A 264,801-nucleotide genomic window follows, 5' to 3' on the forward strand; every position below is an offset into this window, starting at 1 on the left:
CCCCAAATCCACAGTGATAAGAGCAACAATTCCCTTATTTGTACCCTTATTTGCGATAAGGGTTCACATCATTTGCCCCTCAGAACCCCTTTTGCCGCTTTTGTTTTTATACGTTAAAGTAACTTTGATGGGCATTGCTTGCAATAAGAAGGGAGTTGTTTCTTTGCTTTCAGAGATGTTCCAAAACTACAAAGAGTTGCAATGAAGGCTTTAGGGACTGTGGTTAGGCCGTATCCAATGTTTGTTTCATGCTGTATTGATCCTGGCACTGCTCTTCTCGGCTTAGAAAATGGTAGATTTCCTATTTTTCAGCCTCATTTTGCTGTGACCCTCCTGAGGAAAGCTGAGTAGGAGGCACAGAAGTGTGTGTCAATGGAGACTGTTCATTTGTGAGGGTGGCTGGGCAGCATCCAAATGAGCAATATTTTATGATATTTTATATATTTTACTTTAAATATTTTAATTAAAAATGGACAATATTTTATGAAAAAAAGCCTTACAGAAGATTCACTGCCTCTTCTTTCTATCCAGACTGGTGCTCTCCTTTTGCCTTTCCACAGCTCAGTCATTAATACTCATCTTGCTTCAAGCTTCATTCACATTCTTCCTAGCATCCTCAGCAGGCAGCTGGCCTGACTGCTTCCATCCTCTTTTTCAATGTCAGTCTCCCCAGGAGTTTCCAGACCATGTGTCTAATCCCAAGTCCCTGTAATGCGGATGGGAGAGCTTTGTAGGCTGGATGTGTCATGTGTCCATCACTGGATCTCACACACACTTCAGTGGTAATCTCTCCATTCTGGAAATCTTGTATCTGAAGCCTAGGACACACTTCAGATTTGAGCTGTAGAGAAATAAGGTCTGTGGTTTCAAGACAGTGGAGTCAGGAGGTGGGGAACACGATTCATGTAAATGGCATATATGCACCCAAGAGAATTCCTACAGCTGAACAAGGCATACATGGTATTTTATATATGGTTTGGTGTAGGTGAAAAATGTCCTAAAGTTAAAGAAGAAGCACTGAAAGCACTGGCTAGACAATTTCAGATTCCCATGGTGGCTGGCTGAAATACATTCTTGGCTTCTTGTCGGGTATCAATGCCAGCTGCCTGGGGGGCTGCTGAGCCTCCAGTGCTGCTCTTGCACTTTTAATTACCACTGCCACCACGGAAAAACTATTTGGCATACTACAGCATAAGTGACTAAGGACTCCAAGAATGTTCACACATTTATTTTTCAAATCTAGCAACTTTCTTTTTTGTGTGAAAACTAAGGTATTTCTCCTATTTTTAGATCTGCAAATGTGTCCTGGGGATCTATCCTGGCCTGGGCTTTCTTCCCTCAGTGACCTTCTCTGGCTTCTGAGTCACTGCCCTGCAACAATATTAAGATTTCAAATGAGCAAATGAGCACAGTTCGCACCACCATATTCTGGTTTCTCCATCTTTGGTTTGCACTGCCTGCTCATCCCTCATATCCTACGCATAAGGCAGATTTCTCAGCATCTTCGACTTACTTCCTTTACGGATGGCATTTCTCAGGTTGTCAGTTCCACATCGTCTCCAAATCTGCACATCTTGTTCTACATTTCCTTCTGTAAGATAACCGCTACCTCCTATATATAGCAGAAACAGAACAGCTCAACATATTGCCACTTGTCACTCTTATCCCGCTGTCTCTCTCTACCTCTCTGTCCCATTTGCCATCTCTGGTTTGTGTTAGCAAACCAACTGAGCATTTCATCACCAGTGTTCCTTTGTTAACCTTACAGATTACTCTATCAGTGGGCACTGAAAGCTATCCAGAAGTCCTTGTGAAGGATGCCCACACATTCACCCTGTTTCGTTCACATTTTCTTCACTTGAGCAAGATGAGCCAACATGGCCAAGTTTGAACTTCTTTTATTCTGCCTGTGCTGTAAGTCTCTAACTTAACTGTACCTGTCCAAGTGTTTGATATTTGCCCCTCACCGGCTTTGCTGAGTCTTAGAACAAAAGCCAGGAAAAGGTTGTGTAGTTATAATTTCTTTTGATCTTGTTTGTTTTGTTTTTTTTTTTTAGAAGCCAAAGTAGATATCTGTTCTCTGAGTGCAGTAGGCTCAATCTTCAGCTGGCATCAGATCAATAGAGCTACACAGTTTTTAGCCCAGTAGAAGTTATCTGTCTTTAGCTTCTAGTACGCCTATCACTGCATAATCTGAGATCTGTGAGCAGTTCATGTCACTTTAACAGGTACCACTTGTTACTGAGCATACACATGCTCACGGCTGAGCTGAAATCCAACATGCACCAGCTTCAGTTCTGTGAAGGTGGTTTAAGTTAACACATTTTTTATCTTACAGCCAGGAAGGGCTAAGAGCATGCCCCCACACACTTATGAAGCCTCAGCATATGAATGGTTATTTATTAAGTGGCAGGACTCAATCACTTTCAGTTAGTGCCTATATTTTAAAAGCAAACTATTCTGTCTCTTCTATTTCCATTGGGAGGTTTAAGGTCTGGACCAAAGTGCCCTCTTGGAGGTTTCTTTGACTCTGGCTGTGTTTCTAATCCTTCAGACTTTTACTGCTGCAGGCTTCTTGAAGGACACATAGCAGACAGCATAAATCTTCTGTTCTGCTTTGGTATAAATATGCTCCTCTCATAGTGCTTTCTTAGTAAAACCTTCTACTTTTGGGTGCTGGAAGATACAAATGAACACCTCTCTCTGAAGTGTCAATGTCTATGCTTGACTGTGTTGCTGAGGTGACAGGAACAGGACAGGTTTGCTTCCTTTTCTGTCTGCAAACGTCAGAGATTTCACAGGCAATTGTCTATAGTGGAATTGCAGAACACATCCACTGTGTGTCAATAAACGCATTTACTTAGATTACGTGATTTTGCTTATTGTAGGTGAGCACTTACTCTGTCCCAGTAAGAGAGAATAGGATAACACAGGAACCCTCCTTCTCTGCACCTGCTCCCCCAGCAAGTCTGGAGGAAACTGCTTGGGAAATATTTTGAGTGAACACATTTTGGGTGCCCAGAGAATGTACTGGAAACAGGATCTTCTTCATGGTGGAGAGGCAAGTCAGACCATACCCCACGGCAGAGTGAGGCGGGGGGACACTTTTTTTGGCCTCTCCAAGTCTGACCTTGCTGGAGACAAACTTGGTTTGATGCCTCTCAGTGTGAGACCTGTCCACCTGTCCAGTCAGAGCAGAGTCTGAGCACCACCTCCAGATACAGCAGAGGGACAAACGGTTGAACAAGCACCAGCTCCACTCAGATCTGCATTTCCAGCAAGCTTAAGCTGTGGAGCACTTACTGTATACCCTGCTACAGGATTTTCACCTTCCTTGTTCTGGGAGTAATGTTCACTCATCTGGTTAACTCTTGTCAATGTTCTGATAGTAATTTTACCAGAAACCTTTCGTCCTTGTTCTAGTTGCCAGCTAGGAAAAAAATCTCTATTAGATTTCAGAAGTTTGATAGGATTTACTAGGAAACACAATCATATCAGGCGACCCTGCTACCTGATTTTCCCTAAAGAATTTTTGGGATCTCCCCCTACACATGTACACATGTGATCTCAGTTATCTACATTTAAAGCAACTTCTGGAGGCTCTGTATTAACTCAGAGTCCTCTAGCTGTTTTCTTAATTGTTTGAATCAGTGTCCATATTGTGGAGCCTGAAATATTTTTACCACTTTTGTTTTCACTTCTGAATATAATTTGGAAGTTATTTCCAAATGTTTGTTTTATAAGCTGCTGTTATACTCTCATCTTAAAACATATCTTGTTCTATGCATTGTTGTTTATAACCTCTTTGGAAGCTGAAACTTCAATATATTTGCTGACCAAAATGGATTTCTTTCTGATGGTAAAATACATATTGTTTTATGATGCTAGGATTACTGACATCTGTTGGGCTCTAAACAACTTCGCAAGATCAAAAGAAGAATCAGATTCTTATTTGCACAACAAGTATACCCAGGCCTATAACAGTTAATGCTAACAACTTAGCAGGGGATATCTTAAATGTCATGTCTTAAAACAATCTAGCTTTCAGAGATTAGAATGATATCAATGATATATAATTGGCCCACTGATAGCACTGATGTCTGAATCACATCTTCCGAGCTTTTGTGAAGACCCAGCTGCCGCTCTGGAGAAAACAATTCATGCAAAAACACAGAAGCAGTGTGAGAAACCTCTGCTCTTGTTGCATTTGGCCTTCTACTCTCCAGTACAATCCACTTAGCTGCATGTCTGCTAAGTGGACAAATAGGGGCCAGAAAAAACTCCCAAGCAGACTTTCAGACTGAGGTAGGGTCTGGGTATGACTGTATTTCGCCTGTAAGATTATTTTGCAAGGGTGTCTGTTGTTAATATGCACTATGGTAGTGAAGAGAGTTTATTTCTGATTTGGAAGGAGCCCTTTGAGCTGCCAATTGATAATGCAAAGGAAATGTTATAGCCAGTTAGTTAACTTCCTCCAACCTTCGTTTCAATGCAGGGAAACATATCTGTGTTTGATCAGCCAAAAATTACACACCCTGAACTCAGATTCTGCTTTGATCTTCCTTTGATCATACACTTCCCAGGAAAAAGGAACTTGCTTGCATTTAGGGTTTGACTGCAGAACAAGTAAGCAGACAGAATGAACAGGAGGCAGACAACACATTGTATTGATTCTAATTAGTAAGGAGTTCAGTTCAGATAAATATAAATATGTATGTATCAATGTATATATATATATATATATATACAATATGCGTAAGTGGAAATAAACATATATCATTGAAAGACCATGGACACAAAAATAAAGGATATTTTCTAATGTTTTGGAAATCCAGTGTTCTACTATGCTTTGGTTTACAGTCAGGGGTATATTTAGAGGATATTGTTGCAGTGGTTTCTTTCCTTAGTTGTATACCTCATCTTTCCCACATGAGGGTACAACTGAGCAAGATGTAAATTCACTTGTGGATGATCAAACATTATAATGTAAAATAAAGCCATCCCCTTCTCCATCCTAGATGAAGCCACTGTTAAATGTGGCTTCTCAGCCTGGAGTTGTCAGTGAGCTCAGTAGTGGCTAACTGCATTTTTTGCTGTTATAGTTCTATTTTGTGGAACACTAAAAAGAAAAAATAATTTAGAAATACAACAGTTTCTTCCTGGTTGGATGGTGAGGTAAATGAGAAGCCATGCTTCAGAGAACATCTGCCATGTCTAGAACCCAAACAAAACCACAACATAGTCACAGGCACAGAACCCCAGCAAAGCCCTTATCCTTTCCCAGCTGCAGCTTGCACAGCTGTGGACACCAGTGCAAAGCTCTGCTCAGCACTGTGGAGCAAGAGCAGCAACAAAAGAGATGTCTAGGTTACTTATGCTGCAAATCTGTGACTCATTTATAAACGTATTTTTTCAAAGTAAACCTTGATTTTTCAGGTGAGTACACAGATGAGTCCATAACATCTCACACTAGGATTCTGTGACATGTAGCTCTGGATGAACTTGCTCTCCAGGCCTTCTAATATTTATTTCTCTTAGGAGAGGAGAAAGGTGTACTTCTTCATGTGCTGAAGTTCAAACCAGTCAAGGGAGTCAACTGTGCCCCTTAGATAACTTCACCTCCCTACCTCAAGGCAACCTAACATTACTTTCTTAAATGTCTGGCTAATATCTTACACCAGAAATGAGATTGTGTTTGTTGGTGTTTGGTAGTGGGCAAATGCACAGGACAGCAGAGGAATAGAACTATGTGAATATTGCTCTTGTGGAAATAAAACTCAAAGTACTTTCAGAAGCATAATGTACCTTTCAAACTTAGACACAGCTGTAGAATTAGTCAGGAAGAAATTATGGAGCAATTCTAGCAGTGTTTAAACCAAGTATACCCTGATCATCTTCTGATACAGGCACATAGGCATAAGATAGTCACACTCTGGTAGCACATCCCTTGGGGATCTTTAATACTTCCTGACAAAAATCTATTGGCCATGAGAAACTGAAACAAAAACAAAAACAAACAAACAAAAAAACACCAAACAAAAAACCAACCAAACAAAAAACCACAAAAACACCTAAGAAAACAAGCATAGGATACAACCCATTCTTCCTGGATTCTCTTAAAGCTACTATAACATTCCTCATAAATTGTCTTGCAAAATCTTGTGATTTAGAAGCAGCAGTGATGGCCATATTCCACCACATCTCCAGCACCATCAAGTGGTTAGAATCACACACCACAGGTGTGTGGAGGTGCTAAGAGGGGAAGGAGGCAGCTATGCCTTTATCTGTCCTCCTTCTGCCAATGCTGAACAGAAAAGAAATGTGGCATTGTCTCAGCATTCATAAAAGAATGAAGGAAGTTCTTACTAATTACAATATATACGTTTATCTTCTAGCACTGGAAAAAGACAAAAACTATAGAAGAAGTCTTGAGATAGAGTCACTTCATTTGCAGAGAATAATGCAATGATGAGCAATAAGGGGCAGGATTGATAAAGAATAGATCTTGCCTGACAAAGACAATATTTTTTTATGGAATTACCAAATCAATGGATAAGTGGAACAGAATAAATGTAATACTCTTGGATTGAAGCCACTTTTTTAAACAATTGGTCTGATCATCCTCTGCCTCAAAGCTAGGCTGCTACACTGACATAAAACTGGAGAGCGTGAGAATGGAAGATTGCCTCTAATGCTTCCCAAAATCATTCTTTAAAAGCTTGACTGAACTTGCTTGTGCAATAAATATCTCATTTGGTCTGAAGTCTGGAATGAAGGACCAAAGCAAGGCTAACAGACAAAGAGAAGAACACCAGTTTATAGGGAGGACAGGTCAATATTTAAGAATAGTGTTTGGTTTTGCCTGATTTAATACTTCTAGTAATCATAGAATTACAGAATAACATGAGTTGGAATGAGCTAGAAAGAGGCATAAACAACATATTAATAAAATTCATAGGTGTTATGCTAAATTGAGAAAAGAAAAACAGAGAGACTAACAACATGGGACAGAGGGATTAATTAGTAACACAGGCCAAAAGTAACAGAACAAGAATCACCTTGGAAAAGGACCGTAAAGGACAGGCACTAGAGAACAGAAAATTAGCTTGGAAGATGATTTCTATTAGAGGAAGGTTCTTTGATGACAGAAACGTCATAAGGACTAAGAGGATAAAACCCAGCAAGTTACTTTCAAGTGTCAAAGAAATATGGTAGTAGAAAAGGGCAATGTAGCTTGTGCGTGTGCATGCAAAGATGCAGCAGCTGAGAGAAGCAAGAATCATTCTCTGCAAGACTGAGATGAAATGTGTGGGGAATATTGCTTAATTTCTAGTGAGATATTCACAGACTACAGGGCTGTTTAAAGAACCACAGCGCAAATAAGAGCACTGAGAGGAGCTGGTGGCCAAGGAGTGATTAAATTAGAAATGCATAGCTTGAGCAGTGACCAAGTATGTGACATTAACATTAAAAAGGTGCAATTAGCAAGCAAGAAAAGAATAGAAATAGAGGCAGCAACAGGAACAAAAAGTCAGCAAGAACAAATTTGCAAGAGAGACCCAGAGGACTTTTCTCTCTTTACTGATTTTACAATAGGTATAACAGACTTAACAGCTACACAGCCTGAGCTTGGCTAGAGATCCATGCCAGACTCAATGTGCTGCGTCTTCTTATTTCCCTTCCTCTTTTGGTTGTACACTGGGCTCCGTTCTCAGTGTCCTGCCTCTTGCTCTGATTGCCCTGGCATTGTTCCCAATCAGGTCTCTCTTGGCATTGAGCCAGATGTGCATATACTTTGGTTGAGATACTATCCTCTAACATGGAGGTCAGACCTCACTCCCATCAGGATATGTTTCCACGGGACCTGGTTCCTTCCTAGCAACATAGTACTTAGAATGGTTTCTGCATTGGTTTTATTTCGAGATCTCGAGATTTGTCTAGATATTTCTCATGTAGTCCTAATTGAGATTCTCTCCAAGTCTATTCCCGGCACGAAAGATGCAGAATTTGCAGGCAAAATTGTGTTCCTAATGAAATAAGGAATGGGAGTCTGGAGTGAAAAGAAAAGGGTGAAACATCAGAATTACATTAAAATCTGTCAGAGAATATGCTGGGGTAAAAGAGAAATTGTCCATAAAGAGGCAGCCTATGGAGTGTTTGGCACAAGTCACTAAACATAAAGACTGACACACTAGAGAAGATGACCAAAGCATCTAGATGGAGCCAAGGTTAAAGCAAACATGGAGAATTTTCTAAAGGGTTAGGTCTATCATTGGTAGGTCATGTAAAGAAAGATGAAGAAAATGCATTCTCTTCATCCTAAAATACCCAAACATTGTCTTTTCTCACTCCCTCTGTCTCAAGACACAGCCTTTATGGTCACAATACACATGAAGGGTCAAAGGTTTCTGCAAACCCCAAGAAGCTTCTCTTAAACATTTTTTCACTGGAAATAACTCCCTACATCTACAATCCTCCTTTTATGGAAGGAATTTTAATAGGTATCTTTTTTCATTTGTTCCTCCTGACTGCCTCAGTTTTATTGTGGCTTTGCCTTTGTTTTCATTTTCATGCTCTTTCCCTTCTACTGCATTATGAATTCTCATTTTACTTGCTGAAAGTTAGAGCTACTGTACATATATTTAGAATACATGGGGGTGTATGTGGATACAGATATTAATAGATACATAAGCATTACATAGCTCTCATTACTGTTCCAATATTATCAATTTTATTCACCATATGTCATGCTATGCAGTTCTCACCTTTGCTAACTTTATATGGCTGTTTGCACATGGTCCATTAAAAACACATACAAATATCTAGTATTTCAGTATTCAGGACACTTTTGATTATGTTTCTTGGCTCAAGTGTGATACAAAGAACCTGGTAATAAAAGAATATCAAACTAATGTGACTGAAGTTTGCCCTGAAGAGGGAATTTTATGATAACTAAAGTAGCATCATCATAAAGCTGTTTTATCACATTTAAACAATGGGCAAAGACATCAGCATAGACAAGACAATCAGAAAACAGGTTACATCCTGCTCATCAGAGAGAATTCATGTTCATTTTCATTCCACAGCATTTGTCCTCATTTTTACATCATAAAGCCAAGGAAAAAAACAGTCTACTGCCATCCAGTACTTTATAAATCATAGCATTTGAATATTTTGTTCTGTATGAATGGCTGATGTACCTAAAGCTAGCACATCTTTTTGTATTTTAAAACTTCATTTTACATGAAGACAGTGGACAGAACACAGCATACTGCCATAACAGGCAGGAACTGATGTTTTAAGAATTCAGCTCTGCAAGTAACAAGAAGTTAAAAAGCAGGAATAAATTCCGTTTTGATATAATTCAAAATCTCACAGCCAGATACTGTGTTTCATTTTGATCTCTATACACTGCACTTTCAGCTCCATTTTCTAAGGCATTGTAATCATTCAGCCATTAATATTTCTCATCCCTTTCTAAACCTCACACCAGATAGAATCTGCCCCTGGGGAACATCTCCAGAAAAGGAGATGCTGTGGTAGCACAGAGCAAAGAGGTTTCCCCGTAGCACCATGCATGGTTGTAAAAGGAGGGAGGAACCAGCAGTTCTTAACCCACATCTTCCAGCAGCTGCAGACACGTACCTTGCTCTGCAGGATACAATCACAGCCATGTATCACCCCATTAGGATCCAGACTGCATCTCTCTGATTGTCATGGAGACTGTTGCAAAGTCTTGCCGTGCTCCAGCAGCAGCAGCAGCAGCAGAGGACAACAGCACTTGGTCTTAAATGGCTGAAAAGAAAGCAACAAAGCGCAGTGTGAAAGGGAAGGAGCTGTGGCTGAAAGGGATATGAGTACAGCAAGACACTCTTCCCACTGCTGTAGAGGGCTAGAGGTGTAGGTTAGAGCAACCTTCCAGAGGTGTATAACTGTGCCTTCAAGATAAGCAGAGAGAGAGCGTTCTCAAGGACAGCACATTTCTCCTCCTTCTTTCTCCCCCTCAAGCTAAGTTCCTGGGGTGTTTTAGATTAAATGTATTAATTAAGAAACTATTTAGTTTACAAAGTCTTCTGCTTTTTCATTTCCGTGGGCACTGTAAACCTACTGAGTTTTGGAGTAAGTGATATACAGTGTCTCGGAACAAGTGACAGGCAGAGGCACAGGCAAGTGCAAGGAATTAATAGAGTTGATAGTTTACAAGACCTGAGGCAAAGAAGAGATTTTCAGATGAGTGAGGAGACAGTTTTGTGTCAAATAGCAAATTTGCTAAGAATTGCAATTTATGACCATCCATAAGCTATTTTCAAGTCAGGTCAGTTCTCAGAAGAGACGGGAGTAAAAGGTACAACTGAGCAAGATAAAATGCAAGCACACATAAAATACAAAATGCAAATGCAAAACCAACGGAGTTTAATCACATCTCAGAAAAAAAAAAAAAAAATCATAAGACCAAACTGTCACTGTAAGTGTACTTTAAAATAGAAGTATAAACCTCTGACAAATTGGTTGGGGCCTACCTGTTAAGATGTTCATATTACCAAAAAAGAGGTCACAGAATTTCTCAAAAGACTGAGCAAAAGCATTATGGATAATTCTAAAGTTTTGATCTGAAAATGTGAACGACACTAGGACTCACAAAAGGGGAGTAAAAGATTACACTGAAATCAGAGAAAGAGTAGAGCTAAAGATGCTTCCACAAGCTTCTCCCATTGCATTTAGAGCAACCTTGATATAAGAAGCAGATTTGCTGTGGAACAAACCAATACACTGGAAAATCATGCTCAGAGTAAAAATTGAATATTTTCCTTTGGAAAATGAAAAAGGTGAGTCTAATCAGCATGTATGCAATCTCATGGTAATAAGCAAAGCAGGCTTCGAATCTCCTGGGAATATCCTAGGCAAAATTCTGCATCATGAAAACTTTATTGCTTGTTCTTACAAGAGTACAATTCTTTGGGGTGAGAAAACTCCTATAACAGATCCTTTCTCGAGGAAGACATGGAGGAGCAGGAGCATGAGATAAAACAGTTGCTAATGTCTACCATAAAAAAAACCACACAGAAATTATGAGAGTGACAACAGAGTGACATTTCTAATAAAAATGTTAAGATCAAGGCATCCTGCATAAATCCAACAGCTTTTCCAAAGTGCTTGGAAAAGCAGCTGACTGTGAGCAAAGTGAAAGGAAAAAAGTTGGAGAAAATTAGTTTAGGTGCTACTTAGGAGTCTAGGAGCCACATGGGTTTAGGAGATGCTTGGGCCTCTCAGTTTGGAGTGCTGGAACAGCCTGCAAAGCAATCACTTTGCTCCCAGGGGCCGTCAGAACCTGCAGGACAACACCCACACCAGAGCAAGCGTTAGGTTATGATGCTGTACTGTGCTTGTGCTTATGTGGAATGCTTAATTCAGCTGAGAGAGAATTCCACCTAATGAACATACAGCTCATGATTAAGGTCTACTGCCTTGAGCAGGAGCACTCCAGCTGGTATCTGGAGTCTTGCTGGTTGCAGGACTACTGTTTTTTATTTGCACGCAGGGGAAGAGTTTGAAAGTGTAGGTAAGAAGCAGTTCTGGGGTGCTGAATTTTGCACTCTGCATTTTCCTTTCTCTGTGCCAGGTCAAGCAGCTGAAAGTAGGTTGTCATGTTTGAAAGTTCAAAAACTCACTTATTTACCACTCTGCTGTGCAGGTTTCCATCCCTGGGAGCAATGCCTGAGAGAAGACACAGAGTGTGATGGGCAGAAAAAAACACTATGTGAGAGGGTCAGATTTTCCATGTGAAATATTTCATATAATTCTGAGACAGATTTCACTTTGTGGGCCACTTCCTAAGAGATCATTTTATACATATAGCAGAACACAAATTACCCTAGTTTCTCTTGTATGTATGAGGTGCCCTGTAAAATAAATATCAGTTACATAGCAAATCGCCTTTACTATACTGTGCACAACTTTTTTTTTTAATCCAGTCAATGACCTGGCTTCATGTAGAGAAAATTAGCCATAGAATAATTACCTCTGTCTCTCATGGGCAGAATTACACTGTCATTTACATGTCAGACACCTGTGGGGTGCCCAGGAATGCTGTGAAGCTTTCAATGCCTGTCTGTTCACAAGCTTTTTGACCCAAGCACAGAGCTGCAGCCATTTTGTTCAGAAATAACACACTCCCACATGGTCATGGCCTTCATTAACATGCAATATAGAATGTTTCAAGAAAAAAACAATTAATTTTATTCTCTCTATTCATAAAACATACATGCTCAGACAGAAGGTGATTATGTCAATAAAATAAACATTTTGGCACCTCTTCTGTGGGGCTTTCACACAGAATTGGGGAATTGGTATTGTTCAGCCTGGAGAAGAGAAGACTTTGGGGCGATTTGATTTGGCCTTCCGGTGCCTGAAGAGAGGCTACAAGAAAGATGGAGAGAGACTATTTCCAAGGGCATGTAGAGACAGGACAAGGAGGGTAGGTTTAGATTAGGTATTAAGAAGAATTCTTTATTGTGAGGGTGAGGGCAGTGAGGCACTGGAAGAGGTTGTCCAGAGAAGCTGTGGATGCCTCATCCCTGGAAGTGTTCAAGGCCAGTTTGGATGGAGCTCTGAGAAATGTCAGCTAGTGGAAGGTGTTGCTGTCCACGGCAGCGGGGTTGGAACTAGGTGATCTTTAAGGTCCCTTCCAATGCAAGCTGTGCTATGATTCTATGAAATAAAAACTCTGAAGGACAGCACAAGAAGGCTACTAGACATCAAACAAATCCATGTGAAGCAAATGTCATCAGCAAGATACTGAAAAAGACAATATAACCTGATCAAAATGAGATATGCAGATAAGCAGTGTGATAATGTGATCAGCGCAAAATACTGAGGATTTTATGGGATTTGCCTTGAATTTTTCTGAGAAAATCAGTCAGCAAGAAAATCAGTTTTCTTATGCATTAAAACCTGCATTTTTGCAGCCACCACAAAACTCAAACCCCGCTTAACTCTGAGTTTTCCTCAGCCGAGGATAATATATGTCACTCGGTCAAATTTCTAAGAAAAAATATTAGCTTTATGCCCAAAGTGAGCAGTTTTGAGCAAGTCCTCTCCAGGAGTTTACACATACTGGAGGTGCCTCTGCAGCCTGAGCCAGGTCTGTGCAAGGGCTGCCTGTTCCTGGAGTTCTGGTGTGCTCACAGTGGCAAACACACACATTCCAGGAGAGGGAGATGACTGAATCAAGTGACAGGGATGGAGAAGGAGGTGCATTAATCTTCAGTCTAGAGATATTCACAGACCATTGTTGCCAAAAATGAAATTTAGACGTTTTTCAGCACCGAAGGCAAACATAATTACATTCCTACCTCCAGCATGGTTTGGAAAGGGACTGATTCTCTGCTGTATTGCCTTGGAGTAATACAACAAGAGCAAATAAACTTGAAGCATTCTGGCTTTCCCTTTTAGCATGCACCACACACACTGGCTGCTCAGGATTCATCACAGAAAGTCTACTGACAGACTCAGGAATCAGGGTTTTGTCTCCATAAAATATCCATGGCAAGTAAATATCACTGTCCATGTGCAGCAGATGTGCAATGTGAAGGCTGGCATAGTCCCGTTGTAGTCAGCAAGGCTGGAGAAGGAAAGCAGAAACCCTCTCGAGCCAGGTCAAGGTAGGCACTGGTGTCTGGTGCTGGGGACAGATGCTCCCCCACTCTACAGCCAGGCTGTCCCTAGCCCTGTCCCTTACCTGGCCACTGCTGTGGGGGTTGCGCATTTCCACCTTGGCTCTGACAGATTGATGGCTGCTTGGTTTGGATAAGCAGGTCTGGCAGAAGCAAACCTTCCACTTTATAGTTTGCACAGCAACTTCTTGAAAGCAAGACTGAAAAACTGCTCTGCAAATTAATATTTTAAAGCCACGAGAACTTTTTTCTTTTTCTTTTTTTTAGTTCTTGGCACATTTTCCCCCGTAACCCTGACAATATTTTTTAAACCCATTAAACCCCAGAGCTTTTGTGATTTCATTGCACACACCAAGCCTTAGCTTCTTCCCCCAGATAAACAGATAACAGATTTATGATGAAATGCAGCAGCTGTTAAAACGCTATGCACAATTAGCAATACTGGAAGCTTGTTTTCCACCATATTTCAAATCAGTTGAGATACAGGACAGGGCAGATTTCTAGGTTGTTAATAGCCTAGCTGCAGCACAAGGGGAAAAAATGTTATGATTGCTTCAGGTAGACTTTTTTAAAATTTGGTTTTGCAGTTCTGATCATCAGTGAAAATAAGATGTACGCTCTATGGGCTCTGTAACCTAATGCTATTAAATAAACCACTGGAGCATGTTTTCATTATAAACTACTTTCAACTCTGGTCAGCTCTAGCTTGAAAACCACACAGGAAGTGAACTGAATGCCAGAAAGACAACAAAGGGCTTAGAGTTAAAGAAAGGTTTTAGGACTTTTTAATTTCTCTTGGGGAGAGACTAATAGTATCAGGACCTTCTGGGCAGTGCTTCTGCTACAGGCAACACATGGAAAGAAGCACTGCTGGTAGGCAGCCCGCAGGCCACTTAGGATTTATTGCGTAGGTCAAACCAAACTGTAAACACCAGGAGACTAATAGGGAGACAGCTTAGGTCTGTGCAGCACTGGTGTTTTGGTGTAGATTAGATTAATTTCTCAGTATGTGGGCTGCTGTTTTGAAACAAATTTTTTCCTAAGGTGGAAAGCTGAAAAAAAAAAATTTGAACTCAGGGAAAAGGCATGGATCCCAAAGCAAAAGAGGTGGTCACAAGGTATAAGCAGAGTGCAGATACAGAGGCTGCAGCCTCCCTGGATACTCCTTCTATATAATCAGGCAAGGGACTGTGTACCAGAGCTGGAGCACTGCTGACAACCAGCTGGATCCTTCTCCCCACCACACAGCTGGCGGACAGCCCATCACACCTCTCAGGGGTCACAGCAAGCTGAGCCACGGCCTGGCTAGGGAGGTCTAATGTACACCACACCTTGATGAGAGGGCAAATAGGTTGAAGCAAGGAAACAAATTCCCTTGGTATAGTAGACATACACCCAAAGTATGAAGAATTTTTTGGTAATAAATATTTTCATGATGTTTCAACTGGTGCTGAAACGAGGAGGAACTGGCATTGTGTGAGGGTCCTTAGATATGGACGACAACTAGCAGTGGTTTCTGGGGTTTCTGCTAGCCAGGCAAAATCCTTGGAATCTCCATCATCACCAGTACTTGAAGGTAGCCACTGGGGCACCACACTGCCACAAGGCCATACTGTTTAGGAGCATCTCTCACATTTTCACATTTCATTTAATCCCACTGCAAAGAGGATTGTTGGAGATGTGAAACATCTGTACAGCTCCCTAGCCCAAATGCATCACCCATTTCACCCATTTTACTGAGCAGCAGGGCTGGCCAGTGCCCAGGGAAGGGGCCAAATTCAGACAAATCCAGATGCAAAGCTCTGATGAAATACACAAACCTTGTACTTGAAAACATGCAAATTAAAAGTTCAATCTTCTTTCTAAGTTTTTTCCTCCATTGCCTCTCTGGAAAAGCTCTCAGTCCATTGACAACTGTTACTTAATTTACTTTAGTAATTCCATTGATGCTCATTTCCAGCATTTGCAGCTTTTTGTGGCCATTGTTTGCTGCTGGCTTCACAGATGATTTTTTTTCTCCCATTCATCTTTTTCTCTAGTTCCACTTCATAGTCACAGTCTGGCAGGATTTGTCTTTTCCAGACTCTGCCTTCACTCCCATCTTGTTCGTTATTATTTCACACCATCACAAGTCCTACATTTGCATCTTGCAGGCAATGAGATTGTTATGGATAACCAGCTTTGCTGCTCCACAGGCAGAACTTCATTCAACTGCTCTTTTCTCTTTTTGTTCTGCCATGCAGATGATGTGGTTTTTCAGACTGTCCTTCTAGACTTTATGACTGTGAATAAAACTCTAGTTTTAGTTTAGGATTACCACATTCTTACCTGCCCATTTGGATTCAGGTAATCCTGGCAATTTTTGGCACATGTTAGTAAATCTATGCTGATGTTAATTGCTGTTTTGTTGGGATATGTTTGGAAGCACAGCACCCATGGGGAAATAAGGAAAATAATGCCCTTTTGTAGCAGCAAAAAATGTAGACTGGGATCTAGTTTTTAACAAATATATTGCAGGGTGATCAAGCCATGGAGGTAGAAGTTCTGAGCTGAGTTGCTGGCTGTGACACAAATTGTATGGACAAGATTTTTCTCTAATTATGTCTTAAATATTCCACTTCAAATAGAGATGGTGCTGGCAGGATTATGATCTAGACTGTTAGTATTATCACACAGAAAACACCAGTATTATCACACTTCATATCACCTGCTTTTTTCTTTACTGTGCCTCTCTTATATTCTGACAGTAGCAGGCCAAACATTTTAACATCCTCCTGTTCAGTCAGCTGGGTTCATTTTACAGGACTGGTTGATACACTCTACAACATCACATCAAAGATGTGTAGAAGCTCTAGCCACATGATGCCCAGCCTGAAGCCAGAAATAAATTACCAGCTCTTTTATGCAGCACTTCTGTGGGTGCGTGGAAATTCCCAGCTGATCCTCTGCTGTCTTACCCCTTATCTCAGCTGTACTTGTCCCATTCCCTCTCGGTCACACCCATCTCTGGGAAGTTCCTGGTGTGACATGACCTCCCAGAAGCTCTGCTGTCATGTGGGTGTGTGACAGTTCTTAGTCACGAAGCACGTGTGAGCCCCTCTACCACAGCAGGCCCAAGAGTGTCAGCGTGCCTGTTTGTCTGTGTAGGATCTCACTGCATCAAGTAGAATGCTGAGCACCACCTCTTTTGGGTCTCATTCTCCATGTTTTCTTGGTCAGGATATTAAAGCCTGAGGTCTGTGCTCAGATCTGTCTGGAAGTGAAAGCAATGGTCCAAGGAATGAGAGTATCACACCATCCATCAGATTTAATGTCCCTATGGAGATGACTTAAATTTGCATCTCGTCACATTATCTGAAACTGGTCTCAGGTGCCTGATTCCCTCTGGCTTGTGCACCTACTCCTCTATCCACTGCTGATAAGTCAGCAAGTTTCCCCTCCTTTTGCTGTGCCAGATGCAGTCAGTTTACAAGCCTGCACTTACTCCAGAACAAAAAGACACTGTAGAATATTTTGAATTAGACAAAAATATGCCTTTCCCTGGATGTTATGATCACCCTCAAGATATTTATCTTTGCCAATTGCCTTTGTGCATTTTGCGCTTTGACTTAGGGTGCTGGGGAAAAAAATCCTCTGGGGTGAAATGAAAATAAATTGAAATAGTTTACAGATTTTCTTTAACAGAATTTTAACAAGAACTCGCTTTACAAAATTTCTAAAGAGTCTTTCCATTATTTGATAATTGCAATTATAGTATGGGGATTGATTAGTTGTAGAAAAATAATTATACACCAAATTAAAGCAAATTGAAATAGGCTCAAAATGTTGGCACCCATTCCTGCTGTCTCCAAAAGTAAGAATTAATTTGACCAGGATGGTTATATCACAAAAATGCTTGACTTCAGATTAAAAAACTATGTAATTCATTTTTTTGCGTTGCAACAATGAATTTTCTTGAAAGATTTAATTGTGGAGCAGTGCTGACTGGGCAAAAGGCATCACATGAGATCTGATTGCAAAAATCAATAGTTAAAAATAAACCAGAATTTGATAAATCCTTAGAAAGATCATTTGGCCCATTTGCATAGCTCAAAGATCTGCTGCTGAAATCTAGCAAGGAAGGCTGGACCTCAGGATGAAGTAGATTTCTCTTCAGACCTCTAAAACAGGAAATCTTGAATAAAGCATTGGCCCCCTAACACAGTAGCTTTATGCAGGTGTGTCTCAGGGCTGGCACAAAAGATGTTCAATGCATTATAATTTGAACAGGAAACATGTGGTGTGATCAAAGTGTGCAGGAATTAAACAGAAAGATGCCAAAGAAATGTCAGTCACACCACACACACTCCAATTCCAGCTGCAAACATATCCAGACTGCAGGAGTACAGTGTCTTAAATAGTAGTCCCTCTGACTGTGTCAAGAACCTTCTATCAGTTACGTGCCAGATCAAAGGACAGGAAAAGCACAAAGGTAAAATCCTTAACTCTCTTCCTTCTGGTTCTTACCTTCAGCCATTATAAAGTTCTCATTCAATCTCATTGATGTTCCCTATTACAGATCACACGGATGCTGGGGGACAGAGCACCCTGGGCACAGCTTACCCATCCTGTTGACACCCAGAAACCACAGAGTGACAGGTGTCTCTGAGCTGCATGAGGTAAGTGACAAATACCCATTTTAGAGCTGGTATCTTTCAAAAGAAATCAGCATAAACCCCACCACTGCAGTGCAATCCAAAACTAGTTACACTCTGACTGCAAGGCAGAAACAGCTTAAAATAAAGCAGTGAAGTAATATGCAGAGCTTGCCAGATGCAAACACCAGCAGTGGGCTTCACATGAAGAACCTAAAGCCCTTCTCTCCTGCACAGAACCATGTGGTAACTGCAGCAGCCTTTTCCCCTTCTACCTTGCCATTTGCTACCAAACACCATTCTTTGCTCCCATTCTTATCTTAATAAAGTAATTAAGAATAAGGTCCCAGCTGCTGCTTGCCTTTCACACCTCCAACCCTCCTTCCAAATAAATATATACACACTTGAATCAAGGTTCCCTTTCTGTTAAACACCTTGGCAGAACTTAAAATACCCTCTTAGGAATATCCCTCTGTTTTACATTCTTCTCCTTCCATTATCATATACAGAATCATGTAACAGTTCTGCTACATGTTCCAGTTCAATAAATTTTAAAGGACTTTGAGAGTAATGGGTGATTTGGCTCCAGTGACCTAGCTAAACTACAGATGCATAAAGAACAGCAGTGACCAAAGCATCAACAAAAACAACTGTATAATCACTACTTTCTACACTAAAACCAAATGTTATTTCAGCTCTGGTTTATCAGCAATTAAGATAAATTATTAGAAAAATTAAAGAAGTATTCAAAGCTCCAATGTATTGGCAGACTTTGGTCGAATTATTTTATTAGGTCATCACAAGCACGGCAAATAACACCTGCAAATTAGAGCTACTCTGGATTGCTAGGTGCGAGCAGAAAAAAGAATTTCCAGAGATACATTAACTTATTAAAGTATGCTATTAAATGTCAAGGAGAATATATTTAAAAATTGTTTAATTTATTGAATAACTGTATTTGCTGAAGGGTATCAACATGATAGCATTAGTGTTTTACACAAAATTCATCCTGCAATATAGTAGCTTTACCTCTAAAGCCAATTATAGCTCTATTCCCTAGGGCAGAGGCTGGAGAACTGCCATTTAATTGCCAGTGTTATAAATTAAAGGAGTGCTTGAGTCAGATGTCATCCAGAGTTTACAGACCAAGCAGAGTGGGTAGGAGATGCTGACAAGAAGCTTCCCAGTGGCTCTTCCAGCACTCTGAACATAATTAATTCTGCTGATCGTTTATGTGCATCTGCATTTGCATTGTATTTAAATTAAATACAGCTGTGTGAACTGAGCTGGGCAAAGCCTGGATAGCTAGGAAACTAAAAGCATGAAAGAAAAAAACAGTGATTCTGTTTTTTTGGCTATTGTTTAGCACATTACAGGGGAAATGTAAGTCTAACAGCTTACAAAGTGCTACAATTCCCCCAGGTGTTAAGAATTATGTTACAACCCAAAGCAGGAAAGCATTTCTGGGAAATACGTGAAGACAGGATTGCCCAGCACATGGAAGTCAAAATCCTAAATGGCAGAAGTAAAATAGATCAAATTCCCTACTAATGACAGAGATCATCCTGGAACGCCAGTTCTGTGTCTTGTATCTACAGACAGGGAATAGTGACAAGCTGAAGGCATTGGTTAGAGCCCATCAAATTCACCCACAGGAACCAGTTTATTCATATTCAGCTGCCTGCTCCTATGATTTAAGCTGTTTGCTTGCATTTTTCACCAACATGTTCTATCAAAAAATAAAAGAAAAAAAAAGAGCACAGTATAGTCATCAGAGCCCAAATTTTGTATTTACAGGTTACACTCAGAGAGATAGTGTTAATAAACACAGCATTCCTGCTGCTGATGTCACCTCACCTTTCCCTTTTTACTTACACTCTTGTAAGTAAAGATGAGCTTTTCCCCTTCTTTTTCCCAAAAGAAATAGTATTTTAATCTAACAAAGTACTCAAATGGCAAGGTTAGAGGTGGAAGTCAAGGTTTGGCCGTGGTGCGTGTTGAATGTGGCATCTGATTACAAGGCCGTTTGTTTCATTATTAAATCAAATTATATAACAGCACCTAAGTCAGAAACCAAGGACATCTACCATTCACTTACTTCCATTTGTTTCCACACACTTCCACATGTGTTGGGTGCTGGTAGCCCAGTTCACCAGAGGAGCTTTGTTCTAGCAAGGCTGAAGGTTCCCATGGAGATGGTTATTTTATGTTGAGAGTGCATCACCACTGAGAGCAATTTGCCATTTCTTTTCCAATGTGATACTTACAATTTTATTTTCGAGAGTCAAATACAAGATATAAGTGCTTCCTTCCATTCAAGTTCACCTAGGCCACTTGCAGAAAACAGCCATAAAACAATATTTTAAAAAAAATCTGAATAATTCTGATGAACAGTGACAAATTATATGGAAACATTTGAAATTCAGTATGGCTGGGGGAAAGTTGCCCCCACTTTCTACTAGGTTTTTGGGAAGTGGATGCAAAATAAAAACTGAACATGCATAGATTAACATGGTCACAAACATAAAAACGGTAATATATTTTAATTAATCTTCATTTAAAAAAAATAAACACACCCCCAGTAATTAACCAAACTGACATAAGTGCTAAGGGCTATTTCCACAGGAGGTCTTTGTCTTTGCCACATTCCTGTTTGCCACATCTAAGTAGGAGGCATCTGCAGTCAGGAGTGGCAAACACAGCCCTGAGCTCTCAAGTACCAGCAGAGGAGGTGGAGGAGACCCCAAGGGACTACCACGAGTCAGCACCTGACATTCTGGATGGATAAATCCACCAAAGGGGAATACTGCAGAGCACAAGTTATGGTATTTCTTTTCAGAGATGAGACTCCATCTTTGCACCCTGGGTGATGTATGGGAGATCAGGTATCACAACCCACAGACTCAAACTAAACTGCGGCAATGACATTCCCTATGGGAAAACAGCTCAACAACTGGGGCAGTGGAGACCAGGGACGATGTCCTCTTTAGTCTGAAATATTCAAACCCTCAGATCCCGTCACAGGGACATTGTTCTGAGATAGCCCATTTTGAGTACAATGGTGTAAAAGTCCACACAGTACCCAGGAGCTATAGTTCCACATGTGATGATACATCTCTGGTCACGTGGGAAAAATTGCAGATTTGCAAAAATAAAAATCAAGGACTTTCTACATAGCCAAGATCAAAAACTAAGACCAACAATGCTGATGCTTGCACTTCCTGATGGCCAGGGTAAGCTAGCACATGGCCAACTCTTTATTTCACCAATCCTAGGACAAAAAAAGACCGAAACATCTCCCAGTGTTTGCATAATCTTGTAAAGCTTGCCAGAGGAGGATTTGATCTTCTGTGGCAGAATATCCTAAGTGACCTTCAATTCACTAATGGCAGGTCATTTTTGGCTCTGATTGCTTCTTCAAAGAGTGCAATGGTAAAATCAGTACTGAGAAAATGTACTGAGAAATATAAGCTATTTCAAAATGTAGCGAACTAAATAACTGAATAATTAAAAACAAGATGCAAGCAAATACAATAATAGACAAAGGTTAAAGGCTACAGTTTCAGTCAATGATTCAGAAACAGCAGTTTTATCTCTTTCAGAAATTAAGCTAACCCAGAGAAACTTGGAAAATATGAGGGAACCCTGTCCTCCTTCATGAAAGTCTGGAAAACCTTGCAAAATATGCAAAGATACTGAAACCCTCATTTTTTCCATAACAACTAGAGGATATGAATTGTGGGAAATCAGTGGTGCAGACAGTTAGAAAATTGAAGTTTCTGCACTGTGGCAGACAAAGAATCCTGGTTATATCAATCAAAGCAAAATCTAAACACGAGGAAACCAGAAGATGCTGACAAAGCAAATTGCCAGAAGGATGTAACAGATGCTGAGTGGAGCAGCACCAGTATGCAGAGTTACCAATGAGACAAGGAGATTTTGAAAAGTTTAGCTGAGATAGCACTGGTGCTTTGTTGTGGGTGAATGGAATTTGACTAGCAAGTGCTGACCAAAATTTTGCTGTCTTCTTCGTTGTAGGAGCTGGCAAGGATAACTCAAGCAAGCTCTGAGCTTGTGAATTGCCAAGACACACTGTAGGATGCACACGGTACAGTCCCCAGACACCCAAACCATGCTTCAGTAGTCCAGTCATAGCATTTCCCGTAACTGTAGGCACTGGTTGGAAGGGACCTTAAAGATCATTTACTTACAAGTTCCCTGCCATGTACAGAGAACACCTTCCACTACCTCACTCCAATCTGGCCTTGAATGCTTCCAGGGATGGGCATCCATGACATCTGCTGAGCCCTTGCAGATGTTTTGAGCAAAATGAGTGAAATTGCTCTGCATGGCTGCAAGCCAACATGCACTTTTTGTAGGCTCTGAAGCAGGCTTGATACATACCCTGATACATTCACCCATGGTAGGAGAAGTTCTAACATGCTCAAAAGCCTGCCAGATGCATCTCAGCTTCATCAGCCCCTCTGAGGCCAAGAGGGAGTAGGAGGGAATCTGGAGGGGGTGGATGGCACTGATCTGCTGCCTCTGGCTCAGAATCAGGGCAGCTGGCACATGAATGCAAAACAGCTGCTATAGGATGAATGTATATGGATGCCTGCATATGGAAGCGTGCACTCAAGTGGGGTTTTGCATATAGGATGAAAGCTGTTTTGTTTCCCCTTATGACAAAAGGTTCTTCTGTACACAAGACTATTACTTTTCATTTGTTGTTCACCATTTACCCATTTAAAAATTTTCAGTTCTCTAGTCAGGCAACAGAAGCACTGTGGCATAACAGCTCAGTTACACCATATGAATAATGAATTGCTGAGGTTTACCAGACATCAGCAGGTTCCTCCAGACTACCAACCACATATAAATACCAACCACATTTGCAGAAATCCCTGCTGATTCAAAACTATTTTCAAATAGGAGCTGGCACATTCGTCAGATTTTATATTCCCAGTAAATAATTTATTCAGCTTCAGCATCTGGCAAACAACAGAAGAGAGTACTAAAAGTCAGCAAAAGGAAAAAGAACTGTAAAAAACTCTTTTTTTTTCTTTTTTTTAATTGAAAATAAGTTGAAGCAACTAAAGAGACATTTGGTAGCCAAAAGATATTGTTACTTGCTGAAAGGTATTTGATTAACCAGCAATAATGATTTACAATTCTATAGCATGTCTCACAAAATAACCACCAGAGAGAATTTTAATGAGCTTCATCTCTGGGTTGGCCAGCAAACAAAAATGATGAACAGCTCAGTGGTGTTTTATCAGTCAAAGGAAGGGATGCAGCTGGCAGAAGCAGGTTTAATTTCTGATAGAGAGAAATGACAGCGTTGAAACCTGAATTGATATTTTTACAGTGTTAGCTAGACAAGGTAACTCAGAGACTGCACTACTAAGTAAACTGTAGTCCATCCTCTATCTATGCCCACTTTCTCTCTCTCCCATAAAGGTACAAAAGTACAAACCTGAAAGTACAAGTAAAAGTTGCTGACTTTTGCAGTAATAGCATCCTGGGCAAATCACTGAGGAATGGTTTTGCTGCTGTCCTTATTGGTGTGAACATTAGCTGTGAACATTTTCAGAATTTTCCTTGGGACTGAAATAAACCAGACCAGAAGGGGTTTAGAGGTCATCCAGCTCATCATGATGCACCAAGCAGGACTGGATCTGTCTCTGCCTCTTGAAAGCCTCCAGTGATGAAGAAGCCCAGGCCCCACAGCAGCCTTCTCCAGAGTGCTGCAAGACACATGGGTAGCAAATGCAGTCTAACTTTCAGTTAAATGCCCCTTGTTGGAATTTTAGGTAATTATTACATCTTTGTAATGGATATGGATTACATTCGACTGCCATTAGTGCAGTTCTGACTTACATATTTGAAGATTATTTGGTCTCACTTCAGTAACTTCTCTAATTCCTTTTGTCCAACACAGTTCTTCCAGTCTTCCCTCAGAATTCATGGGTTTAGATTTCAGCCATTTTATTACTCTCCCTTGCCTTCTTTGCAGCTGTTCCACTCTGAACTTGTAGAATGGTACTTGAAATAGGACAGAGTGCTATACCAGACATCTCAATGGAGCTGAGCAAAGTTTTTCTTCATATGGCCTATGGCACTCTGTATGTCATTGTTTGGTGTGAGCTGTTTTCTTGTAGCTTCAATAATATAATATTTTTCCACTCATTTAAGTTTAAATTAATATTGATTGACTGATTGATCGCAGGAATGCAGCTTATCAGCATTCTTCACAACTTGCTTTTCCACCGGATCATTCTAATCTGTTTTTAAATAGAAATCCAGGTATATACACCTAAGAATATACAGGCCAGCCTCCCTCCCTCAATGCTCAAAGTGATATTATAGACCTTTCTTATCAGATACACTTCAGCTGACATCATTAAAAAAACTCTTAAAGCACAGGCAATCAGAAGAACTGAAATTTTCAGGTTAGCGAGTTGCAGAAATCTACATGCATAAACCTCATGTACAAGAGCTACTGAAACACTGTTCACTGAAAGAACTGGAAGTCTGCTTAAGGAATGGAAGATTCAGACTGGCTTACAGCTGACAGCACAATACACTAGTGAGCAAAAAATGGAACAAAAAAATTACAGATAATATGATGGTGAAATCATGTAAATGATGAAAGAACAGGAACCATCCTGCTTTTATTATCCTCTCAGTCCAGCTCAAAAATAGCAGAAATTGCTATTTGAGAATATCCAGTAATTATTTTAAGTGAAAAAGTATGCATAGCCAATGTCCATTCCCTAAAATGGCAATTCTCAGACAAGGTAAAACAAAAAGTGAATGCACAGCGCATTTTCTGGGGTAGTAAAATTTTAGCTCAGTCAGCTTATTATAGACAAAAAAAAAAAAAAGCATTAGGCAATGCTCTCACACTTCTCTAATAAATGTCTTCCTAGGGAAATGTATTAGCAAATTCTGTCGTGTAATCCCAGCAAACAGTCCTGATGTGGATTTTTTGCGGCAGTGCTGTTACAGCCCTGGCAGTGAGCTGCTGATGCCCTCGAGGGCTATTTGCTGTGGCAGTGCCAGGGCACTGCAGGAACCACTTGGGTCTCATTGTTCGGGGTGTAGTGGGTGATGTAGAGTAATGGGACATGACACTGAATAAATTAATGGAATGAGATACAACAGGAAGAGTGGGACTGAGCCCTACAGACGAGACCTTTGTGTTGGTTAATCTGAACCTTTGATTTAATTAGATTTACGTGCAATAACAGCAGGGCACGAGGGCACAGTCAATCTCTGAGCTACTTTCTGGGAGACACTGCTCTCCCAAGATGAAATAAAATAATGTAAAAATGTCTTTTATGTAGGGCATGTGGCAAGTTTCTTTATTACATTTTTTATTACTATTTTATACACTGTTCCTAATAAGTACAGGGCCTCACTCTGGGAAGAAGCAGAGGACAACCCTCAACCTTGGAAGCAAACAAGAATATCACCTTGATTTCTCAGGGACACAGAAGTAAAGATTTGATCCAATCATTATAGCGCCTAAAACAGACACTGGCATCAGGTTCAAAAGAGTGATGAGCAGTTGCATCTGTGCATCAGCCAGCGCAGCCAGGCCCTGGCTGTGCCTGGGGACAGTGGGGACATTTGCTGCCCATGCTCAGACCACAGGTGACAAGCCTTTGCTGAAGGCAGCCCTTGCTACACAGAAGGCTGAAGCACTCCACTCTGGTGTTGTACTTCAAGCCCGCATCAGGCACTGAAAGGTCTCACACGGGGTCACACATTGCCCGCCACACTTGAGTACCAGGCCAGGCACTGAAAATCTGACAGCCATTTCTTAATGTCCACTCCTTTTTCCTCACACAAGAATAAGGTGGCTAGCTGCTATTGTAAATCGTGTTGCAATTACCTTTTACCTTTAAAGAAAAGGTTTTAAGGATTAATGTTAATCCTTACATTTTTGTGCGGAGCAAACAGATATTCCCACTGCACTGGTGGGAACTTAGAACAGCTCTGAGGCTGTCCCCACCTGGTACCTTCTGGAGCTGAAATTCAGCATGTGGAAACTAAGCAGATGTGGTACCATGCCTGCAAAGTGATGGGTAAAAGGAGATGCAAACAAACAATACCAGTTTATTACCATATCTTGATTGAAGTAATGTCATAAACATCCTTCTTAATTGATTTGGAAATCCAAGTCAAAAACCATGCAATGACATTCTTGTTGATACAGGGCAGAAAAAGAGCTTCTCTTCTGCTAATGCTCCTTTGTGGTCCATGTTGGACCCAGATCTAATATTCTACAATGGCACATTGCCAGTGTGCTCACCCATATTCCTCTGAGGAGTAGGTTTGCCTCTCTACTGAGATGACCTTGGCCAGCTGTAGAGGTGGAAGAGAATGGGACTTGTGAAGTCTGTGCAGGAAAAAGAGGCTAAAACCCAACACTATTCAGTTAAAGAGATCCTGGGACTATAAGATGGGGGAAAAAAAAAAATCAAGAGGTCTTTGCCACCACTTGAGAGGTGTTCACATCCAGTATGTATCTTCTTTCCTTACAGAGAAAGGGAACACATGGTCTATGCATGAATCCAAACAGATGTGGAGCATTTAGATTTGATGTTTTAGTTTAGATCTCTTCTTCATTTGCTCCTTACAATGCTCTTGAAACTACTGAGCTGAATCTGACAGGCTGGAATTTGGTCTTGCTAGTGGTGCATTTGATCCTTTCAGCTCATACCTTTCAGACCTTCACATGTCTGCTCTCCCTCCCAAGACACCTTGCATGCAAGGCTTGTACCAAAGTGTACTGCCTCTGGAGCATTTGAGCAGAACCTGTTTGCAGAAATGTGTCAGCAGACAAGATTCACAGCTCCCACATTACCCTGGTAAAGCTGATTTCAGAACTGTGACACAGATTTCACATGAACCAACACATAAGACACAACAGCCTCGATCCCAGACATTCTCATCCCAAAGTAGCGTGGGTGAATTGCCCTTTTAATCTTTTCTGTGCACCCATTTCTACAGCAATCAAATATATTTTCTCCATAGTTTCTGAATTTTCTTCTATTTATACAGAGTTTCTGCTCTTGTAGATCCCTGGGCTTTGTACTTACTGCTTAGCATCTCTGATGTTTTATTTCAATTCATTATTCTCTGCTCAAATTTCTAGCAGCTCTAGATCCCTTTGTAGCATTTATCTCCATTTATTCTCTGGTCTCAATAACACTGCTACTTTCATTATCATGCAGCTTCCTCTCTCTTTAAGATCATTAAGGAAAATATTCAATGAAATTACATCAAATAAAATCCCATGCAAGCTTCTCAATGATTTAATCCATTTTGATTCATTAGAGCACACATTTTTATTCTCATATTATGCCATTATCTTCATAGTAAAGTTAATCCAAACTATTTTTAACTGCAAAAAACCAGAACATACTGCATAAAATTATTTAAATCCAAATACGTTGCAACTGTTGCTCATTCATTAACTAACTTTACAACTGCTTAAAAATAAAGGAGATTGGAAGACTTCTGCATTGTAAATCCAGGTAACTACTTGTTCATAGGTCTATTATTGTCTAAATGTTTCATGAAAGCAATTAAGTTCCCATTTTCTGCCAGGTCTGGTTTTATCACCAAACAGAGACATCTAATTAGCATAGAGCAAGATAGATTCAATAATTTAGGAGAAATGTCATAACAAATCTTCATCACCCAGATTGCTATACCACACCCCTCACTGATGTCTCTGAGCACATCAGTAAAAGGATCTGTTCATTCATGTTTAAATCACAAAATGCAAATATGTCAGGATACTCATTGATGTTAATGTGAACTTGCAGCCCTGTAAAGAAAAATCACAGAATAAGCAAGTGCAGAAAAAGCCACTGCACAAGTCAGAACACTCAAGCACATGTGCAATAGTGTCATAAAAAACCAAGTACCTGCTACAAATGACAAAAACAAAAAAAGGGAAGGAAAAATAACTAGAAACGTAATGGCAAACAAACTTAATCAACAGCCAATGTAGTGTTGCAGAACATATGGTTGAAGTCTTCATTTCAGGCAAAATTGGAAGCACCCTGATGTATTCTGCAAGTGTCCATCACTCAGAGATGTTCCCTGCTGCACTTCACAAGGGCTTTCTCAGTCCAATTCATTTCAGCACCAGAGGCACCCCATTTCTTTTGCTATATGTGGCACCTCCCCACTGCCACACCAAGATGGCAAGAGAAGTATCCACTGCAGTGGCATCTCCCCAGCCCTTCTGAGGCAAGGGAAGTGGAGGCAGCAGCTGGGGCAGCACATACTTGAGGTCTGAAAGACTGGCTGGGGCAAAAGAGGGGAGGAGAGGGAGAGAAATAATTTGTCATGGTAAGAGAAATAACTTTGGTGTCAGAGAAATAACTTTTTACATGGTAATTAATATGTTCTGTTAATACAGCCATACATTATGTTAATACACCACATAAAAATAGTTTCATATCTTTGTTTTAAAACAGTTGTGAGACTTGGCCAAACTAAATACTTCTGTCATTCCCCATAGATCTCCATCCTTCCTTCTGGTCAAGACAGGAACTGTACATCAGAAGAGGATAGAAGTTTAAAAGCCAGCAGAGATCTTGGGAAGTTGGACAGGCATCCAGGACTGAGCAATTGAGGACTTCCCACAATATAAGGAACATGAGTAATCAGGAAGGGATGAGATATGCATTCAGAGTGCTTTATCTTCCTGAAGATACTCTTTTCTGAAAATACATTTGTCCAAAACAACAAATACAACACTTTAAGGATGTTATTTAGTCACATAACTACTACTGTTGCCTGTGATGAAAAAGAATTGCACATTTGAATGTAAGTTCGACCTAGTGAGGCAACCATGGGTTGATATACATATGACTGCAACTCTGGGATGAGTTGAGGGAGATTTGCCTGGTTCTGTGGCCTGAAAGGAGAGAGCTGGAATAGGTGTGTCATGCATGACCGTCGGATGCAGTACAGTGTCATGCATTTTCCCCTTGCTAGACAGATATTACTGTTATGGGCCAGAGGTTTACTCAGCTTCCCAATAAATTAAACCAATGGGGCCTTGTGATGGCCTAAAGCATCTGTAGTCACTTAACCTTAGCGTTAACTTCAGCAGTCCAGCTGAAAAAATAAAGATGGCTCCATATAAATAGAAGATCTTCTGTAGCATTTTCACTACTGCCTGGGCTGTTCAAAGACCAACATGCCATAAAGTAGCATGACCCAGAAGAAGAACCACGGGTTGTGTACAAATCACTCTGTGGATCCTTGCAGCTCTAGGGTCCAGTACTGCAGAAAGCAAAACTAGCAAAACATTATCATCAGTAAATGAACAGCCAAAACACCAGTGCAAGAGCCACAGCTCATTACCCCTGTAAATTGCTGCTGTAGAGAAATATCACAGAGTAAGCATAAAAATAACTGATCATGGTTTTCCTGAGGTCACTCACTTGTATTGCCCCAGCACAGAGGAAAAAAGGAAATAAACCCATCTATTTGCAAATCCTCCAAAACACTGCACAGAATCATCTTTATAGTATGCTTATGACTGGGACCTAGCACAGAAATTCCAGCTTCCTAGGATTAAGGTAGCAACACAATTTAGGTCCAAGTGTATCAAGCAACAGTAGGAAAATAGATAAACATTAATCTTATTTTTTTTAAATTTAGGTACATGGCCAGGTCCTTTACTGTGTACTCTCCAAAAGAGGATGCAAAGGAAAAAACAGAGGACAGATTTGTCTGCTGGTTTTTCAGCAACACCTGTTGTTGAAAATTTTATGAGTCCAGTTGAGACAATTTGACTGTTTTTCCTCTCTATTTTAGCACATCAGATTTGACAGGACAAGAGGAAATGACCTCAAGGTATGCCAGGGTAGATTTAGATTAGATATTAGATTTTTTTTTCATGGAAACGGTTGTGAAGCATTGTGACAAACTTCCTAGGGAATCGGTGGAGTCGCCATCCCAGGAGGTGTTAAAAAAATGTGTGGATATAGCACTTAAGGCAATGATTTAATAGTGAGTATGGTGGTGATGCTTGATTGATGACTGGACTTGATAATCTTAAAGATATTTTCCAACATTAACAATTCTATGATTCTCAATTTTGTTGTTGCCTAGATGCAGAACTGAAAACCACTGAGGCAAATGTACGTTCTTTTATTTTTCTCGAGTATTCCTATATCCAGCCTAATTTCAGAATTCTGGGGTGGTTGGATTTATTTTCTTTAAAAATACCTAATCTCTGTAAGACCTCTAGCAATTTTTGCAGGAAGATTCAGATATCTATTTCTTGTTTCTATGCTTCCTCACTTATCTGAAAACAAGAGACTTCTTAATGATCACAAAGCGCCCTTCAATATCTAATGTAATAAAGACATTTATTTTTCAGGAAAGGAGACACTTTTTCCTTTTCTCTTATCTAAATAGCCTCTCTAACATTTGTCTTTATTGAGTATTAGCTGCTCACAGTTGTCTCTCCATTCATTTCTCTCTCTAAACTCTGGTTAGGTATGCTCTCTATAGCTTGGTTGCCATTTCAATCACAGGGCCCAGTGGTCATGTTATGTCAATACAGTGATATTTGCAGTCTTCTCTATCTGTCTGTGTTTTATTGAACAATTTGATACCAATTGCACAAGTTAGGCCTCTGTGCCTTATGAATGTTTTATTCTCTGGTACCCACCAAGACATAACTTTGGGATTACAGAATGAACATGTACAGACATTTTTGCTGTTCTTTTGCATTTCATTTCTAGTTGAATAAAGAGGGGAAATAGTTCACTGACTACAGCACTAAGAAAAGTGGTCTTTTGGAGAAGTGAGTTCCATTATTGGCACTGCCAAAGCAATTCTGTGGCTTTATCTGCCTTGCCCAAGAGCATATGATGCAGAGGTCCTTGATTCACTGGTCCTTGATCAAGCTAATTCCTACAGCAAACCTCCAGAGCTGGTCCAGAATAACAATGCCAGACCTCAGTTGCTGCATGCTGTGCTGAGCAGCTGAAGGTGTGGCTGAAGTATCCTGGCACACTTTCTCTGGGTGATTCCCATTTTCACACAGGTCCTTATTCACGAGTAGGGAAACACACTTTTATTGTGACGGTGAGCAAGCACCAGCACAGGCTGTCCAGAGAGGTTGTGGAGTCTCCATCCTTGAGAACACACAAAAGCTAGATGACATGATCTTGGGCAACCAGCTTTAGGTGTCCCTGCTTGAGCAGGGGGATTGGACTAAATGACCTTTGGAGGACCATTCAACCCCAAACATTCCGTGATTCATTGAGGAGCCAACAGCTATCTAGTTTGGCATGAAGATAACTTCTCTCCAGGCTCTATGGGGTTAATGAATTAGATCTCCATCAACTGTAACAGGAGCCTAGATACCCTCCTGACACTGAGTCAGCAATACCTGAATGTATACATTTGAATCTGGAGCTGAAATTCAGCTTGTGTACCTCAGCTCTGTGTCAGTGAGATGATGGCAATACACTGTCCCTTTTTGACAGAAGTGTTGTTAGAGAAAAATGTTTAGTATTGGAAGAGCTGTATCACTGCTAAAGAAGCTCATGACATTTACCTTACAATGACTAATAGCTGAAGTCCCATCATTTCTAACTAATTCTGAACAATTGAGGGTGAACACTTCATCAAATACACATAAATATATGCAAAACCAATATATGCAAGTTTTGGTGTGAGGTGGAACAGGTGTAATGCTACTTCCACAATGTCATTTAGAAGAGGTTAAGAGAAGCTGAATCTTATCTAAAAACAGAATGTGACTAATGTGGACAAGTCACACTTGGGCCCTTAGCCAGGTGGAGTAAGTCCATGGGAGGCTTCAAAATGCAGTTTAGTGAGCATTGGTGTGCAGCCTGAGCAAGTCTTGTGTCAGGGAGTGAAGGAGTAAAGGAATAAAGGAGTGCTATCTCCTTTTATTTTTTACATCTGATGAAAGACATGGCTTCTCCAAAGCTTAATACTGCTCTGTTAATTAACTAATATATGAGGAGATGTTAACTGCTTCAGAAGTGCCAAACGCTTTTGTTGTTATTCACTTCAGAGTCAGATGTGTCTAAGTCGTTTTTTCAGAGCAACAGACAGGGTTTGAATGCTTAGAGGGGCAACTGCAACTGGCTTGAACTGCAGCTGTGTAGTTAAATCTCAATACCGGGCTTTAAAAATTGCCCTCAAGGCAGGGCTGTACTCTGCCACTTCTGTGCATATAGAAAAGACAGCACTCACAGAGTGCTGCAGAATATGGACCATAGCTAATTAATGCTGCCTCATTAACCTCATCCAGCTGAGAAAAGAGACTGGTTCCTACCCCATTTTCAAGTATCATAGAATCATAGAATGATTTGGCTTGGAAAATACCTCTAAGATCATTGAGTCCAGCCATAAATCTGATACTGCCAGGTGCAACATCTTTTATATCTTTTATATAAACATCTTTTAAATACCTCCAAGGATGTGACTCCACCACTTCCTTGGGCAGCCTATTCCTGTTCTTGACAATGTTTTCCATGAAGAAATTTTTCCTAATGTCCTGATGTCTAAACCTCTCCTGGCACAACTTCAGGTCATTTCCTCTCGTCTTGTTGCCTGGAAGAAGAGACCGATCCCCCCTGCCCCCAGCTGCACCCTCCTTTCAGGCAGCTGTAGAGAGTGATGAGGTCCCCCCGAGCCTCCTTTTCTCCAGGCTGAACACCCCCAGCTCCCTCAGCTGCTCCTCAAAGGACTAGTGCTCCAGACCCTTCCCCAGCTCCGTTGCCCTTCTCTGGACACACTCCAGCCCCTCAATGTCTTTCTTGCAGTGAGGGGCCCAGAACTGCACACAGGATTGGAGCTGTGGCCTCACCGGTGCTGAGTACAGGGGGACGGTCACTGCCCTGCTCCTGCTGGCCACACCAGTGCTGATCCAGGCTGTTGGCCTGCAGTAAAAGTCATCAAAAGGGGACTAAAGACACTGAGTTTGAAAGTCTGTGACTGATGTAAGCTGAAGCTCCAGAATCAAATGCAAGTCACAGAAAAATGAAAATCTAAAGCTTACTGAATAGATGAAAGGAAGAAAACTTTCACTAACAGGACTGCATTTTGTAAATTGCTGTCACTTTGGTCTGAAAGGATTAGGGCTGATTCCTCGCTTCAAGTGATGACAGTACCACAGAGCTACATTTTGTTGGATGATTTCTGAAAAAAAAGTCTTTCCCTCTAATCAAGCACTGCTGTAAAAAGCGGTCTCTGACCTACCACTTCTAGAGTTTGAATAGGGATCTCCAAATACACATCTGAAACGCTATGTGATATTTACCTAATTTCTCATTCTATTATAAAATGTTCTGCATGAAAAAAGAAGAGCATCTAAACAACCAAGCAGGCAGTAACCTGGCACAAAGTGATCTACTACAGCTCCCTCATCCCTTGACTTCTGGTTGTGCTGCTGAGGGACTAAACATCAAACATGATTTTTGATAGGCAACTACCCAAAGTACCCTACAAAGTTTATAACTCCAATGCAGAGAAGCTTTCAAATCAATGCAAGTCCTGCTGTTCCACTCCCACAGGCTATATCCTTGCAACATGTGATAAGTTAAGCAGCAGTAGATGCATTTGGATTGAGACCTGCAATTAAAACCCAGTTTCTTTAAAAAAGAACAGTAGTTGTAACATCATTACATGAGCTGTGCCTCTTTTCAAAAGGAGAGATAAAAGCAGGTTCCAATTAAAGTCTCCTCTTTCTTAAATATGCTGTATCATTCTGTGGTAGTTGCACTGCTTAGAGTCCAAAAGGAGTACGTGAATTCTGCCTAATAAAGTTTTCCCTTTGGATCTTTTTAAACTGTGTTTGGCCTTCTGTAAAACCCCAGTTTTTAATTCAGGAACTGGCTGTGTTTCACTACTCTCTCCATATCTTTGCAAAACACTTGTGCACCCTCTGATGATTTGCACTGCCTGCAATAAATACAGAGGTGCATGAGGAACATCATGCCTAAAACAGGCCTAAAACACTATTGAACACACCTGAATATAAAGAATTTCTATTTACTCAGGGATTCAGTTATAATTAATTTGATTTTTTTAATAGCTGATCCAACCAGGGAGACAAAAAAGAAAAGGAAAAATAAATAATTTCCCAAACATTCTCAGGACACTACAATAAAAAAGTCTGTAATCCCTACTGCAATAAAAAAACAAATGAAAACCAAACCAAAACTACCCATGAACAAACAAACCCCAGATCACGCTGAACTACAGGTCAGTTCCAGCGAGTAAAAAAGCTAATGCTGCATTTGACTCTCCTAACTCACAAACCAGCTGCCAAATTGACTCCCAGGGGCTGGTCCAGATGTGGCACAAAAAAGAACCCTGACTAGTGGGGACCCGTCAATTCCCAGTCAAGACTTTCCCTAATCTGCCATCAGTCACAGAATATGATTGTTACTATCCCAACTGCCAAAATGCTCTGCAACTCCTAAAGCTGTATCCAGAGATTTTCAAGTATTTTTTTATCCTGATGCAAAATTCAGAAGATAAATGACCCTTCTGAGCTCCTCCTAATAACATTTTCCCTCTGACCTTTAATCAGCAAAAGTAAGACAATGCTCAACTCTCTTTTTTCCAATTTAAGAATCTGAAGTCGTTTCAGGGAATGTCACACAGATATGTGTTTGAAATGCAGAGTGCAGAGGTGTTCAGGAAAGCTCAGTATGCAAAATCCCAAGACTTTTTAAACATATTTTACACATGTTTTTATGAAGTAAATATCACATTAATGAAATCTTGAGAGACATCCTGTGTTACCTAAAATAGAACATAACCCAGCCTTCCACAAGTCTAGGGAAGAGAAAGCTGTTTGTTACTCAGTGTTTTTTATAACATCTGGACTAATAAAAGTCAGGATTTAACCTAAATTTTTGGGATTTACTTTATGTTACAGTAGAACCGAAATGTAATAGTTACTAACAAAACCCACAAGACAAGTAAGTTCTTGCCCTTCAGCAAGAAGAAAAATTCTCTTTTTAAAGAAACTTTGGAATTATTACCATATAACTGTTGGCTGTGTGTGAAGCTACTGGGAATCTGCTGCTGGAGGCAGAGACCTGTGTCAGGAGCACAAGGCATTGAGTTGTGCTGGCTGCTGGTTTATTTCCCAGTAGAATTTAATCCTTATAACTCTCCTTTGCCAAACACCTGCAAATCCAAATGACCACTTTTATATAATCTTCTCCCATTCCCTCAACAGCCACCGTTCCCTCAGCCTTGCCCTTCTAAACCTGAATGGAGCTGATTGGGGCATAAAATCCCAGGTAAGCTTTATGAAAGAAAAACAACACCAACAAGAACTCCTGATGGATGCCTGAAATAAATTGAAATGGCGTCTCTCCTGACCTCTAGTATTTTATATTTGTCATGTTGCTCCTGAACTTTCAATCCTAGAGTCAAATCCAGTCCTGATCAGACAGCATAGGTATTGGACTTACCTGACTTAAGCTCTCAGAAAGAGTACTAACCATATGCCACAGAGACACATTTTGGTTCCATCTCATTGCTTTGTCAGAAATTGTTCTTCTAAATCACCTGGATCCTCCTGCTCCAGTGACTCCCCAGGCTTTCTGAACTTGCCATTACTTATGGTGATCCAGCTTTCCTTGCTGAACCCCACAGGGTGCAGCCAAACAAACTGTGAGGTATCACAGATGTATCAGCACCTTTAAATAATCCTCTCCCACCTCTTTTGTCATCACCCAGACCAAATGCCCGGGGACCACTGTTCTTGCTCTGGATCAGACTTCTCTTACTGAGGCTGACTATTTGTGCCAAAGTTCTCCCCAGATGTCTCCAAGCCAATAATTAGAAATACCATCATTTTCAGCAATACCTTATTAAGAACTCAAAATCATTAGTTCTTAAGCAAAACTTACCCTAATTGTTGGCAATCAGTCATCCCTATTAAGTAGTGCCAGGAAATGTTCCCAACCAGTGGAACTGAATCACTTGGACTGTTAATTCATTACAGTGCTCCTTGAGACAATTTGCTCCAGGTCATCTAGAAACTTCCCAAATATTCCCTGGCACAGGAAATAGCATGGCTAAGAAGTACAGTCAGCAACTAGCCACCCTGTGCTGGAGGTGAGAATTTAATGCCATGGACATGGACCACCCCCTGCTGGGACATGTTCCAGGCATGTTTCATTTTCTTACACAGATGTAACCCCAGGGTCTTCCACAGAAAATTAGATGAGATTCAAAAGTAAACATAATAGAAACCAATTGGGGTAAAACAAAAGAGAGAGAAAATGCTGGTGATGAGATCCTCACCAGCAATACCATCCCTTTTCCATGTACAAAGGCAGTTACCCAAGATCCCTCAGCATCATACTGTGAGAAGCAAGTTCACCACTAAGATGCAAACTATCTTAAGTTGAAAATCAACACCTTGGACTTCATCCAGAACCAAACTGAAAGCCAGGAATATTCAAAAACATAAATGTTACCAAGTCCCCTGAGGAAAGCACAGCCGAGTCGGGAAGCAGCTGCTTCATTCTCCAGGCAGAGCACATTGCAAGGATTGAAACTCAAACGGCACAGCCTGGATCACTGCAGCATTGCTTGCATCTAAAAAAAAAAAAAAAAAAAAGTTGACAATTCTGTAGATTAGAACAGGTAGAAAAATGGATGGGGCCTATTCAGTTCTACATCAAGAAGAACCAAGGACTCATCTTGCCTTCCACTTAGTGATTTTGGCTTTAATAGAGGAACTGACTCTCAGTTGTTGCCTCACTTATATAATTTGTTTTCTATTTTTGTCACAATAAATTTTCATTTCACCTAATTTAGACTAAGTATCAATATGATCACTCTTTCCCCATAGGGAAGCCTGGCTTGTGGCTCTATCCCTTCCTCAAGGAAGAGAGGGGTTATGTCTGTTCTCAGCTTGCTGGTCAGACCTCATGCTGGATGAGTTGCTACAGTGATGGGCAGTGGTCATTGGAGAGGTGTGAAAATAGAGGGTGTCACGCTGGGTCCCCAGATGCAGTGCTAGTGGGTCCTCAGTTTTGTGCTGCCATAGTTGGGGGCTTAGCTGGCAAGCAGTAATTCTGCATCAACCCAGAAAACTCTGCAGTCATGGTCTCCTCATCATCCTGAACTGTAAACTATGAATCATAACCCACATTGCCTCACTACATAAAGAAACAAAATCAAACCTTCTTTTTGCAATATTCATGATGTCACTGTGGAACTCTGGCACAGAACACTCTGAAGGCTGAAGGGTTGAGCAAGTTTGAGAATCCCAGGATGATCAGTCATTTGTGGCCATTAAACTCAGCAGTATGCATGGCACCTTACCCTACCATATGGAGAGGATCATACCCAGAAAGCCCTAAAGCAGAGTGCTGGGATCAGGGTGTTACTTGAGGGCAGTGATCATTCTTACCTGCTTCATCCAAGCATGCACTGCTGCCTCTTGGTGGAGGCAGTGTCCTGGGCAAGATGGTCCTGAGACAGCAAGGCCATTGCTTTGGTAACATCTGGGATGGGCCACTGTGTACACGGAAGGGGCCTGGTACAAAGGAGGACTGACAATACCTACAGGAAGCACTAAGGATTACAGTGTCATCCAAACATTCTTCCGTGAGTTGTTTGAGAAAGAGAGCAACCCTTTCTCTCCTTGACCATTTGAAAGGCATCCAGATGTCAGATCCTTTGCTAAGCAATAGCAAAAACAGTCAATAGGTACAGCCAAGAAGCTGTTCAGAGATGGTCTTCCTTTTATTGGAGATATGTGAATGTGCACTCACAAGATGAAATTTGCTCTGTGTTGAAACACTGCAACAAACTCAGTCCACTTTCCTGCTCCAAAGAGTAACTGATGAGGGCTATGGAATGGTACAGGACTGAATAGGGCTTGAGTTTTCTCACTGAGATAAACAGCTAGAAGGTACTTCACAAATGACACGTCCTTAGAGTCCAGCCTCCTGACTCATAATCCTCTGCAAATTCTCTGCAAGCTACGGGACACTCCAGAGTCCAGCCCATGCCAGAGGGCCCTTCTGCAACCCAGCTTACCCCAGCAACAGAAGAAGAGGCACGTGGATACAGGCTGCCAGAGAGCACAGAGGTCTCATGCTTTTGTTAAAGAGCACCATTCATATGGCTCATTATGACAGGACAAAAGTTAAACTAACAGTTTACTAACAGTAACTAACAGTTAAAGATGATCACCCATCTTATTCCAGAACAGCATACTTTATGACACCTAATTTTGACAATTACAGCAAGAATTGTAAAGAAAAAGTCTCAAAGAAGGGGACCAGAATATTGCAACTAAATTGAAGGATTAATCATTTCTACAAAATGGGCCCAGTTACTGCATGTTAACACTTCAGGCCCTGGTTTGATTTGCTGAAATTTCATGCACTTAACCTCTTGTGATGCACAAACTATTTCATTAACTTCTTACTAACAAACATGACAAATTCATTTAAGTAGGGAAATAAAATGAGGAAAGACCATTTCTGCATCTAAGCTGAACAGTCAGCTGCTTTCACCTATCTCCTATTTCCAGGCCATTTTCTAGTTCCCTTTTAACCCAAAAGGTGTAAAATAAAATATTTCTCCAAATAAAATACTCTGCCAAGAAAAATACTTTCTAGTTACCTAAGCTTGCTTAACCTGCCAGAGGACTGTGAGAGACACCTAGATCCAGTACCCATTGCTGTCAGTTTATGACCTTTCCTTGACTTCAAGCAGGCTTCAGGCAGAAGGCAATGTTCTTACTCAAAAAATATGGATCTTCTGGGAGGGAGAAGGGCTACAGATAATGTCTTGAAAAGAGAGCTGAAAGAGAACTGTGCAAGGCTCTATGAGCTCCGAGCTCTGAAGCATTTTCTCTTACATGTAAATAGTTTTTGAAGCACATTTATCAGAATAAAAAAGCAGAATATCTGAAGGTTTTTGGCATCTTAAATTCCTAGCTGCTTACAAACAAACAAAAGAAAGGAAAAGAAAAAAAACCAATCATCATTGTTCCACCATTGACCTGGAAAAAGCAGAAACTTCCTTTTCACCTATTGTACCATCAGAATACATAACATCCCACAGTTAAAACAAGATTGATGATACCTTGCTAGGCTAATAACCAAAGCAGGAATGATGAAAATAGTCTCAGAAAGAAGCTAAAGATGGCATACAGATGGCTAAAGATGGCTATTGTAGTTTGAGAAAACTGAAAATGATAGGGGACAAAAGTATGTTTCCCGGGCACAGGAAAGGTCACTTTCATTAGAGTTGGCCATTAGCCACAAGAACATCCAAATGTAACATGTGGAGAATCCTTGAGGTCTGAGGGATAATCAAATTATTTTTAAAAGTACAAGATATGAAAGAAAATTCTCCTTATTAAGATCTGCAACTGGATCCCTAACTGAAGGAAAACAGGGACAGCTGGAGGGTAATAGCAATCCTCTAAAAGACAAGAGATAAGGAACATTTGCTCTCAGGGACCTGAGTGATAAAAGACCTGTCTGTGAGTGGACATAAAATATTAATATTCCCATACCTAAGTTCCTCTAGACAATGGAAGAAATGAAGAGCAAACCTTGAACAAACAAGAGTTTTGCAACAGATGTTCTATGAAATTTAAAACCTGTATTTCACAGCATGTCATGATTCACAGGATGCCTCTTCACTATTGCACTTCCCAAGAGGAAACACAACAGAAAGCCCTGGAGACTGTGACACCACCAGTCCCCGAGTAGAAGGGACTAGATTTCAGTGCACTGACTGTTGGTTGCCTGCTAGCTTGTTTTTGTTTCCCTATGTCATTGCAATTCTGCCTCTAATCTACATACATTTTACAGTTTAGTGGCCAGATCAACAGGGACCTCAGCAAGCCACTGAACACACTTACAAAAAAGGCTTATGGACCCCTTGACACTTTGCTGATGCACATTTTGCATGTGTGCCATGCTTTCTCATGGTGGCTATCTTCCCTTGGAGAGGAAAATAACTGGAACATACAGCAATTTTAGCAACCAGATATATAAAGGAATAGAATTCCTCATGATAGAAGTCTGCTACTGGTATCATACTGTGTGAAACTGTTTCATAGCCACAACAAGCTTCATTTTGGAAGCAATAGCTGTGTATTGTTTGGAAGGCTCTTTCTTGTCGGCAGTAATGATGAGGAGACACCTTTCCTATTTTAGCTTGATTTTTTGCTCCTGGCCCATTTATATATCTTTAGTTCTCATGTGATTTTGTCTGTTTTCAGAATATCCTTGTTCTTCCCACCAGCATTTTCATAGACAGCAGCTGCGTCACCTCCAGCCTCCATTAGCTAAGCTAAACAAGAGAAGGTCCTTTACATTTTTTTCTGATACAACAAGCTCTTCCTTCTCTTGTACACACAGTAATTCTTCTCCTGACCTTTTCCAGTCCAAAGGCAGAGCTGCACGAGTGGTCCCAGACACACTCAGGAGAAGACCTTGCAATGAATCTTACCATCTCTCCACTGGAAATAGGGGAATATTTCCTTTTACATATCTGCAGTACTGCTAGCATCACACTTGGATCAGTCAATACACCCAGAAGTTTCCTCTGGAAAAGAAGCCCAATACTCAGCTCTCAGAACAGCTGGCTCAGGTGGCTCCTCCTTCCTGCAGTGCTGCCTATTGAAGGAACTCAAGCAGGACACACAGAGCAAAACCATTCTGTATGAGGAATTAAGATGCAGCCTTAATGCTAAAATTGATGGCTGGACATCAGGCCTGTGTTATCTACCTGCAGCAAAGTCCACACTGCCAAATTTTTCTGAGTCCCTCTCTATTCAACCCAAGGTTCGATGCACACTCAAATCTGCTCATGTTTCTCTCCCAGCATGAGCTACTGAGTATTTTTGGAGATACTGACTAAATTTGAAGCCACGCAGGTAAAGATTTACATGCTAGGTGTGCTGGAAGATGTGCAGTGCATCTGTGCTGACAGCAGACAACAAAACCATGATAAAGCATTGATGTCTGGGTGAGCCTGCAAATATACCTAAAAGTCATCAGCATCCCAGCTGATGTGAGTCACTGCACATTCACAGGCACTCCTCAGCACTTGTCTACAAGTTGGTGAAATTTTATAACAGTGCACCGTGTCCTTCCTTTTGCAGTGTGATGGAGAACTTTAATAGAACTTGTTGGCAGAAGTTTGAGTCATCAAAGATATGGGGAAGACTGTAGCTTGGCTGCAGTGGGAATCAACAGTTCCCTGTGCAGGAGCACCACATACTCTGGTAGGCACAACAGGGCAAATGATCTGGAAGGGAGATGAGGCTCAATGTCAGACATCCCATCAAACTCCCTGTGCTGCCTGCAAAAGCATGCTGCAGTTGCAGATGTGCATAGCTCTTCCCAGACTATTTGAGAGTAGGCAAAAGCCACTGGTTTTGACCAAGGGATGAATCTGAATGCATCAAAATAATAAGGAAGAAAGGCCTGGTGTGTCTCAAGCACACTCAGCTGAGGAATCTGTCATCAAGAGCAAGGCTGGAAAATGCCTGGGACTTAACTGTGCCTGCATGAGGGTGAGCAAGGAGAGCAGCTCCCAAAAGGAACAGTGAGCCAGTCTCAGCAGCTCTCCAGCAGCTTTACTTCACAGGGGTTGCAGCAATGCCAAGCCAGTCTCAGGTGACAAAGAATCTTTCATCAGCAGGTACCCAAAATGCTGTACAACAGACATCCCTGACACGTGTCGCACTACGACACGAAAAATCTCACACACTTACACTAGATGCAAAAGAGTGAAGAAAAGAGAAAAAGAGGGAATTTTATTTCTGACCTCGCAATATATAGAATTCCAAAAGTGACAGTGGATTGGAGGGTGAAATTGCCACCTCTCCAACTACACTGGTTAAACTAACAATTATCATAAAACAATTATTATTTACATGAACAGTGTGAGAAAACTCTAGTAGAAATATGTAAACATCAGAAGGCACAGAAAACTTTTAGAAGAACTTTGAAACTTTTAAAAGAACAGGGTAACACACAAGATATTTTCTTGTTCTAAAAAGAGAAGTGCACAAGTAACAATAAGGGAGCCAAAGCCAAATGATCAGCCAGGAGAAATTGTACTCATCAAACCTGTACTCATCATGAGAACTGGGAAGCAAGGGCTATAAGCAACCACTACCATGAAGAGGAAGCCCTAGATGCTGCATGCTTCCTGGGCATTGATCAATACTCAAGCACTTGGGATTGGAGCTATTTATCTACTTATTTAGTTTACAGCTTTACAAAATTGTTCTGAAGTGCTTCTCTTTGCCTTCTATTTTCCCACAGATGATTCAATATAAATTATAGTAGTTATGTATGGTGAAGAGAGTAATTTGCTTTAACAATTGTGTGAAGTTTAATTGTTATCTGTTTCATGAGATTTCTGTCCTGTCCAATTGTCCACAATTACATCATGGAAGTGTGGATGTAGAGATTATGCTCAAAGAATAAATTTTCCAAATGCATTATATTCAATTTGACTTGGAGCTTTTGAATCAAACTGAATTTTCTGGGGGAATTAGAAAGAAGAGGTGCTGGAAAACACTTTCTAGAGGCAGGCAACAATAGAGAGAAAAAAACCTGTAGCTTATCCTCATAACATTCTCACATAACAGACAATCAACAGAGGTCAAAAATGCCACAGCCAATTTCTATCTTTAACAAAAATGACAGGACAAGAAGAACTTTAGCTGAAATTTTCTTTCTAAGGTGTACAGGACCACTTTCCAACACAACTTTCTGGAGCTGGAGTTAGAGACTTTCAGCAAGGCATTTGGAAAAGAACCTAAACCATTCATCTCCCATTGTAATGTGTTAAACGGGACTCTAAAGAAAGATAAGAAAGGCTCAGTTTAAAGCTAAATTAAGCACATTTTGTATTTTAAAGCACTGTCTCCAGGGCTCTCACCCCATTGAGTCCCACCAGAACAGCAATATTACAATACATATGACTGTTTTTGCTCAAGTTTCTACTGTGGCTAAGCCAGTTAAAATACAGAAGATCTGTATGTTCTTATGCATTTGGGTTCTTCATTTCCTCTATACCCTCACAATCCATTTTTAGTAATGTCATACAGATGTGAGTTCAGAGATCAACAATTTCACTTCTTAGCATTCACTTGTTCCTTAAGGAAACAGAAACAGCAGGAACCCAAATAGGACCTCTATATTTGAGTGCTCCTCACTGAGGACTGAAGGACCCCCACTTCATGAAGATACTGTATTATAGCATTTATTTTCCAATGACTTCTAGCAGCTGTTTAAAAAAGGTTCGATTTTGGTACTTTTTTTTTTTTTTTTTTTTTTTTTTTTTGTCCCTGCTGCCTGGAAAGTTGATAGCAAATGTAATTGCTGTGATGTATATATAGTACCTTTTGACTTCAACTTTTCAGTTATAATGACAAGCATAAACCCAGCTATTACTGTGTGATGATGGCCTTTTGCAATAAATATTTCTTCTTTCTCTGTGGTGCTTAAATACACTGCATGAATTTTTTAGATAGAACTTTCAGCCTACCATGTAGGATTGGCACTCTAGGACCCCTCTCATCCCTGTGACCCCTCTCTGCACTCTGAATCCATCTCCTGTGAATCACTCCAGCACAGATCAGCTTAGGTGGGAAAGCCTTTACAGAGGTCAGCTAGTCCAATACCCTTTTCAAATCAGGGGCACTTTGACTGGGTTACTGAGAACCATGCCTGAGTTGGTTTTGAATATCTCCAAGGATGGAGACTCCACAACCTCTCTGGGAAACCTGTTCTGGTGCTCATTCGCTATCAAAGTAAAAAATGTTTCTTTTCACATTTAGATGGAATTTCCCGTATCAGTTTCTGCCCATTGCCTCTTGTCCCATCACTAGGACACTACTGAGAAAAGCCTGGGTCCATCTTCTTTACTCCTCTCATCATATATACATTGAATAAATCCCCCTGAGCTTTCTCATCCTCAGGCTGAACGGTCCCAGTTCTCTCTGCCTTTCCCCATATATCAGACAGTCCAAGCATTTAATCATTTTCCTGGTCCTTCAACAGACTTGCTCCAGCATGTCCAGCATGTCTCTCTTGTATTGGGGAGCCCAGAACTGGACACAGCACTCCAAGTGTCTGCTAAGGCTGAGCAGGAGGGAAGGATCAACACTTCACTTAATGCAGCCTGGGATGCTAGAGCTGGGATCAGTGTTTCCGGCAAACCTCATGGAATGGCACTGATATTCTCCTACCACCACTCCTGACATCTAGCCTAGTTCCCAGATACATAATTTTGGATACTTACAGCAACTCTGACCTGCCAATTCCTTCAGAAACTTTTCCTCCTCTGTCATTTACAGCTGCTAAGATCCCAGTTTGTAATAAAGGTTTTGTTATTAGATAGCAAGTACCTGACCTTTCATTTTGTACTGTAAAATTTAAGTCCCTTTCAATTACTGCAGTCCTCAAGGTCACCCAGTTCTTTCTGAAGATGGCTTGAATACCTCACATTTGTCCAACATATAATCTTTCTCTTTGTAAGTTCTGATTACCTTTTAAAAGTCTCTCTAATTGGAAAGCCTCTGAAGTACTACATTCTTTATTCATTTTCCTGCCCTTTTTAAAACTTTTATTATTTCTCGTTTGTCCTTCATCTTACCTGCAGTTATGCACCCTGGCAAAGCCCTCCATCGTCCTCTGATATCAAGAGGACTGCTTGGCACCACCCATTAATTTTCCATTCACTAAGAACAAGGTGTATGTACCTTGCAGCAGGAATAACCTAGGTAGATACTGGAGGTACTTCCAAAATTACCGACCTAGGTCAAACCAAACTTTCAGTCTGGGCTGTTAAATCCACTTAAGAATCATTCTTGTGCTTATGGTGTACTCTCAGTTCAAAACTAAGGCAGGTAGCTGCTCCTTATGTCTGAAATGCTAGCATGGTTCTATCAATGTAAGATGTAGCATTTAAGCTACATGCTGTGCTAGCCAGAGATCTTTACTGAGCTACAAATGATGACTGAGTGACTTCCTAAGGTCTTACAAATAAATCAGAGTCTAAAACCTCTATATACAGAACGGAAAATGTTGTCTGCCATGGATATATTCTTACTAATGGAATTGCAGCTGTGATTTCTTTACTTTCTTTAAGAATCTCTTCAGTTGATTTAGACATTAGTATGTTGGACATGTACAGGCCTAATTTAAAAAATATTGAACATTCTTAACAAAGTGCTGGTTAGATTATTTACCAAACTTAAAGACAATTCAAAACCTTTTAAAATCTTAATTATTTAAAATTTCATTCTTAGCCTCGGGCAATAACATGACTTGATTCTGGATAATATGATAAAACCCATATATGCTATTTGAGAGTGGGGCCAAATGCAGGGACAATTGTTAAAAGCTATACATTTTTAGAAATTGAGAGGAATGTGGCATAGCTTTGGTCTACAGAGTTTGCATGTGCAGCTTAAAGCATTGCAGTACGGTTTTGTCTCCTTAAAGTCATTTGTAGCTCTGTGGTCAACGTGGGAAAGTCATCTTTCATGAAGCAGTTGATAGATAATTTTTTTTTCTCCAATTTCCCATCTTTAGACTTTTATTGAAAAATTGAAAAGCCTTTAACTCAAAATCATATTGAAGTATCAATGTATGAAAGCACATTTGAGTTTTGAATAGTTATCAATAACTAGGAAGTAAATCAAGTCTTCTAAATTAAAATTGAAAGATATTAACATTGGGAGCCTTCTTAGGAAAGGAAAAAAATAAAAGTGTGAAGGGCAACATTTGCTTAGTTCTATAAAATCTGAAGACAGACAGACTTTTAAGCATTTGGGAACCTTACAATCTGTCCACACTGAAAACAGCTCATTTGCCTGCATGAAGACCCATCATACTTTGCCTTTTAGGCTACATTTCTGATTTTATGAGTACTCAAAGAATAAAAGCAGAAGAAAGATGTGGTCCTGTTAATTATTTTAGAAGGAACCCTACTCAATCAAGCAGCCTGTGAGCATTAAACACTATCAGCCATTACCAAGTGGCCAAGGGGCAGATTAAGGGTTGGCTGGCAATTGTCTCTGCTCCACAGGGGCTGGCCACCAGAGACCCTCCATTAACTTCTACACTAGGAAAAGTGATTAAATATGCAAGACGTGGTGAAATGAGGAGCGGGTAAAGCTGCTTTTGTGGCAGCATGCTCAGCACAGCCAGGCAGCAGCGTGCAGCTTGCCCAAGGTGGGGAGCAGAGAAGACACCCAGACTGTCAGTGCTGCCCAGGGCAGTGGAGGGAGAGTGCCATGGGAGAGCAAACTAGAGGTGAAGAGACTGAAGAGAGCATAGGAAACTAACTGAGGGAAAGTAAGGGAAGAAGGGTGCTCAGAGACCCTCCTGATCTGAGGTAAGACCTGCCTGGAAAGTCTTTAGAAAGGCCACTTTTGGAGAAAAAAACAACTAAACAAACAAAACCAAACCAAAGGAGAAAAGAATAAATGAACTTGAAATTATCTGGTCACCTCTGTCAACACCCACACCCGCAGTACACCAGCACCAGCACCAGGAACATAGCAGATAGTCCCATTCTCAGCAAATAAGAGGTATGGGAGGTTGGTTACCAGAAAAGGGAAAAACAGGGTCTGGCATTTACCTTGACATGTAATGAGATGAGAATGTACTTATGGGTTGCTACCATCCAGCAGCTGACATACACAAACATGATCACAAGTAATTTGTGGTGATTGTGTTTTTTCACTTTTTTTTTCTTGGTAATGGGTAAGGCAGGAAGAGGTGACAGTGGGGTTATCTGGTCCAATCTCCCTGTTCAAGCAAGGTCATCCTAAAGTACATTGCACAGATTGCATCCAAACAGCTCTTGAATATCTCCAGTGAGGGATACTCCACAACTTCTCTGGGAAATCTGTTCCAGTGCTCAATCACCTACACAATAGAGAAGTTCCTCCTCATGTTCAGCTAGAACTTCTGTGATCAGTTTCTACCCATTCCCCCTTGTCCTATTGCTTGGAACCACTGAGAAGAGCCTGGCTCCATCTCTTGGCACCCACCCTGTAGATACTTCTAGATATTGACAAGGTCCCCTCTCATCCATCTCTTCTCAAGGCTGAATGGGCCCAGCTCCCTCAGTTTTTTCTTATAAGAGAGATGCTCCAGTCCCTTCATCATCTTTGTAGCCCTCTGCGGTGCTGGACCCGCACCAGGAGCTCCATGTCTCTCTTGTCCTGAGGAGCCCAGAACTGGACACAGCACTTTAGACAAGCTGACAAGAGGTGAGGTCACCTGGTGATGTTCTAGCAGCTAGCAGCACAAAAAAGAAGCACCATAAAGCCTGGAAGCACTAATCTCAAACTGCAGACAGCATGAGCTCAGAGCAAACCACAACAGAGAGCAGTTCAATATGTAGAAAGCAGTCTTGGCCACCTTTTAGGAAATGAAGGAATCGGGACAGATCCAACTCACATGAAAGTGACAAAAATACCAACTCCCTGAAAGAAGTGAAAAGGGACACTACTGGGATAGCAGTGTCAAGTACGGAAGAAGCAGTCACCCTCAGAGCAAATCCACTTTATCATAAAAACAGCACTATAGTGACTGGCTTCACAAAGAGCTCCTGAAGCAAAATTGTTCCAGTGGGGCACAAATCCAAACAAAACAAAGCAAATCATTCTTGGACCAAAGAGGAACAGTTTTCCTTTGACACTGGAAGTCAGAAGTTTGATCAACATGTGCACAACACTACAGTAATAATGACTGCAACAGGTATTAAATCTCCTGGGAATATCCTTTGGTGAAGTCTGGATCTTTTACCAGCAAGATTTCAGTACATCATCTCATAGTTACAAAACACCATTAAAAAGGAAAAAAGTGTCTTGTAACAGATTCTTTCTCACGTAATGCTAAAGAGGAGGGAGAATTGAGAACAGTAACACATGATATTATAACAGTCAGCAAAAGCTGTGAGAGAAAGATGAAATTATGATACAAGTGAAACTTCTAAGAAAAGAGGTGTCATCAGGCCAGTCTACACAAGAACAACAAGCTCCCTGACACATTTATTAACTTGGGGATGGAAAAGTAGTTCAGTGTGAATAATGAGCATAGCTAAAATTGATTAATTGACTTCAGAACATTTTAATTTTTAAGGAAACAGTGGACAGAAAAGATTATAAGGGGATTCTTATGCAAAAACCCAATCCAACAACAACAAAAGCCAACAATCAAAAAAAAAACCAAGAAAACACATACTTTTCTGGCCCTACATGAATTCAGGAAACAGGATGCATGTTTAGAATTTGCTGCATTTGTTTAAAAGTGCAAGGAGTTGCTGATAATTTGTGGTGCTCATCATGGAGTCTGGCAGAAATTGGCAACTGATTTGTTTGAGCACAGCAAAGCTCTGTGCAATGATAGCTGATTAGTACTGTCATTTTTTACCAAGTAATTCATCTAAGCTTCACATTATCCAGGACAATAGTGAATGACAAAATACAATATTTGCCAAACTTCTGATGAGCTTGTTTTGAACACAGCACAAGATACTTCCAAGACTGTAGAGGATCATGCTTCATACAGAATTGCAATCTATGTCAAATGTATGCATGCCTAAGCAAAATCAGATGTAAAAAGCCAAGAACAAGTGTCCCAAAAGTGCCAGTCACAGGCTTCAAAATCTTCACATGTGCATGTTGAAGAGGGTTTTGAATGGTGCTCATCTTCAATGGAACCAGCTGAGCACAAGGCTGTAGTAGGTACAGCCCCTTTCAGTTTTCCAAGGAGCAGTACTGTCCATCAGAAACACTTAAATGTTGACTACAGCCCCAAATTTAATTCCTGCAGAGTTTCTGGCCAGTATGAGCTTGGAGATAACCCAGCCACACTCATATGCTGAAAATTTCATGCCTCCCCTCTGACTAGACATGTCTTAATCAGAGAAAGCACCCTCTACCCCCTCCCATTAACTGAACAGGAGAACTGCAATATTAATTGCACAAATTGAAAATCACAGAATCATAGAATGGTTTGGGTTGGAAGGAACCTTAAAGGCCATCTAGTTCCAAGCCCTGCTGCTGTGGACAGCAACACCTTCCACTAGACCACAGTATTCAGAGCTCCATCCAACCTGGCCTTGGATACTTCCAGAGATGGGGCATCCCCAACTTCTCTGGGCAACCTGTTCTAGTGCCTCACCATCCTCATAGTAAAGAATTTCTTCCTAATATCTAATCTAACCCTTCTTTCAGTTTAAAGCCATTCCTCCTTGTCCTGTCACTACATGCTCTTGTAAATAGACTCTCACCATCTTTCTTGTAGCCTCCCTTCAGGTACTGGAAGGCTACAGTCACCCTAAAGCCTTCTCTTTTGCAAATGAAACTGCAAAGTTAAAACCACCTTGAAGAATAATATTTTAGTTACTATGTTATATAGTCTCATGGACTATGCTGTATCTGCTAAATTAATTCTAGATGAAGCTGATGTGGGCTGGAAGATAGTGTTTGCTCTTGAAATTTGGGTATATCAAGGCCAAAGTGAAGGCAAAACAGTGAGCAGGCTTAACAGCCAGCAGAAAGAAGACCCCCATTACCAGAAAAGCATCCATGCAAGGACTGATCATCCCTTGATCAAGCCTGTCCCACAGCTCAGCAATTAGCATATTAATACACAGGTAAGTGCTATTGAGAAATGCCTAGCACAAAGGCAGTGCTGGCCTGCCTTTGCACTGACATTTGTCAGTGTTTTGTCTATTTTCTTTAAGAGAAGAAGCGCCAGAAGTGAGTCATTTTCTGCCCTACTCTGCACCAGGTGTGGTGTGAAAGCAGAGCAAGCAGCTTTCTTTATTTTGGTTACATAGCCATGAAAAGAGATTAGCACAGTTGGCTAGAGCATGATGTTATTAATGCAAAGGTTGATCTCTATATGGGGGATTCACTTAAGAGTTGGACTCGATCCTTGTAGGTCCCTTGCAACTCAGAATATGCTATCATTCTGTGTTTCTTGTAACAAGCCCCCAGTTCTTCCAGGAGCATCAGGATCAAAATTGCTGTTGTTCTAAATGTGTGAATAGAGACCAGAGAAGACAAAGAAAATTAAAATTAAATATGGGGATAAGGCTATCTCTCAAAGCTCCCTGAAAGGGTACCCTATCCCTACATACATTTTGACTACAAACCCAAGTGCAAACTCCAGTGAGTTTGCACATCACAGATATATCATAGAATCATGGACTGGTTTGAGTTGTATGGACCTTTAAAGGACCTCTAATCCAGTCCCCCTGCAATGTGCAAGGTCACCTTCCACTAGAAGGTTTCTCAGAGCCCCGTCCAACCTGACCTTGAATGTTTCCAGTGATGGGGCACCCATCACCTCTCTGGGCAGCCTGTTCTAGTATTCCACCACTCTCATTGTAAAAAAGTTTCTTCATAATACTTAGTCTGAGTCTATTCTCCTTTAGTACCACTTCAGGCCCAGCTAAAAAGCCTGTTCCCATCTTTCTTATAAGCCCCCTTTAGGAACTGGAAGGCTGCTATGAGGTCTCCTCAGAGCCCTCTCTTCTCCAGCCTGAACAGCCCCAACTCTCTCAGCCTGTCTTCACTGGAAAGATGCTCCAGCTCTCTGATCATCTTTGAAGCCTCCTCTAGACTCATTCTAAGGGATCCACATCTTCCCTGTGCTGGGACCCCAGAGCTGATGCAGCCCTGCAGGTGGGGGCTGAGCAGAGCAGAGGGGCAGAATCCCCTCCCTGGCTCTGCTGCCCACCAGTGGATGCAGCCCAGGATATGTTTGGCTTTCTGGGCTGTGAGTGCACACTGACAGCTCATGTCCAGCTTTATCATGACATCACTGATCACTCTAATTATCACAGATTATCAGAGCCAAACCAGTTATTACAAGGATTATGGCACTTTTTATTACTGAATGAAAAATTAAAAAAAAAAAAAAAAAAGAAACAATTTTTTTTAAAAACTACCTTCAAGTCACCCCAGAGCAGAGGTAAGCTGTCACAAAAGCCTTAAAAATGTCCTCACACAGTGCTCAGTTTCAAAAGCTAAGCCTTCTTTTAGCCTATAGACACAACAGCATAAGCAGTAGGGGAAGGAGAATTGTACTAAAGGAACAGAGATCAAGACAAAGATGCTTAAGCCAAAAACCTTGGCTGGACTGCCAGCAGGGAGACTGTCTCAAAAAGAACCTCCTTGCTGATGATGAATAGTGATAACTACATGTACTTATCAGGTTAAGCCTCTTTCAATAACTGAGCAGTGGGTGGGCATATATTTCATTAAAATGGCAAAGGCTTTCGCCTACCATAAACCAAAAATATAAACATGAATATGAAAGGCCATGAATTATGCACTCTGCTGTCTTTGATCATCAAGCAGGGAGGAAAGCTTTAAAAATTACATCCAGGAATCAGCTCCAGTTACCAGAACACCTCAACATCACAAGCATCAAGTAGGAGTTGATCTCATATGTGATCAAAACCCGATTTGTTGCCTGCCTTTACAGTAAATACTTGCGACATATCAAGCTATCTGTAAGATATGCACATTTCTCAGTAATCAGCTACAAAGAATAGCTTATCCATACCTGTAGAAAAAAAAACCCTCCAAGTTAACAAGTAAGTTTTGGGTTAATAAAAGGAAAAAAAAATTGCATTTACTGATTAAGAAATAAAGAGACAGAAAGACTACTGCCTCCTGATAGTGATCTCAGTGCAGGAATCCTTCTACCACACCTGAACCACCCACACAAAGCCATGCAGACCCTTTCTTGGATCCTCTTTTGTAAAGCAAAGAGTCATCTCTTGAGCCAACCATTGCTCTAGCACCATGCTGACCATGCTGTCAGGTTGTTGTTTTTTTTTTTGTGCATCAATTCAGCCAGCACCAGGAGTTTTCCTCACTTCCTAGTGGAAACATGACATTACACAGAGGTAGCTGTTTGTAAATGTGGAGGGAGAAGAAAACCAAATGTCCTATAGCCTCTCACTTTAGTCTTGTACCTGAACACCCATGATTCCCCTCCTCACTCATCTGAGTGATGTCCAGTTCCCTACATGCAGCCACATGGTCCCCAGGGGATTGCACTGTGTTGACACTGGTCCCACAAACACTGCCCACCTCCCTTCTCTCTCACCAGTGCAAACTGTGATGAGGGAGGGAGCCTGTGAGCTTCCAAGCACTAAAGCATTCTGCCAAATCTGCTGACTGCACCGACAGCCACAGTCATTTACTCAATAATTCACTAAATGCATCAGGTGGGCCAAGGACCATACATCAGCTCCAGCTGTCAGCTTCCTGCACTGATTGTCCCCAGTGAGCTGCCAGGCTCCCGTGCTCCTTCCGTACTTGTGTCTGCAGGCTCCTGCATAGGGTCAGTCTCAGATCTACACGTGAGGGAGCCATCAGTCACTTGAAAAGCAGCAAGGCTCTGACATTCACATAGGGATAGGCAATTTCAGTGAGCCAGCAACACAGACACGACAGCCTGTGCCCACATTATTTAGAGTTGAGAAGGGCCTGCCTGCCAGTCTTGGTGCTGGGCAGCAGCTGCCAGGTCCTCACTCACACACGGGGCTTTTTAGATGCAGAATTTAGATGCAGATGTAATGACCCGATGTTTTTCACCTTTATAAGCAGGTGGATCATTTTATATTTAAAGGTGAGAAATATCTTTTATTTTATACCTCTAAGCTTTCAAGTGTTTTTCTTCTCTAGAACAGGAATCAGTGGGGGTTGAGGACAAACAGAAGCTTGCCAGAGAGGCACTGCCCTAGACAGAAGTGCACCCCGTGGAGGGGAGAGGCATCAGGCCTCACTGCCCAGCTCAGCTGCAGGACAGACATGGTGCAGGAAGAGCCAAAGAATGGGAATTGCAGGGAGAACAGGCAACTACTGCAACAAGTCAAATCACATTGCTTCTTGCATGCTCTGTGCAGATGCCAGACATCACAGCTCTGCAGCTTACTGGCTTCTGTCTGTGATGAACAAGAAACCAAGTTTCCATGGGACTCTGCCAGGTCTTTTCCCAAATGATGCTCTGCCCTCTTCCCTCTTCCCTCTCCAGACTCTGGAAAAAGTAGATGCAGGCAGCCCTGAACACTGTGGTGGGTTTCAGATAGGAGAGGAAAGGAGGAATAGCTGAGATGGCTCATTTCAGGGATCTGGCTGAGTACACCTGTTAGAAAAGGAGGACTCCTTCAGTTCATTCTTCTCATTGTGGGAGTGTTGAGTCAGAGGGGGGAGTGCGAGGGCGGTGTTTGCAGACCTGGGAAGACAGCAGCCCACCAGAAATACAATGTCTGTGCATGGAAACTGTACGGTGGAAGACACGACAACTGCATTTGATGTGACTAATATCAAATTTGTTAGAATAACAAAGAAGCCAAAGGGCCAATAATATCTTTGTCTATACTTCTATCTGCTGTGAATAAAACACACTCACTTCTCACACTCCAACAGCAGAGCCCCCAGGCCTTCTATACAGCCCTCTGCACCCTTCTGCAAAGTTCTGCTCCCCAGACCCAGCCCTGCCTTTGCCCTCCCTGTGAAAGCCCTGCACCCAAGCAATGCCTGAGGTGTCCCTGACCATGCTTCTACAAGAAAACATTTTCCAGAAGAAAGTTCTGCCATACATGTGTGTCGCAGGAAGTGAGGGAGGAAGAGGAAGATCTTCTTTGAGGTTGTGCTTGATGGAAGTCCATGGAAGAGATAGAGGAGAAAACACCCTCTTTAACTTCTCCCTCTTGGTATGCATGAACATGCCATCTGTCTCCACAGCCTGAGGAATGAGAGTGTGAGAAAACTGAGGGAGAAAAAACACAAATAGGGAAGATTTCTGAGCCTAAGAGCAGCTACATTCAAGTGGACCAAGTGGGAATAAGGGATTTTTAACATCTGGAAATTTTTTAGATCACAGAAAGGACACCATAAAAAGTCAACAGGTTAGAGAAAATAGAAAACAGGATGAGGAGTCACCCTATTCTTTACAATTAAGAAAACTGTTCATATGGTCCCATTTGAGCACTTTCTTCACTAGCAAACTGTAGAAACCAAAAATTTGGATATATTCAAAACTGGCTGAATAAGTGCAGAAGAAAAATGTATGCAGGGGTTTTAATACAGAATGTGCCATCTTTCGTTCTTTTTGTTCTTCAGCTACAGATTGCTGGATCTGGGGACTTAGGGAGAGTATCGCTACATGTTTGACCTCTTCTCATGCTCTTGGCATGTCATGTCATGTCATGATCAGTGTCAGATATAGGTCTTGATCTGAACAGAGCTTTGCCTGACCTGGCCCAGGATCAGAGAAGATCTTGGAAAATTAAGTATGGAAATTCCAATCCTGTAAAATCCCCAGCAGGTCAGACAAGATCTTGGAAAATCTAATATGTTCCTTTTTCTCCTCTTCCTCCTCTTTTTGCTCTAACCAAGGTAACTTTCCACCAGAATATATTTGAAAATGATAGATCAGTATGATGTCAATTTGGACAAAATGGCTGATTGATGTGCTTGTCAAATACCAGGGGATTAACTAATTTGTGATAAATGTTAGGGAAACAACGCAGGGTCTCAGATGAGAAAGCCAGGTCGCTGTTCCAGACATAGAGTAAAGCAGGTCTGTGACCATTCCACATCCAAAAGTAGCTCAAAAGCTGAGAACCATAGAGCAAAGCACAGACGTGAAATGACAGAGAAACCCCACCAACATTTTTGCAAAAGCCTGTTCAGAAGTGTGAGGAGAATGGGATGTAAAATAGCATCCACTTTCATAGTGCTAACAAGCCAGTTCTCCAATATATCTGCACTGGACTAAATACAGGGACTCTCTCTTTGAAATAATAAATTAGCTAATTAAAAAAAGGTTGGCTTCATCTGGTATGATCTTTGCCCTGCTGCTCTGAAGGAGAAGCCAGCCTCATAAGGAAGCAGGCAGGGAACCTGCCACATTCCCTCCAGGACACAGACAATGTCTGCATTGGCATTACTACCCTGATCTCAGAGCCTCAAGAGGGCTTCAGGGCTATAGGCAAGGTTTCACTGTGACGAAAAGCTGATCTGCCACTAATGATGTGAAACACGGCAACAAAGCTCGGTCCATGACAGAGAAAAATCTCAACATATACTCCACATCAGAAGCAAAGAAGAACACTATTAACTAAAAAGGAAGATATAACCCTTCTGCCCTTGACTGACAAAACTGCTGGATATGCCCCTAGGCAACCACTTGGATATTGTCTTTGGAGTTGCTAATTTCCATAGGAAAAATTAATTCTGTTTACTCCTTAAAAATGTCATTATAAGTGTTAATTTGTACATCTCCTGGGCTGTATTTTCATCTGCACATTGCACTGAAAAGTCTCCAGAATAATGGCACAAGCCTAATGACAGGAGACTATTAAATGAGACAGTCCTCCATGGAATATAAACTTCTTTAAACAATTATTTCAATCCCACCAAGCAAACTGGTCACTCAGGGGAGAATATGCCTTTGCTGAAAAGAAGGCCTGCAAGACCAATGCTCCAAGGCCCAGAGCTGCTCCACAGGCACATGGCAGGTGGATGGTATTGCTCTGTGCCTCTCCCAGTAGCAATGGCTTGCAAACAAGAGCACTCTCTCCCTGCAGCACTCCATTGGCCTACCAGAAATTCCTCTGAGCCCCTTTAAAACAGTCACCAAATATTGAAACATCAGTGAAGGAATGACCTGCAATATCACTGCAAACTCAAATTCATTTAATTTAGTTCCATGGAAAAATTCAGCAAGGCTTTCTGTAGTCATCACAGGCTGAGACAACACATCTCAAGATTCCTAAACAATATATTAAAAGCAGAAGAGTTAGGTTTTCCTTTAGTTTCTATGGTTCTTTTGTCAGTATTTAACATTGCTGATCACAGTCCCTCTCTTTTCAGCCATGGAAGGTGCTCTGTAGGATTTTCACACAGAAAGGACTGTGTCAAAGTTGTCCCAGGACAGACAGCCGGGAGTTCTAGTGGGTGCTCTGGTGGGACCCTACAGCAGAGACATCATGCCCTGGTGTGAAGCCAGTTTGGCCCTCTGGGACATGAGGGGCTTTTAGCATGACTGGAATGTACTCCATGTCGTGCCTTTGTGCTTAAGGTGGGTTTCTGACAAACGCACACCAAGAAGCAGCAACATCCTTGGGACTGGCCATCAAAAATAACTCAACATTACGTGTTTTGATACACCAGCCCTGTACCCACGTATGGGTTACGGGTAGGAATATCTTTTTTTCCCCTGGTCCCAGTCATATCTTATTACATCAAAGCTGAGATCACTTACCTTAGTTACAGTGCCAGCCACTGCAGCCTTATGTTTTCTGGTTTGCTTCTCATTGGTCCTTTCACTTCTGCTCAATGTGAGCACAGTAATTCCATTAGCTTTTCCCATAAGATGATGATTTTTCACACCACTGTATCAACCTGTAAGAAGTGTCCTTAACCAATCCTTACCCCCAAGAGAAATGGTCATCTTCTTGGACAGGTATGACAATTCTTCATTTCCTCAGGGGAAGAACAACCAACCCAAACTTTTGCAATTATGACTTTATGGATGTCATAACTAGAGTTTTCCACCCTGGTAATATCCTCCAGTGTGCTGGCAATTTTGTTCTGAGAAGGTTAATAGGGGTCATCACCAGGCAATGGCAACACAGAGGACAATAGCCAGCACAGAATCCAGAGACAGGTCTGTGGAGATTAGGTCAACCCCATAATGTCAGTAAATCATTTTTCAGAACAGCAGTTTCTCCCTGGCCAACATCACTTCCTATTTATCATTACTTGCTCAGCACAGATGAACAGACAGCCACCTGGAGTCTCTTGGCTGTTGCTAGAGCTTATTACTGGATGCACATCAGAAACAGTTTAATCTCCTCAAAAAACAATACCTAGGGTTAATGTGGTGGGGGTTTATTTTTAGGCTCCACTTTCCATCAAGAAGCCCTTGCCTGTAGTGACAGAAATTATGTAGAAATCCTTTTGGTTTTAGTGATCATATGTATGTGTGTAGCTGTGTTTTAAAATAAAACCAGTTTAAAAACTCCTGGGGCTGATTGTTTTCTTGGAGGGTAATTTGTCCCTGCATAATTGCATCTTCTCAATGAATGGCAGCAGGTTGATGCAAACAAGCCTTGCTGCCTCAAGGCTCTTGAGACCCCAGCACTGTTGTCTCTGCAGGTCTATACATCCCAGGTGTTACGGTAGAGACCTGTAGTAACACATAATTTATTGATCTGAAAATAGCTCAGAAATTCAAATTACAACCATTGCAGTGGAAAAAAAAAAACCACATGAAGTTCTCTTCAACTCCTGTGCTAAAAGAAAAAGAATGAAGTTTAGTAAGAGAGAGGTGCCTGCTGAAGCTTTCCTTCTTTTGTATTTGTTGGATATGACTTTCCATGCCATATTTCATCGTGAGCAATGATGGCTGATTAATGAAAACTGCAGAGAAGTTTGAATATTTCCTTCCATTCCTGGCAAGTTCTGACATGGGCAGAATTTCTTGTTTTACCGTGGAGGAAATGCCACAAATAACCAAACAGAACAGGGGGCACTGGCCTTGTATTTGAGGGGTTGGGTAACCACAAAAATAATCAGCAACAAAAAACAAAACAAAACCCAGAGAATATCTGTGACAGATTGTCCTATTTTCATTCCTTATTGGTAAGTTACAAGAATATGCCAGGTTGCTGAGCTGCCTAAATGCCTGTCATCATCTGCACAACACCATGGGCAAGCCAATAAATAAGTAATACTCAGGTGCCCAGCCAGTTGCCTGTAGTGCCTGAGCATTTGCTCAGGGCTGTTCTGGTCCCCAGATTTCTGTCCAGGACAGAGTCCCTACTGTGGCCCTCAACTAGAAAAATGAATCTCTGGGCAGGAGATGGAGCATTGGTCAGGCAGACCTGAGGCTGTGGATGAGCTCCCATGGGCCATTACACACCATGTCACTTTGCAAAATGTGGCACAACACACTCCCTTGTTTTTGCATTTTCTAGCATACAGCAAGACATATAATAAAACAAAGCAATTTCTCCTCCATTCTCCAAATCCCTAATTTCTACACTGCACACTGATTGAGAGACTGAGCAAGCTTTATCCACCAGATATTAATGAGGCCTCATCATGTGTTGCTGCCATATTTCCAGGTGCCATATTTCTAGGAGGCCAGTGAAATACCAGAACCTACAGAGAACAGAGTACAAAAGGCACCATGACCTTGATTTTCATCACTTAGTATCACTTCACCATAAACTCAGTATTCCCCTTTAGAAAGCAAATGTAATAACGTTGATTTGTAACACTGTGTTGTATTTATCCAGAAGGTCACAAAGCAAATAAATCCAGGAAAATGAGTTGATATAGAAAGACTGTTAAGTTATCCTACTTGGAACCAGAGTAGAAACAGGGAAATCATTTTACTTTTATGTTGAAATAATATCTCTGTCACAGCCTGGTTAATACCAGCCTTCTCCTTCCTGCTGCCAGAGCTCCCCTGGGTGAAGAAGATCAGGGACCATTATTCCACTCTGGTCTTTAAGAAGCAAGCTGTAGATATCCCAGTGGGGATCTGCCAGCCTTCCCTTCACAAGAACATGCTCCTTGACTGATACAGAGAATAAGGTCCATGAATAAGGGCATAAATGTGGGGAAGGATCTGGGATTATTCTTATCTGTAAGGTGGTAACATGCACCTTGCTTGTTAGAGGTTGTTGAGGCCTCTGACTCCCCTCTCATACTTTGTTCTGTGTCCCACACAGATCCTACTCATGCATCAAAGACAGCAAAAATAGTGGTCATGACCTACATCTCCAGTCCTCTTGCTTTTTCTTCCTGTTCAATTCATGTTTCCTTCCCTCCTGAGCAGGTGCCTCTAATCTTGTTCTCTACTGCTACCTGCATGTCCTGAGGCTCACCTTCACTTTTACATCTGCATCCTTCCATTGTCTTCCAAAGCCTTTTCTTCTAAATCAGTTATTAATCTAAATTGTCCATTCCAAAATGGTGGACTTGAAATCAGGGAGGGACAGAGAAAGAAAGTGGGAGATAGAAAAAGAAAAGAAAGAAGGGGATATGCACAAGACCTGAGGCTCACCACAGCCCCTCTCTGCTCATCTCCATGTGCATGTTGCTTCCAGAGGCATTTGTTCTTTGCAACTGATGGTTTAATTTTTTTTTTTGCATAAAGTGCTGTGCAGTATTATGGCATTATGGAATTAATAATGAATAATGCAATCTCTCACCTTCCCAATGGAATAAAATCATCATTTGATTTGTGAATAATTTACTTGAACTCCCACTAAAAGACTTCTGTCAGAGATGGAACATATTTTTTTTAATTATTAGTGGTTCTTCTAATTAAAATAAATAAAACAGTAAGTTGAATTTCTAAATGACCTAGTGTTATTCAGAGACAAGTGCAGAGCAAGTTATTTGATGAGGCTGGTAATCACAGATAATCAAATTTTCTTCTTATAAATATTTTCTAGCAAACACACCAGAAATATCTTAAATAAGAGCTTTAAGATCATAGAACAACAGAGGTTTCTTTTCCTTCTCTCTGACATTTCCCATATTGAAAAAGGTTACTTACCAAAGGATCCAGATTCATTCTATGATAAGTTGAGAGGAGGTTTCTATTTCGTCTCAGCCAGTGTCGAATGAGATGCAGAGTCCTCATTCAGGCCACAGCAGCTGCAGCTGGACACCTCTGTGCCTTCCCTCTTCCTCCAGGCAAACTGCCAGGAATTTGCTGTTTGGACATGTGACTTCTTTTTTTTTTTTTCTCTTTTTCTTCTCACAATAATATAATTTTTTTCATGAAAGATAAAATTCTCAATACAGTAAGCAAATCAGTTCAATCAGGTGACTTTCAGCTGGAAATTACAAAGAAGTGTTAATAGAAGAGCAGCAAGTAATCAGAGATGTTTAGCAGAACAGTGTGACAATATATTATAATTTTGATAACCTGAAGAAACAGTCTGAAATTAATAATGTTCATCAGGACAAATACAAAATTATTCACGTCAGAAAACTTGTTCCCAGATGCAGGAAGACAAATACCATTAAGAGATCTCCCAAAATTTACTGCCAAGCCCTATTGGTAGTGTTCTCATGAGGATGATGTTGAGATAACAAGAAACAGCTACATTATCTGATCAGAGTTTTCATAAATTATCTGTTAAAAAAAATACATTTAAGACTTCCCTGAACAGCAAAGGAAGGGCCACTTGCCTCACTAGTTTTCATTCTCCTTTATCTTGTCCCAGAGTGCTATAAAATCCACAGTAATTAAGTTTAAGTACCTATAATCAAGGATCTTGAAGGAGGATATATGAGAGAGTATAAGAAGTTGTAACTCTGGTGCCACCACTGTGACAGTCACAGGCACAGAGGAGACAGGAAAGAGGGCACAGCTGCTGGCAATAGGAGAATAAATATCCATCACTCCTCCTCTGCACCCCTGCAAAGTGACCCCAAACACTGTGTCAGGCTCCAGGGGACTAATGCCAAGAAGGCAGGTTGTCAGCATGAAACTTGAGTCAGAGAGATGGCTTCTCCTCAAAAAGGCCAAAATAGCAGTTCGTCCCGAATGTGATTCTCCAAAAGCCTAGTATGATCTCCAAATCACTTGGACACCTGTCAAACAGAAAACACATGCAGCAAAACATGCCTGCTCCTATCTAAGCCCTATTTCCAGTTGTACAGAGTCTATTGCAAACAGAGCAAAGACCTTTCCCTCCCAAATACATGACAGCTCCTGGCTGATTTGGAGTGGTAAGCTAAAACAAATGACTTAGGGATAAGAAGTGCAGTAAATACACCAACACTTGGCTCGCCTCACCAAGTACTCACAGGGAGAGGGGAAAGGTGGGGTGTGTGGTCCTTCTGTATACTGAGGTCTTCTGGTTGCCCTTCTGTATAACTTTATGCAATTTTCATGTTCAAGGTCTTTCTTTTAATCCTCCAAAACTAATTGTGAAAATATGTACATGTTGTCCTCCTTCTAGGAAAAAGGCATTTTGTATTCTCATCACAGCCAAAAAACCTTTTCAATTCATAACCTTCATCCAGCCAGGCAAGGGCTCCTAAAGGCTGGTTTGTTTTATTCTTTTTTGGTCAAGTTCAATCAGGAGACTTCTACAGAAGTGGCTCAGGCAGGATTCTGTGGTCTCTGCCAGAGGCTGATTTGACACCACCTGCAACAGAGAGCTCTGATTCCCCTCATCTTCTGCGTTGGACCTGTCCAAGTCCAGCACACTTTGCTTTGGTCCACAAGATTTTTCCCCAAGCACAGCAGCCACATCTCTCCTCCTACACAGACCTCATGTGCCACCCACCACTCCATGGGATGCTGGCAGCTGCCCCTGGCCTACACCTCACCTGGGATTCCCTAGCTGGGGAATCCTCCATCTCTGCAGAGCTCCTCAGGGGCCCATGAGCTGCCTCTCCTTCGGAGTTTGTCTAAGAGCAACCAAGAGGTTAAAAACTTTTCATAGACTTGTGAAGAAGCAAACGTCAAGGTGGGTAGGATAGCTACAGAAGTTTTGTCCCCCAGAGGGGAAGGTTTGTTTGGAAGGGTTTAAGCCTTACCTAAAATACCCAAGAGACTTCAAATATGACTTTCAAATCTTTATTATCATATACTTTTCAAAGGTTTTCCATAAATATGTAAAAGTACTTTTTCTCAGTGGTGATTTCTTCTCTGCAAAATTATAACATCACAAATCATTTCAACAGTCTGAAAGATTATTTTTGAAAGTAGAAAGTAAAGTTTTTCTTATGCTTGTAACTTCAAAAGCAACAGTTCATGCACCCAGAGAGACACAACTTCAACTAACACCAGGTAATAATGTGTGCTCAAGACCCTGTAAAACCAGAGAATAATAGAAAATCAAGTGGTAATCTTACTGCATCAATCAAATATTAGTGCTAGTGACCCTCTTTTTCCCAAAGGGCTTGACACTTCAGATTTGGAAAAGTGGAAGAAAAGATCACAGGGATAAAACTGGAAATATATTTAAACTGTGGGAGAACAACAATTTAAATTATGATAATATGACCTATTAAAGAAAGAAATTAAAATTTCCCAATTGATTATGTTAAAAGAAGCTCAATTCCACAAGGACTTGAAACACCAGTTATGTCTCAGTAGGTGGAGAGAATATAGACATTTTTTTCCCTGACTATTCTCTGGCTATTTACAGAAGTGAGGACTAACCTTCTCCAATTTTCAGACCCCTAAAAATTTACAGCAGAGTGTCCCATTAAAGAAAACACAAACCTGCTCACAAGAGGCTTGCTTTACCTGTTTAGTCTCACAGATCTGTCAGAAACAGTTTGTGGGAATTCAGGCTTTAAGGAGCAGTAGTCCAGCCCTGCTGAGGACAGACACTGCTTCAATGCTGAAGCAGCTCGCTGTCAGCTCTTGGCATGCCCAAAGTGTCACCTGTATTTGGATTTGTACTCACATTCAGGCACAGGTCCTGGTGAGCCCGTGGGCGGGCGGAGAAGCTCGTCACCAGCAGATGCAATTAGCGGAATGCTTCACCCATATGAACAGCTTAATGGCAGGATAAGGCAGCATGGGTTGCAAGGAAACTTTTGCTATCTCAGGAAAGGACAAATGCAGTAAAAGGGAATGGACCTGCCTATACTATAGCAGGACTGAACTGAAGGTCCACACTGCCAGATTTTCTCTAGACACTCATTCAAGTTCCCAAATCAGTGTTTCTTTAGAGTGGGATGTCCAGCTGCCCTGTGCTTTGTGCTCTGCTCCTGACAGCTTGGCCCATCATTGGTGGCACCTCCTCTTTCCCTTCACCCTCTGCTGATGGATGGAGCAAGGACAGTGGAGCCAACAGCCTCAGGCAGCCTCTTAATCTCACCTGAGCAATTAGTTCTACTTCATATATGCAGATAAATATTTCATTCTCTCACTGGCACAAGGTAGCAGAGGCAACGGGAAGGCAAGGGCCTGCCATGAGGGAATTGTGGGACTCAAGCCTTTCTTTCACCCGCTAATTCCACTCTCAGACACAGTGTCATTTGCCCTTCTCCTCCCAAACTGCTAGTTATTTCAGATGCTGCTTTCATGCGTTTTTACACAAAGTCTAAGTTGTATTTACTTCTGAAATTCTAAAACTTCCATAATACTCACAAACCAGCATTTTTACATTCTGGCCAGCAAAGTCGAATCTTCTGCTGCAGGGACCAGGACAAGCAAAGTGATTTCATCTCCATTCTCCATCACCATGTTCTCATCCCTGATATTCATCTTCCCTTCTTAGGATCACCTTATGCATTTATAGCAGCACAGCACCACTGAGGACAGTGCATGTCATATTCTTCACTGAAGCAGGACATCATGCCAATTATTCTTTACCTCTCTTTTACAAATAACTGCTGGAAAGCAGAAGTTACAATTCTCCTATCTTCAATTTCACAGCTTCCTGAAACTTTTTGCTTACAGTTGGAATTTTAAATGTTGCATGATTATCTAAGCACTAGAAAACCAGATCTAGAAGGTTATATGGACATTATACCAGTAACAAGTACATTAATGATTCAGGCTAGGGAAAGTTGTTCAAAACTTGTCCTATAACTGAATAAACACGTGTAGAAGGCATGCCCCTGCTGGAAAAAAGTGTTTATTTCCATAGCGGTGGATATCAGCTGTGTCCTGTGTGCCCCGAAATTAAAGAAATGTATCCACTGGCATATGACTAGAAATTACAAGAGTAGGCCTGTGCAGCTGAAAAGAAAAGGGTTATGTAAAGAATTAGATCAGTATGACTCATCCTGAACATTGAGTTTGAAGAATGTTAATAGTAGTATTGAGTATAAAGCTGGCTGTTATAGTTAAGATTGCACTTGGAATTTCCATTATAAATCCTATTTTCAAGGGTTTATAACTTGGCTGTAGTATAAATCCAATCACAGCTGAAACTCAACATACAGAGTCTCATCACTGGAAGCAAAAGGTTTTTTAGAGAAAAATCTTTCTGGTTGTTTGAGGTCAAGGGAAATAAAAATTACCAGTGGAATCATTAAGGGAGAGTTGACACTTGTTCTGCCCTCCAGTAAATTACAAATGACCTTTGCATTTAAACTCAGGATTTCATAGGTCATTAATTCAGAATGGAGAATGCTATATTTGTGTGTATGGAAATACAATTAATTAAAAACACTTTATCTGTTACCTTGAAATATCTACTAGGAGGCACATTCAGCAACCTTTTCATAGTTTCAGTATAAGTTTTGACATTCAGAGTACCAAATTTCAACATTGGCATTAACTGAAGAGCTTCCATCAATTTCTGAGCTGCTAATGATACCACATATCAAGCGTGGAGCTGCCTCCAAGTACATTTGGCAAAGTCATCCTGTTGGCACCAGGATGGATGACAGAGAGCCAGACAAACAATCCAGACTTCACAAGTCAGCTCAGGTACATTCATATGTCAAACTCTGGCTGCACCAGAAGCTTCCTGTGACCCTGAATCTTTCTATGTAAGTTGATGTCAGGGTGTAACCCCAACCAGGAACCAAGCCCCCCGCAGCCACTCACTTGCTTCCCCCACCAGCAGGATCAGGGAGATCAGGAGAATAAAAGCAAGAAAACTCATGGGTTGAAATAAAGACAGTTTAAAAGGGAAAGCAGAAGCCATGTATGCAAAGCAAAACAAAACAAGGGATTAATTCACCATTCCCTGTGGGCAGGCAGTGTTCAGCCATCCTCAGAAGAGCAGGGACCCATCACACACAATGGTTACCTGACGAGACCAAAGCCATCACTCCAAATGTTTCCCCCTTCCTCCTCCTTCCCCCCACTTTATGCACAGAGCATGATGTCAGATGGTCTGGAATGTCCCTTTGTTCAGTTGGGGTCACCTGTCCTGGCTGTGTCCCCTCCCAGCCTCACAAGCACGCCCAGCTCCCTCCCCAGCATGGCAGTACAAAAGCAGAAAAGGCCTTGACTCTGTGTAAGCCCTGCTCAGCAATAACAAAAACATCTCTGTGTTATCAGCCCTCTGCTCAGCACAAATCCAAAACACAGCCGTGTACCAGCCACTGTGCAGGAAATTAACACTATCCCAGCCAAAACCAGCAGGTTTGACAAGACCTGCTCTAGTGGATAAGCAGTAATTTAAACATGGTCAGTGCCTCCTAGATGTGAAACAGCAGAATAAATCCCAAGGGGGTCTCTTGCTCAAGCCACCACTTACCTGGACTCTCACTCCCTTCCCCCTCCCCTCATTTCACACAGTTCTTTATTAATAAGCATTTAAGCCATTTGCTAACAGTGTATTTTTAGTTCCATAAGCACACATTTTCTCTACTTTAATTGAGAAAAGACCACCACTTCCACCAACTTCTATAAAATACAGCTTTCAACTAGTCTTTCACTGAGGTCTGTTTCTACCCACCTTATATGCAAGAAAAATTGCGGGAATCCATTAAAAACCAAGTATGTACCAGCTCAGGCCAACAGTGAAGGAAAAACTCTGCCCAAAGGTATTAAATCAGAGAAGTTACTTGTGTATTTTTAAAAGCAGGATCATAGGAAGTATCTGAGGCTTCAAGCATTTCTGAAAAGATGAGAGGCTTGGGAAGGACAGTGCTGGCAAAGCCAGAAGGGTGACACTGTGCTGCAGGATGTGGCACTGTGCAAGGAAGCCTGGGCCAGGTCTGGAAGAGGCTTCCCACCAGTCAGTGATTAGGTGGGGCTCCCAAACAGCTCAGCAGCATGTGGTCCTGTTTGCAATGCAAAGCACTTCCATGTGCCATTGTATAAATTATCTACTTTGGAAAGAAAAGAAAAAAGGAAAGTGTTCACATCAGCATCAGGCTTGCCTTAGGTGAGCTACTTTCATTTCAGATCAAGCTGTTTAATCATTCCTTCTCGGATCTTGAGTGTCAGTAGCAGTGGTTTGGATGGTTAATAGCACTTTAATGGTGTACTGTGCAACCTAATTGGAAGCTTCTAATTGAGTATTTCTAAATAGAAGGAATTAATTGTATCTATGAAAATTTGATAGGGCTCTTGTCAGGTGTCCATCTAGATTGAAAGTATTTTCCCAAAGCTGCTGAGTTAATAAGTTTCTTAATTTCATTGAGGGAGATTTTGTTCCATTAACTTTCCTCACTCACGTATTTCTCGACTTGTCAAAACAATTCCACCTTAGTATCAGAACACCTCGATGCATCTCACACATAACTCCTACGAGGACCCGGATCGCAGGCCCTTGAGACAAAGTCTACAAATCTCTCCAATAGTGCTTCTGATCTTCACAACATGCTTTCTTCCTGGTTTTTTCCCCTTCAGGTGAAATATGCATTGGCTAATGAGCAATGCCTACCATTGCCCAGAACCACAGGGTTCAGGTGGTAGAAATGGCTGCTTGGCCCCCTGCAGGGACAGTCCCAGGACCTGGAATGCTTGGCATTTGTTGGGCTCCATCACAGCTCTGCTTTCTGTCTCTGTTTGGAATGATTTTTGGAATGATTTCAAACCACTCAAAATATATTTGGTTTTTTTTCCTGCATTAAAACAGTGTTAAGGAGTGTTCAGTGGATTCTACAACATATGACAGCATGGCAGAGCCAGTGCTTCACTTCACCTCCTATTTGGTAAGCAGTATTTCTGCCCATACATCATGAAGCAGCACAATAAAGCAGAAGGGTCCCATCCTGCAACATCAGAAGAGTCTATCTGAGAGAAACTTAATGATCCCTTTAAAAAACTGGTGATGAGGAAGACATATGAGGGGTAGTTTATGAGAAAATTGAGGAGCTCACTGCAAAACTTGTATTGCTGGCAATATAGCGAAGGACTGCAGTACTGTCTCCTTGCATTTGAGACAATAAATATAGACAAGCAGAAAATATTTTTCCTCAGTGTCTGTGCCAGTAAACAATAATGGTTTAGGCATTTGCTGTCCCCTCAAAACACAGGATCTAGGACCTTTGCAGCTTTTCTAAAATTTAAGAATGGTATGTCAAGGTCAACTGTACAGGGCAACATTGACTTCAGAGCAAGGCAAAGAGGAGAGGGGAAAGTACTGCTGCCAAGGATGAGCAAGGGCTTAAGAGCTGCAGGGACCAGGTTCAGAAAACAGCCCAGAGACCTGTTTACATCGGTTGGACCAAACTGTGGTTTCAGCATTCAAGAGACAACACTGACAGCTGCCCTGAGGTTGAGGAGGTGGAAGAGTCTCCGGGATGAATGGAGAACAGGTGAAAAAATTGTTTTAGCCCAAAATCCAAGCACTCTGCTGTGGGAAAAATGTGTGTGGAATCCAGGGTTTAGGAATATAAACCAGATATCCTGACTCTTGACCAGCAACAACACCAGCACTGCCAGATGTAGGAAGAAAGGATTCAGTTTGGGCCCCTACTTCTCTAGAAATACTTTCCTAAAGACAAAGGAGAGGGACAAAAGAGAGATTGTGTGTCTTTTTACTCTGAAGGCAAATACAGGTAATAGTAAGCAGTGAATAAAATGTACAAGTAAGACTTTGCAAAGTGACAGCAAAGTTAAGTCATTGGTCATCAGTGAGTAAAATAGATTCATGATCAAAACTGGGGTGAACGATTTCTGCTTATTGAGGATCACAGTCCATTATTTCTATAAGGTGGAATCAAGGCCTGGCAAATGCCTCATACACAACAGTTTTGACTCATGTAATAGCCCTCAAATAATACACAAGATATTATAAACAGAGAAGATAATTTGCTGAACAGTCGTGTCCCCATGTCACAGAGATTCAAGTGACACAGCAGAGAAGGACATCAGAGACGGTCAAATGGACAGAAGTGTGTTTATGGGTGTTTAGGAACAAAACTGCCTTGTTTGCTTCAAACTCAAACTGGCACAAGCCCACTTGTGGGACTGGACTTCCTCCATCTTAAAACAGAAGGGGAAATCTACAGGAAGTAAACGCATGCACTGAGCCACAAGGAGAGATGAGCATTGGGAATCTCCTAACCATTTTCCAGACTAGGAAAGGTGCAGCTCAGCAAAAAAGTAAGCATCAAAAGTAGCTCCAGCTTGGCACAGAGCCGAGAGTACCACTTCCTGCAGTGGATGACGCTGGGGAGCCACATGGAGGAGTCACGACCAGTGCAAGAGCTGGTTTGCAACCTGCTGGGGCGGGGACATCCAGAGGTGCTGAGCTGGTAGACAGAAAACAGAGAAATGTCTTTGCTCGGGTAGAGGAACACTTCTACAACAAAGCATTTAAAAGGGAGGCCTTGCATATCCTCCTTAGAACATTTGGCTTGATACCATGTTTGGTCACTTCCTTGCTGCTCCTCCTCTGGTCATGGAGCTGCTTGGTGACAAAGCAGGTTCCCAGTCCTCTGTGGGGTGAAAGAGTGTCATCTTCTGAACTGAGCCACATACATGATCCTTTTCAAATTAATTATGGTGGCAACATGCGTGGAGTACAGTGTACAGTACTAATCAACATAAACAACACTGTCAAAATAAAAGAAAGAAAATTTACTGAGTTCTCAACTTATTTTTTAAAGAAATTGGGAAATTGCTTCTCTTTAAGCTCGAATACTTAATTGTATTGTAATTGTATTGTAATTGTACAATAATTGTACAATAATTGATGCATTGTACAATTATTCTAAGCAGAAATGTTTGGTTTTTTAAAAAACTAACCAAAAAGATGGTTTCCAAGGACTTAAAAGACACATTTTTTTAAGGGTGAGTAAACAAAAAATAAAAATGTTGAAACTGCTATACCTAAAACTTTGTGGAAGGAAGTCAGCCATCTATTTAGGTGGTTGTAAAACAAAATATATTGCAATTATACCTTCCATGATTAATCTATCTGTGATAGAAGAGAAATGAAAAAGTATGTTACACCAGAAAAAAAAAATAATTTCAATCAATGGCTGCTATAGCACATAAATTGCCACATTCTGGTGGGCTGCCCCCACCATCTTTCCTGCCCTTCATCAATGCATGTGCCTTAATGATACACTGGATAAGTGCCATAATACAGAAACAGGAAATTTCCCCCATAATATTTAATTGCATAAGGGTATTTTAAACAGAAAACATCACTATCCTTTTTCTATCTGTGAAACTATTCCAAACAAGGGGAAGTAAAATTTAATTAAGCCTAATTCAGATCTATTCCCTATCTCCCAGTGGAAAAGCCTTATCTACAAGGACCCAGCTGCCAGGCTTGCTGAGAGGGGCATATTCAGGGTGGTTCATGTCAAGCAGACATTGCATTAATGTATAAATCATTCATATAGCCAAAACAGGAACCCAAATCTTTAAAGTGAAAACACAAGTGTCACTGGCATTCACTTGTGTGCTCTCTCATACCATGAGTTTTTCATGCACAGGACAAAAATCTCTCATGGATGAGGAAGATAAATAGATTGAATTTCATCAGGCAAGGATAAGTTTGGCCTTGGTCCTCTGCAGAACAAAAAGAGCATCTCTCTCATCCCACATACTGGGTTGTAAAATAAAGTAAAAAATTGATCTCTTTTCCTTTTATTTTTGCAGTACTAGCCTTCAGGAAAAGCTATCAACTGTAAATCCAGACTGATAAATGTGCTTCCCTTAGCTCTGAGAAAAGATTTAAGCCCCAGAGAAGGCAACAATTTAAAACACATCCCCATCTGAAGGGACCTTTGTTAAGTGACAAAGCTACTGCCTGTTCAACATGGTGCTTCCTGCTCCTGCCCATCCATGCTTCAATCTTCCCCTGTGCCTTGCAGAGAGACAGGACTCTGACCAGCAGCTGTGGAATGAACTGCCAAGGCATAGTGAGCAAAACCACAAAACACACAAAAACATCATGACACACAAGTCCTTTTTTGGACAGCGATTCTTGCCTTTAGGGTCACACACACCACACCTCAGAGCATCAGCCCCATGAGACCTGGGCAGGTCAGCCCAGCACCAAGGGCCTGGGGCACAGGACACCACTCTGACCAGCCAACCTGCAGGTCTGCAGGGCACAGCTGGGCTCCTACACTTTATGATTTGTCCCCTTGGGCTTTAGCTTCTACACAGTGTGGCACTAACTCTTCAGTCAAGGCCTCTTCTACAAACTGATCAGCATTCCAGTCACATTACCAGGAACTGACATTGAAGAATCAAGAGGAAAATTCTTAATAATCTCTCCTTAGTCACATGCCTTCTCAAAACTCATTGCCTTCTGCATCACCTCAAGATCTTAAGCCTATAAAAGTGTAACAGAACCACAGAGCCTTACCTACTTCTCATTTTAAAACTTGTCTTTTTTTGTCTTCTTTCTACAATGTGTAATGCTCTAACCCCTCTTCACATGTCTCGATTAGAGTATAAGGTCTCTAGTACAGGGAATAGCTATTGTTGTTTGTTTGTTTGCATTCTGAAGGGACTAGCACATTTTTGTTTCTTTATAAATAAATAACAGACAATGAACTTCACCTCACTTATCCTAGCTTTGATAAAATTCCAGCTAACTTTACAAAGGCACTCTACAGAGTAAGCATTACAGAATCTGGACCAAAACAGTAGTGCAAGTACCAGTTTGATTAATGAATTTAAGCTGAGTTTGTTCAAATTCATTCGTTCAATTTGTGGTAAAAATCCTTAATAATTATTGTCTTTAGATTACTCTAGCATCCCCTTTCTTTCTATCCTTGGACATTCTGCAATAATCAAGCACATTAAAAACATGCCAACTGGCTATTTCTAAGGCAGTACAAAAAGTTGCTCTCACTGAAAAGCTAGGTTTATATAGAAATCATGAACATTTGTATTTATAGAAACAAAGCTTTGATCAATATTCAATTCAAAAACTGTGAATACATTTTGTACCTTGTGGGAATTCCTAAAGGTCTGAAGGGAAAAAATCAGCAGATAGCCTCCTATGGGAGGCTTGTAGATTAAAGAGAGAACTTCAGTGGGCACAATACTCATTAGACAGATTTTAAATTCATTTCACATAGCATCATTCTAACATTTAAGTATTTATTTAGGATCTAACTGGGACAAAATGCACTCTTACATTAACTGTGAATCTCCCAGCTTCTTTAGGTTTATTTAGCTGTCTGTCCACTAAAGACCTTTGTCTATGAGAGGTTCCATCATGTGTTTGTTCACTTGCATTCAGAGGTGATCTCTGCTTTCTCTTCATCCTGCCTGATATACTCTACTCAATTCAGCTGCAGCTGAGTGTCTACAGCTGAGCCTACTGCAGACCTTGCTCGAGAGCTGCAGATGTTCTCTAGATCTTCCTGGGATACGCTGTCTGCATTGCCAGGAAATTCAGTAAAATAGGACTCAAACTGGACAACAGAACTGAGCCTACCCTGGCACAGCAGCCTCTGTCAATCCTGTACAAAGTTCTGCCCTGGAGCAGCACTGACTCAACCTCGTCCAAAGAGCACAATATACTTGCATAATAATATAACCTAACACAGTAATATAACCCCGCCAAGTACAAACAACATAATGGAGCTAGTTGAAAAATTTGTTTGGTATTTTATGGCATTTTTTACCCATTTTATTTGTTCAGCCTGCCAGAAGCTATAGGCAGCCTAAAGCCATTAGAACAAGATGTTCAGGACACAAAGTATAAGGTAGGAGAACAAGAGCAATTTATTCCATATCTAAACCAGGACAAATAATTCAGTGTAACACAGAGGAATAAGGAGAGACACATTTATAAGCAACCTGGGGATGTCCTTTGCAAAGCCCTTTCTGCTTTTACTTTGCCGGCTACCAGCATGTCACCCTTCCTGAGGGGCAGGCAGGCTTGTCCTGCCACCTGAGTGCTCAGAGTGTGAAACATCATCGTCAAGAGAGCTGGGGACCATCCCCCTTTGCATTCCCACTTCACTTACCAGACAGTCTCCCGGCAGCATCAGAGGCACAGGGGACACTGGAGCAGAGATCATGGTCCCTGCAGCCACAGCAGGAATGCCTGTGGGAGGCAGGAGAAGACTTGCCTGTATCCTCCTGTGAAGACTGAGGGATCTAATGAAGGCAATCGCAGCAGCACATCTGATTGCACCAAAAGGGTGGAGTAGGAAAAATTAGAGTTGAGTTTATCTTGCATCCCCTGCTCACCACTTCAGGATAAGACCCTGAGAATCACTTCACTACTCTGTCTGAGCAGCACTTCTGACTTATCCAGAGGATTTGCCAACCCACAAAACACCAGACAGGAGAAACACAGTGGGACCTGGAAAGCAGAAAGATGGGGCATAAAAACCAACTGCTCAGAGGACTAGTCTGTCACTCCTAATTCCTCAACCATTTTAAAGTCTTGGTGTGACACTGGAATGCATCCAAAGCTGCTCAGGTTACAACTGCCTTCATTATTTTTCATAGCATTTCAGTTAAATGCAGGTGTATTAAAGAAAAAGGGAGTTTGATGTGGTTTTCAAAGGGCCCCTAATCTCACAGGAGTTATTGAAATGGAAAGGATATTTTGAGTCACCTTTCCTTGTTTAATTGCCTAATCAGACAGATGCTTTCATTGTCTCATTTGTGCCAACACTGAGATTGAACTTAAGATTCACATCTCATAACTCCTAATTTTATCACATTAGGGCTCAAACAAGCTACAGCAGCCCAGACCCTTTCCAAATCATAGCCCTCAGGACTCCTTTATGAAGTGGGTTAAAAAAGACCTTTGATACTCTCCTAATAGATGGCCTTCATTATTTACAGATTTCAGAATGACAAAAAAGATTCACTGCAGAGCTAAAGCAAGCTGACAGGCTACATTTAAGGCACATTAATAGATAAGGAGACATTATGGTACAATAGACTTTAAATATTTCTGCAGCTCTACTCTTCAACATACGTTTTAGCACATGGAGAATTTACCGCCCTCCTCTGCTGGAATTTGGATCATAAGGAGGGTATCTTCTGGGGCAATTCCTTTTCCCAGACTTGGTCTATTGTTGAGGTGTTTTAAAATAATTGAGAAGGGGAAAACAGGAATTTAGTGAAAATTTCTTTTCTTCTGATAGCTCACAAGGCAAGAACAAAGGGGCCCTTGCAGAATTATTTTCTATTGAAACCCAGAGGGTGTCACATCCAGCCACAACCCACTGCTCTTTTGATATGACACAATATGCTATCCAATGGACCAAGAGCAAATACTGGACCACAGGTCAGAGGACATTTTTCCTACTTTTTCCATCAGGAGTAAGGTAAGCAAGGAAGCCACTGGCTGATTCCATGCTACCAAGGATTACCCCCCACTAATGACTCTGGTCATTCGCTATAATTAACTGTGCAGTTATGCAGTTTGCAGTTTTATGCTTCCTGGCAGGCTAATGTAATTTTATCTGGAGCAGAGGATGCAAAGTGGGGAATTTAACTGCAGGGCCTTTTGTCAAACAATTGTCATTTCTTCCACATGCACAGTCTTTGGGATATAGTAAATCCAGTTAAATGAACAGGCAACAGGTTTTCTCTCCATGTAAACCAGAGAATAAATGTAACCAATGCCATCTCTTCTGGTGCTTATGCACCAAAATTAGAGTTGGTAACCAAAAGCTGAAGAGGGATCTTTACTTCGTTAGCACCCAGAAACCTCAGCCAAAGTGAATGTGCCTCATGTGAGTGAGGTCCTCACCAAACAAATAAACAAACCTCAGTCTTCAAGCATGCACAGCTTAGACAGCCTGGACAGGGAACAGAAGGTCAACTGGGACCAGAAAGTGGATGACTAATACTTTCTATTTTGTTATACCTCCATCGGACTCTCTGATTGGTCCTGTTGTATTGATTTCTTGCTCATTAAACATGAAGGATATAATTTTCAAACATTTCCCTTTATCTAAGGTTTCCAAGTGCCATTTATAAATGGGATTTTTGAGATACTTGTGGCAGACAGCTGTTTGCCCAGGTCATTGAGATGCTTTGAACATTTTTACCCAGATACTTACTTAACCCAAGCGGTGCCACACTGACACTGCAGCCTTCCTCTACTTCACCCTACCACTGGCCCTCAGATTTTGATCAGAGAGGACCAGGCTCAGGTGCAGAGCACCACAAGTACCGCCAGAGATGTCCAGCTCAGATGCTACTAACCACAGAGGAGAGCATTCAAACCCTGCCTGGGGCCACAAGGGTTGGTGGTAACCTGGGGTGTGGAGGTCTGCAGCAAACCAGAAGTGATGCTCAGACGGCTCAGGTTCTTGCTGACCTTCCCTTGGCTTACTGGAGCAGGGCTCCTCTCACCTGGGGAGAACGCTTCTCCAACAATACCTCCTCTGCAATAGTCTTTGGCACTATTTTTCCTGGACACCTGATTACTCCAGTTTACCCACCAGCATAGTAAGGAGCTGTGTTAAGCCCCATTGCCTATCACATTTTTTAGTGCAATATGCTTATGGCCTTGCACTCTTCTACTCTTTTAATGCCCAAAAGATATCAGGGCAGAGCACCAACACAAAACAAAAAGATCCTAGCAGGGCAAACAGAAGCTGACAAGACACAAGCTGAATATCCCTGGAGTCCTTTTCCTTGCTTCTGTAGGAGAAACCAAGCAAACTCTTCCTCATCCCTCCCCTTTGTGCCATTACACAGGCAGCCTGGCTCACCAGAACGGGTCACATTTACGCCTTTGCACTCATGCTCTTTAAACTTGGGCACCACTGTGTCCAAAAAGTGGGGAAAGAAACCTGTTAGGTCCTTGTGCATAAAGTCAGCTATAGGATGAAATGGTTAAGTGAACTACAGCCACCCTGTGGAGCATCTATGATAATCAGGAGGGGGTCTACTCCTGGCAGCTCTGCTCTGAAGTTGCACAGTGGTCATTACTGTCGCAGGCAGATGCAGTGGGAACAAGGGGATAAAAGTACACATAACCTCCATTTCCCATTGCTCCCCATGGCTCAGTAATCGTCAGAGAGCTGACCTGCACTGTGCTTTGCAGGAATCAAAAAAGCTATCCCGTTCTTAACCTATGTGCCATAGCTTGGCTCTTGCATACATCATGGTGTTATCTGTCTCCTTGTAAAAGGACAGAGATAACATCCTCCTCCAGCTCATCAGCACCAGTGTGTCCCCAGATAAATTAACTACAGCAGCCACTTTTGGTTTTCTCAAACAAATTAAGATTTTGTTCTTAAACTAGGCTAAAGGAAGAACATGTACAACATAGGGACAGAGAGATTATGGGCTTCGTTCTCAGGCTGCTTATTGCTGCTCTGCTCCAATGTCATTTCAAAGGATTTTCTCTCAATTTCCAACAACATGACAGTGATCAGAATCTCAATGTGTCCCAGTTCTCCTCCTGGAGAAGGTCAATGAGTTTCTGTCCTAACCTCTGCTACATAAGAAAGAAGATGATGCTTCACTCCTGTGATGATAAATTGTTCCTATAGAGTCATTCAGGGTTTGATCCGTAGAGTCAGAGCTGGCATTAGTTTCCTCAGATACAGAGCACGACCCTCACCCTTAATTGTGCAAACATGAGACCTCTGTTTAGTAGAGACGATGCAGTGATTAAATATTTGAAATTCACTTCTAAATAAGGCTGCCTAAAGCTTAAAAATTGCCATGCCTTCCTGTTAGTTGAATAGCATATGGAAATGCTCCTGGGTTAAATGGAGTGGTTTGCGTCACTAGGAACTAGATAAGTGAAATATTTATGGCGATGTTATCCTGGAGAGCTGAGGTCACTGCTCACTGCACTGTCCTGTTGCTGTGAGGTGTTTTTCACCTCTCTATGCATATGCTTTTGCCTGCTGCCTTTCCTTGAACAGTGAGGCTGGACAATTCTCCATCCTTGGAGATGTCTGAAACTCAACTGGACTGAGCAACCTAACCTAACTGAAACTACTTCAAGAAGGGGATAGGACTGGATGATCTCCAGAGGCCCCTTTTAAATTATTTTGTGATTTGTTCACAAGTATGTGGGACAAGAGTTGCCAGTTCTTTAATTTGTCAACACTCAGCTAACTGGTCATTTATTGACCCCAAAGTCAGGTAGTTTTCTTCCCCTGACTCAATGTCATGGGTGTAACTACAAAAAGGTAAATCAGAGAGCTTTTTCAGGGAAGATGCACTGCACAGTACATGAAGCAAACAATACATATCAGTATTACTGAAATTAGAAACAATAGGGCTCATGGAAGAAAGAAAATTATGGATTATGAAAATGGATTCCATCTGCCAAACCAAATAATTTTGTTGCACACTTTACCTGCAGCACTAGTCACTGTTCCCAGTTTTGCCAAAAAGCAAAACTTCACCTGAGCCAGATCACTGGGTCAGCACTGTGGAAAGTACCGTGAGTCAATCAGTAAAAGGCAACCTTCCTCCAGGTGAATGCTGAGCTACAAATGATGGAATGCTACGAGTCCTGCATTGTTGTTTCCACCTTTGCAGAGCTGTCCTCTGTGTCCTTTACTCAGATTGATTCACCTCAGCTAACTTCAGATATCTAAATTTTAGTCACCTGTTTGTCCAGCCTACCTGTACCAAATGGAAAGTGAAACACCTTCAGATTCCTCCTTCAGTTTGGCTGAAGCTTCCCCCTGATGGTGACTACCTCTCACCCTTCACCTCCTTATTTCTGCACTAGGTATGGAAGGTGTGTGCTCACCCTGCCCTTTGTGTTTGCAGCCTCCTCTACTGGTCACTTCTTGTCCAGTTTCTGTCTGGCACACAAAGGAGCGTTTGTCCTTGGCTGGACACAGCAGGCACACAGCACTGTCATGACCACGAGCAGTGACCAGACCCACAGCACTGTCAACTCTGTCAACCAACAGCACAAACCCCCAGGAGAAACACCAGGAGACCCAGCGAGGTGAGGAGGCACACACCCAGCATCCCACAGCTTCTGGGTCTGCATGCTTATGCTGTAGAAGTGAGAGCTAGCTAAAGCTTTACTGGCAAAAGGACTGGTCTAATTCTATTTTATGTTCAATTACTTTGCTGTTAAAAAAAAAGAAAGAAATAAAATGCTGGAGTAGAAGACATTTTGGTGTTCAGCCTGAAATGGTGCTTTATCATAAATTCCCTGCACAGTACCAGAAATGTGTGATCTGCACTTTGAATAAATATTTAACACCTAAAATGGGGACTCCAACTTTGATCAGGAACCACACTTGGGAATAAATTGTCATTGCTTTTAAATTGCTGCAGTTTAGCTATAGCAGGTTATATACAGCAGTTATATAAAGCTATATACAAGGAACAGTTTCTATGCCACCACACCAGGAGTAGAGTATGAGTTATACAACACTTAAACTGACACACTCCATCCAAGGGAAACCATATTGCTCACTGTGGGATTTCATACTGGACATTTATACCCTGGGTAAGAAAATGGAAACACATATTGTCATGGAAATACATATTTTTTATTCTTATATTCTTATTCAAACAGAACACAAAAATGTGCAAAGTATTTAAAAAGCCAAATTAGAATCTAATTGCCTTAACTGTTCTGATTCTCTGAAAAAACCCAAACATATCCATGATATTATGGGGTTTCAAATGTTCTAATTAATCCACTGCTTTTATTTGAGGATATGCCAAAGTAGCCATAGTGTCTGTTATTTAAAGAGCACTGCAAGTGGTAATGAATACCAACATCATGGTCACTGATGTCTAAGTCCTTTCATAACAGTAACTCCCCAAAAAAACTACTTTCAAACTCTCTTATCCATGTCTGAAAATAACCAGTGGGAGGGAGAAAACAAAACAACTGTGATGTTGCATCAAAACAACAGTGTTCTGCATCACAGAACTCCTACGTGTATTGGCAGTCCTACCTTCTAACCTGTCCCAGCACCATTTCTCCTGGAAAACTTCAAGGAAGAGAGAAAGAAATGTGTAAATATACTTCCCTCTCTCCTAACAGAAAACAGGCACTAACTGAGGGCACAGTGCTAGTTGATGCCTAGCAGCTCTGGAGTGACAGAAATCCCTCAAGACATTTCCAAGGAGGGAGATGGAGGCATGATTTAGTCACACCTGCCCACATTCCAGGAACAGAGCCCCACAGCACCCAAGGCCACCTCACTGGGACTGGCTGGGGGACCCCGCTCACCTCCAGGCTCTCCTCTGGCAGAGGCTTCCTGTGAGTCCCATCAGCCAAGGAGGTTGGAGCCATTTGTGAATGCCACTGGTAGCATATTTCAGCTCAGGAACTACAGGCATAGGAGGAGCCCCAGGTCTCAGAGGACTTCAGAAAGCACTGAGAGCTGAGGCTGAGAAGCTGAAAAGCTTTTCATCTCCAGGCTGAAAAGGAGGAAACCCCACAGGTTACCCACACCAGGAACTTACCAAAGCTGGATGGCTGTCTGTGCTCATGATAATATGGGAAGCCACAGGGAAAGGAATGATAGTATTTCATGAAGATCTACCAAAAGAGAGCATTTCCAGGAAAAAACATAAATTCAGTTTCACAAACAAATTCCTTGCCCAGACAAACAGAACCAGAATCTTTTCTTAATGGGTTTTTGCTATTGGGCAGAAACAGAAAATCTTTCTGTAAATATTGAGGAGCTTCTCTCTCCTCTTGCAGCTGCTCAATTGTCAAGGTGATGAGATTGCGTGCGAGAGGGAGAAGAGGTTAAGTATTAGCAGCAACTAAGGAGCAATGTCTCAGGAGGATGCTGCAGCTACCTGTCAGAGTGTGGGACTGATGCCAGCAGTTGGTGATGTCCTGTGCAAGACAGTTCTGCTCTTTCAGGCTCCCTCTCCAACAGTAACTCCTGGAGGCACAACTAGAATTTATCAAAATCAAGAGGACTACAGCAGAAGCAACCCTGAAATGAAGATAAGCTCAGCTCCTAGGAAGGTAACCAAGCTTGCAGGAGCCAGTAAGCACTTCCTTTGGTGCCTGCTAAGCACCAAGGTGTGACTTTATTAGAGCAGTAAGAGATGCAGATCATCACTCTGGGAGACTGGAATTACCTGCTGCAGGTAAGCTGACTGGAAACTGAGACGCTCATCCAGTGTCAGAGACACTTGCAAGCCCTCCAGTCTGCTCCAAGGCCTGCTTGCCCACAGCAAGGCACGATGGTACAAAATGGAAGGAAGGAATCCCGGCAAAGCTGGTGTGGTGCACAGCACAAGGGCGTCCCAGGGAAGAGAGGAAGCATGGGCAATGGCCAGGATGCTGTGGGCAGGTGCTGGCAGCTGGGCAGAGGCAGCTGCTGCACAGGCAGAGCTCCAGCGACTGCAGACACTGATAGAGCTCTGCAGAGCACAGAGCTCGTCCGAAGACAGGTGGAGAGAAATGAGAACAGGAATCAATTACAGAAAAACAGATAGAGCTCATACCTGCCACAAATGAAAGAAAATTGGAAAACAGTCACAGCCTTCAATAGTAATAAAAAGGAAATGGTTTGGTCTCTGGATGAGAGGCTGAGAGCAGACCTTGCGGAAGCACACAAGGATAAGGCAGGGTTGCTTGACTTTGCTCTTTGCAGGAGAAAGGACATGCTGGGGGAAAAGCTCACCTGCAATTTTCAATTAAATCCTTTAACCTTGTCATCAAAAACACCTTCCCTCTAGAGAAATCAAATAAAAGCTCCAACATAATAAACTGAAAATACAGGAAATTCTTTGCCAGAGTCATCCAAAGCACTGGAGGAAATTTGGAAAGATAATTCTTCATATAGCAAATTGCGAGGCAGATATAAAAGATCAGAGAGCACAAAATTAGTGTTTGGATCCTCTGATGAGATACAGATGTCTACACCTGAGCTAATCATCCCAGGTGCTCTGTGTGTTCACTGGTGAGTTTTCATGGCAACAGGTTCCTCCTGTCATTCCCTCTTTCCCTCCCCTGTGGGCAGTGCAAAGCATATGCATAGAGAAGATTATATATATGAGTTATGGGGGAAAAAAAAAATGTTTTATTTTATAAAGTGAGAAACATGATCATATCAGAGAAGCTGCACTGTAAGATACCATGAGTGGAAGAGTTTAGGTTTCTTGATTCACTTGTACTTCTTTGTGGGACTTTATTAAACCCTTCTGCAGAGTTTCCAGACAAGGCTGCACACGCACACACATGTGTCTGTGCTGGTTAGAGGGTGATTGACACCAAATAATTAAAGTGCTTCAACCTCTCTGCAGATACTTCACTGGCTGATAGCTAGAGTGTGTTCATGACAGAGCACAAAGGGATTACATACATCTAGGTCTTCACTCTTTCTGGTCTCGGCTTCTTGGCAGTTTCCTCAAGTAGTCTTTGTCTGTAGCCAAGTTTTAATCACTGTTAAATCACACCATATGACTGGTGCTTTGGAGCACTTTGTCAACATCAAAAATAAATATTATTCCCCTAAGGAATCCAGCTGGCCTCTAATTAGCTTTCAGAATATATCAATTAAAGTATAATGTGCTGTCCAGTGATGAAAGCCTCTGTTTTACCAGCTTTTGGAAGATCAATACAACTGTATTATATGAAATATCCACCAATTTATTTTCATGGCAAATGAATCAATATGGCAATTTTAATGGGACCAGTCATCAAATAAATATTATCAGTCCTGAAGAAGTCCCAAAACTGAACAACATCAGTTGCATACATTCAAGCAATATTTTTCTTTCTGGTGCTTATTATTGAAGAAAAATTACATTTGTCTTAGCAGCAACAAAAGCACTAATGTAGATAATCACTGTCCTGAGCTTCAATCTATGCAATACATGGCAAAGCTGTCTATTTTGCTGAGAAGCTCTCTTCCAGTGCTACTTTGCTGCCAGAGATCTGTTTGTAATACCAGGGAAAAGAAGGAAAACTACAAAAGTTTGCATCTGTCCACAATCCCTTTGCATCAGCCCCACTTCCCTCCAGAAGTAACTATACTTCTGATAAGAGAGTGGCTATTAAAGTTCACTTCTTTAGAATTCCATGTACTTCATGGCCATCTGAGCAGCATCTAAAAACTCCTTGAAGCCAGTTTTGCTGCATTTGCACTTCATTTTGAGGCTCACCTGGGTCTGTTCCGGATGCCTGTTCCTGTCATAGCAGGCATGAGCTGAGCACAGAAGAGCCTTGCTCTCAGAGTGACACCGTCCAGGATGTGCAGTTGGGGACCAGCCAAGAGGTTGTTGCCCCATAAAAATATCTCACAGAAATGTTTCTACCACTAAAGGAAAATCCTGTAAAAATCTCTTATCAGCCCCAAAAATGGATCACGAGTCAGCTCAGCTAAACTGAGTCAAAACACTACAGCAGCGAGTTGGCTGTGTCAGGGCCTGTTATCACCTGCTATGAAGTACTTGTCAAACCAAAAGAAAAGCTGAGACAACAGCAGATTTCTCATATTTCTGGTAAGAACACATTTGCATTACTGCTAGCTATGAAGGATCATTAGTGTGAAGTGTTTGAATACATGCTGAGAAACAGCAGCAAGCGCACAGGCAGCGCAGTAACATCACGGATCCCGGGAATCAGAGGGTTTCAGAGTGTGCAACTCCCAGCATCCACTACAGGGCATCCCTTTCCCCATCTCTCCCTGCTCCCTGGTCATTTGTTCTCCTGCCAATCTGTTTTGATTTCAGTCCCTTCATCTCCTGCATGGAAGGCTCCAGGTTTTTCCTCACGTTTCACATTAATATATTGAGAAGAAAAACCCATGTCTGGCCTAAATTGACACAGCTCCATTTGGGGTGATGATGGTAGACACCAGCTACACTTCTGGATGGAGAAGAAACAACACAGAAGTCTCCTGGCCCAGGCAAATGGGGTTTATTCCTTTGTCAGTCTTTTCAAATGCACTTATTTGCAGCCTATTCCTCAGAGGTTGGAAATACGCCTCTGGGGACATGGCCACCAGTGCCACCTGCCCTGCAACTTTCATCTGGGTGGAGAATGAGCTCAGAAACAGCCTGACTGGATTCACATCTTCTGTTTGGCAGAGCCTTTCTTATGTTTAATAGATAAAAATTAAGACCAGCAGCAGAATGGGGATTAGGGTGGGTTTTTCACATGTGAGCTCAGGTTTTTCAAAGGCAAAATCAGTTCCTTGTCTCATTCCAAGAGCTTCTGCATCTTTGTCTTGCCAGGCACCAGCTTCAGTGATAAACCTGCTGTTTGGTCCAGGAGAGAAAGAAAAATGAACTTGGAGTGAGCTCAGAGTCTACATTCAACTCTAATGTAGCTACTGCCCACAGTAGCTTCAGAGCAAGGTCCTGCTATGAATATTTTCAGACCATGAGCTAATCTGCTTCATAAACAAAGAAACTTTCTGTTTTCTCTCCTGAATATAAGGCACCTTTGAATAGCTTCTCATTTTTAACATTACAATGAGTTATAACCCCTTTGTGAATCCATGCAATTACTTTTGCAGTTGAATTGCATATGTATCAAGTGTAAGTTCCTGAAAGAGCAACAAATACAGAAACTATTCCTAAACAAAAGGTACAGGCTGGTAAATTTATCCAGTCGACTTCATGGTTGCATTTCCAAGGGTACAGTTACAGTCAACGTGTGCCAGAAAACAGCCAAATACTTTTCCCTCACTTAACCATTTTTCCACCAAATTCTTTACCACCAATTCACCAAATACTTTTCACCAAAGTAATTTCAGAAAATTGCTTTGACAGGTCACCAATAAGTGATGAGAAAGGAATCAGTGGTGTCCCTACTGATTTATAGGTTATTTTGGTCACTGGCCATATATTGCTGAATTCTTGTAAGGCATTGAGAAACTTCAAAGCATTTCAGCACACAGCTTGACCTGAGCACACTCACCTCCTAATTAATTTTACACAGCAAATAGTTTCCTTCCCAATAGCCCTAAAACAGCCTATCACAACCTGGCTGATGCTGCTGCTCAGATCAATATATTAAACTGAGAAGTGTCAATCAAGCAGAATTTGGTTTATAATATAAAATTATTGTAATGAAAGCTGAAATCCTGCTCCCTCCTCCATCTGGGCGTTCCCACCATTGCTGATACATCTGTACCCCTGCCAAGAAAACAAAATCAGTTCCCCAAAGCTGCCCCCTAGACAGCCTTACTGGCTGTTTTTTCACTAAAATGTTTTGGCTAAATATAGATCCTCGAAGGCAGCTCAAACCAGTAAGTGCTGCTCCTTGTGAGCACAGGTGACAGGTCACAAGCTGGGAGATCATTTCTATGGAGTTGGGGTCAAAAATGAGGTATTTTTTTCAGCAAAATCAGCCCTGAGGCCACCTCTGCTCTTAACAAATCAGCAGGAATTTTATCACCGACCTTGAGGCACAGAAAGTACGGAACATTTCAGAGTCGACCCAGTCCCTTTCAGATGCTCCAAGCAGTAGTTAAAGCACTATTTAAATACATAGAGAGTTCCTCCTTCATCCTGCAGTTTCAAACACGGGTAATAGGCTGATGCCAGCACTTCTCCAGGCATGATATGCCCAAGAGGGAATTACCAGCAGACTCTCCTAAGGCAACAGACCTGATGTCTTCTTTTGGAACAAAAGCCAGAGGCACCTGCAGGCTGTGCGCCTGAAAGACCACGGCACAAAGACCCCTGTTCTCTTCCCGTCTCTGTCTCAGCATCCATGTAGGGCACCACTTGTCTGAGAGCACCTGTTGCACCAGGGAGTTTTGCACTGTGGAGTTGCAAAATAAAACCAGGATGTTCTCTTAACAGTTCTCACAGTGGAGCAGAGATCACCCAAGGACAGCGGTGCTGCTGGAGGGGACACTGTGTTAGCGAGCACATCTGCTCCTCTGCTCATTAGCTGCTGCTTCACTGAGTCTTACACACTTTTCAGATGACATATGATGGGCAACAGTGAGAGCTGGCAGTGAAGAGGTGACACGTTTCTCACTTCAAGCACACATGAACCATGATGAGCCGGCAAAGTTTTATGTTGTTATTAATTGAACACACAGATAACCAAAGCCACTCTCCACAGACAGCCAATTAACCCTTTGCAGACAGTCCACGAGCTGCCTGCAGACTGATCCTGTCACTGAAGCATGCAAGGACTAAGGTGGGGGAAGATTTGCCTCTGGTGGAAGGAGAATTCACGACCCTGACCTGGGAGGCAGCAACCCCACATTTCAGAAAAGGTCATCCTTGCACAGGCTTACATATACAGGAGCACTGCAGAGGTTTACAGCATCAGCCTCTGCCCTGCACAGCTCCAGTCATCCTCAGAGGGCCCCCTCAGCCTGGCTTGGATGGTTGCACTTGGATGGGGACACAGCAGTTCCTCAGGGAACAAATCCAGACAGCCAAAAGGAGCCAGGGCAGTGGCAAACATGCTGGGGAGGGTGGACAGGCAGCCACCGGCTCCTCACCAGGGAGGACCATAGGCAATTTTTTGGGCTGTCACTGAGCAGGTATTTCCTGTCAAATGTGCAGTAATGCTCAATAACACACAGAAGATGAGAAAATGGGGAAGTGGGTGGCTGAGAAGAGGGGAGAGGGTATTTTAGAAGACTTAACATAGAGCCTCAAACACTGAGCTTTGCATTTCCCTAATAAAACACTCAGCATGTGATTTTGTGGTGCTGCTTGTTCCTGCAGAATCTGTGCCTGCTGCAGCCACATACATTAACTGAACACAGAATGAATGCTAACATTTCTGCAGAGCTAAATAGACAAGCTCATATTTTCACTTAGTGGAGAAAAACTGCCCCTCTTAATGCTTTATGACTTGACTGACAGAAAGGAAATTTCAGTGTCTGTGCAGGCAGACACGAATAGATGGGGAAAATAATGAATATTTACAACACAGAGGAGACTATTTAGGTGAGATATTGAATATTATCCAACAGAAATGTGAGGGAATTGTTGTTAAATGTATAAAATCTTATATTACCACAGTGGGAGTTGTATTTTGAAAATTCAAAATAATTCTGAATAGTTAATTAAATGAAAAAGCTTTTCCAAAATGGCATAGCTGGCCAATCACACTCATCATAAAACAGAGAGGATTTGATTGAATTTTGGAAAAGACTAAGTGACCGTATTGGCACTGGTCACCATGGCAGACCTATGGGAAAATTGCACAAGCCTGTCCCCAAGGCTGCACCCACAGCTACAGCCACCCCAGAGCAGGCAATCCCTGTGAGCCAGGAGAGGAATGTCCCCATGGACAAACCTATCCAAGCCATCTCTTAGGGGCCCAGTCAGGTTTCTGCAGGCAGGAGACAGTGGCCACCTCCTACCCCAACATCTCCCTGCTTCCAGTTTCCCCTATCCTTGGTGTTTCCTTACTCTTTGTCCCCCCAGGTGTTTTCCCAGATTTTTCTGTGCTGTTTGTCTGTGTGCAGACCCCATACTGCTGCCAACACCACTGGTAGGAGCGTGGGCATCTGCCTGGTGCCATCCCTTGGCAGAGCAGTGCTACTGCCTAGGTCCCACCACAGTGGGATTGTGGCAGCTGCTCAATCCTGAGCAGAGTGGGCTGGCAGCAGGCTGAAGGTGGCCAAGATCTGCACTCCTTTGCTTCCACATCAAACAGAGATGTGGAAACTACAACCTCAGATGCTTGGCAGGAAAAAAAAAGAGCTGAATGTAGAATTTCACCCTCCCTTGATTCTATTTAGCAAGTTTATGGAGGAGAGCTGTTCTTTTAGCCAAGGGAATTCTGCATCACTAACAGATTGGCATTGTTTGTGCTGAACTTGGGTGCTGAAAAAGCAAATCAGTTTGCAAAAAAAATGTATCAGCATCTACAAGAAACAACAGAAAGAGTAAATGGGCTTAATTATTCATTAGACAAGGAACTGGATTAGCGTGTTCTTACATATATTTAAGAAATACAAGCTCTTAATCCTACCCAGTGCACTATATTCCTTGTGGTGGATAACTCATCTTTATAAAGAGGACTCTGAACAGCTGCGTGGGTCAAGGACCATCTCTCCCAGCAGCCACAGCCACTGAGCAGATGCTGGACACAAGCTGAGCCTGAGGGAAGGCAGCAGTGGAACTTCCCCCTGCACACCAAGCTTCCCCTGCATGCTGGTCCTTTGCAATCCACTTCACTGCCTCTCTGCTAGGCATTGCAACAGGAAAACAAATTATAGTTAAAAAAAAAACAGCTGTCAGTGAGAGGCTTGGAAAAAAGGCTCCTGGGCCAGCCCCTGACAGCTGACATCCTCATGTCACCTCATCACTGCCTTACGCTGCAGCACACAGGTTTGCCAAGGGACATCAGCCAGAGCACTGTGCTTCTGCCTGGGACTGCTTCTCCCCTGTGACAGGCGAGGAAAGGTTTTGGCAAGAGAATGCCAAAGCCAAGCTTGATAGCTCCCCACAATGTTCTTTTGAATGTTCTTATTTTCCTGATGGAGGATGGAGAGATTTACAAAGGAAAAGTCCAAAAATAGCCAGATAAAGAGAAGTATCATTCTTTATCTCTCAGAGGACAAAAAAGGCTCATGTGCATTCCAGACAGTGTTGGAGGGAAACAGGATGATTGCTGCTCACTGTAACCTCGCTGCTAATTCAATATTCTGATTCTCAACCATGTCCCAGGTCTTCACCCCAACCATCCCCACAGGTCAAGACTACCGAGGACAAGCTTAGCAGCATCCAAAACCAAAGTCCTCTCAAAACCAAATTCCACAAAGGACTGGAAGCCTCTTCAAATAGATAAGAACTGTTCTCAGGGAAATGGCATAAAAAGCCTGTAACCTGCTGAAGTGTGATTTGTTAAAAGACATTTGTGATGACTAGCAAGCTCAAATTAGTTCCTAAGCCATATTCATTAGCTTTCACTGAGCTCATGGGATAAAAACAGGTTGCATTTCAGTACAATCAAATGCATTTGGTGGGAAGGATCACGTGAGTATGGCCATTAACCATCCAGACCAGAGGAACTGTTTTACTTCCTTAGGAAGTGCAGCACAGTGTATATATGATGGACTTGCAAAAAGCTGAGCTATATTCAATTTCACCTTAAGTGTGACAAGCTCAAGCACATCAACATGCTTAACAGCAAGTTCAATTTACAGCAAGTTCAATTTACAGCCTGTACTTACACATTGCTTTTTTTTTTTTGTAGAAGCTTAGGTTTAGCATCAGAGGGACAAGCTGTGCATGACAGAGAGGACTCCTGTAGTCCCAGAGAGGCCATAGCCAGGAATATTATCTTCCTCCAGGACCCCATCCGTGATTAAGAGAACAATGCTCATTAGTTTCCTTTTAACAGTTCTCTGTTTTTCTGAAATCTCAGCACAGCTACATCTCAGCTTGAAAGGATTTCAAAAACTGGTCAAAAAAACTAATTTAGTTTAATTAAACTTATCTACATTTTATAGACAAAGCACATCTCAGACAATGTGCAAAACTTAGAGATAGCATTGACCCAAGAGATTCCACTCCTGGGTAAAGCTGCTAGATGATAGCCCAATGTAATTTAAGCAATCATTTTTACATGACTGAATCTGATGAATAGTTTTCTTTGTGAAAAATGGCTTCTGGCCAGACATGGATAAAAATAGACAATGAACAAGGCATTCTTGGAACAGACCAGCTTCTCTCTACTGATTTAATCGTAGCAATACCTCCTAACAGACATGAAAAGAATGTTCTTCTGCACTAGGCTTTCTAATTCCTTGATGGTTTTGACTGACTGATTTGCCTTTTTTAGTTGGGGGAGCATTTCATTATAAAAGTGCTCTACTTTATTATAAAATGTCCACATGGTATAAACTAATGCCTTGATAGCAATTTTTATGACTTACAAAGATGATGGTAATGCATTTTTCTGGCACCTACTTTCACCTTTAAAGATAAAATTTGCAGATCCTTCTGAGAATAAACCATCAATTTGGAAGCATTAGACTAAATTCATAGGAGCTACAAACACCAGAGAAGAGAGCACTATAATAAACAAATCTAATGTCTTTTGTCCAAAAGTGAAAGTTAATAGTCTTTTCTCACTAGAACTGTTTATTGCAAATTGCACGTCTCTTGGAGTTACCTTAACTGCAACTCCAAGAACTTCTGGATCTTGCAGCTTGAAGCACGCTGGGTGCAAGGTTTGGCTTCACTCTGCACAGGGTCCCTATCAAATTAGCAACAGAAGTGGCTGCTGCACAAATGTTACTGTCCTTCAGCTGCCTGTCATAAGGCTTCTGCCCAAGTCCCAAAATGGGCAGCGTAAGGAGTTATCTCTTCTAGGACAGAACCAACCAGCTTATTTTAAATCTCAGGTTATTTGCCACAGGAAGGTTACAGCTGGGGGCAGTGACCTGCCGCATAAAAGCAGTAGCACCCTGAGCCACAGTGGCCATTTCTGCAGCAGCTGCAGCCTGCCACAGCTCAGCATCCCTGCTCCAAGGCATACTCCACCTCTCACAGGATATAAGCATCAATCAGGTCAAACTAGAGAGCAGCACGATAAAGAAAAATACCCATTAGCAACCTTTACTAAGAGACATTTTCTTCTTGTATTTAGTATCAGTTTAGTCATATATATCCAGGATTACAGGAACCCACAGGGTCACTTCAGTATCTTCAGATCTTGTACTTTGTTTTATAGTCTGAATTGAATGTTCTCTACCACAGTTCTCTGGTTTTTAATGTGTTGCTTCAGGCATTTCTCTCTCTTTATGAGTATGGCCAGACGGCAAGACACACCAATCAATGCTCCAGCTGAACTCAGTCAGTGGCAGGAGGAATTATTTTTTATTTCTATTCATATAATATTTAAGGAAAAATACCCATGTAAAATGTTGAATATTAATTTGCAATCCTTTATGTTAGAGCCTAAATTTCTTATACTCTTCACACAATTTAATGTGCAGCATCAATAAAGTTAAGGTCTTTACAAAGTGAACACTGAACAGAAGCTTCTATGATGCAGAGGTTAACACTACCTCTGCTATGACATATTTTATGTGCCTCATGAAAATACTGCAAGCTGGGGGTCTTCAGTAGCTAGCACATCTAGTGTCAGTCTATTTAACTGATCTAAAAAACCCAAGCTCTTCAATGCTCTCCTGACTTTTACATGACTTCCAGTTTTCATCCAAAGAGGCTTCAAACAAATTGCAATAAATTATCTGGCAAACAAAAGTTTTTGTTATTTTGTACACAATAAAGAGAAAAAATGATTCTGAATAAAAGCTGACTAAACTATGCCATTACAAAAATGCCTAATGTATATCTTGAGAATTAGCTACATGTAATAGATCTTAATACTATACCCAGCTATAAATCAACACACTAGAAGTACTAGACACTGCTAGAACCATTCTATCAGCAGAAGGAAATCAACCACTATTACTATAATACAAAAATGCAAACTGATCTGAAAATGCATCAATTAAAACAAGACTTCCTGCTTGGCAGTTTAAAAATGTCTCCTGGCCAATGGCCTTGGAAAATACTCAGCACCTTATTCAGATTCTTCTACCCCTCCTGAAGGAGTCTCCAAATGGGATTTTCCATAGGCTGCAATCACAGGGGTGGAGAAGCCTGAAACCCATCCCGGCAGACAGTGCAACACCTGAAAGTTACAATTCTGCACAGAAGGCAGTACAGCTGCCAAGTGGGAGACTGCTCTTAGTAAACCACAAGTGATTTAGGAGTTGTAGATCAACCACATTAAGTTATCAAGGAAGCCTTTGCCTATGATTTTCCCGCTTCCACTTCTCCCATGTAAAGCTGGGACTATAATGCTTATGAAGTACAACCTTGCAAAAGCCCAGGATTTATTCTGATGCTACAGTGGCATGCCTGGGATCAGGAGAAAAGGGAGATAGATGGTGGGTGCCATGCCCAGCCAGCCCTGCTCCACCTGCCCATTAGCCCTGGACACACAAGCCAGGTTTCTTGGCATCAGACTGAGAGGTCCCCACATGTGAATTGAAACAAGCTTACTGGAAAATGTCCTTCAGTCAAGTCAGTCCTGAGACTGCTACTTGTCTATTTGTGCTTCTTTTCTTAGACCAGAAAAACACTGCCAAAAGCAGGGTTAGTGAGGAGCCCCTTAAAGCAGACCTATAGCTGACAGGAATGATAACCCAGAACCACAGCATTCCCAAAAATGCTGAATGTTGGGTTTTTTGTCTTACCATTTCTAGCATACGCAGCAGTTACCTGTTCTTACATACACTCGTGGCATGGAGTATCTGCCTTAAGCCCTTTCCCTCTTCTTTTTCACATGGCTTCATTCTTTATATACACACCATACCCTCAGGGACGGACATATTTGAAATAGATGAGAAAACTTCATAAGGATTTAGGAAACACTGGCTCTTCATCAAACAACACAAATACATTAGAAACTTCATTATCCAAAAATACAAAAGTAAAAGCACTTGAAAAATTATTTTTATGCAGACAGTTAAAAAATCATCACAAGATAAGAAGTGCACCACATTACTTCTAACATGTATAGTTTAAATTTTAGTCGTACTGTTTAGCAGGTAAGAATATCTCTCTCTCTCTTCAGCATACAAATAAGAATATTCTAGTCAGAAACAGTAAGTCATTTGTTTTTTTACTTGCTTGCCTCAACAACAACTGTTCATGCTTCTTAGAGCAAAGCTTTGATTTGAGAGACATCAGATGATGTACAAGTCAACTGACCATCACCAAGTACACTATGGATCTCTGAAGACCTCCAAGAAGTACACACTACTGTATGTACTGTCATCCATACCCAAATCATCCTCGAGCAGCTTTCTGCTGGTGGAGCTCTCTGCACTGCAGTTTTCTGCCTTCCTCCACAGCTACAAGAGCAGGAGCTCTGCTATCCCAGCACAGACAGATAGTTTGCTGAGGTTGCTCATTACATTCACGGCAGCCATTCACACAATGGCACATGGGACACGTGCACCAGTCACAGCAGCACCACAGCAGATCCTTCTTCATTAACAGATTCATCAGTGATGCTGGTCCCAGATCACAACATTTTCCAAGCCTGCTGTGGCACTGTAGACTAAATAAACACTGTGCATCAGCTGCCAAGCAGGTCCCATCTTTCATGTTTAGCTGTTTGTGAAACTCAGTCATTTCTTCTCATTCCACATTGTCAGGAAGGAGCAGATGGCAGATGTGCACTGCCTATAATATTGTTTTTATGATACCCTGCCTGCTGGCAGAACAGTGGAAGAAACATTTGGAGGCAAGAATTTGCAGTATATTTTCAGTTTTGGGTAACTGAGCTAAAAGATAGCATAGAGTATAGGGAGAGGAGGAAAGGGCTGTACTGAATAGGTGATGATAGATTACTGTGACAAAAAAAGAAATGTGATACTGACAAAAAAGGAGTATTTAATATGCTCATATGGAAAGACCAAACGGATACAACCATGAGACAATGTGTTCTCACTCATATGGTATTCAAATACAAGACTCAGTTTTAGCTTCTAGAAGTTTTTTTTCTGAATTGCCTAACACCAGTGACAGAATCATAACAGAAGTGATACCTGAAGGATAAATATAAGTTTTCATAACAAAGCTGAAAGAGACACCATTAAGTTTATATCACGGCTCTAGAAATTTTTATTGAAATATTCTTAAAATATGTGCCTTATACATAGAAGGAAGTACACACTTAATTTTTAAGTAATATGATCTGAGCTGCTAACAATATTTCTTCCTTAAAAATTTTAGTACACATATATCTCACAAAATAAAAAATCTGGCATGGTTAAGAAAGGAACATCCTGTTTTCATTTAAAGCAAGATGAAAATAAAAGAAGGTAAATGTTTCAAAACTTGGGGATTTACAATTATGAACATGCTACTGCAAAATGACACCTGGGGATTCAGGTTGAAAAGTTCATTAGAAAGCCTTATAAATCAAACTAAATATTGTCTATAACCTATGAGCCAATCTAAGGCAATCCCATTGCACGTGGAACTCATTTATCTACATTCACTGGGATCCAGCTGCCCAGAGGCCAAATTCATTTTGTGTAAACTACTGACAAAATTGTGGAAATGTCCCAGAGAAGAAAATCTGCAGAAAAAAATAATTAGTTATGACTGTTGAGCAGATGCAATACAAGCTCTTCATCTTCTGCCAGAGAAAGCCCAGTATCTAATGGCAAACAGGGGTCCTCCTCTTGACTGAATTGTATCTTCTTTCTTTTCAGTGGCATTTCTTCTGCTGTGGCACTGTTGCTATAGCTTCTCTTCTTTCTTCCAGTCTTCTCCTCAAGTTCACTGCAGAAAAAAATCAATTAGTCTTTTTAACAACTGTGGTAATCAATATCATCATGTAATCTAACAATTCCTTTTAAACAAGGCAAATTTGTGTCAAGATAAGAGCAAACAAAATTACAATTCAAAAGGGTGAAGCAATGGAAGCTGATGAACTCTGAATGTCTAAATTAGAGCTGCTCTCAGACCGAGGTGGTGGTGGATGTTCTGCTGTCTTAATTGATTACAATGTATCAGGATTTTGCTATAAGTCTTATCTAATATTTGCTGCCTAATACAGCAACAGACAACTTGACAAAACTGATTTCGCGATGTGTCAGTGGACCTTGACATGCATTCATGATCTTGCCTAAATAAATACGCACCGAAAATAAAAATATAAGAACTGTCCTTTCATTGGCAAATCCTACACTTAATACAGTTTTGATCTGGGACTATCTCATTCGATCACTCTTTCCCCTTCTTTCAGACATTTCCCTTCGAAGCTACTAAACACCTCTTTGCCATGAGAGGAAGAGGAAAAGCCCAAACCCAGTAATTTTCCCTGGTGAATTCCTATTTCTTCTGCTGTTTTTTTTTTTTTAAGACTTGAATGAACTGCCTTTTGCAGCCGTCTTTCTGGATGAAACAGCTGACAATTTTTTTTATCACCCTAGCTTCTACCACATGGCCATGTGACAACAATGGGAGGAAAGACAGAGCTTTCATGTATCTTCATGTGTTTTTTGTCCAAAACATAGAAAAAGTGCCATAAATTTTCTTATCTAAGTTTAAAACAATCTAATAAAATTTATTCTAAGATATATCTGTGAACCAGATTATGGAGAGCTGGTTGTTATAAACTGTAGGGTAGAATTCATACCCCAAAACTAGTAAAATGAAAACATCCACACCCCAAAGAGTTCCATCCAAACAAGCTAACTGGAACAAACAGCATTCTCAGCTTTTCATGTTTGTATTTTTTAAAATATAACAAAAATTTAAATGGAACTTCAGATATGGAGTTCAGGCTTTTCTAAAAAAGTTGGTTAAAATTCAGATTTTCAATTAAAATTTGTCAAATTTCTACTCAGAAAATTCAGCTTCAGCAAGAAACTGAAAAAAAAGAGTTTCAACAATAAATTTTTCTTCTCCATAGTTTTTACAATTGCTTAAGTGTAAATGTAATGCTTTTGAACTGTCCCATTCAGAAATACTGTTTAGACACTTAGCAATTATAAACAGCAGTTACAATAAATAGCTCCAGTTGGGGAATACTGTCCTTAGAATCAACACAGCAAAGGAACCTAATGCCCAATTCAGCCCACCTTCAGCTGCCCACCTTATTTTTTCCCATTAACAGGACTAGTTAACAGCCTGTGAAATGCTTGTTTCACCACTCACTGGAGACCAGCCTAACCCAAACTTTAACCCCAAACACAGAAGTTTTCATTAAGTCCCCAGATGCTGTCTGAGAGGGATCAGCAGCACAATGCAGCTTGTACACTGTGCTTTCTGGCTGTCTCTCCACAGAGATGAAGGAATTATTACAGGAGATCTGATGGCCTTGTGCGGGTGGGCTGCACAAGTATGACCTGCCTCCCTCTCTCATCCATCCCACCTTTCATAGAAGAACGGTGCCATCGCCTGCCTGCTCATTACAGCCCAGAAGAAGGAGGGAAATCCTATAAGAAACACTCTCCATTTCCACAATTAAGGCAAATGAAATACCCTATCTTTATATTGTTCTCCCCTGCCTACCCAAGAGAAAAGAAGATAAGAGTGTAAAGAAATGTGGTCCAGTGAAAGGCGTCCCTGTCCACGACAGAGACTGCTGGATCTAGATGATCCTGAAGGTCCCTTCCAACCAAAAACATTCAGTGATTCCATGAACAGATGATGACTGCTCCAAATACTCACTCAACCTATAATTCACAGGATACAGCAACTTTGCTGGCTTTGAGCTGTCATTTGCATGGGGGCAGTTTTTCAGGGCTCACTACTAACATTTTATTCCTTTTCTGGGAAAAGGACTCTCATATTTCTCTCTGTAATGCTTAAGATATTCCATAAATGCTGAAACTATACTGACAGGATATGAAAATATAATGAAGCAGGAAGAATTCTCACTTTTCCAAGCAGACAGTGTGGGTCTGGGCTGGAGTTTCATAGTGTTCACTTTGATCAGGACAGACTGTAGGGGTTCACTTAAAAAGCGCAAGGAAGGCCTCATTAAGTAAAAGCATTTTAGCTTGTTTGCAAAAGAGCCAATTATTTCCAGTCTTTGAACGGACTCTGAAGCCCAGTTTGCATTCATAATTGACTAATGCTTCATCTAGGACATTAGTTAAAAACATCTTAGCAATTAAACCACTGCAGAAACCTCACAAGCTATGTATTTGTACCTACAAGCTATGAAACAGCAGATTTTAAACACCAAAAATTATAATCACTAGTGGAGTTTCAGAGACCCATAGGCCTAGATATCTATAAGGTAAAACATTTAAATATATAACATATTCAGAAGGAACTGAACTGTGAGATGCCTCAGTTGTTTCCACAAAAAAAAGCACATCTACACAATTATGATGGATTTTCGTAAGTTTTGTGGGATGATTCTGCTGAGTCAAAGCTGCTTCTTACTGTTACTGAGAGATTGTGCAGCTTGATTAGCAGTGTAAACAGAAGATGCATCTACACATAGGCAAGTGTATTTTCACACTAATTTGACCCCAGCTGGGCTGTGAACTGGAGAGGTGAATAAAGAGGAATGTATAACACAGGAAACAGCAGCAGCAAAATCAACAAGCAATGAAGAGAGCTAAATAGTTGTGTTTTCATGATGCACAAAAAGTAGATGCAAAACAGTATTTGATAACAACAGCTTCGGAAGGTAAACAGATAATCACGTGAAACGCGTGAATGAGATGTTCCTAATTTTGAGATGCAGAAGATAGACAGATTGACTGTCCACAGAATGACTGGGTTGAAAAGGACCTTTGAAGAACAGCAAGTCCAACCCCCATCCTGGTTCCTCCAGGATGGAGTTTCACCAGCGCTGGTTTGGGTGGTGTGGAAAGGGGCTGTACTACTCTGAAGGAGCAGTCAGAGTTGTAGCTTTTATGAAAGGTGACCATGGAAATTTTAAAAGGGAGATGAAAAATGTGTGGCATCATGATGCTCAGAGATATCCTGTGTGCATTCAGGGTGCTTTTCCTTAGCTGTATGGACAGAAAGCCCTTTGGAGGAGTTGTAACAGGCATAACTCTCATCTCCACATCAGAAAGAACTGAGTGTGCAAAAGCAGCTACATGGGAATAACTTCTGCACTTACTGTCAAATGAATTGCTCCTCAGTCTCCATTAACTGAAGGCCTGTCACCCTGCAGAGCCAGTCCTTTTATTGTTTCTCATGGAGATAAATGTCTTATCAAGCTATAAGGTTTAGATTTTAAATGCTTGAGAATCAGCCATTTGAAATGTGCAGTCACACAGCCAAGTAGCTGTTGTTTAAACAACGTGATCCTGGCGAGATCTCTAGACAGGCTCTGCTTCACTTAACATTTATCAGAGAATGCTTTGGCGCATAGGTTTACCAGCATTCCTCCGGAAACAAACCACCCTTGCCACTGAACTATAGGCCATGAGTCAAGTTTCCAGGTTGCAATAAAGCACACACGCTCTCTCCCAGAGCAATGTACAGGAATAATGAATGAATCTGCTAGTAAAATACAGTTCAGAAAAGTTAGGAATATTTTTTCCCATAAATAGTGGCATATTGCTAATCAAACATGCTGTGCTGAAAACTTTTTCCATGTAATAAATTTTAATTCACAAGGCCATGGCAGCAATCCTAATGAAGATTAATTACTGCAGTCCCTTCCATAAAGCCCAGTGCAGCTTCTTCCTTACTTGCTGTCAGAATGCTACAGCATATAAAAATGGTAATTAAAATATATTGTGCTGTGTTATTTTCTAGATCTGGACAGGCTGGATGAATGGGCCAAGGCCACCTCTAGGAAGTTCAGCAAGACCAAGGTCGGGTCCTGCACTAGGGTCACAACAACCCCAGGCAGCGCTGCAGGCTGGGGACAGTGGCTGGGAAGCTGCCTGGCAGAAAAGGGCCTGGAGTGCTGGTCAACAGTGGCTGAACATGAGCCAGGGTGTGCCCAGGTGGCCAAGAAGGCCGATGGCATCCTGGCCTGGATCAGCACTGGTGTGGCCAGCAGGAGCAGGGCAGTGACCGTGCCCCTGTACTCAGCACTGGTGAGGCCACAGCTCCAATCCTGTGTGCAGTTCTGGGCCCCTCACTGCAAGAAAGACATTGAGGGGCTGGAGCGTGTCCAGAGAAGGGCAGCGGAGCTGGGGAAGGGTCTGGGGCACAAGTCCTGTGAGGAGCAGCTGAGGGAGCTGGGGGTGTTCAGCCTGGAGAAAAGGAGGCTTGGGGGGACCTCATCACTCTCTACAGCTGCCTGAAAGGAGGGTGTAGCCTGGTGTGTGTCAGTCTCTTCTCCCAGGTAACAAGTGACAGGGACAAGAGGAAACAGCCTCAAGTTGCACCAGTAGAGGTTTAGATTGGATAACAGGAAATATTTCTTCACCAAAAGGCTTGCTGTCAAATTCTAGAACAGGTTGCCCAGGGAGGTGGTGAAGTCACCATTCCTGGAGGTATTTAAAAGACTTGTACATGTGGCACTGAGGGACATGGTTTAGTGGGACTTGGCAGTGCTGGGTTAACAGTTTGATCTTAAAGGTCTTTTTCACCCTAAATGATTCTATGATTCCCTTACTGGCCATTCCACTGATATAAATCAAAACACCGCTAAAATTGAACAGATAAGCCTCTATCAAGAGCAATATCTCAGTGTCCAATTTTGCAGCTAATCAGAATGACCAAGGTTTTTAAACTGAGACCTTTTATAATGTCTCTCCTATGATGCTTTTCTGGCCATCACAATATTAAGTTCTGGCCTTCATAAAGTCACAGATATGACCTGAATGATCCATTTTAGAAGGAGCACCATGATTTGCTGATAAATCATCTCAAAAGACAATGTAATGTCAACCTCATCAAGAATGACCTAAAACTTAGCAGGTCAACATCAGCATCGTGCTGTTAAGAAGCTGTAAGAAACTGTAATTTGCCCATAATATTCATAAATAAAGGAAGGCACACAACAAAGTAGCACTGACTACTAACTTGCACACTTGTCACCAGGTGACTGTCCATAAAGTCACAAACAAAACAGTACCAGAACTATGATATTTCCCCTCATGTCCGAGATCTTCTCCATGCTGATCTAGGAGTTAATGTGATCAGTCACACCCATTAAAGATTTAAAGAAGATAATGATGAGGTCAATTGGAACTTTGTTCTTCCTCCACACTTTTATTTAAGAAGTTGAAGAATTAGAAACACCAAAACCTCAATCTGACTGCAAAATGAATATTTGAGAAATCTAGCTGCTTTTCCTTCGCCCTGTTCTATATTCTTAGATTTTTCACCTCATTAACAATTTACATTTGATAGCCTTAAACCAAATATGATGAATGTTGCTAGATATACAAAAATTAATCTCATATTACATGCCTGAAGTCATTAATTACTCTGCTTATAGAGGTATGGCTGGAAGGGAATTTTTATGCAAAGGCAAATTTAACTCATGATTTGTACAGTTCCCCCAGTTAAAAAAAAAAAAATCTGTGGGAGGACAGAGAGAAGATTAACAATAGTTTCGACTTCTGAAACCACATACAGATGGTCTCTTTTTAAAGACTCTTGAAGGAAGACACCCTAGGTCTCATACTTACTATTACAAGCATTTTTCCCCTCTTAAAGAAAGGAGCAGCTAGTGTAGCCCAACATATTTCTATTTTAATCCAACTCTTTGAACAAAATCTCTGGATTTTGGAAATAAAGAACAGAATAGAGTTGTGTTTTCTAATGTCAAAGCCCAATTTTACTGTCCGCTACTTTCAGGTGATTTGCTTTTGTTAAAATCATTAGGTTGATATTTCCCAGCCCCAAAAGCAACTCATCATACAATTCAATAGCAATTCTAAGAGAGCTGTATGAGGTGTGAGTGTTGATTTAACAGCCTCAAAATTATTTCCTTCACTGTATCTTACTCTTTCTCAAAAGCCGTCTGCAGGGTGCTCAGAGCACCTCACCCGACATACCTACACTGAGCATCAAAGCTGACTTTGGAGCAGCTGCAAACAGCCTTTCTGTTTCTAAGGGTGCCTGAGCGGGGTGTGTTGGAAGGCAGCACCACTGGTGACTCTGGTGACAGTGCAGCACGTGATGGATAATCCTGTGCTGGCCATGGCCTGCCCAGGGAATATCAGTCATGTTGTAGGCTAAATGGATTTGGGCACGGTGCGGGCACAAGTATTGGCGTGAGATTGTCCACAACTGCTGCAACTTCGGATGGTGCCAACTAAAGCTCTTCTGGGCAATGTCTCAGTATTTTGTTGCAGTTACACAGGCCAAGGACTCTTTCCAGTAAGCAGTGTTGATGAAACCACATTTCTTTGACGTGTGTAGTGGTCTGTTCTCCAGCTCCAAAGGCAGCTTTGATGCTCAGTGTAGGTATGTCTAGAGTTACGCTAAAGGAAACTTCCCTGGTTTCCTTCAGTGTATGTTCTTTCTTTCCTAATCTACTCCACAGGAAAGGAAGATTATCAAGGACCTTGACTTTCTTTGAGTCCTTGCTCTCCTTAAGAGCACATGATCTGACTCCAGGGGGCCCAGATCAGCCACTGATCCAACCGAAGTCTGCCCTTACTACCACTGCCAAAAATCTGCCCATCTATGTCAACTTTTATTCTTAAAGCACAGCTAATCTTGAGTCTAGCTGACGTTCTGAGGAAAGGATCAATACAAAACATGATGTATGAATACATACTCCCCTCACACAAAGAAGGAGCAATTTACTGCTGCTCAAAAAAGGCAGTGCTTTTCCCCATCCTTGTCAGTTCTGTTGGCATTCACTGGTGAACAGGCTCCAGGGGACATGGCCACCTGCCTGTTAACTTATAGATATCTAGTCCTTAAATCCATGTCCCACACCCAGTCCTGCATACTGACTCCACAACACACAGTTACACATGGGTAAGGACAATCTAGCCCCTAGGATTAACCCGGTTCAAATGTGAAAAGCAAGAGCTTTATGAGCTTAGACATCTACACTCCCATTTAGGCGTCAAGATCATCCTTCTCAATCTGTTACATGATACATTGTTTGTCAGAAACACAAGTGGCCTTCTTATTGCAGTGAACCACACAAGACTTCATGTGGTATCCCTTATCCTTTTATCTTCCCACAGTACGCTGGCATCAACTACAGATCCTCATTCTCACCCTGTGCTTTTCTACTAAACTACATGAAACAAATTCTTCTGGTTCATACAATTATAAACACCGATTTGAATTAATTTAATTTATTATTATACATTTACTTCTACTCAGAGTCCACTTCACTTGAGTCTTTAAGTGTCTGCACAATACTGAATCACTGAACTTAGCAAGTTTTACCATGCACAAATTAATTTAATATAGCACAGGTGCAAAGGGATCATGAAATCCTTAAATTACTTCAACATTTTTCCTTCCACAGAAAGAACCTGCAATGTGCCAGAAGAGAAATGCATTTCTGAAACAGGACAGACCTACCACTGGCCAAGGCTGAGCCCATCAGTGATAGTGGGAGTGCCTCTGCGACAGCAGAATTAAGGAGAGGAAAAACAGCACAAAAGCAGCCAGGGAGAGCAGTGAGAACATGTGAGAGGAACAGCCCTGCAGACCCACAGGTCAGTGCATGAGGATGTAGAAGAAATTTTAAGTTAATCTGGGGAAGAAGAGAGATGTGGGGAAAAGGTGTTTTAAGATTTGGGTTTATTTCTCATTACCCTACTGTCATGTGATTGGCAATAAATAAATTCATTTTTTCCACAAGTCGCGTCTGCTTCACCCATGACAGTAGCTGGTGAGGAATCTCTCCTGGTGTTATCTCAACCCCTGAGCTGTTCACTACATTTTATCTTCCCTGTCCAGCTGAGGAGGTCAGTGATAGAGTGGTTTTGGTGGGCACTGGGCATCCAGAGAGGGTAAACCCACCACAAAAGCATAGGAAACCTCTAGGATATTAATCAAGATTTTTCTATGTGAAACAGTCTCAACAAGATCCCTTCAATATGGACTCAAAAATCATTCTTATACAACTTCACAAAAGAAAATAATAGCCTTTAGCTCAGATTTCTGTTCAGCGCCTAACACACAAACTTTTATAAGTCAAATACTAAATCCCATGGACTGTAAGATGAATTCCTAACATGCAAACAAAACAGTTTATAAAAAACATCATTTTAAAATGAAAATGGAAGATGGTGCATACCTATAGTTGTCTTCACTTTCTGACTCCTGCTCTGCATCAGAGTCTTTGTATTTATCAGGATCTGGAAGAGTGCTTGGATCAAACTCTTCTTCACTTCCACTGTGATCAAGAAAGGCCACTGTTTCCTCTTCAGCCTGTGAGGCAACAAAGGGAGAGTTACAAGACAAGCAAACCAGTCCATGTAACTTGTCAAAGCCCCATTAATACGGAGGCTGTAACAAAAACCACTGCCCTCAAATGCAGTCAAACACCACCAGTATTATAGCCAGGAAAAGAGAATAATTTCTATCATCATCAGTACTCTCCTCCAAGGCTGTTTGTTAAAGGTTGAAGAAACATTATTAAAAAAGGAATCACAAGGATTTATGTTCAAATTCTACTTACCAATATTGTAATCTTAAATCTATGAAATCTAGGAGAGATCTGGGCAGCAACTAATCAACAGCTGTCTGAGAGCAAATGTCTAAGTAATATGCAGCTTTACTGTCCCTCAGAAACACACTGGCAAAAAGATACTCACAGGTGGGCATATAAATCACTGCTGTTGTGTGAATTTAATGAAATAGTCTGATTTAAAACTCATCTGGGTGTCCTTGCAGTTAAAAACCAAAAAGCTGCTTAAGGTGAATTAACTGCTCTAAGGGAGTTTCAGCCATCCTCTGCAAGGGATACATGTTCTTCAGGCATCTTCCCAGATCCCCTCATCCCTCCTCTCCGGGACTCAGCTTCCCTCTGTCCCCACAGCCCATCTCAGGATGGGCTGATGGCATTGGCAAGTTTTCCCAGGGTGTGGCAGTGCCTCACTAATTCCTTAACAAAGAGAGCATAGAAGATGCTGCTCCATAAAAGTACTGGATAATACAAAAAAGCTGGCTAATTTTGTAGCTGCAGGTTCTGCTCCACTTAATCCTGAACTGATGGCACCACTTTTTAAAATTTTTGCTAGTAGGCAAAAATCAACCATATACACTGGAGGGCACATGCAATTGTATATATATGCACACAGAAATGCAGACAGAAAGCTTATAGGTATTTCTAAGCAATGTGAACCGCAGGTCCATGCATATTTATGCTGGAAAACAAAAATGAATTCCAAGAAATTATAATTAAAGAAATTGCTACCTTTTGTTTATATATCTAATCAACATGCACACAGCTGAGTTTCTAAAACAGTACTCATTTAAATGATCTCTCATTCTATGAATAACTTCACATCATTAAATATTTAAAGTTAATTTTTGTTTTGCTTTTTCACCATTTCTATCATCAAGTTTTTAAAGAACAGTCTTTATGTGCACCTTCCTGCAATAAAAATAAATTTAAAAGTCAAACAGAAACCATACCAATGGTCTCTTTTATATCTGCATATACAGTGAGTGAAAAGCAATGAGCTGGTGAAGGGTAAGATTAGTCACCACTGCAAGAGTCGATTCTTGCTTGACCACTGACACTTCTGCAGTGTACTGAAAGCAAGTAGAAGAAAGGGACAAAAGCCAGATTTGCAATCAGAAGGCAGAGGAAAAACATACTGAACACGTATTTTACTACGTGTTCTTTACTTCTTTAAATACCAGTAAAAGTATATATAAATATATATATAGCCGGGTGTATAAAATGACTAAAAGCATTGTCAGACTCTCCAGCACTGCAAGCTTCCTAAGGTAACAACCACCAACAAAAAAGCATGTTGAGTCTCAGGAACTTCAGGTACCACTTCACAAGAAAGTTAGTTTTGGTTTTGCAGGGTTTTTGCTTACAAAAAATGTCTTCAAGCTTATCTCTTAGTACAATATTACAAAGCATTACTAACTCCACAGAAAACTATTTTGAAGGTCACCTTTTTGCTAATGAGTTTTCTTATCTGAAAATTGTTCTGCATTAAAATATAGTTTATTTTAATTTTTTACAACATTAAATATTTTCTCTTTACTTGTCCTTCCAATTGCACCTATTATTTTGATATAGCTGCTGCATGCCAATCTTATATTGAAAAAGAAAAGAAAAAGAGAAGTAGCATTCAAAGCTGTTGTACGAAATAATGTATTTTAATATGCATGCATGACACCATGCAACAGAGTTCCGTAATACTAACATTTATTGGCAGTCATCTTTTAAAACTTGGGCTATTCATTAATATTCTCCATTATAACACACAGACCAAACCCTTGCTTTAATTACACATTCATATGAATTTTGTCCAGCAGAAAATATGCAGAGAAGTGTTAAACATAATGCTTGCTATAGCAAAAGAAATAATTGGCAAAGATGCCTCGTTCACTCATCAGGAATCATGAGACTGTATTTCTTGTAAGTATCATTGCTTACATATTCATTAAAATATTTCTAAGACCCTGAAAATGTTAAGAACCTGAGCAGGAACATTTATCATCCACAGCTGAACAACAGAAACTCATTATTTTTCCTCTCTCACTTCAAATTTGTATCAGCCAGTAAGGGAGAAGAAATCTTGTGACTTCACATTACTCACCACAAGAGCTGAAGAAAAAAAGTAAAATCATAGTTCAAAATGACACGTGTAAAAGTTCTTCAGACACAACTAGGATGCAATTTACAGACTCAGGACTAGACCTGTCCTAAGGCAATTGCCATCAAAAGAGATTAGAAGAGGAGATTTTGATGGCCTGTACTTTATGTCTAAGGCTGGCTGCAATGTAACACACACTTTGGAGTGCGTATTTATTGTGAAGCTCTTCTGTGGAAGGAAACTTGCCATGCTTGACATCAAAGACATCAAATCAAGCTGGCCAGGAGAACTAAATTCAGTGGCAACCATCTTTTCACTCTGCTCAGGGATGACAAGCTCTCTCTTTGTATCACACCAGCCCATGAATTTTCTAATTCTAGTTCCACAGAAACCTGCACAAAGACTTTCAGTTTGAACGTAACACTGAGATGCAATCATTTTTGCATTCACACAGTCTACCTCTGAAGAAGAGATTCTTCTTATGCAAACTCAACATTTCAGAAAAATTCAGCAAAATTTCTGTGCTGGAAGTTTTGGAAACCTTGTTGCCTTCAACATTCCACATTGTACCAAGTCAACAATCACATTTGACCTTACTGCAGTCATTTTGTAAACATACACCCTGTGACACAGAGAGGACAGGCTCCTCTAGAGCTTTTGCCATGTTTATCAACAGAATACCTCCAACTCACCGTCTGTCGTTGTTACAAGACATAATGACAACTTCCCCTGCTCCTAAAGGGGCCTGAATGGCTGATGGAGCTCAGGTAAATGAGTTAGGCAGGCTAAGAGAAACTTAAAATGAAGAAACTGATGTACCTCAGACACCCAAGGGACTCGAATGTTCAAAAAAAAAAACCAGAACGATGTCTCATTTCTACCAGGCAATAAGCAGACAGGTGGCAATTATCTGACTATCATCAGAAGAAAAAAAAATGAACTGAAAAAAATACCATGAAGACCTGCACATAGAAAAATATTGTATTTACCAAGATTTCATTTCTAAAATACATATCTATTTCGGTATTTCATTTACATCTAATTTAATATGTTTTTTTCCCTCCAATTAAATTGTCTAGAGTTGTACTTTTGAACCCTTTAGGCAATTTATCAGTTTCTAGCAACCAGGTTGCGAGGGGAGAAATAATTGCTTAAGCCCTACCAGTTCTGTCTATAGTGCTTTACAAAGCACAGTGGGAGAATATTTCCAATTAGCTGGAAATAAAACTCCTAAGGTTTGTTTAGAATTTGATCACACTTAATTTGAGTCCATCACATTTACACAATACTCAGTCCTTTTTGAGCTATGCCTTTAGTTTTTGCTACTAAACCTTTAGTTTTTGCTACTATGCCCTCTCCCAGAAAGTCGTGCCTGTGATTGTAATGCCAAGAAAAGTTCTAAACACTGCTAGGAGGTCACCCAACACAGGTACACAACTTTCAGAAGTTTAGCATATTATGGCTCATATAACAGGATATTTAAAAATGAAGTATCTTGTAAGATCTGACAGCATTCCAAATTTTCTTATTTTTCTTCTTTTTGACAATTATTTTTTAGATGAAAACAGAAGTTGCTTTTTCATCATGTTTATGATGGAAGCCATTTATGTAAAGAAAGAGGTTTTATAGCATTTCCTTTGAAATGTCTTACTCTGGATTCACCTGATCACCTCACATGTTTGGGTTTTTTTCATAGCCTGTACCCCAACCCAACACACTGTCCCCAGCTGATGAATGATTGCTATGATATTTCATCATCTACACTGCCCCAGAGGAATACAGCTTTTCTGGCACTTCAAAAATGAAATACAGCCTTTGATATTGCTAGGGTGTTTGATCCATCAGTTGTTTTGAAGATCAAGACAAAAGCCTATACTGGAAACTGACTGGGAGCCGGTGGAGCAAGCTATGAGTGGTCTGACAGAGAGCTGTCCAAGCCATGCCAAAACTCAAAGATTCCCCCTATACCAGCTAAGGTGCATCCATGTTCCATGGCTCTGGCCAGAGAGGATGGTCACCAAAAACTGGGGAAACCAAGGTTCCAGGTTAGTCAGCCAGACATGATCCTTGCACTAAGATGATCTCACTGATCTTTGGGTTCTGGAATGAGTTGGTCCAAGTTCCTGGTTTTCACACTTCAGAGAATTTGACTCTTGGTTTTCACTAGAAGGGACAGATAACTCGTAGCTTCATCTTCAATCATTCACCATTCCTGATCACTAGCAGTCACATCAAGGCTCAATTTCATGCATTTTTATTTCTTTTAAGCCATTGGAGATGTCAAACAATAGAGTATGCCTCGTTTAGCCAGCACAACCTTACTTTTAACAGCACTCTCACATAATGCACATGAGAATACTTAATTTTCTTTCTTGGCTTTCCTAAATGCCTCACATTTTATGTTCAGTGAATGGGTAAGCCTGTGTTCCAAACTAGCAGACATTGATGCATATATTCTGACATTCAAATTCCTGTGTAACTATAGCAAAGCAATTTGTGCTGGAAATGGCTCCTGCCACAAGCACAGTTCAGAAGCACTGAAAACACAAAACTCATAGAAACTGGTGAGAAGTTCTAAATCTACTCAAAGACCTTTTGCTTTAATGTATTTGGATTTCAATTATAATGGATATGTCTAAGAACTAGACTTTACACTTCTCCTTTTCTAATTAGTTCTTCTATGACCCATGTAGAATCCCTATTGTAAAGACAAGTTTCTTCAACTTGTTATTAGCCACAATTATCAACGTGATTTTAGCAATAGGGAAGACTAGTATCAGGATAAAACAACTACACTGTTAACTTAAATGTAATTCATGTTACAGGCATGAAAATACAACAGAAAATAAACTAAGTTGCTAAGTAGGTAGCACTAGAAGCAAAATACACACTGAAATACATTATATTCTGGAAATTATTGAAGTCTGAGAGAATTAAATGCCAGCATACTTGTCCAAAAGTCTATGGCCATGTCAAAAAAAAAAAAAAAAAAAAAAAAAAAAACACAAACAAAAAAAAAAAAACAACCGCTAAACTCCAACTAGAGAACTACAGTGCAAAACAATGCTTTTGAACTTATATTCTCAACACATAACCCTTGGACTGTCTTTACACTCCCTTCTCTCCACTTTCAGGTTCACAGCAGTCATGGCTGTCAGCTCAAAAACACAAAGTCTCCAAAGTAGTGTCTGTGTTCAAACATTTCAACACATCCACCTGCTCCAGGGAGTCTCGGCATATGTCCAGAGATGATAACTGCATGAGAGAATCTTCTCTGTATCACTTTCCAGCACTTTTGCACAAGCCTGGGGGAGCTGCATCCCTGCTGCGCCACAGCAGTGTCCCACCACCAGCACTACTCACAGAAGAGACTGCAGGCAGGAATCACTCTTTGCTTAGTGATGGGTATTTTTCAAAAAGGAACAGATCAACAGCAGCACTGACATGAAATAATTAGAAGGGAAGCCTTTTAAGTCATGTAACTCTGTAAACAGGTTAGTTCTGCTCTTTTCTTGAAACAACTGATTTGTATTCAGTACACAAAGAAGAACTACACTGCCATTAAGTGTTTGTCCAAAGACACCATTTTTATGCTTTCGCCGTACTAATTAAGTCACGTACTCTAAATGCTTGTACAAAACACGCATATAAAATAGCGTAGTTACAGGGAGAAAAATATTAACCAAATTAATTCCAGGCAGTGAAAGTTATTTTAACTTCTTCTGGTGGTTTGACATGAACTGAGGAAAAGAAACACAGAAGAGGCATCACTGCTCACAGCACTGACTCAACTGCTTGCTGTGAGAACAAGACCTTGTGTGCCTTTGTTCCAGACCTATGTAGCAGCTGCAACAGTTTCATATTTGTTCAAATTTCAAAACAACCAGTAAATCAGAAAGCACTGGCTGATGCTGCAGAATTGCAGGGTCATTTATTATTAATTGCTTTTGTTGTTGTTGAATTCACCTTCTTAAGCCATGAATCTTTTTCTACAATATTCTGCAAAAGACAACTGCTGGCACAAAAAGTGTAAGTGCCACATATAAGCCATAAGAGAACAGATGAATCCAGACTGATGAATGACAAGGAAGCAAGCTGCCTGGGGAATATTTGAGCAATGGGCATGACACAGCAGAGAGACCTGCCCTCTGATATTTCCACAAGCATTGCTGCAAAGGGGAACCTGAATGAGGAAACTGAAAAAGATTCTGAGGTAGACTGGCAGCCATCCACCAGCAGACAGAAAATTATAATGTTCCCTGATAACAATTTTATCTACATGAAAAAGTATGACAGGCATGTCTTAAAAATGCTAAGCATGAAGAACATAAAAGATTTATGTGAGGCAAGATCTTTTAAGCTAACTAATTGAAAGAAACTAATTTTCAGGTCTAAAATAATGTAAAGCAACTTTAAAGCAAAAAATCCAACCCAAATTAAGAATAATTGCTGAGTCTGTGTTACTCGAGGAATTGAGTAAAATGTAATAATATATGTGCAGCAAGCTTGGGGAATGCTAGTACAGGGAGAATCTACAGGAGAACTTTCAGGAAGGAGAGAACACATTTGTCACCTGTGGTAAATAAAAGGACAAATGGAGAATTAGGAAGGATTTAGACAAGCACAGAGAGTGACCATGGCAATGCTAAGGCATAGGCTGAAGTGAGAGAAAGTGGTGATACACAGAGTGACTGTGAAAGAAGGCAGCAAAGAAGCTCGAACATTATTCTTCAGTATTGCCTAATCCATGAAATCTGTCAGCTAAGATTTTAATTTAGGCAGAAAGGTACAGCTGGAGTCAAGAAACTGAAGTAAGACTCCTGAGTACAGACATGAATTTGTATTTTTCTCCATGTGTAAGAGAAGGGAAAAAAGCAAAAGGCTGTGCAAAACATCATCACAGAAGGAGACTGAATATTGTAAGATTCCAGAAATTACAAAGGAGGACCTAGTAGAGAAGAGAGACACCAAAACAGAGTGTGGTCACATTTGCAAACCTAAAACTGGAGTGCATATGGAAAGGCCAAGTGAATGACCAACAATTGAGAGGAAGGCTGATTAATGTTTGTTGAGTAGAACTGAAACATGTCTACATTGCAAATGAAGAGAAGGGCATGAATAAATGTGCCAGCTCAAAAAGTACAAAATACCAGTGTGGAAGTGGGAATCAAAGACAGACAGGGAAGAATTGTAAGGCAAAAGTGAGAGGGCCTAAGAGAGGAAGACTACAAAGAGAAGATCTGATGGAGATGACAGTGATGACAAATGGAGCCAAGGGGGAGAGAAAAGCTGTCTAAACCTATTGTAAAAATGGAAGAGAGTAGAAAATGGGGAGAGTAAGAAGGCATAAGAATGGCACAAGAGCTGACTGCATGACTGCAAAAGATGTAGAAAAACAGCCAAGAGGAAGAAGTACCAAGTATAGAAGAATGAAATCAACAGCAACAGAACTAGAGAATGCATGGTGGAAAACCCAAAGGCACCTCTTCTCTTTACCAAAGCCATGAATGTTTCACAGAAGTATTCAGGAGTTTACATGGGCTCAAAAAGTATGTAGGTTAACAGTAATAAAATATATCAAGGCATGGTAAGGAATAGCAGCACTGTTCCAATAACCCTGGAAGTCTCTCAGCTTCACAACTCTTCAGCCACAGAGGGGTAATGATCACAATCTGAAAACCAATCTACAGGTATAACTGCGAATTTCCCTTCAAACCAACCAAAATATCTGACAGACAGAAGGGAAGCAGGTCACCCTCATTTCATGGAAGCCATTATTTTTTCCACCGCCGTTCTGTTTTCCATCAGTCTTTTAGGGCTTCTCATACAAATGCAACTGCTTATTAAATGAACCCGGTGAAGGTTACTATCTCATTCTCAGCAAAAGTAAAATGTTTGGAACAATGCAATGAGGGAAAAATTGAAAGCTAAGAAAATTTTCCATCAAAAGCCTGTGCCTAATTATATCCTATGCAATGGCTCGCTGAAGAACCTAAACTGTGCTATCTCAAACAGTCTTTGGGTTTTGTACTGCTGCCAAAAAGTTTTACCCTATTTCCTGTGACTGAGGAACGACTCTTGGATTCAGTAACAAATACAAGTGGTATACAAATACTCATCTGTAGATGCAATTAACGTACTACAGACTTCTAACAGAATTTTTGCTGCTCCCTGAAAGTCCACACTTGCAGCAAATCAGATTCTAACTTGCTGCAAGCAATGAAGGCATCTATACAAATTTTAACCTATGAAATTGCCATTTTCAGCTCATGTAATTTATTACAACCTAGAGTTGTCATGTGCTAGCCTGTTCATTTCAACAACATCTAAAAAATCTTTATACTGCATAAATAATGTACTATATCCATAACAACAGGATGCAGTATGCTGTATGATTGATTACCTTGGCATTTAGCTTCTGTGGGGACAGCTTTTGTGAAACATGGCTCTATCTAACTCCCTGAAAATTACCTTTTGGTAAAACTGTCTGAATGATCAAACTCAGGTATGGTTAGACATAATGTCATTAACATTGCACAGGCAGGTACAAACTTTCACTTTTCATACTGTACTAAAGCAATGCTATTTTACATCGGAATGCGATTCTGCTCAAGGAATCGCAGAGAGCAACATCGGGGGGATCAATTTAAATCAGTGATTTGAATCACTAATTATAAAACCCATTAAAATCCAGACATTTTTAATTCCCACAGTTTGTTTCACATGTAATCACTGCTATTTTTTTTTAAATGCTATTCTGGGGCACAGTTGTTTTACACCGTACTTAGCACAAAATGTGTACCACTATTTTATGCTAATCATTTAAATTCATAGTTTTTCCTTTTGCATTAGCAAATGATAGAAGAGCCATCACTTTTTTTGCCAATTGATTATTGCTCATTTTTTAATCATGGTTAGTGTCAAGCTGACTCCTATTCCATTTGAAATTGCAACTGATTCCAACCAGAATTTTAATTATTTTCTAAAATATGTATATTATATGCATATTATTTAAAAGTTACTAATTAAATAGGACCACTCTAAATGCAGCACATACATGTAGGCAAAATTAAATTGATCCAAGCAGATGCTGTATTGTAAGTTTAACATTTATGTCTACATTCTCTGCTGCTAGCAAAATTTACTACTTCTAAGCATCGTATCTTATGAGATTTTGGTACAGCTAAAAGACTCAAACCTAATTTACATTCACCAGCTGAAAGAGGATGGTTAGAATAAACAAAGATAACCAGTTCCTCAAATTCTACTAAGTTTTTCAACTTTTAATGGCACCTTGAATTTAACTTATCAAATATATCAAATAAATAAAATATTTCAGAACTAGGAAAGGATACAATTTGTTATGAAAAAGCAGTTAATTTTCCCTGTTAATGACTCTTCTCTTAATAACATCTCTATCTGAAACTTAATCAGCAACTTTATTTCTTGAATATTTTTTTTTCCTAGCAAATTTTTTCATAGGCCATTCCTTAATATCTTCATTTTAGCCACCATTTTAAAGTTCTCAAAAAAAGTACCTAACAAATTAAAATATGTATTTTAATAACTCCTTTTGTAACTGTTATTGAGTCAATTATTTTTATCTATCATGTTATTAATAAATATAAGATGATTTTTTCCCCATTCCCCCTAATATTTGCAACATATATAGAATATGTGAAGGAAATGAAAACAAGAAGGATAAATATTAATCTCTCTGATTTGAAAATAGATCACAACATGCTTCGAAAGCTGTCAGGAGAAGTCATTTTAGCCTAATTTTACCGCTCATTGGGAACTCCAGTGCGAACAGTTGAAATGCTCTACCGACTTTCTGGTGTTACACAATCTGCCTGCAATTACCATTTGCCATCCATCAGTAAGTACTGGGGACAGGAACAGCAAACTCAAACAGCAGCCACTGGCTGGAGTGTAGGCATACTGCCACATATTGCCCTGCTGGGGTGTTCCACCTCTGGCAGAAACCAATGCTTTAAATTCATTATGCTCAGTATTTCCTGAACTGCCGAGGGGTCAGGCAGGGCTTTCTGTGGCCACATTAATTCTTCCCTGAGACCCATCCTCAAGGATCATTTAGAGTCATTGGTCCTTAGTATTTCAATCTTGATGAAAATCTGAAGGGAACAACCATAACACACCCCAAAAACAGAAATTATATTCAAATGCTACTTTCTCCACTACCTGTGGTGGATGATTTATATTTGTGTAATCCTTCAATTCTTGACCTAATATGAAAGCCAACACTTTTTTTTCTTGGAAATCTTTTGCATTTGTTATGTTAAATAAAGACAGTCAAACGAAAGAAATGTGACTTTTAAACTGATTTCAGAGACATTGCAGTATTTCTCCACTGAGAAATGGTGGGCCCTAAGTGCCTGGTTCTCTTTGCACAGTCACACATTTTTGCAAGGGGAATGTTTTATTTTCAAAGTTGGATTTTTGCTTTCTTCAGAACTACAAGTCTATGCCACAGAGAAGTGTATGATTTCAGCATTATGGAGGTGCTAAAATTATTTCTGCCTCAGAACAGCAACCTGATTATAAAATCCAATTATGATTTGATTGCATCCACAAACCCATCTCCTCACACACGTATCTTAAATGGCTTACGCTTCCTTTTTAAGTTCTTGCAAATTCACAAAATTTTGAGGATAAAATTTAATGATCTATTAAAAATAAATAAATAATTTGTTATATCATATTGTACTTGGCATACAACATTAGCTCAGAGAACATTTGCTAGAGGTACTGTTAACTGAATATCCTTGTTACATTATGCATGACTTCCCAAAGCACTGAGTACATAATATCCATCATGAAATTCAGAATATATAACTAAATTTAGAAAGAAGTATATTCAGACCTATGATCAGCATTCTGACATCTCCAGTTATGAGTTTTAATTAAACGTACTTTTGTATTAAGTCTATTTTTATTAAATAAGTACAGAATCCTGCTTTATACATTATGTATAAGTAAAAAAAAGTAAAAAGTAATTTGTAGATGCCTTTTTTTAAAGGCATAATTCAAGTCACTGTTCCATAACTCCTCTTCACACTTGTGATGAAGAGGCACCACTGCTGAAGGTGATCAGTTTCTTTGAGAGCTTCAGCACCTTGCTGGCAATCCATTTTAGCACCCCAAATACTGCTTCCAGTGACAACAAACTGATAAATGAGATCAATGGGTAACAGAGGGCACAGATTATTTGTAAATTTTGAAATATCTGAGACAGGCTGTGCTTCCGACCATTCTTTCTTTGAAAGCACCTTGGACAGAAGAGACCTGTGCTCTTTCATTGTTTAAATGTTTCTAGCGGCACACTAATTAAAATTAAATTTAAATTAAATCACCCCTATTAAATAGTTTGTGATTTAAGACTCAAAAAATATATTTAAAATACAAGGATATTTTACTTTATCTTAAGAAATCTTAAGCCTTAGTCAGACACCATGTGACCTAGTCAGGGATGTCAGGTCCAAGCTTCTATACTAGTTAGTCCACTGTGTCTCACTGAAGAGGCAGCTACAAGAATCAGCTGAAGTATTATTTAATTTATAATGTTGCAACACTCCAAGAAATATACTACAGAGCAGATTTTTTATGAACATCTCATATAAGTAAAATAAATTAAAACCTGTTACCAGCATACAACTATTTTAGTGCAGTTATAATTAATGAAGCTGCCACGACAACATATGCAAAAAACAGTATAATTTGTTAAAAAATTATTCAGGGCAACATTTGGATGACTGGAGGCCAGAACAACACCTTCAACTAAAAGCATTTGCATCAAGCCACTTGCTTGACAACTATGTTTTCTTTTTTTTTCTGTGAAGTGCTACCCTGTAAACTGATGGCTGTGCATTCTTTTCAACTGGAGCTGAATTTAAATAGGCAAGGTCACAACTACAGAACAAATAAACCATTTCAAAGTGCTAGGGTTTTTAACATCAACAAGAAATCACCTACCAGTACACAAAAAATAGTATCAGGATTAACCATTTCAGCTTTTTTCTTGTCTGATTTTATACATATATGTATATATATTTATATATAAAATGGGAAAAGTGAGAAATTAGAACACCTACTCCAATCATGATTTCAGGAAATTGAGAGTAAAGTACAGAATATATAATGCATGCAAGTGGTTGTACTTTTTAGTTAAACTCTGGTACAACTGAAACACTGAGTATCACATCCAGAGCAAGAATATTTATAAGCAGTACCAATGTCAGAAGTGCCACTACATCAACATCTTTATCTTTTACTATGTAGAAAAAACTCAATTGCTTGAAACAAAATCTAGATAGCATTAAAATTCAACTACCGCAGGAATGGAAGCACAGGTAGGCACTCCATAATAACCCTGCTGCCACATGCTAGAACACTTAGCAAAACTTTACAAGGGAAACCTCATATCCTCCTCCAGTACCAGCAAACACAACTATAAAATGCCTCAGAAAGATTTTTCCTAGTTCTCATGAAAGCTGGGAATTTGTAGAGGGATATTTTGAGAGGCTGCTGCTCCTCTAATTACAGAGCAAAACAAAAAGAAACCCTCAATCCTCGTGATTCAGATGGAAAGAAACAGATGTATAAAATATCCGGTGACAGGTTGAATCTTGAACCCAAGAGCAAAATGTACCCCTGAGGTATGTCTAAAAGACTTTTAAGTTCCCCTCAGCAATGTATTCCAACTTCAGTTTCCAGAGGAAGCAGAAAGTCACAAGCAAAATTTAACACTGGAATGTATCACTACTATATTAAAGTGAAGGATAAACAAATAACTTGCTTTTAACTTTAGCCCTAACTTAATGACCTGATCGTGGAAGTTAAACCCATGTATCTCATCCTGATTCTTTTAAATGCACTTTACTGATACTGTTTTTGATAGCCTCTCTGACCACTTGACCATGGAAACAAATGCCATTGGTATGAATCATTTTAATTACTTTTTAAGAACATTTTAAACTAATACATCAGTATTTTTGTTTAGAGACAGCTGTATTACTACTATTAAGCTACTTTAAAATATTTTTGTACAAGAACATGTAATACAAGATTTTGATTTGGAAAAAGCCCAGCATGCTACTGTCCAAAATAATACTTTCTACTTCTTATGGTAAAATTAAAGTTTATCATCAGATATTAAAAAAAAAAGTAAAACTACATTCAAGTTTTCCTTTCAAAAACACATTTAAAAATAGTTTCCATAAAGTCAAGGCCTTACCTCCAATAGTGCATTAGGACAGAATTTTTCATTTTAAATAGCTTTCAAAGCTACAAGACAGGATAGATTAATAAACTTACAAAATAGATACACAATGGCCAAAAATTTAAAAAAAATCCAGTTGTTCCTCAAACTACTAGATACTGCCTGATGACTATAAAGAATACTCCTATGTCATCTATCCCACTGCCTTTTAAAAACCATTCCCAGAAAAGATGACTCATGAGGATGCCTCACAAACAAGAAGAAAGTACCAAATTTCAAGTGGTCTGACTTTCCTGGAGAGTTCCAAAGAATCCTCATCCAAAGGAAGAGTTCAGAATATTTCAGGCAAAACAGTAAAATATAAGATACAGCTTCTATCCTCTCCTTCATATGTACTACAGAAGATGCCTTTCTGTATTCAGAGCCTTGCGATTTTTTTTCAAGCATTGCAGAAGCATTTTCTATACCTTTGCAATTTGAATCACCAAATGAGAGTAAAATCTATTACTGACCTTGAGTACCATGTTTTTTCTATTTTGCTGGACTGACACTGTGATGAGCAAACTTTACTGCTGTAATTCAAGGAACAGCGCCATAAAAACACTGGCAGTCAATTAATGAAAAGCTAAGATGACTATACAGTATTCTAACTGGAAAGGATGAACACATTTACAAAACACTTTGTTTTCAAGAAGCCACCATAATCCATATCTACACTTATAATAATAATCTGCACGCATCTGACAGCTTGTATGGTTCGTTGCCAACAAAGTGACAAAGCTGTTGAAATTCTGATGCCCTCTGTGTAACAATATGACCTGGAAAACACCTTTGGAAATACCTCTCAACAGGAAGGTGATGTTACCAGCAAGAGATACAGAGAGCAGTGGAAACCTGACTTACCTACAGTTACTGGAAGAAAAGCTTGTACCATCTTCACATCACGTATACACTGCAATTTCTTTTTAACTCCATCTTTCTATTGTTTCTCTTTTTAAAAGCCCTTCAGATAAGAGAGAGGAAGGACTGTCAAGCAAGCAAGCAACTAGCATGACTAAAGTGGGAAAACCTGCTCAAATCTCTGCTCCAGCCCCCCCCTCCCCCCCCAAAAAAAAAAGTCTAAGGAATTCACTCAATGTGTCCCACTGCTCTTGCCTGCACATGTGAACAGAAGTAAATCCTGATTACAGACTGCTGTGAGGAAAAACACGTTGAAACATCACAAGGCACTTAGTACTAGTCACAAGGTCAGCAAAATTTAGAGAATCTAACATACTGGAGAACAATTTATTAACTTGTCAAGGTAGCATGCAAGGAAAAGCTTTTCGGAATTCAAAGCTAAATGGCAATTTAAAAATTCAGTCCACGAAGACTTACATAACACTATTTTAAATAACACTTGCATTCACCAGCAATGAGTGTTCTAGCATAACTTCAGTTAGACTTATGGAAGACTCATTTGGTTTAGAAGCTCCTTACAGTAAGAAAGCTGTTCTAAGGCCAGCCTGGAAAATATGAGTAGAGTTACAGAGGATATTTCCTGCTCCTTCACTAAGTTAGATGGTTGGTGGTATTGAAATACAGAAGTAGTTTACCATCTGCCTTTGACACAATTTTCCAAAAGACAACTCGTTATCTTTGCTTATAAATGCCATACTTAAAGTGAACGTATTTTAATTACCATAAAATCACATCTGTAGTGGTTGATGGACAAAGAGACTTCTGTGCTGACATCTTCAGCATTTTAAGCTGCCTAAAAGCAAAAGCAGACTGAAAATATTTCCACTGGATGGTGAGGGTAACAGATTAATAGCTCTAGCAGCCATAGATCTACCTAATGTTTCAAGCTACCAATTAAGAGCCAGGAAGAGAGCAAAAGGTTCTGGAAAGATGCTGAGTGGCTTTCTTTCATAGTGAAACACATCAGGGCAAAAGTATCAGGGCAAGTAGCTCATTCTTTTTAATACTGTTTATGACCCTATTTCATTCTAGTATTGAGCTTGTGACTCAAATATCTGAAAAATGCTTGAGCTAAAAGTGTCTTTCTGAGGACAGTACTATATTAAGACAACTTCAAACACACTAAGCATCTTACTGCCAAAGGTAATTTTAGACATCAGTATGCAGAGGGACAAAGCAAGAGTCCTATTCAATGTCACCACAAAGCAGAATAAACAAGCAAACAAAAAAGCCAAACTTGAAAATTGCAATTTCTCACTGTGCGTTTGAAACTATTCTCTTGTGCATATTCTGGAGATACTGTTGAAAACAGTTGCAGTTTGCTTTGGGGTCTACATGATATACACTAAGAAAAATTACAGAACTGCCAAACAATTTATGTACAACATAGATTTTTCACTATGGCCAAAACATCTTTGTCCAATAGCACACAATTTAAAAATACTCTTCTTTTTGGAATACTTCCAGACTTACTAGAAGATGTTTCTAGAGAAGTTGCGGATTCCCCATGAGTGGAAGCGTTTAAGGCAAGGGTGGATTGGACTCTGAGCAACCTGGGCTAGTGGAAGGTGTCTCTGCCCATGGCAGTAGAGTTAGAACCAGATGATCTTTAAAGTCTCTTCCAACCCAAACCATTCTTTCATTCCATGACTTCAGCAACCAGGGAAAGCCTAACTGCTGCTACCTACTGAAGAAATAGCTTGCTCTTCCTCCTGGGACCCTGCTGCTCAGGCTATAGCCAGAGGACACTCAGAATACATGAAACCAGAAGACTATGGCAGCATTTCTCACACACAGTGAAAGTACAATGTTCATGAGAATTGGTATTTTATCAGTACTATGATTAGTATTTTAACTTCAGGCTTAAAATGAGACAGGAAACTACAGAATGAACAGTAGGAGTCACTCAACCAGACTGAGAAGGAACTAAAACTCACTATACAACAACTCAAGCTGGCAAGAAAGCTTACACTGTACTTTGCCTTTCTCTGGAAGTTACTAAAAGAGAACATCAACAAGGATTAAGTGAATCACTCTCCTAGTTTCTACTTGTCAATTAGAAATGCTTCGGCAGATCCATTCAGACAAAAGCTGCTTATCTTCTACCCCAGCCAGAGGCACTCCCTGTGCACCTGTAAAGTCACTTTGATCTACCTCATTTTCCAGAGGGACTTACAGACCTGCTCTAAAATTGGCATACCGTTCACAGTCTGGAAAAGGCTTCACTAGATATTATCTATAGGTGAACAACGGGTTATTCAGTCAGCCATTATCTTTGTTCTGGCTATCAAGAACCAGAACTGAACAGGATTTTTCTGATTCCTCTTGCTAACATAAAAAGCTAAAAATCGGAAGCAGAAACAGAATCCTTTAACACAGAAATCCATCCTTATATTCATAGATTTTAAGATGGAAAGCCTCTAGAATAATATAGGTCTCATACAGATCCTTACATTAAGTCAATACCTGCTTATTGAGACAGATCAGATCCTTGGATTATACAGTAATTTATGTATCTTTTATGTATTCTTTTAACCATCTTTTAACAGGTGCAGTGATATTTACACATCTTTTAGGCAGTTTTACAAAGGGATATCCTTCCAGAAGTCTAGAATATTTTGATGCTACTGTGAATGCTCTTAGTGACAGAAAAAAAACCCCAAGCACTTCTATATATGCAGGCTGTATTAATCTTTTTTATGCTTTTTATGTTCCTACCAAGAAGCCTTCTAGGAGTTTAATTCACTCAGTGTCTGACACTCAAATGCAGTTACCAATCTGTAAAATTACAGAATCTGTAAAAATCTGAAAACAATTTCAGCTGAAGACTGGGTTTGAAATGCAATGCCTAATGAATTACACACGGAATTGTCTTTCAAATGCCTTTCAGAACAAACAATACAGGAGATTTTCTTTAGCAACTGAAAAACTAATCTCATTGATTTATAGTAATGAATTAAGTATGTCAACTCATTTTAAGCAGAGCAAATTAACAGAATTCATATTTTAATTGGTGAATCAGATATCTACACGAATCTCCTGCTCTTTGTCTACATTTAGGTGCTTTCTGAAATTTTTCCGTATCATTGACATTATTAATTATGAGAACAGAGACATTAAAAAACAGTTCAGGATGAACTAGAGCAGGAACTCACAATGATCCCTCACTGACTACCCAGAAAGCGCTTTCAACCCATGGCAGTCAGAGCAGCCCAATCTCAGAAAAGCAATGGCTGTCTAGCTTTTAATGAATAAACACGCATACAATGAAGTCAGCTTCCTGCAAAGTGTGGCCCCAAGCTTACTCCTCACCTGTGTCCACATGGCAACTCTGAAAAAGGGAAAACAAATACAGGACTTGTCTTTCTGCCATGGTACAGACAAACTCTGCATTCACTGGCAACAGAGGGAACTGGATGGAATTCCCTTAAAAATATGCTCACAAGAAAATTCCTTTTTGTGATGCAATACTATGACATCGAAAATCCTTTCACCAACTACACCATACAGTTGAATATTTCTGATAAGCTTCTAAGTAAATTACTTTCAAAGTTAATTAATAATTTTTCTTCCTTTCTTGAGGCTGAAACTGTGATCTGGTCCTTCTGTCACGGGATAAATCCAAACAGCCTGGCCATACCAACCCATTTTAATGACATGTCAACTTTTTACAGACTTCAAAACACATTTTAAATCAATGTTTTTCAGCATGACACCCTTTGCTTTTCTGTGAACTTTGTCTGAGCCACAGTCTGACCTAGCAAATACAGCAAACCTAACTGACAGAATTAAGCATAAATGTGTTGCTTATAAGATCAATCAGACAGCTTCCTATCCTCTATTTTTACCTCTTCTAATTTTAGCTCTTTCTTTGCTTTACATTTGTCAGCTGGGTCCCTGTCTTAAGTTTGCATGACAAGGTTTTGGTAGCAGGGGGGAGCTTCTGCTGGCTTCAGAAGCCATCACTGTAGCTCCCCCCTGCTTGACAAAGCCAATGCCAGCCAGCTCCAAGAAAGATCCACCACTGGACAAAATCAAGCCCATCAGCAATGGTGGCAGTGCCTCTGGGATAAAATAGTTAAAGGAAGGAAGAAAAACTGCACAGCTGCAGCTGAAGAGGAGTGAGAAAATGTGAGAGAAACAGCCCTGCAGACATTGAGCACAGAAGGATGGGGAGGAAGTGCCCTGACGTCGGAGGAGAGATTTTCCTCCATTCCATGGTGCCAACCACAGTAAGTCCACCTGCCACCCATGGAGCAGAGACCAACCTGTAGCCTGTGGAGAGCACCAGGTAACAGCAGATGGATGCCTGAAGGAAGCTGTAAACACAGTGGGAAGCCCACACTCCAGAAAGCTCCTGGCAGATGTAGCAGGGCTCTTGGAATGTGGTGAAACACTTCAAACAATGCCCTGCTTTGCAAGCTATCAGTGGTGGGCTGAGAGGAGGCATCATGTGCTGGGTTTGGTATTGAATTATGCTAAAACCAGTCTGTCTCACCTGCCCCAAACTAAAACCCTGAGAGTGAGCCAAAGACTTGGCAGGTAAGTCCCTAAGATGAGCTGAAGACATATGACTGGCACTCAACCTCTTTACACTGTAACAGTCCAGTCCACTTCCATACTTTGGGTTCTTTTAACATATTCCTTCTTGAAGTGTGTGTATGAAGCTCCGTTCTTTGAAGTGGGAATGTCACTTCACAGATACTCCTTGTGGCTGAGTGAAAGAGATCTGCCCACGGCTGCTGGTATGGCAAGTTACATCAATCTCTATTTAATGACTGTTTCTTTTTTCTAGCTTTAATATAATTGCTTTGACATAGAGCACTATACTAATACTAAATGGTAATAGTATTTTTAGCTTTTAAACTGTGCAGTAAATAATTCTGATTAAAATCTTTTATCTAATAATTTGTCATAACAAATAAGTCATTTTACATAAATGCATCTGATTTGCCATCTTGAATCCTGTAGGACAAAGTAACTTAAAGCGCTGACAGTGTGGGGCTAAGGTCAGATCCAGCCTCACTGAGGCTTTTCTCTGTGAAGAAGTTCAGAAAGGAAGGAGGTCCTCTCTGCACCTCGTGACTCAGTGGGATGGCTCCTCTAGTAAACTTTGTCTGAAGCTCCCCCTCTCACCCACAACAACAGGACCTGTGGCCCCATGGAGAGAGGAGCCCACACTGAAGCAGGTTTGCTGGAAGGACTTGTGACTCCCATGGGGGATCCACACTGCAGCATCTTGTTCCTGAAGGAAAAGGGACCCACGTTGGAGCACTTTGTGAGGAGCTGCAGCTTGGGGAAGGACTCATGCTGGAGAAGTCCATGGAGGACTGTCTCCCCTGGGAGGAAACCCATGCTGGAGCAGGGGAAGAAGGTGAGGAGTCCTTCCGCTGCGGAGGAAGGAGAAGCAGAGTCAATGTGTGATGAACTGACCATAGCCACAATAACAGCCCACTCATCCTGCTTGGGGTAGAGAACTCAGGACTGAAGTTAAGTCCAGGAAGTTGGGAGGGGTGGGGAGAAAGTGTTTAAAGATATTTTAATTTTCTCATTATCCTACTCTGATTTGGTTGGCTATGACTTAAATTCTTTCATAAACAAAGCTTCAGTTTTTATTCATAGAGTTATGCTGTACAGGTACCTAGGAAGGATGAATTTCATAAATTCTATGCATTTCTTAACTTAGTAAATACCTTGAATAGTTATAATAACCCTTAGCACTACTTTTGTAGATACACAGCCTGCTAGAATATTAGGTGATGAGAAATTAAAAATGCTAGTAACTTTTGGCATTTTTAACAGCATGTGAATTAGCAAAGAAAATGGACCGAGATTGTAATTTATTATGAAACTTAATGATCTTTATGAGCTTTCACCTCAAATAGCCACCCACGTACATCATGTAAATGTACGCTTACCGTGATGGTAATTAATCAATCACCGTCCCTTGTCCACCCAGAATTTTTCTTGCTGAAAATTTCAAAGCCTTGGCAGATTGTTCAAAAAGAATGAAGACAGGAGAATAAGATACTTGTATAAACCAGGTGTAATCCTATTACATGCTGCTGACTGCCTTACTGACATATGCTCAACTTACCTTATTATATCAGTCATAACTGTTTGCTTTGTAAAGCTGCTTATAAGAAAATTCTACTTATTTTAAGTATTTTCCTTAAAGTATAAGGAAGGACCAGTTGTCAATTTACCAAAATTCCCACCATAGCAAACTGTGAGAAAGGAAGCAATTCCTCATACACATGCAGCTCCAGCTGTAGGAACACATCTGTACTCTGCAAACCTGGGACCTGGACACTGTAAAAGTGGTGCCTCCACAAGAACACTCCAGGACCTCCACCACAGAGAAGACCAGAAGAAAAAGGGCCAGCAGGATGCTGCAGGACCTATATGGTGGTGACTTTATTTCTACTTATGTCTCTCTCTTTCTCTTTACCCCCCACTCTTCCCTGTACCTCACATTTATTGTTAAATAAAATCTGTACTCTTGACCTTGGCATATGGTCTTATTTGCAGCTTCATTTGGACAAGGCATCTTTTAAAACCTGAATCCTAGCAATGGCCCAGCAAAATATTACCACTATATATTCGTCTGAAGGAATGTCAGAAAAATGAGACCTTAGAGTATGAAGAAAACAAAACTAGCAAAAAAAGCTCCTCAAAACTTTTCTCTAAAAACACTGAGCACATTTCCTAAGGCTTTGCTACTAGATGATGCTATTATCTTTCTTCCTGTTATTCCCCTCTGCTTCTCCTCTTGGTTTCCCCACAGCAGAAAGTAACCAAATAGAAGCAATAGCAGCTTGAAGTTAGCTCCTTCAAAAGAAACAGAAAACAGGATAAAGAAGCAGCAAGAGATAATAAACCTGTAAGTCCACAAAAAATTTCATGAAAGACCAAAGGAAAAAACAAAACAAAACAATATAAAAAAGAGTGAAAGGAAACATCAGGCCTTAAAAGAAAAGAAACATTTAGGGAACCAACACAGAAAGACCCAGGTTCTAATGGACTCAATATACAAGATGGAGCTTCATCTGGGGGAAGTACGGGCTTACCAGATTTCCCATGAGGTATTAAATAACCACGTGTTAGTTACTAGCTTGGCATTTCTTATTAACAAACTGCTTGGTTTATCAATGCAATTGATAGTGTGAAAGAACAGAAAACTTATAAAAATCTCTGCACACTGTGGTAAAACAAGGGATATTGCACTACTCCTGATCTACTGTATTTGTCATGGGAGGACTGACAAAACACTAAATCTTTAAAAACTCTGCAAAAAAATATATTTGAGAGAACAACCAAGAACTTTTTCTCTCTTTTAATGCTCACTTAAGATTCAGCATAAAGCAACTGGAATCCTGGTGACCCCAAAGCATTCTGAAAAAACAACCATCAGAAGAATTTTAAGATGTTGGTAACTGCAGCATTATCAGTCAGAATGCAGATAATGGTTTTCTGATTGCCCAAATCAATTTTCGTCACTAGCAGCAATTACAACTGCTATAGCAGACTACGTACAATACTGCAAGTAACACATTCCAAGAATATAAACGGGGGGGTTGCTGAGAAAACAGAACTGCTTAATTTAAAACTAAATACCATTGCGTGCTGCATGAAGATGTCATCAAAACACAGCTGAAAGATTACCCCTGCTCATCAGCCAATTAACTCATTCTGAAGTTCACATCTGAGATATGGAGCAAAGCAGAACTCCTGCATCTGAAGTCTATAATCTAAGAAAGTTCCAAACACATAGGAAAGCGGCAAAGCAGCTCAGAATACTACCAGAACAAACCAAGGTGAAAAATAAACAAGTTTGAACTATCTCATACAGCTCACTTGTGAAATGAAATCATCTGCAATATTTATATGGATAGAATTGAGGAATGTGAATACACCTGGCTTTTTGCAACAGAACAGGAAAAGACCTCTCAATACAGAGAAAATATCCACTTCCCAAATAAACGCTTTGTGTGAAAGCTGCTGTAAGCCTAAGGTCAGTATGTCTGCCTTGGCTGGAGTTTCCCACTTCTTCAGGATTATGAGCAGAGGTGGAAAAGAGGATGAAGATCTCCAGAAGTTCAGTTCCAGGCAAATTTTCAATACTGTGTTGATTATGGCATCAAAGGACTGTGGTCAGCCAAAGGCAAGAGAACTCCATGCTAATAAAAAACAATTTGCTGTTCCAAACATGTATGGAACACAGCAAATGAGCTTGGAGTAGCAGCTTTAAATTTTGTGCTTTAGAGGGAGAGAAATTTCCAATACTGGTTACTAAACAATATTAAGGAGTAAAAAGAGCAGATTAAAAAATGAAGTATCATTAAAATTAATTTAGATAGTGGTCTATTTACTAAGATGAAAATGCTCAAAGAAAGGTTTATAACATTTTAGAACAGCTTTATTTTTTTTCTTCTTTTCATACTGGTGGATCTGTTGCTCCAGCATTGTCTATTGCCTCTTATTCCTTGGCCAGTCAGGGAGGACCAAAGCAGTCTTCCATGTTCTGCTCAGAGACTACTCAGAAGGGTGTTAAATCAGTGAAGAAACTGAACTAGAAAATTTGGAAGCCAGGAAGAAAAGATGCCGCTGTGCAAGACTAGCAGAGCTCTTGAATTGCTTTCCCTGTGCTCCAGCACATGCCACATGCAGGCAGAAACCTGATGGTGGAATCCTGCTCCTAATATTCAAAGAGTAAAAATGAAGTGGAGTAATATATACCTCCTTTGCTCTAAAGAGGGCTGGATCTGAAGCAGCAACTCCAGTAAACACTCACTTCTGTGCTGAGCCCTATCCAAGAGTTTTGGTGGAATGCTGCCAAAGCATTCTTCAATTCTACAACTACCAAGAGTTATTCGTAACTATGTTATACAAATAAATTATTACAAGTCCACGTAAGTAATGAGGAAGAGTGAAATGCATACTTATTCAGTTTGCAATTTTCATAGCCTAAACTTTCAGTGAGAAAACCTAAGTGTTTCTTTTGCCCCCCAAAATGCCAATTTTATTGCTGATTCTGAAATAAATAAAATTGTGTAGTCTTTAACACATTGAAAGCTCTGAAGCTCAGCAGTTGTCTCCAAAACCTCTGTTCCAATCAAACTTACACAGACATTCTAAAAACAAAAGTTTTTCCTGAAGAACAACAAATTAAACAGTGTAATATTCCTGGAGTCTACTGGAGAAATTTCATCAATATTGCCCTAGAAATTTTAAACAATCATTCACAATCAAGTAACACAATAACTTTTGTGCTCCCTAACATGCCAGAAATCCTGTTACTCTGCTCTTAATAATCCATATTACATATTTCATCAAAAGCTCTCCTAGAACTGCAAGCCACCAATATTAGAAAAAGACCCCAAAAGTTTGAAGAAAAAAGAGGCTTCCTCTCTTCACCATAAATGTCCAAGTGAACACAAAACAAGGAATAAGGTATAGGTATATCAGACATGGCAATGAAGATGCACTTGTGTTGATCCACTGTGCATCTACCTCATCCCAGCAGACCTTCAGGGAATAAGAGAGTATTTGCAAGGTCCACAGTCCCACTACTATGCTTCTGCGTCAGGTGTACAAAGAAATCACCTCAGTGACAGGTGAAACATCAGCTTTTGGTATGTAGAGCAGCAAAATCTCATCACATACCACATATTATACTCACAAAATTCAATTGCTATAGCCATGGTCAATTAATTTACATGGTCAGTCTGATAAATATGTTTGAAATCCTCAGTGTGCTGTTGGATGTAATGAAAAGGTTTAAAGAAGCATGGGTAATTGGCAAATCAATCCATCAGAATCCTTACTTGTAACTTGTTCAGGGTCACAACACCGAAATATTGGTTTAATCATAGAAATTCTTAATTGCAGAAAAGACAGGATGTCTTACAGCTTTACTTAAAGCAATTCAATTGTTATATTAACTGGAATCAATGTTATTTTGAAAAAGCAAAATACAGGTAACATTTCCATACAGGCATAAAAAACCCATTTTCAAATATTAACTTAAAATATTGTACAATACCTTGATTTAAAAAAAACGTTTCGGCATACAAGTAGTTCAGAATCAGGAATTCATTTTCTATTTCACAACTTGACTTTGAAATGAAATTACTAAATAAGTATGTTAAGATGTTGATATCCCAAATTACTCTGTTTATTCACAGAGCTTCTCAAGGAAATTCAAAACACTCAAACCTTGCATTGAATAAATAAAGCTACTTACAGCTTTTGGATATGCATCCAGACGCAAGAGTTAACAGACCAGAATTTCTTCTAAACTAAGGTTAATGAGATTGTTTTAAGAAACAAGTTTGACTTATTAAAAGGGGTCAAATTGACATGGTAATTTCAGTTGTAAGCTCCTCACACTAAACAATCTCCAAGTTTTTGTGGAAGAACATGACCTCATTTTTTGCTGTTTTTGTGGTTTTCAGAATCAAAAATAATTACTGATGAAGAATAATTTTAAGTCCTGAGGCTACTCCAGCACAACATAACTCTCTCCTCCTTAAGAACAACAAACTCCACAATCTCAACATCCTCCAGACCATCAGAATGATGTGGCCCTGAAACCCTGCTCTAGCTCCAGAAATCACAGAGAGCTAAAGCAATGCCTCCTCAATACCATCCACGAGAGGGTCATGAGAAGTGACCAGAACAATGCTTCTTCATCATTAACCACCATGAAACTTTCACAAGAAAACTCAGTGACCCCAGTGATCAAGGGGATTTGGGAACCTGGATTAATAGGAGAGACAAACCAAATTCCTCCTTTACTCCTGTAAACCTCTTTTCCACACTGAAATTACTGTTCACATTCACACTGAATCCAGTGTCTCCAGCCTAAGCACAAGCTGTGGGCTAGATCTCAAGAAAAGGGAAATTCAAGGCAGAAGCAGAGGTGATATAAACACTGTAACTACAGGAATTATCCACAATGGATGAAAAATGTTCACAATATTCTGAAGTGTATATTTCTATCAGCCACACCTACTCAAGGGATTTGACTTCTCTCTTCCTGTTTAAGTTTTCCTACATGGTGCAAAGATTTCTTGAGCTACATTTGGCAAGTCCATCTCAAATTCCACGAGGGGGGATGCTGAAGACTAAAACAAAATGTTGGGTTTAAGCATTTTTCTGGTTAAAATCTCAACAGAGTATGGTACAAGGCACAGAAAAGAGAATGCTATATTGAGCATTACAGCTTGCAGTGATGTGATATAGGCAGGTATCAATGCCTGAATCTGCCATATCTTTGAGTATATGCCCCTTGTTCACCCATGTGTTTTTGTAGATGTGCTCACAGCAGAAAGATTCACTGTGACTCTGAAAAATCTTAAATTATATATATAGCATATATTTTTGTAAAATCTCATAAGCAAGCACTAATTCCTATGGGAACAGCAAAATATATTAGGGAGAGAACAGGAGAGAAAGGGAGGAGAGAAGTTAAAGCATATTTATTATCCTGCTGATGCTGTTGATCTTTTAATGTTCTACAATTATTCAGCAAGCATTGATTCTAGAGAAAAAGAACCTCTGACAACCAAGCTCTTGGATTTCTTTTACAAGTCAGTTTTCCAGATGGGTAAGAATCCCCATCTTCAGTTTTGTCCAGTGAAAATAGGAAAAAACAGTAAGGAATATGTCTCAGTAAGGACTATGTGTTCAAGCTGGATTTCTCTAAGTTTTCAGCAGGCTACATTTTTCTTACAGACCTTGGATAAACAGCTTTTGCTCTGCTAGTCGAGCTTTTTCAGGTTTTTGTTTTGCTTTGGACACCAGCATGGTGTAACTGCTACAGGACTGCCAAAACCTGAATCAATGCACCAAACTGTCATGACTGAGCAAGTTTTACCTCCTGACACTGTTTACAGATGACGTCCAAATTATTTCTAGCAGACAGCAATCAATGCCTTCTTTTAGGGACCAGATATCACTTCCTGCACACTGCTGGAAGCTGATAGTTGAGGATCACCTAACACATCAGTGCTGGGCAGGGAACAGCACCTTCTCCTGACTCCTGCTCTGCTCTCCCCTGCTGAAGCAGAGACTGTTTAGCTGCTCCCAGAAAATTCCTTTCCTACAAAAACTATTTTTTTAAAAAGAAATCAAAATCTTCCTCACTTCATAATTCTCAACACATCAGTAGTGCTCTAAGGCATCAGGGTAGCAAAATACTAAAATCACTAAAGGAGAAATACAGTCCTATTTAGCTTCATTGCAGCTAACAGTTGCTAGCAGGGCAAGGACCTTTAAATACTGGTTGAAACCTGAAAGTACTTTAAACAGATTAAGAAATCAGTATGTGTAGATTCTAGAAGAAAAAGTGGAAAGCCACGAGCACAGGGATATCCTGCTTGGGGCCAGGGGCTGGCTTAAGCAAGTAACACCCAGCTCCTGTCCCGGGGCAGCTGTCGCTGCCTCCTGCTGCTGCTCAGTGCTTTACTTCTTGCTCAAAAGACTACTTCTTGCCTAATTTTCTCCAGACTATCTTCAAGTAAACAGTATTGAAATTTGTTGGAGGGTTTGAGGACTATAATTTAATCAGTACTGAGTGAGGACAAAGTATGTGCTTCTTTTCATCTTAAAACATTTCATTTGTATATATCACATCAAATTCTCAAAAAATGGGAGACAAGTATCTTAAGATTATAAAAAAACAAAAAATCAAAACCCTAAATTTCCAGTTTTTCTTCAATAAGAACATATGAGAAGATTTCTTTTATCTGTTTTCAGAGCCTTTTGCATGAAAATTTATTTAATGGTCATAAAGACCTAGGAATACTTTCTCCAAAGCATCCTTTAACAGTCTTCACTTCTTACTTCATTTATTTATTGCATGGAGATTTATCCAAGGTGGAGTCAATAACACTGCAGCTACCTACTCATCTAATCTCCTGCTCAGACACACTCAGCAGAGCGTGCCAAAATCTGGTTAGTCAATTCCAGTTGCAGCAAGCCTGGCCTGTCCCAACATGATAAAGGCTCAGCAAAATTTTTCCTGCAATTGCTCCTGCAGCACCAGAGGAAAAGAGAGGACATCCTTCCCTCCTGTAATTTTTCTTCTTTTTTTTTTTTTTCCCCTAAATTCACAAATAATTATTATTTAACACTAAGAATGGGAAAGTAAATTTCTTTTTTTGGTCATGTCAAACCTGGCAGGCTGTGTACTAGTGAAAGACAGCAAAATAATACCTTGTAACCCAAGGAGTTTGTAACCTGAGGGAGATAGTTAATAAGACAAGAGAATAAAGCAGATAGATGTGGAAAACAAATTATGACCACAGCTGCTCTGAAGTGACTGGCTACTCATAATTGTTGATCTAGTCCTTTTCTCCAGCTGCTAAACTGCATTAACATGGCTAAAAATACCTTTTCTACTTTTTTGGCTCTCCTTATTGCTTTCTCTTTCAAGAAAACATTACTAATTACCAAAGGAGTAGTGTATGGCAGAGTAAGTGGGTCACAAGCCATATTATGAAAGTACTAGTGAAAATGTTAACATTTTTGAACTCCTGATTTAGGGAGCATGTATTTTCTAAACTGGTTTATGTTCCAATAGTTTCTGTGTTTTACCGTTTCCTCCTTCTTTATTGCCCTGGTATCGTGTACGAGCTGCTTGAGTCATATCCCACACAGACTATGGAGAATTTCAACTACTATGGCCTCATGTCTAAGATCCTGAGAAGCAGGCAGTGCTCTTAATTAATTCCTCAGACACCCAGCAGACAGAAACTGGCACCTTTATCTACTGTCTACTGCTCCCTTCCACTTCCAGGCATGAACAGCCCAGGTCCAAGCTGGCAGCCTTTCCCAGTGGAAGCATTTTCCCTGAAATGAGCCACACTGAAAATGACAGGACTTGGCTGCACAGAGTTCTGGCAACAATAGCCTCTAAACAACAGAAAAAGCCCAACAGTTTTCATCAAGAAGACATGTCAGCTCCCGAGGCTTGCACCTTATTGCAGAGAGTGAGACGAGTGCTTCCAGAACAAAATGAAATCAAAGCAATAGCAGGTCTGCACAGATGGTACCCTCAAGGAGAGAGCACTAGTAGACCTGCACTAGTACTAGACCAGCACTAGCAAATCAGCTTTCCAAATGCAAGTGCTACACAGAGGAGAGGCAGGAGTGCATAAAATTGTGGGCTTGGGGGCTAAGACTCCACATTTAACCCATACCATGCCCATGGACACAAAACCCTCCCCACACACAAAGCATTCCTCAACAGGGATAAACTTTATTCACTTTCCAATAGCATTGACAGATTCATTCACTTGGCCAAAAACAGGATAGGAGATGTACATCAGCAAGCAGATAATTTTGAAAGAAATGGATTTCTTTCCACAGCTGCTGAATAACATTTTATTCCCTAAAAAGAGGCAAAATTAACAAGCAGTATTCATGAATGTGATACAGCTTGATTTGATCAATGTTTTCTCCCTTTATTAAGATGCTTGTTAATTATTCATTCCATAATTTTCCTAAAATGCTTGCTAGATGCATTAAAAAGTATGCATCTTTATACATTCAATTACAGGCAGAAAATTTCTATTGCTTGATTGGGGAGTCGTGATGCCAACAGCTCTCATAGCTTGCCATCTTTGAAGGCAGAATCATACTTAAAACTAAGAGTAACTAGGCTTTTCATCTGAAACTGTAATTACTTTCCACTTCAGAGTTACACAATGGAGCATCTTCCTATGCTTAAGCCTCCCAGAGCACAGCCAGCTTGCAAAAATCAGACAAAGAACATTATCGATTTTCTCAAGGGAGTAAGACATTTGCCGACTGTCAAGAAGAAACTGTAACTAGTCAAGTGTAGCAGAAGTAGATGCAGTGTCACACACCACCATGTCCATATTCCAGAAATCACTGCAGCTGAATGAAACCTCAGTTTATTGCAAACCAAGCAACATGAAAAAGGAGGATAGCCTCTAGGAAATTAGTAACAAATACATGAAGGAAAGGATAACACAGATTTTGTTTGGAGCAATGAGAGGAAGGAATGAACTTCAATGTAAATACTTGCTATTTAAAAAAACCTTCGGCAGAAAAAGGTTGGAGCGAGATTTGGCACACAAAAAAATAAACTCATTGCCTACAAATTATAAACATGACCCAAGTGAAAGAAAAAAAAATGGTATCAGTACTTCAGCTGAAATGGCAGCTCACCTGATATACATAATTAAGAGGATGAAATTCAAGAAGGCTTCCATACATTTTATATATTTATACATACACAAACACATATATTCAGAGCAAGGGAGTGAACAAAAAATGCCTTTAAAGAACAATTAATCACAACATTGTTTATTAAAGAAAGGAATGAAACAATTTAAAAACCGTTTCAAACCTCAACCAGTAGTTTGATCAAAACAATAAAACTCCTTACCTGTGCATTCTTATTCCTGGCTTCTCTCCTTGCTGCTTTTTCTTTTAGCCTCTTCTCCTGAAATAAACAAGATGTACAGTTTTAAAGCAAAGTCCTGCACTGTTTTGGGTTTTTTTAATATTTTAAGATTAACATTGAGCCATCTAGGTATTTTTAATGTACTCATGCTAGACTGGTGGTATTCACCCTACATGTTATTGAAAAAAATAAATGAAAGATCTGAATAAGACACTATTCATATTCTTTTTGCTCTTAAAGGAAATCATAAAACTACAAGAATGATTGAAGCTCACATTTTATCAAGACATATTACTCTTAAAGGAATAATGCAGCTGCGTAATTTAACAGAGCTAGTATTTGTCTGTAAAATAAGGTAGTTGAAATGATACTAAACTATCCAATTTTTCTTATTTCTCAGTGACCTAAAATGAAATCAAAGCCTCCTAAACTAAAATAAAACTTTTCCTAACTTCAGAATTGCTTAAGTAACTGGGGAGTGACAGCTAAAACATCTTCTCCCTTTCATATCTCCATTACCAACAAACACTTTACAAAAGCATTTGCTTAGTAATTGCATGGATTCAGAAACCATAACAAAGTTCTCCTAACCAAAAAGATTCTGCTACAGGAAAATAACCTAAATGCAGTGATAAAACTTATCCAAAGCTGCCTGCTAGATCTGTCAGCATACAGAAGTGCCCAAGATATTTAAATCAAATGACATTTATTGCTACTTGTTTTGTTTATTCTTACACCAACTGAACTATTAGCTCTATACTGGCAGGTCCTTGTAATTGAACATCCCTTACATTCTTTATTTCATGAAGAAAAAGACAGAAATTCAAGTGAGAGCACATCCTCTAGAAAAGCACATGGCTCTCTCTTTTTATCTTAGGGATCCTGATGACATTGGTATTGAAACTCTTTTATGCTAGCATAAAAATGTTCTGAAATATAGCTCAGTTTCTCTGAGCAATATAAGCCACCCTGGCATCAGCACATTTAGACTTAAGTCCACATAAAAGGAGACATTAACATCAGTCCAGGGTCAGCACTTCAGCACAGAGAAGGCTGCATTGCAGTTACATATCAGCTCACTCATGGGAGTAATGACAAAGCTACAGCTTCAGCGGTCCTGGTGCCATTTCATCACAATGATGCTGCCAAAACATATTGGTAGGTATCACACAAAGTTGTTCAGAAAAGTAAGTGTTTGACTGCAAACATGGGAAAAGGACTACACAGCCACCAAGATTTTCAAAGTTAGTGTCTAAATTCAGGGACTTTTGAGACATTTGCCAGGTATGTGCCATTTTCTATTCTCCCAATTGCCCAAACTACAGAAGTGTTAGCTTATTTTCAAAATCCCTTTCTGTGTAAGTCAGCCTCTTCTCTCCAAATCAAAATGAAACAATTCCCCAACATTTTGTGCAAAGCTGTCTGACTCAAACAACTCATTACACTGAGAGTTACATGCCAGGGCCTTTAATCTTTAATGCATGCTGTGAAACAAAACAAAAAAAAACCAAAAAAAAAACCAACCAAAAAAAAAAAAAAACTACTGTAGACAGATACCACACAGCTGCCTTATTATTTTAGGTATGTTAAAGTATCAAAAAGAAAAAAAAAAGGGGGGGAGTGGGGAAAGAGAGAGAAAATAAATTACATTTAAGACCACAAGTGTATCATATGGGACAACATAAGCCACCCGGACCAAGTACTGTCTGGTCTACATGCAGTTCCTCCAACAAGGTAGACCTATACATCATGGTCATAACATGATCATTCATGTTAAAATTTCTTCTCTCCCAAGTCAAATTTATATAAGTTTCTGATCCCTTTAACTTAAGCTTTTCTAATTATTTACTTAAGTTTTCCATTTCCTCCACTTTGATTGGTTTAGCTGCACATTCCCCACTCTCTGGGGTAACCATTGGGGTTCTCTCATTTTTATGCTAGAATTGTGGTAATATTCAAACTTTACCCCTCAAAAACAGAGAACACAGGTAGAAAGTAATACACCATATGTTAAAAAGCAGCTTTTGACTTGGGACAGTCTAGAAAATTTTTGATAGAAAAATTCTGATAGAAAAATCCTATGGTGTATGAAATGTCAGTGTTTTAACTACAGCTACAGGCTTGAGCAAATATAGCAGCAAAGTTTCTGCTCAAGGGATTTATAACAGAGCACTGAGAAGACAGCTATGAAAGCAGAAGATTGACATAAGGACAAAGAAGAGGAGTACACAAGCAGCATTATAAGCTATAGTCTCTAAAGGACAGTGAAGACACAAAAAGATTCTAAAGTTAATAGGTCCAGAGACTGAAATAAGGATCACAAGAGAAAAACAAGACAGAGAAAGAATCTCCAGAAGATGCTATCAAGATCTGCTTTTTTTTGCTAGGAGTGTGTTTCAGAAGCCAATGTCCTAATCAGGCCAGCTTCTGCTGCTTGACACTAACACACTCTGAACAACACTGGGCATTGACAGGGCCACAGGATCATTCCAGCTGGGAAGAACATCAGGAGGTCTCTGGTCCAACCTCCTGCTCACAGAGGAGTCAGCTCTGAGGTGAGCTCATGCTGCACAGGGCTTCATCCAGCCATGCCAAAATCCCAAGGCTGGAGACTGCACATCATCTCTGGTCAGCCTGTGCCACAGCCTGACTGCTCTCACACAGAAAAATTTCTCATAAATCCACACTGCATCTCTTGTATTAACTTATGGCCATTGTCAGAGGTTTTGGTCCATTTCATTTGTGACATGTTAATTTACTAATCGGAACACTCAAGTGAAAAGCCACGTGAAATTTCAGTGTATTCCACAGATGTATTTACAAACCAGGTTCTACTCTGACAAAAATATGTAATTCACCATACATCTAATTTCCACAAACCCACACTGGCTAGTATTATATTCTTTTCATTTAGTTTTGCAGTAATAGTATTATACAGCTCAGAGACCTTCTTGGCCAGCTTTTAAAACTTACTGCAAATTCTCTTTTTTTTTTCTTCACTCTTACACAGCTACTTAAAAATGATGGTTATAACTTCAGTAATCAAAGCAATGAAAATTTTTAGTCATCAACATGTAATATGGCTAAATCACTTGGCTTTAAAGAAGAGTTGCAAACCTTCTACCTTTTTTGCACTAGAACTGACAACAGAAACAGCTCTGACTAAAAGGAGCCCAAACCATGGAAAAAGTCATGTCTAATATATGGAAGAACTACTCACTGTTCTTAACCGTGAAGCTAAGAAGTCTGACATTGGCTTCTTTTCACATTTAATCTCCCCCTCCTTCTACTGTTGGGTTTTAAAACAAGAACTCATTTAATTCTTAAAACTCCATCACAATTAAATAAATATTCTAACATTTACATTCCATGTTCTCAACTTGAGACAAAAAAATAATGACTAGTAGCATGGCAGCTCTCTAGCTGGTGAGGTCTGGAATATGTGAAAGACACATTAATAGAGAGCTTAAACCCCAAGTTTTTAGCTATAAAAAAGTTAAGTCCAGCAATTTTGAGAGTTCTTTCCTCCCAAAGGAAATCCCCTCTTCCTAGGACTCTCTTCTTTCTACATTGAAGAGTTCATTTTACATTGTACAGAGGTTTTACTGCTATATAAAAAAAATACAGCGTTTATTTTTGTGATTTCTATTATTAACAGCTTTGTTTCATACAGTAATTTTTCTTTTAGCTTTTTTAATGTGTAAAAAATTGTACAATAAAAGTCTCCTTTCTTTCTTTTAAAAAACTTATGCATAGGTCAGATTTACATTCAATAAATTCTTTTAGCTGGTGACAAGCTGCTGTTTTTCCACCCTAAAATTTCACTGACCTCTTCCATTTCCTTACCTGAAGGCAAATAGAAGTTTTACTCAACAAAACTAATGCATAATATGGCATATTTGGCTCTCAGAACATTAAAAAAAGCCTGTGGCAAATCTATTTCCTGCAAAAATTTCATGCTCATCTGAGTCCTCTGAAGCCTTTTTATTTAAATACTCAAGAACTTCCTCAGGTTTTGATCCATCATTTCAATACTAGATTTTTAGTAACTATTCCTTTACATACTGATGCCATGATTTGGAGCTACCAACCCATTCTATTTAACAGCTGAGGTAATGGTCTACCACACAACAGATCTTCACAGATGACCAAGGTCTGGAACAAATCACTCCATTGCCTGGAAAAACCTGGCTGTCATTTGCAAATACATGTTGGTCAATACTGGAACCTTGTCTAGGTATCCAACTAGCTCTTGTTATTTTAGTGGGACACAGGTAAATTCAGTCAGTTGTGCTACAGAAAACACAGAGTTGTTCACAAGTTCAGAGCAGCTCTCATACAGTGGCATCGCCATAGTCAAGAGCTGGTTTCCACCAAAATTATGAAGTACAAACATGCTCTGGAAACTGACTTAATAAACATGTTTTCCACATTTTTCTTCTCCAAGATTTCACACCAAGCTTGAATTGTTTATATGCTCATGGCTCATTGCTGCATTTATATTGCTATGTAGCTTAATATTTCTCCTTACAGAGACTAGAAAACCATCTGCATGCAAGCACTTCTCCAACCACCAAAACAAACTAACATTCCTAACTCAAAGACAAAACTGAATCAACTTATTAGTATTTCTTTGAGTATTTTTTTTTAATTTGGGAATTAAGTACAATTTTGGTTACTATTAAATAAACAAATCTTAATGCCCTCAGGAAAAAAAGCAGAAGTATTTTTATTGTTTTGTATTTGTTTTGTTGTGAGGCTTTTTTGAACCTCAGTATTTGGTATTAGAAACCTATTAAATAATCTCTTCAAGCACCAATGTACATAAACATAATGATGTAAGCCTCATCTGAAAAGCTGATGTTTATTTAAAGGCAGGGAAACTGAAACACCCAGTAATCATCAATTTAAGGCAACACAGAGTAGGCATCAAAGGCATGTGAAAAACAGCACAGGGACAATCTTAAACATTAAACAAGCACTGGAAAAAGTCTTAGAGGCAGTGGAAAAAAGGCATTCTCATTAAAAAGAAGAAAACAGAAGCTAGCAGAAACTAGCCCTTAAAATGACATTCTTGGAACAAAACTAACACAAGAAACCAGAGGACAAAGATCAAAATTATTCCTTTCCCACTTAGACCTGAACACCATGAGTATGTTTCAAGGATTGGAAAGTTTTTCTAAAGCTTTGAAGTGAGTTGGTTTAAATATGTACATGGATGAGAGGCTGGACATGAGCTGTCAGTGTGCACTCACAGCCCAGAAAGCCAAACGTGTCCTGGGCTGCATCCACTGGTGGGCAGCACAGCCAGGGAGGGGATTCTGCCCCTCTGCTCTGCTCAGCCCCCACCTGCAGGGCTGCATCAGCTCTGGGGTCCCAGCACAGGGAGGACAGGGACCTGCTGGAGCGAGTCCAGAGGAGGGCAATGAAGGTGATCAGAGGGCTGGAACACCTCTCATACAAAGACAGGCTGAGAGAGATCAGAGTGTTCAGCCTGGAGAAGAGAAGGCTCTGGGAAGACCTAATTGTGGCCTTCCAGTCATTCAGCTGGAAAGGAACTTTTTACAGTGGCACGTATTGGGCAGGACAAGGGGTAAAGGCTTTAAATTGAAAGAGATTTAGATTAGTTTAGATTGATGATTACGAAGAAATTCTTTACTGTGAGAATGGTGGGACTGAACCTACACATACACAAACACATACAGTGTGAGATAAAGGTAATACTAATTCAAAATACAGTTTCAACAGAATTATATGATGAATGAAGTTAATTAACGTTTAAAAGTAATGTTTAAAGCTACTTAACAAGAAATCAATGGAAGTTACACTGCAAACCATGCTAATATATTCTAGAGAAAAGTAGAGGAAAATGGGCAGTGATGCCCTTCATCTCATGTTGTGGCTGCTTTAGGCTTTGAAGAGATGATGCCAGTGGAAAATTCATTATCTATAGAGGTCACAGGCTCCTGAGCTGTCTTAATGCAGCCACCCATAAGGAACCACCCAGCTCAAACAGCAGGTCTGAGAGAAGGCAGAAGAGCCCCGCACATATCTGTGCCTGCTCATGCAGGCACCCAGGATCCTCAGCAAGCCAAGGATGCAGCTCCTGCCAGAAGCTGCAAGGGTGCCTCACAGAGCCTGACAGACAGAGGTCAGCATTTTGGGCAGTTGTTCCAGTACATCCTCCAGCAGGACAAGCAGCCTGGCATGGAAGCTCCCTTACAGCACTAGGGCAGGTAAAGGCCCACTTTAAGGTTATGCCTGAATTACTTCAGCCTCCACCCACAGCTGTGTCCTCCTGGCATTCATCTGACTAGTGTGTACACAAACCAGCTGGCTGGAGCCTGGTGCTAGTAGTAACATCAAGGTTGGGGAATCAATTGCCATATGGGCCATTCACTTCAGAGCTGGATTCAATAGTCCTTGTGGGTCCCTTTCAACTCAGAATATTCTGTCACCTGTGATCTCATTTTCTTATTTTTCACATCAAGAAGATGAGGTCAAGAACTCTGATTTTGCTGCAAGACTCTCAGAAAACATCCAAGGACACTTCAAGCTCTAAGTGTAGCCCATTCAGCAGTTGAAGTGAAAGATAAACAAGCAAGCCCTTGCCTCTACTGGCTCCAGAGGGAGACCAGATGGATGCTGCTGCTAAGGCTGAAACAGGATGCTTGTCAATCCACTTTTCAGTGTCCATCCCCCTTATCTTAATAGCTGTGCATCTGGAGCATAGCAGCAGCACTGCCTGCACACAAAAGCTATGGAAGAGTTCAGAAAGGCTTTCTAACAAAGTAATACTCCCTGATTTATTTTACACATCTCTCCATTTATATTTTTCTTTGCTGTTCAGCTGAGCACTCTGCTCAGCAGTAACCTCTTTCCCTTTATATTTTGCTCCTATGCTGGCACACTCTTTACATGAGAGAATTTTATCATTCTCACCCAGCACCACACTAAACCAAATATACACATGGTAATCTGACAAATTCCACCTCAAAGTGCAGGATTATTCAGGTGCTTTAATAAAGAGCATAAACCTGCATTGCAATTCTTTACCCCTTCAGATTACTTCCTTGGAAATATGACACAACCTTCTTTTAGAATTAATCTATGACTGATTTTAAACGACAAATACTGTTTTTCATGGGAGCATTTATCCTCAACCATATTGAATGGCTTGTGTCATATAACATTTATTTTACAAAAAAAAAAATCCCTGGGGAGCCCTCTCCATTTGTTGATCATGATATATGGTATTCAATGAATTATTACAATACACCACAACTTTCAGAATTATTTTAAAAAACTATAAACCGAACATGTTTAAATCTTAACTACTCTGTCATCAACAGAAATCACTTGCAAAAACAGGGAGGTGGATCTTTGAGTTTCATTGGGAATGGGGCTGGCAAAGGAAGGAGCAAGTCCTAGGGATACAATGGTTGTAGGGATACCCTGAATGTAAAAGTGCAGTTTGCAATAATATCCTGTTACAACTGAGACAAAGACAAGAAGGAGAAAAAGTATAAAAGTGAACATGAAATACACTAACCCTAATGAGCAGTAAGGTAGACAGTAGCAGAAGATGTGAACTCTTAAGTCACTGACAGATGAACACTAAAGGAACCACACAAGCACAACCTTGGGAAGGTTCACACGGAACTTTGCAACTGGTAAGAAAAAGAGAAAACAGGTTATCTATGTTTATCAGCCTCATGGGAAAGAGCAAACTTAAAATGAGTATTTGAAAGGCACTATGTGACTGAGCAGAAAGGCCAGCATATGGAAAAACCCAAGGGCAGTGACTCCACAGGAGCCCTGTGATGTAGGTATGAAATCAGACATACTTAGGATCCACTCTACTATTTAATGTATTGGTGAGTGTGCTTATCAATCAAAAGAGTGAGATCTTCTTAGTTCTGCTAAGAACATCAGCCCTTATCAGCCAACAAGAAGAAATGAGCTTGTGCTGCCTGTGCTGTACATGTTTATGTGAGTGCAGCCTCTCTTGTCTCTGTGGATATCCACAGTGTGTCTTGTGTGTGCCCCTCTGTGCAACCCACAGGCAGGGGCTCATTCTGCAGCCTGGAACAGCAGCAGGCTTCATCAAAAACACCTGCAGATGAAACCGCCTGAGTTCAAACCCAAGGGATTTGGGTCCCTTACCAGTCTGCAATCTCCCATTTTCAAAAATGAATTTTAATCAGAATTCAATATACTCTTCATGAAAATGACAGCTATTTATTTTATGATAGTCCTTACATAAGTCCGGTACAAAGAATTTTCTCTTTTAGCCTTGGAAACAGTTAATAGAGTAATAATATTTGGGACAGCAAACACACAAAGGGTGAAATATTGCAGTGTTTCCTCCTCATTAAAATTATGCACTATGCCACCAACCAATGCATTTAGGGCACAAGTGACAAACCAAAGAGAGGTAATTCTGTTTCAGTACCATTTAAAAATAATTCTGTATTTTCCACTGAATTAAGAACAGCATAAGCAAAACTTTGAGAACATAATAGCCCTAAACTTCAAGTGGTACAAATCAAGATCATATCAGTGGCACAAGGGCCACAAAATCTCCCCAGATTCCTTAGAGCAGCATCAGTATCCCAGGAAGATTGTGCAAGGAGTCTCAAAAACATGAAGTATATATTACAGTTAAAACACAGACTTGTGGTACAGTGCAGTACCTTCTGAAAGATCCCCTGTCACCGACAGTCTAACTGAGTCATCTCCCTATAAATATATTTATTTAAGGTCTTCCAAGGAGGTACAGAACTACTGCATCTTGCAGTATCAGACCCCTGAAGACAGTCTCAGCTTGATTGCTACTAATACTGCTCAAATAAAATTATATTTTAAAAAATATTCTAGCCTTCTTCTCACGCTGATCATTCAAAATTCACAGTGTATCTTACTGGTGGGAAAGCGAGGCAAGAAATAAGGCTCCTTTTCATTTTTCCTTCATCGCCAACGGGCATTTTTCTGAGCTTGAGCTACTATAGGGAAAGAGGTTATTAAGAAATGAGATTAATCCCTCTCTGCTACTATTTTCCTCCTAACAACACTACATTTTCAGTTGAAAACTTGAAAAATGGATTGCCAAAACACATTCTGAATAGTTTATTAATTTTTCCCTTTATTGTTGTTTATAACATTTTACACATTTCAAATGACTTTCATTAAATAGCCATTAATGCAGAATTCTTTTCACATCGTCTTGATCACTGTTACTGTCCTTCCCTTGTGGTCAATCACTAAAATTTACTTTGCTTCCAAAACTTCAGTAAGCATTAATTACACTACAATTATACCTCAGAGTTTAATTTACTTCTATCCATCTGATTTTCAGTTCTTCCATATTTGCAGAGGAAGAAGAGGATAATAAAATGTGAGACTCGTGAAGGAAACCTAATTATAGTGTAGATGCTTTGCAAGTTGCCACAAGCCTTAAGGCGCTGCAACACAGAACTCTTCTAATCCGAGCATCTCATGAATGCATCAAAACATTTTTCTGATCATACAGGAAGCTGTGCTCATTTAAATTACATTCACAAATGGATTTAAAAGCAATGGCCTGTGGATACTTCTGAGTAGTTTTGTTCTTCATCAGGAACAGTTTTGCAAGCAAAGTTCATAGTAAGCTTATGTGCCATGTTCTCCTAAAAAAAAAAAAAAGCAGCTATTTTGGAGATGTTTTGATTTTAAGAAGTTCATGTTTTTTGCCAGAGACCTCTAATCTTCAAGATTATACTACAGAAACCATAAGAAAGGGATTCCCAATTGAAGATGACCTATAATAGTACAAGTTTTATGAAAACACTGCTTTTTCTACATCCACTCATTATCTAAATCAAAACCTGAACACACCTGTAGATAAAAAAAAAAAAACGGACCAAATAACATCTGCATTTATAGCCTTCTGTAAATTATTTGTTATTGTAAGTCACCATTTCAAAGCCAATGTAGAGACTTCAGGTATTAACATACATTCAGCTTGAGGGGACTTTATGATTACATGTACACAACTGAGTATCAGACTGCTACATTTGATTTATACAGAATGAAAATGCATTTGTCTCTAGTGGTCTGCTAATCTTCATAACTTTAATAGATTCAGCATGTTTCAAAACTTGATTTAAAGAAAAAAAAAAAAAAGAAACTGCCACACACACCAGGACTCAGCTGCAGTAGGGAAGAGAAGGAATTAAGAAGAGCAAATATGAATCAAGATGTATTTGAAACTTGATGTACGTGAAGGAACAAAAGAAAGTAAAGTTGATGAAAATGTTAACCAAAAGCAGAAAGGAAAGATTCAGTCATGGCTTTTTCAAAAAGCTAGGAAAAAGAGAGCTGTAGGAGAATTCAGCAGCCAAGGCAGAAAACCAAGAAACAGAGTTGTCACATCTGATACTGGAACATGTCAAATGGACAAAGATCTTCTTCAGCAGTCTGCTTGCAGGAAGGAAATTTAAACAAAGACGGGAATTAAATAATTAGCATTACTGCAGAAAGGACAGGTCAGATAAGAGTTCATGTTACAACATGATGTATTTTGGCTCACAGTGAAGCACAGAGGATTTTAAAAAGAAGCTGTGAAAGTCACAAGTGATGGATTTAGGACTTTATGAAGGGTTCTGCTGAATGCCAGCAAAGGGATATATAAAATGGGATTAAAATATGTGACTTTAAAAAGCTCCTCTTCCAATGATACAAGAAAGGGCACTAAGACATTCACCCTTACACAAAATCCAAAGTCATGAAAATGACTTTTTACTTCTCTCACATCCTTTACTGGTAACACACTTGAATACTCATCTTTTAGGTTTCACCCTCTCCTTCCAGATGAGGGTAAGAAATAACTTAGACCACTTGCTTGTCAGGCTTTCATAAACAACCAAACTTTTAATAGCAAATTCAGACAATCATCCGGCACCTGATCAGGCTTCTTCAGCATAGTCATGATACACAGACCTGCATAGTCCTTTCATATCACTGAGATGTAAGCCAAAGTTTCAAACTCAACTAGTATCTGCTCCTGAGTTATTATCTTTTGGTAAGGGAAACCTTATGAGGTGGGAGAATTTTTAAATACCATTGGGAAGTCACTGTGAAAATGGCCTTGTAACTTGCTTTTACTGTGAGGCAGTTCAAATTTTTCCCTGGCATTCTTTTGTTAATGAAGGACAGATGACTTGTCCCATCAACAACACAATAAACTCCAAAAACATCAGTGAAAAAACAATGGCTGAAGTGGCTAAAATAATGTTTATCTATGACACTTACCTGTGATTTCTGAATTATGCCATAGAACTTCCCCCTACAGTGTGAATTTTAAAAATTACACATTTTCTGGTAATGAAAAAATTGAGTAGTATCTTCTCTACCTAGTAACTATGTAGCTTCTTCATGAATCATCAGAAGAAGGCATCTTCTGATCACAGGACCAGCTTAAGATGACCCAAAAGGAAGGAATGCCTGTCTCTCCTTGGATGAGGCAAAAGAGCAGGACTCAGCATATTTTCCCTATAATTACTACTACAGCTGTTTCCTAAGCAGCAACAGTTGACTGTCAAGAATCCCAAACATAAATGGATGACTTAGTAATAAGGAAGCGCGAGAGAATCAATCTGTATGTCAGCCTTACCGTATATAGCCTGTATTAATTAATACATGAAATGAATTGTTATCCTGAATGCCTTCTGTAGTGAGGAGAGAAATTCATCTTTAACCACAAAGGTTAGTGAGACAATGGGAAGGCAAACGAGGTTTTACCAGAGTAAAACCTATCACCTTCTTGCCCTTTCTTTCTTTGCAAGTTTCATCTCATTTAAATTTGGATGTTGTAATTCTAAACTGTTATAACACTATTCCAAAAATTAAATGACAACCAGGTAACTGAATAATTCATTATGTACAGAGAACTTACATATGAAGTATTTTTCACCTCAAACTGTAAAGTTTCAAATAAAAAATCTGAACAATGTCAGATGTGTGTCAGACATGCAATGACTGAATGGCAGCCCTTAATACTAGACAACCATTTCACAGGATGTCAGACAGAGGTCTTTTTTTTTAATTTATTTCCTTCTTTTTCATATACTATCATTTATTTATTTTATTTCATTTCATAAAGGATAATAGCTGGAGTGTGAAAAACACTCATGCACTGATCTCCAAGAAGCTTTACATATGACACTTTCCATAATTACAAAACAACCTCATGACATTGCTGTGGCCAGTCTGTTAATTTTGTCTGACTCCGTTTTGAAAAGAGTCATTCTCTTTTCATAGTATCCCCACAGATGAAATATTTTTCTTCCCTGTAGGTGAACTATAACAACAAAGCTGTGTTAACAGACCAATAGATGAAGTATTTTATCATTGCAGTCTGATGTCAAACCTACAATGGTGTTACTCAAAGTGTATGAATCTGCTAGTGAGTAAGAGATTGACTGCAAAGTAATACAACCAGTCTCTCCTTCCCTGTTCATTAAGTGCATCCTTGAAATCTGATTGCACTGTTTTCTGTAAACTAGACTATTATTTCACTTAGAGCATAGCAAACATGATTTCTTTTCACCTCCTATCAATTGGAACCCTTTGCTAAAAATAATGTGAGTTTTTTGTATTTGTCAAATGACTGCAACAGGACTAGAGGAGCAGACTTTCAAATTAAATGCGTGAAGCATGCTTTGACATTAGCTAGGATACTTCATTAGCCGAAATATAATTTGAAGCTTTCACAAATTCCTTCCAAATTATTTTGTTCAAATTCAAACTCTCACAAACACTGGAAAATCTTGCACTAACTATTTACAATCAGTGGGAAGTCAAACTGAATTAAGTCAGCATTTACAGAGCAGGACAATAAAACAACACTTATTAACACTTTGGAAATTTGAAGCTTTGAGTATAAATCAGGCCTTTAAAAACACATAGGCCTGGGATCTTAGATGTATCCATTATCTGGAGGATGCCATACCTATCTCACATTCACTAACAGAATGACCCCTGAGCTCAAAGACATACAGCTGTGCTCTATATGACAAGTATACAGCAAGGTCAGAAAACCCTCCCTTGGTCCATAACAAATAATAGAGAAGTAGCTGGAAAACCTGTGGTCTGCAACTTTTAAAGGTTTTTAAACACCAGAGAGAAGCCAGACTGCAGATACTGATCTTTTCAAGTCACAGCCAAAATCTATCATGTAGTTGGAGTAATTCATTCAGTAAATTCTGATAGCCCTAAGCAGACTGACACAAAAAGTTAACACTTTGGCCTAGACGAAATGTGACACTAAATGTGGAGCAAATGGTAGTCTGAAGACATTTCAGAGTTACTCTCACTGACAGAAGGTTTTAGAGCACATATGCCTAACAATACTTTCTTTTGGTGAAACAAACCCTTCCACTAAACACTGCTTAAGAAAAAAAAGATACTCCTACTAGATGTACCAAACTTTAAAGCTGTAAAAAAAACTCCACTGTTACCAACTCTTAATGCTGAATAAGGCTTTGTGCTATCCATCTACTTATATTAAAACAGTTTTCCTATGAGCAGTGTATTCCTGAAAAAAACAGAAGAACTTAAATGAGCTTGTACTACACTTATTTCTCCATGTATTTAAGTGTTTTTCCCCACTGAGCAATCCACAGCACAGTATTTCTATACTTCAGTAACTGAGGTAGAAATCAACTTACCCTATGTTTTTCCTTTACTTTCTTCCTGTATTCTTCTTTGTCAAATTTGTCTTCTTCACGCAGGATTTCTTTCGCTTTATCTAGGTTGATACCACTGGCGTCATCTTCCTCATCTGCTTGAGCCAAATTGGATTTCTGCACAGGTGGCCACTGCTGCACTAACTGAATTAGAGATGCCAGCAAGAAAAATAATGGTTAGAGTAATTTTTTCCACATCACACTTTTGGTGCCCTAAATATTACAATACATTCTTTTTCCACACTAAATATAAAAGTAATCTGCAAAGGAAACAAATTAACAAACCTTACCTAACATCACATTCAGTTTAAAATTACTATTTTACAGCAGTGTCTCCATTATATCACATTAGTGTTTAGTGAACTCACTTGAATCTTCTCCTCCCTTATTTGTCCCCTTTCCTGATCAGAACGAGTAATTTCTAATCCTGCTATTCATCTGGGGAGAAAAACTACTTGCTTTCAAGAAATGACTCTCAGAAAAAAATGTGAGTAAATCTAAACAGTACCTTTCATGTAAACAATCAACATTCCAACATATTAACCAAGACAAAAATTAGACAAGTCTTTATTCCAGAGTACACCAAAAAAAAAAAAAAAAAAAAAAAAAAAGCATTACTGCAGTACTGCAGGTTCATGTTTTGAGGGAAGCAAGGAGAAAAGACATGGAAGGGTTTTTTGATTGTTGTACTAAGACTGTATTGGAAATGTTTGATGATTCATGCTGATGAAATGTTTGATGGATGACACATTGAACACATCCAGCTTCCCTTAAATATCTGAAACTCTGAATTCAAGACAAAGACTGCACGTTCACCAAAAAATATCCCCATCTATCTTATGACCTGGTAGCTTGTACGTCCTGGTATGAGCACACACCTTCAAGGGAAAGTCTTTGAAAAATCATTCTTGCTCATGGATTGGTAAAGTACTAACTCTTGAAAGGAAAGTACATGGCAGAAAGTATAGAGTTCCTTTCAGTACAAATGCGAAATCAAACACATTTAGAATTCCCTAATGCACACAGGCTGTTTATTTAACAGGTACAGATAAATCCAACCCACTGTTTCACATCCTTTTGTAAAATTCAATTTGTGTACTTGTATTTTCTAGAAAGATACATTTTTAGAGGATTTTATCAAAGAGAAGCATGTGGAATAGAGCAGTAAAATTTCAATGCACAATTTTACACAGCTCAGGGGAAAAAAAAAGCAAGAACAACATCCAGAGATGCAAATTTTGTGTTTCCTTAAATGTCACCCCTTTTCTATTGTATTGCTTTTCAAAGTACAATCTTTGTGATTGCTTTTCTCTCCGTTCTTCCTCCTTTTTGCTTCATTGCATAGATACCTAAAACATTTGCATATGAATTTTAAGTTGAGACAACAGCTTCTGAATATCTAAAAATATCTGACACTGTAGTTTTTGGTCAATGGGGCAACCTCTGAAACCTTTTACATTTTGTCCGATTTTAGTAATTATGTATATGGCTACACTCCCTTCACCTGCAATATAAAATGCTTTATTTTGTCAGAAAAAAAGCAAATTATATACTTGTAAAAGTGACCTCTCTTTCAGTATATGCCTTACTGAAATTATTATAAAGAGGGGAAAAAAACACCCTACTTTGTAACTTAGTGCTGGAAATAGAAAAACAACATGCACAGCATCTGAAGTTGTAAAATCAAATTACAGAAAAGTTCATGGAATGTAGACACTTGCTAGTGAGGTTAGTTCCACAGGGAAACCCTAGAGTGACTAGCATCCACAATAGTTCCTTTCAGTATAAAGTCAATAAATTTTTCTATTGTTCTATTAAAAGAACAAATCAGATAACTGGCAAATCTCCAAGCACTGCTACATCAGCACCAATAGACCAAAAATTTGGTACTTCCTTAGCTTTTCTATCAAAACTTTTAGTCTAGAAATAGTGAATGCAGGGAAGAAAACCAGGGTCTTCTTTTAATTCCAGTACATTAATTCAAGACTTTGGGGAGCTTTGGCAAACAGCTACAGGAAAACTGTTTTACATTCCCGAAAGAACAAAAACCATGCTCTTGATTCCACCTGAAACTGAGGATAATAGGCAGAAAAGAGATACAGTTCTGTACATCCACTTACAGCTCTCATACAAGTATCTTACACATACAAAGATGAAAAGAGGTCAGTGCTCAACATTTCTCTTTTTCTCACTGGAACTGAATTCTAAATTCAGCTGAACTCTTTTGCAAAATGTAAGACAATTACAAATACCACACATTTTTTAGAAGTGCATCTTTTTATACAAAGTACATTTTGACTTTATAGAAACTACAACTTCAATTCCCACCAAAATACAATTACTTTTAAGTGATCTTACCTCTCCATCTTCAGTAAAAACTATTTTTGTGTTAACTTTAAATTTCTTCTTCAAGATTTTTTTGGCTTCTTGGGTCTTAGTTGTTTTTTTCTTCATCTTTAATTTTGATGTGGTCTGCATAAAAGAAAGTTTTCTTATGAGTTTTTTACTAGTCATAGAGTATACACTTCAAATTTTCTTAAAGGTAATTAGATGTATTAAAATTTAATTCCTAAAACATGAGTAAGATTAATTTCCAGTAAAAATCAGCCAGCAAATCTTTTCAGAAGATCATTTTAAGCAGGCTGTATCATCAGAAATTCATTTACTCTAATAAAAATTTCACATAATTTAAATCCTGCCAGTGCCAGGAGACCTGGCTCATTCAAATCTCGCTAACCTTTTAAAGACATGGACACTAGATGCACCAGCTTATGCTGCTAGCAAGCCTCATCAGACAAGAAATACAGTATAACTGACTTGAAGCCAGTAACTACAACTGATCAGATACCCATTTCCTCTCACTTGTCATCACATTGTCCCAGGCACTGCAGTAAACCAGTCTGAGCTATCTGTGTGTCAATGAATACCACAAACGGCCATGCAAGAATACTCCTACTTCATAACTTTTGTCTCTTGCAGAATGTCCAGGAGGTGTTTACCAAACTTAGAAATAAAAACCATTTAAATATCACCGAAGTTACTAGCATCATAAAAGAAAGTAGTGGGGAAAAAAGTGGTGAAGACTCCAGAGCAACTAATGAATGAATCCCCAGAAATGGTGAAATCCACAGATGGCCTATCTATGTTTCCCCAAGGCACTCATCTAGTGGCAACACCATGGAACTAAAGAATGTGGAGATTCACCACTCCCAACTCCTCTTCCAAGACATCTCCTTTAGAACAAAGGCTGAATGTGTTCCAACTTTTACCAGGGCACAATACACAGAGGACATTTTAAGCAGTAACTGATATTATGAAACTATTTTATAGCAAAAATATTCTGAAGAAATACATGGAGACTCCATAGGAGAAGGCCCATGACTCATTCATTATCCTATAAAGAATGCAATCTCTCCACTACTCAGAAAAAAGTGCCAGAAAAACAGTCACTAAACTGTCTCAACTTCTAATAAATAACAGAAAGCAATAAAAGCAACAAGAAAGACTAAGGAAAAACTGAACTTTTTCTCACTTTCATTTTTTATTTTGGTCATTTTAATCAGTTTCCACATTCTATACAAAATCCACTATAAAAGGAAGCAAAAAAACATTAACTCAGAAAGTCACTGTCATTATGGTCAGCACATTAATGCACTGAAATATGAACTATAAAAGAGAAAAATTACAGTCCTCCTAACAGGAAATATGGCTTGTGACAGCTACTGTGCTGTGATATCAAGTAATGACCATATCTATTATAGAAAATAGTAAGAGTACCAGCACTTTTGTCCTCAGTATTGTCAAATTATTTTTGCTGCACTGTGCAGCTACCACAGGTTAGGTACATCTGTAACAGCTCAGAAAGCTGTGCTACTCCCTCATTACTGCTGCTTACCCTACCAACTGTTTCACAATCTGCATTAGCATAAAACCTTACCTCAAAATACGGACTACTTAGTAGAACAGGAGCTGTCCAGAGGAAGAATTTAAAGAGAGATGTACTTCAAGGTGGTGGGACAATACTATTCACTAACACAGCATTTTCTTTCAGCAGCTGCTTTTGGCTTCCTTTTTTTAATAAACAGTCCTTTATTTCTGCACTGCTAATATTATTGGTACCAGCATAATATGCTACTATGAAAAAAATTACCATAAGATTGAATGGTACACCATTAATTGTACACCAGTACCAGATTGAATGGTTCTCCAGTATTTTGCAAAATTGTATTTAACTGTGAATTTCAGCTGTTTACATTTCTTAAAATGGGTTTTCCCGGCTAAGGAGCACAAATATCCAATGAGCTGTCTTTACATGCACACGTAGGCAAAACTTCCAGTTGTACCTTGTTCCCCCCTCCTTCCTCTGAGTTTGATACTGTCAAGTTGCATGGGAAAAAATGGGATAGTACAAAATTTCCAAACAAACAGAAAGAACAAGAGGAGGAGAAGAAAAAATGGGAAGCTGAATTCCCTCACTACAGACTCAAAAAGCATAGTGTAAGATCAGTGGCAGATTTATAATATTCCTTGTGTAGCATTACACAAAGGGATAAAAATTTTTAAAAACTTACAGAAAAAAAAGCAGGAGTATAAAACACTACACACTCTCTAGATAATTAAACTGTGGTTTTTATTAGGACACTGAATTGGGTTTGCATGGTCAGCTTTTGGTACCGGGGGGGCTACAAGGGTGGCTTCTGTGAGAAGTTGCCAGAAGCTTTCCCCATGTCCAGCAGGGTCAGAGCCAGCTGGCTCCGAGATGAACGTGCTGCCGGCCAAGGGCCCATCAGAAGTGATGGTAAAGCCTCTGTGATAACATATTAAAGAAGAGGGAAAAAAAAGTTATGGCACAGATGTAACTGCAGCCAGAGAAGAGCGCAGTGAGAACACACAAGAGGAACAGCCCTGCAGACACCAAGGTCAGTGCAGAAGGAGGGGCTGGAGGTGCTCCAGGCATCGAGCTGAGATTCCTCTGCAGCCCATGGCACAGACCATGGGGAGGCAGCTGTGCCCCTGCAGCCCCTAGAGGACCATGGGATGCAGAACCACACCATGAAGCCCATGGAGAAGATCCACACCAGAGCAGGTGGATGCCTGACAGAGGGCTGTGACCCCATGGGAGGCCTGTGCCGGAACAGGTTCCTGGCAGGGACCTGCCCACTTGTGAAGAGAGGAGCCCATGCTGGAGCAGGTTTCCTGGTAGGACTTGTGATCCATGCTGGAGGAGCCTGTCCTTAAAGGACTGACCCACATTGCAGCAGTTCAGAGAGAACTGCTGCCCATGGGATGGATTCACATCAGACAAGCTCATGGAGACCTGTCTCCCATGGGAGGAACCTCACACAGGAGCAAAGGAAGGACTCCTTTCCCTAAGCAGTGGCAGGAACAACATGTGATGAACTGACCACAGTCCCCATTCCCTGTCTCTCTGTGCCACTGGGGAGAAGGAGGTAGAGCTGAGAAGGAGGGGTGCAGGGAAGGTTTTTTAAAGTCTGATTTTACTACTCATTATCCTCCTCTGATTTTGTTAACAATAACTTTAATTAATATCTCTAATTTAAGTCTGTTTTGCCAGTGATGATATTTGTTGGGCGATCTCTCACGGTCCTTATCTCAACCCACGAACCGTTCATTGTATTTTCTCTTCCCTGTCCAGCTGTAGAAGGGCATGACAGAGAGGTTTTGGTGGGTGCCAGGCATCCAGTCGGGGTTAACCTAGTACACTGATAGTTTAGCTTTCTGAGCACACTTCAAAGTTGATGGCTATCAAGGCTCCTTAAGCTTCAGAGATATTTCCCTGACTGACTCACAGTTTAAGACCAGATGGGCCCAGATATTAAAACATTTTAGTCACAGATCTAGGCACAATTTTCCAAACTACATGACTTCAGTATTCAGCAGTAGAAGAAGGGACCTTTGGTGTGTTAGGGCAGTGGTTTCTGACATAGCTTCCCTGTTCCAAGAGGCAGGCTACATAGTCCAGGGTAAGAGTCAGGAAGATCAGCCATAGAGTGTATAGAGTCCTGGGGCTATCGTGGAGTCCCACACATGCTGCTTTAGTTCCCTTCTGGGGATCTCTCTCACATTCTTCTGGAGTCCCTACATAATCCTAAAGCGTCTCTCTTCTGTCACTTAACCCTCTCCCTCCCTTTATCTCCAGTAGCATCTTTCAGAGGATCTACTCCCCACACTCCAAAAGCCTCTTGCCCTACTTACTGCCACAGTCGTCTCTGCTTTATATTGAACATACCTATGCCAGATGTTTCTCCAAGTGGTTTAAGTCTTGATGCAGGATGGGTTGTTTAAATCCATCTGAGCTCATGGCCTCCTCGACAATCCATGACACCCTGTGACCACCTCACCCAAATTTCTAATGCCACTGCCTGTCTTTGCTTTGACTTCACATTTGAACATCTACATTGAAACATCAATTTCCCATCTAGCAGGAGTCTGATTCATCTATTTTAAAAGTGAAACACCACTGGACCTCAGGTTTTCCTAATATTCAGTGTTAACCCTAGGTTCCCTGTGTTTTCAAGCCACTCTGCTTACTCATTTCCCATTTTCATTTTTCATACTAGGAGATACCTGAGCACGGACAAGCAGCAGGCTGACATTCTCTACGGCTTCATCTCTTTTCTTAACTAAGAGTTCACCACAGCAGCAGGCACCACCAACTGCTGCAGGCTGCCAGAAGATTCTTGCCATCTGTTAACCTTAAGTTCCGTAGAGAATACAAAGGTAGCAGGAGTCCTGACTCCTCTCTGCCCAGTGAACAGCTGGAATCTGAGGTCACAGGCTTTGCAGGCAGAAGTACCATCACATCAGCAGATGAAAGTGAATGGAAGGTTTCTGCTGACAACTAGACCCTGCTTCTAGTGCCAGAGCAAGCCATGGGCCTGGGCATTTTAAAGTGAGCTGAGAGGGCACAGCTGCTGTCCACAGCGATCAGCTCATTGCAGGTCCTGCTCAACTACTATTTACGTCAATAAATCCCTTTCTAAAGCTGAATTATTCCATCAGATCCAAACAAAACATCATGGGTGATCTGGGCACAGGTTTTCATGTTGCTGTTAACACACCAAAGGAATTCTGCATTTGAACTCAAGTTGTTAACAGCAGTTTAAGCACCAGCTGGTGCACACACCACTCTCTGTCAATGAGAAGAGGCTACCTGCTGCTCACCAGCAGGTACGTTTTGCCCTATGCCCAATACAACAGAACTTCAAATCTCATCTTTTCTTCTATAAAGATGTGGCAATAGTTACACTGATCAAATAAAACCAGGGTAATAATTAGCCCCTTTAAAATGATATATAACACTTAAACATTATAAATTAAGAGTAACTCAAGTTTATAAAAAATCCATAAAATGTAGGATCAGCTCCAGAATTGGGGGATTTTCTACTGTTACTAATCTAAAGCCGACATTTCTTCTTCCTTTTGTACATGCCAGATGGCTTGCTGGATTATTTAATAAGTAACAATAAAACCAAGCTCTAACAGGCACAGAAAATTCAAACATTTTGATATAGAATCAGTAACAATACAGCTAATATGCAAGTTCTTTTCTATTTTTTCCCAAAAAGGAGAGGGCTTTTGATTTCTGGCTTAAAATACCTGATATTCTTAAGCTGAATCAACAACAAAATGTTTTCTAAATGAAGATACTGACAAGTTTAAGAAATAAAATTTACTATTTTTCCAATTACAATATTTTTTCTGAAGAGACAGGGCACAGAAACACAGCCATCAGTAAATTTTGCTACTGTAATATTTTTTTCTTATTAATATGATTTTAAAGTCAATAGATAGATTTGAGCATGTAATCCTCAGTAACTCAGGATCTAACAACAGTATCTTACCATAACCAAGACAAAACACATGTACTCTGACATTTGGAGTGATACTCATCATCAACTTAAAATTATTTTGTTTCTAACTATAATTTTCTTTTTAATTTCACCTCAACACACCTTTGAAAGCAAGCACAGAATACTCACTCCAAAAGCTATCTTAAGACAGGACTCAACACAAAAGCTGTCTAAAGATAGTTTTTTCCTACTGATATTTTACCCTGCCACAATAATGTGGAAAATAGGAAAAAAAAAACCAGAATCAATTCCTCAGTACCATAAGCTAAAACAAGCATTACTGCATTTCTATATGGTTTGTGGGCTTTTCTTCTCCCTCCTGCTTGTATCATACAATTCCTAGGAAGAATGGTGCCGTACCTGGAAGTATTGTCCAGTCTCTCTCAACATCATTACATTACTTTACCAAGAATTTAACAGCAGCTGCCTCTGAGAAACAAAAATCAATGTGGGACTCAATTTCACAGACTTGTTTTGTATTTTTTCAAGAAACTGCCCACAAGAGGAGCAAGCATTATCACAGTTGCAGTATCACCAAGTACCTTGGTCCCTCTGTCGAGCTACTGCGTTCAGACTTGGATGTCATTCCCCACAGAAGGCTTGCAGACTGAAGCTATCAAACCTTAGATAAAGAAGAGCACTGGGTTCCTCTTTGTGCCATGGAAAGCAGAGATGGTTTTCATCCAGCAGGCACCACAGAACTTTGTAAATACTATCCTCCAGTCACTAATCTAAAGCAGCCTCACCAGAAAAAAGCATTACCTCCCAACCCCATAAACTTCCCAAATTCAGACTACAAGGTTTGGAGGAGACAGGAGTTTCGAGGGAAGTTTTCACTTCTCCTGAAAATTATCTAAAACATCACAGAAGCAGCAGTGAGTTATAAACTTCACTCCTCACACATAATTACTACAGATAAGACAGAAAACATCAAGAGAAGCAAAACAGTCAGACTCTGAAGTCCTGTCCATTTTACTTCAAGTACCTACAAAATGCTAAACACCAAAAAGCTTCCTCTTGATAATACGATTCCTATTGAGTATAGAGGACCGAAGAGGCAAAAATCCTAGGATGGGGCATGACCACAAGAGGATGCAATGATGCTGCTTTTCTTCATGATCTGTGGTAGCTAAGTGGTCTTTATTTTGATTTTTAGTCCACTTCTCTAAATGACAGCTATTTCTGTCCTTCCTAATTTCTGCTGACTGCTCACGAATCATGGCCCACTTTGCACAGTTGTGAACATTAGAACAAGCCAAAGCCACTGAGAAGCAGCAGGGCAAAGCTGCTTCCACATAACAACTCCCTCATTCTTCCCTAGGGAAACAGGCTTCTTTAGTTAGCCTGCGCTGTTGTTCCACTTTTTATGTAACACAAGTGAGGCTAATTGTGGTTTGGTGAAGTATACTAAGTTTTTACTTTTTAATTAAATGTTAAAAATTAGGAAGCTTAAGTTCACAGACACTATCCAAACAACTTGCATAGCATTGGTAGAAGTCACTGAGGACAGCTTTTGCCACAGCAGTTGTGAAAATGTGGAAATAGGTAGACATACCCAAAAGCAAAAAACAACACTCCTTACTTGTTTTCTATTTGCTTCTCTAGGAACTCTTACAGCAGTTAATCAAGTATGAAGATCAACATGATCTTCATTTTTCAAGTGATGGCTTAATTTAAAAGGCTGGATTGATGGGGGTCTTGTTGGTTTGGGGTGTTCTTTCTTCAGGATGTTTGTGTGTGTGTTTTGTTTTGGTTTTTTTCAACTAGTATCATGCAAGATTTCAAGCAAGATACTGAAAATAGCAAGAAGCTGAAGTTATTGGTTGGTAAATCTTTACATAATATCACAGTTTGATCTGGGAAACTCTAGACAACTAAATTACTTACTACATCTGTTAATTATTTCCTTTCTAAACGTAGTGAGATAATGTTGATTTTAAAAAGAGACTACTTTATAGGAGAGAAAAACTTACATCAAGAACTGCATATGGCTTTTACAGTAACAGTTATGAAGGAAAGATCAAGGTTGGTATTCAAAAGCAAAACAGCACTCTTAGCACAAAGAATAGCACAGACATGAATCTTTTCAAAATCAAAGCAACAGGAGAAACAAAAGTAGTGTAAATAACAAAACATTCTAATAACCGCTATTCAGTATTGCTAACCGCATGTCGTGACTTAACCTCAGCCAGCAACAAACCCCAGTGCAGCCACTCACTCACTCGCCCTGCATCAGCATGGTGGAGAAAATCAAGAAGTATAAAAATGAAAAAGCTCCTGGGTCGAGATAAAGATAATTTAATAGCTAAAGCAAAGGCTATGCATGCAAGCAAAGCAAACAAAAGAATTCATTCAGCCTCTCCCATGGGCAGGCAGGTGTTCAGCCATCTCCAGGAGAGCAGGGCTCCACCATGCATAATGGTGACTTGGGAAGATAAACACCATCACCCCAAATGTCCCAACCCATTCCTTCTTCTTCCCCCAGCTTTATATGCTGTGCATGATGCCATAAGGTCTGGAATGTCCCTTGGATCAGCTGGGGCCAGCTGCTCCGGCTGTGTTCCCTCCCAATCCCTCGTGCACCCTCAGTCTCCTCACTGGTGAGGTGGGGTGAGGAGCAGAAAAGCCTTGGCTTGGTGAAAGCCCTGCTCAGCAGTAATGAAAACATCCCAGTGTTATTGACAGTTTCCAGCTCAAATCCAAAACACAGCCCCATACTCAGTATTATGAAGAAAATTAACTCTATCCCACCCAAAACCAGCACATCACATTACAGACAAAGACCACCAGACCAGCAGCTCACCACACTACTGTGCTCCAGTTAAAATTGCCTTTCAGATCGAAGAAAGAGATACAGATGAAATAAACCACAGCAAAGACAGACCTGTAGTATGGCAACCACACTCTAAACACGATGGTTTTGATTACTGTTAGCACAAGAGATTACATCTGAATCCGAATTTCATTACAGTTTTGTGTCTGGGTGCAAGAGTTTGGTGAGAATAGATTTCTTATTACACAGTATACTACTATTCTGCAAAACAGATTAAACTAAGCCAGGAAAGCTGAAAATAACTAAATTTAAGATTAAAATTTCAGTGTTCAACATAAAATGAGGAGGTAGAATCAGAAAATCTTGCCACTTGCTAGAACAACTGGAATATTCTATATATATTCTATTCAATATATTTACATTATGAGCTTGGCACCGTGTTTAGACAGGAATTTGATATAATTTCTTCTATTTTAAAAAGGCATTTATTTACGAGATTGTTTTTACTTGTATATAGACTATGACAGCAGAAATAAGGAGAAATAGGCACCAGTAAATGGGTCCCTGTCCAGTATTTAACTCTAACCACAGACAAAGGCCAAGCCTAAGTACAGAAATCTTTATGAAACGTTTCTTCAGTGATAAATCTTACTCCTATTTCTGATGCCACACAGCAGCATTTCTCTAGAATACTTCTAAAACACAGAAAACAACTAAAATTATTTCCCACTGAATTGTTACCCTTTTCCTAGGAATGAATGCATACTCCATGTGATACAGGACTTCATTCCAGCAGCTGGCATCAAGACTTAAAAATGGGAGTTTTGGCAAAGGATAAAAAGAGATGGAGGGTGAAGTTTCTCTAACAAGTAGATAAAAAGAGCAAATACTAAGAAAAATATTTTGATATTCCAACATTTACTGTAATTTACTGAACTTATTTTGTCAATTATGACTTAAAATCATAACTATTTAAACAATGGCAAAGACACAACATTTTCAACAAAACTATTCTTTCTGGATATTGGGGGTTCCATCAGTAGCTCTGCACTTCCAACTATGAATTTAGATGAGAGAAACTATTTTTTTCCACACACTCCCATACCTCTGCATTCATTTTAACAAGTTTAATTCTGCTTTAACCATTTCCTCTTGTTTCTTTACAGGTACTTTAGAAATGCCTGGGTATAGTTTCTAATCCTGAAATACTATTCCTGGATCTTCACAGAAGCATTTAACAGCCACAAAATTTAAACCAAATCATGAAAATGTATTTTAAATGCATTTTCATCCCTACATTCACAAGAAAACTTTCATGCTTTTATGTTTTATACTGAATAATAGAATGTTAATGTTTTACCCTGATATAAAATCCCAGAATACCAGAAGGAACCATGAATGAGCAGCATTGCACAATCAATTTTTCATGCTTTTTTTCTTCCCTATCTTACCCTCTCCCTCTGCTTTCTTCTTTTTGTTTTTATATTACATATTTCCAACTCCTCCACAGAACAGTAAATGCTTTGGTGAAGAGCCAAGCTCCCCCCAGCCCACAAAACAAACATTTGATTTACAGACTATAAATTATGTAATTGTAAACAGAACTCTATCTGTATATGCCAACAGTTTTTGTCATTCATCTGCAAAATCACTGCAGCTCATTTTCCAAATCTTTAAATGTAAGACTATTATACAAGAAATACGGGCCAAAAAAAAATCCCTACATTTATTATTATACATTCTAACATGAAGAAATCCACTACTTGAGAAATTTGTGAGTTAAAATAATTAGATAATATCTCACTCTGAAAGATATCTCTATTTAATGCACTGGAACAGAGAACTTTTCGGTATAGCTATTGCATTAGGCTGAAAACCTCCATTATCTGGGAGCACAAGCAGCAACAACATCCCTTTCTAAAGCATTAGCCCTTTAGCAACACAAGGCCATCACTTCTCATGCAGCTTATTTAAGTGAGGTGCAATAGAGAACACAGAACCATTCACATATTTCTAGGCAAAAACTAAATTAAGTTATAATCAAGTGTGCATGACTACATGAAGATAAAGACATTCCAGAATACTGCAATTCAAAACCAAACACATTAACAGAGCTTTTGTTAATATTCAGCATCTGGGTTGGTAGAAAAATGTATTTCCAAAGAAACATGTAAAAGTCAATATATTCTAATAATTCAGACTGCCTCAGACTGTAAATATCAAAGAAGTATACAATAATGATTAATCCCATTAGTAACTGCAGTGCCAGATCAAGGCACAAAATGCCTTCATTCCACTCTTCTCTGCCATTACAAGGTATGCACCCTTACAACAAAATCTTCTTTTGACAAAATCCAAAAGGAACACACAAAACCAACAATTTCTCCAGGACTTCTACAGCCAAGAGAAGTAGATGCAGCATCAATTAACAAGCAAATCCCATAATTTTGTTGACTGCTCTTTACCCTCCAGAGCTTCCATTTTTGCAAGCAAGAAAAGGCTATCATGAAGATGCTATTTCCAGCACAACTTGGCAAATTAGGAGAGCATGATCATGTATTTGATACTGGCCAAAATTACAAATTACTTCAAACCTAGGCATCTCCTGTCTGTCACTTCTACAAAGAAGCCCTAAATCAAACAAAACTACACTCAATCCAAACCCCGTACCATGTTAAGGTGGAGTTGAGGAGCTAAGAAAATTTCACTTTCTTTGCAACTTTTGTTCTATTATGGATCTCCAACAACGATGATGTTGAGAAATTTTCAAAGTTTTCAGCAGGTGAAAGATTCTGCTTATTCATCCCCCATTAATCTTCCACATGAAAGGCTGCCCTTCCCCTAAAGATGTAAAGAATCCTTAAGTTCTGAGGTATGCTGAGTACATACTATGTTCTGGATATTATATATTTTTAGTTTTGCTGAAAAATGCTCCTTCTCTCAAAGTCTACACTTAATATCTTACTTCAAGACAGTTAAATTGAAATATTCTGAGAAACGTAATCACTGGATGATAGAGCCAGAAGGCAATGCTGAGCTGACATTTAATGAACTCATTAATTTGGAGCTTTTTTAGTTAAATAACGATCATTGCGCTTAATGTGACTATTTTCTAGGAGTTAGGACACAGTCATTCTAAAGAAAAAGAGGAAAAAAAACCACTTTTCTGCATAATCATTAAGGCAGCCAAGGCTTAAATAAATGTCAAAACATAGTTAAAATTATGGCTTAAAAGTACTCTGCAGAAGAAACTTAGATGAAAAAGTGGGATGTGAAGACCAAACTTTCCTGCTGTTTTTCTTTAAGGCTGAATATATATATTTATTGTGTGTGATAAGCATGACCTTCCTTTCTCCCTGAAAAGCCACAGTCCTGTCCCCAGGAACACAACGGCAGCCAAGCCTAAAGCTTCTCAAAACATTTTATTTGCTACATTCTCCTGATCTGTCATCAGAAAGTAACAAAAACATTACTTTGCAAAGAGAAATATATTAGCTCAACTCCCTCTCTCCCTCCTTTTGCACAAGGTAAAACCACAACCTATGCCCATTTAATTGCCACCCACAAAAATATTCTCCACAGGCTGTAACCGCAAATAGCGAAGACTGCAGATGTTTTGAGAAAAAACCCTGAGTTTTGATTATTAGACCAGTGTGTATTTTTCAGCAGTAATTAGTGTGATAACCACCACTTTCTTTAAGCGAGCTTTATTTCCTCTTCTGATTGACCCCCATGGCACATCCTCCTCTCCTTCCCCTTCAGAGGCCTCTGAAGGCGATGCTCCTCTCTGTGCAGGAGCAGACACAAGTGAAGCCATTCCCCTGCCTCCATCCAGACACACCACTACTACAGAGAGCAAGGAGAGCCAACACTGCTTGGTGGTCTGAGAGGGTTTATCTTTGAGATGAAGCTTGGTCAAATTTTGCTCTCAAACAAGAAGAGCAGAGCCCAAGTGCACCAAGGCCTCCTCAATAACCCCACAGAAAATCACCAGGGAACCAGAGGAAAGAACCGGAGATCAGCTGAGGGAGTTGCTCACTGCTGCCGAGAGACCTGAGAAGAACGGAGCTGGTTCCTCTCAACCAAATGTCAATCAAGGATAATCTGAACAGACAGGAGCTCTTCACAACTAAAGGCAGATGCAGAAATCACAATAATAACCAGGAAATATATTTCACATCTATTATTTCTCTTCTTTAAAAAAGGTTGAGTGTTTTGACGTCTTTTTCCACGTATTCAATAGACTTTAAATGCTGCCAGAAGTGGTCCTGCAGTTCTTTTACACGACTCCACAGCTGCCCTTCTCTAGGACTAGTCCATCCCCAAAGAGAAAAGCTGCTGCTTCAAGGATTTAGAACTGGCAGAAAGCTGGCACTAAGACTAGAAGGGCAAAGGCAACTGAGCTTCCAGCAAAGAGAATATGAAAACTGTCCACTCATTTGGAAGAAAAAAAATAAGTCATTTCCCCCTCAAATTCAGGCATTAAATGATCAGGTAAATCCCATTAACAGAGAATCTTCTACCAGTTATGTTTTTTTTTTTTTTTTTTTTTTAGGAATCTTTCTTACTAGAAGTAACAGTTGATCTGGAAGTGGAAATAGCAATACTTACAAGAAACAGTGAAGGGGAAGGAAATTGGGCTACTCCAGCCCATGACAGGCCCTCAGACTGAACACAAAAGGATGCAAAGTAGAAAAGCAAGTTTTAGAGGAATGATGGATTACAAAAATGAAATGGAAATTGGAATAAGAAATACCTTACAGCACAAGAAAGCCAAAGACACATTTGCCATAAAATGTTTCTTGACTCTTTAGACAAAGGCAATGTAACAGGAATAACTCATTCAACTTTCTGTGGAACATTTAAAAGAATTCATGCTAAAAAGTAATAGCTAAAGTTTAAAAAATGGTCAAAGAGTTAAGAGAGGTCAAGGATTAGAACTGCTTAAGTGACTACAATGATCTGTGCTGAAATACAAATTATCGGGTGCTACTGATTCTCCTCAGGCAGGCCCATGGTTCCTGCTCTGTGTGCACCCCTAGTTTCTTAGGCCAAGTCAAGGTCAATTAGTTTATGACAGTTGTTCTGAAAGTGGAACAAACATCTGTCATTAATAACACACAATGTCCTAAAGTTTATGGCAATCAATTAATTGCACTCCAACACTGAGTCTCTCCTCCTGAGCTGCATGTACAACTTTGCTACCGGCTTTTAGGAAAACTTATTTTCTGGTTATCCTCTCTGAGCCATAGCACTCATATTTTAAAGATTCTTGGAAAAAAGTCAAGCTGAAATCAGATTAGTAATTATTTCTAGAGAAACAAACTGGACTTTAGAAATTGTTTAGAATGTTTAGAAATTAACATAATCTACTTGTTATAGTTATTTCATAATTATAAATTAACTTTGTATGACATTTCATACTCTTCTTCTCCCTTAAATTTAAGTGCACTAGTTTTGAATAAATGTGGACTTTATATTTTGCATAGATAGAAAAATAAGTCTGCAGGGCTAACACATGAAAAAATGCTTTGTTAGCTATTCACCAAAATATATAGCTTAGACCTAGACATTTCTTGTTGTTACTGAAAATCCATAAAAATTTTACAATGGAGTTTCACAAACCAGAATCAATGGGAATGCATCACTGATTTCAGCAAAAAATGCTCTGAACCCACCAAAGGGAAGACGCACAGCACTGATCAGTCATCCCTGCCTCTTCCTCATTGTAACACCAAGGCCAGCACTGCAGGAAAGCTGCATGAAAGCACAAGCAAAGAGAATAGGAATGGCATTATGACTGGAGCTCTAAGCGCCAGAACATTCACAAGGTTCAACAGCTGGAGATGGAAGATATTTCTGCCATCCAAAGAGATGTCTTCAGTCTTTCCACTGAGAGCACAGCAAATTGTTGTGAAGTCTGTTGCAGGACACGCTGTGTTCCACTGGTCATTGGACCAATCCAATTCAAGTAATACAAACTAAACAACACATTCTCATTCCTGAAGCATTTTTAAGAGTGCCGACAAATAATCTGCAAGCTGCTCATTTTCAGGCTTAATTCCCATCCTTGCAATTCACAGAACACAGTCTCCTGAGAAATTTCTCAAAATTAAGAAATCTCTGTTGAAAGATTATCTCTTGGCTAGACTTCACGTCTGTACCACCAAAGAATTATCCCATTTGAGCCTTAGCTAAACTCCTGGGCACACAGACAAATTGCTACATTGCCTGAAATGAAGAAGTAAGCCGGAGCCACCAAGCACACCAAAGAAAACAGCCTGAAGCTAGCAACATAGTGGGGCCACAGCAGCGTATGTTAGCACAACCAGGCCACTGCAATGAAGTCATGAGCCCCACCCCAGACTGCCCTACGCTCATTCTCACTCCAGCAAGATGGAAAAGCTCACCTTGCTCACCTGGAGCAACTTCACACATGCTACTTCAAGCAAACTGGTATAGCGAAAAAACACAAGTTTGAAAAAGTAAATAGAAATGGATGCAAGAAAAGGAAGAAAAAAATGTGTTTAGGACTATGAATCTGTCATCACTACTCAAAAAAATACAGGGTAGCTGCTGACAAGTCTCCATGAAAAATAAATTTAGATAGTTAGCTTACGAAATAAGGGAAGCACTCATCTCTTTCAAAAACCAGTTTCTGAAGTAGTTTCAGAGAATGCATGGGTCATGTGTGGCAGATGACATTTGTTCCGTTAAGAAAAATCTGCCAGAAAGTCGACATTTCTAGGATGGTGAGAAATATTTCCGATTTTAACTACAAGTGTATTCACTTTGTGCCAAAAGCCATCCAGTGACCACAGCTGGAGGAAACCCAAATGTCGCTTCACTTACCCAGACTATCAAGGCAGCTGGAGAGAGTTTTAACAGCATAGCAAAAGTTAGGAAAAGCAAGAAAACCAAGAATAGTAGACTGACTGACAGCGTGCAAACTGGATTTCTAACGTGCGTTCACGCTGAAATATCTTATTTTCGATTAAACAAAAACTTCCCCTAAAAAGCTTTCAGCAGAAAAAAGATTCTACATAAGAAACACCACTGAGTGGGAAGATAACCATGTACTTCACATTGCTAGTGATCTTTTTCTATGCAAAATAGTAATCCAATATGGAACCAAATAAAGACATAACAGAGCAATTTCGATCCCTTTTCTCCAGAGCAAGTATTTTCTCAAACTCTGTAACAGTGATAATGTAATAGAATATGGTTGTTTCAGACAGACCAGTTTGTAACAACTAATTTACCTTCTGCACAAGACAGTCAATTTAAAACTACAAAGTACATTACTTTGAGATTATGCTTTTTTTCATATGCATTTCATGCACAGATTGATTTCCAAGATTATATAAGTTCATATATATATATGTAAGTAATTTTTCCTACTAAATCTACAGAAACAGATGTTATCCCTTTGTATTGCTGCATTTGATTGCTTTGATTTTTCTCGAGAGAAAAGATACTGAGAAGATATGACTTGCTCATAACTCTGGTAGGGGAAAAACTTCTGAAATGCTTTTACAAGCACTTTTTACAGTGCTTCCATGCTTGAACAATACAGCTTTTTTATGTTGCTGTAACTTTTTATCATGCATTCAATAGATTTTATTCCTGTAGCCATTTACAGAAAAGTGGGTAAGATTCTTTTTATCTACCATTTTCAACTCCTCTGAGGAAAAAACATAAAAAAGCATATCCAAGTTTAGGCTAACACAGGCAGAATATGAGAGACCATATGGATAAAATGTCTTCTGTTTCAGTCTAGTGTGGAACTCTTATGCTTTGTCTAACATGGAGCTTTTCTTACAGTAAGGGTTATTTGACTGATTTCCTCATAAGTGAAAAAAAGCTGCTGAGGGTATTCAGTGGTCAGTAACCAGGAGAAGACAAGAAGACTGATAAGAAGTTCACACTACATTGAAACAGCCGCTTTCTTCCAAGGACACAACCACAATACACTTTCTATCAGTTTAGCAGCTTGCAGAAGAGAACTGCCATAATTTATGATCTTATTTATCTACTTTGCTGTTTAGAACATCAGTAGGTTTCAGTATTTAGTAGAGCTATGGGAAAAATAATGAGTCAGCTATGGGCCATCAGTGCAAAGAGATTGATATCTTAGCTAGGATAAAACTGGAATGTTTAGTAATCAAAACTACCTATTTCACAGAGACAGTCCAGCAGCAAGTATTTCTTCTCAATAAATTTTATACCTACATTAAATACATGCAAAACAAATTATTAAGATTCAAAGCCATCTGCTTCTTTATTTACACTGCTTTAATAAAATCTGTCTTCTGATAATTTCTACTCTCACTGCTTAAAATAGAATATATGCAACAAAAATGTCATACTTTTTTTTTAATCACCCAGTAAGCTGCTTTTTAAAAAAAGAAGGAAATACTTATCTTTCTCCTGGGAAAAAAAAAATAATGAAAATGGCAGGAGATATTTCCCATTAAAAACATCTTGACTTTGAATATTCCAATTGAAAATGTGAGCACACTTCCTAGAGCACAAATAAACTCATTTTCAATTAATATTTGCTTAGCCAGACTTTACTTCTTCATATTTTAAAGGACTGCTCACTTGCAAGGACTGTGATCCAGACAGATCTGGGTTTTTTTATCTTCTTGAAATTTGGGGCTATTAAGTCCTTCACGTGCAAAATTCTAGCATTCAGTTTTTCAAAGGAGCCACCATGAGTTTGTTTTCTAGTATGCGATTTGCAAAAATCATCACAATTACATTAAAACTCTGTAAGGATAGTATGCTTTTAAACTGTTTGGGAGGTTTGAGAAATAAACTCCGTTTTAATGGGAATCAGACATGAGACTTTCAAACCTTTTGAAAATCTTATCTGGAAAACAACTACATTTCTAAAAAGATAAGAAAGAGAAGGAAATAAAAGGATTATTTTTCTTCCAAAGGTGAACTTGCAAAAAAAAAATCCTACTTAGAATTTTAAGATCTGCAACACAAAATTATTTTCATCATTACTACATTCCAGCTCCAGGTCACACTGCTCCTCCAGCTATAAACAACTCTTACTGACGTAAGCCAAGACGAAACCACAGGGGTGAGCAGTGGACTGACCAGCAGGTCCCTCCATGGTAGTTATGAATCCTGCCATCTGGATTATTTATTATAAGGTCAGTTTAGTCCAAGACATTACCAGGAGATTTTAGATTAGATCCTATAAAAACTTCAGTCATGTCCCTTCCACATCTAAGGGGATACTGATTCACCAATCCTTTTGGCTAAATGCTTTCTGTAGCAGAAATTTAACAGCTATACAGCAAACTGCTTCATTAGTGGGTTGGCCCATTCACTCCACACAATCCAGCAGTCACTGCTCCATGTTAGTTTTCAGCTGCAAAGGAGTTGTTTTCACTTAGTGGATAGTGCTGCAATGCAGTAAAAATATCAACAGGGCCAACATATTACAAGGATCTCCTTCTTCCTCCAAACATTCTATGGAGCAAGGAGGGGGAATTCTGCAGAGAGCAGAGCTCCACTTTCCTGACTTAAGTGCTTTTCTTAACTAAGTGCAGAATATGAGAGACACTCAAACAAAGCAAACAGGAAGAGCAGAGAAGCATGCAAGGAAACAAAGGAAAACTATTTTCTCCTTACTACTTCTGCAAACCAAGGGGGTGATTTCAAGCAGGACGTAAAACACCAAGGGCTTTGAATCAACTCCCTAAATCACTGAATCCTAGAATCACAAAATAGTTTGAGTTGGAAGGACCTTTAATGGCCATCTAGTCCAATATGCCTGAAATAAGCAGGAACCTTCCACTACATCAGGTTGCTCAGAGCCTCATCTAAGCCTGACCTTGAAAGTTTACATGAATGAGGCACCAAGTCTCCAGGCAACCTATTTGAGTGCTTTACCACATTCATTGTAAAAATGCTCTTCTTTGTATTTAATCTAAAGCATTATCTTCCTTCTCAACTACAGGAATAACTTTGGATGACTGGCCTACAGAAGAGAAAATTGTAATTATCTTTAGAGTCACTCTTACCCACTCGTTAAATGTGCTCTGATAGTTTTCACTTGGACCCCCTCAAAATGCACCAGCTCCTTGTTAAACACTGTCTTCCCTAGAAACCTTCATACTCTTTACATGCCCTCTGCTAGTGTATCCTCACCACAAAAAGGTGGTGTGATGCTGGACTGCAACACCAATTGTATTTCCAACAGCAGAGCTTACCAGCTTCAGTCTTTCCACACAACTATCTTGATTCCTTACTATTTTTGTACCTTTCAGATTCAAAATCAAACATTCCTTAGGTGAATTGAGCCTACCAGGGCCTAAGGGGATGATTTAGGCAAGAAAAACTGAACATTGGATAGACTTAAAACAAATTCACATGAATACTGCCGTTTGGGCAAAATTTGGGAACACCACATATAAGTGAAAAGTGCTCTTGTTTATGTCCCTAATACTCCATTGCAAGATCAGAAAAAATATTATTTGATTATTACTAGAGATCAACATTCACTGATACCCCCTTACTGACTGTAATTCCAGTAAGATCCCAAACACCCACAAATCAGGGTGTTGAACAGAGATGAAAGCCGAGGAACAGTTCTCTGTCACTACAATAATAAAAATGTTTACCAACCAATAGTGATCAGGTATATAATTATATATGGACATGCACTGCTACATCCTTATGGCAAAATGAAAAAATAGTGCACTACAACAAAAAAAATGGTATTACAAAATTTCTCTCTGTAGCTGGGCAGATGGTAAATGGCAACTGCAGCTTATTACAACCCCCATAATTGCCTTCATCACCTTGTGTTTCCCCATCTGTCTTTTGTGCCCACCTGTTTTCTCACCTTAAACCAGCAGCTCTGCTACAGTATATATGTAGTATGTTAAGTGCCTAGTGCAACAAAGTCCCAGCCTTAATTAGAGATTTTATAATCTATGCTGAATAAAATATAGATCACATTTAATTAGGACTTTGCATAGACCATTTAAAATGTACATTATTAACATCCACAAATCATGTGCTATACATTTTTTTTATTTAGTTAGTAAAGGAAATAGGTATTTAGTGCTCCCTTGCCTTCAAATGCAAGTCTTTCACATTATATTGTATAAGAGAAACTGCTAATCTAAAGAATTCAAGATAAGACTATTGTTTTCATTATCTTGCCTCTTCACTTTCTTCAACACCACTTAGTGTTCAGTCTGCCTCATTCCATAAACATCAGGGATTAGTGTTGGTTCACAGAACAAAACTCAGGAACCAGTAATTTGAATGTGTTTTGGAGCTGAAATGTTTCACTACATTCTACTGGACTCAGCCCAAAGTATGTGTGGACAGAAGATTCCCTTAACTCATAAGATACAAAAATCTCCAATGCTACAGTAATGGAAGGCCCAGTGAAATATGAGGGGTTTATTTTTATCCTTTTTGCTTCCTCCTTGTCAGTGCTGCAATTGGAGTAAGTGATCATCACCCACAGTTTCTCCACCTTTATTTGGCAGTAGTTGCAGTCTGCAGAGAAAATTCTCATTTACTGTGCCACTGGGTGAGCACCTCTGTAAAGCAGCACATCTCCTTTGTGTCCCAACCTCCTTTACTGTTTACAAGCCCTCATTAGTTGTGTCCTGGATGCTGTGCTATATGAAAAAACACAACATCAAATACTGAACCTTTACGCCCAAATCAGACACTGCCTTATTGCTGAGCCATTACTGAATCACTCTGCTAAAATATCACCCTAAATTAGTGAAATATATGGCTAAGACAGATGAAAGTAAGCAGTAAATCTCATAGAAAGCATTTGATCAGGTGTTTTAATAAGCAGTTAAAAAGGAAACTGCAAGCGTTAAGCCTTTATATCAGTCTTTTTTTCGAAAAGACTGCCTCTGACTGAGGCAGAGTCAATGCTGAAAAATCCAGTACTGTCTTTTCCTGTACATCATTTAATGAAAGTTGAGTGTGGAACTATTTACTCTAATACCTTGGATTTCTTTCAAATTATACCTGTAAAGCTATTTTTATTCCAACTGCAAATTTAATATCCTATTATTTCCCTTCTCTGTAAATTTCTGTTAAAGCAGTAAATACTTCAGAAATACCAAAGCTTAAAAATTCTAGGGTATTGTTTCTTCTGGAGCCTCCAGCGATGTATTTCCTAAATAAATAGATATTTTAATAAAGTTTTTCACTGGCCCAAAATGTTTCTGAAAAGTAATATATTCATGAAGGCAGAAATGCATATTTCAGCAAATGGAGGTTACATAACACAGTAAATAAAAAGCACAGCAGACAAATAGCAACTTCTGAGAATAAAAGCCATCTGAAAAAAAAACAACTAAAAAGCATTAACCTAAACAAGCATATTCTGAAATTTCTTTTCATTCTCTAAAAATCAATTTACCCCAAAACATGCATTTGCTTATTTGCTAATTCTATATATAATATTTGTAGTGTTATTATTTCTCAGACTCATGACTTTTTAAATTCTTTTAAGCAGGAATTTACCCCACTGAAACAGAGAAAAGATACAAAGTGATAGGAGAGATGAAAAATAAAAAGAAAATAAAATCAATTTAATAGAGTCCAATCAGAAAGGGAACAAAATTACGATGTAGCACCACAGGGCAGTAGAGCAGCTCAGACAAAAGCAGAAACACTAAAGTAAACAATATTATTATCAGCACAATTTTTAACAAAAATTAAGTCTCCCATTATTAATCTACTAAAAAGAACAATTTTCAGGAGAGCAAAGTAAAATTCAAGGCCAGAAAATAGGTCTATGAGATCAAATAAACTTTTTAATGAGTAAACAATAAACAAAGCCAGCCCAAAATTCCTACAGAGCTTGGGATTAAGTATTTTATGCTATTTCATGGCTATGTGAAATAAAGATTGAGTGATTTATTTATTTATTTATCACAAGAACTAAGATGTTATAATTTTCATACTGAATGTTCTTTTCTTGTTATTTGGGGTTTTTTACTGCCATTCTTGGCCATAAATGGTCAATAATGTCTGATATCAAACAGACCTGAAAAAAATCTTATTTTCTGTTCCCCAGGTGCTACAGAAAGCTCAAAGGAAAAGCAAGGCATACTCCTGTTGAAATATGCTGAAGAAATAAGACCCAAATAAAAATGGAATCAAAATCTGTAAGTCTGCACTTTAGGAAAGCAGTTTTTTGGGAATTGCAAATACTACCCACAGAGTTAAATATGGCCTAAGGTCCATGGAGATAGCATTTCATTCTCTCTGGACCTATGTACGCTTCCCAGATGTGGATTATTAGTGTCACAAACTCCAGCACCTACTGCCTTCGATACTCCGAGCATGAAAAATTCAAGCCCCAAAAGGGCTGGCTGAGAAATTAAGCAACTGGAGACCAGCTGGAGTTCAGGTCAGCTTCATTAGAGAAGATGGTTTGCCAGCGAGTGTGAAATTCTTAAAAAGATAAATCTAAGCAAAACCAAGCCTGTAGGACTATAGAGATTCCTGGATAAATAACCATTACAACTTACCAGGAGCCCTGCAAGTAGCTGAAACAGGGATCCAAGTGAGAAAATAACACCATACAAGCCAGCTAATAGGACTGAAATTGAACTGATTCCTATGACTGCACATTCAGTAAAAACAATAATAGTGGAATTGTTATGCAGGTAGAATACAGGATTAGAGAATATCAGAATATCAAAACAATACAGCATAGTCACATACAGAGCCCAGGAAAAATAAGAGCAACTATCACCAGCTGACTCAGTGGGATGAAAGGATCTGAAACAACATTTGGTGGAAACAGAAACAAAATATATAAAAATACAAAACAGGACAAGATTCAGCATGGGTTGACCAAAGATGGCAGGCCAAATCCATGCTCTTTAGCTATCAAAGAAACTGCTTAAAGAACAGAAATGCATAAAATACTTTTGTTCAATAAAGCTTTTGATACAACACCACATGGAAAATCACTACTTAAATTGAAGAGACCGGTGTAATTTAGCCACGAGTCATCTAGCTGTACTGAAGATAGCACAGAGGTGTCACTGCAAGCTTAAGAGCAGGACTGTAGAGGTGGTTACATAACCTTTTAGCACAGCCTAAAAACGCTTGTAGGCGGCACAAGCAAATGACAGCACAAGTAGCCTATGACTGAACCTCCTGAAACAACACCAGCAGTTGCCACTGTATGATTTGAGACTCCCTAAACATAATGTAAGAGAAAAAAGAAAAAGCCAAAAATCATCTGTGGAGGGATGAATGAACTGCTGACAAAATGAAGTCCTACCAACTTGTTTGTAATAGAAAAGCACAAAAAAGTGGGAAATTGTACAAGGTGAGGAGCTGAACCTGCCTGGAAGGTTGATTTCTTTAGGCTTTCACCGAGGGATTATCTGCCTCCAGGTAGGATTACTCGCCTCCAGTCTTGCTCAGTGAATTCCTGCCAAGAGGCTCCGCCCAGCCTGGCTTTTCCTGGCAAAGCCCAGCACCCTCTTGCAGCTGCTTCCCTAAGAGGAGTCAGCATCTGCATCCCACTGGCTCGCAGCTCAGCTGCCCACTATCCACATCCATCACTCCAGCAACTGAAATATTAGTCGTGGCACTACTCCTCGAAATTCAAATTACTTGCTTTTGCACAAAGCCTGTGTTATAACTGTATTTGATGAGGAACAAGATCAGAGAGGCAGCAGCAGCTGGAAAGACCAGGAAAAACCATTATAGGATGAAAAATTACAGCATAAGATGGCAGACCCCCTTATACACTGATAAAGCGTTAATTTATATAGGAGTGAAAGACACTTTTCACAAAGTGGGTTGTTAACAGGAACTGCCAAAAATTTCAGTTAAGATTTATAATGCTCCACACATTCCCAAGAAATTCTGAAGCAGGGGTGAATAACTGGGTTAGAAATGCTGTCAACAACCAACTTACTGAGAAGAGTCACAGTGATACTAAACTTGAAAACCAAATCATGTACTGAATAACAGAAAACACAAATTAATGCAAAAAAATGGCTATATAGCACTATTCACACACTAATGAACTTTACCTATATCATCCCTTAAAGACCTCAAATTACTGTGCATAAATTTTCAAACATGAGCTAACCACTTACATGCAATCAAAAAGGAAAATAAATCAAGAACAAAATAGAAAACTAACTAATATCTTTATTCATGATACACTGCATTCTGATAGCTACATCTGCTCCAATCATCTTGCCTTAGAGACATGGACACTTTGCAAGAGATACAGAATAAAGCAATGCAGATAATCAGAAGTATGGAGCAACTTAAGTACAGAGAAACCATAAACTAATCTATATATTAAACAGACCACAGGGATTAGGGTAAGATTATAAATCCTCTAAAAAACTCTAACTCACACAATCTAGAATCAAACAATATGCCCCTAAAATTTAAAAAGTAAATCAGAAATTTCTGTTATTTAGATTTAAAAATAAAGCCGGCATAGGAACAGGTAGATATAATTTACACATAAAATAAAACACAATTATGTTGTAAAGCAGTAAAAAGAGATTATGTTGATTCTATATGGAAACATAGAAACCTGAATTCTGAAAGTTGAGTCCGTTCCAAGACTGTATTCATAAAAAAATTTCCTAATGATAAAACTATTTTAGATTGCAACAGCCCGTAACAAATACACTGCAAATCCATGAACGTCAACCAAAACACAGGAAGGAGTTAAAAGACGTGACATGAAGGAAAAAAGTTCGAAGGACTGTTTAGTGATAAGGTGACAGAGAATTTGGTGTGACCTTCCACAGCAGAAATAACAGCTATATTCAGGAAGAGAGATAAAGATGTGAAGACTTGACAGATCCAGTATTGTTTCAAGACAGATCTGATACTAGAATCTCCTTGCCTTCTAGCTGTTTTCTAGAAATAAACCTTTTTTGTAAATTTAAATTGCAGAACTATTAAATTCAAACTATGCTCTTTTCAAAACTGCATCAGATAGCTAGTAACATTTGGAATGTTGTGTTATTGTCCAGAACCAGAGATTTGATTTCTCCCTTCCCTTCAGTGGTGTACCTGTATTTCCAGAGGGAGAGAAGCGACAGCATCTGCTCTATCCTCCCTGGAAAACCTGTGGCAGAATTTAGTGCTAAAGAAGACCTTAAGGAGCTCCCCAGATTCTTATTACTGCAATTGTTGTGCTGTCTGGAGCTACTGGCTGCAGACACTCTTCCTGCATTTTTCCCCATCACCAGCAATGACAAATAGTCCTGCATAAAAGATCAAATGCCTGACCCGACTAGATAGTTTTATTTGATCCTGACAAATCCTCAAGTAAGATACTGAAAACCAACTGCTTAGCTCTCCGAATCCCATTACTGGCCAACCTTACAGATGATTGCCATTTGGCTGATACCACCAGACAGTGTCAGCTACACACACAGCTGGAGAAGTATAATCATTTCATATTGCTGTGGACGCTTAAATTCCATGAAATTCATTTGTGTGGATTGTTCAAAGTCAACTGCTTATTGTAAGCCCCACTTCTGGATGCACTGATTGCTGCTGGGCATGCTGTGAAATCATTTTTCATTCGTGATCCCAGTCTTTTGTTTTAAGAACTTTGAAGAACAGAATTTCACTGTATATCTAATAGGAGCTTTGGGTATTCAAATTATACATTTGAAGACTCGTAAGTAAATTAGAGCAAACAATTATAAATCCTTGTCTCCCTTCAAGTAGGAGTCACATTTCAGTAGCATCTCAAGATCAAAAATGAGAACTGCATTACTAACTGCATAAATGTGCAGTAAAAAGTAAAAAGACACTGACCTTGTAAGAGATAACAGTATGCTTAGAAGACACTATATCCCACTGCCTGAAGTAATCTCTTAAGGCAAGGACTAATGAAGAAATTCCCCCAAAGCCTGTCTAAGCACAGTGCACTCCTTTGTCTGCAGGGAAAGGGAGATAACCTGGTCCTGGGGAACACAGCTACAAAGCAGAGCTGAAGAGGACAACATTCAGAGTTGGTTTCAGTGCAAAAAAGACATTATCAAGTGTACACTGCCCATCAGTGATACTGGGACATCCCTCCATCCTGAATGCCTTCCTTAATCACTGCCAGGACTCTACCGGTTACAGACTGTAAGTGTATCAGACTACTGACATACAAACTGTTCACTGTAAGTACAAGTACATGCATGCAATATTTGTGGGCATCCATAAACACATACTCCTCTAATTTATACTCTGCTAAGAATGAAGGAAATTGATATGGCACATCATGGCATTTTGCACTGAATAAACATCAGTGATAGTAAGTAAAAAAAAAAAAAAAAAGAGAGGACAAAAACCAAAAAAAAAAAAATAACCTACTAAAAAAGTAGACCTAAAGTAAACCAAAAAATAGACCATCAGCATTACAGACTGTGTCTGATCATTCCTATCTATTATGTTTTGGTGGGCACACTACAGCAATCTCAGAGTACACAAAATGGGTTCAATTTGGATGAAACAAGACTTTCAGATGCCCTTAGGAGTGCACCTTACATGCTCTGACTGCCTATGGGCAGCCCCAACATTAAACCCCACACATGTGTGGTGTAAACATGGGGTTCACTCTGCAGATCTACTCTTACTGCATTACACTCCTTGCCTCTGCAGCCACAAACACAGATTATTCTTTTCTTCCACTCTATCAGGAAGAAATAAGACAACAGATTTCACAGATTTTTAATGTCTTGCCAGTTCATACGTCCCTACTTGTCCCCTCACAGTGCCAGCTTGGTATACAGTCTTTGGCAGAACGCAGCCCGCCTACGTGCTGTCACATATGGGAGAAAGTGTTAACATAGTGATCTATATTTTAGTGGAAACAATCGTTTAAAGGCTGGAGACCACTGAAAGCATCACACAGTATTTGCTAGCCAAATTCATGCACACACCAAAAAAAGCCTTGCAACCTGCTGACAAAGTTTATTCTTCCAACTGCAACACCAGTTCCCACAAAATTAATCCATAACTTGGATCATCACAAAATCCACCCCATGCACATGAATTAGAACTCCTGAAGTATCTGATACTGAATACCAAATAAAATAGGATCAGAGAATTTTGGAGAACCAAAGACAATATACTAGAGATGGAATTTATTCATACATCAATAGGCTGCCCAGGGAGGTCATGCAGTGTCTCTCTCTGGAGACATGAGACATTCCAAACCCACCCAGATGTGTTCCTGTGTAACCTGCTCTAGATGACCTTGCCTTGGCAGAGGGATGGAACTAGATGATCTCCAGAGGTCTCTTCCAACCCTAACAATTCTGGGATGAATGAAACATATGGGGTGTTACTGGGGTGCCCTGCCAGAAAGGTTGATAGTGATGTATCCAGAATCAACCAAACTATGTTAGGACATGACCTTATTAGATCTCAATTAAGCATGTACCTGACACAGTAGATAATTCCCAAGAAAACAAAGCAATCCCGGAATAGGTGTAGAGCAAGCATGAATGCTCCAAAATTATCTTAAGGACTGGATGTTTAAAGATGACATTTTTCCTAATACAAAGTGAGAAGAGCATTTCAGATTATTATAATTCCTGGTGTGTTTTTTAAGACACAGTGTGCTTTGTCAGACTCCTACTCTGCCATTTATATTTTGCCTATATAAAACATGTCATATAGTCAGAAAAAAATAATTAAAATTAAATGTTTTGAAGTTTAATCAGATTACACATGAGCATCCTGTAATGGAGAACAGCCAGGCAAGCACTGGCCTCCAGAATCTGTTTATATAATCAATATCTCAGAAAGATCCCTTAGCTTTCATTTTATATATATATATATATATATATATATATATATATATATATATATATATATATATAAATACAAACATGCATGTATGTATTTCAGTACTAATCATCTCCTTTTGACAAACAGCAAGAAGAAGAAAAAGAACCCATTTTTCTTTTAAATTCATTAAAACCTCCAGACTGAAGAGGGAAAACCAAGAATGTATATCAGAAGGTCCACAGTTTTTCCTTCAGCTTATAGTCTTTTTAAATATCAATAACTTCTATTCAAAACCATATCCTTGTAACGAAAGCACATTTTCATATAATTAAGAAAACATAACTAGCTTTAAGTTTCATTTTGTACAGTTAAACTTCCAAACATTTACTTTAATTTCAGCTAGGTTTTCAATATTTATGAGTGGAAAAGGTCCCAAATTAAACACATATTATACTACTCTAGCAGCAACTTGCTCACAGTGACACAGGTTAAGGGGATGCAAGCTAATACTTGTTTTCATTTTCTGCTACTTCTTAAATAGATACAGCTAAAGGCAATTTAAATAAACTGTCCCTTTCATGTCTCTAGGTTCATTACTGGGGAGAGGAGGTTTAAAAATAAGAATGGCATTTTAAAACAGAACTTAAGGGTCTGGGCATTTCTCTAAGGACCCACCCTGACGCTATCATTTAAATTCTATTAAAATAAAGACATCATTTACAGGAATAGAAATTTCACCAGGTGCTCTGAAAATACAATCAAACCTGTACAGTATTCTACAGTAGCTCTAAGTATCTCTCTGAAACACTAAAGTACCACTTGAAAAGCTCCTCAGACCAAATACAGCAGCACTTAAAAAGCACAATATGCCTCAAAGTTAAGTACAGTATGAGGCTCTTGACTTGGTTCTTAAGTTTGTTGACTCAACACAGGGACAGGTAAGTGTTCTGCAGAATCAACACATCATTGACCCAGCAAAATGCTTTGTTCTAATTGTTCTGTGGAGTAAAGGAAATCAAAGCAGACTAAGTTACACTGTTTAAGATCAACAAAGGGAAGACTCATCATAAGCACAATGAAAAATGTCTTCAGCCCCATGTTTCAATGGTATACCATTCTTTCAAGTAAATCAGTAGGCAAAATTAACCTCACAGATTTATCAGCAGTACTTCAGGTTTTTCCAACAACCCTCTACAGTCATGTGTGTCACTTCACAGAAAAAGCAAATCATTACAGCTTGGTTCTGAAATTCATGCAATCTCAGGAAATCCTAAGAAAATCTCCTTTTTTAAAAAACTTCATTTGCACAAAAATATTTCAAAGCACTGTATTAAAAAAGAATAAAGTATGTACAGGTATGATGACTCTTCTAAAAAGTGACAACATTTACCTTACAGATCCTTTTAATTAACCAGCTTCAAAACAACTTTGAAATTTAACTACTCCTATCCTTCCTGAACCTCTTTGAAAGAGCAGAAGTAATTTCTTTTGGCGTTTTCATTAAAAAATACAACATTTTCTACTCTATTTTAGGGGCTGCCCAATAATTCTGAAGGCTCTGGGGAGACTTCTTCTTTAATATACTCACCACTTCCCCCCAGTCTCCTGAAGACAGCAGTATTAAGCCATGGGAAAAATTACAATCTGAGTAATCCAAACTGGTTCCTAACTTTTAACTCTTACAATCTCAACTCCAGCATTTGCACCTACATCTAAACCAGTATGCACAGTTGTCTGCACCAGTTTGAATTTCAACTAGAAACTGGACACTAAGTCAAGAAAAAAAGAGCAACTCTGTAATCCTAAAAACCACACCAGAACCCTTTTGAAAACAGCAGTAATATTTGCTTTTTTGCCTTCATCCCTGCAATAGAGGAGATGAAGGAGTAAACAACTCCAGAGCAAGCCTGTGTGTCTGGCTTGCTCACTTTTTCTTGTCAGACCCCTAATGACTGGGGACAGTGGTATCTCAGCTCAGGATAGTCTGAGGTTGGCTGTGCTGCCTGCCATGTTCATGCCACAATAATGAATACAGCACTTCAGTCATCAGCTCGAGAGTTCTTGCCAAGTGTAGCCATATGGGTTTTGGCTTACCAAAGTGTACTGCTTTATGCTGAAGTGCCAGACCAGAAATTGGAAGCTGACTGTCAAGCATGTGAGACATCCAGCACTGATGGCTGTGATGCAACCTGAAGTCATTGCACTGAACAGCAGATGCCTGGGTGCCCTCACTCCATTTCTGGATGCTACTAAAGCTCCTCAGTGTAAATACCTGTGCATCAGGAGTATTACCAATCTGCCACATAACCACATCAAAACAGAGCCAGAAAGGACTTCAAAAGATTATCTGATCCAACCTCTTCTCGTGGGAAAGGAGCCAACATGAGATTATCTAGCACACTGTCCAGCCATCTCTTGAAAATATCCAGCTGTGGGGGACATTGCTCCAGGGACTGCTTGACCATCAAATTGATTGTTCTCAAAATACTTTAAAAAACATTTTACCTTGATACTGTACAGCCCTGAAAACTCCAGCAGAGATCAAGTAAATGCCTAAAAGAATGACAGCCTTTGTCCCAACAATGCTTCCACTGAAGACAGCAGGCAAACCTTAGCTAGGCTGGCACACTGGCAGAGTCTAGAGCTCCTCCTGCTGCAAGAATTTCCATGCTGAAACCAAAGCAGCCTCAAATGACAATCCTATTGACTGCACTGCAACATCTAATCAAAGCTGCCGACTTTACTGGCACAGAACTGAAAACTTGCTGCAACAATAACCTGATCTGTTAATTCTACGCATAAAAGCACCACATTTTTAAACCAGAAAGTACTCAACAAATATACATTGTACTTGCTAAAGATTTCTGTGACCCTTAAGCAAATATTTCACAATGCGTGAAAAGACCAAAGATAATTATGGTTTGAACCATTATCACAAAGTCAATACCTACTACTACTGTTCCATAATACAAAAGAGCTTTCACTAATTTAAGTTTCAAGAAATAGCCAAAAGTCTAACAAGTTATGCACATTTGCAGGCTGGATAAGCACATAAAATATATCATGAAATGTATCAATAAAACTACCCCCAAATGCTGAGTTCTATTTTCCATTTGCAATTTTAATTACATAGCATTAATAAAATAATAGTCTCAAACCCTAGGAACACAATCCAGTGTTGACTTTGAATAACACTGTCTATTCTGCAAATTAAAATCTGCTTTTTAAGCTATGACAAATATTTTTTCAGAATAATGAAGAGGCTTAATACAGTACAAATCTTCTCTTTTCTTCTCTAGACTTCACTTTTCTACACCAGGCAACATTTTTAAAAACTACTTGTTTTACCAAAAATGCTTTTACACATTTGTGTATAGAGACAACAAAAATTGAACATTTGTTCCTGAAATGTCCTAGACAAACATTAAAGCTGTATTTGGAGCACATACTGGCATTCCCATTATCCGGAATACACTCATTTTGCATCTCAGAACAAAGAGGGAGGACTTTGATATACTTATTCCGTAACTGTTCTTATCAACAAATAATTTTTACTCTTGGGAGACAGAATCACACAAACTTTAGCCAACCATACCATAGCATCACCCTCTTGAACAGTAAGGTAACACAAAGTGAGGACTTATATAGGGAAAACCTAAATGAGAAACTCAAAACAATGCTATAAAGATTTGAAGAAAAGTTTACTTTTATCTTTTCATACACTTTTACCAAATTAAGTTACTCTACAAGTCCCTTTTTAATAGCATACAGAAGCTTTCTATTTTACAAGGATGATGTAGTGAACTTTTTCAATATGCCACTCCAAGAAACATCACAGACCACAAAAGTGTTTTTTCCTCCACACAAATTTGAGTGGCTCCAATGTTTGCTAAGAAACAGATTTATACAAGCCAGTGCAAATAACATATGTTCAATTTCATTGTGATTCATTTTGTTTCATTTCATGCAGAAAAACAAGCATCTGTATACTTTTATCTTAAAACAGACAGTCACATGGAATTCATACTGTGCTCATTAATCTCTCTCTGCCTGCATTTAAATCTCTGAAATTACCTTATTCCTCAAACAACTGTACTGGTCGAGCTTGATCTTTCCATTCACTCCATACAACATATTAAGACTGGGCACTCACTGGTCACAGAAGGACTCTCATTTTTCTGTACCTTCCTGACCCTGCTGTGGCACAGCCACAAACCATTCCACCTTTTCCTTTCACTGGAATCCTTCTTAGTATCTAATTTTTAAATTGATCAACTGTCAGCACTGGAAACAGCATTAGAAATTATTGTTATTCCCCTTGAGAATATCACTTAATAGGCTTATGCAAATTATGTAACTTTTATTTACCACCCTAGACAAACCTAAAGGGAACAGGTTGTCAGTAACAGCTTTGCTCACCAGTCACATGCTCAGCCCACTCATCAGGGATGGCTGAGCGCTGCACTTAGATTGTCATTCAAGAAATAATAAAGGATCTCTTGGGACACATTGCCAGGACAAGTATACTCATAGAGTCTTCATAAACTACAAAATTACAAACTCCATTATTTCCTTAAAATCTGAACAAGCAAAGTGCTTTAAAACTTTTGGGTTATTTGAAGTACATCTTCACATTCAAGTGAATGCAAGGAAATGCAACCATAGCTGCTTCAAGCCGGCTGCTACCAGAGCCATTGAGGAGCACTTCTGAAGAGAGAATAATCATACTTTTGGTATTTACTGTATTTAGACATCACCTTTAAACTTTCCTGTTTCAGATGCAAGTACCAATTCTGTTTCAAAATCATGGGGCACAGGTCAAATGAGCTGAACAAGGCTAAGATGCAAGTTCATGCACCAAGAATAAACACCTTCTGACATAGTCCTGAGTCCTTTTTGGGCAGTTGACACTGTTTAGAGAGAGAGAGGAGCTTTCAAATTTCAAGCTACTCACATACGAGCATACTTTGAGTGCTAAAGATTCTAGCAAAAGTCAGTGCACATGCAGCAGTCTGCCAGCCTCACCATTTAAGCATGTAAGATCAGACTGGTTTTCCAATTTCTGAGTATTCAGTTGCCAAGACCAAGGTATTATTTTTATTTGCTATGTAAGCCTTTGTCACAGAGCTGATTATTAACCTGATTTACAAAACCACAGAATCATTTAGGTTGGAAAAGACCTCAAACATCGAGTACAACCATTAACCCAGTTCTGGCAGGTCCACCACTGAACCACGTCCCCAAGTGCTCTTGTAAATAGTTTCTCTCTAGCTTTCATGTAGGCCTCCATTAGGTACCAGAAGCCCACAGTTAGGACACCCTATGCCTTCTCTTCTCTAAGCTGAGCAAACCCAGTTCTCTCAGCCTTTCCTCACAGGAAAGGTGCTTCATTCCTCTAATCATCTGTGAATGAACTTAGAGGAATAACCATCCAAGCATTAGCACATACATAAATACTTTGCAAAAGGGACAGAACGATCTGATGACCTGCTCTAGGCCATGCAGAAAGGCCTCTAACACTTCTTAAAGCAAATTTTCTCTCCTTCTCAAGCAGTTGTCTTTTTTCAACTCTGTGTCTACCCAAAAAAATTAAATCATCTTAACCTGTGTATCTCAATGCCTTTAAAAACACTGAAAAAAAGTAGTAATCCCATTTGTACTTTCAAGAACTGAACAGTTCATCTCCCAAAACACCACACTTATTCAATGCAGCACTTGGATCCACTCAGTTTGCCAATACCTGTGTGGAGAGTAAAGGATGCTGCTGTTGTCTCAGTGTCTCCTTATTCTGTGCTGAATAACCATTTAAAAAGCATATTTTAGGCACTTTCCCCCCCACCCCAGACATTATCAAAAATTGTCTCTACAGTTGTCTACAACTTGTCACTCTGCCTACAGCAGTCAGCTGTCAAATGCAGGTCTGGGACAGCTGGCACATTACTCTGACTACACAGCTGGGATTAGCAACACTTCTTGATTGAAGCTCAAGAGGGAGTTCTTGGATAGGGTTTTGTTGTTGTTGTTGTTTGTTTGAAGATTCTTTCAACCAAAGTTTTAAGTGCTTTCATCAACAACCCATCTATTAGAACAACCTAATTAGTCTAGACCCAATATTTAGAAATGATGCCTGTTATGTATGCAGCTAGCCACCAAAGCCTTCCAATACAAGCACAACCCATTCAGATCTTAGAATTCATTTATTCATTAACAATTTGGGGGGTTGCCAACTCAATATTAAAAGTGACAGATGTTCATAATGTCTAACAACTGCAGCAGCTTTCTGATAAAACAGAAAGTAGGTTTTCACTGGCTTTACTGCCATTAGCATATTCGACACAAAATAAGGAATACAGTAAATAGGTGAAGTATTAACAATTCACACATTTTAAATTTGCTTATGTCCCCAAAGTACTAAAGAATTCTAATTGCCACAGGTAAGCTCCCATTTCTGTTTTGAGTATCAGTGTGGTTTTGCCTTCTCTCTTGAAGTCTATTATCCCTACATACTTTTTCTTATATCATTACTGTATATGCCTTTTGGTTATCAATACCTTCTCCGAAATGTGCCTTGAACAAAACAAAACCAAAAACCTCAAATCCCTTCCCTCCCTGTGAGTAATTAGAGCTAATGCTTAGCAACAGGTAGGTGACTTCTGCTGCTCCTGGCACACAGTGGGGATCTGCAGAAGTTCCAGCTACTACATACACTGAAGGAAATCGTGTTGCTTGAATGGCCCAAAAGGGATGAGCTGGAGTTCTTCAAGTCTAGCTACTCACTACTACATACAGCCATATCATCCACTTCCCAATGTACACCTGAAGGTAAGGTGGACTGCTTATGTTACAATAATTTCTGCAGAGTGGTTCAGGAACTCCTACCACTGTTCAGACTGAATAGGAAACCTTCACATTCAGCCTTGCTTATGTGTAAGAATGAGCTCAATATTGTATCAACTCACTCTCTTTCCTGAAAAGCTGACGATGAACGTTCAGACTAAATACAAGACTGGCACAATCCACAGATTTATTTTTCTGCACAAAGAAGACTGACTGGTAAGAAATTCTCTCTCCCATGTCAGCTAATTCCTGCATTTGTGACAGAGTCAGCACTAACAAAAACATAAAGGCAGTATGAAAGAAAGGGAACACAAACTGAGGCACAGCTCGTGTACAAAAATAAATTTATTCTATAACTACCAACAAGACCAGTTTAGGGCTATCTATTCGCCCCTGTCTGACCAGAGGAGAACAGCAGAAGTTTGTCTCAGGACAGTGATTCTCGGTTGTAAGTCATTGATTTCAGCAGGACAGAAAGATTGCAGAGAACTCCAAAGATAAAACAAAGATTTTCCTTGTTATATACAAAAACAGTAAACAAAAAAGGTAAATTTAAAAAGTCTGAATGCACTGTTCAAACTTACACTATAGATTACCATGAGACCTAAGCTTTCACCTTCAACAGTTTTCTATCATTTCGCAAATGCAAAGACCCAGCTCACAAATACTAGACATAAAAGTACACAGAACTGCACAATGAATTTTAAGTAACCTATGTGAAAACAACAAAAAAAGTATTTTTATACAGCATAGAAATTAAGCTCATAGAATTTTCTCAGAGTAAACAAACCAAATAGAGGAAAACAAACAAGTTACAGCTTTATAGTTAGAAATAATCTAGCTTCTCCCATCACCTTAGATGTCCTTAACCACTACATATAAGCTCCAATGACTGAAGAACTTGAGTCACCATACATTAATATCATCATGCTCAAACACAGAGCACTTGTGAAAAATTTCAAGTCACCCCTAACTTAACAACTGGTTTGTTCTTATGTCGAGCCACCTCATTAAACATTCTCAACGTACACCCCGGCCAGTGACATCTATAAAGGCAGTATTGAGCTCTGAGAGCTTTGCACCTCCCTCCAAATGTATATACAGCTTCCAGCAACATATGGTGCTTTTTGTGTGAATCACAAATGCCTGCCCACCACATTTCAAGGAGGATGGAATTCTAAGGGAATTGATGAGAAGTGTAAGAGAATTAAGAATATGAAGTTTGGGTTCACTCCTGAAACAGATTGAGTAGTTGTGGCTTTTGGAAATCAAAGACTCACTATTTCACTGATTTTGTGGCAACATTTTTTGCCTGGTGTGCTATTTTTGACTGAAGTAGAATTAATTTTTTCCACAGTAGGTAGTATGGGGTTATTTTTTGGATTTGTACTGGAAACAGTGTTGGTAACACAGAGATGTTTTAATTACTGCTGAGCGCAGTTTGCTTTTAACAGCGAGATAAGGCCTTTCCTGCCTCTCACCCCACCCCACCATGAGTGGGTTGGGAGTGCACAGAGATGGGAGGGGAAACAGCCAGGACAGCTGACCCCAAGTGACCAAAGACATATTCCAAATCAGATGGCATCATGTTCAGCATGGAAAGCTGAGGGACCAAGAAGGAAGAGGGGACGTTTGCAGTGATGGTTTTTGTCTTCCCAAGTCACTGGTATGCATTATGCAGCCCTGCTCTCGTGGCAGTGGTTGCACACCTGCCTGCCCATGGGGAGCGGTAAATTAATTTCTTGGTTTGCTTTACTTGCAAGCACAGCTTTTGCTTTACCTGTTAAACTATCTTCTACCTCAACACAAGAGGTTTTTTTCACTTTTACTCTTTTGATTCTCTCCCATATTCCACTGAGGGGGAGTGGGAAAATGGCTATGAGGTGTTTAGTTGCTAGCTGGGGTTAACCCATAAAATCAGTAACTCAGTTTTAAAAGTTAAAATAGTTAATACAGAATCACAGAGAATAATGAGGTTGGAAGAGACCTCTAAGATCATCAAGTCCAACCTATGCCCTAACACCTCAACTAGACTATAGCACCAAGTGCCATGTCCAGTCTTTTTTTAAACACATCCAGAGATGGTGATTCTACCACCTTTCTGGGAAGACAATTCCAGTACTTTATTATTCTTTCAGTGAAAATTTTTTTCCTAATATCCAATCTGTACCTTCCCTGATGTAGCTTAATACAAGCATTAACGTCTCAAGTATGTACTGAACAGCCATATGAATTTATATTTAATCTTGCTAAAAATACTTTAAAGTAGATTTGAGCCTTCCTGCTGCAGAAACGAGAACAAATTTAGTTGGGAATATGTGTTTTAGAAGCACTGCATTGCTCAGATGATTAACTGAAAACAAGAGCTAATGATTCTTTAGTTGTAAAATCTTTAGACACAGTTATATGTGCAGAAAAATTGGATTTGCTTTTTTTTTTTAATTTCACCTAACTTCCTTATTACCTTCAGACTTGAGAGAGAGGAAGCAGCAATACAAGTACTATTCCTCCACTTTAAATGCTTAACTCCTTGCCATTTATGTCCCTTTTTCTCACTGGGTGTGTACTTTCAGAGTTACCATACAACCCATCAGGAATTAGGTAACAAAGTCACCTCTTCAGGAGAGAAGAAATGCCGCAGCATTTTGTTTCTGAGAAAAAGCTAAAGCAGCAGAGATGAGACATGGGGAAGAAGAGACATCTCCTGTCAGGGTAGCTCGACCCCTTCAGTGCCAGAGGGTAAGTGCCAGTTTCAGCCCTTAGAGCCCAAGCCCTGAGTCACTGGGCAAAGCCCCAGCGCTGCCCACTGAGCCTCTCACTGCAGCAGGAGCCTGCAGCCAGGACAGCACAGTTCCTGCAGCCCATCCCCCTCCTGCCTCCCACCACTTGCTGTATCAACTTGGGAGCCAGCATCTTGCACAAGCAGGAAATCTACCCTTTTCTATATCCCCTCCTAAGGTCCAGACAGGCAGAAAATCGTAACGTAAAATAAAATCTCTTCCGGTGTACTTCACATCCTTTCTTCAAGAAAATACCTGAGGAATTGCCTGGCTCTGTAGATACTACAGTCCAGAAGTTTCAACGCCAGAGAATAAAATGCGAGGCAAAGGAAATCAGAGATGCCTGGACCGACACATAGGCAAGGAATTCATCTAGCTGAAGGCCCACAGGAGCAGGACAAGTGCAAGCACTTTTCAGCTGCATCCATTCCCTCCTATCCCAACATCAGCACAGTGTGGATGCCACGACAGCTCTACCCATTTCAGAGACCACAGCACTCATGTTACACTAAGTAGAGCATGTACCAACAGCATAATATGAAATATCTTTTGACTATTATTTCACTAACTAAAGAAAAAAATGAAAACAACATGCCAACATTTACATTTCAATGAAATGCTCGCGCTTGATAAAAGACTCAAGCTAAAATTACATTCCAATTCTCTGATGTTTTTCACTAGAAGAATTTAATGTTTCTCATACCACTGTTTACCAGTTAGTCTCTTTTCGATTTACCCAGTAAATATTCCATTATACACATCTTGGTTTTAATCACTAGCAGATATTCTACATTACATCATTAAATATTTTAGAAGAGTACTGTTGCTCCTAAGTGCTTCAAAAGTGTTCAAAGGAAAAATAAAATAGGAATGTTATTTTTCCAAGCATAAAAGATTAGCAGTAACAGAGAAGTTTCAAGATTGATTATCTTCCATGACCCACTGCAAAATTAATCTGCACTAAAAAGAATAAAATACTTCTTGAAAATGTAGAGAAGTCAAAGTAATTTATGTTTTAAATTTCCCATGTTTAAAAGGGATTGTGAAAGTAGAGCCACAAGAACAAAACTGGTTAATGAAAACATAACATTTACTTGGCTTACAGTAAATGCTGATCTTACAACCAAAGAAAGAAAAATTACTTGCAGATGTGGTACATAAAATTTTTCTCTTTCTTTTAATGCTTTCCTTGTTAAGATAATTATAATACTTGAACCAGCAAGAAGCAGAAATTTGATTCAAGTTCACTCAGTCAAAACATAGATCCTTCAACTCCCACACCACCCTTTCCACACCTAAGGAACTATAGGAGGCCATCCAAATTACTTTTGCTAACATTCAGCAACAAATTGTCCATAAACTAGAAGCTGCCTTAATTTGCATTTGCACACTGCATTTTCAATTTATATCATGTCATTCACCTCCTCCATAACATTATCACATTTTCTTCTCACATTCTCCTCTGTGCTAAAATAAAGTCTCTCTTGCAGGCCAAAGGAATATTTGCTATCTTTATTCTCCACTGCTGTCCTCTTATTATGTCCCCTGTTGTCTTTGTTCTTCAATCCCATACCCACCTCTTCAATACAACATGAACAAGTGAATTAAACCACTGGAAAAAGTAACTAGTTGTGGTGGATTTTACATCTCTTCATCTCTTCAGATCTAAAAAGGATGCCTTTTGAAAGGCACACTTACTCAAAATTCAATTTTTGCATTCAATACAGGAGTGACTGAGTAACATAACATGGTTATAATATCCAGGGAAGTCAGACCAGATGACCACTTTCCTTTACATCTATAAAATGCAACTACTGTAGCACTAAAAAGCTGGAGAAAAACAAACCACCTATTAGTAGAATAGTCAATATTCAAAACTGTGGTAGTGAGCAACACATTAACGCATATTCAAATATGACTGCAAAAGAGGTGGTATAAATTTTTATGAAACATGAAGTTAAGAGAGACAGGAACTTGCAGACAGCATCCTGTGGGCTCCCCAAGGGTCAGGTTCTAAAGATGCCTCTTGGATTTGTCACACCCATACAAAATTACTGCCTTTCAGCTCAGGTTTCTCAGCTTATTCTCCTTTCTCCCTTCAATCCCCTCCTGACATTAGTGCCAATAGCTTCTGTGACAAGCTACTTAGAAAGCTTTTCTTCACAATGTGCCTCCATCTTCAAACACTGTTTCTAAACTGATGTAAGAGCTACATGTGCTAGAAACTCCCACTCAGAATGTGTTCCAAAGATGGAGATGAGTATTTCTTTTCAATCCACTGATCAAAACACACACAAAATTTTAACTTTAGTCTGTAATACTGCTTCCCATCTATGTGTCAAATGAGTCTCAAATTTGAACCGGAAGTGGAAACCTCAAGAAACAAGACATGAAAAAACACGGTGAAAACCTGTCTTGCAAATGCAGTGCTCATCTGTGAGCCAGGACATGTAAACTTTCATGAAACTCCCTGGAAGTTGCTCTCTTTCCATGCTCAACTTCACACCAAGCAGACATCACAGGAAATGACAGCAACAGAGTTCTTTAGCAGAAACGATGTGATTCTAGGTTAGCAGGCTATTCTCAAAATACGCAAACTGATGAATTACCCATTTCTGCAAGCCCCCATCAGTGAGTTCCTGTGGTTGGAATGTAACAGAATCCAGGAGAACATGTGCTTATTGCTTTACAAGCATGTAAATAGCTATGGCTGAACTACATTTTGGTATTCAGTGCACCTCAATGCAAACGAGCCTCAGGTGCAGCTGTCAATATATATTTTAGTATTATCAGCTTGTTCTTCTCTTCCCTTCCATTAAAAAAAAAAAAAAAAAAAAAAAAAAAAAACCACACCAACTTGGGACTAACATTGGGATTTGTGACCTCACCAGAAGGACCTCTGCTTTGCATTAGTGCAATCTGAAGTAGCCAAATGCAAGAATATCACCCAGAAGTACAGACACCAAACTCAGACTAGAACTGTATGTATTTAAAGGGGAGGAATAGTGACTGCAAAAACAGTATTTTTCCCAGAAGTAAGAGGTATATGCATTACATGTATATGCATATAGACCTGTGGAGAAAGAAACACATACTGTCATTTTATGCTCTTCAAGATGTGGCTTCTGTTGCAAAGCTGCTGGAAAGCTACTACCACACAGCTGGTGTTTTGTGACTCTCCCACTCTGACTCAGGTAAGAGTCAACAAAAATAAAACATCAACTAATAAAAATTTTGCTCAATGTGGAGATTATGGAAACAAGAAAGGCACTTTCAGCAACTCCAGTTTACAATGAAGGGTGTCAGTATTAGCTACTCTTTTAAATGGCTATCGTCTTGTGCTCCCTTCCCTGAGAACTCATAGCAAGATCTGCATTGCACAAGTATCTCAAACACACTCCTCTTCCACTCTGCTAGCAGGTAAAACTAATTTCAAAAACCACAATACTAGTGGTTTCATGGCTTGACATTGTCTTTTTTTCTCCAGCAGTCCACTTGCACAGCCTCTCTGCAAGAAGCATAGTCAATATGACCACAGAAGAACACCATGAAAGACAGTTTTAAAAAACGCTTTGCAGTCTTGGGCCCATAGGGGACAAATCTGAGGGAAATTATACTGCCATTTAGCCCCTCAAAAAGCTACATGTTTCATTTTGTTTTCCCATTCAACATCACCCATCTATGCTTTTCTGAGGGATTTACTGATGCACCTCATTTTCTTGAGGCATGTTTGCCAGCCATCTCTCTTTGCAAGCACAACCCCGGTACTTCACAGAGGTCCATACAGAACGTATGGACCATAAGGAGCAGGCAAGCAGTTATCTTGATACACTGAGCATCAGCTAGATGAAGATTTCTAGCAAGAGGAACAAACACACACGTAGTTCAGGCAAAGGAGAGAAATCACCCTGCATTGAAATACATGGAAAGCTACCACAGGAACGGTGTGGTAATGAAGAATGAGAAGACCTCTATAACTTCCCCACCAGGCTAGCCCAAAGACTAAAGCCCACACAAGTATTTGGCTAAGCCCAAATACTTAATTTGTTTTTTTACTGAAATAAAGTTAGAGGCTGCAGTCTTAATTGGTTTTATTTCCTTTCACTCATTCAAAGCAATGCTCCTCTGAGAGAATTTTATCCCCAGACGATTCAGCTTCTGCTTTATCCAAGATGGGGAGCAGAGAGACCACGCTGCAGAAAGTGAGACTCCATCCCAGTCAGGATGCCAACAGTACAACTCCTCACAGCTGGGACAAACCACAGCCTTGTGGAAACATGGCATATCTGCTCCATGCAACTAATCAGAATTCCTAGCTCCTGGTCAGTCAGCAGGTTGCTATTCCAAAACAGCATACACATTTTTCCTTTTTAAAATAGCCATTAAATTACGATCTGCAAAATGTCAGTGTAATGAATTACCCTAGGACTCACTTTGGTTAATAGCTGATGAATTATCACCCACAGATTTTATTTTCAAATTATCAAATGATTCCATCTGAAAATTACACAGCTCAGACACAAATTTAGTATTGTGCCTCAAAATATTGTTTAAAATGTGCATGGGTAGTTTGTTAAGCAATGCTTACAGTAGCAGATGTCTGTATCAGAGAAGCCACTCTACAATAAAGAATAATTCTCAAAATTTTAACTTTGCTGACATATAGTCAGAAGACTCCAGATACACACTGCATGGTTGGTCTGCATTATTACTATTTCAGGAAGCAGCATTCCTTTAAAATTAGTGTTGTATAATTTTTAGTAGTATTTCAAAATTTTAGCATTCAACTTCCAGAACACTTATCCAAAGTTATGTCATAGTTATAAATATTTCCAATGGCATCGTTCAGCAACCACTCAGGGACTAATGATTTTAAAGGAAACTGTGACATTTTAATAGTTTACAAATCCTACAGATTCAGAGAGTACTGGTCAAAACTAGGCAGATTTAATGCAGAGTATTTTGCTCATTCATCCTTATCTATGAAACTGCTGCAATATATTAAACAAGTCTATATATCAGCAATAAAGAGCAATTAAAACTGAGGGTATTACTGCAGGCTTGAGTAACCGACTAGAAGTATTAAATAATAATTAGTAAGATTTTAGCGAAGTATTTCAAGTCATACAAGTCGTATTCTAATATTTCTTGACATACAAGATCATGCACTTCTCTAAGGCATTTCAGGTCTATTCAATTAAGAGCTAAAGCACACACCTCATTTCAGCCTGAATTCGCACCAGGTGCTGAAACCTGAGCATGCAAATAAGAGTCCAGCCTGCTCAGAGCACTCTGTACAGCATGAATCATCAATAATCTGGAAAGATTACAGAATCACAGAATTTCCTGAGTTGGAAGGGACCCTCAAGGATCAGAGTCCAACTCCTGACCCTGCACAGGACCATACCCAAGAGTCACACTGTGTGTCTCAGAGTGTTGTCCAAATGCTTCTTGAACTCTGTTAGACTGATGCTGTGACCGCTCCGTGGGGAGCCTGTTCCAGTGCCCAGCCACCCTCTGGGTAAAGAACCTTTCCCCAGTAACCAACCTAAACCCTCCCCTGAGACAGATTCAGACCATTCACTGGTCACCACAGAGATCAGTGCCTGTCCCTCCTCTTCCTCTCACACGGACATTGCAGACTGCAATGGGGTCTCCTCTCAGTCTCTTCTTCTCTAGGCTGAACACACCAAGTGATTTCAACTGCTCCTCATATGACGTCTCCTCAAGGCCCTTCACCTCCATTGCCATCCTTTGGACACTCTAGTTTAATTTCTTTCTTATGTTGTGGAACCCAGAACTGCCCCCAGCACTGGAGGTGAGGCTGCCCCAGTGCAGAGCAGAGCAGGACAATCCCCTCCCTTGCCCGGCTGGCCATGCTGTGCCTGATGCCCCCCAGGACAGGGTTGGCCCTCCTGGCTGCCAGAGCACTGCTGGCTCATGTTCAATTTGCCACAGACCAGGACCACCAGGTCCCTTTGTGTGGCATTGCTCTCCAGCATCTCATTTCCCAGTCTTTCTGTACATCCAGGGTTGCCCCATCCCAGGTATAGAATCCAGAACTTTCCCTTGGGGAACATTGTATAGTTGGTGATTGCCCAGCCCTCTCATTTGTTGAGGTCTCTCTATATGGCCTCTCTGCCTTGGAGGGAGTCAGCAGCTCCCTCCAGTTTTGTACCATCTGGGAACTTGCTTAGTGTCCCTTCCAGTCCAGGTTCAAAATTGTTACACACAAGTTTCAAAGTACTTCTGTGAAGCTGGCCACAGAAACACGCTGCCAAACAGCCTCATCTCCTCAGGGCAGTAAATTATGTGGTACTTCAGCAGGTCCCGCAGAGTCAAGGCAACTTGTGAGGCTGCTTCAGGTGGCACACGGAATCAAGGAGTTTAACTCACCGCTTCAGTAGCTGAAACAAAGAGGTGGCACTGCCTAGTTCAGAATTGTGCTACAGTGGCTACTTAATTTGTCAATCCCTTGCTCTAGATGGCAAGTCATACATTTCAGCCAGCTGGAAAAGCTACTGACTTGTGAACAACTCTCACCAGACCTGGGAAAGCCTTTCCTGGCTCAAATCAGGCTCCTTTCAAATATCTTTAATATAAATATTCAAAGCAGGCTTCCTACTCATCTACCATCTTTCTACACCTGATTCCTACTTACAGGAGTAACAAATGCCAAGAGGATGGATTGTGGGCATCAAAAGTACCATTATTCACAGTGGTTCAAAAGCACCCAGATATGTCAAATTTTCCACAGAAGCAAAGCCCAGCACATCAGAATTATGTACTCCATAGCCTATGATCCAGGGAGCTAGTACCTGTGACAGGGGCAGATATATCAAATAAAATTCATAAATATTCATAAAAACCCCATATTTTTATCCAGGTTTTCAACATTATTAAAGTATTTAGGATGACAGTCTTGAAAAGATATCCTTTAAGGGATATATAGGAGCCGTTTATTTCAAATACACAGTTTACCACTAACTGAGACTTCTAATTGTAGATTTTTTTAATTAACCTAAGCATCACAGGGATTAGCACAAATACCTGGGGTGCTGTCTTACAGGTATGAGAAACCTAAAAACTTACAGGGATTTTTTTCATAAACTACAGAAGTTCTTAGTAAGCTAGTAAAAATGCAATTGAAGTAGAAATCTGTAGAGGGAAATTTGAAGATGCATGTGGAGCCAACAGAAGAGTGCTAAAGCAGGTAACCTGAGAAAGCAATGAAGGAAGTCTAAACCAATGACTGATCTACAGAGCTGGAGCTTATGTAGATAATGGGTTTTTACAAAGGACTGCCTGAAAAGCCTCTGTTGCACAATTTTAATCTAGCAAGCAAGTCACGAGTGTTCTACACAAAAATAGTAGAGCCAGGAGAATGAGCTTTTCTGCATATCCAAAAAGTAAAAGTTGTCCAAGAAGACAAATAAATGGGTTTCCTCTGTCGTTTTCGTAGCTCAAAGGAGTCCTGAAAAACAGGATTTTTAAAAACTACGTAGAACGTAAAACTGGACATCATAAACATACTTAAAAGATCAAGTTTTAGTTGTATTGAAGTTACTGAAATTGCTTTGAAAGAAAATGTGATTTCTTTAAAATTTTCTATGCACTTCATAGAATGTGTTCTGTGATGTAATGATAAAGAGGCTTGAGGTACTATCAGCAGGTTGCATCTCCATTCATGGGTGGTAACTTTTTCTAACACTGGAATCTTGAAGCACTTTGCAAATATCTAAATGTAGGCCTAGTTCACTTGTATGCAAATATTTCATTTTTAATATAAATTATTTGCTGTAATTCAACTAGAAATACATAAGCACTCTGTTACTGGGCTGAGAACCGAAAGCACTTACACTCTTCAGGAAGGAGACTTTACGGTGTGTAATGCATCACAGTATTGACTTCTATTTAACTTACAAATAAGTAACTTCTCTATTTTCCCTGCCAGACTGCTCACTTTGCAACAAGTCTCCAAGGAATAATGCTCTCTTCAGAGCCAGCAGGCTGCCTGGAGCAGCTTTCTTCTCTTGGACACAACACACTGCTACAGCAGGAGCAAAGCAGGCTACCCCTAAGGGAAATGCCACTACCAGAGCCAGCCAGCTTGTTTCCTTGCTTCTTCCATCCTTTGGGTGTTTTTTACCTTGCTATCCCCTGAAAAGCTTCAAGGAGACAAAGTCAACTGCTTAAAATATATTAATATGAAAGCATAAGAATAATAGCTAGTAAGAGGTGGTGAGAAGAACGAGTACTGCCAAAAAAAGCAGTATATAAACATAAGAGTGGTGAAAAGCTCTCTCATAACATGTAACAAGAGGAAAGAAATCCCATTCAGAGAGAAAAGACAATATAAGAGAAGCAATCTAGATAAATCACATAGCTGAAAATTCATTTCAATTTCTGTGGAGTGTAACAGGCTTTCTTCTAAATGTCACAGAAGAAAATTTCAGGAGACTATGTCCTCATTTTGGTGCATATTATATGATGTTTTCTTGATCTATGTAATATGCAAAGTCCACATTACAAAGAGCTACCACTCTCTGCTTCTTGGTACAGACTCACCCATCATCACTAGTCAGGGAGTCACTAGTTAGGGAGATTTACCTTCATGTCATTCTTTCCTGCTTTTATCAATATGTACATATCCAGGTCATGATATGCCAGTTTACAGTGTTTGTTTCATGTGTTTGAGAAATTAAGAAAATTTCATTGTATGTAATAATAATGGATTGCAAGGCAAGCCAGATAGCTCAGAGAATCACAGCTTATAAAATAATTTCCTTCCATAGCCACAATATTCAAACAGCGTGCTCTTCAAGAGCCAGACTAATTCCAAGGAATCTCAATGTACTATTCAAGGCAGACCCCTGTATGCTTTTGCTTGTTACAGTGTTCCAAGCAGCGATTGTTGAATACACCTGAGAAGTTTTAGAAGTCCATAAAACAAGGGATGGGGAAGCAGGGAAGAAGGCAGAGCAATTCTGAGAACTCAGTAAGGTAGTATTTTCTGCACTAAAACAGAAAATTCAAGAGCAGAAGAGAAGTCTGACAGTATGCAATATGTTTGACAAGTTGACTAAAATTAAAGTATAAACAAAACCAATTAAAAATATTATAGGTTTAATCTTAGTCCTCTAAATAAATAACGATAGAAGTTGAACAAGTATAGACTTTGAACTGCCAAATGCAAAAAGCAATTTCATAAAATTAGCATTAGAAACAAAGTTTGCAACCAGGGAGTACTTACAGTCTTTGCAACATCAATACTGCTAATACTGTTAAATGCACTTTAAAAGAATAATTTCCATAATGTTAACACAACAGCTAAATACTGCCGATCTGCTAATGGCTCTATGCATATAGCTGACCTTCTTTTTATGCATAAGAACACTGTACTTATCTAAATAAGTCCCACCAGCTAAAAATCCTGACATATCAAAGTAAAATTCATAAAGGGAGCAGCCAGTGACTATCTCTTCAAAAAATGAGCTAGGAAGCTCACAACAAATTTGCAATATCTGCCAAGGTCTTTTAACTTATCCAAGGTTTCTCCTTTTATACAGCAATGCAGAAAACAGATTTTTCTTTCATATGTGTTATCACAAGATGACAAAGTACACATGCAGCCAAGGGACACACACCAAGAAAAGGAAAGAGTGAAACTGAACCACAAGTCACACTGTTAGAAGGATTAACACTGGATGTGTCACACTTCACACCATAACCTCTTCTACAGTTAGGCTGAGTACCACGTACATGCATCAAAAACAAACTGTTCTACAAAAATCCCACAAATCCCCTTTGAGTCCATCATCAGTTTAAATAGCCCCTGCTCTTTTTGACCAGTTCCTTTCCCTTGGTACAAAGATGATGAGCCAACCCCACCTGGAACCAAAGGTCAGGGCACTACATCAGAACCAGCCTAACACTTCCCCTTGCTCCTTCTTCCATTGGAGGGACTAGGGTAGAGACAAGGATGAGGAAGCAATGGTGTCTCTAACAAAAGCAATTCAAAAACTGAAACTAAACCTAATGTTTCCATTTACAAAAAATGTCCTGGGGCTCAATAATCACAGCAGGACTGCTTTGGAACTGCTTTTAGGACAGGAAGCCTAAAGCAAGAATACTGAAAATGCACAATCAATTATACACATTAAAAGCATAAATGCAAACTGAATTCAATCTTTGTGGGCATATTCATAAACTCCAAATTAGATGACCACATACCAGTGTTTGCAAAGGACTACTATCTTATTTAGCGCACAGAATAGATTTCCTAAAACATCCTCCTAACTGATGCAGCTGAGTATATACTCTATGTTCATACTCCTAAACTCTCTGCAGCCTTTCCTACTACTAATTAATGCAGCAAACTGGTTCCTGAGTCCTTCCTAGAAGGACACTGCAACACACAGCACCAGGAAAACTGCATTCACACTGCTCAGTGCTTGGCACACCCCAGAATACTAATGCTTTAAATATGAACTGATTCATCTTAATGCAATAATAATCACTTCAGAACTTCTAACCAAGAAATAAAGAAATGGAATAAAAAATATAAAAACTGTTGCACATTATCAATTGTCTTAACATCCAGAAAATGAGGTGCGGAGTTATGTCAAATAAAAAATGCACAATGCCCAAGTTTTTTAATGTAATTTCTACTATTTTGTATTTCTATAACAAAACTTTAAAAGCTAATATGGTTAGTGACAGAAACCTTTATTCTCTTACTAAAAACAGAATCCTTACATTTAAAGCATTCCACAATTTATCAGTAATTTTCACAGTATCATATGGTAATAAACCCCACACTACTGTATGCATTGATCAAGTTAAGCAGAGTATGCTCTTCATTTTGACTTTCTAAAAACCACGTATTTCACTACTATAGGCATTTCTGCAGGACTTTAACTATAATTTAAGCTTTTAATGACACAGATCATTAAACTTTCCATTTTTTTATTCTCAGCTGCTTAGAAGAGAAACTTAGTATTTTATAATTACATCCCCATGTACCAGAGCTTTTAGGTGGTACAAGGTCTTCTGCACATGCACAATAAACATGAACTACTAACCCTTACAGAAGTTATTCCACATTGTATCACAGAAAATAATGTCTGAGTTACCTGAACATAAACTAACCTATAAATGTTTAATGCTGGAAAACTCTTAAAAGGTTAGCCAGTGTGGTTACAAATTAATTTCTAAATCACTTGTACTTTTACTAAAATTTCTTCTGTTCATTCTTTTACCTCAAACTTTCACCTTTTACCATTTCCTAAACAAAATCTTGCAACATATTAAAAACAGCATGGGATTGTCTATGTATTTCAGCATGCAAAATTGTAGAAGCAATATGAGATGATGATTCTTTAAATAAGGCACAGATGTTTTACTCCATTTTGCTTCTAAAACACTAAGTTCTTGTCTACACTAAACTGAAATTTATTAATAAATATAAGCTACTGCCAGGCAGTGGCCATGCCTGGGCAGAACCACTCAGGCTGAGTATAACAGGAACAGAAAGTTAACTCTGTTTCCACAGTTCTCAGTAGAGATTACAACCTGCATCAGCCTCCTCACAGTAGAGAGGAGAGTGCAGGCAGCAGTCAGATTACTGTGCAACTGCTCCTCTTTGACAACGACAGCTGATAAAACTAGTTCGTACTTCACTACATACCAAAGGAAAGATGCTGCTTATTAATGCAGCTAGTACGATGATTAGCTTCAAGGTCATGGTAAGTGTCCTGTGTAGTTAAGTAATAGTCCAGAAAAAGAAAGATTTAAAATAGCAGTTGGAAAAATAAATACTTTGCTTAACGGAGGCTGCCCTTGAATGCATCTAAGTTCAGAAGAAAACCTTGCCAATCCAGATGGTTATTTTGCTTGTATCTTTTTACTACAGAAATACAGTTGCTAGATAGCAAAGGATATACCAAAAACAAAAAAAATCCCAACATGCACATACCAAATCTGCTTTTCAGAAATTACAAAAAAATTTAAAAAACCCAAAACTTCCCTTCCTGTAACACTGTATTTTAAGATTAAAAGAAAGAAATATTTCTCAGAATACCAAGGACAAAGAAATCAAAATTATAAAGCTACGTGCCAAGGAAATGAAAGATTTACATTAATACTTTCAATAAACCTTCATAGCTATGCCTTACAAGAAACATGTGCACTTCCTCTCTCTCTTTGATAGTGGCTCAATTCTAATAGGAATGGTCCTGTTAAAAGTAAAAGTCATTGTTTGAAGGTTACATTCTTGTAAAGATCATTCTGCTATGATTTCTGTCGGGAAGTGGCTCATTGTGTATTGCAATTCAGTTCCCAGTGCTATAAACCGTGGTTCAGCATCAAAATTATGACTGAAAGTGGCAGCTATTTAGAGAGGTACAAGCAAATTAGGAAGGGATAAGAATCAAAACTGTCAAAATTTCCCAGGTTTTTGAGTCACATTATTCATAAATTAAAGCCAGTACAAGGATATTCGTTATGCAAGTGTAACTATGCTAACTGCATAAAATGCCAAAAGCTCAGTCACACCACTTATCTTTTGGGAGTATTTACGACCTCTGATACATATGCACAACATGTCCGACTTCCAACGAGTCTTCTGCTAAGAGCAGAATTTCCCCTTTTCTTCTCCTCCTTCCGTGGAGAAAGTCCAATAAAAAATGATTAAAATTCATGAGCTTTACTATAAAGCATACTTACTGGTGCTGGATTATCTTTAGTTTCCACACCAAAAACATCCCGTTGTTTCACTGTCAGCAAATCAAGACCTTCAGTATCGTCCTCGTCATCATCATCACCATCTTCAAAGAACGGCATGGAGTCTGAGTTTGGTACCCTGTTAGGTACATGAACATCTTTTTCCTCCTCCTCAGACAGTTCTTTTGATTCATCCTCAGACTCACCACTCTCCTCAGCACTTCCACTGCAAACAGAACATTCCTCAGCTTCTTTTCTTCTCTGCTTTTCCTTTGTTTTGTTAACAGATGTTTTTCTACTGAAATTAGTTCCACATTTCTCCACTGTTTCCTCATTTACCAAGGTGAGGGCATTCTCATTTTGCTCTGTCTCCTCCAAGAGGTCTGTTCCATTGTCTGCCTCATCCGCACACAGCTGCTTCCGAACTCTTTGAAGGAATCTCACACGAGGTGCCATAGCAAGACCAAGTGACCTAAAACATGGAATTAACCAAATAAATTTAAAAGACAGATACACAAAATTTGACTAAATTAGAAGCCCTCACTGATGGCTCAAGTGATTCAATTTCAATTATCATTCATATTGACAAATTTTGATCAACACATTTAGAAAAGTCCAGCATGAAAAATACAAGTGGAAGAGGAAGCAAGACGAAATAACTGAGAACTCTCCATAACAATTATAAGCCTCCCAGGAAGGAAAGCAAACAAGGAAGCTAGTAAGCTGCAGATAAGAGCCAATTAACTATCTATGCTTCACAGTAAAACATGGTGGAAGAAACAGCAATGTAATTTGGTATTGAAAATACATGGATTTCATGTCAAGGACTGAGATGACAGATCAGTGTTAAGTGTCCTTCACTACTGGAAGTACACCCAGAACATTATCCCCCTGACCTCACAGTGACTGAGAGATCAGGAGAACAAACATGGAATGGATGAATAACTAACTGCAGAAAAAGCTAGGGGAGAGACTTTTCTCCCTTAAAGGCAATTTCACCTGCTTTCACCTCTCTACAGCAAGGCTTTACCTCCATGGCATATGCAACTAACAGTGACAGGAAAGCTATTATTTTACCCAGCTATTCATGACAATTCAAAGTTATACTAATAAGCATTACATGAAGGGGCAAAAATTGCAGAAAAAGCAAAAATCCTGTCTAGCAAAAATAGTGGAGAGCACTGCATGGGAACAGATACCCTGACTCCAACAGCCCATCTGACTTCAGTAAACTTTGTAACTGTTCACGGTTATTACACCTGACCCTGTCAAATCCAAATTTAAAAAAAAAAAAAAAAAGCAACTCTTTCAGAGTTCATGAGCCATCTCATTAGGTGAATAAAAATGTGAGAGGAGGCTGGTACTGGTGCATGGAACACACAGAGAACCCACTACCCAAAGTAGTGCCTGGAGCTTGTACATACACTTAACTAAGGAATAAAGGATTTAACCAAATGCAGTGGCTACAAATATACACAGGCATCACAGCTGTAAAAGACCAGCCTCTTTCAATTCAAAACATGCTCAGCTGTACACCACCTCGCCTCTCAGTACTGTTCAAGTAGATAGCATCATTTCTTCTTTTCACTGCACAGCCTCTGAAAGGAACCCAAGTTATAGCACAGGAGAAATATCTAATCCATACTATCCAGCAGAAATGACATTATAAACAGCTGATGAAGCACCCAAAATACACTGCAGAGCAGCAAGAGTGCACTGTAGGCTCTGGAGAGCCTTCAACTTTTAATGATAGCCAATGGGAAAGGCTAGTCAAAAGGAGTGCCCTGCTTAAACAAACAAACAAAAAATTGTAATCAGACCTGTGGTTAAACAGGGCACTTTTAATACCAGCCACAGGTTAAAAGTAGATGCAAACCCAAATAGCAATCCACACTGTTAGGATAAATAACAAATCTTCCAACAAATGAAGTTTATTTTTAATGTAAAATTTTTGGTTTAGTGTTTCTGATAATTCAGCACTGTTCTACATGCACTTAGCATGCAAAGCAAATAGAATTTTATTTTAAAAGATCAAAGGAAGTTTTTATCCAATGTATTTTGCACTTTTACTGACAGTGCAGAGGATAACTCAGCACCACTGGGAACTGAAATTGGATCAACTAGCCATCTTAAACTTGTTTTACTGTTTGACAGCAAACACTAATTACCTTTGCAATGAAATGATGTGTTAAAGTTTGGCCTGTTGACTAACTGTAATGGAAATAACGAAACAGCAGATGTAATGCTTCACTGCAGCAGCTGGAAGCCATTCAAACCTGAAATTGGGCCTTAACACCAGGCACAGTAAAACACACATCAAGAGATTGCTGCATTCAATCTCTTCAGCAAGGAGATCGAAGTTGCAAAAATCAAATCCTTTGGAAGGCAAACGCTTTTTTGCTTTTCCAAATTTCACATTATTCTACATAAATTACTACTGTCAAGTGTTGACAAAGCAATGCAAGTAGCAATACTGCATGGCAACTACACCATCAGTGGTCACTTCTCTTTCTCAAGCAGACAGGCACAAGGTACACAGAGTTGAAAACTCTGATTTTATCAGAACTTTTCTTCAACACCTCCAGAGCTAGCATCAAAGATCAGGAATGTACATGCATAGGAAAGTCTGAAAAGGTGAAAAACTATTCTCTGTTCAGCAGAAGTTACAAAACAGAAGGAGCAGCCCATGATGTGGACAAGACTTCACAGATTTTTTTTTTTTCATTCAAGTATGAAATTCCACTTGCCAACTGCTGTACTGCACTGATGTCTTACTTTAATAATTAAATAAAATTAATTGTCAGTTAGTCTTGGCAATTTTTTCTACACCGCTTAGTAAGCCTACCAAAGAAAGACTAGTGCTATCAAAATTCAAATTACTTCCAAAAGAATACAGACCTCAGGCAGAAGGGAGAGAGAAGGTCAAATTTATTTGATAAGACAGTAATAGTAGATAAGCTTAGAAAAAGTGTATTAAATAACCCCCCAGTACTTTTAATTACATAACTTCTCAAAGAAATGTCAGTGTTTTGGCTCATTACTGCCTCTTTTTCATAGTATATTCCAAATGGAGAAAAATCTAGGACAAACAGTCTGGACATTCTACTACTGCTAAAAGCTCCCCCATATATTAAGATTTGACAGCTTCTTTAGAAACTATTTCTTAATTATTCACCAAATCTATAGTTCAGTCATACTGAAATAACTCAATGTATGAACCAGCCTTTCTTTTCATAAACTACAAAGGGCATTACTAGTTTTCAATAATTCATTTGATGTCACTCAGACCACAATCCTACTATGGCTGAAGTTGCAGCTATTTTTTTACTTTAGTGCTACCATTTCACACACTCATCTAGAATAAGAAATGTGCAGGGGTTTCTGATGAAGACGGACAAAAAACAGGTAAGTTATTTAGTATGATTTCATAAATCCTAACAGACAACACCAAAAACACACTAATACCACAATGTAGTCCTCAGACTACGGTAGCCTTTAAATGGCAACAACAATTCAGCTGACAAACCAAACAATCCTGTTTCATATTTTGGTGTGAAATACCATGACTTCTTAAAAGCAAGCTCTTCTAGAAAGACATTTGAAATCAGCTTCTAAAGGCAATACTGAAATCAGGGGAGTGTTTTGCTGCTGTAAATCAAAGTACAGCTGACAGTTCTACTCCTCAACTGAAACCAAGGTGGCCAGGCATCAGCATTCCCCAACACTTATTAGGGAATACATAGAAGTAACTAAACAAATGACCTAAAACACTCAAGTACGTCTGTTATTTAGTAGCAAGTTCACAAGGACTTTCAGGAAATAAATTAAAAGAGTAAAACTGCAAAGAACACTGTATGGCTTTAAGGAGAGTACCACTTTTGTTTCCAGTGAATAATGACAATCAGGCGTCAATTATCTATATTTTTTTTAATTTAAATGAACAGTGTAACAGACTTGAAAAACTGCTTCTTCTAAGGTTTGTTAATTGTGCTTATACTAAGACCTGGAGTGTGTTTATATTAACATGGTAACTTTGCTTCTACTGGGATGAGAGAAAAACTTGACATCTCTCAACTCTTTAGAAACTCCAAATCTTAGGCAATCAAAGCTAAATCTATTCTTGCAAAAAACAGATGTAAGACCAGTAAAATCTTTACATTTTTAAGTTTGACAAATGCTCCTATTTTGCTCCTAGTCCTTTTTAAAACATGAGCCAGCTGTAAAAAACTGCTTCACAACAATTTTACACAAGTTACTGATTCAGTCTGATATTAACTTAGTACATTTACTAAAAATAGACATATTCCATTAGTGAACTACTTCAGAATGTTTTGAACACATAAAAATACAGCACAGAGATTACTTTTACTGTAGAACAGCTTCAAACAAAGACTTAAAATAGGTTGGAAAAGGTTAAATACTCCCAGAAGCTATTTCAAGAGAAGAAATATGTATTACTTGCCTAGCAATGTATGCTACATCCACATTTAACATTTAAAATGTTACCAGAAGACAGGATGAGCAACCGTCAGAACTAACAGGAGAAATCACATCAACTAAAAAGACACAAATCTGAACTAACAGGCTTTCCAGATGGTCTGATTAATAACCAAAATGAACAGGGAAATTGTGTTTGTTGTGCTATTTACTTTACCAGCCAGCTTTATTCCTCTCCATTAAGGAGTTGAAATGCCTGGCACTCTATTAATAATGAGGGCCAAGCTATTCCAGACTTTTTGTTCTCCTTCTCTTTGGCCCTAACCCATAGAGAATGTCATGGTTGCACTCTAATAATTCAGAAGACCAAGATGTTTTTCCTTACAAAAGGAAAAGGAACCTCCACATTGCAGTTCCAAACCCTGGTGGTGCTCCTTGGTACCTGAGCCACTCCTGACACCTGCTCAGAGGGCAACACAGCAGAGCACAAGCAACAAGGTTTTCTAGAGTATATTAAAAACCCTTTCTCCAAGTTAGCTGGCTTAGCCAACTCTGATAGGCACTCTACTGGAACTGCTACTCATGCATATGCAAGTACATTCACTTCTAAGGTGAGTCAAGGTCAATAGCCAGCTTGGCTGCAGAATGAGGAAAGATAGCTCAAGATCCTAGAAGTGATGAGGATGATGACTAAGAGAATAATGACCCTGGACTTCGAAAGAGGAGACTGCAGCTTCTTCAGCAAGCTGTAGGCAAACGTTTACAGAAGTAGTTACAGAAGCTCAGGAAGGGGCAGCTGGATCTCAGGTGGCTGAGGGGGAGCTCAGTGAGGAACACCCAAACTCTGCAAATGACTGGAGGGAATGCGGGGGTCTATATGAGCAATAACATACGAGGCTAACATTAACCAGGTAACATGAGAAATAGTAAGTCTGGTTCCAGGTGCGTGAACACTGGAAACAACAGGGGAAAAGTAATTAGGAGCCATCTTTTTAGTTAGGAGATTAGCATGTAGATAAGTAAGTATAAGGACAGCCAAGAAACAACACAGGGATGACAGCACATGAAAAGGCTGCAATGGGCACTGCCTGAGGACAAGACAGACAGCCCTGAGCAATGTAACAAATAAAACCTTCTGCCCTGACCATGCAGTAAGGGTCAGGCCAGGGGTGACGACGAGAGTGCAGTGGGAGCTTTCCCTGATTAGTCAAAGGACAGACCGATGTGGACAGACAGATCTGCTACCACCCATTTCAGTCCTGACAGCACCTGCAGCTACCTACTGCTTTTTAATACTGATCTGCAAGCAATACTTGCAGAACTATCTGGATACTAATGAGTGTGTATATGACATTTTCCCAATAATTTGGCTTCAACTTGTTTTATTTATTCTCTATGTACCAATACAGGGAGAAACAGGAAAATATGCTACATTTCTATTGAAAGACATGATGACAGTCACAAAGGAAACTACCTTCCCTGGCAGCCCCTTAGAACTGTGACTAACCTGCCCATCCAACACACCCACCTGTTAAGATCTGCCCCAGAGAACAGTGCGTGTGTGTATATATATCTATATATATATAGATATATATGTGTTAGCAGCTAGCAACATAAAATGCCTGAGCAAGAAAATATTTCATAACACTGCCTCCTCTACAGGAGACCAGACTACATAATTATTTCCTTTTCACCCTGTTGTTTGTTTACATTTTCTTACGTTTTCAAAGCTGTCCTTTGCAATCAAAAGACAAATTTCTCTTTTTAATGCAAGCATTGAGCTTCTCCTTCATCAGACTTAAAGGCTGCCTATGTTAACACAAAGCCTACACAAGTCTTCCTCCAGCAAATTATTCTTGATAGCAATTTATGAGAGAATACTGGAGAGAATAGTAATGCACCATAGCTTAAAGGTGATCAATCGCTAGAATAGATATGCGTGTGTGTGTGTATGCATATGTTTTCTATATATTTTGTTTTATATATCTTATATATATGTGATCTTATATAACATATAAAAATGAAAAATACTTGCTTTTCTGCAGACTGAATCAATAGAGCTTAAGAGAATCTCAGCGCACAGACATGCAAAGCAGGAGAGCAACAGGGAATGTGGGGCAACAGCCTGCAATGTAAACCTAACAAGGGCATTAAGCAGCCTATTTTCTCTGCAGGATTTTTAGTAGAGTAACATCTATCAAGCTAGCAGTAAATCTCCATGGAAAGGCTGAAGTACTTTTCAGAAAATGCACACAGAAGGTAAAGGGAAGAAAGGATTCTCATTTCAGGTTTTGCCATAAGTTTGTGTGCAGAACAGAAACCAAGGTTGGTTCTGGATGCAAAATTCAAACATACCAGACTTTGAGGGACTTTCATATAAATTAAGATGATAGATTCATGTATTAGTAGCTGTGCACTGAACTGAAAGTTAGGTAACTGCAGGGTGTATTTTAGTTAGACTAGCATTCTGGAGAGTGGGGAAGAAGAGTGCCAACAAACTAGAACTGAATCTCCAAATTATCTCCCATATTTATTATCTTCTGACTTTTTGATTATACTGCCACGTATTTCACAGCCTTGACTAAACCTCTCCTACTCTCTCCAAACAACTGACTCGTTTCTTGCATTTTATTACAGGAATGACATTAGTAGCTTTCGAAAGCTGAGACTCAATTATTTAGAGGAAGGTCCAAATCCGGGCACACAGACCTGAGACGAACAAAACTGTAGACTACTCTCTCTACAGATACTAGATGGCACACCATGCTGAAATCCAGAAAGAGGCACTGGGATTCTGAAAATGCAGCATTACCACCATCTGCTACTCTGTTTCTAACACTGTTGAATTAATAACTGTGTAGTTATCCCTCTTAGCCCTAATCCTCTGCCACCATTCCTTACATGAATAGCACAGTAAGACCTACAACAGATTTTAAAGATGCTGACAAATCACACAAGAGAAGGGTCAGGCATCGCATGTAGCAAAAAATGTTTGAGCTTATGCTAGTTCTCCTTTATCAAAATGTCTCAGCCCATGAAGTTAAAAAGCATCTTTTATAATAGGCTTATGTATCTTAAAAAACGTAATCATGTTAATGGCAGCACAGCACAGGAAGACCAGGTGTTCCAGAGTCTAGTAATTTGTCACATTTTAGTTCATTATGCCATGTGCTGGCAAGTTAGCCTTCTCTGTATGAAATTCCACAGATATCAAATTAATTTACTGTCAACCTTTGAACACCTTCCTGCTCCCTTACAACTACCCTGTGTCCCATGAGATTTCAAAAACTTCACATCTTAAAACAATTTCAGGGGACTGTCATCTATACAGTCAGCCTGTCAAAATTAATTTCCCTCCCATACAAAAAATGGAATGATTCACATACATGCACAAAAATAGACCTAGCAAAATAGATGCTATTCAGTCTAGTGCAGATGCTTCATCTTTACCAAACGCACTGAGTCTTCTGAAAAGTAATTGATGGCCAAGGAGAAATGCCCAAATTATACTCAAAATGAGACTGCAATACATCATCTTTAGATACCTCCAATTTATTTTTAAATAATACACTTTACAGGCTGGTATTTAGCTATGAGGCTGAAGGGCAAATCTGGGGAGGGAAAAAACACCAAAACATTATTCTCTTTTACTTCAAAAGCTGTGTCTTCTAGTGTGTATAGCAAATGTACCTTCTGCTCTACGTTATTTCTCTGTACAGCATATATTGCTTTTACACATAATTTCCATTTAGAATGCTCTTGAAAATACGCAAAAACTCAATATGAATATGAAACTAAATACACTAGACTAGAAGTCCTATTCTGTGTGTTAACACAATCAAAACAGCTATTTAAAGACTGCAAAACTTCTCACTATACAGCTTTCATATTTTAAGTTGACCATACTTACAGGGCATATTCTGCTAGAGGCAATTTGAAAACATCAAATACTTCCTTGTTCTTCATTAAGTAAACTGAACGCAAGTAGGATACGAAACACTGAAAGAAAAATGAAAAGTATTCAACAAAAAAAGACCATTCGACTACCAACACAAGAAACAAACATTATATTGTTACTCTAAACACAAAATAGATTCACAGCTTCACTATTAGGTAGTCTAACATTGATTTCAGACTGAAATTCTTCTTAAAGTACTCATCAGACAAAATTTATTGCTACTACAGAAGTGATGCAACTTCAAGTACTCAAATATTTCATTACATCTACATTGGCTGAATTGACTGAATTTCACAACAGTATGTTATGTTATATTTTCCTAGAAAGAAAATATGACACATTAGTCAGAAGGAAACATCACTGATTCAATTAGATTTTTTTTTTCTCCTAGCTTTTCTGAATGTTATGTGATTCTGATACCTAAATTATGTAGAACTTCAAACAGACTTTGTTGCTACCAGTCAGAGATGTCCTAACTTAATCTTAGCCACAAGCAGGAAGTTATCCAACTCAGTATAGCTGCACTTCACTGTGGTCTAAGATGATTCCTATTACCTTGCATTTACCATCAGCTCATCACATGCACATAGTCAATGAATGCAACTCAGCTGACCAAGACAAATTCACTATACAACACCTACTAACACCAGTCCAAGTTTGAAGTATCAATCAATCACAGACTTTCTCTAAAAAAACTGGAAGCACTACGTAAGAGAGTAATTTAATCTTGCATTGCATTTTCCTGCCATCCTTCCCAAAATGAAAGATTCTTATTCTTCCCATGCTTTTTTTACGTAGTCTAGTTCTTCCTAGCAGCAGCAGCATAAATACTGGAATATTTCAAGTATCAGAAAAGATCCTTGGATTTCTGTTGTTCATAACTTTATTTCTGACACATGCCAGAACTCCTGCCATGAGGCTTAAACCATCAAACACTAATAACAACAGCAAGTTAAGCTCACAAGAGTTACATTCAAGCATTCCATAATTACACTCTTGTTCTGTTATGTACAGGTACCTATTGGAAAAAACCAGTGTATTAATAATTCATGTGGAATTTACAAAAAAAAAATCTATTTCTTGTTAACCTCAGAGGAGCAAACACTCAACAGTCAGGAGCATTGATGTCTTATGGGGATTCTTTAAATGCTTGTAAGAGAAAAAACACTTCAAAAGGTAAAATGAAAGGTAAGACAGTAAATTAAGCAATGCCATAAACTCATTCTTTTCTCCTGAGTAAACAGAAATAAAAACCATTGATTGTAAGGTATATAGAGCTAAGAGGTATACTTTGCAAGCTGCCCATTAATTCACTATAAATTTTCATTTCCTTGTTTTTCCTAATGCTGAGGGGTTTTGGGGTAAACTTTCCTTCCTGATTATGTCTTTCAATTATTTTTAGCTGTGGAAAGTGTGAGCTCAATTCATTCAGCTGCTACCAAGATTGAGATGTGGAATACTTACATCAAACACTTCTTTGCTCACACTGAATTATTAATCATTTTACAAAGGTAATTAGAATGTTTAGGAAAAGGCTTTAAATTTGACAGATCTCATTAATCTACTGTTGTCTAGCAAGTGACAAAAATCAATGAAAGCCTCTTTTTTCTCTACAGTGACAGATGAAAAAAAGTAGATTAAAAAAGAAGTGTCCTTCCTGTGAATCTAAGATTTGCAGATCTGAGTAACTACATGAGTCACTACTTGCTACAGGGTTGAAATCTCATTATGTCTGTTGGATAACTGATAAAGCCATCCACTTACCTTACTAGCATATATTTGGTACACATGCTCTAGAAATTGACAGACTATAAAGGGCAGAAAGAACACACTTTTTGCATGCTTTTCAAGCCCTACAATAACTAAGAATCAAACACCAAACAAATGCATAGAAGAGTCGTTCTACTTTACAAGAAGAGAAATGAAACTGTTTACTCTGATTTTTTTATTTGATTTCATTGTGTTGACTTCAACCTCCATCTAAAACTCTGTCATCTCAGTTGGATTTTATTCAGTTATCCCAAGGCTTCCTCAGCCTGCACACACACACTGGAGCTGAGGGAGAACAAGTTTAGTCAGTCTGAGCTTTTTCCCTGCTATTTTACAATTGTTGTTGTCCCCTGCCATATCTGCTGTTTGATACCACTTTCAAGGCATTTTTTTTAATAACTGAACATTGCAAAAATATCATATGCAGTAATTTCTGTGGAAAATGTTATGGTTGGGCAATATTAACATTCACAGTTCTACTACAATAGTAGCTACACGTCTCCAAAAGCAGTTGAGATTGTACAAGTACTGGAAATACATAATGAAAAAGTACCATGCTCTAGGAATTTACTACCTCTAAATTTTGATTTATTGTTCTATTTCCTGCATAACTGTTGTAAGTATTAAAATGCACACAATTCAATTGATGTGCTGTTTTGACAGTAATTTAAAAGTAATAGGCTGTGGCTGGAATTTCAGGCTGTAATATCTCTCTAGGTGTGATGAAAAATTTAATGGACAGACATCACTTCAGTGCCACAGTAACATTCAAACCAGAAAGCAAAAAAAGATTCTTTTTTTTAAACAGTTTTCCAGAACTGGCTGAAGTGACATATTAAATATTAAAATTACAAGAAATGCCAAAAGGCAGCATCAGTCCATGAGAACAACTGCAAAGGTTTCAAAGGAGCCCCAGTCTGATTCAAACTGTCTTTCCAAGCAATAGCAGGGGAGCCATGTCCTACTAAATGAACCATGAAGTTTGTTGAAGCAATTAGTATTCAAGAACTTTCTATTTTCAAAAAAAGTAAAGGCACCTTGAAGTAAATCACCCATCTTAGAGAATACAGTAACTTAGGCCTCATGCCTTCAACACATGATGGAAGACTACCATCCTATCCGAACTTCTGTACATAGCTGTGCTGTCTCACTGCTATCTCATCCATTCAGGTTGGGAATTTATTTCTTACACTACAAATGTCAAGAACTTGGCAGCTTGCAACAGGCAGGCTAGACAATGTAACACCCATGCCTCTAAGAAATCCAGCATTTCAGATAAGGATCCAAGGTCAGGATTTCATTTGCATTCATTTTATTGTTTTAGTCACATTGACATGTAAGACTACTTCGGCACATTTGCATAGTATGTCTGAACATTCATAGGTAAACCTTATTAAGGAGGGACACTTCTGTTGATAAACCACTTGTCCATACTTCAAGTTTTTCAAAAATTGAATGTATTTACAGCTTGCCTGCAGGAATGACACTTCTCTGCTATCTATAAATTTAAAACTGCAACAAAAATGGCCTCAAATGGTTAATTATATGGCAATTAAAATTTTTCAAAACAAATTTAAGTTTGTATCTGCAATAGTGACAGACAACCCCTGTTTGATTTTATTCTTGGGCTATTTTGACATTTTATCATTCCTCTGCTCAATTCAGAATGATCCTTCTCTGCCTTTTAAGAGATCTTAAAAAGCCAAAGGCAGAAACAGAAGTTTGTTGGTGTTTTCATTCCAAGATGATGCTGGATTACTCCTACTCTCATCCTCCCCCAGCCAGCTGCTCTGTCACTTCTGCCATAAATTGGTGTAACTGCAACTTCCTGTGGCAGCTGGAGGTGAACGTGACACCAGTGCCTCTGGTCTGTGCAGCGCCAGGATGAAGCTTACACTGACGTTCCACACTGCTTCAAGTAATGCTTTATGCACTCCAAAAACCTGGAATACCTAAAAGCCAAAATAGTTTTGAAAAGCATTCCCTTGTAACAGTGCCTTAGACATTTTATTCACAAAGCTCTCTCACTGAGCTCTTCAGGCAGTTTGATTTAAATCTCCTTGTTTAGGAAAGTAAGAATGGCATTCCTCTAACTCACTAAGTGATCCTACTGCAGGCCTCCAAGATAGGTCACATCACGTAGCGCACCTCTGCAGCACAAATAAACCACTATTCATTCATCCATCCACCCATCCCAAAGGGGTTTTAAGGTATCTGTGCCAGGAGGCATTGTAGAAGTGCTTATTCCATCCTATCAGCTAAAAAGAAAGTTCAGGCAGACCAACTCACAGAGGACATCTATAGCTAGGTGAGATGAATCTCAAGAGTTTGAAATATTTCAACTTGACTCATTTTACATCCCAGTTCAATAGAAAGCTTAAAACTCATGGTTTCTCTAAGCTTTCACAATCCTCTTTTCATTTTACCCTACCACTCAGGTTTACCAGTATACCTTCAAGTGCCATTAATGCCCACACTAGCTCATACAAATAAAAAGTTATTAACAGTAATCCAGAATCTCCCCAATTGTGTATTTCTCAGGCTTTGGCACTTCTGGATTTCTCACCATGTGGCCTTTGGTGGTACTCTTTTAATTTGACCTATATATATTATAAGAAAAAATGACATGAAAGATTTGCCTATTATCCTTCCAACTGTGTTTTCCTGCATCTCAATTTGAGCTTTTGATTTTGTATAGTTTTGAAGAGACTTGATACACCTACAGAATTCACAAGCTAATGGTATACACAGTTCAAAAACAAAAACAAAACAAAACCCCAACAAACCAACCAACACGTTGCAGTGTTTCAATAAAACAAGTAGCAAGCTCCATTCCAAAGAGTTCATGGCCTAAAAATATTATAAAACCAGGGAAAGGTCAGCAAACATGTTGAGTGATGGCAAGAGGCAGTGCAATTTCCAGAAATGTTTCACAGGCTACTTTTCATGGAAAGTGTCATTACAACGAAGCTCATTCTCATCCAGGAACCTACTTAGTTATTTGACATTTCCCTACCCTCCCCAAACCTGATAAACACATGCTGAAATGCACACATTGTCCATTAAGTCTCCCAGCATTAACCAGCACAGCAAAGAAATCCCATTTATAAACCCATTCACATAATTCTCCATCTTACCCAGAAGAGCTATTCTGAGCTATTTTGCTGCTCATTTAAATCCAAACAAAAGTTTAAACACTTTATTCAATGCACTGGATTGCAAAGGACAAACTGTCACATATATTCAGGATATATGACAATAAAAATTGATCAAGGTGGGCATGTTGAGGCCTACATGGTTTCATATTTCGAACTTTTCAAGTCAAGTAATGTGATCTGCTATTTTTAAGTAACCTTTTTTATTAGTAGCATTATTTTTACATTTTCTGTATCAGCTTTCCAACAAACTCAGTGTACTTGAAGTTGAGAAGAAACTTCAGAGACCATCTAGTGCAAGCACCTGCTCAAACCAAGGTAAGCTAGGGCAGGCTGCTCAGGAAGGAACCCAGTATATAATAACCAGCATATAATAAACAGCCTGGCTTGTTCTACTGTTCAACCACTCTCACAAGAAAGACTTTTCAGGGGTTCAAATTGAGCTTTTTGTATAGAAATTCGTGCCTGTTACCTTCTCTTCTGCCACTGGACATCACTCAGAAGACTCTAGTTCTCTCCAATTTATGTTTCTCTCCTAACACAAGTGCTTAACTATCTCTGGTGGCTCTTCATTTCCAAACACTGCTTCTAGGGCATGTCTGAGCTGGTCAGTTATTCAAACATAGCAGTTCCATTCAACTAATACACCCCAAGAATTATAGTGTAGCAGATTACTTACCCTTTGAGCTTTCTCTTTTAACTCCTGATCTTGAGCTAAGAATGCTTGCAGCCTCTTTTGAATGTCTGTAAGTTTTTCAGGATTAATTCTAATTAAAAAAAAAAAAAAAAAAACAAGCTTTAATTATTAGAATATTAGAACATGCCAAAATAAGCACCTGTTAGGTTCTCAGGAACATCTTCTGTGCCTTCTCAGGCATATCTTTTTCATTGTTTTAATATGCACAGAGCTATTACCATTGAAATAGCACAGAATGGAACCATATTAAGGATGAAGATTACACTCAAACAAATAATGCAGAAAAGACAAATAGCAGCTGTTTTATTCAGACAGTTTTCACAGAAGGTGGTGAAACTTATTCTAAAGCAAAGCAGAAATCAGCAGAAAAGAACTTCTTGATTTTGTAAAAATACTGCAAAAATACAGAAACAGCATAATGAATTATAGTACTACTTTATACTGAAATAAAAATCTTCATGAGGAAATTGTCAGCATTTTTAAAAGCTTAAATAAGATTCATTGTGCCAGGAATACTGAAATTTAAGTACTTCTTGGAAAGAATAGCCAGGTGAGCAATAATAAAGGACATTGAGATTAAACAGATTTAAGAGCTTCTCAAGTAAATAAAGAATATTGACTGCACTACAGAAATTGCCATTAAACCTGCTAAAAAGATATATAGTTCCTTTCCTAGATTCTGAATTTTTAAACTTATTCCAGTGATACCTACATTACTACAGATTTATTTGCCCAGATCTCATTTACTTTTGAGCTGCTACTGCCACCCCAGTGTATCATACAAACTAGCAAACATGGTGGGAGGTTATTCTGACTAAAAATGAAAACAGATATCAAGCTTCATTCCCTTACAATTTCAATTTCTTCACTCTGTTCAGATACGGCCAGGGGAAAACTACAGTGTACACAAGCACTATTAGCTACAGTTTTAGTGAAAGACCAAAATATGTGAATTCCAGTTTCCAGACAGTACATAATTGGCTCTAAAAATTTAAAAGCATAAGACAGAAAAAAAGAAGCGTGAAAAATTAAGTGGGGGACAAATTGACCAAGAAATATTTGAAATATAATGATACAAAAAGTAAAGAAGGGATAGCATGAGCTATAAAAAAATTAATATGAACACCAGTAGTAAGACAGTCCAGAAAAGTGTTGAATTGCTGCTAAGTTATGGGAAAGGTATTAAGAGATGACCTCAAATCCCTAAAATTAGCCAGTGCTTTTTTCTCTTGTCTTCACTCCAAGTGGCAGCTGCAATCAGTCAGCTAACAATAGCTACAGCAAAGTGCAAGCTCACACCAGAATCACAAATCATGGGAGACCAAATACTCCAATAAATCAGCTGGGTCAAAAGAAATTTGCTCCATGGCAACTAGGAAAAAAAATCCTATCAAACAAGCCATGCAAATACAGTGCTCATATTCAAAGGGGGCAGAAAGGAAGTTAAACAATTAACTTTTTCTTGATACCAAAAAAAACCCCAATTTGTAAGGACCTAAAGAAAATAAGCAAATACACAACTGCTAACACAGCTTAGTCAGAACCAAAATATGATTAATCAGTTTGATTATCCTCCATAGCAGCATTAGCAGGTTTTAAGAATGGGAAAGAAACAGCAGATGTCATATTTGGTGTCAGGAAAGCATCTGGCAGTTGTACGCTCTCATAAAATAGGGAAACATGGTCTATGTGAAATCTTTAAGTAATGCAAAAATGGCCTTGGAGCATTTCTCAAAGAGTAAGCCGAGAGTGGCAACTACTGCCTACTGCCACTGTCAAACTCAAAATGCTTATGAAGTTCCAATTTTCACCTGGACATGCTATTACTCATAATCTTCTATGACTTGATTATTGTAGGAATATAATTTTTTATTCATAAGAGACTATGTGTCATTGAGGCTCCAAACATAACAGGCAACAATTCAAGACAAAATACAGCCACATTTTGTAGACTGCATCTGAATGTTAAGTAATTTGTATGAAATTTGCAAGAAAAGGGTTTGAAAAAGACAAAAACCCTCAAGACACTTTTCATTTAAAAGCATGGCTAGATAATATGGTATAAATCTAAGCAATGTCAACTAAGAACATGGTACCCAAGGCACATTTTAGGCTTATGTGTTTGTTAATGAATGAGCAAATTTGCAGCACTGACTACCAAAACAAGAGAGGTAGTACTGAATTCTCTCTTCTCCAACACTGTTACCATGACAAGTCATCATGACCACTATCATCTTCCTCTCATGCTGAGATTCAAAAAATGAGAAAGCTGGCCACTGTTAAGTTGGATTTTAGCTTTAATGAGTTTGTATATTACTTCTTTCTGAACAAATAAAACTGTTTACAATAAAATGTAAACATTTAACTACTAGGAGAAGTAAACCTAAAAGCTAAACGCTGAAAATCATTATCATAATTTATAAGCCTGCCTAAATGGCTAAGAACCAATGAGCTAAAACCAACTATGCAAAGGCTAGAAGGGGACTTTATAACATGGTCTGCCATTTTAAGTAGGTTGGTTATTTTTTACTCTGTGATCACATATCTTACCTTTAAGGAGCAGTACAACTTTCTGAAGCTACAGTTTTGCCCACCAGTTGCATAACCCAGCTGCCTGGCCTTATGTATTGATCAGACAGCAATCTCCAAATTTTCTGGTTGATAGACATTTTGATTTCCTCTCATTTTCCCTGGTTTATATGCTGGGATACAAGCACTGTTTTAACAAAGCATTGTCCCTCCTCCCCTCTTCTCCAAAACAGAATTTAAGCAAAAAAGATCAACAACCACCTAAAAGGCCCTGCTGCCTGATGCAGCAGAACAGTTTCCAGACTCCCACGCAGCTTGCAAGCAGCAGCAGCAGGTTTTGCGCTGTGCTCTCAGTGTGGAACGCGGCTCCCTATGGTTCCCCAGACAGCCCAAAGGCTGGAGGGAGGGGGAAGGGCTGGCACCTAAGGAAGGCTCACCCGGCAGATCACACACCGCTCTAGAACCACACTGAACAGTGACACCAGTGTGTTGTCTTACAGTAACTATGGCAACTGGGAGGCAGTGAGTATTGACAGATCCCCTGTATTAATACTACCAACATGTGGAATGCATAGCCAAATATTTTCCACTGTGAGAAAATAAAAAGAAGGAAAAAAAGGTGTGTTGTTGTTGTTGTTGTTGTAATTGCTGTTTTCTTCAGAAAACACCTTTTTTTGCCATAAAATTAAAGAAAGCGATACTACATCATGGGTATCTATATACTTGCACTTCCTTTGGTAAAATTTTCTAGACACAAAAGCTGTTATGGTAACTCCTGAGGAAGCAGCTCTTATCTTTTTACCCAACAAAACTGTATGCAACAAAGTGATCTCAAAATACTACCAAAAATAATTTAAGTTTAGAGCTTGCACGGAAAACTTGGAGATTACAGACTCCTTTAAAAAATGTACAAACCATTTAATACTTTCAGACTATCTTTTTGCCATATTTATATGTTCTAAGATATTGCATGTATTACTGCATGTTTTGCACTTTTTCTTGCTCTTTTTGAACAATGAAGAAGTAATGTACTGTTAAAAGCACTACCTGTAAATTGGCAGCTTAAGCTAATTAGAAGGGACTAGTTTACTGAAAACCTCTACTGGCAGCTTAGATCTAAAAATGAAAATTAAGGAAAGAGCCTAAACCCCAGTCCTTTGAACAGGTATCAAGGAAAGTTCTTCCTTTCTTTACTTTCAAATTATGGAACTGTTTAAAAAGGTCTTTCTATATGAAATAAAACAACATCAAAAATAGTTTGCAAATCAAAAAATACAAAATAAGAAAAGTAACAGCATTCTTACGACCACTATACCAGACAACAGGTTAATAAGAACAGCCAAATAAACACTTGAATATACAATGTTTTAGAAACAAGCTTTTGAAAAAAAGGTTTCAGAATGAATTTTAGAAATGTGAACAGTTAAACTCTGTTGGCAGTGAGCAATGCTCATTATCTTCTAATTCCCAAGTCAGAATTCTTAAGAATGTATAATTAGGTGAATAAGCACAAACAACAGGAGAAGACTTCACCACAAGACCTGGAACATGATCCATGGGTTCATGCAACTTCTTAAACAATTTATAAACTGACAAAACACGCTGGGGTTCTATTAATTGGGAAACTGGCTGGAAGTAAACAGCATGAGAAAATGTGTAGTTAAAAACTTCTAGAATTAAATTGGTTTGCAATCCACAAGTAATTACAAAAACTTTTTAAGGATTTTAGTTAGCCTCTTACAAGGACAAGGCTGTATCTTTTAAATCATAACACACTAGGCAGACAATTCTAAGTGAAAGCATTTCCCTTCATTTTGATGTTATAAATTCTATTAAAGTTTGTTTTGCAGATTGAAAAACTGGGTCTTGGGGCAGGCTGTTGAGATATGTTTTCAATCAAATCCCTTGACTTTTCTAATAATGATTCCAATTAAGAATATTTCTTAAAATGTATTTATAATACGTATGTCCTAGTGGCTTGGTACAAGAATTAATTTCTGGGGTATTATTAGAAAAAAAAAAAAAAAAGCAGAGTTTTCCGTCAAAGTAACATCAAATTAACAACAACGTATTGTTAAGAGATGCAGCCATTACCATCTCTCCAGAGACACACCTATCTTGGATTATAAATATAATGTGCATTTATTGGGGGTGAAATATTTGCCCTATTAAATTTGGATTATTATCCCTATACAAAAATATGTATTTCTATTTACATGTATAAATACAGCCTAAAGAGGTTTTCTTACCACTTCCTTTGATAAGCTGTTCAAACAATTAACACCATTACTTAGGAAGTTAAAAGCTTAGCTGACGAAGAAAACAGGAAAGGGGAAATATTTATCATGTGCATGAGATCAGACATTTATTTACTGAATATAAAAGAAAGATAAATTACTTCAATAACTACCATTTTGAGAAGGAAAAAGATGAAGTTTGGAAAGAGAGAATTTACTGCAGTGGTTATACAACAGATCCTTTTAAAGCACTGTGATGCTTAAGTGAAAAGAAAATGTCAGACTTCAGTTCCTTTACTGATATTATCCACAATCAGTTGGTGAGGTTTTGTTTGGGTTGTCATTAAGTAGTTGTTGGACTGCATTCTAGTCCTTATTTCACTGTTTTAGCAAAAATTGTTTACGTCTGAAGTTCATCCACATCCTCCATGGATTTGATACGTGTTTAACCAGAAAAGGTGGATTTATTTCATCAGCTGCTGTGTACTCAGTTTATTACACAGAAATAACAGTCACAAGTACAGTTCAGAAGAGCCTTTTAAACGGCATATCCTATACAACAAAAATACTTAGAAATAAAACTAAACTTTAAATCCAAAAAGTGCTATATGCATCATTTCTGTTCTCTGAAGAAATGTCAACCTGTAAATTTTGAGCAAACCTGAGGATTAAGCAATGAGATATAAATAACCACCTAAGGTTTCATCCTAATTTGACTTCTTCTCAAAAACAACGGTTCTACATAGAAATTCAGTATAGTTAATTCCCTTCTTTGCTTAGATATCTGTATCTTCACGTGCAAACCTGCAAACCACAGCTTTTCAAAGTAAAACAGACCTAGCTTTGCTCATATCTACTCATACAGAAACTTACATTTTCTACCTTGTCATCCTTCTCTGATTTCTTTTATCTCTGCTGTACAATTTTTGGCATGGTGCCTTGTCATCCTTCTCTGATTTTTTTATCTCTGCTGTACAATTTTTGGCATGGTGTGACCTGAACTTTTTAAGTGTTAAAAATTGAGTTGGGCTAACATCACATATTCTGGCTTGTTTTCAATTCTTCCTTCATATTTCCTTCACATTCTCTTTTCTCCCTTAATTCAACATCAGACTGACAGGCTCAGAAAACAGTAAATTCCTTCCTATCTATAGCTACTAAATAAGAAACTACCATCAATTTTTTTAGTGGTGGTCTTTTCTTCTAATATTTTTACAGTTAGGGTTTTTGTGTTTCCTTCCTATCGATTACTCTGCATTTAACAGAAAATGGAAACATGGGTTTTTTTTATTTTTACCTACTATTGTTATATGCTTCTGCAACTCTCAAAGTCAGTTGTAATTGTACAGATAGCATAGCTCCTTACAGGTTTCCCTTAGAACCCTCTTTTTAGTATGTAAAATGACCATCTTTACTTCCTGTCCTTCAAGTAACTGATTCAGAAAGGTCATGACAAATTGGAGAAATAGTCCAGAACTAAAGAAAAAACAGATAAGAGAAAGAAAAATGATAATAGCAATAAAAACATACAGGGACAGATTAAAGAAATTGTAATTGTTTAATGTGCAAAAGAGAAAGAGAGCATTATCATGTTCAATTACATAAAAAGAAGCTGCAGAGAGTAAGAGAATACATCACTTTCCATATATTCTTGGCACAAGACAAAAGAAATATTTCATTTAAATTACTTACAAGTCTTATCAGAAACTTGAAGAAAAAATGTTAATGGAAGTAACTGTTGAGTATGGATGAGGTCTCTTTGGGAAACTGTGAATATATTAATTGGCATCTGATAAGAATGATTTGTGCAGCTCATCCTGCCTTTGGGAACAACAAAAAAATAGGTAACCTCTCAAGGTCTTTTCCTTCTACAACACTACCAAAACTAATTCATTTCTCTGATTTGTCCAGCTCCGGGCAATTAAAGCACTTTATCAAGATTGTCATAGACTCATCACACATTACTCTTGCAGAAAGAAGGTTGAATAATTGGCAGGCCATTAGCCACTTACTTGATTTCACTGATAGGTACTTTCCTCTGTGCCAGCTGTTCCACCATCCCTTTTTCTTCTGAAGGAAGCAATACTAACAAAGCTTCACCACCTTCTTTGTACCTGATCAAAAGGGGAAAAAAAGAAACCACAAGCAAACATGAAAAAATTAAAGTTTTTACTGATGTTTTCAATAGCCAATGAGAATTTACATTTGATTCCTTATAAGCAGTCCAAAGAACAAACAAAACCTCTCCCCTAACCAAGGGAAAAGAAGAGGCAAACCAGTTAAGTGATTTGCCAATATCCCTATTGTGCTGATTTTAAAACTTTACCTGGAGTTCTAAACATCTGGGGCTAAGACATGGATTCAGATCAGTGAATCTTTTGTTCCCTCAGTTTGAAATATTAGTGGCAAACAAATAGCACTTGATCAAAGTGTATGTTCACTATAGGACTAGAAAATCCAGCTACTTGCAGTCAGCATTTGCCAATAGGTAAGGTTTAACACTTGGTAAAAACTGATTCTCTTTGCATATCCTGCAAGCCAAACACAGGGAAAGGTTACAAAAGGGTAAATGCCTTGGTCTCAAAGAACAAGTCCTTCTTACATGTTCAGTAAAGGCTAACAGGTCACAGTGACATCACCAAAAGCATAAAAATAGGAGCGCTTTCATTTACAGAAGCAGTTTCCAGATGCAAAAGAAAAGATAAAATCGGATTGATCCCATAAGAACGTATTCTAGCATTCACTCTTCAGTGCACTTAACAGCTGTATCAAATGCAGATGAGCTGGTAATTACTCAAGATACATGGTTAGCAAAGACATTAAAATATCAGCTAATTTATGCTTAAAGCATCTTCTTGAGCATTTTCTCTTTGTGCAAGAAAATATCAGCTCCTGCTTTTGGCACATTTACTGACTTCAGGACGTTCATTTGGAAAAAAGTACCCAACAGCATTAGTAAACAAACAGAATGGGTTTAAGTTCTACTGGAGAAGTGGGTAATGATGAGCTTGCAGGCACTAAGTCTGTATCTACTGTAGCACATACACTATTTCCTTGATTATATTTACAAATACTTCTTAAGAGCACAGCTTGATATGAAAATACTGCACAGTCCTTCATTACAAAAAAAAAAATTCCAACTGAATTTCAGAAATGTGCCAGAATTGGACAAAATTCAACTCATAACCAACTGATGAGAGCAATGTGTAGGACAAAGCAAAACAAGACTGCTAAGTTGCTCTGTAGAGCAGCTTTAAAATTCCTTCTTTAGGGAGGCCAGGGAGCACAGAAGGATGTTCTCAGGCTCACCAAACATGAATCATACCATTATAACTGATAAAAATCATTTCTAGTGGAATACAGGGAGCCCACAATTCTCCAAGGATAAACAGTTATCACTTGGCAAAAACAGTACTGCACAATTGTTTGAAAACTATAAACACTATCTGTCACAGCACAGTAAGCAATGCAAGTAGAAACAAAATCTGCAGTTAAAACAGTCTGACAGCTTTTATTACAGCTTTCTGCTTTCATTTGATGAATTTGAAAAATCACAACAAAATGCTCTTGGATGCCTGGGATTTTTTTTTCCTCAATGCTATATATGATGGGTTTGGATACCAACTACTGAACACAATCTACAAATGTCTAGTAAATATTTCACCATGATTTTTAAGCTTTACAGTCTAGATTTTGAAATTTTACATGGAAATAAAATTGATACAAGAGAAGAATCTCTGTTACATGCCAACATTATGTAAATTTACTGATTATACATGGATTGATAAGAGTGCTTTGGTACTGTACAAAAACTGTAATGATTTAAATCCATTTCATTAGCAGACCTACAATGTTCTTATTATAAAAAATATCAGCTTGTACAATCTTTCTAAAAAAGATAGCAATGCATATGTTTCTCTTAAGGCAATTTATTATCTATACCAAGCATGTTGTCCCTGCTAACCAAACATCTGATGAATGTTAGCACCCTTTATACAAAAATTAAGGTTGGGAAGAACTTGCTTACATAGACCAAGTGCACTTTTTACAAAAGCTCTATATGTTTCAACCCAACCAAATTTCAAATTATATAACCACAAGGTGGGTCGGATGCTGCCACTACCCGAACAAGCAATGAATTCCTGAAAAGCTACTGAACCTTAGAGGACTTTGCATTTTATTGTAAAAATTGATGATCATACTACCAAGACAGCCAATTACTCATCAAAAGAACCTGAGGTTCTCAGAGCACAGTTGGAAAGAAGTATGAAAATATTCTCTTTTATCTACCAGACAGAAAGACAGAGATAATATTGCTGCCAATACCAGTCTCACCAATTTAGAGTACAGAATAACGCAGTTCTGATTTTCTCTCCATAGCAGATGATATGAAAGGATAGGACTCCAAAAAGAGCTATGTGAATGAGCTGGTATGTGCAAAAAAAGTCTTAAGTCTTAAATCTCCTAAGAGATTTAAAGTTAAATCTCTTAACAATCTTTGTCATTTGTCAAGAAAAGTCTTGATTGCACTGTATAAACCTACAAATGATGTTTTTGGATTCCTTAAAGTTAGCAAAGGGCATGGATTTGTGTAGTTTTGTTGCTCGTGGTATTTCTTATCCCAGAGTGCCCGACTTATTATATTGTTTCTTTATCATATCTCTTTTATTCAGTGTGCAAAACACTGTGAAAGGCCAGTGTCATAGAAATCAAGAAGAAATACTCAAAGGGCAGAGAGTGCAGATATCTTTTCTACAAGCCACAAAACCAAAATCTGCAATGATACAGAACAGGAAAAACCACTCTATATGCTTGTTTTGTTTTTATAGCTTTCTAGCAGTATCCACAAGGCCACGCTGAAGCAGTATGCAGGATCAGATAAACCTTCACTCTGACCCTCAAAAGTTGATTTTGTGTTATTAGTGCTAAACTCATTGTCTCCTGAGTCAGTAATTGCTTCATAAAGTACAAATCCTAAAGGCACATTCCATAGGTAATTCACCAAAAAAGCCAAGCATTATATCTGGTATCTATGAACACCAACTATTTCAATGTTTAAGTCTTGCAAAGTCTTAATGTTGACAAAGTACTACCACAACTACGTAAAGAAACAATCACATGAAAATATAGATCTGGAAGAAAGAGGTTTTCAAGCACCTCTAGTTTCTCATCTTTTGCCACCTGGTAAGAGGTAAAAAAAGCAACACAGAAATTTTTCTGAGAGCTATGTCTTCAGAAATTCTAAAGGACTGAAAGACATCTAGTAACTACTGATGCAATGCAATCCTTTCCCATACATGTTTTGGAAACATTCTCTTTCAAATGCCAATAGTTTAAAAATATTTGAAGTTAAGGAGGAACAGTCTTTGCCCATTTTATGCCGTAATCGTGACATAATTAAAACAAACAGTTTAATAACAACACTGTTCTTCAGAGCTAAACACAGAAATGAAAACATCACAGAACTGATAAAGTTAAAAACCAAAGGATCTTAAATACCATCTGGGAAGGTTTGTATCTGTTCAGTGGACATTCAGTTAAAGAAAGCAAAATGCAGCCTATAAAAAAGGAGGTTTAATTGGGCAGAATATTATCTTATTTCTCAAAAAAAAAAAAACTCCAATCTCATAATGTGCTAATCAGAAAAATATTGTGTTAAAGATCATCTCAAGAAAAGAGGCTTCAGTGGAAAATTTAAGTTTTCCAAAGTGTTCCCTCTGTGTTCCCTCTGCATTATTTCATACTAAGAGCTTCCATACTGGCAAACTTAGGAAAGGACAAGCTACTAAAAACTGGCATAAACAGTTACAAGAACAGTTAGACCTGCTCAAAATGTGTTTCCATCACAATGCCTAAAACACAGGAGAAAAGAACACCCCTTATTGTCCTACAGTAATAAAGTTCTCCACTAAAGCAAATAAAGGAACATCTCTGTAATTATTTTCAGCACACAGATAAACTGTTTAAACCTTTCCAGATGATAAAGCAATGAAGAAACAACCATGGTTACTGTAATTCTTCAGCAGGAGGACTACTTCTGCAGATGAGACAATATTAGAACATCTCCCTATTTTTGCCAACTGCAGCTTTCAAGTTATCCATCATCACCAAAACCAAATATCTGTCCTAAAATGCTAATTTACTCTGGTGATTTATTATCCAATAAGTATGCACTTTTACTCTGCTGAAGAAAGGTAAATTAAAAACCTGAAAGTAATCAGACTTTCTTGGACTGTGTAATAATTGATGCTATCCTGTCACCTCTTCAAGGTGATCAAGAAGCCAGAGAAGGGACTCATCTTTGCACTGTGATCTTAACAGTCTCTAAGGGTATATGATTTATTTCAAGTCCATGGAAAATTGCATCTCACTTGCAGAAAGTCTTTGGAGGGGGAGCGGTGGTGGGGGGGAGAATCACTTCTAGTTCATATCTGCGTTGTTTTCTAGAGTTTACTGACTTCATTATGTTTGAAGAAGGCAAACAACTTCTCTGCAACTCAATCATGACTTAAAAGCAGGAAGCTGTGAAAATCACCATTAGTGCTATAAAGCAAAGGGTTATATTTACAGTGACTGCAGATGAGAAAAAGAAAGATGCCTACAATCAAGAGCAAGTGCCAAAGGCAGACAAAAAGGAAGTGGGATAAATTACTTACAACAATGTGGTAGTGGCTAATTACAAGTAGAGAAAAATGGTTTTTAAATGTTCAGAACACCATTTCCTTAGCAAAAAAACACAAAGTGTTGCCAAATAGCTTTACTTGATTAAAAAAAAACAACAACAACACAAAACAAACACTAAAATTAAGAGGATAGATTCTGTCATGGTGCATAAACTATCTTAAACTTCTAAAAATCACCCTGAGCCAACGGCTGGCATCAAACATGAAGAAATGGAATGGCAATAGTCCAGTGAAGACAGGATGAAGAAAAAATTGTTTTCATGCAGGCCAAATAGACACTCAATTGTTGCCTAATTTTAACCTATCTTAACCCATCCTTGATCAGATCCAGTCAACAGCTGCATATATCCCTAGGCAATACCATTAAAACAAACAACATGACCACTATCACAAAGGCAATAAATGGAAGCATATTGATTGATAATCAATTCCACCTGGCCAAGCAGCTAGAGCTGAGCTTGTTCTACCTAATTCAGAGTACTTCTACATCCTTGCCACGACCAGTGTCACACACGGTTCAGTCAAATGCACCACATTTTAACTGTGTGCACGAATATGAGTGACATATGTGACACATGAGCTGTGGTCTTAACAGAATAAAATAGGAATGGGAACCATCTCATGATGGTCATCAGGCACCAGTGTTCTGCTGAAAAAGCAAATATTCGGTAGGAAAAAAGTTATGGAAAGGAACTGTAAGGATAAGGTGCATGGATATGCAGACCTTATAGGAAATGTTACACAGGTTGTCTTGAACAGATATATTACAACATGTTTCCCTAACATTTGTATTTCAGAAGACATAAGTTGATGCCAAATTTCCAGAGTTAAAGGCAGCATTTCTGCTTTGTTTGGCAAGAAAAAAATAATCTATTTTAAAAACTGCCAAAGGAGAAAAGAGAGGATGAGATAATCATAAAATTTGGGGGAGGAAGGCTACAGATATAAAGATACTTGCATAACAGTTTCCTGAATTGGAGTATTTCCCATTACAGAAAATGAAATATAGAGGAAGTGATAACATTTTTGAAGATATTTACCATACATGAACATGCAGGAAAAATAAGTACAATTTTTTTATATTTTGGACATCACACATTTACCACCATACCCAAAAACAAGTACTTTGTGGGGTTTTTTTTAATCTGTAACTTCACTAGGTTAAAGATCTAATTTTAGCCTAACTGGGCCAGCATGGATAGCATCAACATATGCTGTCATCTTACCTGTCAAAAGACATAGAAGGAAGTAAGGTATCATTGCAAAACTTGTGAGCTTAAATCAAAGCCCATTTCCAAAAGTATCACATTCCAAGCCAACAAGCCACCTTCAGATTCCTTTAGCACTGCAGAAACTCTCCACAGTAAATCTTTTCAGAGAGAGGAAATTGGGCGCTAGGGACACCAGATCAACAGCTCAACTGTCTCATTCTCACACAGATCAAATCTGCTAGAGATTTATCAGAAGCGAGTAAGAGACGGCACTCCTCAAAATGCTAAAGTCATTAAGTTAAGCATTTGGAATAACATCAAAACCAATCCCAATAAATGTGCCCGATTTTGCATGTGCATGATGATACACTCTAATTATATATTTTCACTCTTCTTCTAATGGACCCTTTGTTGTTATCACTCTTCTTCTAATGGACCCTTGCAAAACTATAAATACAAAACTACTGAATAATTACTTCCACTGTGAAGCCAAGTTACTCACTATGTAAGATAATCATTTATTCACTACACACCATTCACACCTTTCTCAGAACAGAAATAATCTGGACAACTTTATTTTGCAAAAATGATGCTTTTTAAATCTTTGCATATAATTTTAAGTTCAATAAAGAATCAAGTACAAGACTATTTCATCATGCAGAAAAACTGGTAAGCAAAATACAAAAAGCAGCACAGACTCCTGTTTCTCTAGCAAAGATTTGCCCCTACAAAGACTGAAAGAAACAGCAGTGAATTATTATCTAATAACCTAACAATCATGCTTAATATAAGATGGATTAGGAAAAAAGTAAGAGTGAGTAAAGTTCTACTATTTCTAGTATATAATTTATATTTAATTTTGAAACTGTTTTCAATTTTTTTAAAAACAGCTACACAAGTGAAGGAAAAAGCATTCAGTTGATGCAGGCATTTGTGTTGCACTTTTTTGTATAATGGAACAATGTAAGACATTTATAAAAATATATCCAAAACATATCAGAATGGATAGTTTTATTCTGAGCAGATGTTTCAATCTAACACACATAACAAATAAATATGTTCACCCACACACTATCATTTAACAAAGAGAAACTAATATCCATATCTACCCCAAGGGCTTCTACAGAAATACAACAATTCATATTTTGTTTTAAAACTCAACCATTAAATTTGACTATACAGGCTATTATTTTTAAACACATTTCTTAAACAAAGTAACAGTTTTAGGTCTCCAGTACCAGGCTCAATTCAGGCAAAACTTTATTTCCAATCATAATACCTTCTGGGCCTTTTGACATACTGAGGACTGGTGAATTCTAAGCTTCAGACCAAGAAAACAGTATTTTTCCAGGCAGGAATAGGAAGAGTTTTATCTGCCATTTATTATAACTTCTACACTGCCAGGTTTCTTTCGTAATACAGATTTGCTGGTTTTTTTAAATGACAAATGAGCACAGAAAATAAATGCAAACTGGAATTTCTATCCCATCTACATGATCGATGGCCTCTTTCTGTAATATGCATTTCTGCTTCAAACAACAAATCTTTAATAAGAGATCTGTGTGTGCTGCAATCTGAAAGCGTTCTGTACCATCTACAGCAAGTCCTACCAAAGCTGCCCAATAAAAGTTACAGGAGACCAGAAAGTGTCTTGACTATTCACAGCTGACCCAATGCAGCAGACAGCCAGTGTTCACTGCTAAGTCCTCGATTCACCCAGGAAAAGGAGCTTCCTCCCATGGGTTGTGAACAGTCTGACATCCCACAGAGCATTTAAACAAGAAAATGTGAACTGGCTTCCTTTTTTGTTTTGCTTTAGATCACTTCTATTCTCTGAACAGACCGTAGTTCAGTATCCCCAAAAATTTATCAGTAAATTTTGCTATGAAGTCAGAGATTAATGCATTCAGTTTATATTTTCTTTTCCACTGACCATTTAATATCCTTTTTCTGTCTGGAAACTAACCTACTTATACCTACTGGCAAGTTCAGAGAACCATCTGGGTTCTACTCTTACCACAGACCCACAGTCCCCTTCATTCAGTCATTCTGGGTGAGTGTCCCTGATTGCCAGTCTTGGTCACAAGAAATATTGGACAAGAATCATTATTGGTTCTTGTGGCTCACCAATCTTCTCAAGTTAGTCTTAGAATAAACTGATTTCCAAAGGCCTTGGAAGGTTGTTGATTCCTCCAGCCTACACTGGAAGCAATCCATTTCCCACAGCAGCTGTGTCCATTCTGTTAAGTTAAAATACATGTGCTTATTTATTTTGTTATTTCAGCTAACAGCATAGCTTCACATCAGCAGGTAATAACCTTGGCCATTTAAATCATTCAGTGCACAGGAACATTCCTGCCATTCCATTAGGAAGAGAATTCTAGCAGATAACACAGTGTCAGTCAGTACAAATGCAGCATCAGAGGCCACTGTCAAGAATGTAGCTAGGATACAGTGTTTAATTTTAGAGAATTTAATAAAATGAATTCCAAGTTAAATGTGGTGTCAACAATGTCTTGTGACCTCCACTGGCAGCTATTTTTACTTAACTTGAGTTAGGATGATGACTTGACTGCAATATAATATGAGATGGTCTTAATACAGCATTTATTTTTAAACAGCATTCAAAGTGCTTCAGTGGGTCTTAAAATAAAAATAGAAAAATAATCAAAACAAGGAGTTGTCATCTTGGCTGTCCTGATTATTCAGGACCCAGGACACATGTCCCCGAAATATTTTTCCCAATTAAAAATAGAAAAAAAAAAAAATCAAGCTTCCACCAATGAAAAAGATATTATTAAGTCACTTGCATTTTTAAATGTTTTTTTGTCACAGTACTCTTAATGCTTTTTAGTCTCACTTTCACACATATAATGTGCAATTACTTAAGGAGAGCCCCAGTGAGCATTAATGAGCTTCAAAGCTTATACTACATGACAGAGTAAGATCATTCTATCACCTTGTCCCTTTCACCTTTCCATAATTTGACAGGTGCATGTTCACCAGTACTCACAAAGCATCAAAATACACATTCTTCTTAAAAGTCTTTAGTCATACCTCTTTTGGTCTAATCAGCATACCAGCCACTACAAAAATGGCAGGTAACAGAGTATTCTGCTATGGTAAGATGGAAGTTTTATTACTCCATTTGTTTTCAGAAATATAATTTACTAAAAGAAAAGAAGCATACCTGTATGCACACTGTTTATTGACAGCAACAAAATTACAATTTCCTAAGTCAATGTAAGCACCTAAGAAAGCTAACCAACTAGGCTGGATTAAGTGCCATCAGAAGTCTGAGCCAGTCAGAACTAAATCTTATATAGCTCCAGATATATCACAGATAAAAAATGCAGAACAAAAATATTTATTCTGTTTACATTCCAGTTCCAGTGCCTTTAAAAAAAGACTCATGACAGGAAAATCACTAAACTCAAGCAGCAGTTTTTAATAGTCACTTCTGAAGAAAAAAAAAAAAAAAATTTATACATTAAGTGGAGGGATGAATGCAATGCCAGGAAATAAAGAAACTAATTACTGAGACTTGCCAGTATATAGGTACATCCAAAATTGAAGGTAGTTATGCATAAACAAAAAGATAAAATAAGCTTCTTGGTGTCTTGTCTCACCAAAGCAATCATGACTGGAAGAAAAATATCCCTATAGACCTTTTTCATGCCATACAACTTAGACATTATGTTTGGAAAAACAGTTGGAGAAAAAAATGACCATAAGGGTGCTTCAAAAATTTTTATCTTCTGCTGTCCCCTAGTGGCACTGTAACTGGTTTCATAAAATTCATTACAAAATACTTTCAACTGTAGGCTTCCTAAGTTACAGAATAGAAGGTACCAATCAAGTTTATTTAAAAAAAACCCCACTCATTATATGTCAATTCTACTACAAAGCAAAAGCATGACTGAACTACACCCAGATTTTCTTGATCTTACTTTAGCATCAAATCAAAAATGCAGGAGTTGCAATTGATGTTCTTCAGTGGGGTAAAATGCAAATGAAATGTTTCTTAGGGAACACAGTGGCCTCACCCACTTAAAAACAAATTGTTACCTCTTGTCTTAGATCAAGCTTTGCAAAATTGTAAGATGTATGTGGGAACACATCCATGACTGTCACTCAAAGGTTTTCCAGCCCCTTCCCCAACATAATTTCTCTCCTTTTATATTTACTGTCGTATCACAAAATAATATGACTTCAAAAGTAAGCAGTATTTGGCATCCCAGTTTTAATTACAGTTTAACGCAGCCCCTTAATTAGATGAGATATTTAATTTAGCTTTCATTCTATGCAATTATATTCTCATAACCCATGAAAATTTGTAATTATCTCTAACCTCATTAATGAGGACTACTAAATTGCAGTTCTGTTCATTTTTATCAAGTTTCTAGAAGAAGCATGAGTTTCTCATATGAACTGTAGCTACTGAAAACAAATGAAGCTTCCTACTCAGCACTCAGATTTGAATGAGAAGTACATTCTCAATTACCCACATCAAAAACTGCATTAGCATATTCACTTATTGCACAGTGTTTACTTAAAATTATTAAACATGTCCCTTGTTCTCTTTTCAAAGATTTATTTCATGCTATTAAGTTTCCTAAACAAATTTCCTTCCAGGACTGTTTTACCTTAAGGATGGAGACAACCTGTATGTTTTAACAAATTGAATGCCCAGTATAGGCAGAACCTGCTGATCCTTGTATGAGATTAGGAAACAGAAAATAGCCATGAAGCTTTTCCTACAGAAGGAATTTGCTTTCACTGTCAGTCAACACCCTCCAGCTCACACAACTTGCTCAGATGTACTTCCAAATTCCGTAAGGCCTCCCTACTGAAAAATTGACATAGAAGGAAATGTAATCTACATCCCAGTAAGGCATCCAGCACAGCCCACAGTCCCCGAGACAGACACCCTGCCCCAATTTTCTGTCTAAATCTGCCCCTTGAGCAATCACAGAAGGCTGTACTTAAAAGGCCTCTGAAGACAGACCCTTAAGGTTGCCGTGCTAAAGTCCTCTCAAGAGGACATTTGAATAAAAGCATTATGACAAAGGGGAGTTGTTTGACTTTGCACCTTTCTAGAGCTGTTTCCCCATGCTAAATTTACTTACAATTGCTCTTCTTAGCTCCTAATGAGAACTGGGAAAAGGCCTGAGGATTACAACTCTAGGGAGGTGCTTTAACTGAGTGACATAGCTCAGAAAGAGCTCAACCAGTATTCTAAACCTTGCCAATTAAACAGTGCCAAATACATTGTTTTCCTTTCATGATGACAGTATGTCATAAAGACAAAATTACAAGCCTTCTTTGGAAGTCAAACAGGACTAAAAAAAAAAGAAAGACAAAAAAGAAAATATTACAGAACTCTAACCAAGCCTATATGCTTTTCTCTCAATTGGTATGCATAAGTTTACATCCAAATTTTAAATCAGCAAAATAGCTACGTGTTTTATCTAATTATACACAACATTCACTGACTTTGTTCATTGACAGGTTTTTCACAAAGTCATTTAAAAATTTATCATTCCCTTCTACTATAGAAGATCAGAAAACAAAGAGCAGAGAGACAGAACAGGGCAGAAATATTACCACTTTAAAACGAAAACATGGCTAAAACACCTACATTGTGAAAGAGTGCTGGAAGTGCACTCTCGTGGTACAGTCACCAAAATCTACAGCCTTCTAATCTAGGAACATAGATCTCAAACTCTTATAGTGTTGAAATCCTGTTCTAAGCAACTGCTCTGTCATTAGGTTTGACAACTGCCTATATTGCAAGTTCTACTACAAACAAATTAAATTAGAGACAAGATATAATGCTAGCCTTCGCATTTCATCCTTCAGATAATTGCATGAGGTTTTTGATCTCCTGAATTATATGCAGTAACAGCTTCTGTTTCACTTAAAAATCTGCTTCAGAGATGAAGGACCTGGTTTACAACAGTGTATCTCAGTAACTGCCTTCCATCATACAGGCTTAGCCACAAATAGTTTAACTAAAGCTATGCTTAAATATATAATTCCACAAAAGACTTAGAAAATTAAAAACTTAACCTGTAATTAACATTTGATTCCTTCCTCTCAAATTAAAATAAGGAAGAAACAGTTCCCATTCTTTTGAAGAGTCTTCACAAAAAAATTGGATCCACAGTCTAAAACATTATTCATCTGTAAATGTCAGTGGGAAAACAAGCTCTTCCACCCACAAACACACTCAATTCATCCTTTGAGGTAATCCTGCCAAGGGAAAAAGGTTTTCTATTTCCTCAGTATTAATTGTCCCTAATCAGATGGAACAATCAGGGATATTTTTGTCTGCTGCAATAAGTCTCTGAGGCTCACTAAGAAATTATTAAGTTAAATCATTACTCCTAAGTAATCAAAAGGGTCTCTTAGTGATAACAGTCTTTATCTTTCTAATTTATATCTTAATTTTTTTCAAGTGAGTCTTTAGCCAGTGATGTGTCCCTACAGAGATCTTGCTTTAAACATTAAAATACTGATGAAAAGTGAAAACAAACCTGGCTGTTCTTCCCACTCTGTGGATATATGTGTTTGCATCTTCTGGACAATCAAACTGAATGACCCAATTCACTGCTGGAAAATCTGTGTAAAGAAAAAAAACACATCAAGTAAGTTCACTGCACTCAAAATCCTCTCCAAGTAAGTTCACTGCACTCAAAATCCTCCAATGCAAGTGCATTAATTCCTGTAAGAACCATCACTTGGACCCACTTACAGACATTAGGTGCAACCTCTGAAATAAAAACAAAATTAGTTGCATGCATTACCATACATAAACAATCATTCTCCTCATCAAAGAAAGTTAAATTAATTGTGTGTTCATTTCCTGAATTATGACAGTGCAATGAATGGAACATAATTTCACACTTGACAAGAATAGACATGCTTTGTGTCACACAGATGATAAAACATCCAATGGTTAACAATTATATAACAATATCTGACCCACTTTTCACCCTCACTGTTAATATGCTACATCACTGGGATCTGAAGTTAACTGTGGTGAGACTACATCACTTCAGCTGTCACATATAGAAATACAACAGCTCCTTTTAAAGATGGGAGGGGGTGACCAAGCCTGACAAAAGTCAGCCTTGACTGTGAATGGTATTAATAATAAGCATTTTCTAACTGCTGCACTTCACTCAGCAGCAGCATGCTTTGCACTGAAATGCTACTTCCAAACCAAATCTGCAGCTCTACTGTATTCCAGAATTATACCCACACTCTAAACCAAACTAACCATACCCAAATTAGATAGTCACTGGTGAGATTTCAGCAGTATAAGAACCAGTTTTCATTCCAGTTTTTAGAGCACCTTCTTTCTTTTTGTAACGTAGTGTCAAAACCTCACATTTTGGACAAAAGTGTTTGCTATCTCAATGAATGACTGGACTTGTGAAAAGATTGTGTTATCCTTCAATGCCTAAAAGAACTAAAGGAAAAAAAAAATTTACCCTCATTTATTTTTCTGTCTCCTTATCAATACAGTCCTACAATGCCACTCATCTATCAGACATTCAAATTTCAGGTTTCCATTTCCACATACCAGTAGGTTAGCAATTTTTCATATCCTTTGAAATAACCCACAGGATACAAGCATACCAGAAATACTTAAAACTGCTGGAATCTCACCTTACAGCATGTAGTAAACAAATACATCACTGTTTACCTACCTCACGTTTCTCTGGGATAAAAAGAAAATATAAGAACAGACAAAGTGGGCCGCTTCAGTAAAGAAACACCAGAACTTTAAGAAATACTTCTATTTTGAGCTCCTAAGCAAACTACAGCTTCATTTTTCAAAAATTGGGTCAGTTTTCAGAGTATAAAGCCTGATAAAGCCTCAACAGGTTTAGCTGCTGCTTCTGTGGGTACCTACCCAGGCCACGAGCTGCAATATCTGTAGCGAAAAGCACTGCTGCCTTTTTCCGAACAAAACAAGTGTAGACTTCCATTCTCTTCATCTGCTGCTGCTTGCCATGGAGTGCCAGGACAGGAAGACCAGGCTGAAGCTTACAGAACACTCTGAACAGATACTGAACCTACCAAACAAATCAAGGGGGAAAAGAATTACCATGCACTGTTAAACATGTTAATATCATATACAGTGTATGTAGCAACTGAAATTGTACATCAAATTAAACAAACTTTTCTTCACATCAGAGAAAAAAGATGTTGAGACCTTGTTACATGACCAGGTCGAAAGACGACAACAATTGTGGAAGAAGAATGCCATGCCTTTTGATGGCATTTCCTAATGGAAACCAGAGTAGGCAACAGAAGAACAACTTGGGATGTGAGCACTTAGGCTGTATGCAAAGGACCGAAGTATGAAAAGTCCATCAGAAGCACTTCTTTTAGACAGTATTGGAGGGGTGTTGTGCTTTATACTTGCAACTCAAGTCAGTCTACAGTCTCAGTTTACTATTTTAAGTTTCAACATGTTCTCTTATAAAATCAGCCTGTTTCCCTTACCTACAGTACCCATGATGCAGCATTGTTTTACAGCAGGCAGCTACCTAGCATCATTTTAAGAAAGTTGTTACATAAACTGTGATTACTGCAGAACAGCCGCAACTCTGAGAATTTCTGTACAGCAAAGCCAATCACTTCAATGTACTCACCAGTCAGCTGCAGAACAATAAAAATATCACCACCTCTTGCACAGGTGAAAGAATTGCAATGAATATTTACTAGGCCATTGTAAAATAGTCTACTATTGTATTACACTAACAAGCAATACTTGCACTGTAAAATACTTGATACATGCAGTAGTTATAGGTACAAATACCTGTGCCAAACAAACACATGCAAATAGTTTCAACAGAATGGACCCAAGACACTTTTACAAGCAGGTATTTGAAAGATTACCTGCTATGTAAGTAAAGTTTTTGCCACTACTATTTCACAATCACACCTTCTCAAACAGGCAGATTTAAAAGCTTGTAAGGAAAGCAAGTACAATTACTGAAATACTTTGTAAGCTAACTATGAAACATGTCAAAAGACAGAACTGAAATAGCCGGGCCTTACTAACATTAATTTTAGCATTCATTTTTAACAGCAGACCACAAACATGGCTGAGAATACTCAGGTCTCCAGAACCTTCCTGCATTGAGCCTAAGTCTCAACTGTCTCGAAGCCAGGTCCTGAATGACATGCAGCTGTAGGTGATGTTTTTTTCCTCCAATTTCCTGTTGCAAATTAGTTCACAATCTCATCTCTCTGTTGTATTGATATCTATATGAATATCTTCATTTTATGAGTTTTTAAATTCTGGAGCAGAAGGAAGAAAAAAACATACCTCTTTACAGCTTGCAAAAAACACAATGCTCTTCTTTTTCAAATGAGTTCTCAGGAAAGAGTATAACATATTTACTTTTTGCTGAAGCTCACAGACAACATAGTTCTGATCCAAAGTTGCTGGGGTACTAAAGGAGGAAAAAAATCAAGACCACATCAAAAAAGTACATTTAGATAAATCTAATGTTAGGGATGTGTCACCTTTCTTTTAAGCCAAGAGAGTCTTATACATACTCAGAAAAAGAAGAAAAGAAAAAAAATCAGGCTGGAAAGCTCTCCCACTTTGAGAAACAAATCTTATCAGGTTCATTTGAAAGCTACATCCATTCCCTTATTAAAAGCCAGTGGGGAGGGACAGATGACTTTTGACATTACTTCTAAATTCATTTACTTCCAGCAAGGCAAACTTTCCATGTCTAAGCAGCGACATTCAAATTGCCTTGACTTAAAATGCAATTTTGTCTATTAGTCCTATTAAAGTATCATTTGTGCTCAAGGCAATGTCAAAGCAGAGTCTAATCACGCACAAAAAGAGAGCACTGATGTACTTCTACTGATTACACTGAGATGCACAGTGACTGTCTAAAGCTCTGAATTGTCATCTGAACTCACATTTCTGCTCTTATAAAGCAGAAATAAAACAACAATAAAAATCCTTTGGGATATTTGCCCTTCAAACACATCTAAATGCTCATCTCTTACAGTCCCTCTACTTCACCCTAAACAGACTGGTTATTCAAAATTACCTTTCTAAAGGGGTGTCACCTGGGAGGATGAAATTACAAGAGACTCCTCCAGTTTTTATTCTGCTATTTAATTTTAATTACGCCACAGCACTTCTTGCTTTCTATGTCTTTCAGAGGAAATTGCTTTTATATGGCAATGAGCTAAGGCAGTAAATTCTAAAACAAATTAATACTTACCTTTCTTTTAATTTGGTTTGTTATCTAATTGCGTTCTCCCAAATATTAAAAAAAATTAAATGTACTTTAAAATAGACTTCACCGAACATGGCAGATCTGTGAAATAGATAGTTGCCAAAATGAAGGCTGCATGCAAGGCTTGTACAGTCTCTTCTGATAAGAGGGTATTAACCACACCTTTTTTCCTGGCAATCATGCTTATTTAAGATGCCTTTGATAGTACTACTGATTAAAATATGGTATTTGAAGTACAATACAAAGATAATCAAATCAAATAGTAAAAACTTCTTCGAGATTCAATGTGGTTCTGCAATGAATTTTCCTGATGATTTCTTGTTTGCTCCCAGGAAAGCCATTTTTATCTCTGTACTTCACCTTTCTCCTGCATCTTACATATGGAAATATATGCATATTTCATAAAAGAGCAGAAAAAGAATCATCCATGCTCGTAAGTAATTTGACACTCAGATGATCAAGCCCACAGAAATGAAAAATAACATTCATCATTTGGATTTCAAAAGAAAATTACATGCCAAAAAGCAACATTCATTTAGTGATACATTAAACGTTCTGAGCATGGCACACCACATACTTGCCTTCCAGCAAGGGCCTCCATCCTACTCCAAACTGTAGGGCAGGACAAATCTATTTTGTGCATACAGGGCCAGAGCCCTACACATGCACAGAAAAGGCAGCACATCAGGAAGCCACAGGAGTTACCGCACATGAACTAACAGCACATGCTTTCTTTTGGGCACCTAATACTGAATACACAAGCAAGACCGCCATTCTGCACTTGCCCAAGAGGTAAGCACATCCTTGGAAAGCCAGATTTACAAATGGCACACAGACAAACTGTATTTGTGGTGCTTTGGCACAGTCAGCACACACATGCAGGAGGCAAGGACGCTGAACAGCAGAAAAGGAGGTACTCAGAACTGAGTGCTGCTAGACCCAGCACACTGGCTATAATCCACTCTGCAGCTTCGTCCTGAACAAAAAAATTTCCAGTCTGAGAAGCTGCCTGAGGAGTCAAGACAAGCACAGGTTCAGCCTCCCTGCAGTGATTCAGTCAGAACTAGTCCCCTCTCTTTTGGAAACTCCTTGCTTTCAAGAAGGCACACAGCAGGATCAGACACTGATCCAGCGATGGATGCACAATGCAACCTCTGATTCAGGGAACTGCCAGAGAAGCAGTTAAATAGAATCACTACCTAACCCTCCTCAAGGTAAAGAAAAAAAAAAGAAAGAAAAAAAAATCCCAACATACCTGAATTTGGCTTTCTCATGAACCCAAACATATTCTGGATCTTTCAGACTCAGCCGTGCAAGATCCTTCACGGATTTTGTTTGTGTTGCAGAAAAAAGCAAGGTCTGGCGCTTCTTAGGTAGATTTTCTATGATTGCATTCATTGTATCAGCAAACCCCATGTCTAGAATTCTGTCAGCTTCATCAAGAACTGGATTGAAAGATAAATTTGATTTTAGATTTAGATTGGTTTTAGATTTACTTATTGAAAAATTCTACATGAAATCCATGTAGCACAAAATTCTATCCATACTTAAAATGCAGAGATTACTGTAACCACGACATGAATCTCTTTAGATATCCCTGTACTTCATAAAACATGAGTTTTTTTTAAATACCTGCAACAGAAATCAGCATTTTCCATAATCTATGCACTACAGCCCCCAGTTACACATGCAGAAGCAAAAAGATCAGCATTTCAAGTGAGCAGTTTGGCAATTTGCAAACAGACTCCCTGTCCTATTACTGAAATAAAAGCACAGGATATAAAACAGTGTTGTAGTATTTGTGACAGAGCAAAACACTCTCCTGTACGTAAGCTGAATTTACCACTGAAATACAGGGTATAAACCGAGTAGCACAGAGAAAAGCTTTGAAAGAGCCTACATTTAATGCAATTCTAGTCTGCCATGAATTGTACTACGTGTAGCAAGTAAGATTTCTCATTTTATTAGCCTCATTAGCTTCTTAATTGCTTTAAAATTCCTCAAGCTATGCTAAAGATTATGCAGTTCTTAGCAGCAGGCAAACCTTTTCATTACACTGAAAATTTTTGTTCAGGCTAGAAGGATGAAAACAAACAATGTTAACAATGCAAACAAAAGAATAAAAGGAGTAGAAATCTGTCTTAAAACACAAAGAAAAATGTTTTCTAGAACTGGTCCAAAATACACACACCACAGTGGATATCCTATATAGCTAGGTAAAAGACACAGGAGTTATAGACAGAAAGGTTAAGTTTAGCATTAGTAAAGACAAATGTAAAAGATTATATGGGGCACTATATTAGGGTTTGGCTTCCTTACTAAATCCCTACCATCCTAAGGACAGCATGCTCAGAAACTGCTTCAGAGAAAGTACACACAAGAAAGGAGTTTTGCTGTTTTCTGATTTAATTTGAACACATGCAAGTTTAAATGCCATTTTACCTACATAATATTTCATCTATATAACAAGAATAAACTTTTTATGCAAGGAAATGCTGCACACAATTATGAGCTGTTACGATATATTCCTGAGTACTTTCAAGTACTTAAAAAACTTACTCAACATTTGCAGATCAGATGCATAGAAATATGAAGTTTCATCCATGTGTTGTAAAAGCCGTCCTGGAGTGCAAATTAGCATATTTATGTGGTGGATTCTTTCAGACTCTTCTTTCAGATCCTGCAATGGAGTTAATCCAGCTTAGATCTAATTGTTCAGACTGGAAGTCCAGTACCAGAGACAGCCAAGCCAGTTTAACCTATTAACAGCTTTTAGAAAGAATAGTCAAGAAACAGCTTTCATCTTCCCACAGATATGCCACCATTTCTTCACACCTATGGCTTGAGGAAAAAGTATTTCAGAGTAATCAAAATTAACTGGATAGTCCTGGAAGACTTGGCAGGAAGGTACATCCAGTCATGGACGCTAGAAAGACTGCAAACACGCTTCAAAACGCTTCAGAAAAGACATAGAATACACACAAGAAAATTAGTGGGTCACTGATAGGTTCTCATTAACTACTCTCCTCCATGACTTTGAGCCCAGGGTTTCCTTCCTTAACTAACACTTAATACAGCACTCAGCAACTATGCTTCCATACAGCAAACTCCAAGAGAGGACACACACCTTTCCCCCAATGATAAGGCCAGCTGAGAACTCATGATTCTTCCCCACTTTTCGCAGAACCTTGAAGGTTTGATACGCCAACTCCCGGGTAGGTGAGATTATCAAAACCCCCAGGCCATCAGCTGAAGTCCACTGCTGGCGATAGAGGAGTTCCAAAGCCTGAAAGAAATTATCACCACAAAGATCTCAGAAAGAAAATGTACAACAACAAATTGGAAACAAAGTGTCATTTAAGAAAAAAAGACAAAGCCACATTAATTAAAATAATGACATGAAAAAACATCAGTGCACATTTTACACAGTTGATGATATATAAATTCTAACTAATGGTAATGATACTTGCTGTTAGCAAAATTCTCCAGTACCAAACTAAGACAGACAGTAATGGGTGGAAAATCATAAACACTTCACTGCACAATTAATCCTACTCTGCTAAATTCTGGAAATTAGGCTATTTATATGATAATACGAATCAGTGTACAAAAATATGAGAAATTCCCCTGCTCATGAAGTTTTGCAGGAACCAGGAACAGAATGAGCACCTAAAACAATGTTAATTATTGAAGCTTTAATTCTGGCTTATAGCCTTGAAGCAGTATTATCCACACATTACATACAGAGCATTCCAACTTAAGTTGCCATACAGCTCACACCAGGATTGTTCTTCCTCTTATGAATTCATGCTGCAGAAACACTCCATTAGTCAGCTAATCCTAACACAAAGACGTTACAGGTATGAATATCTGAAGCCTTCTGAAATACTGAGAGATGGTAAGCATACGTGCACAATTAATTTTTTTCCACTCCTCAGCTCTTCAGCTCCTCTCTTAGGCCTCTTCTCTAAAACTGTTTAAAAATAAGGTTTGTAAAATGAAGTACTTCTACTCTTAGATTAAATAACAGAGTAATCTCGCTTCTTAAATTCACAGGACTTTTGAAGCCACTACATTTTTTTTATTCTCTACTAATAAGATTTTTTTTGAAGTAGCATAAAGCACAGACCTTCTTTACTAGAGAGGGTATTCAAAGCACCTACTACTGTTCTCACAGTTATAGACTCCAAAGAAATTTATGCTTACAAAAATGCAAGTAATGTTTAATACAGAGTAACTCCATAAAAAATCTATTTATCCCCTTTGGGGTTTGTATTCACTGATACGTATGTGTACTCTAAGCACATGTCTCAATTGAAGAAATGAAATGCTGATCATGATGTTTTGAGTACAACTGTCAGACATGTACATCCATTACAGGGATTTTCATCCCACTTTTCTGCTTGCACCTAGAAGTGATTTCTAAGGAGTTCACAGGAAGTCCACAATCACTAAGATTAACTCTGTTATGTAAGGTCCAAATTGTAACATTTTAAAGGAGTGAAAACCAGTCACCTAAAAATTCTAAAGAACTGAAAATCAACCATTCTGTTTCATACACCTAGTTTTCAAATGCCAGAAAAATTACAACTAGAGTTGCAGGAAAACATTTTTGAGAGAAAAACAAAGCACTTCCTAAATCACACAGAGTCTACTAATAAAAGGATCAAAATGAAACTTTTAAGTCACAGAATACTCCTGGCACAAAAAATACACTTCTTTCAGAAGCTCAAGCAGCTTTATTCAATTCCTAAGTATCTTGGCCTTCCTGAAACAGAACAGTTGTATTTTAACTTTTCTCTCAGAATCTACTAATGTAAGCTGACTGACATCAGTATTTCAGAGATAGCTTGGTTTGAGTAGAAATAGAAGGATGTAAATTACTTACTGGAACAATAAAAGCCAATGTTTTGCCCGATCCAGTCTTTGCAGCTCCAAGTACATCTTTACCTTGTAAAGCCAAACCTATGGTTTGCCTCTGTATCTCTGTTACCACACGATACTGAGATTCCTGCAGTCCTAGTATTTGCAGGGTGGGAAGAGAAGAGAGAGTGTGGGAGGGGAAGAGGAACAAAAAAAAGGAAGAAAGAAAAAAAACTATTTAATTTTGTCTGACCCATGACTGCATTGCTCTGTTTAGAAAATGCTGTACATAGCAATACTTACCTAAAACTTAGTTTCAAGAAAAAAAAATGTTCAGATGCAGATAAACAATGTATTCCCTTTGACTTATATTATTTTCCAAAGAAAAGTTCTATACTCACCTTTAAGGGTTTTCTTTGACAGTGGAAAATCTGAAAATCTTTGGATTTCACTTGCATTTATCTGAAACAAAATAATTTTAATCAATGCTTAAAATCCAACCATAAGAGAGGAACTGAGTAGTATTCTACAAGTTGGTGTTAACATAAATATATCGTTCAGTATGACCTGATTCAAGTTAGCTAGTCAGGCAATCTATACTAATTTAACCTAATCTAAATCATGGATTTACCATAAACTATTCAGTAAGTAATCATATACTTGAATAATGCAGGCTAATAGCACAATTTAAAGCTCAGACCATCATGAAATCACTGAGAAATTTAGACTGAAGAGGACCTCAGGAGGCCCCTGCTCTCCACCTTACTAGAGTCCAGATGTCCTTTTCAAATCCCAGCAGGGATCTACTGGGAATATACACTCATCCTCGCTGCATGGTGTATTTGGGCACCCAGAGCTGCAGCAATATTACATCTACCTGACTGGGAAAAGAAGAGTTTACCTATGTCCTGAAGCTCACCAGATTCACCAACCTCTAGCATTCAGTTTATTTAATTTTTTAGAGCTGTCCTACAGGGTTAAAAAAAATACTAAAAAGTAGTTCATTATCCTGACACCTACTAACTTAGTTCTCTGTATGCACCCATATTTGAGACCACAGAGTCCCCAATAAAATGTGTTTGAGTCCATGAGTTTGCTCAATGACTTACAAAGATGAGGTGTCAAGTAGAGGTCTTGGAAAAAAATGTAGTATATTCAAGGCTGTTCTAGAAGATGTGAATAGTTTTCACTGGCAAAGTTCACAACTAATAATAGCAGGACAAAAAACCCCACAAAACTCAAGGAAAAAAAAAAAAAAAACAGAGACTACTGTATTTATAAAGCCTGAAAAGGAAGGTTGACTATACAGCTTTGAATGCATGCCGACTAAAATCCATAAATGGAGATTTCTAAATGTCAAACTTGGAGCTTACAACCCATGCACTTTTAATAGGTATTGTTTATGTCTAACAAACTGCTGAACAGAAGTCTCCCAAATCAGGGTCCAAGCAAAATAGTCTTCAGACCCTCCTGACATCTTGTGTTAACAATTCCAGAGAAGGCTTCAGATAAAGAGCTACTGAGCTGTCAGATCATCCTTGTATCTCCTTGAAGTACCAAGCCTTTTACAGATTCTGCCTGTTACAGAAAACTGAGAGGTTACAGCTGTTTAATGCATCTAAATCACAACAGCACTCTTTCCAGCCTAGTTCTCTCCAGTAAAATAAAGACACGTAACTTAACATATGAATTTAATCTCTATAAATAAAAGGCAAAAACAGGTAAAAAGTTATAATGCTCTTATTAAAACCTGGTTTTGACACATTTCAAGGCAAATCTCTTGCAAGGTAGATTTCAAGCATTCACTGTGTCCTAACAAAGCAATTAAACTTTTGCCAAACATTATTTTGGAGGAGGGAAAAAGTCTTACTAGAATCACCACAAAAAAGGGGTTTTTATGACTTTCATAAATTGGAATTCTTGACAAGTACTTCCAAATTCAGTTGGTAATTCCCAGTCTTACTATTTTGCATGCTAAATATTTACAACTCAGCGATGTATATAGTTTCTGGTTAATTTCAGCCAAGAGACTCTCTGCATAGAAAAACAGTAGGCCTACAGGAGGGGAAAGTATTTTACTAACATCAAAAAAGAATTCATAGGGATAGATTTTAACAGGTTTGTGATACATCAAATAGGCTATTGCAGCAATCTGAAATTGTTCTAAATAATTAAAGTATTTCAGTAGTCAACTTCTTTTTAACTCTAGATGACTAAGAATAGATATATTAATCAAAAAAGAAGACAAATATTGTTCCACTCTTCTACCTTAAGCTTCTCTAAATCAATTTAAAAATCATTACATGCATAAGCCTAGCTCTTTCAAAGATGTCCAAGGAAACAGAAGTAAGAACAGTATTTAAGGAGCATGGAATGTTGGGAAAGACCATGTCACAAAGCTTTCTGTATTATTTCTCTGCCCTACATATTTCCAGGAGATGAATAATGCTATGTTGTAGTACCCTTAAAAATATATCAATACCTTCAGATTTTAAGTCATGTCCAAATGGAAGGCATAAGAAGGACTGATGTCTGAGGTGGATCTGATAGTCCCATTCCACATCTACATGCACCAGTGGAAAACACCACCAACATCTGCTTAGTTTGTTTCCCTGTCCAAAGTGACTTCTGCTCATCTGCTGGGAAGCTATCACCATGAGCTCTCTCTAATCACCTCCATATGAGAGCAGCCAGCTCATTTCAAATACTTCAATTGCTGTTCTGATCTAACTCGACTAATCTGACACCAAATAAGACTAGAAAGGATGTAACACAAACAGCTCCCCTGCACATCAGTTAGGTGGTTAATGCTTTTCATGAGCACAACTGTTTGGAAAAGACCATGTCCATCAATGGCCTGACAGTCATGCAGCAAAGTCACTGAATCAACAGAAAGCAGCTCATCTATGAACATATAACACATAAAATTGTTCCATGATATGGACACACTGAAGCTAAATTTCACATTTTCCAGCTATGCTGCCACACACTTGCCATCACATGTCAACAAATGAAAAAAAAAAAAAAAATCCAGTAACAAAGTATAGCGGTTGAGTCTTCGTTATTAATTTTGTCTTGTTTATCCACCACAGTCATTCTCACACACAAAATCACGGACAGGAGGCCAAGCTGGATCATCTTGCATCCACGAGCCATTCTACCACTATTTCGTGCACACATAAATCTAACCCACGCACAGCCTGTGTGCCAGAGCCCCCAGCCACTGCTCTTCACAGAGAGGAGCTTACCCAAAAGCTTCCTATTTCCCTTGTCCCTAAGGGATCTGCATGATGCAGAACTCAGTGGAGACTGCTGAAGATCCAAGCACATGGCACTTCTTCACAATTCCCACTCCCACTTTAATCAGATCCAGAATTACAGAAGAAACACTAGAGACCCAGTGGAAAACCTTGCCAGGGACCAGAAAAGACTATCTGAAGGCCTGAAGACAAAAAGTTAGGTGGGCGTTCAACCGTATGTTCACAGGCAAGAGAATCCTGGAGCATAAGGCCAGCAAAACCCCAGCAGAGGTGAGACCAAGAGCCCCAGGAACTATTCTAATACAAGCAAACATTTACTTTTTCTTAATTCTGATGAAAACATGCCTGAATATTCTTTTCTTCAACACCCAAAACCACACACAAACACAACCTTCCCCTATCCAATCCCTACTTATGCCACCCTAAGCTGCACAGCAAAACAGAACTATCGCCCATGCCCAGAAATAGATGCATGTGCAGTCACATCAGTGACACAGAAACATCCACAGACATTCACATAGCCAAGGCTAGTAGAGGAACATGCCATTTGTTTTCAAACAGCAAAGTAAATGATCAATTAAGCTCAAGAACACTAACTTGCTGAATCTTAACTAATGGAGCTAACATGACCCCTTTATGGTAAGAGATGTGTTTCTTCTATACCTCTTGTCATTACTTTCTGCTCAATCAAAATACAACCACCAAAATGTCATTACCACCAGCTGCATAACCAAGTACAACTGCCCTGCAAACTCAGTAAAAGCTGGCAGGAGGCAGAGCAGCACCACACGCAGCACACATCTAACCCGTTATTCACAGTTACAGTGCTTTCCACTGATCAGTGCGATTCCAAAGCCGACTATCTCCCGCAGGAATTCAAGGAGCTCTGAGAGACAAAACCAACACCACTCACTTCAGGTCTCGCATTCAAATACCTATTTCCTGACTCGAGGCTAAACATCACATTCATTCATACTGATGACTTGCCCGTCGTGCGCCTTCTATGAAGACAAACGTGTGCTATCTCCAACACGGAGATATCCACGTCGCCTGGTGAGAAGGGCCAAGTGCCCCTGGTTACAACCTGCTTCAGCCTCCTCCTCCTCCTCGCTGCCCTTCTAACCATGAACTCCCCCGCCCGAGGGTCCCACTGCTCCCGGCTCCACAGCCTGTCCAGTCACCTCCACCGAACCCCCCGGAACTGCGGCTGCTGGCCCCTCGCTCCTCTGCCTGGGGAAAAAGAACAGAGCCTGATCCCGACCTCGCGACAGGAAAAGCCCACTGCCCGCCGCAGAGCAGTGCCACCCTACACAGCTCTTACCCTCAACAGCGCTGCCGACCGGGGGGCTCCCCACCGCAGCCCAGGACTACAGACACCATCCCTCCTCCTCCCAGTTCTATCCACACACAAGCCACACGAGGAGAGGAGCCGCTTTTTCAGAGAGCGCCGCGCCCGCCCGCCCGCCCCGCACAGCCCCTCGCTCCCGGCCCGGGTACCTCGGGGTAGCGCTGCACCAGGCGGCCGATGTTCTCCCGCTCCACCTGCCACTCGGGCCGCTTCCTCTCCTTGCGCTGCAGCCGCAGCCTCTTCGTCCGCCGGGTGTATTTCTTTTTCCACCGCTCGAAGCTGCGCACGGGGTCCATGGCGGCCGCTGCGGCCCCACCGCCGCCGGGCCGGCCCATGCTGCCCCGCCGCCCCGCGTGGGTCGCGCACGGCCGGGCCGGGGCGGGGCCGGGGCGGGGCCGGGCGCAGCCTTAGCGCGTCACTCGGGCCGCGCCGCCGGGAGGCACCGCCCCCGCCCGGGCCCGGGCTGCTGGCGGCCGGGGGGAAGGTGGGGACTATAAACGCAAGAAATGAGTTCGAGCCGCAGCGAAATTACGCTGAGATAGAGATTATGAAACGGAAAGGAAAAAAAAAATACCCCTTAATTGAAAATACCCCTAATTGTGCTTAGTGCTGGCATAAATTTTGTCCTCAGCAGTGTGATGGTTTGGGGGAATCACAAAACCATAGAATGGATTTGGTTGGAAGGGACCTTGAAGATTATCCAGTTGCAGCCTTTCTGCCGTGGGCAGGGGCACCGTTCACTACACCAGGCTGTGCAAAGCCCCATCCAGCCTGGCCTCGGACACTCAGAGATTGGGCATCCACAGCTTCTCTGGGCAACCTGTCCCCGTGTCTCACCACGCTGACAGTGAAGAATTTCTTCCAAATGTCTAATTTAAACCAGCCTTCTTTTAGTTTTAATCCATTCCCCCTTGTTTTATCACTACCGGCACTTGTGAAAAGTCCCTCTCCAGCTTTCTTGTAGGCCCCCACCACGTACTGGAAGGCTACAGGTAGGTCACCCCAAAACCTCTTTTCCAGACTGAACAATCCCAATTCTTTCAGCCTTTCTTCACAGGAGAGGTTCTCTAATCATCCTGGTGTCCCTCCTCTGGACTCGCTCCAGCAGGTCCCTGTCCTCCCTGTGCTGGGACCCCAGAGCTGATGCAGCCCTGCAGGTGGGGGCTGAGCAGAGCAGAGGGGCAGAATCCCCTCCCTGGTCCTGCTGCCCACCAGTGGATGCAGCCCAGGACACGTTTGGCTCTCTGTGAGAGTGAGAGTTCATTGACAGTTCATGTCCAGCCTCTCATCCACCAGCACGCCCAAGTCCTTCTCTCAGCAGGGCTGTTCTCCATCTGTTTCCGGCCTGTGTTCATACTGGGAGTCATCCTGACCTATGTGGAGCACCTTACACTTGGTGCATTTAAACCTCATGAAAGTTCCACAAGCCCAGTTTTCAAACTTGTCCAGCTCCCTCTGGATGGCACCCATCCCTGAAGTGTGTCAGCCACACCACTCAGCTTGGTATCATAAGCCCCTTTTTAGATACTGGAAAGCTATTGAAAGGTCTCCCTGGAGCCTTCTCTTCTCCAGGCTAAACAGCTCTCTCAGCCCGTCTTCACAGGAGAGGTGCTCTGTCACTCTAATCATCTTTCATGGCCTCCTCTGGACTCATTCCAACAGGTCCATGTCTTTCTGAGCACCCCAGAGCTGCAGTGAGGACCCTGGAGCTGGACTCAGGAGAAGGAGTTCTGTGGCAAGGTTGTTAATGCTTTATTTGCTCGTTCGTTACAGGAAAAAACTGACAAATTTGGAAAAATCAAAACTCAGTGGAAAGACATAGAGTAGGGCTTGTGTTTAAGGTGCTGGGTTTAAGCTCTGACATGTGCTTTGACCCTTCATTATACAGCTGTAGTCAGTCTTAATGGCCTTGGCTCAGAGCCTTGAACTATGCAAAGGGTTGGCAGAAAGTCACAGGGGAAACCGCGAACAGACAGAGTTGTTTTACACTGCATGGTGTAAGGCTGGTGTCTATAAGAGGCACATATCTCTCAACAAACTAGATTCAACCAACCTGTAGATTTATATTACACTATCTTTACGTTCACCGATTTTTAACCCCTCCCAACGGGAAGGTTTGCATTGCTCTGCACTTGTTCAGTGGTCAGAAAAAATTCGCTGAGTGAGTTTTAACACTTCATCAGCACACAGAATTAAAAACAAAAACAGGCTGTGGAATTATTGTGCCACATCAGGAAGAGAGAATCACAAACATTACGTCTTATGCAATGGCATAAGGCGGAAGTAAACACCTTGATGAGGGGAACAGTGAAAGACTCCCAAAATAATTGCTGTCTCTGATGAGGGTTTGGAATTCCAGAAAGCCAAGGGAAAAGGGAGTGTCTCTTAATTAGCTCCACTCTTGCCATACATATGCTGAGTGTATCACTGAAAGATGTTTTCCCTCCTCCTTGAGATCAGGAAAACCTATGATCATAGAAATGTTTGGTTTCCCTTTAAAATCTATGAAGTTACTAATTTCAGGAGGGAATGGAAAAATCTCCCTTAAATATGCCCCAGGGAGATCTCTCCTCCTAGGTACAGCTTTGAATGCAATGTTTTTTTCTAGGGGCTTATTGCTGTGCAGATGAATAAGTTAGTATACTGAAGTTTTCATTCTTGAAACAAAAATAGTTTTGTCCAAAACTACTTGATAAAAATCTGTTTGCAGGAGATGCTGATCCACCCCAAAGGATGTGCTTTGGGGGATGGCTCATGTTTCCCACAGTTACAGCACATTACTGTGACATACAAAACAAAGTCCCAGTCTAGCACAGTCAGACTGTCACAGGGCTCAGCTGCCAGTTTAAGCATTTTATGTCTGCCTGTAACACAAAAACATACAAGCAAAAACCCTCCTGTGTGGAGTTCCTGCTGTTGCAGCACTGGAGTAAGTTTACTCTTTTCATGAGTAAATGTACAGTAAAAGTTTGTGTTTGAACATGCTGTCTTTGCTCATCTGCTCTGTGTTTTGCCTGCAGGGCTCATCTCTTTCATAACAGAACAGCAGCAGTGGTCTGTGAGTCATGACAGACATAAATCCTCAATGAAAATAAAAAGTAAAATCATATCTTGCCATCCTGTTTCTAAAACAACTTTTTATGCTACTGTCATGAATGCTTTGAAAAGCATCTGAAAAGCATGAAAGTATGCTGATGCTTTTTAATAATTAATTTATTCATTAGCCAAGAGGTCCATATACCAGGAAAGGAAAATGGAAAGTCAAAAGGGCCTTGTCCTGTGTCCCAGAGTACAAGGTAAAATGCTGGATAGAGCTCCAGGCTGGAGGTCTGGGAGCCTGCAAGGGCTCTGGAACCACCCTTCTAATTTCTCTGGAACCACCTTTCTAATTTCTCTAATTTCTTTGGTGGCAAGACCCCCCTGAAGGTCTTACCTGAGAAACAGTCAGGGGTTTGTAAAAGTTTCCCTTTTATACAGGAACACACTCTACAAACTCTCCATTAGAAATTGTGACATTTCTAATAAGACATTTAAAACTTCAGTTGTCTTGTAATATTACTATCCCTAAAACTGTGGCAAAACCAAAAGCCCTTCTGAGAGAGATTAAGAGAGAGAAATGATAAATGATGAAAATAAATTACTCAAGCACAGTTGTTTTCTTGTAATTTGAAGAAATGGAGTATAGCAGTAACAATAAAAGTAGTGAGGCCCTATACATGACCACAGAGAAGAAGGCAGCAATTTTTAACTTTAAACAATGCCTATTTTAGGAACAGTCATTCTCCATAGATTTCACTTTTGTGCATACTCCATCTTTCCTACTCATAAGTACAAACATCTATGTGTTTCAAAAGAGTTCTTTATGTTGAGGAGGACAAGGGGCACCAAGTATCAAGGTCAGGGCCCTAAGGGCACTCATAGACCTTAATGGCCCTGACCAGCCTTACCTCAGTCCTCCTCCTACACCCTGGCACAGCTCCACCCTGCAGCTTCAGGCTCTCTCTGAGTTATGTCACGTGTCATGCTGGTCCCCAGCTCAGCCACGGCCTTGCCTGTCCTTGTCCCCACTGGCTGGGACCCACAGCTGCAGAATGAGTTCCTGGCTTGACCTCGGTCCCGCTTTGTCACTGTGGACATGTCCAGTCATCAAGGACTGTATCTGACCCTGTGTGGCCACCAGACCTCATCCTGATCCTCATCCTTATCCTGTCCCTGACCAGGAATTGATTTTTCCAGCTTGACCTTGGACCTGCTTCAGATGTGTTTGATGAGTTGGACTCTCGGTTGACCACAGCTGCCACCTGTGAGCATGCCCTGCTCCCTCACTCAGGGGCTGTGTTACCAGGCTGAGATCCTGGCTCTTAGGGAGCAGCTAGTCCTGGCCGTGCCCTGACAATCAAGCCCCCGTCACTTTGTCTGGGTTCATCCTGAATGGTGACAATGGTGCACATCTCTGGTATCCTTAATATTCTTTCTTGAGAAAACCTCAGGGCCAAGCTGAGTTGTACCACATGGCTATAGCTCTGTGTTTCATGGGGCTTTCTTCACGCCAAGGATTTAGGACAGTTGGTCCAACACCCAGATGTTGCCAATTCTCCATTCTTACCTATAGCCTTTCTTGCATTTTGTGGTTGGTTATAATCCGTTGATTTGTTGCAAGTGCATCACTCCCTGCACTCCTGCTCTACCATTTCTCCTGGTGCCTCATGCAGCCACATAGACTCTCATTCACATACCACATACCCCAGTTAAATATTTCCTCTGCAACTCTCTAGAGGAATTTAAGATAAGTAAAGGTTGTTATTATTTGATAATAATTTTTTTAACTATCACTGTATGTGTTTAAGTTAAACTTTGGCATTCACATTCAATCCTTGATTGTTTTATACTAACCTGCTTACTTTCCATTTTCCCACACAATTTTGATCATATACTAAAATAAGTAGCCAACAAACCAGAGGAAGTGACCCCAGAAGGACCATTTGTCAGTGAAATACCACTAAAGCCCTTCTCAATAAAACAACCATGTGCTAGGAGAATTTCCTCAGTGGCTCTCAATACCCTTATCTTCCAAGGCTTATTTGCTGCGCTTCAGGAGATTTGAGAGAAAGCATGTGAGAATATTCTGCCTGAGTGTCTCTGAATGAGGCACCCACAGTGAAAGGATAGATCTTCAATGTAATATTTGCACTACTATGATGTAGCTTCAGAGCAGTTTGGAAAAAGTATAGAAATGGCAGTCAGATTTGTAAGTTATTTTTAACAGAGGTAATGTTCCTATCAGACATTATTACGAAATTTTATCTGTCCAAAGGATGTACAATATGACATAGAAACATTATAATCTCACTTGGAAAAATAAAAATCACTTTAAAATGAGCATTATTAGGTGTGGTGGATATAATTGTTCAGAGAAGAAATGGGTGTTAGAGTAGATGTCAGGGCCCTGAGGGCATTATTGGACCTTATTATCCCTACTAAGCCTCCCCCAGGGTCTCTCCCAACTCCTGCCCATGGTCTCAGAACACCATTTCAGCTTAGCCAAGAGGTATTAGTCCACTGCCTCAGGCTACGAAAAAAATCAATGCTCTCAGTTTAAAACAGAAATTTCAGTACTCTCATGCAGACCCAAGGTAAACAGCTCTAAAAAGGAGTCACAGTAGGTGTTTGAGATGGAGAGCAATGAATAAAAGAGACAGAGTAGAGGAAAAATAAATTAAGAAAACCCATAGAATTGGTTTTTATGGCGGCCAGGGGTCCATCCGGCCCCCCAGACAGCCGCTGCCCTGGGTGTCTCAGATAGCGCTGTGCTGATCAGCTCAGCCTTTCTGGGTTCCCCAGGCTAGCTCCCAGCCACAGGCAACTTAGCGAGCAGCTCTGGAGTGATTTCAGCTCTGTGAGTTCAGCTCTTAGTGATTTCGCTCTGTGCTCGCAAGGGCCTCAGCAGACGCAGGGATAGAGAGAGGAGAAGCCTGTATGGAGTTCCGCAGCGGTGTCTTTATTGGCAGCTCCTGGGAAGGGTTCCAGTGACAGCTCTTCTGCCAAACTGGGCAGAGATGGGGGTTTATGTAGGATACTGGGGTGTTGGAAATTGTCCAATGGCCAGGGTTGAGGAGAATACCACCTATAGCCTTGCGGAGAGATAACAAGGGTCCGAGGGCAGAAGAGGGGCTGCTTTGGTCCACTCACCATGACTATACATTTCTATCTTAGGCGAGTGACCGCCAGGGAGGCCTTGCAGGGCCTCTGCCTGCTACAGGTTTTTCCTGTATTGGGTAGCCGTATAATAAAAGACGACCAAGAAATTATATTTTTGAAGTTGAAGGTTGCACTGGATTTTCAAAAACACAGTAGAAACACTGTTTCAATAATTCCTGGTCTGAGCAAATGGGTTAGATGTGATGGATAAACAGTCAATTATTACCAAGAATATTGTGTGGTGTACTTGAGAGCATGTATTTTCCTCTTAGTAATGAACAGCTGTTTCCCAACAGTGAAACAAATTTGCAGATTAATTTCTTCTTGGGGAACTGATAAAACAAAAATGCTTTTACCAAGCATATAAATTACCAAAATTTGGGTTTAGGTAGACACTCCAAAAGCTAAAGATGCCGTAACTAGAATGGCATAAACACATTTCTTCTGGAATGCCAGAGGACTTTTTGTTTTCTAGAGGACTGCTAATATTCACGATTTAGTTTTCAGGGCCCATAGAATGAACTTTTTGCCAATAAAAGCCCAACTGAACATTGGGAAAGCTGTGATGCAAACTCTGGCTAACAAGAACAATTCCATGGACAAGAAGAAAAGCTCTCACTCAGATGGTCAGACAAGATAACCTATAAAGCAGAAAGTAATTTTAAAAATTTATTACTTACTGTGTCATACTTTCAGTCTTTAAATTAAATCATCTGCCTCTTCAAAATGCCATGATACACAGATTTCTTTTAATAAAGACACAAGATGAATGTTTAAACAAATACAAAATCAAAACATTTTTCCTTTAAGTCAACAATTTTTTTTTTTTTTTTAATTATAAGCATGACCAATCTTGCAAGAAATATATGATGGGATTTGCTGGAACTTGTTTTGGCTCACAGGGCTGTTGAACATGCCCAGGCTTCCCCGGGCCCCATCACTACACCCCTTCCCACAGTTTGCCCTGCAGCACTTTACCCTTCTCCGGGCTGATGATGCCCACGGTGTCTCTGGGTGTCTCTGAGCCACTAGGGGCCGTGACAGACCTGGAGAAATAAAAATGAGTACTAAACTGGGATCATAATAGACACACCACTCTGAGAAGGATCATTAAGTCATCAAGCCTGCCGTTTTGTGACTGCTGGGATCTCTGTACAGTCCCAGGGCACAGGCAGTTACTCCAATGCAGGAAACTCCATAAATATGCATTTCATCTTGAACACGCCTGACAGTTCTTTCACAACTGAGCTGATTTCCTGACTGAGATGCAGACTTGAAAAATGAAATTACAAAAGATGAGTTAACCTTTCAGATGATCACACATTTTGGAAGAATACCATCCCCCAAACAGAATAGTACACAGTGTGGTGCTACTGAAGCTTAATATAAAAATGACATGCTTAAATGTTGTCCTTTAATTATAAAGGCACTCTGTAGGAAAAAAAGCATTTTTATTTAGCATAGTTCTTAGCCTTTCTGTATTTCAGAATAATTTCAGGAGACAATTACTGTGTTGTTTTCGCCAGATCATTAGCATAGTATAATATATTTGGCTTGTCAGATATGTAAAAAAAAGCACAGCACCTTTATGCAACAGGCACTTATGCCTTATTATCCTTGTTTTTATGTGCTTGATTATTCTTGCATTTGGAGAAAAAGTCATAGTTTATTATTTGGTCCTCTAGTTTATTTACCAGGTGTATTGCTCAACTCTGAAGTGTACATTTCCTTCCTATTTATGATGATTTAATAACACCTCTTTTTGTGGCTGGGAAGTGTAAGCCACCCAGACTGCCCTATCTATCGGCACGTTTCTGACTGTAGAAGTTAAATTAGTTTCAAAAGTTTGGACTCATTAGACTGATTTTTCATGGGTCATGAGACAAATTTGAGAGAAGAGACATAGGCTGGGAGTCAGTGACAGAGAGGCAATGTGGGAAGGCAAAGGAAACTGAAGATAGGTAGTGCCTATTTATGCTGCCAGAGGTGAGACCGGACCCGTGCCCATGTCCCTACCATTCAACCATTCCTGCTGACAATCCCAGTACTTGTAGGAGTCCTGTGTGGACCTGTATGGGCAACAGCTGCATGAACTGTAAAGTTGTCAAACCAAATTCACCCCTTAAATAACTGCAAAGTCTCATAAAAAATAAATTTATCTTCATGCTTTATTATTGCAGTTGCATTAGATTTCTCAAGTAGAACGTGCTGACAAGGCTCAGGTGAAAGGATACTGTCATTATAGCATGAGTAGCCATGTGACCTCCAAACTCCAGAGTGATTGCAGCATTCTAAAAACTGGAGACAGAAAAGCTGCTGTGCTAAATCTCCTCATCTTCACAATCACAAATGCAAGGAAAGGGCAGAAGGGTTTCTTTCAGGATGTGTAATGAAGTTGTGCAGATTTGTCTACAGTTCCCTACTAAAGGCCTGTAAAGACATGTGCCTGAATAGCTGGATTTCTAAATCTTACAATAACATTTCTGTACTTCTTCTGGTTGTAAGAACATGGGAAAAAGAAAAACCAGAAACTATGTTAAGAAAAATAACATTTTTTCATGGGAGATTCTGGCTACTTTTGTTTGGTAAACTAGCATAATGATTGAAAATTTCTTAACAATCAAATCTCAGGTGTGGGATTCAGCTCCAGTTCATAGGCATCTAAATGAAGGGGCTTCATTCAATTGCTTAGTTGCCATCTGAGGTGCTGTAAGGCATCCTTCCTGAGCCTCAGCTGCTTCTCCAGAAAGGCACAGATCTCACATATACCCCACATTATATCTGCCAGCCTTTTGCTTCTGTATCCTAGATCATTGAATGCTTATGTTCACTGGAAACTGTACAGCCATTTGACTCATTTTGAAAGAGACATCTGAATCCCCCTCCAGAGTCCATTAGCTGAATTGACTGGATTTCCACTCACTATAATGGGAACATGACACGTAGACAGGAAATTAAAGTGCCTACAAGCTATGACTGCCCCATATCCCTCCCCAAAGAATTTAATGTTCACCAAATGTAAAGACTCAATAAGAGGCATGTGAAGACATGGACATGAAAAGCTTCACTGAGCTTCTCATCAGTTTAGTGTTCCAGTTTCACTCCATTTAGCAGTCCTTTAAATCACCGTCAATAACAACGCTCAGGAAACAGGTTTCAGCAAATGTGGTTGATTCACAGGCAAACTTAAAGCCTAAACAAATCTAACAGATCTTTCAGTGGCTACTTTTTGCATCCAGTTCAGAAAATGTTTGGTATTCTTTAATGAAATTAGCATCTCTGTTTCAGACTTAAATTAGACAGGTTCAACAACTCTTAAAAACAAACACAGAACCCATAAAAGCTCTACACAGCTCTGCAGAGGATTGGCTCCTGCCACATTCAGGAGCTTGACAGTCACAGCCATCCAATCTAAGCTATAGGCTCTGCCACTCAATGGGGTTTGGCAGAAAAAGCTTCCTACCACAGAGCTCAGATTCATGGCTTCCAGTGGGGACATGGCTTGGCCTTGGACCTTGGATCACCACAGACTTGTTTGTCTGGTGGTCACTGGCATTTGGCTATGCTAGGCGATCACCACAGGACCTGCTCTGCTTGCTCTGCTCAGGCACTGTGGGATTGTGCCTTGTCAGGGAGGAGCACCCTGTCCTCACCTGCCTCAGTATCACTCTGCACTCTTGGCTCACTGTTCCACAGTATGTTCTACTGTGTCAAAGGATTTTCTGTGAAGACTGTAGAATAACTAGCTAGGTAATAAAACAACAATTAAAATTCAGTGTAGTTAAACATGAAATTATACATGAGGAAAACTGTTCCAACCTTATATGTACCAATGATGGCTGCCTAGTTGATTTTTTACTACTCGTAAAATTTGGGTGTTACAATGAAACTGTTTCTATCATAAGATTCTTATTTAGGCATTTTATCTGTCTAGCTAGAAGCTATCCTGTGAGGCACAAATAGGAGTGACTGAAAGCAAAAGCAACAAAAGCCCCAGTGCTGTTGCTGTGTACCATTCTGTCCTGTGTGTGAGTGTTGTCCAGCTGGATGGCTGCATGTAGAGGTTTAATGGTAACACTGCTCAACTTTCTGCCCCAGAATGTAAACAGGTTGTGAGGAATTTATACTGCTGTGTAATCCAGTAAATTTCAAAGGGAGTATACCGTGCTCTGGCTTTCCTCATCTGACACAGAGGAAAACTGCATGCATTCATTCACATCAGCCTCTATCGGTCAGTTTGGAGTTTCCAAAGCATCCAGCCGCCTGACATCAGGGAAACAGTAGCACTTTGACTGCACAGAAAGGGTAAATGAAGCAGAGAACATCTCAGTAGCTTAGCCTCTCTGAGAAGAAGTCCCAGAACACTTGCTTCCTTTTAAATACAGCAACGCAAATACTGCGAAAACTTGAAATCTAGTGCTTGTTGGAGTTTGGCTGTAGATGTACACAAGGCTTAGGATTTATTCTGATTGCAACGTTCCAGACAAGAGAAGAAGGTAGCTCCTTTTAGGAATAAATAAAACTGTAACGAGCACATCTAATCACATTGAGTGTTCACAGAAGCACGGCCTGGCAAGAATGTTCTCTTTCACCTGGCATTGCCTCTCTGCTTGGGATAGTATGGAGAGGTTCAGAAGAAAACAGTATTAATTCAGATTTGGAGTCACAAAAAGCTTTTGTTTTTTCTTACAATTTATTATTGTTATTCTGTTTCATTGTAAATCTGTGCTTACTGCTTGTTGGGCCACAAAAAGTGGCATAATATAGATCACCATATATGGCATATTATGATATTGAATGAGATGCAAAGAGAGATAACAAGAGAGATGCTTGAAAAGAAACCAGAGCTCAGAGGAGAAAAGCCAGGATACACAGTGAGGGATTTCAGTTTAAATTTAAGAAAAAGGAAGAGGCATTTGAGTTACTAATTATGTTCTTACAGAAAAGAATAAAAAGGTTTATTTTCCTTAATGTTGAATTGTTTTAAACACTGCAGAGTGAGTGAACTTGGTGTACTAAGAACCCAGGCCAATACCTTTAACTTACTGACAACAATTTATATGTGTGTTTTGTTTTGTTTTCCCTTCAGTCATCTCTCAAAAGCAATAACAACCGAAACCCGCCCATTCATCACCTTCTCTTTGATCTTCAGTCTTGATAACAGCTATTTTGCATCTTCATTCAAATCACTCCACCCCATTCCTTGCAGTAATATTAAAGAAAAACTTCCTGTTTCTGGATGCCTTTCTGCAATAAATCCAATTACTGCAGCTCTAGGGAGGGGTTCAGTTGGCAGCAAATGCAGCAGGAAAAGGAGTTTGGTGTTACAGATGGATTTTTAAAAGTTGTTCTGAGTCCTCGAGATTCTGAGGCAGGCAAGGCAGCTTCTATATATTGGAATATGCAGGTAACTGCATTTTCTAAGGTCCCCCAAGATCCTTCTACAGGATGAAAACAATAAGTGTCAGTTCTTAGACAAGTATGGATTGGAAAAATATGCTTTGCAAAATAAAGACCTGGGAGATATATTGTAATTCATGAAGGACATGAACATCAGTTCAAATTTTGAAAAATGTAGTGAAAAATAAGCCACTGGAAAAAAATGCTCTTTCTAGACAGCTAGAAAACCATTTGTAAATCACAGAATTACACAATCACAGCATAAACTGAGTTGGAAGGGACCCAAAGCATTGAGTCCAGCTCTAGCCCTGCACAGCATTATTCCCAAGAGTCACACCACATGTCTTAGTGCTGTCCAGATATTTCTTGAACTCTGCCAGGCTGGTGCTGTGACCTCTTCCCTGGGGAGCCTGTTCCAGTGCCCAACCACCCTCAGGGTGAAGAAGCTTTTTCTAATATCGAATCCAAACCTCCCCTGATACAACTTCAGGCCATTCCCTCAGGTCCTGTCACTGCTCACCACAGAGCAGAGATCAGTGCCTGCTCCTCCTCTTCCCTCACAAGGAAGCTGCAGACTGCAATGACGTCTGCCCTCAGTCTCCTCCAAGCTGAACACATCAAGTAATCTAAGCCACTCCTCATATGGTTTCCCCTCAAGGCCCTTCACCATCTTCATTGCCCTCCTTTGGACACTCTCTCTAGTTTAATGTCTTTTTTATATTGTGGCACCCAGAACTGCCCCCAGCACTGGAGGTGAGGCCACCCCAGTGCAGAGCAGAGCAGGACAATCCCCTCCCTTGCCCTGCTGGCCATGCTGTGCCTGATGCCCCCCAGGACAGGGTTGGCCCTCCTGGCTGCCAGGGCACTGCTGGCTCATGTTCAACTTGCCACAGACCAGGACCCCCAGGTCCCTTTGTGTGGCACTGCTCTCCAGCATCTCATTTCCCAGTCTGTCTGTACATCCAGGGTTGACCCATCCCAGGTATAGAATCCAGAACTTTCCCTTCTTGAACTTCATCTGGTTGGTGATTGCCCAGCCCTCTCATTTGTCCAGGCCTCTCTGCACGACCTCCCTGCCTTGGAGGGAGTCAACAGCTCCTCCCAGCTAATCCTGTGATAAACACAGTAAATTGCATCTTTAAAAGGAATTACAAGCTTCCATATCTCTACCGTATAAGGAGTTCAGGCAAATGATTCCTTGCAGTACCTGGTCTCAAACCCTGCTTGCACACAAAACAATGGGATTCAATGTATTTCCCTGTTTTTTGGCAGCTGGGCATCATACTACAAGGGAGTGTGGAGAAGGATGGGTTCAGAGACTCTTCTACACTTCTGCCAAGAAACAGCTGTACTCAGAGTATAAAAACTCTTGTGAACAGCTAAGTTTACTATGAGCTCAGATTTTTAAAGGTCTCCACTGTATATTTATGACCATTTCTATTGTCTTCAGCACCTTAAATGTGCAAGTAGCATTCACAGTGTATTACTTTTGAAGGATCTCAACAGTCTCATTTGGCATTCCTGTGTTGGGTTAACTTCTTCCTGTTAAAGAGAAAGAAGCTGCCCTAGCAACCTTGAAGCTTGCTCTCCTTGCACATTCTGGGGTCTAGGATTAACCTTAACAAAGTTTAAATTTTGCTGCAATAATGGTTTAGATTTACATCTGTCGCCGTTGAGGCAGGACGGGAATGATGAAGACTCCAAGTCAGAAGGCAAGAACTGAACTGATTTATTTCAAATACATCACTCATTTTATAGAGCACATTGTGCAGACCAATTTCATTGGTCTTAGAGTAAAAACATCTCACACCATTGGTGCGCTGTGAATGGCGCATGGTGGCAGAACATATCTATAAACAATGTGAACAACAAGAGAGATAATGAATTGTTTACATTTCTTTCAAACTCTTTCCCAGGCTCAGCCTGGTAGAAAGCTCTCCTTTTCTGTCTGACTGAACTGAGAATATCCACATACATCAAAATAAATTTCTTAGGTTTACTTCATGACTTTCTTCAGAAGCAGGGAGACCATTATCTGAACATAATGTTATCATGTTTTATTATCCTTTTCATTCAGCCACATCATTTTGCCCCTGCAAGATGTAAATACAGAAAGAAAAAAGAAAATTAAAAAGTAAAAAGAAAAAAGAAAGAAAAAAGAAAGGAGGCAGAACAGATTATGACAGCAGTTTCTCAGTGCACAGTAAAGACATAAAAGTTGTGTTTGTCATGTACATCTGCATGCCTTTACAGACCATCCTTCTGACTCAAGGTCTGATTTTGGGATTTACCAAGAGATGAGAACTGGTAATATATACATTCCTCTCTTCTCCTGAGTTTCAAAATAAACAAAACCACTTTTTTCTTTCCTAGGTGATGGATCCTTCAAAGGCAGTGGCATATGCTGGTTTGCTTTTAAATAATTTTACAATTATTTATGCACTTATTTAGTAATTTATCATTTTGGTATTCCAAGAGCTTCAGATTAGAGCAATAAAGTTGCTCTGTGTTTTCTAAGATACCACAGTAGTTTTTTTATCTCATTTGCCACTTATAATATCCATAGTACAGCTACACACAAGGATATATAGATTGATATATTGAAGCTCTACATCTGTTGTAGTGTCATCATTCATGAGTGTTTAAATGGATACCTGCCTTGATGTCCCATTTAGTGAGATAAATTTATTTCATTAGTATTCTGCAAAGGCGTCTATGTGTAATGGTGACAGAGAAACAATCTCTTCCTATAGATACACATAAACATTATGGAAAAAAACTCAGTAGCAATTTGACTCGAACAACACTGAATAAAGAGATTCAAATCCTCTAGAAACTCAGTAAACATACGCAATTGCAGTGGAAATACGGGGTTTATCTCTTTATCAGGAAGACAGGAGGAGTGGGCGAAACAGTCATATTCAGGGGACTGAGGACTAGACAGAAGATAAGAAAAATCCTCAATGGCTCCATTGCCTTGTACTTTGAAGAGTAGTTTAGGTTATCACCACATGAATATAATACACTGCTATTGTTACTAACAATGCTTGCAATAGACAGTCACTTTGTGCCAAAACAAGATCTTCTTTCATCAAGTTCCTAACAAATTATTGAGAGTAAGCATATGGTTAAGTAGATCTCCATTTAACAAGCTACTCAGCCAGCTTGCAAATATCTCAGTACACATAAACTGCTTTTACCCTTAACTCAGGCAGTTAGAGAGTGTTCGGATTACTTTGTTGGATCATTTTCACAGGAAGGAAAACACCTGCTTTATCGCTGCATAGCCTGGTCATGCAAATTATCTACCCAAAGTTGTGTTTCTTAAATACAATAATAATACACAACAGCAGGAGGGTAACCTCCATATTCGGAAGCCTAAGCTCTTTTTCCAGATAGGTCTGAGTTCAAAATTTTTGATCCATGTTGAATTACAAGTATAGATTTTACTGGTGTAATCTTGTAGTTGAATATAGGCACAAAAACAATTTGATGTTTACTATTTTTTGTTAAATGAGAAGTATGTCATTCTAAGACAGCAATGAGAGAGAATTATATGTCATTAAGTAATATGAATTAAAAATCCAGTAAAAGATTTGAAGTGGGCTGTAAGTCAGTGACGAAGACTTGCTCTTTCTTTTGGGTTTTCCTTCAGGTCACAGTTCTAAAGGTCTCTAATGGTCTTTCTAATCTCCTGGTTGCTTTTGTACACCTACGCTGTGTGATTCTCATGCAACCAAATCAGCTCCCTGATTCTAAGAGTCACTCTGGTCTGATCATCCGCTAGAGTGGAGCTGAAGCCTTGCACAACTAGGTCAATACTTAACCTTCATGACACAAATCAATGACCTAGTCAAAAGTATTTTCCCAGTTCAAAGTTACTTCCAGTATGTTGCTGGGTCAACTAGTAGGCTTTGTCACATTAGGCATTGCCTCTCTGTGCAAGTGATATCTGCAGCTGTCTCATCCTTTTCATCAGTTTCTCTGATTCTCCTTCCTAATCACTGATGCCGGTGATTATTGGGTCTGGATGCTCAAAGTTCCAATTTAAAATTTTGCTTTAACATCATACTATGCTTAGTAGGTATCTTCCTAATCTCTTACTCAATCTCTCCACACATTTGCCTCCCTCAAAGCCTGTTTTGTTCCACCCTCAGCTCTCATTGTGGCTTCCACCTCACCTTGCACCAGCAAGTTATCACCACAGCCCACGCTGGAGCCATAATTAGGTTTCCCACATAAGAAGGTCATTTGGTAGGTCCTTTTCTGGTTCCCTCTTTTGTCATTTTCTGGGCATGGAGCCAGGACCTGGGTGTTTTGCCAGCACACATTCTGCTCTTCCACCCCACCCTGGACCTCATGTGTTCTTGCCTGCCTCACCTCTGGAGCCATGCCTGGGGCCACACCCCTCTCTACACTCCTGCTGTGGAGCCGCTCCTGGTCCTGACCACAACACCTCTGTTGGCCCTGCCTGGACTGGGATCCTCCACATGCCCTTGGCCCTGCCAGCTTCCCTGCCAGCTTCCTCCATGCATTTCCCCAGCAGTGGAACACAGCTCAGGTCCATCAAGGTATCGTGCTTGATTTTGAATTGCAATATAGTGCAATATAGTGCATTGAATTTTTAATGCAAATAAAACAGATGCGCAGATACATTCATAATTTGCTCTGCTTGCGAAAAGGAGAGAACATGGGCTGCATCAATCAGACATTCACAAGTTATGGATTTTTAATTGATTTGTAGGTTTACAGGGATTCACCATCCCCAGACATATCAGGCTCCTCCACAGGTATGTCTGCTGGTACAGGGGCTCCTCTCCTCTCCCAACAGCCACTCTTGCAGGAGCAGAACATGATCAGCCCTTGCACTGGGTCGGGCTGGGATGGAGTTAACTTTCTTCATAGCCTACTGTGTTTCCTGTTTGGGACTGAGACAGTGTTAGTAACACACCAGACTTTTGGATGTTGCTGCTCAGTGTTTGTAAAGCCCCAGGGTCGCTTTTTTTTTTTTTTTCTTTTTTTTTTTTTTTTTTGCCTCTATTCTGCCCCAGCAGCAAATAATCTGGGGGTACACAGGAAGCTAGGAGGGGACACAATCAGGACAGATGACCCAGATTGACTGAAGGGATTTTCCATGCCATACAACCTTGTGCTCAACTGTGAAATCAATGGGAAAGAGAGATGTTTGTGGTTAAAGCATTTGTCATTACAAGTAACTGTTACAATGTGGTGAGGTCCTTCTTCCCAGGAAGTAGCTGGACACCTTCTGCCAATGGGAAGTAGTGAATTAATTCTCTATTCTGCTTTGCTTCCACAAATAGCTTTTCTTCATCTATTAAACTCTTTATCTCAATCCAAGCTTTCAGCTTTTGCATTTACAAGTCTCGCCCCCATTCCTCTTGGGAGAAGTGAGCAAGGGACTAGGTCTAGGCTCAAGGTCAGCGACTACAGCACACAAGCTACTTTTGCCTTGGCTGTCAAAGTCTTTTTGTTGTTCTGAATGAATACAGATCTGTTCTTTGCCATCAGGGCTGATGGAAAACAGGGACACGTGTCCCCATCAGGACATGGAGGAAGAACTGGTTTTGCCTCTCACCTCGAATGAGGAGGTGTTTGAATAAAAAAGTATTTCTGGTACTCTGACTTAATCATGCATGGCAAGGGTTAATTGTAAAGGCAAATAATTATTTCCGCCTCCTTTTTGAGCATCTTCTACCAAGCATCAGAATGCCAAGGAAATTAAGGAGAGAAGAAAATATTTTGCTGTTCTGGGTTGCAGGACTCAGCTCCTCCTTAGAAACTGTCTGCTCTTACACTACCAATCTTCTCATCCCCATCCCCTGGACAGCATATCCAGCTCCTAACAAGATCATGAAATTTAAGATCACACAAAATGTGGATACTATTACCAGAGGCTGTCCATACAAGGCAGAGAAGTTAAGGGTGATAGGCAGCTCCTAACTGCCTCCATATTAATTATTTATCCAGCTGCTGGTAGCTGCTGCTGTTGTTGAGTAATAGTGTGTCACCCAGGTGATGCAACATACCACTTTTAAATGTGTTACAACACTTAGGTAGTCCATTCTGCCAGATTACGGTAGTCAATTCTGTAAGTGCCATTTTCTACTTCCAGGGGCAGCAACTGATCCCCAAAACAAGCTGTCAGGAGTCCCAGTGTTTCAAAATGTGGCATATATAAAATTTTCTTAAGAAAGTATGTTCTTTGATGTTTGATCTTTGTGTAATTTTAGGTCTAATCAACAAGAAAGGAAATTTAATCCATGAAACAGATAGCAGCTAAAAAGCTCTAAGGGATGTCTGGATGTTAGAAGGACAAATTAGTTGTTGGTAGGACTGCATTGTTAAGGTTTAGGGCTTGACAAGCTTCAATGACATCAGATCCAGGGGGAGGTTACTAAAACATGGGAATAAGAGTGTACCACTGATAGTGGACACAAAGAATGCAGAATCTGTGGGCCACCAGGAAATTTGACAGAACGGACAAGATAAGGAAAAAATTAATAAAGCCAACTCAGCAACTGTGCTGAATCAGCATCAGCTGGGGAAAGGTAATTCTGGCAGTGGGAGACTGACCATGACTCGGGGCCCACAGCTCAAGAGAAGAGAATGACTGAGAATCATTAACCAGTAGAAGATTAGCACCACTATATAAGGACCTCTATACTGCAATGGGTCTGGTATACAAGGGCCTGCAGGGTAGGCAAGTCATTGCAAAATTAGCCCATGAGAGCAGATAGAATTTCCATTCTGTATATGGCACAAAATCATTATTGTGCAATTCCACTGATTTGGTAATGTCTGTTGCCATGCCAACCCTGTGCCAATATTTCCACCATCAAATCCAGACAAGTATATAAATATGTACATCTCATAAATCCCTTTGCCTTCAAAGCCAAGCCATCACTAAGGCTGTGCCATCTTGGTTCTGTATTTTTCTCTTGCTTTTAAGAAAGCTTCTATGTAGATCTTGTATGCTTGTAAATAAAATGAGAAGTTCAAACTAATTAAGTTGCTTCGACATCTCTTGTGCCATCAAAATTACTTTTACTAGCATTTCTGGGCTAGTAATTAAAGAAATCAGACTCATCCTATCTTTATAGTGTTATAAAACTTGTGTGTGATTCTTTCATCTGATGAAATAGACCAGTGTAAGGCAAAATTTATTGATGGTATTACAGGAAAATGAGAACATATATACATTTCTAAGCATGTCACTGGTCGCTGTACCAAAAAATACCAGAAAATGCTGCAGCTATATCAACATAACTTGACTATATACTTGAATGTAACTATAATTTGTGTGTGTGTGTGTGTGGCCTCTAATGCCTTCCCTGTGGAGTATTGATACAATTTCTCAGTTTTTCATTATTATTTATGAAAAAATTAGTAATGGATTTCATAGCACAGTCACTTTTTAATGCACAGAAACTTCACATTCTTTTCAGTATGAAATACAAAGTCTGTATGATCCATTTAAAAAGTGAAAAAAAAAAACCTACCAATGTAGTTACTTCAATTGCAACAGGAAAAACTTCTTAATTCTGCATCCCTTCAGGACCCAGGGTTTTTCTAGTCTGCAGCAAATGTTTTTATGTTTTTAAATACAGGTTGACACAATTAGAACAATTCAAGCACAGATTTACCCAGAAGGAGAGTACCAAAGGGGCTGGAGTTACCCTGCTAACATTACAAGCTAACATCTCCAGTGCTCCCCATTGAAGAGCTCTGCAGAGCACACAGTTCTCCCTTACAGGCTTACACAGACCCACTATTCATAAATGGCTAGATTAGGTACCACAATAAAGGTAACCAGGATGTTGTGTGGATGAAAGCTAGGAATGGAACAGCAGAGCTAGTTTACAGGAGAGGTGCTTGTTTAGCAGAAAATCTCATACCACAAGAATGGGGTAGGCTAAATAAAAGAAAAAGCATTCAATTTTGCATCATTGTTTCCTAATGTATTGAAGTTGGTTCTATTTCCCTACCTACTTAAATCATCTTCATTTACTGCCTGGTGTATTGGAGAGAGTCCTTTGCTTTCAGCCCCTCTGTACCGATCCTTTTCTTTTAATTTAATCCTGTTATTAATACACAGAGTTGCTACTTCAGTTTTTAATATGTTTAAAGTCCTTCCAAGGTGACCCCTTTTGCCTTTCCATCAGGGTTGCCAAACAAGGAGAACTTGTAACACACAGTTCTCAGCAAAGAGCCAAAGCAAGGCAGCCTCCTCTCCCTCATGCAGCTCCTGGTAGCATTCTGACTTCTCAAATGTGTGTTACTCTGAAGCAGATTTACAGGTAGAAATAGAAATTGAATTAGATAATAGATGTGTAGTGTTTAACTCCAGGGTTTGTAAATCTCACTCAGGTGCTAGCTCCTTCCTTTCACAGAGTTCCCTCTCTCTCCTCCTTCAAGACCTCCGTACCACTTGCACATCAAATCAATGAACTGTGAAGCCAGTTAGGTATTTAGCATGAATTCATCAAGGAGAAAAGAGAAGACAAATCTTCTGGCTTCATCTCTCCCAGCAAAGGCCCTGTGTTACACATCATGGTCACAGTCATGAAATGCACGCCCACTGTTTCAGCTCCCCACATGAAGAGCAGGACTGGAACCACACCCTGGTTACACAGTAAATTTTCAATGGTTTCATTTGGATAGCCATTCATTTCCATCTCTGGTAGTAGGGCCCAAAAGTTTCTATCAGATTTTCCAACTACAAATCCACTGCACTCTGTTTTATAAATACTACAATAAGTCTATTGTTACCTGGGGTCCAGCACTGAGGAGCTCTGCAAAAGTGACAGTGCAAAATAAGTTTCAAATGTGTCACTTAAACAGAGCGATAATGTCCTGCTGGACTTTATTTAATATATTCCAGGTATTAATTAAAGAGCTAATAATCCTGTGGAAGGTAAAAACATATGTATTTCCTGACATTACTTGAATTAGAATTGCTAAAGACAGTTATCACTAAGGATTTATCTATACTGCTTACATATTTAATTTATAAGATGGAAGGGGAAAAAACTAATTTACAAAAATATCCTGTTCAAAATATAACCTGTATTTATAAAATATCGTTTCTCATTAAGCATTGGGTATCCATTTCTCCTTGAATTTAATTAAGTATACTTGATTAGAGAGTGAACAGCAGTAATTGACAAGACTCATTAAATTCCCCTTAAAACGTACAGCTATGGGCTTCAGTGGGAGTTAAATCAAACCCTAAATTAAGAGCCAGATTGCTTAAAGATTAAAACAACTTGTTTCAAAGCCTGGGGACAGTTTGTTCAATTTTATACGGTATTGGTATTCTTCTTTTATTAAGTGCACAAACAGGTGGGATGAGATTCCTCTCACCTAACTTTAGATGTATACAGTTTACAATTTGGAGCTAGTCATGCCAGACTCCCTTTATACTCAATGGAGAGAAACAGCCTCTCTTAAGGCATGATTCATCTGACCTATTTCAATGTCTACTTTAGAATGAGATAAATTGTGTACTATAACCATTTAGTGTTCTTCATTGAAAATAAAAGTAATTAGGCTAATTCATTTAAAGGGAGCTGTCTGCAGCACTAGTGTTTATATTTAGTAAAATGATTACTTTCTTTGGCAGATGAAGGTATTTAGACTCATCATGAATGTGTGTAGATGAGGATGTTAGGCAGTGGTACTGAAGCACAAATGTATATTTTACCTGATCTTTCAGGTGGAACTTGATTGCTATACACAAAGCAAAGGTAAAATATTTTTTACTCAATAATGCTCTTTATTATTCTGATCTGCTATATTTGTAGCTGACCAACATCAAAAGTAACCAACATTTAAAAGAAGGATGTGAATGGACTACTCCTTCCCCACCACTATTAGGGGTATTTATGCAAACACAGTAAAGGAAGGATTTTGACTTATTCTTGTGATTCTCTTGCAATATAAGCACTCTTGGAGTTAAGTGCTAAAAATAACACAGAATTATCTGTGATATTATTAAGTTCAAGATAATCTGCTGCTTTGCTGGAATGAAAGGCATTTTCATACCACAATTTATATTAATTTCCCCTGGCATATTCACAGAGGCCTTCTGATTTAGCTGTATCATAGTTGCTGTACCTTGTTCTCTGAGACAGAGCATGTAAATAAAGACAGAGTTTTCTCTGGGGCATTAATAATTGTACTTGTTTCAGGGTTTAAACAGAATATGATATGGCTTTAGCTCAAAAACAATTTTACTAAAGAGATCATTAAGATT

The 264,801-nt window shown here is 39.4% G+C and overlaps 1 protein-coding gene and 2 long non-coding RNA genes across 6 annotated transcripts; 1 reads left to right on the top strand and 2 right to left on the bottom strand.

The window, feature by feature from the left end:
• Positions 1-91,789: 91,789 nt before the first annotated feature.
• DDX10 (DEAD-box helicase 10) lies at positions 91,790-243,320 on the bottom strand. Its single transcript, XM_068181357.1, has 18 exons — positions 243,077-243,320; positions 238,721-238,781; positions 238,345-238,475; positions 236,584-236,742; positions 236,016-236,136; positions 234,712-234,901; positions 232,520-232,646; positions 231,095-231,257; positions 229,710-229,794; positions 217,289-217,390; positions 210,493-210,580; positions 204,841-204,929; positions 196,497-196,965; positions 147,064-147,177; positions 144,688-144,849; positions 130,961-131,017; positions 100,856-100,989; positions 91,790-92,484 (listed from the first exon to the last, which is right to left on the bottom strand). Exons 1-18 carry the CDS (start codon positions 243,260-243,262, stop codon positions 92,295-92,297), a joined length of 2,628 nt encoding a protein of 875 aa, XP_068037458.1. The 5' UTR covers positions 243,263-243,320; the 3' UTR covers positions 91,790-92,294.
• On the top strand, positions 189,085-191,995 carry LOC137469033 (uncharacterized). Its single transcript, XR_010996316.1, has 2 exons — positions 189,085-191,046; positions 191,725-191,995. It is a non-coding gene; the product is annotated as an uncharacterized lncRNA (long non-coding RNA).
• Positions 243,321-249,935: 6,615 nt separating the features above from the next.
• LOC137469034 (uncharacterized) lies at positions 249,936-254,798 on the bottom strand. Of its 4 annotated transcripts, none has more exons than XR_010996319.1 (3): positions 252,956-254,737; positions 252,779-252,871; positions 249,936-250,556 (listed from the first exon to the last, which is right to left on the bottom strand). It is a non-coding gene; the product is annotated as an uncharacterized lncRNA (long non-coding RNA). The 4 variants fall into 4 exon arrangements; XR_010996320.1 differs by lacking the exon at positions 249,936-250,556 and adding an exon at positions 251,276-251,619 and having other exon boundaries at positions 252,956-254,738; XR_010996318.1 differs by lacking the exon at positions 249,936-250,556 and adding an exon at positions 251,276-251,423 and having other exon boundaries at positions 252,956-254,726.
• Positions 254,799-264,801: the final 10,003 nt, after the last annotated feature.

Source organism: Anomalospiza imberbis, chromosome 2 (assembly GCF_031753505.1).
Source record: "Anomalospiza imberbis isolate Cuckoo-Finch-1a 21T00152 chromosome 2, ASM3175350v1, whole genome shotgun sequence".
Taxonomy (NCBI): Eukaryota; Metazoa; Chordata; class Aves; order Passeriformes; family Viduidae; genus Anomalospiza; species Anomalospiza imberbis.

Bases quoted from the DNA above. Each gene is read 5' to 3' on its own strand.
- DDX10 (XM_068181357.1), bottom strand. From the start codon at position 243,262: ATGGGCCGGCCCGGCGGCGGTGGGGCCGCAGCGGCCGCCATGGACCCC. The intron at 238,476-238,720 runs GTGAGTATAGAA...TGCAAATACTAG, and splicing joins GTCAAAGAAAACCCTTAAAG to GACTGCAGGAATCTCAGTAT. The intron at 204,930-210,492 runs GTAAGTAATCTG...TTTTTCTTTCAG, and splicing joins TAAAAGAGAAAGCTCAAAGG to TGTTTCGTATCCTACTTGCG.